The sequence below is a fragment of the Haemaphysalis longicornis genome, unplaced genomic scaffold (genome assembly GCF_048455015.1).
Source record: "Haemaphysalis longicornis isolate Haplotype H1 unplaced genomic scaffold, Haemaphysalis longicornis Haplotype H1 scaffold_4, whole genome shotgun sequence".
NCBI classification, from domain to species: domain Eukaryota; kingdom Metazoa; phylum Arthropoda; class Arachnida; order Ixodida; family Ixodidae; genus Haemaphysalis; species Haemaphysalis longicornis.
This window is the reverse complement of record NW_027526361.1, coordinates 152349609-152602303: the sequence shown is the minus strand read 5'-3', so window position 1 is coordinate 152602303 and position 252695 is coordinate 152349609. Positions and strand designations below refer to the sequence as shown.

Sequence of the window (252695 nt, the reverse complement as noted above, 5' to 3'; positions counted from 1 at the left end):
GGTCCCCTTCTCCCCGTGTAGTCAGAGTGGCGCTGGCTACCACCCTCAAGCGTCAGATACACTTCTAGTAAATATAAATCGCCCAGAAAGTGAAGGAGAACACAGTCGCCCAGATAGCCGAATTGGTAAGGCATTCGACATGTAATCGAAAGGCGTGGGTTCGGTCCCCACTCTGGGCGCGTGTTTTTCTTTCTTTCTTCTGTATATTTAAAAAAAAAATAAGGTTTACCTAATTAACCGTAGCGAAAAAGAAGAGAGCCTAACCACACCCCTATGCCTCCTTTGGCATTGTAGACTGCCGACTTATCTTTCTGTATTTCCTCAACGAGCCCCTCATTTCCTTACTATATTATTCTGCGAAAGCATAGCGAGGGTCTCGGTTCTGGCAGCCTTGATGCCTAGGTAGCATAAGAGGGCTTCCCGCCAGTAACCCGCTCATGACAGGCTGTAGACGATCGAGTCACGCCCCGGGGGTTGAAAAGAAGGTCCCCTTCTCCCCGTGTAGTCAGAGTGGCGCTGGCTACCACCCTCAAGCGTCAGATACACTTCTAGTAAATATAAATCGCCCAGAAAGTGAAGGAGAACACAGTCGCCCAGATAGCCGAATTGGTAAGGCATTCGACATGTAATCGAAAGGCGTGGGTTCGGTCCCCACTCTGGGCGCGTGTTTTTCTTTCTTTCTTCTGTATATTTAAAAAAAAAAAATAAGGTTTACCTAATTAACCGTAGCGAAAAAGAAGAGAGCCTAACCACACCCCTATGCCTCCTTTGGCATTGTAGACTGCCGACTTATCTTTCTGTATTTCCTCAACGAGCCCCTCATTTCCTTACTATATTATTCTGCGAAAGCATAGCGAGGGTCTCGGTTCTGGCAGCCTTGATGCCTAGGTAGCATAAGAGGGCTTCCCGCCAGTAACCCGCTCATGACAGGCTGTAGACGATCGAGTCACGCCCCGGGGGTTGAAAAGAAGGTCCCCTTCTCCCCGTGTAGTCAGAGTGGCGCTGGCTACCACCCTCAAGCGTCAGATACACTTCTAGTAAATATAAATCGCCCAGAAAGTGAAGGAGAACACAGTCGCCCAGATAGCCGAATTGGTAAGGCATTCGACATGTAATCGAAAGGCGTGGGTTCGGTCCCCACTCTGGGCGCGTGTTTTTCTTTCTTTCTTCTGTATATTTAAAAAAAAAAAAATAAGGTTTACCTAATTAACCGTAGCGAAAAAGAAGAGAGCCTAACCACACCCCTATGCCTCCTTTGGCATTGTAGACTGCCGACTTATCTTTCTGTATTTCCTCAACGAGCCCCTCATTTCCTTACTATATTATTCTGCGAAAGCATAGCGAGGGTCTCGGTTCTGGCAGCCTTGATGCCTAGGTAGCATAAGAGGGCTTCCCGCCAGTAACCCGCTCATGACAGGCTGTAGACGATCGAGTCACGCCCCGGGGGTTGAAAAGAAGGTCCCCTTCTCCCCGTGTAGTCAGAGTGGCGCTGGCTACCACCCTCAAGCGTCAGATACACTTCTAGTAAATATAAATCGCCCAGAAAGTGAAGGAGAACACAGTCGCCCAGATAGCCGAATTGGTAAGGCATTCGACATGTAATCGAAAGGCGTGGGTTCGGTCCCCACTCTGGGCGCGTGTTTTTCTTTCTTTCTTCTGTATATTTAAAAAAAAAAAAAAATAAGGTTTACCTAATTAACCGTAGCGAAAAAGAAGAGAGCCTAACCACACCCCTATGCCTCCTTTGGCATTGTAGACTGCCGACTTATCTTTCTGTATTTCCTCAACGAGCCCCTCATTTCCTTACTATATTATTCTGCGAAAGCATAGCGAGGGTCTCGGTTCTGGCAGCCTTGATGCCTAGGTAGCATAAGAGGGCTTCCCGCCAGTAACCCGCTCATGACAGGCTGTAGACGATCGAGTCACGCCCCGGGGGTTGAAAAGAAGGTCCCCTTCTCCCCGTGTAGTCAGAGTGGCGCTGGCTACCACCCTCAAGCGTCAGATACACTTCTAGTAAATATAAATCGCCCAGAAAGTGAAGGAGAACACAGTCGCCCAGATAGCCGAATTGGTAAGGCATTCGACATGTAATCGAAAGGCGTGGGTTCGGTCCCCACTCTGGGCGCGTGTTTTTCTTTCTTTCTTCTGTATATTTAAAAAAAAAAAATAAGGTTTACCTAATTAACCGTAGCGAAAAAGAAGAGAGCCTAACCACACCCCTATGCCTCCTTTGGCATTGTAGACTGCCGACTTATCTTTCTGTATTTCCTCAACGAGCCCCTCATTTCCTTACTATATATATATATATATATATATATATATATATATATATATATATATATATAGTATAAGTAAAGAGTCGAATACACAGCAAGAACAATAACAAACAAGGTTTACTTACGTAGCGGCAATGGGACTTGCCTTCATCAGAGTAAAGTTACAGGATTTTGCTAGCAAAATCATGTTGCCGCTACGTAAGTAAACCTTGTTTGTTATTGTTCTTGCTGTGCATCCGACTCTTTACTTATACTATTTCTGCGCGCTTTGTGAGTTTATCTTTCTCTAGATCTATATATATATATATATATATATATATATATATATATATATATATGTACCCGCTTTTTGTTCCCCTTTGTGAGTAACCGTGCGCAGGTCCCCGGAGTGTGGCATAAAATGGGCGGGCGCGACTACCGCTGGGCTCTTTTAGAGGCGATAGTCTCTCTTGGGCTACTTGAGCGCGAACATTTTTTCAGTCCCTCTGTCTGTCTGCCCCTCAACTCAGCCGACCAGCCAAAGTGAAACAGATGATACAAATAGAATTATGTCATCATCATCATCAATAATATTATCATCATGATCAGCCTATCTACGTCCACTGCATTGCAAAAGCCTCTCCCGTGGGACATCCATTTATCCCGGTCCTATGCTAACTGCGTGCAATTTATCCTCGCAAAGTGCTTGATCTCATCTGCCCATCTAACTTTTGACACGCCCTGCCGCGCTTTCCTTCTATAGGGGTCCACTCTGTTACCATTAATGACCGACGGTTATCTTGTCTTCGCAACATGCCCTCCCCACGATCATTTCTTTCTAATTTCTACTTATATATCCTTAATGCGCGTTTGTTCCCTGACCTACTCCGCTCTCTTCTTGTGCCTTAATGTTACACCTGTCATCTTCGTTCATTGCTCGCTGAGTCATCCTGAATTTTAGTTGAACCCTCTTAGTGAGCCTCCATGTTTCTGCCCTCTAGGTGAGTACCGGTAAGATGCAAATTTCATACACTTTCTTCTTCAGGGACATTATTACGCCGCCTGTGTGAGAATAGTATCTACTAGAAAACCACATAACAGCGTGCAGAGAATAGTGGAAACAGCGCTGCCCTAAAAGCAGACAAAACTCAATCCATTTCAAAGTACTCCGGGCAGTCAACACTTTGTACAAGAAATGTCTGTGCTGGTAAAACAAGCTACTCTAAAATTAATGCACACAAAGTTCACAGGTGTTCACAGAAAGTGCTCAAAAACTTGCTGAAACTCAATACGGTGCAATATTGATGCTGAGGATGTTGTTCTTGACCACAATAAAGCGCCTGGACCAGCGTAGCAGAAAGGATTGTTCTCCTAGAGCTGCCAACTCATTTTCTAAGTGACTCAGAAGGATCGACCGCACACGCCAACGATGTGGTTACGTTCGGGTCTACCGAATGCACTCCACCCCATTTTTCTCCGGCTAATACCCACAGCCAAATCTACACGGCTAAATCCGGTGGCAATGTTCATAATTGTCAGAATTGTTAAGCCAAAAGGAAATATTACGCTTATCTGGGGCAAGAAATCAATACGTAAGTGACATTCGCAGCTTTTTTATTAAAAATACGTGAATGGTTGCTTTCCTGAAAGATACGGCCAGGAAAATACGAAATCGTTCGCTTGCAGTTCTCTTAGTGGCATTTTAAAAAATCAAAAGGCAACAGTAATTAAATGTTCCGCTAGATAGTTTTTACGTTCCGCTAGGAATTCACGTGGTGCAAGTAGGGTGTCTAGAATCACGCACGTCTCCGCCCTACGGCAGCGCTGGCATCGAGGAATTTGGCGTGGCGCAGTGCAACGCCATAAATTTAAGTTGACTTGAGCAAACCGGTAGCGTGTTTATCTAGGGAGGAGCGAGACTGGCTGCCCTCAGCCGTGGTTGCCGGTTCTCGGATCAGGAAGCGTGCGTGAAGTCACGTGCCGTTCCAAGCGGCACCCACGGCTCGGGCAGTGCGGCGGTCGACCGGCGCCACAGACGATTTCTCAAGGCCCGGTATCCTTGCAGAATGGACAAGCGTGGCAGTGTTCCGTCCGTAGCCCGTAGTTCGTGCGCCGCGAAAGTGGTGTCCGATACTGGTTCCCGCTCACTTATTTGGCAGGGACGCGTGATGACTATCGTCTTTCGTCGGCATTTGCAATGTAGTGAGCCGATACGCCGCCAATTTTTTTTCCATAGGCAGCCGCCGAAGAGAGTACCGGACACCACTTTCGCGGCGCACGAACTACGGGCTACGGATGGAACACTGCCACGCTTGTCCATTCTGCAAGGATACCGGGCCTTGAGAAATCGTCTGTGGCGCCGGTCGACCGCCGCACTGCCCGAGCCGTGGGTTCTGCTTGGAACAACACGTGACTTCACGCACGCTTCCTGATCAGAGAACCGGCGACCGCAGCTGAGGGGAGCCAGTGCCGGCCGTAAACGCGCCACCACCAATACTACGAGAAGTACCACCAGGGCTTGAAAGGCCGTTCCTGGCACCGTTCTTCAGCCGTCAGGCAATATACCGTTGTGTTGTTGAAGTACTGCTTCACCGTACGCTCCTCATCGCTAGCAGCAAGGCCGAACTGCTTGAAACTCTTGGCCATGATATGATGAACATGCCATTTAATTGTAAGAACTCCGTGAAGGCTCTACTGCAGTAGGTATATTTTCGACAAAGGTAGTAACGCTATCTTTTTAGAATAAGCACAACTCAAGCTTAGTCAGCCACCTTTCAGCGTAACCAAGGAACTGCGAAATGCTCTTCTGTCAGCCTTCCCAACCATCCTCCGGCTGAAAAAAAGCACTATTTTATATAAACACATAATGCAACACAGGGAAGTATCACATCCCATTCTCTGTTATTGTAGACATCATATTCCTTCATCATTAAGCCTACGTTGATGACAACCGTGGTCAGTCACATGCGGCAGTATCTGAACAAGGTGCCTATTGGTGCTGATGCCGATACTGGTGCCCGAATGACGTGCATGATGTGCTTGTGCTTGCGCGTACGGATGCACGCTGCGTAGAATCCTGATTTTGCCATCACTGGAAAATTACACCTGGAAATGATAAGAAACTCAGGCGATACCGTACGAATTACTTCAAAGCTTCTTGTAAACTACCGAGCAAGCGCATGCTACGCTAGCCACCCCCCTCTTCCCTAGACAAATGATTATGGGTGCGCGCCTGGCAGCTGCACCAGTCAAATGAAACCAGTTGAGAGTTTCTTCGGTTTTAGTGCGTTTTAAATAGGCTATTGAACGAAACAGCACGAGTCGGCATTGGCGTTGGTGGCGGGGTCTGGATTGGGCTTTTAATAAAGAGCACAATACTGCGGTGCGTTCCATTGCTCGTTCGCCACTACATTAACCGCACTGCTACGCGACGCCTGGCAAAAACAGAGCCACTTGGGCATAGTTTATGAAACACGCGCCGCAATGGAATCACCCGGAGGCACAAGAAGCCCCATAGAGCCAAGCCGCTCCGCGCGATAGTATATATCGAAGCAATATTGCCCAAATGATTCCCTGTGTACAGCTAACGAGCTATAGGAGATCGCACGCACCTATCGGTTTGCAAAACCAGGACAACAATCCCTCCGCCAAAATTCCAAAACGCTGGCGCAGCGCAAAACTTGAACTATAACTTAGCTGTGTAAAATTAGCGATGATGATGATGATGGTGTTAGTGTTGGTGGGTGTAGTTGGATGTTATGGGCGCAAAGCCAACTTGGGCAAAGAGTGCCAAAGGTGTGGTTATATAGAAGATGAAGAAGAAAACAATAAACTTGGTCAGCAAGAACAAAAGTAAAAGGGTGGGAAAACAATGAGGACGCCTGGTGTAGAAGGCCAGGTTTTGATTATGTGTAATAAAAAATTAGGGGTAAAATTCCATTTCGGCTGTATAGGTAAAAATGTGCTTGAAAGAAAACACGGAATCTTCAGACAAGAAAAACTCTGGGTGGAGTAGAATGTGCTGTCTGTAGAGTTGAATGGAGTGTTTGTGTCCTGTTGTATCAAGTGCCTTGCATTGAAGTACTACGTGAATTACAAATAGGCACCTTCCCCCCTGCTACACATGGGTTAAATGAGTGTGTTAAATAATTGCGGCAGTGTGTCTGTTGTGTGGGTGGGTGGTGTAGAGTCCCAAGAGTGGCTTAATTATGCTACGTGTAGTGTGTTGTCTCTCTGTCCATTCCAGTGTACTCTCATGTTTTTCGAGAATATTGTCTGGTGTGTAACTTAAGGTCAAAGTAAGGCATTGTTCTTGCGTTCACTGTATTTGTCAGCAAAGAACCAGCACTCATATGATCCGTGGTCTCGTTCCCGGCGATCGCAAAGTAACCCGATACCGAGCACACGGTCACTTAAGGGTGTAACGCATATGCTGACATAATGATTTTATAAACTAAATGTACGACATCATTATTACAAGACGGCTTAGATATGAATGCACGTACGATTCTCAAGCAATCTGTGTAGATGACGTACTGGGGTATTTCATGTTGGACTATGTGATTTAGAACCAGAAAAATGCCATAAGCTTCCGACATAAAAATGCAGTTTTTTTACGTTCAGGGTGGTACAGACCACAAAATCTGGTTTGTGCGCAGCCCACGACACGTTAAGGGCAGTCTCTGGTGCATCGATAAAATATTCTGCGCACTTGTATTACTCTCGCAGAAACAAGAAGGCCTGCACAATTTCTGTTGTCGGCACTCCTTTTTTTATCCATTTCCGGAAACGAACTCACACGACACGGTGCAAAGCTGCCTTGTCGCTAATATGGTCGGAAAGAAATGATTTGCACGTGTCTGAGAAGGTGACAGCTGGTTCTGACGCTTCTTCTCTCACTCTATATAAGAATGGTGCAGAAATGGATGGACGATTTAGAAGAAGTTGGGACGCGTGTGTATCAAAAATGTTAGGCTTGAAAGTATGGGGGGTTATTGACAAACTTTTAAGCGCGCATTTAAGACCCACTAATGTTCCCTGGGGATCTAGGGACCATTAATCGAATTCGACGTATAAGCTTTGTACGGGGCCAGTGCGGAAAGCGACCGACGCGAGGCGAAGCCCAAAGTGCAGCACTTGGTCTACCATTTGCAGGGCTTTTTGTGGGCGAACCATGTACAACACTTCCAAATTTCAAGCGAGAACCCACGAAGCTCGTAAACACACGTAAGAGGAGGTGTTTGTCTGCACCACAGGGTTGGCGTAAGAGCACCTTTAAAATGTTTATTGTTTTGAGGCATTTGTATTTGGCTTGTTTTATATAAGGAATGAATGTAAGTTTTTCTTCTAAGACTACACCTAATGCAGGAATATAGCCGCCATTGTGTTTAATGTCAAGATCCTGCTGGAAACCGTGCCTGTTACAAAATACGACGCAGGTACTTTTCGCAGGTTTAAGTATAAAACCAATTTTAACAGCACAGCAAGCAAGCTTCTTTACTCCAAGCTGGACTTGGCGTTCGCAAAAGGATAGATTACAGGATTTGAAATATATTAGCACCTCATCCACATACATAGAGTGAGAAATTCTCCGAGGCTGTGCCTTCCACGGTGAGTTACTTTTTTTGCAGTAAACAGTGTGCAGCTCAATACTCCGCCTTGAGGCACACCATTTTCTTGTACATGAACTCGAGAAAGCACGAAACCTACACTTACCCGAAATGTTCTGTAAGACATGTAGCTATCGTTACCTGATCTTCTAAGTGATTTTTAATATCTGCGGATTCCGTAGCGCCATGTCATATTGAAAGCCTTTTGGATGTCAAAGAATGCGGTCATTAAATGCTGTTTGTGAAGAAAGGCATCTTTTAAATACGATTCTCAACCAACCAGTTGGTCGTTGCTTGATCGCCTCAACCTGAAGCATGCCTGGCAGCTCTTGAGAAGACTATTGGGCCCTAAAGAGTACACGAGTCTTCTGTTGGTCATCTTCTCAAGGATCTTGCACAGGCAGCTTGTAGGAGCTATGCGGCAATAGCTTAAAGCAGAAAAAAGGTCCTTCCCCTCATTCGCGCAACGCCACTGCAGTGGTCTCCCTCCACGACCTTGACAGGTGCCCCAAAAGCCATATTTTGTTGTATTGGCGTAGGAGTGTTTCAAGTGTGTCTGTTTGTGGGTGTCGTGTCATCGACGTGAAATTCGACATTACAGCTTTCGCACTCCAATTTATGCGAAGTTCTTAGCGTACTAGAATTTTTGTATTGTGTTATTTGCGCTTACCCGATGCACAAAAGCCGTAGCTGCCAAAGCCTGGGCACTGTGGAAATCCCGCTAGTTTGAGATCTCTTTCATTCTGCCTGCATCAGAGTTTGAAAAACTGGCCAGGTTATTTTTTCTCTCAGAACTTTTTTTCTGGACACCACAAACATAGATTTTTCAATTTGCATTGACTAACGCATACTTTTGGTGCAAAAACTTATGTTGACTTTTCAGTACGCAGTAATCGATGTATACAATCTCTTCCGGCCGACTCAGATCATTGTGTTCTTGATATTTCTTCGTCATGTCCCGTGATTTTAACCGGGAATCAATCGGACAACGTGCCATGAGTAGCTCCAGTGACGAGAGTTTTGAAACGGAAGCGCGGCATAGATAAATGATAAGAACAAAAAAGTTAACTCCGGCTAACCCTTGGATTAATGGCAGTGGCTTGTCTGCAAACTTTGAAAGTGCATCTTTCGCTTTTACGATAGGAGGGGAGGAACGAACAAGCGTCCCGCCAATGCCCACGGGCCGGCCGCCATCGACCACGGGCCGCGCAACAGCCACCACGCGCCGGCGCCACCGGCGCAGCCGCCGAGGCGCCGACCTCGATTCGGCGGGCTCTTTGGAACGGACGACTCGGGGCGTCCCGCGCGCAGCTCACGCGCCGCCAGCAGCAGCGTCAGCAGCAGCGCGACTCCCGTTTTCGCTTTCCCGCAAAAAGGCGCGCGTCTCCCGAACGGGGAACGCAAGGAGCGTCGCCGGCCGCCAGTGGGGAGAGCCGTGTTGTGGCGTGCGCCCGACTCAGGCCGCCACGCGCGCACACACCCGTTGCATCAGCAGCACCGTCCACGGCGCGATGAACACGCCAGTGCAGCGGCGGCAAGGCGGCATGCTTAGGACGGTCCCCCGATGCTGCGTCCGCACTTCCCGCCGGCGCGTGCTAGCCTCGGGAGGATTTTTTTGCTGCGGGTTTCTGTGGATTACTACCCTCATCCAAGGTGAGTCACGTCGATCGGGAGAGCTCGGGGCAGTGGGGAGACGTTTGACAGAGGCGGCCGCGTGGTACCGCGTTCGCTTTCTGTTTTGGCGACAGTCTTGGCTAAATAATTTAAAAACTGTGGGTTTAGTTGATATCCCAGGGATGACGTCATAACTAAGTGATTTCAACTTGGTGCTCTTATACTTTTAAGACATGTATGCACGCATCAGTTAGGTATAGTTGCCAGCGGGTTTAAGCGGTGTTTGCTGTCTGGAAGCCCCACTCCGTAAGATTCTTCTCATGTATAGTGTTAAAAGTTGCACCAAAAGTTGCCGCAAGTATAACGCACGTTCAAGCCGAGACACAAATAAAAATTGTTCTACTCCCGAAAGGAAATGATTATTTCAATGTTGAAAGACACGGCTTACTCGGTACTCGGTACTCGTGTACGGCTTGTCGAGAGCCATACGGGCGTGTTTTAAAATTCATGCATTACCTCCTGTATCGCTGTGCCATTGGCGCATCAAATTACAATTCCCGTGTGATGTAGACACGCAACCATTTATTCCAAAAAATAAAAAGGTGTCAAACGAATGAGTGAGCTACAGATCGATGCTTTTAGATTCAGGAGGCACAGCTACCAAAGCAGTTCAAGATTTAGTTGAATGCTCGGAATGCTTCGAAAACTAATGTTTCCAATTAGAGCGCCTCTAGTCCGATCACATGTTGTTGTGTAGAAAACAGACCAAAATATAAAGTAATCAAAACTGCACAACGACTTCCGCTTCAATGACTCGCTGACAGTGCTTTTCCAAATACAGTTTTAATAATAGTCCCGATATTGTAGAACAAATGGAACTATTGTTGTGGCCCTTATTACACAAAATTTCTTTATTACTAACATTCCGTTCCACGTGCTTTTCGAAGTATCGTAAGCTAAACAAAAAAGGGTTGCCAACCTGCCTCGTAAATCAACATTTAAATATTGGTGCATTTCCGTGATAACTAGTCACCTCTGGAGAACAGTTTAAACAAAAATACGCTGGATTCTAAATTTTATTTTTGCAGCAACGATTGCTATATTTAGAGCAATATTTCTTCCGGCAGAATCAGTAATCGTGGGCTCGATCGCCGACTGTGGGCGTGTGAAGTTTTACTTAAGCATTTTCCAGGAGGAAAGTAGCCGCCGGTATTGAAGTTGGGGTTTTCGAATACACCATTGTAGGAAATAAATTAGGCGGCAAATCATAAATGCGAAAACACTTCTGGGCCATTTCATTTTAGTTTTTATTTCGTCATATATTTAGGAGATTTTACATTCAAACTGCCGCCAAATTTTCCAAGGATGCACTTCGGTCCGGAAGAACAAAAGAAAAAAAAAACGGAAAAGCAAAAAGGAAAGAAAGCCTGCGCGCAAACATCACTTCCTTTTCATTTTCTTGTTTAAATTTCCTATTTTTTATCCATCATTAGGTCTGATCTTGCAGAAGTATCTAGCCAGTTGTTTGTTCACGAATTTTAACACTTAACTCGTTTAGAGGAGAAAACACACGAACCCTGGACGCAAAGTGACTGTACATGCCATTTTTGTCTCACTGTGCCTTTATTTTGCAATGCCGCAAGGTATGAAATTCATCACAGATGTATACAGAGTAACTCAGGCCAGGGTTATATATCTAATTGGTATTCAAATCTCCCGATAGTCCGGGTTTCTGCGTGTCACTTGCAATCTATACCGATGCTTGTTGGCCCGGCAATCAAACACGCGAACTGGTCAGTACAACGAGATCTTATTTACGGTGCGACCATGGCGGTTTTCTATGTCTTCTCCGAAGTGCTCAGGGCAAATTGTGGGCTCATAAATTTACAGCCAAAAATGCACCCCGAATGATTCACTCCAGCCTACGTAAAAGGCAGGATAAAATTCTTTATTTAAAAACCGTAACGATAAGGTTTATGGACATTATCCTGGTGTTTAAAAGCCATGACTGTAGTATAGATCCCTAGAAGCAAAAACAGTTATTCAGAGGTAGAAACTTAGTTAATCAGTCTCTCGTAAAGGCAGCGTCGAATTTTTTAACTGCAGGTGGGCTACTCCTTTTAAACTGTAATTCTAGTTAATGCTGTTTGCAGGGACAAAAATGTTTTCCGCATTTGTTGGCGCGTTGTATTCGCGATTGACTGTCTTTTTATTTTGAAATACCGTCCACTGGCGTGTCGAAAACTGAGAGCGGTCTTCGCATACCACAGAACAAATGGCGGTAGAAGTTGCAGTACCTGCACACCCACAGTGCATTCGCATCGTGTAAGTCAGCTGAAGACAGTGGCGTAGCCAGAAATATTTTTCGGGTGTTGGTATACGCCGCAGGCAGAAAAAACCAAATGGGAAAGATAGCCTACGCGTAAACGTCATTCTATTTTGATTTTCTTGTTTGAATTTCTAATTTTTTTACATATCAATATATCGGTGCGGAGTGTGAACAGCGTGGACGAAAAAAGGACGAAACACTGAGGACCCACAGGGGGGAATACACCGCTCAGAAAATTTAGGGGGGTGTTCTGACACCAAAACACCCCCCCCCCTCAACCCCCGCATCCCCTGGCTACGCCCATTCCTGAAAGCAATAATATTTAAGCGCGAAAAGCTGGGCATCTGGTCAGAATGGTTTTAAGAATTTTTCTAGAACACCACACTAAAAGCACACACGCGACGTGTCTGTACAGACAATAACGTGCGGTACAATTTCCACAGATTCATTTGGCCTTCTAATTCCGCCAATGGCCCGTTTCACCTTCTAAATCCCCTCAAGCACGCACAAAGCCCTCACCACGGGTTTCAGCCCTGCTTCATGAAATCACACCCATTTATCTCAACTGTCCTCGGTATGCTTTAAGTAGGTAATCGGTGATTGGGTAATTAGCCGGCTTGCGTCGAAGTAATAGGGTGACGGCTTAGGACTGATCGGGTGCCGGTATATATATAGGACCTTTAATGAAGGGATCAGCTCTAAATATTTCAAGTGTGCGTCAATATTGCAATTGTAACTTAACTATAATGACAACATGACTATGGAAGCAAATATGCAACTTGGAGTTCTTAAGTGGGATGACTGCTTTTGAGGTGCTAACTAAAAGTTAGGAATATCGGGATGTAACTTAATAAGGCGGCTCAACCTATGTCGGCTAAACGGGCCATGCAACGAATATTGTTAGGAATAACCCTCAGAGACAGGAAATGAGCTACCTAGATCAGAGAACAAACTAGAGTAGAATGTATCATAGTTGAAATAAAGAAGCCGAAATGGACCTGGGCTGGCCATGTAGTGAGAGGAACCGCCAACCGGTGGACGAGTAGGGCAACAGAGCGGATACCAAGGGATGGGTGTAGAAGAAGGGGAAGGTCCATAACACGATTTACGGATGAAATACGGAACTTCGGGGATAAACTGTGGACTCGAGCAGCGCTGGACAGAAGCAGTTGGTGGTAAATGGGAGAGCCCTTCTTCCTGTAGTGAACCTAAGCAGGATGATGATAATGATGATGATTATGATGAGGTTATGTGGATGATGATTGTGTTGGTGGTGGTAGCGATGATGATGATGACGATGGTGAACTTAATAGAGCATGAATCACAGTCTCGGGAGTCGTCACATTATTGCGATGGTGAATGATGTGAAATTTCGACCCATGTCTGTTGACAGGAAGCCATTATAGATTGGTCATTCGGCTGATAAACTTGGCACTCTGCAGTTTTCTCACATTGGGTGAGTGGGACTCAAGTTATTTTCTAGGCCTTGTAACAAACACTGCACCGGGCAGAGTTGTCAGTCAAAATTGTTTACAAATTGTATTAAAGCCTTTAAACATAGCCCCTTTCAATAGATAGACAATACCAGAATTGTAACCCCCGGCAGCGATCAAGTGGGACGCAGGATAAGTAAGATACCCGCTTCACTCAAATGAGGTTAAAAGTACCTGCCCCGCGCGATAGCCTGTTTTTGATGGTATATACACAACAGATGAACGCTCAACACCTTAACTAGACCAAAAAGCTCAGTTGAATTGTTTGATTCCTACCCATCGTTCCTGCTCCAAGGCGCGTTTTCTCTATTGCGCGTTTCACAAAACCTTTTTAAAAACACCCGGTAAATGCGAGGATATGCAAAAATGGTTACCTAGTACTACGATGTATGCAGCTACCATGAAACCTTGAAATATCTGGGATAAAATGGTAAGCACGTGTAAACCTCAACCCGCTTTTTTTGCAGTAATCTGTCCCAGGAATAGGGTATGCATAACTACGCACAGAAAATCGCTTCGAAAGATACACTTAACTGCGCTGAATTCAAGAAAAGCAAGAATTGCGCACAGGCAGGGTGATTGTGCGTATTTATTAACGGAACAAAAGTCAAAGTTATTCAATACAACCAAATGGGAACTCTAGTGATTAAAAGTATTTCCCTTTGACTAGTGGTAGAGATTGCTGTCACAATGCAGACGAGTGGCATCCGCTTGGTGACGCACTAGTGCGCAATACTGTACATTCTTTACAGCGAAGCTGTTAGCCTCTCGGTGGTCGGAAAATTTCGTGTCGTAAACAAAAAACAGCTACTCTCGCCCAAGACGCCGAACGCATGCGTCAGGTTAGGCAGAACACTGCATTTTCCGCCAGAGAACCCTAGCGCAATGTTTGTTTCAAATCAGCCATACAGCATAGAGTTCAGTATTCGTTTAAAAAACCACAAAAGAAGCGTTTAAACGGCATGATGCATACGGGTTCCGTGAAAATGGAACCTAACCACCCCCCCCCCCTCCCCCGTTTGTTTCCGGTAAAAATTAAGTTGGCAGCTTCTCTCCAAAAGGGGATCGAAAAGGGGATTGACGTCGTTCGAGGGAGAGTGCATGCATCAGGATAGGCAGGACCCAGCATTCGCCGCCAACGAAGCCGAGCACAAGCGAGTAGCCCGCCGAGACGACGAGGATCATTTCAGCGTGTGTAGTGGTTTAAAATGCTTCGCTGGACATTCAGCTTCGCCGGGTGGGATGGCGGCCATTTTTACATAGCCCAATCCCCATTTTCAAGCGGAGGCAAAACGTATCTGCCTATCTGTGCGTCCGTGCGTGTGTGTGCATGTGCGTGTATGTGCGCTTGTGTGCATGAGAAGGTCTGTGTAAGCACGTAGATACAGCCACGTGTACGCTGTGGAAGTTTCCATGCGGTTTCACTTACCTTTATTGCATCCGTTTCAAGAATTCGGCAAGCAAAATTAGAATACTCTTCAGTACTCGTTGAGACCCCAATGAACGTAAATAACTTGAGCAGCACAGTTTAAGACTTTTTCATTCCCATTTTCTCAAAGCGCCATACGCACAGGAGACCTTTATTTCTCCTTAGAGGAGCAGGAAGCGTTAAGACCTCAGAAAGGGCAATGACGGAAGCCCTTGCTTTCGGCGTTTCTTAAAAACCAATCTCAAGCCTAGTTCAAATTCAGTATATTGCTGTTATCCCAACGCTTCCACGTGACTTTCTATCCGAGAACCAAAATCTGTTCAATCAACAGGCTACAAGTTCGTTTCCCTTTTTCTAGTTCTTCATCCAAGCTTAACGAAATAAAACACTAGGTTTCGCCGCAATGTTGGATATTATCACGTAACACCGCGGTGATATTTTAGGGATGCGTTCGGTGCAGGAAATGTTTTAATAGAACCAGTAGAATGTACTGTGCGTGTTAATAGACACTTGTTGCCATTTTTCAGGGCAGCCCACCGTTTTAGTACGCACCTTGTAACTTTCACCGACAAAAGAATATTTCAGTAACTGGAACTGAATACGACGCAACTAAGAAGTTTAGCTAAAGCATCTCTTTTCGGTTACTATAAGTTCTTTGTTCGTTGGAACTTGCTTGGAAGCAGTGGCAACGTCTTTAAGCAGACGGAGCGCCTAACAACTTTTGCTAACAAGTAGGTGAGGTCAGCTAAGAACACGCCTAATATTCCTAAGGTGAATATATACCACTGAAACAATGTTGCGGACATGCGGTGGCCATATAAAAGAGGGGAGCTGCACATATATTTAACCCGAGCACATGAGCAAGAAAAATGGTGGACCTAGTTGCGTCACCCGCCATGGCTAAAGATATCTACCGGGTTAGGAAGTGAGATCTCTCTATTCCATGCTTCAACCCACCCCGCCGAAAAGCATCCCTGCAATGCCCAATATTTTTCCTGCAGACGCTATGATCGCATGACTTCTCCCCTGAAAGAACTTCAATTCCCGAACAAGTTTGGGAAGCGACTCTCCCTACGCAACCACACCGCTGTCATGCTTAGTTAAGCAACACTGAATTACCTCCGGGCAGACACCTATACTACACTATTAGATGCAAGCATCCATCTGAGGCCAGACAAGTCTTCCAAGCCGCAACGCGCCGTCTCTCTGTCTTTATTTCTTGGGCTAATAAGCTCGCTCGCCGCCACTTTGAGGGGGCCCCTATCGGAGGGCATTCCGTTGTTGGGCAAGCCATATCTAAACCGCTGACGCAACTGTTCGCTAAGAGTTCTGCAGGGCGCTAAAAGGAGCGGGAAACTGGAGGAGCGGCGCCAATCGAAGTGAGCGCGGTAAATTGATGAGTCGGCATGGTTCTCGGCAAAACACAAGTTCCCGCCACAAAGGAATCCTTCTTAACAATCCAACCCCGCTCCTTTGTCTCCATTCAGCTGCTGGAACAGCGTGCTCCGCTATTGCGCATCTCAGAAATATTCCTCCCAACTTCAATTGCCTGAGTTGAGTGGCCCGCACTCATGGTCATGATTAGGTAGGTTGGAAGGCAGAAATGAGAAACTTGGGAGCGCATCGCGCTTCATACTTTTCCGTCCTCCTTGTTGCCCGTTTTGCCGACGGTCCCTGGGGTTCCTACTCGTTCCAGATATCGATAGTGGTGCGAGAATTCCGAGCGCTGCGTGGTCAGCCGTAAGCGCGTCGATTGCCGCCAAGCCCGCCTAATTTGCGGTCGGCAGATCCGAAAGCCACCTTGGGGCCCGCCGAAAATCGAACCGCGCTAATTAAGCTCACGGAGGGGCTTGCACATAGCTTATAAGCGAACCATACGGCAGCTGGAAAGAACTTCCTGCTGAAGCGCAACGTTGCAGCGTTCTTACAACAGTCGAACACGACGCATTTCTATATGGTGTACCTCAGCTCGTTATTGCCGTGGTCAAGAGTGCAAAAAAATAAATCCCGTGTGGGTGTTTTTTTTTTTGTTATTCATTTGCATGTTACTATCCTTCACCCGCATTTTTCTTCCTAGAAGCGCGAAGATTTCCTCTTGAGAATAAAAATACGTTGACGGCAAAACCTCCATCACACAAAAAATATCAAAGCAATACCTTTTAAATGCAAAATGCTGCGAGGGTTCGAACGAATTACTGCTCTGTGTTTATATTGTTGTTTATTGACTGGAACGAAACTAAGCAACGGATGTTGCACTGTGGAAGGTATTGTACCGAGACACAGCGCGTACAACTGCATACAGCGCAGTGGGGGACCGGCGAATATAAAGGGGAGAGTACCTTTAAGCTGATTGGTCCTACGCAGGTGCTCCATCTCCTGCTCCAAACGGCATCTTGCGACTATGTATGACGGGCACTCTAACAGTAGGTGTTCCACGGTTTCCGGTGGTCCTCAGTTATCGCAGTATGGATTTCAGGTTACACCGAGTCAAAACAGGTATGTTTTCGTGACTCCTCGGTCCATGGCCCTCCCCTTTCGCTTAACGCAAAGCACTAGTGGCGTTAATTTAATACCTGGACGAGATCGGTGTCACTGAACTGATTTGACATGCTACGGAGATCGTGATGTTCATCGAACTGTTGCCGTGAACTCCACGATGTGTGCTTTTTTTCTTACTTCTTTTTTCCTCGTCCTTCCGCCCTCTTATCTATAGGGCCTTTTCTACCCCCCCCCCCCCCCTACCCATTGCCCCGCCGAGTAGCATGTCAGTGTAGAGATTCTGGCAAACCTCTCGACTTTCTGCTTTAATAAAGAGCTTTCTCTCTCTAGGGAAGAGAATTTGTGAGAAGACGAAGAAGCATGTAGGGTAGGCGGAAACACCATACTGCCGCCGCAGCGGGAGTCATCCTTGGCTGGTGGGGAAGCGCAGATCACGCGCCGATGCACGGAACACCTGAACGGCGCACTGCACGTCCCACATTTTAGAACTAGGGCATTGGACCATGCAGAACATTGCGCGACGCAGGGCTTGAATATCGCCCTGCAGCCGCGAGTTCAGCTTTGTTTCCTCCAGGCAGAGGAGAAGGTGGCGACAGGCATCCGACGGATGAATTCGGGGCCCTTTGGAAATAGGAAGTATTCCAGGCTTGCGCTGGAGAGCCCCAGGTGCTGGTAGGCAGCCGGCAGGTGTGTCCTACGGCCAGCGGGGGCGGGGGGTTGGGGGCGGGGCGGCGCAGAAACACAGCAGGCTTTTCGGCGTCTGTGGTTCAGGGCAGTCTTCACAGGCGGTCGACCCCTAATATTCGTGCCAGTATAGCCTGACAGCCGTGTCGCAGTAATTCAGCCGCAGCCGAAGCAGTACCGAACGGGCCTCTGGCGTCCCTTTGTTCAGGCTGCATGGCTCGACCTGAGGAAATAGGTCGGCGCCGGCTGCATCGAATGTTGTCACATCCTGGGAGACAGTGGTCTCTGCCTGGTGGGCGCCTCTCGCCAGAGTGCCAGGCGCTTCGTTGCTACCAACGATGGAGTTTGCCCGCAGCCTGTGTAGCCGGATATTTGAGCCTCTGGTAGCCACAGTGCGCTGCTTCGGCGCGCGGGACAGCTCCATGTAACGGCTACTGCTTGTGGACGGTTCTTAGACCTCATGTAGCCGCCGGAGCACGAGTCTCGAGACCGTCAAGACCAGAGCTCCTGGAAACTGGTAGCCTCTTTCGAGGGAGAGGTCAGCAGCCAGGTGCTGTCGAGCCAGTTCAACACAGGTGGACGAAGCGGGGGAAGACAGACGGGAGTACCGGCTGACCGAAACTTCGGGCGCAGTGCAGGTGGCTGCAGCCGTGCCTGTGGTAGGCAGGACCTAGCCGTCTGTGAATATCGGCAGGAGGCCGCCTACAGCGTCTGGCAGCAGGACAGAAATTATCAATTGCAGGAGACTCCCAGGAGAATGCGACAGATCACAAGCAAGCGGTTGCGAAATACAACGCCACGATGCATTGCACTCTCAGCACAACGTTTGTAGCGACGTCTTGAGCGTCCATCTTGATCACACTTCCGAGAACTTTCATCCGGCGCTGATGTGAACGACAGCCAAATGTTGGAGACTGCCGCAACGCGGTTTTGTTAGGACCCACAATCTACCAAAGCGAAATAGTTTCTTTACACGTAGAATTCAAACACTTCAACGACCTCGTCGAATGGCAACTAGCTACGTCTTCCGCAACTTTCACATATTGCGACTGTCTTTACCAAAGTACTTTTTCAGGGGGCCATTCGTATTGAAGGATGTAATTGCAGATCCCACCGCCACAAAGGAGAAAAATTCCGAGCCACATTAGGAAGCCACAATGTAACAAGGCACCTGCCAACACAAGTATGCCGCAATCATCTACAGACAATGGGCGTCATCGGCCTATGCCAGAACAGCGCGAATCTATTAATCAAGTACGACCAGCATGAGGTGATTTTTCATTTCTTTTATTTTTACTGGTACCGCGTTACATTTCCATTATTTGGTGCTGCGCCTGCGAGAACGTCCTTTAGAAGGGCCCATCCAGGCTCACCGCCCTCACTTTGGTAAAAGAGGGCGTTATTGCGAACACACACCGACAACGTAGACAGGCGTTTTATGGCCAAACCATTCCACACCCCGTGGATGAGATTGTCGAAGCGTGGATGAGATTGTCGAAGCGCTAAGGGGCTCGTAGAGTGTTTGCTGCCCATCCTAGCTCACCGACGTTCAGCGTCCATTGAAAACTGATGTTGCTCTGATAGAATGGCTCCGCAAAAAGATGCCCTCACAATTGCGGCGCCGTTTTTTGTAACGCGCGTTCTCTCTGCGCCATTTTTCGCTCCGCGCTTTCTAGCGTGCTTCGATTTCTGTCCTTCTTTCATCCCTGCAGCTTTGCTTTGAAAGAAAGCGCAGAACAAAAATACTGACCAAAATAGTACCGATTTCTCAAATGGTTTTTGAGGACCGATTCCGTTGCCACGTGTGGATATAAATGTAGACGCCTTCGATTCCCCGAGGAAAAACAGCTTTTCTAACATGTTACTGCCTTCCCTATTGAAGAACAACAAGGACCTTCCTTTTTCTGTCATGTTTCTCTGGTGCTCTTCATTTCAGAGTTTGAAAAGAAGTCACCGCGAAGATATGTCTAAGCGTCCCTTGTGGACGAACGTTTTTAACTGAGATTGCCGTGTATTGGACAAAAGAATTATCTAGAGAGGCATGGTAAAATGTGCATAGCTGTGTAAGTATGTATGTCTGCATATATATATATATATATATATATATATATATATATATATATATATATATATATATATATATATATATATATATATATATCTAGAGAGGCATGGTAAAATTTGCATAGCTGTGTAATTATGTATGTCTGCATATATATATATATATATATATATATATATATATATGAGAGAGAGAGAAGGAAGAAGGAGAGAGTTTATTTTGTGTTTAAGGTCGGTGGTACTTCATAATTACTTTGTGTGAATTTCCCTTTGCATTGTCAAGCAAGGTAACGGCAAAATAAAAAACCTCCTCGGCAGAAATAGTACATTCAACGTGACATTAACGTCCACGTACTACCACGCACATACAAGTGAAACGACTTGAATATCTTTTTTTCTTCAGCACATGCACGCAAACAAATGTCCTGTCATCCTCCAAGAAAATAACTGCATGTATGCGTGCAGATTATAACCTTACTTCTGAGCTTTATATATGTTTTGGCACAGTCCAAAAATGTGTATGTTTTTATCCAACCATACTATTAAGGAAGGAACGCTCGTTTTTTATTAGGCACAAACGAAGTCAACAACATCAACGCCAGATTTATTTTCTTCTGTATCCTCGGTTCTGCTTTTAATTGGTATGTTGGGGAACAAAAAGAGCAGGATGACATTATGACATCTTTAAAATATAAACTGGTGAGACTGACTCAAGGGACGAACACTTTGAGCATAATCACATGCGGCCGCGACCTGCGGCGCAGAATTTAAGGTGATACAAATCGTGCAGGCGGGAACAGACTTCAGTAAGACACGTCCGCATTACTCGAAATTACTGAATGTGACCAATGTAATAATTCTTAAGTCTGATGCTTCACATATTTAACGGTACTACATAGCCATTTCTTTCCATATTTATGAGCATTGAAGAAACAATCTCATCAAACTCAATGAAACATTCATCATGACGAATTAGAGGCCTGGCGCACACTTAAGGGCCAACTTGAGAACTGTACAGACTGTCGTTATTACAATACATTATCGTGTAGAAGTAATTATACCCTAAGTTATCAAAGTATTCAACTATATTGGGAGAGATTTGCTTGCGAGCTGAAAAGGGGGCGTCAGATTTTTTATTATTTTCTTGGAATTACCTTTCAATGTGGCTAAATAACTGTGACGCTATTTTCACAACAAAGACATGCGCAACCAGCAAAGGACGCGGCGCTCAATGTAAGAAAACTATGCAACCGATAAGACGGAAGAGCTTTGGTGAAACGAACTCTGCCTTTCCCAGCTTTTGCAATTCGAGAAGCACCTGGAGATTACGTAGGCTCAAGAGGCAATTTTTCAGGCGCGGCCCAATGAGATGTGCGCTAAGAATAAAATAAAAAGGACATGCACGTAAGAGATAGAATAAAGATGTGCGCTGCACTTTCAACAGCTTCTACAAAGGAACACGACCTCATGCCATGCATTGAGTGAGAGCGCCAACGCTTAGCAAGCGCGAGTGAAGGCGATGGAAAGCGTGACCTCGTTAATTTAGGGTCAGAATTTGGAAAAACTTGAGCGTCACGTCGGCAAGAAAGCTGATGAAACTTGATGCCGTGGCCCGAGAAAATTTCAAAGCCGCTGCGAAACTTTCATAATGCCGTTGTTGGTTGAAAATGTTTTTTTTTTAACATCACCTTGCACATTCATTATACTGTACTCTGCTGACCCAAAAAATTCGTAATAAATCATTCAGTTGCATACGTCACATATTACCCCATTTTTTCTAATAGCGGTATAAATACCGTAAATTGAAGAGGAATTTTAAATTGTGTTCAAGCGTTTGTACTTTTTTCTACTCTTGTCTCGTGCACTGCGAGCGCCATCGGTGTTTTCTTTCTTGCGTTGACGAAGACTTCTGTAACTCAATATTCTGCAAGAAGTGTGCATTTTTGGGTTATTCTGAGCACATAAAAATGAATAATAATCATCAGGCTGGAAATTAAATGGCAAATCCTTGTCAGTAATAATCAAACTTATAGTGCGTACTGCTACGTGCACAAATCATTTGATACTAAATTTTCTGGCACGTACTCACAAATACACTGACTCCCCTCTCACTGATCATAGGAGCAGCTGTCAGTGCAGCACTCGTTTATCTTTCACGAATTAGTAAAGAAAATTGGCGAGTCCCACACCTACGTTTTGAATTCCGGTAACCTGAAGCATTCATTGTGGCATATGGGTTAAAAAGAATTGGCGTGCAGCATTCTTTTAGTGTTTATGTACTTGGCGTATTTCATCACTTTTAATGCTGAGCAGCCGCGAGTGCTCCGAGGAATACAAGGCGTAAAGAGAAACGTTCAAAGTTTCAACCCTTCTGGCAAACATGCGATCAATGACACCAACACTTCTTGAATTTGACCATGATGAGTTGGAAATGTAACGCTTAAAAAGATCCGCTCAACACGCATTTTCAATGAAGAACGGCAACCACCAATGTGCCGGTTTCTAAAATTCTATTAAAACCATCTGCTAAAGGCCAATGGCGTTTTCACGTGGTTGGCGTAAATATAAATAGCAGCCCTCTATGCGTACGGAATGAGAAGCAGCATGTATTCGCGGTTTTCACAGCGAAGACGCTCGTGCTGGCCAGCACTCTGTTTATGTGACACTGCTCAAAGTTGAGAGAAAATGATGCTCATATGACCTGTGGCTTTGCCGTTCGCCGCTGTGTAGTTGAATTGCCTCAGTCGAATTGTCGTGCGTAGCCACGCTAAAACACATTTTTCACCATTGAGGCGTGTATCACTGAAAACAGTGAAGTAGTTTGCCCTGTGGCAGTAACACTGGCGCTTGCTAGCATCCTGATGTTTTTTCAACATAGTAGCTTATCTTTTGTGTACATGGCGAATCAATAGAAAGAAATAGGTTCAGCAAATTACTATCAGCCCGAAATAGGTTATTAGGACTTAGTCGCGAGTTTTTGGAAAACAACCGCGGTAAATGACGGCAGTGTACAATGAGATTACAATGTTTCTTTTTAAGGAAAGGCCCGATGACTTGAGCCCGACATTCGGCACAGAGGAGCGATCTTGATGTGGCGCCTACGGTATTTGGAAACGAAGTATACATCATCGCCACTTTAATTAAGACACTGCCCAAATTCTTTAGAGCAGTTTTTTAACTAGAACCATTGCAAGTAAACAGTAAAACCAGGATTTCTGAAAACAAAATGATGCATATGATGTATGTTGAATAGTTAATGCAATTATATTACTTCCCGCAGAAGGAGAAACAGCATTGCCTCATTATAGCTGGTTTCCGGTAAGCATATTTCTTTTAACGAATGGCAATTTATGAAGAGGCTGCCGACCTTACGACACTTCTGATAGCGTTTGAGAGGTTTCTCAGACAGAAACGGCCCGAAAAAATTCAGCTCACAGGGGATGGTTTCAAAAGAAACGAACGCCGCGCGGGCAAGATGAATGGTGCTGCCGTCACATCTGCGCCGATTCTACACTATGCTCCCAAGCGAAGCCATCCGCATCGATCACTTGTTGGCGACGCGAATGCCCGATCATGTCCTCTCCGTCTCCTTCACATCCTGCTACTCGTCCTTCTCTCCCGCAAGGAGCATAAGGCAGCTCCCCAATTCCTTGTCGGGGAAGGAGGAAATGGGGGGCCGCTGCGTTTCTGCAAATTCGTCTTCGCTCGATACGGCCGCCGCCTTCCCTCTCGCACCCGAGTCTGCAGCGGGCATCCTCGGAGCAAACGGAGACGTCGCGAAATTTGCATTACAAACTCAGTTGCTTCGCGATTCGCTACACTGCCCTCTTCACCTTTCTCTCCTTCCGTCTATCTTTATGCGTACGCGGGGCCCCGTGAGTGTTCTTATGAGCGCGGATTTGACATGCCATTTCGTGCTCTGCCGCAGCCTGGGTCGAGAAACGTCTGTCAGTTTAAAAAAAAAGCAAAGTTTCCCACTAGTTAGAGAAAAATTTTCAGATCACTTTGGCGCTAGTTAGAGAAACTTTTTCCACACAATTTTTCAGGCCACTGTTGAAAATGGCGGAAGCTTTTTATTGGTAGAAGGAAGGCCTTTTATAATACATGTAAGCAGTGGTAAACATTCCAGCGGAAGTGGTCTTCATTTTACTTTATCATCAAGATATTTCTGAGCGTCTTCAAGCTGCGTACGTGCCAGTTTGTCATAATGTATTGCAAACAAATGAAGTGGCAAATGCCGTGCGCTATAAAAATTAAGGTATCCCGCAAAACTAAACATCGGAAGTCAGCTTTCTTGGGAGTGATCCTGCACGACTCATCACGTAGCAGCCGTTTTATTCGCAACATAGCTTGCTGCCTCATGTTAGCTCCGCTTTACTGATGTTTGTACAGTTCCTATTGCGATGTAAATGTGTCAATGAATCTGCCAAAAAGAACATGATTTTAAAATATTCGCATGTGCATTTACTTTGCCCAACTCGCGCCTTGAATAAAAAAATTCAACCGCTGTATTTCTATGACAGCATGAAGCAGTCAAAGAGCTGGATATCAATAACGGTGTTTGCGAAGAATCAAACATGGTAGACCCACTACGCAGCTTTAATTTCTCAACACCTACTGCCCAGTTCGGTACTTTTCTAGAAGCGTTCTGCAACACCAGGGGGGGGGGGGGGGAGAGGGATGGGTGTAAACAGGCGGTTAGAACGATGGGCAAAGAAGTCAGTCGCCTTGTGGGGATCGGGAGAACAGGACGAGCCACGAATGGTGCTTGCGGACGTAGTTTCAGTGCAACAGCCCCACCAAACGTTCGATGCCAGCAGCTGCATTTTTCTGCTTCAAGTTTACAAAATGAAGTTGACGAAATGAAGCCCACTTGGAGTTTGGGTGTTTTTGCGACTACGATATAAAAACGAGCATGTCTGCAGCATACTGTTTGAACCCCGTGGAGGAATATATTTAAATGGTTTTTTTTTTTGTCTAAGCAGGTCAAATAAACAGCCGACTTATTCTCCAAAATATAAAAAGGTAAACACGAAGCTCAGGATACTTACAGCCCGAACGGAGCAAAAATATCCGCAGTCTAGGTCGCGATGCACGACTTCTAGGTCGTGCATCGCGAAATCCTAAGTGACTACTACAAATGAATCAACCCTATATCTGCGGGACACAGCACTGCGTTTAAACGTAGACCTCCTACGAATCGAACGACGTGCCTCATTAGCAATGTTGTGTACGAACGCAGCGTAAAACATCACCAATTCTACCGCTACCTTACAGCTTTTCGACCGTTTCTCGACAAACGCCAACGGCGCTGAAGAAGTGTGCTGAAAAATAGAAATTCCCATAACACAGTGTTTTGCGATCATGATGTCCTTTTCGCGACTGCTGATGAAAAATGAATCCTACGACGTTGGTTGAAACACACCGTTCAGAATATAAATGTAAACGTCTTCTTCGAGTTGCAAGCCACGGCTCTCCATCTTCGAGCCCGGCGCGAAGATGTCACGATGGGCTTGTTTGGTCGGCGGGGTTGCTTTATCTCTCTTGCATTTTTCCAGTGCGTGTGTGTGTGTGCTTACGGAAGGTCCGAGGGCCTGTTGTATACCTTTGGAAGAAACGTGCCGGTGGAGTCCGAGGAATCCCGTGAACGGACACAGGGTTTACAAGGCGGAAACGTCTTCGAATCTCGCGACGCAACAAAGAAGGAATAAAAGTGTTTTCTTTCTGCACTTTCCGACAAAAAGGCGGGTTTCAATACGAAAGAGTGTCACCTCGTAGACTGTTTGGGTGTTTGTGTAGGATTAGGTGGAAAAGATAGATGTTATGTATACAAGGAAGGGATTCAGGACGAATGGGTTTCTGCTTGCGGGGTTATTTTGAACAGCTTCGGAAGAAACCTTATTCTTTATCGGAGGGACCCCGCACCTACTAAAACCTTTCAAGTTAAACCAAACTCCTCCCGCGAATGCAGCGTAGTGAAAAACAAGCAAGAAGTGCCCCTTTCCTTTTAAAAGTAAAGACCTTGCCACGTTCAAAGAAATAATGACTGAGATAAACAGGTTTTTTCATTTGCGGCAGAACTACTGTTATCCAAAACCGAATTGCAGCCATGTAAACATCGAATTGTATTTAAACACATTCAAGAACGTCTTAAAGGGACACTGAAGTGATTTGTAAACATTGCGGGATTACGAGCGCAAATTGTAGTCCGGAGGCTCTAGGCCCTGTTTCGACCACTCTGAGCGTGTTTACGTGAATTTATTTAGTAGAAAAATTAATTCGAAAATGCTGTCATCCTCTCTGCATCCTCGCCCATTTTCTGTGGCGTTTTCGTGTGACGTCAGGAGGAGATGATCTGGCAATTGGCTGCGCTACTGCACGGGTTGCCGACCTGCCGACAGAGTCAGTCGGCCCAGCATTTAGTGCGCCGTCCACCGACTGGTTGTCGCAATTCGTTCACTCAGTTGCAACCAAGCCAGGACACGTTTGTGAATGGGAGAATGTGCCTTTGTTTACTTTGTAAGTTTGTACTCTGTATCTAGCTCCAAGTCAAGGTCATTTCACACAAGCGCTGCTGACTGGTACGCCAGAGGGAAAATATAAGGCCACTTGAAGGCGGGAGAAGAGTCAGCTAAGTCAATATTGGTACTAAGGAAATAAAATCAACTGAAATTTTCACCGTTCAGCGTAAAACTAGGGCGCGGGAAGCACATTTTCGCGCTCGGCGAACAAGCACAGCGGTCAGCAGCACGACTACGCACCTGCGAACGCTTTTCCGTCTAAGAAATGCAATTGCTAGACGTGAGATATTGTGGAAACTTGGGGAACGCTTACTGCTAGAGCGCAATACAACAAATATTCACCTAAGCTGCTTGAAATGCTAAAACTAAATAAAAGTGTAAACTGGTTATACATTATATACCCTATATTTCTGAGGTCAGCAGCGCTCGCCCGTTGCCGAGTTCACTATCGCATCTTTTTCTGCGACAAGTAGTCAATACATTTTATTTTTTGCGTGAGGAGAAGTATCCCCTACTTCGCACTGTAATTTAGGTTAGGTTAGGTAGACTTCTGCCTCAGTTTGTTATTACGTTATGTTTATGTTATACCGGAGGAGTTCACGGATATTTAAAGAAAGTCGTACAGGCAACACAATTTGTATGCTCGCGTTTTTCGATGGAGTATTTGAGTTCAATGTCGAAGAGGAAGTTGTACAAATATCTCGTAGAAATCTGCTTTCCAGTGCCATTATACAGATCAATGTTTCGAAGTGGCCCAGGGCAAAATGTTTTGAAACGTGTAAAAGCAATGGTTGTTCGGCAGGGTGTTAAAACGTTTTTCTTTAAGCTTCGTGTTGGTGTGATCCCGGCTAAAACGTGGATGCTTGACAAGGGTTTGTTCGTGCCCTGGGGAGCAGACTGCTGGCTATGCAAGCATCCGGAAACTGTTGAACTTGTATTTTTGGACTGTTGGGATGCGGTGTTTCTGTGGGACGTTCTTCAGAGAACTTTGAAAAAGGAACTCCCCTTGGATTCACATGGTATACGGTTTCTGGCAGTTGACAACAATAATGGAGTGCCTTACGACCTATTGATGTTGCTGTTCCTCCACGGAATATGGAGGTCTCGATTGGCAGCTCGTTACGCGGACGTTGATGGACGGCCCGCGAGGCAGTATTTCTGTGAAAGTGTCCATCGCATTATAGAAATGTGGAATGGTCAACCCTGTACGCCCGAGTGGCTGCAGGAAGTAGAGAAAGTGTTGTCTATGCCCCGTTTTTAGGCATAATACGCTGGCTTAGGCAAAGCTAGCGTCTTTTATCTGTAGCACGTTTTTGTGATGTCTGAAACCGGCAATAAATAAATAAAAATCGCCCGTGGCCGAGTGGTCTGGAGCGCTACGTGTGTTAGCGCAACTGTTTCGCAAGTCCCGAGTTCGAATCCCCGAGAGCACATTCTTTTTTTTTAAGTTGACTTTCTCGTTGTCGGCCGATGTTTTCTATACTGAATTCACCTTTTTTGGGGGGCCGTAACGGTCACTGCTCCACGTACTAGTTCACAGAACGTGCGCTGGCTGACACTGGCGCGCTAGCGAGTTCTCGTTGGCGTGCTGTTGCCATAAGCACCATCTGCTTGCGGGCAGTGGGCACAGGCCAGAATCCATAGACCCTTGGCAGGATGCGAACACGCTTTTTCTGATACAGGCATGAGTTAGCAAGCTCCAAATATAGGGGAAAAGCGCATGGCATTTGAGCGTCTGCGGGGACGCAGAGGGCGTTCATCCACTGCGTAGGCCTCGGCTAGTGACTGCTACGATTCCAAGCCGTCCTGGGAGGCTTATCTTATGCATTTTATAACCAAAAACATGGCAGAAGTGCGGTACGGATATCGAGAATGGCCATCCAACGGTGCCGTCGGATGTGAGGCATGTTGTTTTACAGAACCGAAACCGAAACTTGTTTGAATGCTAATCAATCACGGTGCGTCTCCTCCCGTCGTCACAGCTTTTAGTTGGTGCTGCCGCCGCAAACCGCGAATGGTAGTTTGTCTTATTTCGCGCTTTGTAAAATAATTACCGACTTGTCAACCGGATAAATGATGAAAAGTGTGCTAATTTAAGCCAGTCTACGCAGTGCAAGCAAAAACGGGAGCTTGACAAATTCACTTCAGCGTCCCTTTAAAAGACGCTGGAAAAAACAATAAGAACAGTTGTCATTATACACGACATTCGTACACAGCAATCATCTTCCCTAAGCATCATGATCCATGTAGTCTTTGTGTGCAAGTTTTGGCATTACACCTTGAGGTGGCAAATGGCTATGAAGTGTAAGTTACCGCGGTCTATTCCCAACAAACCGATTGGCGTGTTTTTTTCTTGGATGGAATTGTAAAGTACGGTTGGGAGTTTCTTAGCAAGGAGCACACAAAAACACTCTGTACACACAGACAATGAAGAGGCGCACAACGTCTTGGCGTAGAGTTATAAAGGTAATTACTTCCTTGCTTCTTAAGGATGCGCCGTAGTGTGGCGTAGTAGCCTCGAGCTGCGCGACAGGATTGAAACTGAATCTCTTCACAGGTTGTGCACAGAAAATTATACAAGAAGACGGAGAGTCTATAAATAAGAGCCCCCGATCGGGCTTAAAAACTTGCCAAAGTACAAGCGGCGTAAAGCAAAAACGAGGCTTTCGACAAAATAAAAGACGAAACAACAGGACACCTGCTGCAATGGCCGGATAAAGCGTGTGTATCATTGGTGAAAGAGAGAAAACAAAAAAAAATGAGCAAGTAAGCTTTTGACAATCCACCGCAATTTACATAACTTCCCCTCCAACATGATGTAGGCAAGCATTGGGCGGCTCGAGCATTCCATGTCTTATAGAGACCAATAAATCATGTTCCACGGCGTTTTAAGCGGGCAGAAAGTAACATCCTGATTCAACTAGCAAAACTGACAGTTGACACCACTTGCGAAACACATTCACACGACGATGTCACCTGCTAACCACAGACAATCACTGGGGCACAATTATATTTGTTTAGAATAACACAGCAAATCAGCAAGAGAGAAAAGAAAAACACCATTGTCTTCATTGAATTACCGCAAAGGTGGCAAAAATAAGAAACACAGTGAGACTGTCTGGTGTTAGTCTCCGCCACTTCCCCTATGAGGCGTTTCACTTCACTAGATAAAAATACACAAGGCGCAAAAGAAGGTTTGCGTTTCATGGAAGCCGTGTACAGCAGCATCCATGCTGGCAGCAGTTCGAACGCAATGCCACCGATGCCGCCGCCAGCTCCTTGTTTGGCTTGACATTGCCCTTCTTCGCACGCGCTCGGCCGCTCCGTGTTTTGTCGCTGTCTGAGTAGAGATCGGCGGCGCAAATTTTTACAGTTATGCGTCATCTATTGATCACGCAAGAAAAATGTTTTATGCATGTTCTTGCAACAGCCATAGCAGCCACAGCCCGCTGTAACCAAGAAGAAGCAAACACCCGGCAAACAGAAGACCAATTAGCGAAAAGTTTGTTCAGTTCCCAGGTTCATGTACTGAGCACACACCGGTTCAGCGAACTGCACAAATTGGAACCATTCATGTGCGTTGTCCGCTTAGCTGCCGCGAGACCTAACTTTGATGCACCGGAGCAGGCTTTTCACCACCCCCAAACCAAAAAAATAATAGTAACATTTGGGAAAAATATTAACAGGAAAACGGCCTTTAACTAGACGGGTTTACGATTTTAGGCGTGCAGCGTTTCACTGTTGTTGTATATTTCTACTTTATTTAGCCTCCTAACACCTCTATATCCTCGGTCTGAAGAACAACACTGCAGTTTTATTTACACCAACCAGGAGGATCATCATCAGAAGTAAGTTATTATGTATAATTGAAACGTAGTTTATTCTTATTGAATTTCTCCCCTGGTGTTGCAAGTGATTTCTCTTTTACAATTATTGTTTCCTTGATTGGCAGCCTACTACTACTAGGTTATTAACACCTCCACTGAAGCAATTTTACTGACAAAGCCGAGCTCGCTACGCAGTTTAGAATTTGACCTCTGACGTATTTGAATGAGCAACGTTGTATTATGCCTTATGACTTTTTGCATTGTGGGAAAGCCACGATAGTAGGAGGAACGTCAAGGCACAAGAACTACAAAGGATATTCCGTGCTTCATGCTGGCCACACCATGGCACGTTTGAATTGCCTAAGGTGTTATATAAATGTAATTTCTAAAACCTCGTTCCCCTTAATGGGCTTCTTCCTGTCTTTCAGACCGCTTTTTCTCTCGCTAGGCTGGAAAAAAGTCAAGAAAAACGTGAACCCACCCAAAAAACAAAACCTCGGGACCTCTGTCCCTTACCGCAAAGAGCCGTTGCCGGGAGATCTTTCTATTATTCTAGCAGGCCGTTTTCTCCGAGCCTTTTTTGCTTCTTACTACGCCGTGTCCGGCCAGCCGGCATCGCCTGGCCCGAAGGGGACAACGCAGCTTGACAAATGTCTCGGTGTCGCTGACTTGACCAGAATAACAAATGTCCCTCTCGCACGACCGGGGAAACAGCCGTGGAAACACTCAGTCTAGAACACGCAAGGGGACTTTTCTGAACGAAAGCTCGGGTTGTAAGGCAGAAGGGCACTCACTTCATCTGGTCTGTTTTTCTTTTTCTCAGTGTTTGCCCAAAGAAGATTTCCTTCCGCAAAAGCTTATTCAATTACCATCGGTTAGCCTAATAAGGGGGAAATTAATACCACGAACACTCCAGTTCATGAAAATTAATGGATTTTTCAATTACTCGCACTTCGAGTCAACTCGGAACACATGCCTAAGGCTAAGGGAGCACCTGTCGGTTTGAACCGAATTAGAGCACCTTCTCCGTAAACAAGGCAGAAATACATTTGTCTAAGTTACTTTCACATGAAATTAACCTTCGCATGCGCATACTATTTAATTAACCCCTCTGAGAAAATTAGGATGCTTTTTAACCGCAGAGTTGTTTAAGCTTTTAGATCCGCCGTCGAGCGTTACCAGAAAACATACACAGAAAAAATACCGAGCGCACGTGATCGTGTGCCTCGTGAGCAGAGCCCGGAATCTGCCAGCTCGACCGTCGAGAACGCCCTGCCCAGCGTTCGTGGCGGGATCGCTGGCGTGCTCTTCTCCTCGCCAGTTCATGTGCGTTCCCATCTGAAGTGGAGAGAACAGACGCCGAATTAACGCTACAGACAATGAGTTCGCGAATTCGGTTAACGCGGGTTCCAGCGCGTGCTAACTCGGTCCACTTTGGGAGAGATGTGAAAGCCTGCGGAAAAAGCTAGCCAGCCCTCTCAGTCAAGCATAGGTCGGCGTACTCACTCGTGAGTACACTCATTTGTACTCATTTGTACTCAAACTCACGAGTGAGTACGATGATGAGTGAGTACACACCCAGAAAAAAAAAGTGAGTATGATGACGAGTGAGTACAGGGGTAAGTCAACTACTCGTGAGTACAGTACTCATGAGTACACTACTCATGAGTATGAGTACTCATGAGTACAGCATTCATGAGTACGAGTACTCACGAGTTTGAGTATTAATGAGTATGAGTACTCATGAGTACACATTACTCATGAATACACAGTACTCATGAGTACATAGTACTCATGAGTACATAGTACTCATGAGTACACAGTATTCATGAGTACACAGTACTCGTGAATACACAGTACTCATGAGTACATAGTACTCATGAGTACACAGTACTCATGAGTACAATACTCATGAATACTGGTTTTGCGAGCGCTTGCACTCTTGATTATGTGCACTCGTGAGTACAGTACTGCAAACAAGTTTTATCATGAGCTCAAGTTTGGACGCGCGTGTACGAGTCGCAAACATTAGCAGTGCCGCTGTGCAGCTTAACTGTCAAGGATGTCAAAATTAGACAACGAAAACTGCACCTCCCCCCTTTCCCGGTCCATGTTTGGCGCTGTAAGCGTTTCGCGGCGGTCGCTTGCAAAGAAGTCACGGTGAAGAGGGTAAAACGAGGGGGTGAGGGCCCGGCGGGAAACGAGGCCGCAGTTGCTCTTCTACGGCACTTGTTGACTGCCGCAGTTATTTTTGTTGACGCGGCCTGTGAACGCATGGCGGCTTCATTGCGCGTGCTTCCTTCCAGTTGTTTTAGGGGAGAGGTGGTGGAGGCTGCTAACAATGGACGCATTAGGCGTACTGAAATCCCTCTTTTTCGGTTTTCAGAAGTTTCCGTAGACGCATGTCGCGCTGTGTAGTCGTTTTGTGAACCGAACCGCTCATTTCAACAGTCGCAGTTAGTTTACGTAACTCGCGTCAAACCGACTACGTGGTTTGTAACGTTTGTCTCACCGAAATTGTCCGCACCATTTCGCTGTGTGTATTGAAGCGACAATTTGGCTGATGTACGTGCGCTCATATGGTTTTATTAGGTTCCCGTTTTGAAACATTTTGCTCAGGTTCGCTAGTAATATGGTGAGTATACAGCCTCACCTAGTAATAAGCGAGCATACAGCCCCACCGTGCAACCGCGGCGGTGGAATTTGCCCCAGCAATGGAAATAAAATATCCGGGTACACCTAAGTACGTTTGTGAGTTGTGAATCGGACATCATAATATCCAGTTGAACGCGTGAGACGCCTTGTTTAGCCTCACATATTTTGTCGCAGAGCTCTGGCATCTTGCCGCTGGAGGAGCGTTTTGCTTTCGAATGGCTTTACTTTCGAGTGGCAACCCCATTCGCCGCTTCTCGTTTATGCCACCGTGTAATGACGACGCTGACGATGATGATGAATTTCGGTGGTTGTTATTCCCCTACCCTTCACTACTGTTTACAGGAGGGCGCACACCCCTCGCTAGCAGCTACTGTCGAGTTTAAGCTCGCACTGTGGGAGGCCTCGTGAAGGAATCGTTTTGAAGTGATGAACGCCAACGCCAGACGCTGGGATTGTCGCTTAAGCTCACGTCTTGGAACATCTCGTAAAACATGTGGATTGCACATAACGACGCCACCGCTTTTTTTGATCGATCGCTGTCAGCTTCATCCGCACTGCTCGAGATAAGAGCTGCAGATTTCCACGGTGCAATCAACCAACCAACACGGCAATACAGTGACGTCTGTGCAAGCTATCACGCCTCCGAAAAACGCGCCTGCAAACTTTGTTCTCGAGTGCACGAAGCACGGCAGCGCAGTTCGACACTGCTGGAACGGCTGCCAAGCACCGGCAGCAACTGGGTGCCCTGCGGCCCTCGACTGCGAGCGAGGGCCGCAGTCGAGGGCCCCCCCTCCCCCCCCCCCCCTCCCCCGAACACACACGCACACTGTTTGGACTGGGCCATTCCTACTCAGTCACCACTGTTGCGACGTTGCCCTGCTCAGTCCGTCATCGACGCGGCGCAGAGCAGAGCGATGAAGTTGTCGAGCCGACAGCGATTTTAAGCTGCATTTATATACACTATATACAAAGGTAGCAAGAGTGTTACATGGCTCGCACAAAGGCGATAGCACTTCTCAACTCCGTGCCTCCAATGAAATGCCGCTGCACAGCCGCTGCTTCAGGGCTGGTTTTATCCCCCGGGGTGCCGCCGCAGCCGCGTGCAGTTCGAATCTTTCCAATCAGGACTATCACTGGCCGCAGTTTGAAAGCGAAGGGATTGCGTCAGCCGAGCCACGACAAGAAAGGGAAGGCTACTCAGTGGTGCCGTCTCCAGGGTCTACTTGCTGCATGTCTTTTTCGGGCCGGTCGTCCCAGGCATGATTTCGTGCGGCCGTCTCGATGGGAAAAGGAGAGTAGACTCGGCGGCGCTGTGTGCCGCCAAGTCGCGGCACGTCTGCCGCGAGCTGTTTGACCGAGGCGCGAATCTGGCCCACCGTAGGCGTGTCGCCAGGTGCAGCAAATTTGTGTCGGGCGCTCTGGTTAACCGCACACACACGCACACAAAAATTAGTGATTAAGGTCAGACCCGTGGGGGTTTTGACCGTGCTGTTAACGGAAATAGACACAACGACGCGTAGCGCCCCTGTCCTGTCCCTTTCTCGCGGCGGGACTTCCCTCTTTGGCTTTTCGCGCGGTAGCCGGTTTTCGTCTTTCTGTTTATCTGTTACATTGCGGGCTGGCGGCGCTTGCGAGGGGTACGGTTGCGCAATGTTCGCTGAATGCGGAACAGGGGCGGCAGCGTCTCTTTCCAGCTGGTTTTAAAGACGATAGCCTTTCTTTGGCCACTTGAGCGGGACAATGTTGGCCTGTCAGTCTGTCTGTCTGTGTCTGTCATAAAGATAATTTATTATTGCAACTTAATATCACGCCCCGCTGTATACATGGGAGCTACTGGGGTCACCGTTAAGTAGCTTTATGTACATAATGGGCTCTCTCTACAACTGGCCAACTGCCCCGCCATTCAGCCGCTCGGCCAAAAGTTAAAAGAATCCTTAATCGAGCGCTTCATATTGGCAAAATATTCCCTCGCTACTAAAGCTGGTACCATGCTTCCTATTTATCAGCTTTGTTCAACAAAAATAAAACAGTGATATTTGAACCCAGACATAAATACGAAAGGGATATGAAAGTGAAAGTCTCAGGCTACAACCCCGCGCGCTTCGAAGACACATGGAGTCTCGGGAGTTCTTATTTACAGACATGAATTATACACGGAACCGTAGCCATACAAGCTTGGCTAACAGCCGTGCGCTTTCTGACGCTACGGGCGTCGACAGTGCATTATTTATATGTACAATGGAGCACACAACGACTAAACGTTGCCGCGCTTTCGAGCTATTACGGGAACTGTACGTCATGAAACTAAGAAAAAAAATAAACACCAGAGCACGGAGTCAGAAATGCATCTGAAGGGCGATTTTTTTTTTCCCTCTTCGCTGAGCCGCCTCGTTGGCGCGCCGGCACCGGGAGCGCGAGCGTGAAAGTACAAAGAAAGAGTGTGCAACCGGTGGCACAAGGCGGCGAAAAATCCGCTTTTTTGTTTGTTTGTTTTGCGGACCTCGGTTAACCCACGCCATCGACCAATGAGAGGCATCCCATTGCCTGTTGCCCTCAGCTCCTTTCCTGGCACCGTGATAGCATCCCTGGAGAGAAAGAAAGAAGCGACGCGCCACCCTGACGCCTTTCCCTGCGTCCCGAACACACAACGGACCGAGTCCGCCGTCCAATAGGTCACGTGATGAGACGTCACGGTCTGCCGCGGTCCGATCCTAAGCAGAGCGCATCCACACGGCGGGCCGGCTGAGCGGACTGCGAATGGCCGACCGTCTGAACTCACAAGCCAGAAGGGTGAACACAGGCGCCGTTTGGCCGCGACAACATGTTGTAAAGCACGAGCCTGCACGAAACCTTTCATCCCCACAATAACGGCCACCCGCATGCAAGCCGGGCGGGCGTGCTCACGCAGCCGCCGCCGTCGTTCGCATGAAGGCGACACGACGAGCGGCGACGGCGGGGCGATCCGGGCTGCATACGGCTCGTCACCGCTCGCTGGAACCGAACTCTTCCCTAAATTGAGGTCCACATGCGTGAAACAAAGTGATAATCATAGCTAACATCGCACTAGTAAGAGTCAGGACTCGCAAGAAAAAGCGCGAATGAAGTATGCGTCGCGATTGCAAGCCTAGCCCGTCGCTTATCCAACCGCGGGTGATTGACAGGCTCCTTCGAGCGCTTCGAAACAGCCGCGCTGCCCGCGCTATTCTCTATTGGCGCAACTGGATGCGGCTCCGCCCACGCGACGCGGCCGCTGTTATGATGTCGTGGTCCGCCGTCGAGACTGCGGGCCGAAAAACCTCGGCGAATATTTGGACCGCGAAGTCCGCGGTCCTGCGCGGTCTAACGGCGGCGCGTGAACTGGTGACGTCTTATCACGGGATGCGCGGACCGCGGTCGAAATAATCGTTTTGGTCCGCCGTGTGGATAGCCAAGAGGTAAACACATCAGGGAGGGAGTACTTGTGGCGGTTGCGCCGTGAAACTTGCAACTTCGCGCTGCGTAGCGCGAGGTATTGCAGTGTCGTCCGTTCCTCTTTCGCCCGTTCCTCTTTCGTGCTGTCCCGGCGCCGGTCCACGCAACCAACGACATCGCATCCGGATTTTTAGATATGGCCCCGACAAGCGAGCAAGACGCACGGCGCCCGAAATGCACCATACGTGCCGAACGACCGCACACCAATTATAGTGGAGTGTCCTAGATAAAACGAGGCGCACAGCGCACGAAACGCACCAGAGGTGACGAACGACATCCAACTTGAACCAGTCGAGCTGACCACGGCGAACGAAATGCACAGCGCATGGAACGCCGCCAAGCCAGCACACACAGAAGAAACTGCTATTCGCGACATCCTCCGCTCGTGCTGCTGCTATCCCGACTTGGCCAGCGAATGTTACAACCTCAGAAATCACATGGGTGCACAAGCAACAAAAGACCCAGCGCACGCGGTTCAACCCTACCGGAACGTACGAGCTCTCCGACACCCGCTGCTTCATCCCGAGTCCAGCGGACGAACGACATCACACTCGTGCAGGTAGGTCCGTCGACGAGCAACGACACGGCCAGCGCATGCGGCATGTCCGAGCCAGAACGAACAAGATCCCCGGCATCCGCGCTCCGACCGAGACTCACACGATAAACACAATTTCGTACAAGTGGACGCAACCGCGAGCAAGCGGACTCGGGACGAACGGAGCCTGCTTGTATGGGAGAGATAGCGATTATAGCATTCTCGAAACAACGGGCAAAAGACGAGGGCTTGAGCGACGACACGGACACAACAAAAACGACAACGAATGAACCCGATCCAGACGAAGGCATCAAATGCCCTAACAATGAAGTCACGCTTGCGACGCCAAGGAATGTGGGACCGAACGGACGGCACGAACTACCCCCGCTTCCCCACCACAACGGTTTCACTTCCGAAACAACCACGGTAACTGCGAGCACGGAGCCGCAAAGACTTTGACCGATCAGCCATGCCACCCTACGAAAACGCCACGCTACCGCACACTAAACGAAAAGCCAATCGGCTCCCGCATCATACGCAACGCACACGTCAATTCAAGCAACGTCCTCAACACGCCGAACTATGCCATCCCTACACAGCGCAGCTCGCCACCGGACGTCTACGCCCCCACATGCATCAAGCACGCGACGAGTTACACGAACACAATCGCCGACGGAAGCGGCGCGACTAACGCAACGCCGTAAACACTGTCAAGTTCAGCTTTGACGAAGTGAATCCCACGGAACAATCACAATAAAAGAAAGCAGATTTGAAATTCACCGAAGCTCAATGAGACGAACACCCTCCTAATGAAGTTTCTAGTATCCGGAACAACAAAAAACAAACGCCAGCATCGAGCATCTGTGAATAAGCGGACAGTGATCTCGATACGAACGGACGTTAATCTACAGAAACGCTTCATTGTGCCTGGGGGAAGGCACAATTCTGATTTGGAGCACGATTAGGAGAGTATCAGCGCGCCTGGAAACGAAAACGGACGACAAAAGCTGCCACCCGAAGACACGCAGAAAACAGCAGTTTACGGCCACGGCCGCACCGACAAGCCCCGAGCTCCCCTGAGCCCGATCCTGTGTTTTTCTAATCAATTAAACATTTTATTTTTTTCTATTTAGTCTTTCATTCGAGATACGACCTAGCTAACAGTGCAGATAAGTTGATTATTCGTGAGTAACACAAATTAAGTACTCATGAGTACAGATTGAGTACTATGAGTGCATAATGAGTAGTACTCATGATTGCAGAATGAGTAGTACTCGTGATTGCAGAATGAGTAGTACTCATGATTGCAGAATGAGTAGTACTCATGATTGCAGAATGAGTAGTACTCATGAGTACAGATTGAGTACTCATGAGTACTGGGTGAGTACTCATGAGTACAGATTGAGTACGAATACTCGTGAGGACAAATGAGTTTGAGTACAAGTGAGTATGATTACAAATGAATATTTGATGAGTGAGTACGAGTGATTTTGTGAACAGACCAGCTTTTTGAGTCTGAGTTTGATTGAGTACAGCGTGAATGAAAAAAATTGTGATTGAGTTTGAGTGAGTTCTTTCTGTTTTGCCGACCTATGCAGTCAAGTAGGCCCCGTTCATCGGCCAGTTCGGAAATACATGTGAGGTGCAACAGCCGGGTTTCCGACGAAGGGCGCGGGGACTCCAGCACTGCTCTTTCTCCATCCTTACACCAGGAGTGGAAGCTGAGCCATTTTTTTTTATCCAGTGATTTATCGTTCCAGACTATGAACACAACGTATCCAACATTTTATATTGCGTAGTTAGATGGGCTTATTATCTCCTTCTGCGGAAATATTTAGGAATATCAATTTTCTACACATAGTGGACTATATAAACCATGGTACCGGATCCAGTAATTGATTTAGGCCAACGTATGTGTAAACTGTACAGGACTCTAGTTTTGTTGTATTCTCACTGTTTTTTCCCCAACTGTGGTTCGTTCTGTGTTTTTAACGTTGCCATTTTCCCGTAATCTAAGCCGCGGACGACCATTCTGATTTTACAAAAATGAACCTAATCCCATGATACAGAAAGGCGCTTGTACCTCCTATCAGAAGCTTTACGTTCATGTTTGCTTATTGCGATGAAACTGAAACTGAGAATGGCTATTTCATGTGACTGTTCTTAACTAACTATCGGCGCCTGTAAACAACGCTGACTATATCATTAATTATTATCACGGGCGCTCGCACAGCCGCACTGAGCACAAATATATTTGCCTAGGAGTCAGTACTCCTGCATCTAGATTACCACAAATTTCCTCGGTGATCCGACATAACACCGCATCATGTCACGAAAAAAGAAACCTCACGAACGTAAACCGATTGCGGACACTGGTTTAATTAAAGCGCACGAATTCTTTTAAACTATGTCACGGTTTTTTGTTCACAGATGGGGCACCTGCGATAATCTTCTATAAGATTGTGTGGCATCGGATACAGGGATTGTTAAGAATGAAACTATACTACCACGTGTCCAAAAGCTGTGGTTTAGGGAGAACAACGTGCAGCGTTGAATTGGTAAAGCAAAACGTCGAGCGATAAGGTTCCGTTTTTGCTACTATATACTTTTTTTTTAATTTCTGATGTACCATGATCAGGGACTCCCCTTTGGAGACAGGGCGAAATAACCTTAGAATGTTTTATTGGGCCTTTTATGGTAATTGAACTTCCTGTGCAATAGAATCGCTTTCAAGGCGTGTTCTTTTGTAACTATGGTCGCGAGGTTTTGAGATTTTGAAATAACACCTTCATTGCTCTTAAGTAAATATTGAATTAAATGTTACTTTAATTTTTGCAAGCGGATAGCAACGTCTACAAGAAATTCTAGCGTTTTCGCCCTCAACTCGCCCTCGGGGACTTTCATTGTTCTTATTAGCCCGGGCATTAGATAAAATGGTTAACTGCGTTCAGTAGCGCGTTGCTTGCGTATGGCCCTAGAAAATGTCAATATTTTATTTCAATTTTCCTTCGTGTCGGCTCTGTTTTCTGTCAGTACCAATTGCACAGTACGGTAGATATATACGGTACAGGCCTTCGCACTGTCATGCCCGAGGTTCACAAGCACGATTGGTTGTCGCAAACGAACGAGGTGATTTTGATACATTGTTTGTTGATTTATGAAACACCAGGGAACAAAAAAAATCCTACATTTTATGCAACCGTAAAGATACTTACAAAGCAAACAATTAGGAAAGTGAGTTTATAACCGGAACCCAGTTGTGCATCTCACTGCGTGTGTTTATTCGCGGCGCTTACGACCACAGCACAAAAAATCCGCCGACACTTAATCACTTCGCATAAATGGGAATGCGAAAGTGTCATTGTGTCGTTGAATGCCTCAGAAGGCCTGCTTCCTTCTTACTTAGTTGGAAGGCGTTGTTACCTGGCGTCTTTAGACAGACTATTTCCTTCGCTACCCGCCTTAACGCTTTCTAATGGCTTCCATCTCTCTCCTACCGATTTCCCCGCTGCTCATTCCTGAAGCCATTTTGGCGCTGGCCAATTTCGCTGCTTGTCTATTTGTTCGCTGGCTACGGTATCCTGTTTCCTTCAAACACGGCGTACAGTTAAACCTGGATGTAATGAAGTTGACAAAAGTTCGCAGCTTTTCGTTACATCCAGGTTTTCGTTACATTCATGTTTCGAGTTAAGGCTTGTGGGAAAGAAGCAGTAACGAAGCCAAAATGATAGGCCTCAGTGAAGGGGAGCTCACCGTTCATTTATTTATTTCACAGCAAAAACCGGCGTGAGTTGTGCCTCTTGCTTTTACACACGCTTAGGCATTACACGGTGCTCCAAAGAAGCAACGTCCCTTACCCCCGTATTAACAAATGTAAATTCAGTATCACTTTTGCCTTGTAAATAAATTAATAACACTTGTATAATGCGGGTTATAATAACAATATTAACAATAATATAATAACAATAATAAGTGTTTTAAATAAATAACACTTTGCGGCGCCTTGGCGCGTCACAAGAACCCAACTTATGCACACAGGGTGCCTTTTTGCGTACATGATACTCTTTACCGCATTCGAGATTGTTGAGAGGGTGCTGGCTGGGTGTACCAGATGGCAAAATTCTTATTTCTCGCCAGCGAAGACGCCATCCAAAGTTGTGCGCTCTTCTTAAAAAGACAAAAAATTTTCGTTTTCAATCAGAAGCACTCATCCCCGACGAACCGATACCATATATAAAAGTGGAGACGTGCGACTACACGCCGACAGGACGGCCTAGCAGCTCATAACTTAAGCCTGGAACCGAAGCCGCACTTACACGGGAAAACGCACGGTAGTTTGCGATGCGGGCTAAAAAAGTGAACGGTAGTTACACTTGCTAACTGGTGTGCGCTGCACAAACAAAACCAGAAGTGGCTGTCACGTTAGCCACAGGATAGCGCTAGGTCCTCAGTTGATAATAATAATAATAATAATAATCAACATCATCATCATCATCATCAGGAATTTTTTAGGCGATTCCAGACGTTTTCATTGCTGCTGGCGCTTTGCGATTGTGCTAGTATTCGATAGATTAATTCATTTCTCCGGTCAATTTCTGAGTAAAAGTGCGAAAAACAATCACTGATAAGCTCGCCGACTTCCTTACATTAAGGTTAGCCGCCGCGACGTTTCATAACACAGAGGTCGCGAACACATGTGCCTCAAGGAGGGTGGCAATGGGGAAACAAAAAACTTCGTTAAATCCAGGATATTGTAACGCAGAGATTTGTGACATCCAGGTTTAACTGTATTGGCGTGGACCGCCCCCTCACGTTACTGCCGAGTTAGAGGTCGCGCTTTGGAACACCTTGTGCCATAAAACGCGTCTAAATAATTCCTTTCGCTGTTTCAGCCGCCGACGCCAGCACCAAAGCCAACGCCAGCTTTACCGCTGAATGAACCGTTAGTGTTTTCGCATTTAGCTCTGCCTCTACAAGTGATTCTGAATACGTCGAACTTGTATATACCATATCTTAATACGTACATCCACTTAGATAAACATGTAAATGAGCACCACAAGAACATAGAAAAACGGTCTAGTCAAACGGAATGCTTTAAAAGTCAAATTTATACTCTATTTTAGCGTCGCCACTGTTATCAAATTCTGAAACATGGCTGGCTTTCAACAAGTACCTTGTCTTGTGGCTTCTACAAAAATGTTCTTCAAGCTTCGCGATAACCTTCAGCTTTTGTCTGCTTGTGGAGATATAGAAACTTCTAATAGTCTATCCTATAATTTATTTTGTTCCAAACTTTAAATAAATAGTCAACTAAATAAGACCACTAATCACCTAGAAATCCACTGGTCTGCCACATAAATGAATTTTCTGCATAAGTTTCACTTTCATTTCATTTCCTGAACACATCAGGAATGGCCTCTCAGTTCATTCCGTTTCGCATCGCTCAGTGCTGCGTTGCCCTGATGAGAGTCGAGGCCACAACTTCATACTCTCTCTCTCTCTCTCTCTCTCTCTCTCTCTCTCTCTCTCTCTCTCTCTCTCTCTCTCTCTCTCTCTCTCTCTCTCTCTCTCTCCCCCACTCATCTTCAGTGCACTACGCTTTACGAAGAAACGTTCCTCGAATCAATGCGTCAATAATAAGTACCTGTAATACAAAAAAAAACCAAAATCCCAACACCGACAGAATTGTTTTACCGCGATTTGTAGTGTATTGAGAAGGAATAAAACATACACCTTGTTAATAACTTGTTGCGAGTCGATCGCAAACGAATGCCACGTGTGGATCACTTCAGGGCATTTGTCGTTGGCCCTCTTTTTAGAAAACAATATGAAGGCCTCATTTTTTGTCCAACTAGAAGCTTTCATAAAAACGCCATCACATAAGTTTGTTTTACAATAAAATATTCTCAAAGACGCTGCTGAAGAACATTGGAGATCATTCTGTCTGTACTGCACGTTTTCTGGCTATACACACTAAATATTCAAAAGAACTAAGGCTTAGCTTCCTTTTCGGAAGAGAAATTCTACAAGTCAGTCGTTTTAAAAAATGGCATTTGTTAAAATCTTCTCTTTGAAAGGCAGAATAAGTGCCTGGTAAGAGTCGGCTCATTTGTCGTTGTTCAAGCCTGTTTTCAGCAAGGCTCAAGTAGATGAGTTCGCTGACCCTAGCAACGAGAAAGTAGGTCCGCGGAATATGCTAAATAAGGCTTTATTGTGCCGGAAGTGAAGTATCGTCGAAATGGGGGCTTTCGCTATGTGGCCTTTAGGTTCTGCCGAAAATCATCTATCTTTTCTTGGCGTTTAAACTGGAAAACATTGGTCTATGCGTTGACTGCGTGTGAAGTATCTCTTCTTGTCAAGCCTTGCCACATACACAAAGCCACAGTGACTGGAACTCGCCTTTCATTTTCATACTGACTGCTCTCTGATGTGGCAATTAATCTTTAAAAATGCTTTCTTTTATTAGCAAACCCGCCGGTAAGCATGCGTATTATTTTCGCAAAAAAACTGAAGGGTAAAATGTGTGCAGCGCTTTTAATGCCATGATACGAACACTTTTATTTCTTAAAAGCAAATGATTTACCCTGATTCTAGTAGCTCTAAATGTAAAGAAATGGCTGCGCAGCTAACCGTCCATACGCAAAGCGAAAGCTTGGCTTAGCTTGATTAGACCTTGGTTTCAGTTCGTTAACCTTTGATTTGAGTGTAATTATTATACTATTCGTCCAAAGCTTGCCTTTGTCTACGGTTGTGGTTCCGCTTCCGGCGTTTTCCGAGACGAAGGGCTCGCCTGGCGATATGCGCGGGGTGAACAGACGTCGCTTGGCGACGATCGCTCAAAGCCTTCAGCTCCCGCTGAAAGCTCAGAGAAGACGCCCCGGCCTCTATGTGATCCATGGCCAAGCTCGCCTTCATGCGGCGAGTCATGTGGTCATGCGCGAACCAGCTGCGGACAGCGCATGCGCCAAGCCGGCAGCGGCGGAGGCAGCGGCTAGCGAACGCGGAAGGCTTCGGCGGAGCTCGGCCCTGCGACTCGCTGGATGCGTTCAGCGCAACCGGAGCCAATGCCATTCGCTGCCAAGCGCGCCACGCATGCGCAATGACGCTCCCGCTTACTAGCGGAGTGGAGCGGACCGAGAAAAACGGTCAGCTAAAACTCCCTAATAAGTGGCAGCTGTGGCCAAATGAAAGTCAAAGTTACAGTGACGGCGAAACCGCTCGACGACATTAGTAAATCTCTGCTTTAGAAGTCATATTGGACTACTGTACTTGTGAACTTGTGATGGCGCGAAACGACGCAAAGAACAACAGCGGTTCGCGCGCGTCGTTTCACGCCGTGGTCCAGGTGGTGCTGCTCTGTGCGCTCCATGTGATTTCTACACTTTCGAGCCCCTCTACGCGATTGCTACACAACAATACAAGAATTCACATGCCAGTACTGCGTATTTCCAAAGTGGCGTCCATCATTTTGATAATTGACTCCAGTGGCCGAGTTCTCTAAAACGACGGGGCGTCGCTTTGAAACGCCGGGGTAGCGCCATGCAAATGCACGTGTTCTGGGGTTGGGGCCGTCGCTTTGGGGAAGCTTTGCACTCAGTGTGAGCCGCAGAAAGGTACTGCGGCAAGGGTGCGAAGCGACAAGTGAAACGATGGGAGGCAGTGGGTGTCGCTTCGCGCCCTTGCCGCAGTGCTTTTCTGGGGCTCACACTGAGTGCAAACCTTCCCCAAAGCGACGGCCTTAACCCTAGAACATATGCATTTGCATGACGCTACCCCGTGGTTTGAAAGCGACGCGCCATCGTTTTAGTTAATTCGGCCCCAGTTTGGTATCTCCCCAGGCATCCGGTGTCTGGCGTGGTGTCTTCACCAATTTTTTTAGGTGACATTCAACTAATAACTAGTTATCTTCATTTCTAAAAAGTCCCACCTCCCCTCGCGGGAACCCCTGTGTAGATGCGACGCATAGGGGGTTCACGTTGCAGCGTTGGACAGCGGAGGAACGGCGCTGGAACGATGGAGCGGAGCGGCGCAGGCACCGCGTTTTATAGCGCGCATAACGGTGAGGGTCGCGCCGGCGCCAGTGCGTCTGCCGCGGCTATGACGCAACACAAGCCAACACAATCCACTTTAATCCAATCCAATCCAAATCCAATCCAAGCCAAGCCAAGCCAATCCAAGCCAATCCAATCGAATTCAATCCCATGCCCCTCGCAAGAGAGTGTTCGCTAACGGAGAGGAGAGGGGGTGAGCGGCGGAGAGCGCAGCTGGCGCGGCGAGGAGAATGGGGGAGGGGCGGACGCCGACGACGACGCCGCATGCAGGGACAAGGCGAGTGAATGAGATGCAGTCGCATCTAAAATAGTCCCAGTGAAAAACAGCCGAGTGAAAAATCGTAATGATGAAAGGTAGTGACAATTGCTTTGCAAGCACTATTGTGGGTCGTGATGGGTTCACCTTCACGGGTTTGAATTTTCCAAGAGTTTCTTGAGCATGAACATTCGTCTCCTCCCTGGCTTGGCGTTTGCTCCGAGTCTTTTGAAAAAAAAGTTCATTCATTCCGTGGTGCCGTTTTTTTTTTGCTCGTTCCGCTCATCGTGCTTGTGCTGCTCCCCACCTGTCATTATACGTAGCACAGCCACCTTTGCGCACCTGGCAGGTGTCCGAAAAAGCGTTCACAAAAGAGCTAACTTTCGCGCAAAAAAAGCGCAGAAGAACACTCGGCGGGCGCACTATTTCTATTGGGTGCGAAGTGTTCCATAGCGTGTGCATCGCAAAAAATAGAAAACTTAAAACACGACCTGATCTAAACTTACTGCTTTTAGCGTTAACACTAACGAAAAGAATAATTCCTACCACCAAGGAGCTTCCCTGTAAGAACAAGCTACTGGCCACGTGCTATCATTATTTGTATGGTTTCTCACCCGCGTTCTTACGTTTAGGCCTGTTTGCGTTTTTGTGTTGTCACAGTTATTGCGGTCGATGCCTCTCTCCTTGAAAGGTCGACAACCGCTTTTGCTTGTGAGTGGATGGCTGCGGTATTTGTTTTGTATATAAAAGAAGTTAAACTGCCGAGTAGACAATGAATTTGCCCCGCCCCCTTTCTTACATGTTTTATTGCCTAGCTCATCTCCAAAGTGTACTCGCACGGTGCCCTTTTGCTGCCTTCTGTTTCCTTTTGTTGATGGAAGGTTGTTTTACGAGTTGTTTCTCGGGTGGAAAGAACACCATGAAATGACCGCGTAAGCAAGTCATAGGTCAGTCTAAGCGAGCATTGGTCGCATATTTATTCCTACAGACCGTCGTCATGGACCACGTGAGCTTTTTGTGGCTCAGAGGTTAGTAGAGAAGGAACGTTAAGAAGCCAGAGCGGAATGCGGCGGGGTCAACAACAGTTCTCCCGAAAGCAAAAATTCGCCTGTTTTCGAGCCTTCGGTGGTACAGCCAAAAATGTTTCTTTCTACAACGATTATTTGTACACTTTGGGGCGCACACAAGCTGAATTCCGGCTGAGGTAGCACGTGGGGCCAACGTGCTTCGTACGTGCGCCTGGAAGTCAGCGACGCTTGCCCGAATAAGAGTCGGAACACAGCGGAGGGAAAGGCTGCTTTCGCTTGACGAGCTTTTGATGGAAGCTCGAGACGCTGTGGTCGGACAGGGCCAGGTGTCTCCCCTCGACAGCAACTGTAAAAGTAAGGTTCAGCAAGGGTTGGGACACAACAGCACAAGGTCATATATTGATTTATAGCGCATCAGACGTGTCTGCGGGAGAGAGGGTGGGGCTCCGCCCACAGCCGCGCACATGCTCGCGCTGGAGAGGCTGCGGTGCGTGCGGGACGTGGTGGAAGGCGATTATTGCCTCATCGCGCCATCACTACCGGCCCGACGCGACGTAGTCCCGCATATGGCGCGTTATCTTCACCGGCGTGTCGCGGTGGTGTTGCTTTGCCCGTTTTGTTAGCCGTCCGCTTCTCTCGCGCTTTCTGTGAGCGATCATCGCCGGTTCGGTGGCCGTACAGGGAGGAATGCACGCGAGTATGAAAAAGAAAGTGAAAGCGGACGCGCCAGCGTGTTCCTCGCCTGTTACCGATGTCGCGGAAGCAAATTTGGCGACAGTAATTGAGGAGATCACCCTTCCCGGGATCTTTTTTCTTTCTGGAGCTGTATGTATGGGGGACTTCCTCAACGAGGAGGATCGATTCATCAATCTGAGGAGAACAGATTTTGAAAGACACGTGGGGTCATAATGGCACAGCTCCAATTTGTTTATCACTGTTTGTTCTTTTATTTTTACTGGCAACACCTACCGCTGTCTGCTGCATCGATTTTTAAGAAGTCACTCGGCGGAAATATCTATAAGCAGGTGTCTTTCCCTTGTTCCTTAACGAGGGCGCACCTTGGGAAATCGCTTTTTGGGAGAAACACTATTGAAGAGAATGAAACACCGTGAACAAACTACGCTGAAGCGCCACCTGCATCTCCCTGCTATTTACTAGCCTCGAATGTATCTGCACAACAACAAAAAACTTTAGGACCCATACCACCTTGTGAAAGTGTACGCTGAGCGAAGCTATATGAAGGACACATCATATACAGGGCTATACATAGAACGAACACGAACTACTTTCCTCTTCACTTGTAATAATAGCGAGTATGGCTTTTGGATTGCTCAGTCAACATTGGAGAATCTATAGTTCTGCTTGACCAAACAAACACGAGGCGGCCTTTTCCCTCCCGTAGATGTAAATGCGTCGACTTAAGCAAACGAGAACTCTGTAACTCCCACTGCATGATGCGCAATAAAAACACGGACGGCGAGCTCAAAGAAGGCATGATCGCGCCATTGCTGTCCAATTTGTCCAATTGCTGGCCGTGTTTTTCATAGCGCTTCATACCATGGAAACTTTTCACCAACTATCCGAGCTTGAAGTTCTACTAGAACAGTTTAAAAATTACACCTTCACTGTGAACTACATAATTATGAGAAATAACTGAAATTCCGCGTCATGATACATCGTCTTAGTAGTCAACTGAGATCGATTTTTTTTTGCCGAAATTTTTATCATCCGTGTTGAGCTGAGCCCTTGCGATAATATTGGCTTGGCCCCAAGGCGGTTTCGTCAACCGCGTTAGAAACGCACGGAACCTTTGCCATAAAAAGGTTCGCTTTAAAAAAAAGACATGCTTACTGCAGAAGAAAAGAATAGCACCGATATTACATTGTGATGTAGAACTTATGCATAAGCCCACATTATTCGAGAAACACCAACGCAAGTCTTGCACTGGCGAATGTTTGGCAGAAAATGTACTTATCCGCTCACTACAAAGAGTAAGCACTGTATGAAAGGATGAGAAAACCTCAATTTCTCCCCCTTAAAAAAAAGGTTCTTGTTTTGGTGGTCATGAAGTTTCCGTTTTGTCTTTATGTCGCATATGCATGCAGTGCAATTGTAAATTTCATATTCTGAGATTTCGTAGCAATTGAGGCATGTTGAAGGCTTGTGCCCAAGCTATAACCTTCCGCAGGTTTGTGCAACAGCTATCTTATCCCACCAGCTCTAAGCTTGTCCAGTCTCCCCTCAAAGCAGCGCAGCTCAGTGCTTTAAAAGGCAGCGCATCAAAATCATTTTCACCCAACCAACACAAATCTCGCTTCAGGCCCTTTGCAAACTTTTTGTTTCTCGAAAAGGCATTGATTGCCGAGTCGAAAACAAATCTGAAAACTCCAAAATGTGAGGTTCGTCATCAGAACGCTTTAGCAGCCACCATGCATCTCCTACAGGCGCCGCATCTTTCGCCATTATAGAGAACCATAATCAAAGGTCGTTTCCTGATGCGCTGCGTCAATGCATTATTCCCACTCCCCCTTTGCCGATCCTCCACAATCTCCTTACGCGTCTCCTGAGTAGTGACACTCCTCTCTCCGACTATGTGCGCCGTTAATCGTCGGCCCCAGCATTCCGCTATCGCGCTGAGGGGGTCGCGTGGTCATCGTTGTCCGCTAATTTTTCTCAGCAGCTTCCGCTACGATCCTGAAGGGTGGGCGGCTGACAGCTCACGTTTCGGAGTGATAAGCCAGTGGAATTGTGCTTCCGCAGTTCGAGGGAGTTCTTATCATTGTCGTTACACTGAAGTCGTCCGTGCCACGTGCTGGCCGCTTTTTCATCATTCGATCACGAGTGCACTCCGTTTGCTCATCATTGAAATCAGAGATATAATAAATAACAAACCGGCTTTGCCCACAATAAACACACCAAATGAAGGATTTTATTAAGCCAGAACATGTCTATGTCGATTCTTACGAGACGTGCAGATGAGCCCAATTTCTCGTACTCGGTTCATAAGGTGGCTATTTGGTTGAAGTGTGCGTACATGCGTGGGGCGTGCGGGCGTGCGCGCGTGCGTGTGTGTATGTTTGTGTGTGTTTGTGCGTGTGCGTGTGTGTGTGGTTGTGTGTGTATGCATGCGTGCATGTGCGTGTACGTGTGCGTGTCCGTATATGCGTGTGCATGTGCGTGCACGTGCGAGCGTGCGTGTGTGTGTATGCTTGTGCGCGTGTGTGTGTTTGTGTGCGTGTGCGTGTGCGTGTGCGTGTGACGTGTGCGTGAGCGTGTGCGTGCGCGTGTTTGTGTGTGCTTGCATGCCCATGAACGCCAGAAAGGCTAACTCTCAAGAAAGCCAATAAAGCTATTAGGCTTCTTGTCTACCATCCCACAATTAGCACATAATTCTTAATCACAGTAATCATACTTACTACGATACTAAGAATCATCCCTCCAACTAATCGGCATGCGTGCAGAAATTACATTCATGAATAAATAGATATAAAGTGTCCCTGTATTTTGATGCTTGTAATAATCAGGGATTATTACGAATACATAGTCATGTCCTTCAAAAAGAAGCAATGCCTTTTATTCATCACTGTCTTTGAGCTGGTAAACAACTTCTTTTAATAGTTTTAAGTGCTGACAATTGACGAGCATAAGAAACCGGAAGTTCAAACAGTGTTTTACCTGTTCCTGGTATGTATCAGTTTTACCAGTTTTGTTTGAGGCCAATTTGTTCATTTTAAATGTACACACTTAAAGTAGCAACGTAGTAATTATGGCAAGTTGGTGTACACTCATGTTGTAGCGAAGCGCAAACACAAAATGGAACAGCCAACAAAAGAACGCAAAACTACTTGGGTGTCCGTTTGTTACTCCTGAAATTATTTACGCTGTGATAAAAAAATGAAGTAACATTCACAACACCAATTACAAAATAAAAATATACCCCACATCCTTGCCCAAGTAAGGATTACCTCTGACAGAAATTTCCCGTAATATTTATTTCCATATCCTTGTTCTGAACTTGTGCCTATTTCACTCACTGTATATACCGTATTATACGCGTCTATAACAATTACGCTTTAATGAAATAGGCTGACCAGAAAAAATGTAGAGAAAATATAGCGCTGACAAAATTTATTTTGCCCGGCGCCTCCCTTCCCTCCAACCCTCGCCCGTCTTTTGTGCCGATTCAAACCTGTTTGGTATCACCAACAGGCGTGACGAATCGGTAACTGTTCGAAAGGCAACCAGCAGCCGAGGCCTCGTAATAAATGCAGCAGTATAACACATCGGTCTTCCAAATCGTTGAGGCAGGCAGCTGCCCAAAACGTTTTGGACGCGCGGTCAAGAGAACCTTCGCTCCAGCGCCTTCGCAAAAAGGAAAATAAAATAGCGAACAAACGAGATCGGCGAGCCGATATCCCAAGCAACAGCTGAGATGCATAGAAACGCGAGGCGTTTAGTTACAACGCAGAAATGAAAACGTCGAAATACAAAGGCAGCACATGAGGCAAGCAATGAGGCAATAAAAGCTTCAAGACAAAAAAAAAAACGCCAAAGGAGGAGTGGAAGGAAGTCGCCGCATACCGAGTAACCACGGGCGGTCGAGAGAACGAGAAATAACTCTCAGAAGTCTCAAGACTTGGGCGGAAAGGAAAGCTAAGGGCGAAGCAGTAAACGGCAGTTTGCGGGCTAGTGCGTTCCTTGCGTTGAGCACCAACAATGAGGTATTCGCGGCATGTGCCCCGGGGAGAACGAGCGAGGCGCCACATTGGGTATGCGCAAACCCCGAAGTGAAGGGAACTGTGAAGCCCGGCGTAGTTGCCGGCATTCGGAGCGACGTAGATCTGTGTTCATAGCGTGAATGCGACGGCCTTTTTTGTTGTGGGCGTGTGGGAATCGGCAGCGATGCAGGCACGACGAAGAACAAAAATATTCACATGTTTTCATTATTCTTTTTTGGTTAACCGCATCCCTTGCGGTAGTAGCACAAATCCTGTAACAGCAGAGGGGGAGTTTTTCTCGCACGCAGGTTAAAGTTCTTTTTGGACGTCTGAAGTGCTTACTTCGCTGTTAGATATTTTTGAGTAGGTAGTATTGTCAAAGGCGCCAAGAACTTAAAAGCTGACTTAGGAGTATTCCTCGCGCTTGCGGGTGCTCTTTACCAATTGCCAATAATACTCTCCGCTTTTTGTGGGAAGATGTGCTGTTGTGTGAAATGCAGGTGGGACTCAACTTGCTGTAATTGCCAGAGGTACCCAAAGCGCCATGGTTTGTTTGTTTGTGAGTCATGACTTAAGAATATGAATTAAGAATATCACAGCTGGAGTAAATTAGAGCGCGAAACGTTTCATCGCACTTGTCGCACTCATAACTTAGGTATTGTTTGTTCTTATTTCGCCCATTATTGGCTACAGATTCTTATGAATCCAAGAAAGCATACATGAAACTTGTATATTATGTAAGGTCATTCCTTGTGTTAAATTGCAGCCCGCTTAATAGGTACCACGCTGTGGGGGAAAAAAACGTTCCTTTGAAACAGGAAAAATGAAGTCCTTCCAAATCATATCTTGTGGTGTGTTGTAAACACCGTTAAACGCAGCACAAAATACTCACGCCATCCTCACGCTGATAAAAACCAGCAAACAAGTTGTCAACCGTATGAAATAGAAGATACTTAAAGAACGCTATACTCTGCGTGAAGATTTTCTTTTTTTCTTTATATAAAGATCGTTGCTGAACGTCCCAGGTAGTTTTGTTTGAGGCACTCGACATCGCCTTGTATAAGACACCTGGTGCAATGATTTTAAAAGCCTCTGTCATAAATCTTTTTATTGGCTGCTGAAACTCTCTTCAGAGACAGACAAGCGAAAAAAAAAGAAATAAAGTTAAACCCTCATCATATTTTGTCTACCTTCCTTGGGGTACTACTACGGTCTCTTGATTCCTAGCCCATTTTCTTTGCACGTACGCAGATGTTTTCGAGTAAAATCTGACGCACAGTGTTGTAGCCCCACATAAATTCAATAGATTCAACAATGAGGTAAAGACTGTGGGAGAATCAGAGGCAAGTCCTTTTTTTCTGCTTCACATTCAGGCTTACGCTGCCTGCACTGATTTCTGGTCTATTTGTTCCCCTTCTGTCAAATAACACAAAAAGGAATCTGAGGCCGCCTCACCTGGCTGGACATTAGCGCAACCGCATGATTATTTTCCGGTCCAGTGCAACATGTTCCTTCGTAGATATATTGACATATATCGTATGTACATGACACGAATAGAACCTTAATATTACAGGCCACTCAGCCATCTGAGTTACAAAACTCATTGCTTTCGTACGACGCGCAATCTGCATAACATCAAATTACCCTTTTCCCGCGCAGCTGTTCTATGGATGGCCCTAGGCACTCTCTGCTGGTATCCTGCCATTCTCAGTCTGGAGCGGGTTTCTCTGCCTTGCGAAGCCCGCTCTCTGCTACAGCAGAAATGGTTTGAAATAAAACAATGGTCGTAGGGCCTCCGCATTTTGATATAGCACCTCTTCTATTGTCCGTAAAACTGCATTTCCAGAATGCGTTTGTTTTGAGGTGAAGTCACCTTTAAGAAGATCAGTGTAAGCTTGGTCTTTGTAAGCAGACATCTCCACATTGTGTGTTGCACAGTGAACCACAGCCATCTACAGGGAGAGTATGGTTAGAGAAAACGGCCGTAACACTTGGGGTATTAAAAGTTTCCCGAAACAGATTGTACGAAAATTAGCCGCTACGACGAATCTACCGTTACGCGGAGTTTAATTTACTTGTACTTTATACTAATGAGTTCACGTTGGATTCTAAGCATTGCAGAATGACAGTATGCTGTCAATGCACGGCCATTTACGGGGAAAAACGGTTAGAGAACACGGCTGCAACTGTTTTACGGCCCCTATACTGAAACAAATTATATGCGAATTAGCGGCTAAGGCAACTAACATCAAGCACCACAGCTTCGCTGGCCATTACTAACATATTGGAAGGGCACTAAATTTTTAAGTGAATTTTTTTGTTTAAGCAATATGAATAAAATTTAAACATTTAGGTACATTTATGTTAACCTAATATAAATATCATTGATACAAATTTATTATAAAATTCGTATATTAAAACAATTGGAGAATAAGCATGTTCTTTTTCGGCGAATTTATTCTAATTTCTCCCTTAGTAGTTTAAATGTCTGGACTGCCACATGGTGAGTAAGCAATCTTTCCAGCGGCTCATTATATACACCCACCCCCAACCAGGAGCGGAGCGTATACCCACGGCATCCCACTCGTTGTGTCCTGCGCTCTCTTGGGAGACATCACACAACTGGTCTCGAATACGCAAAGAAACACACCGTCGTGCAATATGAGCGAACCTAGCCATTGCGCGAATGGACGCATGGTGGCCTCATGCCACGGTCACAACGGCCGTTCGTGAGTCCCATATGACCCATGGATACCTGTGGAGCGCATCGTAACACGGGTTCAAAAAATACGGGGAACAGATTCTCGGAGAAGCTAGGCAAAAAAGTCTTCCCCATTAAATGTCTTTTAAAGTTAAGGCTGGCTGCCATGATTTCCAAAATTACACTCCGAACGCGAATGCAGTTTCTGAAATGAATACGTAACCCAACGAATGAAACTTGAAGCTCGATATTGACAGTACACGGGAAATCAGTTTTTAATTTTGCAGATTTCTCTCCTTGACGTTAGTTACTCTCTGAATTCGATTTCCTGAAAACTTCTCGTGAGTATTTCAACGCTGGTGTGAGAATTTTCTTTCTACGCTAGATTGAACGAACGAATAAATTTCGGTACGGATCTGTGAAAGATGAGATACACATCCCGCTGTATGAAACTGCAAAACTGGCCAGGAACCGAGGAGATCGTCTTGTATGACTAACAAGATTTCGGTGCCCTTGTGGTCTGTGAAAAGGGATGGCGAGAGAAGCGGTGATGTGTACTTTAGTCGTCTTAGCGGCTAACGGCTCCACAGTTTATTTCCGTATGGTTCCGGTAAAACGACAGCTACAGCCGCTTTCTGTAACCATACTCCCGCCGTAAATGGCAATGTATTGGCAACAGACAGTAATTCTGCTAAGTTTATGTCTTCACTGTGAATTGATAACGACGCGCAATGAAACTGGGTCAAATGGTAGAGTGTATCAGCGACTAACTGCGATATAATGCGATTCAGGATACTTTCGGTAACAGAAGGGTTAGAGCCGCTTTCTGTAACCATATTCTCTCCGTAGACGGTCATGCTTCACTGTGCAACGCACAACGGGGAAAAGCCGCCTTACAAAAACCGAGCTTGCACCGATACCTTTAAAGTTGGCTTCACCTCTGAACGCATATGTATTGCGAGGAAGAAAGTTTATCAGGGGTAATACCGTTCTTCCATAATTTTATTGCTGCGAACCGATTGGTGCGTCCCGTAGAAACCTGCCCCTGAGAAAGTGTGACGCGATACCAACAGGACAGCCATTAAAAAAGCTCCGCTATTAATAACTAAAGACTACATATCCCCTTCAGAGTCTTATGACCTTTTTGAATAAACAGACATTCATTAAAAACAAATTGGCAGTTCTTTGGGAATACGTGAGCATCACGTCCCTCTCTCGCGAGGTGTCACGGCTCACCCGATGCGCACGCCCTTTTCCTGTTTCAGAAATCCGCTACTCAGCGATTCGTTTCGCTATTTTTAACAGCGGCATTCGTTGCCTGTCTCATTTAGCTGTCCACCTGTACCAGCAATTTGTTGTTGTCCTTCCTCTAGTGCCAGCGTACACTAGCATCACGCTCGGTTTTACAAGCGTACAAGCCCCCACGAAAGGCACTGGCTCAGCCGAGACGACGTGGGAGCAGCGCTTGTGCAGAATCAGGTGGTGAGCCGCGTTTCGACTCACCGACGTCTCCATGGGAACGTCGGCGCCTTTGGGGAGGCGGTTCTTAGTAGTCTCGAAGGAAGCTCTACTCAGCACTTTCTCTCCCGTCTCGTTCTTTGCTCTTCTGCCGCTCGCTGTGTTGGCCGATCGGCGCAGAATATTTCTAGAGATTCCCCATCAATTTCTCACGCAAAATTCACAGGGTTTCTTACGTCACTCCTAAGGCGACTGGAAACGAAAGCCTGAGAGGCAACGCATTAAAGGCCTACAGATGGGATGACTCCCCACGAGCAGCGCACCTGTGTGGATGGGACGAATTGGCCCATTTGTACGCGTTCGGGAATATGTTCATGTCCTCCATCGGCATACCATGCTTCTTCCGGCTCGACAATTACACTCGAAACCATTATATTGGCGTCTTACATGCACCCTATGTCAACCCCAGTTTAGTCAGCCTTATTAGCCTACTTAGTCTATTTTCCCTGTTATTAGGCTAGATAAGCCATTTTGAATGCCTATTTATTTATTCGCTTTCATTAGTTCGCTAGATTGGCACACTAATACTTCATAATATACTTGAATCATACCCCATAAAGCGCTTATTCATAACTTTATTCGCTTAGGCATACATCCCAATTCACCAAGTCATGGGCTTTGCCGTTTAAGCATTCATCTTAAATCACTTTGATCCCGTTTTATAGTTTGATTCACACAACTGCGCACATTTTACCTTGCTCTAGGTCACTTTGATTCGTACCACTTCCCTTGAATTTACTTTGATTAGTTTTAAATGCCTTCGCTGTGCCTTAACTCGCCTAGTATCTTCTCAGTAAAGTTGGAAGTAACCACAGGTGCGGCGCACGCCCGACACGAACTTGTTCTCGAACACTGGCAAGGTTGGGAGGTAGCCTTGTGGTAGCACATTGGGGCCCTATTCTTGGTACGAGAGTCTGATTCTTATATAAGCTCCAAATCAGACACCTTAGAAGAGTCTGCATTAAAGGTGTCTAGAATAAGTCTAGAAGAATGTTTTGCGCTAGGTGTTGGTAAAAAGTTTTCATAAAGGCTGATTGAACAACGACAGAAAAAGCTCGTATTTTATTAATCAATCATGGTGTTCTGAAGAGCGCGTATATATTTGTGAACACGAAATGCTTTGTCCAAGGCCACCCAACGATGAATGGATCTGAAAAGTGATAACACACATAAAAACGACATTCGTTCAGACTCTTGTGCTCACAATTTTGCACATAATTCCTAAACTTGTGCTGCCTCGATGAGAAACCAGGAAGTTCAATTTCTGTCTTCGTTCATTTTTTCATGGTGGTCTTGAACCGCCCTTCTCAACAAAGATTTAGATCTTTCTCGCTGCGATATGGTCCGCTTCCTGTCCTAAAGTTGTCTTCCACCCCACATCTCCAACTAGAACCATTTAGTCAGCACCGCTGCGCAAATAGTGTTCCGCACTGATCTCAAAGTGGAAACGAACAAGCAGAGCGAATAACCGCGAGAAAGTTGGGCACATCGCAATGAGAACCAACCGCCCATACAGCGTCGGCACAAAACGCAAACTTGCTTGGAGGGCTGCCAGCTTTCCAGACGGGGTGCCCCTCCAAAAGGGACGGGTGCGGGAGCGGGCACGATGCCTTTTTAAGTTTTTACTCTTCGGAAAGGGAAACACAAAGGGGAGGAGGGGAACGCTCGGGGCGGGAGCGGGAAGCGGGGAAGAAATGAGGAAAATAAAAGACAGCGGCGGCAGCCCTGTTCCTTGGCTAGGCCTCCCCCACCATGAGGGTGTTTTTTTTTTTTTTTTTTTGTTACGTTGGCTTTCTTATCCGGCTGCCACGTTTTGTGGCGGGGCCTGCCGCACTGAATAGGAGTCGCCCCCGCCGACGGCGCGTGTCGTGCCCCCGCCAGAGTGGCGCCTTCCTTTTTGCAACAGCGTCATTGTGCAGCCGGCGGCCGCAACAGTGGAGCGCAGCAGTTGTTCGGCGTTCCGCATGCCCGGAAACGGGGCAAATATTAAGACTGAGCGCCTGACAGTTGCGTCTTAATTCCGGACGACCAATCTGTGCGAGGAAGGCATTCGGATTCTGCGTCTCTGTTGCACGCGTTGACTACTCACTTTAAGGCCACCGACTAAGTAAGGCGTTGATGGAAGCATAACTACAGAGCTTCACGGATTAAAAATCGTCAGTACTAGCTATTACTCAAGCAGATTATTGTTGAAACATTAAAGCATCATGCTTTTGTTTCATTTTCATACGTTTGTGACCACCCGCCGCGGTGGCTCAGTGGCTAAGGCTATGTGCTGCTGAGCTCGAGGACGCGGATTGGATTCCCGGCTGCGGTGGCCACTTTTCTGGGGGAGGCGAAGACCAAGAACGCCCTTGTGTACGAGATTTCGGCACACGTTAGAGATCACCAGGTGGTCAAAATTAATCTGGAGCCATCCACTACGGCGCACCTCGTCGCCTGCGTTGCGTCGGCGCGTTAAGCCCTACAATCAGTCAATCAATCAAACGTTTATGCCCAAACGACCCCTCACTTACAAAAATTATTTGTTAAATAATTTTATGAATGCTTTTTTGTATCACTTTGTCGAAACCACTCGCATGTTAATAGTCAAGCCTCCATGCCCATGTATCAACTTGTACCGCTTATAGACGAAACACTTTGTGTTTATGTCGCTAAGGGTGATCAAAGTTAAGTCGCTAAGATATACAGGGTGATCAAAGTTAAGTCGACAGGTTTTTTTTTTTTTTTACAATTAGGCGCTTAGATGTACGTGAGGACCACCGCTACAGTGAGGTTATGCGTTGAGGTGGACACACAATGAGGTTGTAACTAATGATGTCGGTGGTTCAATTAACTAAACTTGAATAATAAAATTTCTAGCGGCTGCAGTAAGCAGGCATGTTTGCATTGAAAAGTTAGACGCAATCGTGTTTCTGCGCAGTTTCATTTGTAGAATTCCTCTAACGCATCCGTACTCCGAGATATCGATCTACGAAGTGTAATTGCCGTTCGCATGATTACGCATGCTAGACAGCAAAGAGCGGCGCAAAGCTCCTCCACGTGGCTCCTCCCTTTTGTGACGTGCCTGCTGTGTACGGTGTTTAGTTTGACAACTGGGTGGAGGCAGAGGCAGATGTGATTACTGGCACCCTTTGAGTCTTGGCTGGCGTTATCGCAATCTGTATTCCGCGGAACCGCTATCGAAACACAGAACAAAAGGGATGAGCTTCGCGCCGGTCTTCGTTGTCTAGCATGCGTAATCATGCGAATGGCAATTAAACTTCGTAGATCGATATCTTGGGGTACGGATGCGGTATAAGAATTCTGCAAATTAAACTGCGTAGAAACGCGATTGCGTCTAACATTTTAATAGAAACATGCCTGCTTACAGCAGCCGCTAGAAAGTTTATTATCCAATTTTAGTTAATTTGGCCACCGGCATCAATATTACTATCTAGTTCCGTGCCCCCCTGGGCGCATAACGTCACTGTAGAGGTTGCCTTCACGTACAGTTAAGTGCCTGATTTTGAAAAAAAACCTGTCGACTTAATTTTGATCACCCTGTATACTAGAACTTGTCCGCGTACGTGAGCAATGGGTGACGTGCGCACTCAAACATGAAACCCGCCAAACTTTCAACGGGTGTTTCTGTATGAGTATTGATGAGTACGCGTTACAAAAGACAGTTCGCGGTTTCGCTTGCAATTCTTTATTTATTTCACCCAAACGTTCTAGCCACATAAAGTACATGGGTTCAAAAAAATTAAGTAGCCAGCATAAGCGTAAACTTTGCCGCGCTAACCGCAAGACCGAAAACAACGCATTTTACGCGTCACGTGTATCCCTGAGTGCGTCATTTTTATACACGTTTAAAGAAGGAACGCTGTTTGGACACAACACTGACGAAGCAGTCTCTACGGCTAAGCCACCCGTACTTCACGCATTCGGTGCCATCTTATGACTTTATATCAGCTACCAGCAAACTTTAAAGGTCCGCACGCATTGTGGAGAGAGCATGCGGCAACTCAAAGGAACACCCCTCAGACAACTGTCTCCAAAACAGCCCCATCACGATAGTCTGCTCTTGCCAATTCCGAAAAAAAAACTCATAATGTGGTTACACGTGGTTCCCTATCCGATTAACAGCTCGTGTGCTGGCTTGCTAAAAGTGGCATAAAAAATCACGGGGCGGGGAGGGGGGTAAATGAGTAGAGGGGAGGGGGCAGACGTTCCTTGCAAGTTTCCCCTCTTTGGGGTTTATCTTTCACACATCATATCTGAATTGGTTGCGACCTCTCCGTAAAACCAACCCTAAAATCTGAAGTCCTTCCAAAGAACCGAGACAAAATCTAAAATTAAAAGCTGCTGCGTTTCCTGCACCCTAACGCTCTCATTTTAAAGCCCTGTGAAAATGTCGAAAGCAGGCAAACATCTCGTTGGCGATCATATTGCACGGAATGTCTCTTCTTCATCTTTTTTTTAACGCTCGTACAGTGCGATTGCGTTAGCTGTCAACCCAAGCTCGTTTGTTATTTTATTTCAAAGCATGATAACAATTTTTGTATAATTGAAAATAAAACCTATATTTACAAAAAACAAACTGGCTGGCATCAGAAGATCTGCGCCCCCTTGTCGTTTTTTTTTTAATTTACGCCACTGCTTGCAGCAAAAGTCAGGAAAGAAAGTCCGATTGGACCACGTGTTCAGCGCTTGTGGAGAAAATGCTGCATGTTAGAGACGAAAAGAATGAGAATCAGCGCACCTTATGAACTCAGGTACCCAGCATACAGGTGTAATTACAAGCTCCGCATGCATCAAGTAGCGTCGGATGTTCCACTGCAGAACACTCTATACATCCACCTAAAGCATGCGACAAAATTATCTAAGACCATTAGAAAAATATATGTGGTGCAGTCTAAGATGTACGTGAGCCCCAGCACAAAAATTCCCCGCATTTCCCCGAGGGGAAGAATGTGAAAGTGCGAATGCACGAGTTGAATTTGCGCGGTTCGGTAATGTTCGCGAAAGAGAGATCACACACACACACACAACTACAAAGAAAGAAAGATGCATTTATTCACAGACACCTATTTGTGTTGTCGTTGTACTTGATTGGTAGAGCGGATCTCAGCTTTGAAATTTCGTGTCAGTACTCCTTTAAGCGGGTGCATTAGCCCTTCTCACGCCCGATTCCTGGCCAATCCCCCACGTGGGTATGTGCCATGCACAGACACTTATTTGTGTTGTCGTTGTACTTGATTGCTAGAGCGGATCTCAGCTTTGAAATTTCGTGTCAGTACTCCTTTAAGCGGGTGCATTAGCCCTTCTCACGCCCGATTCCTGGCCAATCCCCCACTCCTGGCCAGGCAGCGCGCGCCCATCTCCCCCCGTTGCCAAGGAAGACGAGGAGATTCCTGGCCAATCCCCCACGTGGGTATGCTATGCGGACATCGCCAATTGATTGCTAGAGCGGATCTCAGTTTTGAAATTTGGTGTCAGTACTCCTTTAAGCGGGTGCATTAGCCCTTCTCACGCCCGATTCCTGGCCAATCCCCCACGTGGGTATGTGCCATGCACAGAGACTTATTTGTGTTATCGTTGTACTTGATTGCTAGAGCGGATCTCAGCTTTGAAATTTCGTGTCAGTACTCCTTTAAGCGGGTGCATTAGCCCTTCTCACGCCCGATTCCTGGCCAATCCCCCACTCCTGGCCAGGCAGCGCGCGCCCATCTCCCCCCGTTGCCAAGGAAGACGAGGAGATTCCTGGCCAATCCCCCACGTGGGTATGCTATGCGGACATCGCCAATTGATTGCTAGAGCGGATCTCAGTTTTGAAATTTGGTGTCAGTACTCCTTTAAGCGGGTGCATTAGCCCTTCTCACGCCCGATTCCTGGCCAATCCCCCACGTGGGTATGTGCCATGTCAGCGGCCAGGCAGCGCGCGCCCATCTCCCCCCGTTGCCAAGGAAGACGAGGAGATTCCTGGCCAATCCCCCACGTGGGTATGTGCCATCTCCCCCCGTTGCCAAGGAAGACGAGGAGCGCGCGCACCCGCAGCTGTTGCTATGTGGACGGACGGCGGTCAACGGAATTCAGGGTCGCTTATAAAGTGCATTCGCACTTAAAAAATCATACACCCCTCAGTCCAACGACGACGATGGTTGAACGCGAAGCTGTCTCGTAAGGGATTCTTTGGTTGCCCAGTGAGTTTGGACTGAGTTTCGAGCGACCACGTCAAAATGGGTATATCTGATAGACGTCGGCTTCATAACGCGACAGACCCAGATTTGTTTTCGGCCGCCGGAAGCATATGTGTAGTATTCTTTGCTGGGTATCCCCAAAGCCAGAAGCGTGTAACGCCCTGCATTACCACAAAAAGCAAGATATCGCGGAGCTTACACCTCGAATAGTTGTAATAGGATGAATAGAAATAATTGTTTGAACGACATTTTGAAAAACTAGAAAACCGAAAAATAAAAAGAACTTACGGCAAATGGCCAGCAGTGTAACGCCCAGCATTTCCACAATAATGAATATTTCGCGGAAGTTTCAAGTGCAATAGCTATGCTAGCGTAAATAGAAGTAATTGGTCTAAGGAAATTTTAGAAATTTAAAAAACAAGAGAAACATGACAAATACGGGAGACGGTGACCCGCGTAACACCCTGCATTTACAAAAAATGCGGATTTGGCACAAGTAACTCATGTAGTAGTAGTATTTGCATTATGGAGATAATTGATAGAACAGGATTAAAAAAAAACCCAAAAATGGGGCTTCAAAGAACTCAGACTATAGATAGGCGGCGTAAGAATGCTACGCATTAGTACACAATTCTCTGAATTTCTGCAGATGTTTTCTTTCGCTTCACCCACAATCATTCATCATCAGTCAGAGATAGTTGGCTTTTCTGCAGGGCTTTTTCGGGTTACAGGCGAAAAAGTGGTGTACAATCCTGCGGTTAGGTTAATTGAAAATCAACCACGTCAAAACATAACGGTATAACGCGCCCAAGTTACGCCTGGGCTATAAACCGCGCTGTAGTGGAGAGCTCGGGGTTAATTTTGACCACCTGGGCAGCTTTAACCCGCGCCCAAATATCGGCACACGGGCGTTTTCGCTTGTACCCTCCACCTGAGCAGCGGCCGCTGTGGCTGAAGTCAACCATATTTTTAAACGGCAAATTTAGCGCTGCACTGCGGGTAAAAAACGTCCAGAGGAAGAATATTCCAGCAGCGTATTATTTCGTCCGGTAGAGACTTGTCCCATTCTGCGCATCGAGCCACGTCCAGCAGTGACCTGATGGTAACGCTTTTACGAAGTGCTGTAAAATCAGCGTCAACAAAATACGAGAACTATTTACCAATAATATTCCGCTCTGTATGCAACGTGGTGCTCCAGCTGGCTTTCGCGACCCCGACTTCTACGCAGAGGTGTATTGATGTAGGTAAAATTATTCGCTCCTATTCGACCTGGCTGTGGCATAACTGTGATGGCTCGTCCACGGATATCTATCATGAATCCACGTGGTTTATCCATACGCAAACAGTGCGAACGGGATATTTACCGGCGAACACAAATGCAATCAGGTGTGCACGTGTTGATGTCATCAAACATGTCACGTGAAAATGTTTCTTGAGCACAGTTCGGCTATCATATTCCAGTTTACGTTGATACGGCTTCATTAGTCCTTTTTGCGTGAAAACTATATATCTCTCAAGATAAATAAAGATATTTGCTAAATAGGTCGTAGTGACTCCTGGCCATTTGAAATCAAGTAATCGCTACACCCTGCCAAAAAACCACCGTAGTTGCTTTTCTATTTGCTCTGTTTCACAGTGATTTGCATCTAACTCTGACCCAGTTTTAATAGAATTCGGTGTTATAGGTTTACTCCCAGCCTTCAACACACTATCACGTAGAATTGAAGGTAATTTTTTGTCCGGATAAAGCTAACCGAGCCGCTGTTTTTCTATCAAACTTTGAATTTTATTTACGAAATGTTCCGAAATCAGAGGTCAGCTTACTCAGGCTTAACATTGGCCACCAAACAGGCCTTCCTATTTTCTTAGCGCCTAAGTTCACTCGCGGTAATTGCAAGCGCGCGTGAAAGTCGACGCAGCACTGCTTGCGCCGTCAGAGAGGAACCAAAATTAAACCCGGTTTAAATGTCACGATACATGTGCGCTGTGCTTTCCCGCGCCGTGTTCCATGGCTCGCTAGATGTGGTCGTTCCACGGCATGCATCGGGGCTATATTAAAATCTCTCCATGCAGCGCAGGAAGGCGCATTCTGAACGCCGCGTAGGAAAAGAAACCCTGATTGATGGCAGTAATGCCAGCAGCCACCCACGGCATTGCGGATTGAAAAACGCAATTAAGGCGACGGTATTCTTTGGTGGCCAGCCAGTCTGAGTCCGACGCAATAGGCGCTAATGTATGTCGCTGTAATGTTTTTGTCCTCATCAAGTCGGGGAGCATGAATTGGAGTGATACTGCGTTACGTTCTCGCCTAAACGATAGAAGATTATTGCATGATTAAAATGTGTAGTGGCCTGTTGTTACAAAAAAATTTCGGCACATCTGGAATGATGCCGCATGTCGATTATGGTCAATTACCACAAAACTAAAAAACAATTGACACCATCTTTCCGCGGGGTGAAGCCATGGGGTGATGCGCCGCATCTGGGGGGTGCTTGTTACGGTTGCGCCGACCATCGCGGTAGCAGACCTGTTAGTCTCCATTCGAATCATCGGTGGTCATCGGATGTCATTCGAACGGTGGCGGTGGAGCGACTGAGCGGAGCGGCGCAGTTATCGCGTTTATATGTGCCGCGCGTTAACGGTGAGGGGAATGAGAGAGAGTAGCGCATGCGCATATGTTAACCGAGCGCTAACGCGCGCTGACGTACAGCTGGCATGGCGAGGGGAGCGAGCGCTAACGCAAGATGGCGCTGAGGTGAGAGCGGCGTTACCGCGCAGCTGGCGTGGCGAGGAGAATGGGGGAGAGGCGTGCGGACTACGGATGGATGGAGGGACAAGACCAGTCAAAGAGATGCGTCGCATTTAAAACTGACGATACCGTTTGCCTTGCAGTACACGAGGACTAGGAGGGCCGAGCATAATAAATCACCCGCATTTCCCCGAAGGGGAGCATGGGGAAGTGCGAATGCACGGGTGATGCTATGAGGGGGAGTTATGTTGAACTGTGTTGGCATTCGCCCGTTAGTTGCATTTAACACCCCCGCGTGATCAAGTGGGGATTCACACACCCCGTTAGTCGTTCTCTGGAAATCTTGGTGAATTAAAGTGTATGTTCGAGGAGATCACACACACACGCAAGTAAAGTGAAACGACAGTATTCTTTATTCAGCACTTGTTGGTGTTGTCGTTGTAGTTGACGGTCATTATGACCGCCTTGTGGTCACTGAAATGTACGGTCAAGAGTTGTTGCAAGACCGCGCGTATCAGACAGTTCCTCGCAAAGGCCAGGTCGATGTAGCTGCCGTTGATGGTGGTGGGAGCCTCTAGCGGTAGGCACGTCATGGAGTGGTTGGCGAGCATGTATTCCATCAACCACTCGCCGCCCTTTCGCACGTCCACGTTAAAGTCCCCAACAACCACGACCGGGTCCGAGGGCCTTACGCGCCTGGCCACACTCTCCATCGCCGCGTCCACGTATTCGACGACGTCGTCGCGCGAGATGTTTGGCGCGAGGTAGAGGGTGACGACCACGATTCCGTCGCCCGAGTATGCGTCGGTGTAGACAGCACTGTACGGCGACTCGTCCCTGACCGGCGAGGTGGACACGGCGTGCGACACGAGGTTCGCGTAGACGTGACCGACGAGGTAGACGCCGCAGTACTCGCCCCGACTTCCGCTCCTGGCGAAGCAGCAGTCGTCGATGGGGAAGTGGGAATGCACGGGTGATGCGAAAGAATTCTTCTTGGCCAATCGCCCTAAGTGGGTATGTGCTAAAGAAATTAGGAACTCTTCTTGGCCAATCGCCCTAAGTGGGTATGTGGTGCAGATGGACGGACGGCGGTGGACGCGTGATTCAGGGTCGCTTAAGAAGTGCATTCGCACTTAAAACATCCTGAGCCATTCAACTCTGTTGAAGGTGGATCACCCCAGCGGTGCAGTATACAATACACATTGCACGTTTGGTTACAGAATGCGCAGGTATTCTTTTTCGGATATTTCCTATGGCTTTCCGATTAAAAAAAGGAACTTGGACGGACTTTTTATCCTAGCAGACAACATGAAGCTGTCGGTTTCCCCCAGTATACAAGCTAATGCACTGACGCCACACGCGAATTCTGCGGCATTTAAACTTCACTGTGAACTAACCGATTACGACAAGTAAATTACTCTCTCCGTAATGATGAAGTTGCCCTCAGGTTTACTGATTAAAACATTTCGTTAAGATATTGCCTTTCATATTTGATGCTGGTACTAACATTGTATCTTTTGAACAACGGCGAAAATCATGCACTTTGTTTTCCATGCTTTATTCATCCCAAACTTAGAACAGATCCGTCTGTGCACCTAACCTATGAATGACAAACGTACAAGTCAACACGCACACATCACGAGAACATTCTGATTAAAATATTTTTTCCCGTCCAATATATTCCTGAAGCAAATTTACCGGATCACGTTGTGGCCTTACGAAACAACAGTGCAAGATTTGTTTGGCATTTTTAGTTTTGTTATGGCGGCTGCCTCACTCAGCTCGTAGTCGGCATAGACGCCGACCGACTACAGGGGCGCGGGGGGGGGGGGGGGGAGGAGAGTGTGAGCCCCTTCTGGGATTCCTCGAGAGGGGGTGAGGCTCCCCTTTTCCCCGAAGTTTCATCACCCGTGACATTACCGGTTGAGGTTTCTTTTATGTTGTCTCTATCGTTCTTGGTGCAGACGTGCACGCTTACCTTCATATATATTTGTTCCTTCAATTCCGTACCATAGGAGCACATCCGCTCTAGAAGCACCAGCGGCGGTTGAGTCATCCGTATTTTCATTCCATTTTTTAACCTTTTGACTGTGAACGCCATGTACACAAACGAAACATTTATACATATACACACAAATATTGTATATCTCTTCAGAAAAGGACGGAGCCTACTAACTATCATTGTCTCTCCTAGGGACAGTGTATTCTCAGGATATGAATATGTTGCAAAACATTCACCTGACATTAAATTGCTTTGCGTGGTTTTTTGAGCATGAAAGAACTGCTGCAGCCTTCCTGACCCCTTGGGCCGATTTTTATCAGCGGGTTGTTAGATGCAAATGAGTGGTCTGTGTCTCAGCATTGCTAATGTTTCCTGTAGGAAATCGTGACGATTCATGAAAAGAAGAAGCTCTATTAATAAGACGCGTGAGCCTTAATTTCCAAAAAACGCCTGAAACGCGTTGCATCGCTACTCATTCTTGCCGCCATGTTTTGGGGATGCTGGATGTCACTTCTAGTCTATTCGCTCGCTTGGCTCCTCCTTTCGCCCCCTTACATCATCTTACGTGTACAGGGCTGAATGGCATCTTTTCGCCACTGACGAGTTAAAGCGAAATTTTCGTGGAACGTTTTCTTAGTTTTTATGGGTGCGTATTAGCCCACTAATCATAGAATGACACATAACACGGTCGATCGCAGAGTAAACAATTATTTGCGGGGTCGTTCATTCGTGTCAGTTTCGGTTTCGACAAAACGAACGCCGAGCGGCCGCCATGACAGAAGGTAGCACCTGACGTCACCATTCTTGTCGCACCGCTGCCACTCTAGACGCGCGCGCGAGAGCGCACGCGCTCGCCCAGGCGGCCCGAGGTCGTCACTATCCCCGCGCACCCGGGTAGCGTGACGTCATGCCCAAAACGATGACTTGTACACACGGCGTAGCAGAGCGCGCCAACCGCAGCCAGCGCGTCGGCTACGTCATGGAAGCCCCGACGTCGGCACTTTGGGGCGAGTAGCAGATGATGTCATGCCGGCCCGCTCTGGGCTTTCTCGTTCGGGCAGGGACTATAATGGATTTAAAATATGTTATACGAAACGGCTACTGTTAGAACTTGCTGGGAGATATATCGTGATAAAAAGGAAGCAATTTACATAGTTATCTCAGCTTTGAAATTTCGTGTCACTACTCCTTTAAGGTGCGTACTATGAGAAGACTCGCGCTATGGAATCCTTCAAAGTAACGTGGTCTATCAGCCATTTCGCGGTTACAGACGGTGATTTACACGCCGGCTCTTTCGTCCAGTGTGTCTTTTAATGCTTTCACATTAAAGCTAATGTCTCTGATGTCGTTTCCGCTTTGGAGGAGACGTAGAACCACTAATTGTCATCCACTGACAGCTGCTATTCCTGAGCATGGCATTTTAGACAACCTTTTTTGCTGACGTTCAAAATAATGTTTTGAGCTGCATTGCGCATACAACTTTTGGGAAAATTTGTTCTGCGGTCATCTGTTAAAAAGGCCGACTGGTTTCAAGTTGGCATCCTCGCTGACTCCACTCCACTCCACTCACTGCGCATTACTTCACTTCCTTTCACTTCACTTCACTCACTCACTCACTCACTCACTCACTCACTCACTCACTCACTCACTCACTCACTCACTCACTCACTCACTCACTCACTCACTCACTCACTCACTCACTCACTCACTCACTCACTCACTCACTCACTCAGAAGATGTTCTCCGATTCGCTTTACTCGTCGTTCCCATGCTAACCGGAGTTTGGAACAATCAAACAGTGATTGGACCAGGCGATACGTTAATTCAGCAATCAATGAACGATGCTGGGTTGCCGAGAAGGCTACTTGTAGGTTTTTGCCTAAAACCAACCCGAGAACCTGCTCTGACGTGTGCAACGCTTGTAGGATCGCGCAACGAGACCCGCAGGCCGTGAAAGGGCAGGGGACATAAACAAAAGCCTCGAGGGGAAGCTCGTCCGATGGGAAATTAGGAAGGTCGTTGTCCCGACACAGCCCTGCTGCCGTTCTGGACAGCGTCAACCTTCATCTCGCAGCCTGTCAGGCTTCCGGAAACGGAACTAATGGCCTTCGTGCTGCTTTACGTCACGACATCATTATGCGGGTGCATCAAAGGCGCCGAGGGGACACAAGGCGCGGGGGAAAGTTTCAGGGCGGCCTACAACATCGCTGAAGGGGGTATAAACCCCCAGTTCTTTCAGAATCTCTGAATCAAAGGATCCAATAAATTTTCTCGTCGACCCGAGTAGCGACAGCGCCTTAAAAAGGTTTCTACAAAGGAGCTTAGAAGGGTTTCATGTAACGCCTTCACGACGAAACGCGTTCAGGCAGGCAGCCTGGCTTTTCTTCCTCTAAATATGGATTATTTAGAGCTGATCAACTAAAGTGAACTTGTTATTGACACTGTTTCTAAACGAAAATTTGCGAAAAACAAAATTTTAGCAGTGTTAGAAGATTTGTTTTGTAGTACTGCCTGTCTTTCTTACTCTGTTCCCCTCTGTATTTCTTTCCAGCGCCTCTTATGGCTGTTTCGAATACAAACACATTCGTGCGAACGAGTACAGCGCCCTTTCTTGTACCTCGGGTCTATTTCTTGGGCTTGTTTGCCTTGCATTCATTAACACGCATCTGTTAATGTGTAAACGGTGTTTTTCAGGGAGTTCGCACAAAACGCGCAGCACCACACTTTCTTTCTTGTGAAATTGTCCCTTAATCATATCGACGCCGCTTATTTTTGTTATGAGCGTCAAACACTGAACGCCCACCATGGTAATGCTCCTCATGTCAGGGTAGCTTTCGAGCAAGGCAATGTTTCTTTCAAATGACAGCTTTTCTTGCCCTACATACACGCAAAAATTTCCGTCTCTCTGTACCTCTCTCGATTCAGCGTTGGGGCCAAAAGTTGGAACAATTGGTCAAAAATACCACATAGAGGCACAACCGTTCCAAACTACTGGAACTGCTTAACTGCTTAAAGGGCCCATGCAGTCAAAATAAAAATTTGTTTTATTCAAAAGATTCCGTGTTTTATATTGCATCCAGCGCTTGTCAAGCAGCAAAAGATGTCGTATTCACGTATAAATTAGTCAGTTCAGAATAAAATTTTGATTATCCCGCCAAATCGTATGTTTTCGTGACGTCTGCCATAAAGTCATGAAGCCGGGTATTCAACCGAACCCCCAGTGCGTCATTAAGCTCTGCCGTCTTGCTTACTGTGAGTTGTTCCAGATGGCGCTACCATAGCCAGCCGTGGACCGTTGTCCGCCGTTGCTTTGTTTTTGACCGTATTTGCACCTGGCTTGTTTTTGTTACGGCAGAAAGTAATCGTTTCGGGAAACATGGGGCATATGGTTCGCAAACGTGGTCACGTACGACAACTTCGCTTACGCCAATCGGCCATTTTCGTGTAAGACAACTCCAAATCGGTGGACCGCTTTGCAGGTAAAACGAGCATAGTGCGCCCAGTACGTACAGAAGTGTGCATCGGTACTTCTATGTTTACGTGCATTTTTATAACTTTCATTGTTTGCCCCATCATTCTTACTGCTGTAAAAGGAATATCCATTACATTTATGCGCAAATAGCTCTTTCTGCAAGCTTATAAGCCCTGCCTAATTTGCGTTTTCTTTTGCAGGCCTCCGCCAGAGGTTTCGCATATGAAATCATAGGTTCTGTAGCGGGAAATGAGCTAGTGGGTCGCATGGCCATTCCCTTTTTTCCTAATTATGTAACGGATTTGACCGAAAAGTGCGTTAAAAGCGGTGCCAGTACGATTCTATCGAGGCAATCTTCCGAAAAAACAAAACTTGGGTTTTACCTGCATGACCTTTTAAAGTCCTTCATGTCCAGTACTACCTGGACAATGCAGGACCCTTCGCCATACGGAAACACGATAACGAACAGGGCCGTCACCTACTCAGTACACTAATTCCGAAATTGTCCAGAAAACACAATTCAAAGCTTCGTTTTTCTGACCAGCGATATCATAATATCTCCGCTACTGTGTAAAGATTGCCTAGGTTTAGCATATTGCTTCTTGTAGTCACCAAATTTCTTTTTTATAACCCCCTTCATAATCATACAAAATAGCACGTGATCCACACGGGTTTGTTCCCTAATCCATCAAACTCGCCATTCACGAATGGAGTCACCCCTGACTTTCAGCGGCATGCAGTTGTAAAAAAAAAATATGGGCGCAATCCCGCCCTCGAAAGTTCATGTCCAGCGCAGCTGTTGTAAGCCACTACACATGCTGATGGATGAGGGTATGAAATGTTCCTCGTTGTCTCTGCGGGCACGTCGCTTGTACTCGGCATCTCCGTCGGCATATACTGGGTCCTGACGCATGCGCACGGCGTCTTGGGCGAGAACTGCTTGTTCCTGCCTAGCCTGACTTATGAGCTAGCCCTCGAATAACGTCAACCCTTTCCCATTTCGAGAGCAGCTGAAAACCTCATCTTTGCTAGAACACATAAGGAGCGGGAGGTTCCCATTGTTCACCGGCCCCTCATCATCCATCATGCGATTTCGATGCTTGTCCTGTGGTTTTTTTTTTTTTGTAACACCAATATTGAGCTCTATGCTGCACGCCTGATGAGCCTAACGCATGCGCTCGGTGTCTTGGAAGAGAACTGCTGGGTGCTCACTAGGTTTTTTATTTATGACGCAAAATTTTTCGACTAACGATAGATTAACAGCGTCACTATAAAAAGCGGACGGATGAAATATTTCTGGTATTTCGGGGTTTTTTTTTTGTTTTAGCAGTTATTTGTCGCGATGGTAAAGCGGGCCACGTCTACTTTAGAACCTCCATCGATCGAAAATGGCCTTTTAGCGGCCAAATAAGGCTATCGTTTATCCTAGAACATGGTGGAATACCTCGGTGAAACCGAAACACAACATCAAGAAACTGTCGTCTCCAATACTCCGAAAAAATACTTTTGTTTTACCTTTTTTCTGTGCCTGACCTAGGCAAGTTGTAGAGGAGGCTTAAAGGCGCTTTTAGGACACCTGAGGAACACTTACCACCATCCAAATCTCTACCCACGGGCGTCTTCGTCTTTCTCATCCACACGAAAAACGGCCACCGCGTTCGGCATCGAGCCCAGGCTCTCGTGCTAGGAAGCACTATGCGTTAGTCTCCGAGCCGCCGCGACAGCTCTGAATAATTGATTTGCCGCCCGCCTTGCTGAATTCTCTGGGCAGTCAGCAGCGTGCACTTAGGAAAACCGCACGAAAGTGCCGCTGGTGTTTAGTACTGCAGTAGCGCGTCCTGCCTAATGCTTCCCCGGTGAAGTGTTGACGTACGGGTTAAGTTTAACGTGACTGTAAACAGTTTGCCCCTTAAAAATAATTTTTCGAGCGAAGTTGTAAATGCAATCATTGCTCGCGTGGTCAAGTGCTCTGAAGTTATGGAGTTTTCTGCGAGGTTGCTTGAGAAGATTGCGCCACGATTAAGGTTCGAAATCAGCTTCAGTCGATGGTTGTGTTATGTTCCACAGAGTTGGTTTTACCGCGGATTAATGTAGATGCGAAACATTTTGCCCAGTAATTACGCATGACGTTATGGTATTTCACCGACGTTTTAAAGCAAAGCTTTCTATGCTTCAACGATGGCGATGTAGTTAGGCCAGAGCGCACTGCACGAAGGCCACATAGTGAGGTTCCACAATGGCACATCAATCATATTGCACACGTAGACAATGGGCGATCTTCACGCACCAAACACGATACGGTAGAGCACTGGAAGACACATTCGCTTTGGAACAGAATCGATGATCACGATGAACGTTCCACTGGAGCATTCTAGCCGCTCAGCATTTCCTTTGTGTTCTTAGCGCGGGCGTTGACTTTGGATTTCGGCTGAGTTGAAGTTGACTTTGGCTGTTCTTTGGTACTTTGGATTTTGGAATTTAGGGGATTTCGATTCGACTTAGGTTTCATGGGAGAGAGCTTCGCGTTTTAACCATCTTTCTCCTAACAAAGGGGCATTGATTTCTTATATTTTCTTTTAAAACGAAAGCTCGCGCTACACGGAACACCGCCTTTAGGAAGAGTGTTACTGCAGAAGCACTACTTAACTCTGCTTGATCCAAAATCTGGATGGCGTGTACGGCACAAAAATATTGTCGCCGGGTATTCGAAAAAGTACGGTCGGCGGACGGCCCACAGAAGCGCTCCGGAGGAAACAATTTGGCCGGTATGTTCCCGTCCAGGCGTGCGCGCATCACCAGCGGCCTCTCCTTTATGCGTAGAGATGGGGGAGATGGAGGAATAGAGGGCGTGCATGTGCTAGAAGGCTTCGTGCGCTTAGCAACATTCAAGGGCTTGCGCACAGGGTGCGGCCTTCCTAGCGGCGCAACATTTTACCCGCATGCTACTCACAAAATTGACGTTAGTTGAGTAGCAGGGTAGGTCCCCGTGAAATGTCATCTTTTTTTCCTGATACGAATGAGGGTTTGGCCTGAGGCATAGTGCCAAAACCAGAAAAAGACACAAATAATAAATGATGATGATAACGAAGAGGACACGGCCGCTTCCTAAAATTGGATACTCATGCTTTCGCAATCTCTTCATCATAAGCAGTATTTAGGCACCCTTGCATTTTTTTAACGCGAAAGTGTTTTATTCTGGGATTCTCGAAGATTTCACTTACGTTATATCCGTAACAGAAGTGACTCCAGTACAACGAAGCAAGCGGCCTGTAAAGGGTGCACTCCTGCACACTGGGTCTTCGTACGGGGAAGCACTTTTTATACTAAAGAGTACGTTATACTTCGGGTTGTTCTTTCTTAGGTTTTATATTTTAACACGACAGTGTTTTTTGCCGGGATCCACCAAGATTTCACTAACGTCATATCCGTCACGGAAATGACGCCAGTACATTTTTTGCGAAGCAACCCGCCAGCAAGAGGTCGCTCGCCAAGCACACCCACAAGACAGCCGCCGACCCGCAAATCATGCTCAGCTGAAGATCGCTGCACATTTAACTTTTGTGTTTTACCGATTTCTATGACAGAGTAATAAGCCAGTTTTTTTTTATGAAATACCCCATATCCTCCATGTGCACCTACAGAGTTCACGATGTCATGCGTTGGCGTACGACGGAGAGACCGCCGAAAAGACTAATTTTCGCGGAGTGTCATGACAAAACGCTTAAGCGCTAAAAAAACACATTTTTGGAAAAACTCAACCTCAAAGGCTTGGGTTTCGCTTCGCGCATCTCGATATTGCTAATACCACGAAGCAGGACTCTTCGTTTTCGAGCGCTCGCAAAAAAAAAGCACTCGCTGCAAAGAAGCACAGGTCAAAGACCTCGACCCATGCGAGCTCGCCGACGCACAGTGAGCTTTATCCGAAACGCCGGAGGCTGCCGTAACCTGTGGAAGGGGACACGTCACCGCTGGTGCACCGCGGCATTTTAACAAAATGAGCCTCGCATCACTAATTCACTTGGCCAGCAGGCGCATCGCGGTGGTGACGCCTGGCGTCTCGTTCTCGCTGCCTCAGTGTGACGGACATGCTCATGCCGAGACAGCTGCAAAGTTACCGCTGTTTTCTTATTCAGCAAACAGGTTGCAAAGCGCGCATAAAGAAATAAACTGTATGTACATTTCGCGGAGCTTCCACTCTACCTATCGATTTCGTTTACTCAGCCAAATACATGCTAATGAAAGAGGAGGATGGCAGAGTACGCTTTTATTTGCCACGCCCTACATCGAACTCACTTTTTAGGGGACAATGCTGGAAGGGAGTGAATTAACATGGCAGTCTTAAAGGCAGGAAATCTTGCAGTAGTTACTTGAAAACAAAAAAAATTCCACCATCTTCCCGCGGGGAACCATGGGGAGGATGCGAAGCATCATGGCGGTTTCGTGTAGGTTCCATTCTGTTGCCGTTGTGTTGTTTCATTTATCGGAGCACGAATGGGAACGTAGTGTGAACCCCCATGTATAGAGAGAGAAATGTAGAGAAATTTAGAGACAGTGAAGAGACCGACACCCACGTTACCTGATCGAACACCTCCTGGTTCTCGTCCTTATTGCGTGCTCACGCTCCCACCCCGCTTCCCACCCTCTTCGGCCTGTTCTCTGGTTGAGCTGCAAGGCGCGTGGCGCTCCCGGCACAGCTTTCCCGCGGAAAATTCAACATCCTCCTCTAAAGTTTTCAGTTCGACGTTTTCGTTGACGTTCAGCTTCGCGTGCCTTCGTTGTGTCAGTTGCTTCTTGACGTAGTTTGAATGACTGAAGGACATAAGGCGCGTTCGTAGCAGATGCTCCCGTCTCGGTTTGTTCCGCAGTGGGAAGAGCGCCACGTACCTTCCGTTGCGGTCAGAGAGTCGTGGGATCGAAACAGGGCGCCGCCTAACTATTTCTTTTTATAGTGTACTGCGCTGACATCAGGCCAAACGCTGACAGGGCTGAAGAGACACGCATGCGCGGTAGAGTGCGGACGGCGGACAACAACAAGGGAGGGAGGGACACAGCCCCGAGCATAAGATGCTTCGCATCTAAAATAAACAAATCTTTGTGCAGTCGACGTTGTGCAGGTTAAAGGGCTGCCTCGGCTCTCTAACTATCACGTACACTCTTTTTTCGGAAACACTAGCTGACGCATTCTTTCTATTTCTGGCGCCCTTCATTGCGGACAATAAACAAGGAGTCCTCCCCGAGCGTGCATCGGAGCAGGTGCGTGGAGGTGTCGACAATTATCGATGCCGTATCTTTCCCTTACTACGAAACTGTAAAAACCACGAAAGGCGCTGGTTCCTGGTTGCAATGACGCATTCCTTTGCGTTGGTAAGGAAGTGAAAGTTTTTCGAAGAGTACGCCTCTTGTCAGCGGTATAGTGATGGAATGGACCAGCCTCTCGATAACAGATACATAATCACTATTCCAGAGACACGATAAATTTAAGCGCAGATGCTCCAACAGTTTCAACAAATGCATTTTAAAAAGGTGTGAAACCTTAAAGCATCAAAAGCAAGAGAAGAAATTACAGCGAAAGTTTAATCCGGTTAGCGTCTATCGTTTAAAATTAAAATAACGCTAAAGATAAGGTATGAAGGACAGCCCGGGGTTGTAACAGACTGCATTGCTTTTTATTATGAATGTTCTTGTAACCGTAGCACTTTCTGAGACCTTGTTAAACTGTAGCGACAGCTACAAAGCATGTTTTTTTTCTCAATTTTTGTATTCGGTGGTTTAATTGGCCGCGATTTACCCCCCGCAATTTTTCATTGCATTCCAAAGAACCACTAGCAAGCCTATTACGGGATGGGCTCTAAAAAAGACACAGGAGAGCTTGCGGCAAAATCCGCGACCTACAGCGTTTGTCCAAGAATCGAAAGCATCCTCCACCTCGAATGAATGACTTGCGTTCACAAGACCTAAAACAACATATATGGTTGGGCTTGTTGGGGAAACTTAGAATATGCCGTAAACCCAGCAGCCGCTAGAACAATGAAAAGCCGGTCGCCTCCACGTGCTAGAAAGCGCGTGGTATGAGCGACCTCGTAACAGGCATGAGCGACCTCATAACAGTTGTATTGAGCATGCAGTGATGACTTACTCAAGCCTGATAGATTTAGATGCGTAACGGAAGGTATCCATTAGGCAGGGTCTTCGGTACAACCGCTCTAAATCTCCGTACAATAACAACAGATTTTTGCGGTATTTTAAAGGGAACCTGTAACACTTTCTTTCAACTTTTTTCTCGAAATCTTAAATGTAAATCAGCATGCAGTCAACAAATATTTCCAGTACGTAGGAAGGGGGGTCACAAAGTACCTCAGCAATAAGTGCCTCTCTGTGCCCATTAGATAAACTGGATAAAATGTTGTTCCCCCTTTCCCGCTCAAATGACGTCATTGCAGCACTTCAGCGTCTACTGGCCGCTTCCTTTCTGTCGCAGTAATAAACACAATCGATAGCCACTTTAGAAAACAGCCACAAAATCAAAGCAGAAATGGAAGCAGGTAGAAATCAAAGCCGGTAGTTCTGCTGCGACGAGAAAATCACGTATGGCCCCTCCGTACTGTTGATAAGTATAGCGGTGACAATGCTGCCACACGCGAGGGAAACAGTGAAAGCGTTTATCAGAAATGTTTCCGAGCCTCTTTAAAGGGACTCTGCGATACTTCCGAGCAAAGCTCTCACTCTTTCATCCTCACTCTTTGCTGTGATTTTCTTTCAGTGGCTGTCCAATGCGCTAATCGCTGCAACCTAAAGTAGCCGTCCAATAGCCGGGACACCATTCAATGACGTAATCAGAGCGCACAAACAACGCCAAGTCCAGGAATAGAGCAACGTCTTTTGCGCGACTTCTTAGGCTATCTGACAAGCGTAGCGCAGTTATTTATTTTTTTTTTGGGGGGGGGGGTATTTTGTGATTCCCTATACTAAGTGCTGGATGTGCTCGTTGATTGCGTTCTGAAAGCATTTGAGATTTTAAAATCAGTCCAAAATGTGTTGCAGGGTTCCTTCACATTTTGCTTTCAGGTAGCGTAATTTGGCGCGTTGGCAAATTTAACTTCTCCAAAAAAAATACCATAACTGGAATTCATAACTAACTAGTGTTAAAGGGACAGACAACTGATTTTTTCGAGTACATATTCTCTATCCCAAATGAAAGGGCATCCCTCCAAGCACCTTCACGAGAACCTGTTTTGCTGATAGCGCCCTAGAAGTTTATAAATCGAAAGTTTTAGATCTGCGAGCCGTATGTGTCCTCCCAAAACTCATGCTGGAAACAATGACATACAATAACGCCGCAACATACTTTCGTCTGTATGCGAGATGAAAAACTGTATTTAAAAACTTTTCCCTAGCTAAAAAAAGTGTGAATCGCAGGCTTTTTTATTCCTTTGAGTGCTTTTGTTTTTAATTCACTTGTCTATTTCGCAAGAAAGCGGCATCTGTTGGGATGGATGATAAGTAGAATCTGGCTTCACGTTGTGGATGTCGGCAGTTCGCTTCCGTTTTTTTTAAGTTGCTGTTGGCGTATTTGGAAACTGAAATCGAATATTTCGGCAGAAGAAACGCCCCTGACTCAGGCAGAATTGTCAAAGCTCCTTCACTGGGCCTGTTTACTGAACGCTGCTCTTGATTCTGGGCATGGAGGCTCAGTTAGCCACACTGCAGAGCAACGAAGCGGCGGCAGGCGACGTGCCTTAAAATTTTTCGATATATGGTTAAAAATACATAAACAATTAAAACTTATACAAATATTTTTGTTGAAATGTTTTCAATAAGTCAATAAACGTTTCAGCAGTCACAGTGGCTACTAGGTTCACAGGTCACGTGACCGGGACACATATTGTAGTGCGAAGTTTCTACACTACGAACCGCACCCCTTCCGATTTCAGAAACTTTGGGGCCAAGTTAAAATTATTGCCGCCAATTTCTTCATAAATTGCTTGTGGTTACCGGGCTAGATAAAACGCTGGCTTTCAATTGGGATAGAGAACATATACTCGACAAAAATCGGTTGTCTGTCCCTTTAAACCACAGAAACATAGCGTATTTCTGTCTGTTGTATGAAAAGACACAAAATTATCTTGTCAGCATGATTTCGGCATGCATTAAAATGATCGACGTGATCTAAATTCATCCGCCGCCAACTTACTACAGCGACTTTGATATTCCATGCCGGCATCTTCTGCCAAATTAGATTTCGTTTTTTTTCTTTTTTTTCGAACATACTTGACCCCAATCAGTGCCGATACCCCTGTGCCTCCACAGAGAAGGGGCACGATTGTGACGTTATAAAACGCGACTCTTTCTTAACTTTCTTCAATTATGTTGGCGTCGTTTCCAGGAATTTTTATGCAATGTATATTATTCCCACGATGCAAATTAGGCTCATGATTCGTGTTTTGTTACTCGTGGACGGCGGGAAATGGCTGTCGTATATAATCCCGTCTAATTGCGGAGTCCTGGCTTGTTGCCAGCGGCAGACCTTACCCTCTTTATAAGTTGATCGACTCGAGACATTGTGTAACTTTCGACACTAGCCTAGACCATTATGTCTTGACTTAGTTTCCCAGTGTGATGGTATCCGTCCCGAAAGGGGAGCGCCGCATTGCAACTACTGTCGCCTTACCCGAAGTCGCGCCCTACTTTTTGCCTTTAAAGGGGTTAAATTTCACTTTCCATTTTAATAAGAAAACTTTAAATATCGATTCCCAGAACGCGCATTGTGAGGTTCAGAAAATAGGTTGTCCAGAAAAAGTTTCCGCGAGCCGGGGATCCTGAGGTGGTGATCGCGCGCCAGGAAAGGGTGACAGCACTCGGTAAGATGGGTTGGAAAAGGGTCACCGAGCTGAACAAGACTCGAAGGATGCTGTCCAGGGGCTCGTCAAGCAGTGATAAGCGCGGCCGCCAATTGTCAGAGAAAGTTCGACAACAGTCTAACAGGGTGCTCCTGGTGATGGCAAGCGAGTGACACAAGCTAGGTTGCTGTACAGGGGACACGCCATGGCGGTGACGGGTGCGGCTGTTAGGTTCAACAGAAGGTCCAACTATGCTTTCGACTTCATATTCTTTGAAAGTTCTAAGCATCCCCCAAAATTTTTTTGAAAATCGGTTCTCTTGTTCTTAAAGACGGCCCTTTACTTCAAGGGGCTGGTGTTTTTTTGTGTTACTATCTATTTAGATGCAGCTCGCTATGGGGTTGTGACAACAGATTTCAGACTCCTAGGTCTATAAAGGACATTGGACCAGATGAAGCGTCTGCTCCGAACGACAGCGCTACGAGAGGGCTGCTAGCGAAAGCTCTTCGACTGGGCTGGTGAGAGTCGCCAACGTATTTCTGTGCGAGACGGCCTCCCGGTGTTTTAGGATTACCTCGCTGTCTTCTGTGTGATCCGCTCCAAGACAGGCACTCGGACGATTCGAAATCCGATTATGTACCATTCGTATTGTTCTTTTTTTACGACTTTAATGTTTTTACATCCTTTGTTGCTTTACGTTAAGAAGATTATCTTCTTGTAAACTGCCGTTCTTTCGCTGGTGTGCGCTCCTTGTTGTTCGCAGCTTCGACACTTAGGAAGGACATTTTTGTAGTCTTTTCTTTTTTTGTCGCATAAACTCTGCTTCAACTTTGCTTCAACCCTGCATTGCTGATAGCTTGAAAGTTTTACCGATCATCTAGGGATCTCCGGGAGCGAGACACAGATATATATTCTCCCATTTCTATTCCCCGAACAACCCCTTTTATTAGCGTCACCATCCCGGGGTATAATTATAGTTTCGGTCTTATGGGGAAAGCCTTAAGTGACCCATTCTGCGAAACACCGTCATTTTGTTGTCTTGTAACTACAGTTGCCACCACAGCGAAGAGTAATTAAAATAAACGTGTGGCTTGGGTGAGCTTTTATACTGGTGTCTCCTTTTAATCCCGCGCTCTTTTAATCCTTTTTTAGCCATAGTAGATCAAAGCCTTCAGGGCAGTCAATTCGCCACTTACGACAAAGAAAGTAAAGCGGAAAAAGGGGCCCAGATACGATGTAGCAGCAAAGGCGCTAATAAGTATCGCCTGGATTTCACCTATAAAGCAGGCAAGAAGACCTCAGTGCCTTGAGAAATTTTTCTTGGGGCTTTGTCTGACGAAAAATGTTCCCCGTAACTTAAAACAATTCAGTTTCAGCAGAATTATTAAAGTGTAGTAATTATCAATTATTGAAAGTGTAGTGCATGACGAAACTCTGGTGCGACTTAGGTTTTCATTTTGTTTGAATATTCTTTATGACTACAACAAAAAATAAAATGGTCATAATAACAGGCAAGCCACTCTTTTCGTTGTCATGGTGGCTAATTTAAACATACATTGTATACACTCCGCGCGATTGTTTATTTGTAGAATAGGTAATTGTGGTTGGGTAACCATACCTTCAGTAGTGTTATTTCTCAAGCCGCGGTGGCTCAGTGGCTAAGGCATTGTGCTGCTGATCGCGACGTCGCGGGTTCGATCCCCGGCCGCAGCGACTGCTTTATGGTGGTGGCGAAAATCACAAACGCCCGTGTGTACGAGATTTCAGCGCACGTTAAACATCCCCGGGTGGTCAAAATTAATCTGGAGCCTCATCGCCTGTGTTGCGTCGGCGCGTTAAACCAAACAATCAAACAGTCGTGTTCTTTCAAATACTCCTGCGCGTGAAGCCCTACATACCTTTAGCCAAAAAGTCAACTTAAAAAAGTAGGGACTTTTTCGACAACAAACTCCTTAGTAATTCACCGCCTTTGTCGTCTCACGACATTGTTTTCACCCTAACAATACGGGAGGTAAATAAGACGAAATGTTTATATTGTGAACGTCAGAAGCTATAGCAGATTTTAAGTAATAGTTTGAGAATATAGCCATTACGGTAAAATGTAGCATTTACTAGGGACTTTTTTAGCACAGTAAATTAGTGCCCCTCCCCCCCAGAAGAAAAAAAAACACAAAAAGGAGAAGCAGAGGGAAGTTATGGGTGCAACTCCATCGGAGACTTGCAAGTAGGAAAATGCCGATAGCATGAAAGATACGCCTTAGGCAAGAGGTCTACTGCGCAAAAGAACGCTAGTAGACGTACTTATTCGAGGCAAGGGAAGAGGAAGAGAAATGGACTGGGGATATTCTGAACTCATCCGGAGATCACCTTCATACCACCTGGTCTGTGGTAAAAGGAATGGGGGAGGGAAATGTATAAATGAGAGTGGAGGGGATGCACAAGGGAAAAGCTTGCTTACGCTACACATCAGACGCTTCTCCTTCGCGTGGGCAGGAGATCCTTGGCTTTGCCATCTTGCTGTGATTCGAAGGAGAAGGGCCAAGCAACCTGCCTTCGTTTTTACAAAGAACCGCAATCCTGGGGTTCGGACGCCTTCTAACTAGCTAGAGAACTAGCAAACAGTCGCAGTCAGTCTTGCGTATCCCTAATATTTGGCGACCACGCGTCTCTCTCAGCATCGTCATATATTGGCCATGACACGTTAACTCGCATCGTGAGTTCGGTCGTGGAGGGAACGTCACGGGCTTTTTCTCTTCTAGCGCGCCCACTCGAGGTTCTACGTTGTAGTTTTAAAGACGATGGTCTTTCTTGGTTTACCCAAACCCGAAAATGTCGGTCTGTCTACAAGTATGTCTGGCTTTCCCTCAATTCACCCGTCAGGCTTAAGGTTTAAATAATACTAGTACGAGAGGTTTATATCAGCAAAAACCTTTCCGAACTACTAAATCCGGATACATGGTTGAGCGGAAACACAACATTAGGCATATTTCAGGCAGAGCACCAATGCAGAACAGCAACTCGCCGTGTTCTTTTAATTCCAAATGTGTCCTTGATAATCCAATTGAAAACAATATTCTGACCCCAAAATACAAAAAGCGCTCGCACAATCCTGGGCCTCGTAGCAGTGTTCTAAGCCCGGCTTGGCTAGAGCAGGGACGCGTGAACGCGCGCTTCGGCTTATTGCAGCTAAGTGAGCGAAGAGAACATGGAAGTCAGCAGTTAGGCGGCCTAGTTTAGTGCGCAGCGCTTTGGTGGCCTCTACTGTGGTTTGACATCGTCGTCGGCGTCGTAACCGAGTGAACGAAGGGAAGACCGCAGAGTGTGGCGAAAGTGTGGCGAAAGTATGAGGGGGAGGCAGTGAGACATGCTGGGTGCTCGCGACGCGATGCGTGATGACGCCATAGCAGAGCGTGTCGTCGCGCGCTTGATGATGACGTGCGTTCACCTCCTGAGACGCAGATCGCGGTCCCTCCCTTGCACGCAGGCCGCGAAAACTGCGCGACGTTTGCGCGGGAGGTCCAAAGACGATTCACAACAACGTGCCCAGCGGCGGCGATGCACTGCGAGATATCGGCAGAGTAGCACGCGCCGCCGTGCGTTCGCTCATTACGCGATCATATCCTGAGACGCAGCGGCTGTGCGCCGTAATCGCGAAGACTGGAGTTTACGCTGTGCACAAATTTTCAATTAAAGAGTGTAGTATTCCTCAGCCATTCTTTTCTTGTATTTCGGTAGAATGTGACCAACCCCGATGTCTAAAATGTTTCTTTCAAAAGCTGGCGCTTTAAAATATTTTGCAGTATGTAAACTAAATGCCGTAGTATGCAGTATGCCGCAGAGTGGGTAGAGTGAGGAGGGGAAGCGGAAGGGGTGTGAGTGAGAGAGGAAGGATTGCGTTTAGAGGAGGTGCCAGGTTTTGGCCTCCACCTGTGTAAGGCTAGGGTGCAGGGGGATGGGAGGGGGGGGGGGTGATAGTGGCGGTGGCGGAGGCGGTAATGTTGCGTGATCTCCCGGTACGAGAGGAGAATGTCCCGAGAGCTGGGAAGGCCGTCATTGGGATCAGACGAAGGGTCTGCTCGGGTAGTCATACTTCGAGGTTCTCGATTAATTGGGCTCCTCGTTGGCAGCTATTCCCGTATGAGCGGGGACCCACAACAAGACCACGAAGTGGGCTGGGTGGTTATCGGGGTAGATTTTGGAGGGCAATTCGATTGTAGCGGGGCCTCTAGTTCCATTTGATCGTATCACTGGAATGCCAATGTACTGCTCCCATACTGAAAATTGCTTTCAGTCTAGCAGGGTTTGGATGTGGCCTAGTTGGTATCGGTAATGAATGACATCGTATAGCGCATAGCGCAAAAAAAAAAAAAAAACGGACAAGAGCAGAAAGATCTGACGGCGACAAGCACTACTTCCGACGCTTGTGCCCTTCCCCTCTTTCTGTGCTGGTTCGCGTTTTAGATCACACGAAGTCATAGGGATGTTTTTTAGTGTTGTCCTATATGACGTCACTCGTGCGCATAGCACGTATACCTGTAGCGCGAAATTAGGAAGTTTTCAAACAAAAAACATTGTGAATTGAATCGAGCTGAGTGGGGTACTGAAGGCTAGATATTTCAAATTACCAAGTTGTATTCTGTCTAAAGGGGCCCTTTATTAGCTCTATAAAAGCCCGTGTAGCCTTACTAAGAGACGCTGTACGTCGATCCCCTTCAAACCTAGTTCAACTACTACACACAAATTCATTGCTCGGAAGACATGAGTTCAGGGGCAAAATTAGTGGCGTTGCGTTGATGTATGAAGGCCCTTGGGCCGTTTAATATTAACATTTTCGCATGTGGCAAATGTCTGGAACCTCAAGCGCCACCGAGGGTTTTCTTCAATGAGCCAGCATAGAAATTTTCAAGCCTCTAAACATACATGGCCAGGTCGCACCACTTGTCATCACAACTCGAAAAACGTTTCCGTTGCTTTTAGAATTTCTGTCATTGTATTGGTCTACGCCTGTTTGAAATGCTGTGCTTTAAAAAAAAGTAGAATTATCTGCTAGCCACCGGGTTTTTTTTATAACTCAACGGTACTTTAACACAATAAAAGTTCATTCATTGATTTACTACTCACGTAGGGAAACGGCACTGTCACAATCGATCGGAGCTTGTCGTATACTGAGTATTTACTCGGTATGCTTGTCGTATTTTATTAGTTTTTTTGTCTCTCGGTACACATTTACTTTATTTCACCTTTATGACTTCATAGGAATATTTACGCGTGCGCTTGGCGGCAAAAGTAATTTTATTGCACAAATACTGCGCCAGTACAGGACGATCTACACGGTGGGCCATCCGTTATGTCTCCTTCAAAACTAAATAAATGTGTTTGAGGTAGCTCCATTTTTCTAGCAATATTTGCAGTTTATTGATCACGTTTTCATTCTGAATAATTACCTCCGTTCTCTCGTCTGTGTCATTTATACCTGATTTGAACATGTGCTCTTTCCGTTTTGTGCACGCGTACAGCTCCCACTTTTTCTCTTCTCACCCTGGATTCTCCTCTGCCGTGGCAATCATTAAAAATGGGCCTGAAATATTAGCTTTCCGGCTCCGCGCACGCCACCAATAAGTGCCGTTCAGAGCCGCCTCTGGGCTATTAGTGTCCCACCGCCATAATTAATCTCGTGTCCTTTACAGGTTCCGACTCGATTTGCAGCTTTAAGCTGAGGGGCTACCGCTAATACATTTACTAAGTCCTGATAAAAAACGGCGGCTGAATTTTACCTTTTTGAAAGTTGCTACGCATTTGTTCAATTCGTACGTGTCTCAGTTGCGTCATCATAAATTTTTGCAACTGCCAGATGCGTTTATTCTAACATGTAGTACTTAAAAATTAATGTTGTATCCCGTTCGCTTACAATGAATTAAAATCAATTACATTTTCAAAGTTACTCCGAAGACAATTCGTGTGGTATTTGATCCATCCTTGGTGCTTTATAGCGATCTTGCTAATACATCAATTTATTGTGTATCCCTTGGTATTGACTCTGTGGTCAGGGTAAAGCACTGCTTCCTATTAGGTAGCGTCATCGACATCAGGCTGAGGTGGCTGGTAGAACAAAAAAGCCACCGTGTACACACACGTTTTGGCAGATGATAAGAACGTGAAACTACTCCGAGGTAATTTTTCGCTTAGCAATACGATGCCTTTGTTTCGTAACTAGCCTCTGTTGGAGCGCGAAATTGAAAATAACATGGCTTTTTTATAGTTTTCCATCCAACTAAAAACGCTCTATATTAAGCGACAAAAATGTAGCATTTTGACTGTGCTTCCACGTTGTGTGAAACCGCGCCTCGGGACTAAGTCGATATGATACGCTGCGCAGGAAGCAACAAAATATGAACCTTTATTGACATTTTGACGTCGAAGGTCAATGGTAGTGAGGTAGAAAGTGAGGTTTCAAGCTTACTAAGCCCCCGAAACAAAACCACCAATCCAAACCATTCACTTAAATTTTGACTTTACATTAACCAACATGAAAAAGCGAGATACAATTTATCTTAAAGGCAAGGTGAAGCGGTTTTAGAATTGAAAGAAAAGTTGACTAGCCGCAAGTACACATTGAATAGTTCATGTGTACGAAATATTTTCGCAATACATGCAATAGAAGCGGCGCAATGAGCAAACAAAAGTGGCCCAATGCCCCGCCCCCATCTCGCCGCGCGATGCCGGAAGACCGCAGAGCGCGGGCGAAAACCGGCTGAAAAACGTCATACCTGGACTTCCGGCCGGATCGGCCGCCTCGGCCATGCTCTTTTCGCCGTGTTTGCTTGTGAATGATACTTGTTGTTGTTGTGGTTGATAGCACTCATTTGTACAATTTTCGTGTTCAAAAAGTATGCACGAACGCCAAACGAGGCATACGTTATCATGCCGTATTCCTAAGCAGAATAATGCCACGCCGGGATGCTTGATAACATACGGAAGCGACAGCCGAGGTGGCTGTGCTTGATGACAGAGAATATACTATACTACGTTAAATACTTCGTAAACCGCTCCAATGCGGGTTTTTTTTTTTATGCGACGGACGTGAATGTTCACATTAGATTCCAGATTTAAGAAGGATGGGGAATACTGCTGAACTTTGGCCGGGGATGTTTCGTTCCATTCGAGAAACCAAGTCACATTTGTTCAGGAAATACTTCTTTCGTTAAACGCGTCGGTTTTCTTTCCCTATGGGCTCAGGACAGTGTTAAAAAAAACAATTTTTTGGCGAAACTAAAACAAGGGGCCAATCCTGATAGAAGTTCTCTCCCGGCTAAGAGGTAATTAAACAGTATTCTTACAAAGTAAAAGAACCAAAACAACCAGATTACATATTTTGCAAGTATGCATGTCACGATAAGGTGATGTTTGTCTGGAATTAAAAAAAAAACACCACTCCGAACCACCACCGTGCCATAATTTGTGTTGACTGCGGGGGCCTAATTTTTCGTCCAAGATTCCGTGTGGCTGCATATTATAACCTGGCAAGCACTTGTTGTCACTGACCCTCAAGTGTGCTCCAGTGATAGTCGGTGATATTTATAATGATGATACTAAAAAAATTTGGAACGAAGAGTAAATATACGGCCTCTGTCCGACTAGCGCGGTAAATGCTTAAATCTAGTAATGCTGAAACAGGCCAACGATTCATTATCACAAACGTTTGGTGATTGTTACCTAAAGTAACGTAACTACAACGTAACTGCCTTGTCCGACTGGTCTGTTAATTATAACGAGGTGGCCGTAATATTGTAGCAGAATGCGCAACGCACAAGCGAAAATCAAGCCCTACTACAGCCAATAATGCTGAGCAGGCACTAGTATGCTGCAGTGTTTTCAGAATAAATGCATGTGAAGCAGTAAGACGCCACTCATCGAAGTGCAGCTAGCAATCGCGGAGGCGCCGTAGCGCCGCTGCCGAAATGGCGCGCGCGTGTGGGTCTGTGTACGGGGATAAGTATGGTGGGCGACAACGAACAAAGGAAATGCGGAAGCAGAGTCTGCTTGCTGGTTTATTCGTGTACCGGCAAGATGTGTCTCGCATATACGTTTACAGCGCATGAACGCTATTTTTTCGCGCAGTGCACGTACGTGCTTTTCGCTGGTACATTGTTTAGAAAACGCCCATTAATCTTCGGCATAAATGGTTTTGTATATAATAAGAAACAGTTAAGGCAGTACCTAATATTAACATAAGGTATAAAATCCCCCTATGCTGGTTGCCTAATTCAAAAATATTTTGATGGAACCCACAAGTCGACGTCACAGTCACTTCTTTGGGGTTGTCTGTCGTGTAAAGCAAATTTAAGCACCAAGATAATTGAACCAACAGCACGGGAAAATATAAAACAAACTTCCAGTCATGTGCGAAAATTAAACTGCAAGCTAAATTGCCGCAAAGGCAACCGTGCGATCGTTCGCAATGCTTCTGACAACCCGCGCGGCCGAATGGGTGTCCTCCTCTGACGTCATGACTGGCGCAACCAATCAGGGGCGTCAAAAGACGAAAAGCGCGCGTCTTTCAAACGGGGCCGCGCTTTTTGCAAGATAAATGCCACTTGGACTCATGTACGATAAATTTAAATGTGATATTCGGAATCAGCGCGCAAGAAACTATATAACTGTTAATCTAACTCAAATTTTTTGGAAAGCGCTTCAGCTTCCCTTTAAGAAAATGCTAAGAAGAATTCAAACGCTTCAGCGTACCAGGACAAAATAACAAAACTTTTTCCAAGTGAAGTAAATGGAACTTACTTAGAGCATCTATTTGGGTCTTGGTGTACCCGACTTCGGAACCAAATCCTGAAAAACTGAAGGCTCGGTACTTACTTTGGGACCAGAGAATTGCGATCCTTAATAGGAAGCATCGTTATTAACCTAGTTCGAAGATGCAGCCTGTACGATCTGATTGTCGGCAATAATGAAAATGTCAACTGAATTCCCTCTTAGAGCGTTCACAGTTATTTGCTACATTCATCTTATTTTAATTAACGGAAGGTCGTTAGTGGTTCGACGCACTTTTTGCAGCACGCCAACGAGGGGAAGCAACGATAGCCTCGGGGAAGCAGATGCTATTCCTCCATCTGGGTAATGCAACTTTCTCGCATGAAAACATTATGAGCTGTTTTTTTAAAAAGAATGAGACTATGAAAAATAGAAGAGTTTTCCCGAGAACCTTTCAAAAAACACTTATTAGAAAGAATATAGCACCTTTTGGCGTAAATTTGGGATTACTTAACTTGCGCCCAAACAATTCACAGAAACAGGTGAGGAAAGCATACGCAGTGTCATGCGTGTGTATGTAGCTTTGCAAGCAACTTCATAGCAGACACCTCGACACCAAGCGATCGGTGAAAACAGTGCCGGAAACTTTACTTATATACTTCCGACAGCGGTATTCCAGCCCGCATAAGTTTGCCTCTTTCCACTGATGGTTTGCCCGGCCAGCAATCCTACGAGTTCAAGACACACGGACGAAAACTAGCAAGTTTGTTTCGGACGGAAGGAAAACCTTATCGTACCTATTTCACCATGTGTATCACTCCGAAAAATCCGCTGGTCGCAGAGGATTGGGAAAATAAGCAAACTATTTGTTTTTTGTTTTTTTGAGATACCTCGAAGTGATTTTATGATGGTAACACCGGACTACTATGTGCATCACGATAAAGCGTAAAAAAATACAGAAGGATAACACGGCGGCGTATCAGATGTCGAATAAAAATCTCCGGATGGCTATCATGTTTCAATAGGTTTCGGCAGTTACGATCAAAGAAGTCGCCGTTTTTGACTCCGGTGTTTTTTGATTCTCCACATCACACGTGGAAGGTTACTCCATTCTGTTTGCTACGAGAATAGCCCCTTAATAAAAGGAAAGCGCATAGTTATTTTTTGTGTCGTGATGATTGCCCTGCTACATTTGACAAAGCAACATCGTGTCTTCACATGGGCGTCCGGAAGGGGGGGCAAGAGGAGGCAACAGCCCCCCCCCCTCCCCTAGAAATTCGGATATTTTTATGCACTAAAAAAAGGGTGCACAGCTTGGCTGGCCCATAATTAAAATAACTTTGCCCTGAAGGACGGAAGAGAGGAGAGAACGACACCGACGTTCTCTCCTTTGCCCATCCTCTAGCCCAAAGTTTTTTAATTATGTACGTGAAGCAACTAGCGCAACAATCCACGCTACTCAAATGATTAGCGCAATCAGGTCGTGCGTATCCGTATGAAACGGCCTTCAGGACTTCGGTCAACATTGCACTTTATACACTGATTAACATTGCCCGTCATTTGACGGCAGTGAAACAGACAGCCTGTGCTGGTTATTGAAGATAGCGAACAATTCTAAAAGGTTTTAAGTTTTTTTTTGTTTTTTAAATACAGAGCATTTCTTTGACTCACGATGTCACCCGGCGTTGTCGGCATGCCTCGGCGTCCGCAACAGCCGTTCCAGGTGCGCCCTCTCCCCCACTCTTCCTCGCCTGCTCCCCGCGTGCTCGGATCGCGTTCAGCAACAGGTGGAGCGCGCATGCGTCGTAGTTTGGCGAGGGAGCAACAACAGTTGTGGCGTGATCGTGGCGTAGTCGTGACGTGGTCGTGGCGCGGTCGTGCCGTGATGGGGCGGTTCTCGGCGTTCGCTCTCGCTGTCAATTTCTTTCGAACCAGATAAAATGGCGCAAAAGCGGCGCGAAGAACGCCTTTACAAGCGCGCGCACTCCGTGCCAGAGAAAAGGAAAAATAGAAGACCACTTGCACGCACAAAGTGTCCAGCCTGGAAGCGCTACGCTTTAAAAACAACCAACAGCAACAACTGCAACAACATTAACGTAACCCAACCTAATTAATGTCGTGCGCCCCTCGAAAATGCTCTGCATTTGACCGTGCCCCTCGCGAGGGGGATGTTTTTTTTCTAAACTCTAGATTTATGCAGTCTTACCGCAAGAACTTCCGTTTCCTGACAAAGTTGGAGCTATATCTAGCAAAACATCTTCCCCGCTACACCTAGTAGGGAGAGTGTAACATCCTCCCGTGCCATCCCATCACCTTGTACACCCTTTCCTTCGAAATTGCGAAATGTCGGCACCATCCCAGCCCCGCAACAAAACCTATAAATCAGCATCTCAAAACGCCTGTACGCCTGTACTGCATTGGAAGCCAGTGAGGCGAGTAGTATCATTATTGCGTGAGCCATTTCAACACACTTTATCACACATGTAATCTCGCAATTTGCCCAGAAAAACCCGAGGCGTTTGCAGCTGCTATTCAAGGAAGATTGACGGTGTGCAGTTCTATGCATGTGGATGTATTGTGCTGTGTGCTGGTGATCAGTTGGCGTGAGTCGAGAACCTTCACGCAGCGAGACTTTTCACTCTTTACGAAGTGACAGTAACTTTTCGCGTTTTATTTATTGATTTATTTCTTTGTTCGGTATTAAAATCCAATGTATATACTCCAAGTCTGGTTATAATTCGCTGTTTGTACTTTTTGTAACCACAAATAGCGCCTTTTTGGTGCTGTCCAACCGTACCCCCCCCCCCTCGTTAATGGATGCCCCCCCCTCTTGCAAAAAGTTCTGCGGACGCCCTTGTGTCTTCACATGCTTAACAATGCGCTACCACCAGACCAGGCAAAATACCGCACCGCGCACAGGTATATAAGTGGCGTGCACATTTCCGCTGTCGCAAGAAAAGCTGCACACACTGTGGGCACAAAAATACATGTTTAATTAGCGAACTTGTATACTTGATCGAGTCGCCGCGCTGGCAGCGTACATCGCAGTCTAACGTCCGTTGGTCAATCATTCAAGCTTACATATTTTTGGGATTTAAATACAAGGTGGTTTCTCTCCTTGTATTAGAATGAGTCTCTCTCTATTTCTTGTGGTGCGATCATCTCGCTTTGTGCACCGCTTTACGTCGTGTAGCGTATTCTGGTTACCATGATCCGTTGTGCCTGACCACCCACAGCCATGAAAGTACTATATCATATACATTTTTTTTCCGAATATTGCACAGGCTGCGGACGGTCTGCTATTTGAGCGCTTTGTTGCAGTGGGTCACTAATAGTGGGACAAATTTAATTGGGCTGACATTTACAAAGTCTAACGTTCACTTCCGGTTTCCCTTAGAACAAGAGCATTAGGTAGCGCACATAATGAAATAGGTCTGATAAAGCAATTAGGCTTCGTGCACGATGACCTATCACGAACGAGATGAAATCGAAGCCCCCATGTGGACCGCCAGTGTTACTGCATATCTTATCGCCTTGGCTCGAGCCAGTTCGTTTTTGTTTCTTTTTTTGTTGGCAATCGAAGGTAGTCTTACGTGTATAGCGACCTTTTCACGCTTTTATGAAAGTGTGCAGGCCCATTCTTGAGTAAATTGTCGCCTCATACGCCTCGTGTTCGCACGTTGGGTGAAATGGTTTGTAGTGGCCATGTCTGTCTTTACCTCTGTGGCATTTCCCACCTCTTTTTAGAAGCGGTGTGTTAGATGAAGATATTCGTTCTCTCTGCGAGATAGCCTACCGATCTGCTCCAACTATTCTTTCATGTTAATTGTCCCTTCTTAGAAAGGACACGCTACTCTCTCTTCACTCTCAATTCGTAGCACTAAAAGACAGTGCGGTGTCCTCTCAAAAAGCGCGCGAGCCGCCCACACGCACCGCTCCCATTAACCGGCTCTGTTTCAACATGTTGCGAAAAGGTAGAAAAATGTACTCACAAATAAGTGGAAGTACTTGACTAAATCTCTTACAAAACACCTCAAAACGACGATGCTGCATAAGCCAACTTTGATGGCCCCCGTCCTAAGAAATTTACCCGCAGGATCCTTCCTACAAATACATTGTCACAAGAAGAGGACTTGTACAGTAAAACACACCAACATCCAGACCCATCTCCACGAAAGACAAAGCTGTGAACGGCGCGTAACTTCACCATTTACCATTGTTTGTTTCATTTGCTCTGACACCACGTAACATGTTATGATGGAGGATGCGGTATACATCCCCGTACTGGCCCCACTGTTCACCGCGTCTCGGCTCCCGAGCATCGCTCCAAGGCTCTTGTATCTGGAAAGAATACGTCTTCGCAAGTAACTTGCCAACCAAGTGCCGTGTTTCATTCGGCAAGAGAGGAGATGCGGAGGGACCTTAATCCGGGAGTTTGTCGTCGATTAGCCAGCTGGGCCGTTTACTCGCGCAAGTGACGCGGAACCTGTCGCGGCCAAACCGCAAAGCCGCAAACGGCCCAGCATTAGCGAGGCTGCCTGCAAGAGCAACCGGGCTGCCGCTTAAGCCGTTCCTCGCCCCGGGGGATCAGTGAACAGAGGCGGTTTGCTCGAGGCTCAGCTGGCGGGAGTCGGGTCGTGAAATCAACCTCGGCGGAGAAATAAGTCTCGTCGAAGGAACACAAGAAACCGGGGACATTTACCCCCTGGACTCTGCTTCCGGGTTCCTCTACTCTTGCTTCCCTTTCCTCCCCGGCTACAGACATTCCCGAAAGCAGGCTACAGTAAATCTGTAGCGTTGTTGATGATTCAATTGGGGACGTTTGCATAGATTACGTGCGAGCTTGACTGTTCCTCACACTGCCATTTTTCAAGAGGTGATTGCATTTATAAAGTTGCAGCTTGCAACTTTTAAGCAATGCCTTCTCTCGCAGAAAAATGTACACAACATGCCTATGCTTCAATTGAGGTGTGTTAGCTATTTCGTGAAGGGTTATTACAACATAGCCGAGAACTTTGACCAATTCTACGGCCACAACGGCCGTTCCTGGATGTTAGGACGTATGCGTTTAAAACCATGAGGCAAGGCTTCTTCAAAGCATGATGTTGTGCTAGTTGGTAATTCATACTTACGCGTAAAACTGCGCATATGGACGGGACAGAGACAGGACTCTGCGCTCGTCCTGTCTCTTGTTTTCCCTGTCCCGTCCGTATGGGCAGTTTTACGTACAAGGCTTCTTTCCTCCAGGCTCGGTTGTGGACGTTGCTGCGTGTGGAACATTTCAGAATACCTCAAAGAACGCCTCAATGGGTAGCAGAGAGTTCACTGGACTCTCTTCACTGTCAAAGGAAATATTTTTAATTTCGATCCGGCCGCAGTAATTTTAACCCCGTGTGAAGGAAAATTGCCGATGGACGAAGGTGGCCCCAATGGTTTCAGCTCCTAAATGAGCGGCGACATACCTGTGACGACACTTACGCCAGCGTTGCTGCCTCTTTGTGCCAGCGTGCCTCATCAGCGACGATAAATATTTCTTAAAAAGACCTTGGAAGTGCAACCTCTACGTTTTGTGATTTTGTTCATTTGTGTACATATTTAAAACATCTTTGTCATTTTTGGTACACTGAACATAACTAATTATATGTTTTACATTACTGATGTACCCGCCGCGGTGGCTCAGTGGCCAAGGCGATTGTGCTGCTGAGCCCAAGGAGGCCGTTCGAACCAGGCCGCGGTGGCCGATGGAGGCGGAAAACGAGAACGCTCGTGTGTCGACAATTCGGGGCGCGTTAAAGATCCTCACGGGGTCAAAATCAGTCCGGAGCGCTCCTAGCCCAGGTACGGCTTCGGCGCGTTAAACTTCTGAAATATGAAAAAAGAAGATACAGTATTCATACTGCACAATCCGAGCGTTAATGAGTATTAAAGCAACAATTTCGTGTTCCCATTTAGCGATAACCATGTGGAAGATAGCGAATGATGCGAGCGAAACGGGGTGCCCTGGCGTAGGCGGTACAAAGTACGTCCCGGCGTATGCGTTGCTACTTTCTTAGTCTTAAAAGCGTCCACACTGAACTACATATTACCAAGATCGTTGTCGCGTTCAACCCGTTTCACACTATCCGACGAGAAGGAGCAAAATTGATGAAAAAAGGTCAACGGTGACGAGCAACGGCCCCTGAGGCGAAGGGGAGGACAGGTGGGCCCAGCGGCGTCGGCATCGCGGAGCCGTTGCGGGCCCGGGGTCCTACTGGAGCTCGGAAACCGGGGAAGGCGGGCCCGGGGCTCGGCGAAGCGTCGGGCGAGAGGAAACAGCGACGCCCCTCGCGTTCGGCGACGCGTCGTCGAGCGCCAGCGCCTGTGCCAAAAAGGACGAGAGAGTTGCGGCCGTCGAATGAGAGCTCCCTGCTGCCTCGCCTGCTCTGCGCCTATTGGGACCATTTCAGCTTCTCTTTTGCACCTTGGCCACGGGTTCTTTCTTCTTTTAGCTTACGGTGTCGCAACAAGTGCTGCGCGCCGGATGTGCTCATGAGTGCGCGCCTCGGAAGCCGCGTCGTTGCAATGCGTGTGGTGGCAATGTCGCTGTTGATTCTCTTAGGCATGCCGAATGCCACGAAACGTTTAGTACTGCGCGGTATTTAACTAATTGATCTGGGAAGTGCAGTTGCTGAAAAAAAAATTCTCGCTGACTTCGTCTCTACGAAAGCAGAATTTTAAAAAAGAAAATAACGACCCGCTCTAGTTAATTAAAAGTGTGAAAAGTATTTTTCTGAGGATATTCCCTCGAGTGTGTTGCATAATCCTGAAGTAAATAGCGTGAATGATTGGTCAAGACCAAGAAAAGTTGCTAGAACTATCGCTTCATCTACGTTTTTCCGCAGCTCGTATGCCGGGCTCTTTTACTTATTTTTTACGCTTGACGGATTTTCCGCTCATGAAGTAACCAATACATATTTCCCCTTGTTTTTCTTGACTTACAAACAATTCTTTGTGCCGGATTGTGCAAGATGCTGAATGCCACGAGCTCCTTAGCGTTTCTTCTTCAACAAATGCAACATTTCTGCGTACTTCCTGCAAGATTTGCGCATTTCTACCTGTTCATCAAGTTTTTTAGCTTGATATAATTACCATATACGCTGAATTTATTGTAACGGCGTAATTTGGCCCAGCACCGCTACTGTTGAAAGATGAGTCCGACGAAGAAGCACTCGAAGGTTTTAGAGGTTCAAAGGTCAACTGATTTAATTACTGATACTTAGATTTTAGACATAGAGGCACAATGTTACAACTGATACAGAAATAGGGAAAAACAGGCAATCAGGAGTCATTAACGAAACATAGTTGGCGGGCGAAGGGCTCCCGTCGTCTGGCCCCGACGACCGGCAGCAAGTGGCTCTCCCTGGTGCAGCTGCCGCCCTCCGCTCAACAGCCAGCGGAGCCGCGTTATATTCGCTTCAAGCGGTCCGGTGGGGGACGTATTGGGGGAAAAAGTGCATCCTGGAGCGTGCGGACGCAATGAAACAAGGCTTTCTGCAGCCAATCGGGGAGACGCTTCTTAGCTCCAATCAGCTATGTTCCCGCCAAAGTGAAAAGGAAAATTCAAACACAGAAGACACCAAGTTCAAACCCGAAGGCACCCGTTTCTGGCAAAACAATTACTGTTGAGAATAAAGTAAAGGTATACAAACTCGAGAGGGAAAAAGACAGGCGGTCGTTTGAACGAGACCGGGGGTTCGGAGAATAGAGCAACCCGCGTAGACGCAACGGGGGGTCAGAGACGCCACTGTGGCGCGGTAACCTAACCCTCGCAACAGCCGTGTCCCTGGTCGCTCAGCGCGCAGACACACTCGCCGGTCCGTTTCTCAGAAAAGAAAGGGGGCCAGGGCCTAGTCGCGTCCGAAGCGCTTTCACACAAAACACTTGGGAGGAAGAGCCCCGGCGGCGGGAACAGAACTCAAAGCAAACAGACAACACCAACAGACCTCGGCTTCGCGACAATATGTTCACTCTTGACTAGTTAGTCCCTGTATGTTTTCTTGCTTAATTTACACATTTCTAGCTCAGCCTCGTTATCCTTATCACTTCTGTGCACGGATTCAAAGGCGCCTGATCAAGCTGTCACATATAGCCGTTTTATGTAGATACCGATGGAGATCCTTATTAGGAAATACAACGAATTTCGTTTGAATAAAAAGAAACTATAAATGCGACGTGTCAAATGTTGAACGTCTTGATTTCCATCTCATATAAACGCCGCATACTAGACATAAATATCAGTTTTGAACGTTCTTTTGTAATTATTTTGAATCCAACAGCAACGACTTCACCTAAATATTATCCCCCTATGAATCAAAATGTGCATGTCGCCGCGAATGTCTGTTATGTTGGGGAGGTGTTGCGATAACATGTGGTACTTATTCAGCGCAACAGCTCGGACATTCAAACATAATAGGACATCTTGGGCACTCCTATGGTGATAACGGGACAAAAATGCGTCAGTGAATGAAGAGCGACATCAGGGTTGCCTGTTCCGCATATTGAAAGTGGACTGGCGCTTCTTTTTTCACCGAGTTGATTGTAGATTTTTTTTTCGCCATATATCGATTTCTTTTGCCTCTTTCCCGTTTAGTGTGAAGATACTGCTGTTTTTGTACTCGCGAGTTTCAGAGCGCGTTCTCCAACAAAAACTCCAAAAACATTCTGATTAGCTTTGTTAGATTCCACGTATTCAATTGGTGAAAGTTGTTTCAAGAAAAAGCAGAGCTCGCTCTCTCGTTGTATCACTAGCGCCGACGTCGAGGGTGTCTTCTCAATGGGGAACGTTGTTAAGCCCTTCTATAAAAACCCAAGGAAGAACCACCTTTTAAGCGGCATCCCACAAGTACGTTATGGCCTCAAGATTCGAGGTTCCGGCTATTGTTAATTTCAACCGACCGGAAGGGCGTTGCAACTTTCCAATCCGAAATCCATGTATGATTTAGCCGTAGTCAAAGCTGAGAACTTTCCTGATGAGTCAGGTACATGCGAAAACGACGGTGTGTAATTGCCGTGAGAAACAAAGCATAGCTACGCTGGAGAATCATAAAGTATGCGAAATTGGCACTTGCGGTAATACCATAACTGACAAAAATGCATTGAACAGGTTTAATTAAGGCTTTTGGATAAAAACTTGGATAAAACTTGAATGGCTTTTATTTAAAGTACTTGTTTTTCCCGTTACAGAATTTTCAGCGTGTCTTGTTGAATTCCCAATTGTAATTAAGTGCATTGTTTTGTCTCATTGAAGTATAAGTGTTTTTCATCGTATGGGCACTTTTTAGGACCCGCGCTTTATTCGGTGTTCTTCAAGAATGTCGCGATGCGTTTTTTTTTGTTTCCTCTTTTGTGGCGATAATTGAGCGCCGCCCTCACGACACGCATGCCAGCGGCAATTTCCCACAACAGGCACCGATGACGTGACGTCTACTGCGATTGAGCTACGAAAGTAAATCAAGCCGTGCCATTACCAGCTGTCACTGTGAAAAATTGAAGTTAGCATATATTTTATGAACATATATAGTGCGTTTAAATGTTTTTATTCGTTTCCCACGTCGTTAGTATCTTCGCATATAAAAATCAGTGGTAGGCTACAACAGCATTCTGCTCTTGATAACTGTTTTACTCGAGGTGGTCCCCAGACAAGGGATATCTAACTACCTTTCACTGGTATAGGCGCGGGGTCGCCGCCTATCAATAATATAGCCGCTCATTAGCAATGACAATGTAAGTTGTGGCGAAATTTTTATTATTACACTACCGAAACGGTAAACAAACGCTGTCACATATTTGTGTCTATCAAATGTGTCTTGCGCTGATAAACATATAACCTTGGATATAGCGAGCATTGTTGACTGGTTTGATTGCAGTAGCTACGCAATTTTTTGTGCAGTTACAAAGTGGGAATTTTTGAGCAGTGTTAGCAAATCTGTTCGGTGTTCTGCAGAGTACAACGTTTAAGGTGTTTCCTCGCGCAATCCAATATTAGTGTCAAGCTTTAGTGTTCTCAGTAACGCAAAACCTAACGCAAAATGCCTGCAGGAAAGCCAACTTTCTCTGACGATAATGATGAATGATCGTGGGTTAAGTGGAAAAAAACGCTTCTATGGCCGGAATCGTACCTTGGTCCCTCGCGTTATGAAGCCGCGGCGTCTGTCCAATTGCTTCATACTGATATTTTTAGATGCGACTGCATCTCATTCACTCGCCTTGTCCCTCCATACGGCGTTGTCCGCCCACACCCCTCCCCCTGCACTATATAAAAAAATAATAGTTAGCGGCGCCCGGTTTCCATCCCACGACCCTGTGGGCGGAACGCGAGGTACATGGTGCTCTTCCCACTGCGCCACAAAACCGAGCCAGAATCAAATGCTACGAACGCGCCTTATATCCTTGACTCATTCAAACTACGTCAAGATTCTACTGATACAACGCATGATGGGGCAATGATTAACACTTGCAATGAAAGAAAAGAAGCTCCCACTTACAGCAACAATGATGGAGTAAAGGTCGTTGCGACAGCGAAGCCCCAAGCATACCACTTAGAGAGATTGACCAAGATTGGCCAATAAAACATAATAATAATCATAAAACATAATAATCACACGCGTTCCCGACACGTTTCACGCGATTTCAGAATCAATCCAACGGAAACACCAAGTGAACCCCACGATGCGTCGCATCTACACAGGGTTCCTCTCGCGGTGAGGTGGGCGCAATTTTTTCAATTGCTCCATGTCGACATCGCCATAACTAAGTCTAAGCTCTGACCATAGAGTTTCCTACTAATATATACTAGAGGGAAATCTGGCGCTGCATTCGCGGGCCGCCGTGGGCGGCGCCATTCCAGCTAGCGACGTTCCTCGCCTACTTGGCTTGGTTAGGCACATGACTACTTTTTTTGTCTCGACGCCAAAATCAACAAAAACGGGTAAGATTGTTTTAATGTTCATCTTGCATGAAGCTTCTAAATAATCCCTGACAAATAATTCTTTCTGGAGCTTTAATTTTACTATAACAAAACACATTTGATCATTCTTCTGGAGTAATATTGTTGCTTTTTTGCAGCCAGAGGCAACTTTCCAGCCTGTTCGTGAGCCATGCCAAGGACAAGTGGAACGTGCCTGCCCGGTACATGACGGAACGCTCGCTGGAGCGCAGCTCGCCTAGACAGTGGCGCCAGATTTCCCTCTAGTGTATATTAGTATGAAACTCTATGGCTCTGACGACAACGGAAGAATACCTCATGAGAAAGCTTCGCATTAAAACATCGTCTTCGTTAGACGCAGGTGCGCATGATTTTAATAAAGGGACCGCGCAACATTCAGGCAATCGCTTTTGCTGTTTCCTTCGTCCCTGGAAGCACTTTGGAATTTGTAGTTATGATGATTATGATGATAATGATGATGATTAGAGGTCCCACCACACGGAAGCCTACCTGGATTGGTGCCGATCAGCTAGGCCTTACAGTTGCTGCTTTGGCTTTGCTGCTGTGGTCTTTAAGTAGCTGTGGGGCCCGTTTATTGCTATAACAAAACAAAAATGCCAATAGCCGTGACAAACTCGAATGGCATATAGCGAGCGAACAACGACAAAATCAGAAAAGAGTGAAACGACTTTTGGGCTAATTTCTATTTGATGGGCGTGGGGCACTAATTTTTGGCTGAGGTACTTTCTGACCGCCTATTCTGACTACTAAATGCACTTGTGTTACCTTCTGAAAAAGTTCTTATTTAGAGAAAATGTTCAAGAAAGTGTTGCAAGGTCCCACTAAAGATGATCTTCGCATCTTTCGACGTTGAAGGTCACCCTATCATTTCTAAGGTTTGCTTACACCACATCTTGCGTGGAAGATACATATCTGTCGAGATGGGTGTCGCATGCGTCTTTTTCTTCGTTTTTTTGCAATCTTGGGAGCCTGAGACCTGCTTGTGGGATATAATTGAGCCTTGGAGTCCTACGTCCACTCTCACGAGAATAAAGATGCTCCCTGCGGCAATTTGGGAACAAAAGTGCATAGCGTCACTTGTGGACAGCGAATAAACATCAGGCAGTGAGAGCAGTCCCATATGGTAATACATGCACCCACAAGAGCTCCTTAGTGAGAGTTCATTTGCGGCGGAGCAGGCAGACGCTAAACACTTCCAGGCATGCAGCCTAGCAAGCGGTAAGCACTTATTTGCGCGGGTCCCCTATGGGATGGTGTCACATGGGAGGGAAGCCATAATGGAACGCTTCGCAATTATCTTACGTACGTCCAATGCAAATGGGCCTAATTTGGCGCTAACACCCTTTCTGAGCTACTAAAAGCCCCGAAACATCATGGATTTCGATTACGAACAGGATTTAGGCGCTTATGACCGCTGTACTCGTTGTTGACGTTTTTAATGGGCCTAGAATAATCCCAGATGTCGGGGCTTAGGCTTCCGCAGAAACGCTTCCGTTTCATTCTGGCTAGAGCTTTTGTCCTGTTTATGTAACCGGGCGCGCGAGTTGTATACCTTGAAGATTGCGCAAAATTCTAGCGCGCACTTCACTGGACAAAACACCGTGTTGCATGCTTGAAACTGTGTTTTGAAATGTCATTACGTTTCTACAACCTTAATGCCCGACTCCGCACCTGGTATATCGTGTTCGTGTTCTACCACCAAATCAAGAACTGTCGCAGCGTCAGAAGAAAAGTGCGGACATGATACAGTACGATTATGTTTTTTAGGAACAGTTCTACTCTCTTTTTCAAAAACGGACGAATAATTCGAACACCATTCTGAAGAAGACTACCAGCTTACCCGGCATGGTCAGTAGTATTCCAGAGCGGAGAATTCGATACCGTGTGTGCGAAGACATGTAAGATTGCCAAGTTCGCAAATAGATTCTTTTACGTCGCAAGATATCAGGGTCAAGCCTGCTTCTTTTCTTTGTGATGCTTTTGTTACGCAAACCGGTATAACGTATAGTGACAGTAGCAGAATTCCTCACTATAGCGAAACCAGCGGGTTGTAGTTACGCGGTTCCGCCCACCCAAGAATATAGCCGTAATCATCCGTAAGGTCCCAGCCGAAAAAATTGTAACATTTGCTTATGTTTAAGGTGCATAATTGCAACCACTTTTTTGTACTAGATACTCTAAAAGCATATAATCCCAGTTTGTCAGCAGCAATACAAGGCTATAATGCGACATTTGGTCAAGCCTCCATCGTTGATTTGATTGATTTGATTGTAGGCTTTAACGCGCCGACGCAACGCAGGCGATGAGGCGCGCCGTAGTGGAGGGCTCCGGATTAATTTTGACCACCTGGGGATCTTTAACGTGCGCCGAAATCTCGTACACACGGGCGTTTTTGCTTTTCGCCTTCATCAGAAAAGCGGCCGCCGCGGCCGGGAATCGAACCCGCGACCTCGTGCTCAGCAGCGCAACGCCTTAGCCACTGAGCCACCGCGGCGGGTAAGCCTCCATCGTTCGGAAGTCCTTCGGCCGTAGTTTTAAAGTGGCCTTTCTTTTGAGGTAAGAAGCAGACTTTTCTTCCATGGTTATGCAGAGCAGTAGCGCGTGAAGGAAAGAAATGCCTTAATGATGTGCGATACAGAGAGGTTAGCAGATACCCCATACAGGACTGAAATTGACCCTTCTAAGAAAGTGGTATATACAAGGAATAAAACGTGGGAAACAAAAACGTTTATTGCAACGATGTTGTGTTTGCTTAATTCCAAAATCTGTACGTTTGCAGTTGTAATTTCACCTATCTAGAGCAGCTGTTGTTCTAAATTAAACCAGCCATCTCATGTGACCTTTTTTCAAACATTCGGTGCTCACGTTAATGTAACTTTTCGAATCCAATCTCACCCTCACCTAATCATTTGTACCGCCGGCTGCACGGGCCTGCGGGGCAGCGAAGCGCGCATGCCGCGGCCCGACATTACGTGCACCGGGCAGTTGACCCCCCGACCGAGGGCACCTCATCTTTTAAGTGCGAATGCACTTTATAAGCGACCCTGAATTCCGTTGACCGCCGTCCGTCCACATAGCAACAGCTGCGGGTGCGCGCGCTCCTCGTCTTCCTTGGCAACGGGGGGAGATGGGCGACATGGCACATACCCACGTGGGGGATTGGCCAGGAATCGCATCGTCTTCCTTGGCAACGGGGGGAGATGGGCGCACGCTGCCTGGCCGCTGACATGGCACATACCCACGTGGGGGACTGGCCAGGAATCGGGCGTGAGAAGGGCTAATGCACCCGCTTAAAGGAGTACTGACACGAAATTTCAAAGCTGAGATCCGCTGTAGCAATCAAGTACAACGACAATACAAATAGGTGTCTGTGAATAAATGCATCTTTCTTTCTTTGTACTTGTGTGTGTGTGTGTGATCTCTCTTTCGCGAACATTACCGAACCGCGCAAATTCAACTCGTGCATTCGCACATTCACATTCTTCCCCTCGGGGAAATGCGGGGAATTTTTTTTCCTCATCCCCACCCACTGCTTCTCAAGTCGTCTATACAGACATTCTCGTCCGCTACCGATATTCCAGACGAAAATTCCCACCCCTACACTCACAACTCTCCTCGCAAGAAGCTACTACTCTCCGAAAACTGCAGACCAACACATAGCCTCACGACACCCTTCTCGACGCCATGTTACCCACACGATACACCGCTTCATGGGAACACTGCTCACAATTAAGCACACTCTTTCAAATAGAAGTTGCACGTGCACACATACCAATTTTCGCACCACTTCTTACCAATACAACGCGGCAGTGGGTGGAACTCCTAACCAGCTGAGCCCTAGAAACCGACCGTATGCCGGTGGACAACGTCCACCTCCCCGGCAAGTTCCAAGGTATCCTGGACTCAGGACGACTACCACCTGGAGAGCTGTTAAAGATCGCACTAGCTGTTTATCCACTTTATACACTACACTCCGCTCGCACCCCAACACAAAACAATCGGCCACAAAGCGAACGGAAGGAAGTAGCATCCAAGATGAAAAAGCTGTGTATGAGTTACGGTCTAATCGAATCTTTGAGGCACGTTCACCAGGAACTTGCACGCGCGAGAGGACATCTTGCAGCCTCCTTGTCAAGTGTCATGCGTGTGTAGCAATGAGTCTGGAGAGGCAACCGCATGTATTGTGTGCATATTTTCACCTTTTATAGGTGGGTGCCTCCGTTTTGCTTTTAGCAGCGGAACTGTTCAAGCTTTCTCCTGTCCGTGCGGATCGGTACAGAAAACTATCTTAATCGGTGAAATGGAGGAGGAAAAAATGCTCTGCCAAGAAGTGTGACGAAAAGTGGGGAGAAGGCAAGGAGCCCACGAGCAGGTGTTGGAAGTAGGCGCCTAGAATATGTGGTCAGGGAGGTCCCGCTAATCGAACTTGGGAGGTTCACGTCGTGAAATGGGCAACCTATCCACTGGGTCACCCCGAGGGCCCGAGGGGCACGGGGTTAGCAGCGGCGGGGAACAATAACATGCGCATCCAACCGGAAACAAAGAAAAACACTTCCCGTGAATGGATTCAAACCCAGGTTCCTCGCGTTATGAAAACGTCGCCTAGCCGATTTCGGTATCATCGCATTCCGAGAGCGCAGTATTTCCCCTGGGTTCGTAGCGCGGGCGTTGGCTTTGGACGTTTGCTGTGTTTAAGTGGGCTTTGGCTTCAGACTTAGGCAGTATAGATTTGGGACTTCAGGAGGGTGGATTGTAGAATTTGATTTAACTCCGTTTGCATGGACCAAGCTTAGCTGTTGAGCTATCTTTATCTCGAGAAAGGGGCAGACCCAAGAAGGGCCAAGTTAAAGCTAGAGAGGACCCCTAGCTCAGCTGTTTCCTCAGTCTTTACATATCATTTGCGAAAGTTGCCGAATTTTCCCTGGCCAGCGCTGTCTATGAAGCGACCACCGCAGCCGTCCTTCTGGGCTGTTAAGTGCTCGGTTCTTTCCGTGCTTCTGTTCAGCGTCCGTGTGTTACTGAGTGAACCATAGGGGTGTGTCTTAAGTGAAGCTTGTTGTGCAAATGCTTGTGCGTGCGTTTTCAGTTCTGTTTTTATCACCTGCGGAAGAACACAACGAGGGATAGTCCTCATTCGCTGTTAGCCTGGGTGGTGGTGCTACGCAAACTCTACCTATAAGCCATGACTGGCGTGATAGTAGATATCAGAGAATAAAAAGGTGTTTTCAACTACCCTTTCTCGTGCTGTTCTCCTCTTTGTCGAATACGGAGCGGGCAACGCGTGTAGGCTTCGCTGATCGGCGGTCGCGATGGACTCTGAACGAGACCATGACCAAGCTGTGGACACAGCATTACAATATGAGCCGTCTGAACTAGACGCATAAGTATTAGAAACTGTTCCTCTATCCACGTTGCGCCGAGGTTGAGCTTTTTAAAGTAGCACGTTCGCACACTCGAGCTGCGTTCCGTTGTTGCGGTGCCTGCTTATCATGCGATGCATCAGCAGTGCATGATTAAGGAAGTTATTGTTTTACATTGCTTGACAGTGAAATGCGCTCGCCTAAAAAACTAAATTAAATGCCGTAATTTTCAAAAGTTAGTTTGTATGTGAAGGGGATTGTTTAACGACAATCGACTGTAATGGCCGAACAATGTATGTTATTTTAAATTTCTTAGAAAAACAGAAGTGACCATAATGTTAATTTTTTTAGAGCAAAGACACTTTTAGCTTTTCAGGGGATCTCGTTTTGTTGCCCTTGTCAGAGCTTTCTGCATGAAAGATAGATTTTTCTCCATCTGCCGCCCTTGAAGGCTGACCCGAGAGTGTTTCGTAAGTGCGAAGTTTTTGGAGGTTTTGCCACGACGTCCATCTATTTCTCAAGTCGGCGTACACGTGTGGGCGATGCAGCAAAAATATGTCGCGACGGCACTGCATTTTAATGGCTCTATTTTGTAACCATACGCTGTTGGAGATTTTTTCCCCTCTCGTTGTTCCCACAACCCACGATGGCACAGGGCTGGCTAAATGAAGTCAGCGCCTTGAAAGTCATCGCATCGTAGGCTAAAACAGTTGAAAGTTCTGCAAAAACTGTGCAGTCGGCGAAAAAAAACTGCAAAATTACGCAGTGGAACATACTACGGCGAGCTATAAACCGCCCGCAGATACACAGGCAACGCTGGCCTTCCGGAAGCGGAAGGCGCGTGGGCAGCCGAGATTCTTGGTTTGCGATATTTTTCTCTTTTCTCAGCTGCTCAGGGAAAACAGTGCGTTTCCTTGATTATCAGTCCCAGATAATCTGCGATCTGCCCAGGGCGCGATTCGGCGCTCGACATTTCTATGCATTCCTATGAGACCTCTGGTACGAGGGCAGTCTTCGGATGGCTCGCGGACAATCCAGGACTTGTAAATCGAGGAAGCACGGTGTACAGTCGGCTAGAAGTTAAGAGTACGGCAGTAGCACGTGCAGTGTATCACTCCGTTGAAGCGACTAATTCGTGATTTCAAGAGAGCGCGAGCTTTCAAAGTGTGTTTCAGTATGCCGAAACAAAATAACTAGTAAAACATCGCCTTTGCGTGTTGCCGCCTCTCAATTGCACTGAAAAGTTTCATTTCGAATGGAAATTTGATATTTCTTTTTTTTATATTTTCTTCTTATAAATAAACTTTTTGTCGTTCTACCCGCCAAAGCTGCGCCTGTGCTATGCGGCACAGCAATAGAGTTCTACGGAATAATTTTCAACACCTGCGGATTTCAAACGCGCGCTGAAATCTCAACTCACGGGCGCTTTTGTTTTTTGCCTACATCACAAAAACAATGACGGACGCTCACACTAACGCGTAAGACTTGAAGGTAACGAAGCTGTACGCAACCTTCACGACAATCCCGAAGGTTTAAGCCCCTTATTGCTGCCCATTTGCTTCTTCTTCGCTGCCGTAAGGACCTTTACTCCATCATTGTAGCTAAAAGCGTGAGCTTCCTTCATTTGTTCGGAAGTGATAACCATTTACCATCACACTGGAAGGGCTTGCGCTATGACGTGTCTTTCTCGTTCCGAGCAAGTGTTCCGTGATTACGGGAACGCTGCAGTTTTCTTTTTTTTGCCAATCTTGGCCCATCTCACTAAGTGTGTATGCTTGGACTGACAAACGTGCTCCGGGGACGCTGGGCGGTAGCCACGAGGCACACACACACGAGCGCTCGGCATTTTCTTGGTTTTTTAACTGCCGGGTGGTCGCCGCACTCTAGGCCAATCTCCCTAAGTGGGTATGCGTGGCTTGATAAGTGCAGGGGACGCTGGGTGGTCGTCGTGAGGCATGTACGTACGAGCGCTAGGCCTTTTCTTGTTTGTGTTAACTGCCGGGCGGTCGCCGCGAGGCCCGCACTCACGTGCAAAGCACTCTGCAATTTGTTAGTATTTATAACTGCCGACACAAAAAATTGCACACAAAGAGAATTTATTAAAAAGTAGTTACAGCTAGGACCCGCTGTTGTTAGCTACTACACGGGTCTACAGGGCACGGGATATACGCAGTGTGCCACAGAGGAAAGAAAGTGGACAGTACACGAGTTCACGAGAAAACATTATGATTAGCTCAACAGCTTCGCTGTTATACTCGGTGACAACTTAAAAACGGCACCAGAAGTTCCCGCTGTACCTTATCACCGTAGCCGGATGTTTCTCCGCGCGGCGCAAGTAAGGCGTTACTGGGAATATTTTGAACATGGTGTGAGCCGTTCCCGTGATTTTGTGGTCTTAATATGCTTATAAACGACTCCAGTGACGCAAACAAACTGCGTGAGCCAAGGCAGACGATATCACGAATTGATAGCAAACCCCTTTCAAAACGCGCGCGCACTGACATCACGGGTCCGGGGCTTTGGCGGAGTGATACACTACATGAAGTGGTGCCGTTCTTAAGTTGTAACCGAGTGTAGAACAGCTACAGCGGTCTGAATTGAATCCGCGTCCTTGAACCCAGCGCCAGAACGCCTTAGCCAGTGGCCCAACACCATGCGTAAAAAATAAAAACTGACAAAACATAATATATAGTTTTTAACCAGAGCCCTTAGCCGCATACCCAGTTCTGCCTTATCTTTTTCAGTGCTGTTCATTCCCGTGTCCCAAAAATAGCTAAAAACCATTCATTTTCATTGCTATAAAATTTTCAGCAAACCGCTTAGCAACCCTAATTGCCGCGGAGTGAACGTCAACCTACTTAAGCGGATATAGGACTCCAATATCCCCGGCTGAGAAAAAGGCGCTCACTCCGACGAAGGCTAAACTCTCGCGGCGTACGAAGGCCCCGTCGGACGCCGTTCTCATCCGCCCTAATGGATAGGCAGCAGAGAAAACCGGATGGGCGTCACCCTCGGGGCAGCATTAATGGAGTTCGCGCTCGGGCGCTAACGGGTGATGTTAACACGGCCCTGACAATCGCTGTCATCACTCGCCCTCGCAATAAATTCCGTCTTGCGCCTGACGAGGTGACAGGGCCTCATTGTCGCGTCATACGCCGCTAAGCCGCTCTGTAAATGGGGGGAATGAGTCGCTGGAAATTACACCGTATGAAATGCTAAAAAGGTGAGCTGCTCTGTACCTGAGGCTCTGTTGATGCTATGCCAAACGCCCTGCATTGTGATTATGTATTAAAATGCGCAAAGACGTGTTTCTCTACCTTGACAAAAACTTCTTGTCTGAACTAATTTGCGACAAAAAAAGGCCTGCAAATAAGTTTGAGTTAGAACGGCAACTTCCAAAATTATTTCATTTTACTAAAGGGAAAGCGTTTTTAGCAGGACCGATAGCATCCTGACAGAAAACTACTGCATCCCCGTAGACCGGTTGGTCCAACAAAAAGCTTTGATAAGATCTCTGGGCACATGGCGCGTGCGCCAAACCCGGCTTCCATTGTTTCAAAATGTTCCCTTGAAGATCGTGAAAAAGGGGCGGATCTAGATAAGACAACAGAGACATCCACCGTGAATAAGGAGAACAATAGGATACTGTTATCTCATAAACGAGGCATCGGTATACATTTAGATCGTTCGTAGATGCGCTTACTTAGTGCGCGAAAAATCGGCGCGTAGGTTAGTTCTTCATTCGCCATTTGGGTCTTTGAAGGTTTTGGCGATCGATCGGAACTCTTTTAGCGAAGGTTGGACATTGTTTTATTTTTTGCGCTTGTGTCCACTTTCTTTAGCAAGGAATGATAAATTTGTGAATGGAATAAACCATTTTAAATGTGAAGCGATTTTGGTATGAATACCGCGTATTTTATTCCTGTCGGCTTGTAGTGCGTAATAAAAAACAGACTCGGTACAGTGACGAAAAAAAAAAAAACAGGTCTCGACAGGTTTCTCTTGCAGGAAACACCAGTGGGTAACATCGATTGCATACCGTGAAGTTTGCGCATACTTAGTAGAGGTATTATATGATCCGCATTCCTGGTTATTGAACCTCCTTATCTGCATTGCCAAACATTATATCATGCGATCTCGCAGCGAAAATAATAAAGTAGAAAATTGTAGCTACCGTTGTAGACGTGCTCTATTTTAGTCATTTATGTTTGTAGTGCCAAGGCGTGGCTGAAAATATTATCAAAAAGATTTAACTATTACAGTTGATCTATTAATAGCAAGGAATCAATTTGGACCGCCAACACGGCGCATTCTCCATTTGCGCAAATGTATTTTCTTTGTCAAACATGAATTTTACCATGTTTTTATTGTTCTTATTTTCATGCGGAGCTCCCAAAAATAAGTTGTTACGAAAAAAACGTGTGGCTGAGCTTACGCTGCCTGTTGAAATTAAATGGCGTAGAACATCAATGTATCCGGCAATTTCTTTCGCGTACATCGGCTCCGACAAGGATGGAAGAATGGTAGCAACAAGAAAGACCTCAAACAAGGAACAGATTATTATGCGAAATGCCATAATAAATTCATAATGGCATGATCCAAAATTATACCGATATATTTCTGTGGGAACGAGGATACGCTGAGCGTTTAAAATAATATAAAGGTGTATTTTCGAAAATTTTATAATCTAGTGATGGCAACACAAAAACAAACGCAGTCAAATATGGCCTTTTTTTATTCCTTGCCAAATAAGTCCGCTTGATCATAAGATGAGAAAGAGGATGTCATTAGTTTTTTTGTGCTTTTTCGATTACAGTGTGTTTGTTTGGGGGTGCCCGGCAGAAGCGCTGCTGTGTAAACTTCCATAGAAAAGCTAGCACCGTGTAATAATTGTTTGCATCGAATACGTACGCTGGCCCTTGCTTCGTGAAAGTGATTAACAGGCGAACATAAAGTCACTACATTAAGGTGAGAAGAACCAGTAATTTTGGATTTTGCTCTTAAATTGCATGTGAGATAGTAACTCCTGAATGTAAACTATGATCCCCTGATTGACGTGCCTCAAGAAAGCGACAACAGTGCAAAGTGTCATAAGAGTGTTTACGTGTCTCGATAGCCTGTATGGTCGAAATAAAGTACAGGTGTGTGATCCTGCTCGAAACATTTCATACCGGATTGTACCGGCACACATTTATAGTACTTATTTCTTCTCTATCTCCCGTATAAGTTTGGGGGGAAAAGCCAACATTCTTTTAGGTGTATTGTGGCTGACAGATGTTTTGAAGTGTTCTGAGAGCTCATCTTTCTTCGAAAGCACCACGAGCAATTATTTTGATTTCACTTTCATAGCAATTCTCCTTCGTCACTGCCGTAGGCGTCCGTCACTGAGAGCAGAAGCCGTAGCCCAAGAAACTCGCATTAATCCCGCTTTGGGTTGTTCTACCTTCCAAGCTGTGGTACCCCGGAAATTCGTGCGGGATTTTTTGCTGCATAAGCTATGAAGTTTTTATAACTTGTAAATTCGCAATCGCAAATATAGGGCAGTTAATGGTATCTCCTGTTAAGGCTTTTGTGATTATAACTTAACCAGGTGCATGACCCGGAGCTGTACGGCTTCAAGGCGGAAGATGGGTTCGGCAATGAAACCTAACTTATAGAAACCGGTTTTTGCCCTGTACTGAAATTTGCATTTACAATAGAGAGGGAAAGAAAGAGGAATTGAGAGATGGGAGAGAAATAAGTGCATAGAGAGAGAAATAGAGAGTGAGAGAGAGGCGGAGAAAAAGAGGGAAAGAGAGATAAGGCGAGAAATAGAGAGAAAGAAGAAGACAGAGAGAGAGCATTGTAAGTGAAATATGGAAGGAACCACTGCCCTTCCCTAAGGAGTCATGAAGTGTCACTGAGCAGATGGGATAGTGCCGATGGGGAGTAAGAGGGGAAGGGTCAAGAACTCTCTGAAACTCGAAATAAGTAAAAACAAAAAAACGGGAAATTTGCGTCATATCACTGATCTTTAGAGGCAAGAATAATGCTGTGCCGCAAAGAGAGAAGTACCAAAATGTGAGACCAAAATCTGCCGCCATGGGGGGGAATAGCAAACCATCAGCCCAGAAACTACAACGCACTGGAAGGGCCCCTGAACGGCCACAGCGCTCTTCCCCACCGAGTGGAAAACAGGACGAACATATGCTCTCCAATTCCAGGACCAGCATATTAACATGGTAATTAAGGGGATACGAAGCAACCGCGAAGGTGGCTGTATTATTTGTAGAACTTCTGCGGAGTCGCAGTGTCAGTGGCTCGTCTGTTTTGGCACATTTGCGTAATGAAGTGTCCGTGGAGAATTTAAACAGGCCCTTAAAGGTGGCGGCACAGTAAAGGTCAAATGATAATAAGATGAGCAGCAGAAAGATACCGCGATGCAATTATACCCTCCATTTCCTTGCCCCTAACAGGGTGAGACACCTGGTGCATAATACCTCCACAGGTACTGCGACCGAAGCACGGTGCTTCAGCAGTCGCTTACACAGCTTTGCACTGTTAAAGCTTTCGTACCAGCAGAGTCCTTCACGCATTGAATGACTCTGGTACAAGATAGGCCGCAGGGGGATGCCCAGGTAAACGTGTCAGCCCCAAGGACACACAAAAGTGAAGAGGTAATCTATCCGCACCGTGGAAGCGGGCAGCCGACCCGGAAGTGGAAGTTCCTATGGTTTCAAAAGAATAGGAAATTTCCGGCCTTTAAAACTAAATTTCTTTCCGTGAGATGACCGACCGTCGATGGGAAATTTCGGCCGAACATTTTGTCTTTGTTATTTTTTTTTAATTCTTTATTATTATTGTGTTTTCTTAAGTACGCAATGTCCCGTTCGGCTAAAGCAAGTTATCTGGCGCTTATTGAAGATTTCACTTCATAGCTTCGTCGTGTCGACACACGCCAAAAATGACAATTTTCCTTGGCAGAAAAAAAAGGGCGCCAATGCTGACGTTTGTCAGGGTAAATACGCAAGGTGTGAGCCCCCATGTCCTCACAATTGGTTTGAGTTTTAAAGCGAAGCTTTTTGCTCTCACTGATGGCGCTGCCATAACCAAAACACACTGCAGGAAAGCAAACTTTACAGAATAGGAGGGCAGATGATGATGTTAAAAAAACGCTCCTCGTAGTCGGAATCGAACCAGGGTCCCTCGCGCTATGGATGTGACGTCTAGTCGATTACGTAATTCGATTAAATAATAATGGGTAAACCAAAGTTTAATTCGCTAAATGTTAATGCTGGAAATAGAAACGCCCCCTATTCAACGCTTGACGACAACTGTTAACTGGCAGTATTTTAATTCACTGGTAACTCGAGTGTCCGAGTTGTTTCGTAAATACAAAAAAAGTCTGTGTTGGCACTTTCTTTTTTTGTCAACAGAAAGCCATAACGGAGCGTCTAAGGGGCATCTAAATTAGCAAAAAAGTGAAACAGTTGACAGGTAACGTGTAGCAGGCCTACCAGAAAACACATCGTTAAACATATCTGGCGGCGAAAGTGTTCTAGAAGAGCCGGAACACACTGAGATAAACTTTGATAAAATACATCTTCTTGTTGAGAAGAAACCACACGACACCCGTTAAACGCGAAGGAGCAGTTCCGACATGCTGAAACATCGCAAGCTACAAGGGAACACTTTCAAACTTGCACAGACGGAGTGTTCAATCTGTCACCGTAACTCGTATCAAGTTCCGGAACATTTTATAAACACAACGCTAGCTTTTTATTGTTCTGACGCATATATGGATGCTTCATTGTTAAAACAAATATTTTAGCCTAGTTTTTGGTTGCCCAAGCAGCTTCAGGAATGGTACACAAAAATTATATGCAATGCTTTTCTTGTTTCCGGAGAGCTGCTCAAACACTCAAGACATGTTGCGTGCGTGAAGAGCCGCTTTCCAAAAGTACGCCGTCGGCATAAAGCAAAACACTGCAGACAACGTAAAATATGTTTACGAAAACCTGTCGCATCATCCCGCAACCTGTCTCTCCATGCAATTTTCGTTGGTAGCTCCAGCGCAGTTCACCGAAGAAAATAAAGACCTAATTGCAGTTATTTGTGGGCGACCGGAGTACCTGATAGGACGTAAAGTAGCGTCTGGCGGCCGAACACGTACATGCCTCTGCCGCTATTCGCGTAATCTATCTCTCGTGAAACCATGCTTGAAAGCATAGGCGTCAGACCGCACGGCTGTAGTAACACCGGCTCTCGAAACATCTGGGAAGATTTTTTTGTATCAGCGCATAGCACTGGGTACGCACTATCGCTGCGAGTTCATATCCAAACCCTCTTCAATCAAGGGGGGGCTATGACCGAATCAAACACAGATCTAAAGATCCAAGCATCCGAACAAAGGTACCGCTTCACGACCTAGATTATCGGAGACCGCAAATTGCGGGTTGGGGGAAGCCATGAAACCCGTCTTCGCTGCAGATATAATGCAGTTCAAGCAACTTACTCTATAATTTCGTCACCATGTGCGCACATGCGGAAAGTATCATCCAGATTATTTGTGACAGACGTGTATATTATTACCCCTATTTTAGTTACGAGTTGCAGTATAGATTTCTCTCGCGATTTACGTCGAAGAATCATGCGCCGGAGAATTTCTCTTTAATCAACCGTGTGCCTGCTCTCGAAACATATTTCTCTTGGAGGGCATGGGAGGAAGATTACAGTGCGGGCAGCTGGATTAAAGGAGAAACTTTCTGCGCCATCTGAGGATGACAGGACTGTGGCGTTCGCAAAGCTAACGCCAATACAGGCTCCATTTTTTTGTTTCCTTTGATAACATCTCTCTGGCGATAGCATTTATTTCTAAGGCCACCGAGAAACTCCTCACAAACTCGCACCAACTCAGCAACTGTGTACCGATTACTTCCCGAAAGAATTCAGAATGAATTTCCTCTGATTTAATTTGAGGCCACATGTCATTCCCCTGGAAATAAACTCGCTGGAAAAGGCCGGTAGCACGGAAAAAGTTTGTGTGGGAGCGGAAGCTGTATTCCGTCCTGGAGTGTTTCTCTCGAAAAGCTTGGTTTAGGCTTACGTGATCTGCTTGGTTTAGGCTTACGTGATTTATGCTGGTATTGCCAATATTGTACTTTGAATGTTGCACGTGTCAGGAGGCAGCTATATACACTAATATGCTTTGGTATGGTGCTTACTTCAATGTATACAGATTGGGAGCGTATTCAACTATCTTCTCATTGGCCTCGCAATTTTAGTTTCTCAAGCTCCTTTAAAAGTTTTAAAATAGAATGAAATAAAGTTAATTTATATTTGTCATTTGAAACTACTATGGTTCTTGATAGGATTCCACGCATTTTTTCGCCTGTTCTATAGAAATTTCGCTGCGGTAAAGAGCTGGTCGCTACGCGATCGCGACATTTGTATTCCGACGTTGAGTGAATAACATGCCCACTTCACAATAGAAGGATATCCGACAGGAAATCTGATTTCTTGACGGACCAAGTTCCCGAACATGTAAATAATTGTGGCGCTTTCCGTATTACGGTTCCACTGTCCGCTATATTGAAATAGAGACGTGAATCTGTACTAAAGAAGCAACTTGTATAGCTGTTCGAAAAGGTCTTGATAAAGAACATGACACTAGTGTTTTTATTATGCGTAATAAGTTTTAGCTGGGATGTCTGGTATGCAGTACTCACTTCACCAAGGTGCGGTGTCGTACTAAATGCAACACCATTTCAAATAATTGAGGAAGACAACTGCCGGATCCGAATGAGTGGTTAATTGTACACACTTGTTCAGAAAATACGTGCACGGGTGCATTGTCAGCGGGGACGGCTCAAGTGAAAGCCGTCAATATTTGGAAATTGATTAAAATAAACGATAAACTCAGTACCTTTGTTGGGCTCTTAAAGAAATTGCGATCTCAACTTTTGGGAGAAATAGCGGTGGTCGTGTGTTATAAAAATGCTTAAAAGAAATATTCAGCCCTTCGAGGTACTAAAGGATTAATTTCTACGCGTGCGTTATTCTTATGCCCTCGACAAATTCTTATTAATTCGAGCATTGAACTGCCCTTTCTGCAGGGATGTCCTGTTTGCGGTTATTGGAAATGTCGGCTCCGTCTGCTGCAATCCTCGGCCGTGGAATGTGGCTCAACTGCAGCTTCGACCTGGAGTCAGACGAGCTCTACTCGGTCAAGTGGTACAAGAACGACACCGAGTTTTACCGGTACATCCCCAGGGACAATCCACCCGCCCAGAACTACGACCTTCCCGGTGTCGTTGTCGACGTAAGTGCTCCACTGAGCTCAGTTTAGAAGTAAGCTGAGCTACACATTCACCAATAACCCGATTTACGTGGTTCCGGCCTTTTGCTGGCAGTGAAGAAAGCAATTTGTAGAGCAGTGCCGTCATTATCTGAAGCGCCTCTTGGGAGAATCTCATCCGACCCTCCTACATGAAGCCTGTTGAAGTTGAGTGCTGCATTGCGCAATGCACATGCGTAAGATTTGCTTTTAGTGTTCTTCAATGCGAAATATTTAACTCTACGGTGGGCTTAGGGGATAACATGCACTTCTCTAGACATGGCACTGCCTTGAGTAAAAACGCTATGTTGAAAGAGTAGAGACATCGATTTCTTGATCCGGGGTGACCTGCGGCCTATAAGCCTTTCTCCTACGGTCCGTGGTTGTAAACCTCGTGCAATCCTTTTTTTTTAGAAAAGTCAAGGTGGGCAGGGGATGTGCGAGCTTAAAACCCACTCTGAAATCTCCCACTGCGCCGCCGCTGGACGGTCACTAAGAAATCCCCGGAAAAGCAAGGTAGCGATAAAAGTCTGTTTTGTCGTATTTTTCGTGCAGTGAACAATGATTGGACTTTTTTTTCCTTTGAAGAAAAAAAGACATTTTGTATAAAATAATCTTGTTTCTAACCTCTTTGGACAATGAAAATTAATTACTGCGGATGAGAATATTGGGAACACGAATTTGTGCTTTTGGAGTAAGTTGTATGCCAGCACAGAGAACTCCTAACCGCAGAAGTTTAATTTCTCGAAATACAAAAAATTGAATCCTCTTGGTTTCCAGCTTGTTTAAAGCGCTGTCTTATGGGTTGGAATAAAGTGTGGCGCCTATTTAAAAAATTAACCAAAGAGGTTATAGCAGTTATAGTACAGTCGAACATCGTATAACGGAGAAGTATATGGGCAGTAAATTTGTTCGTTATATAAATATTCAGTAGAGATAAAATCGGCGGTGATTCCCGCCCCTGCTATAAGCGAGGTAATCCATACCTTTCTTCTTGACGCATTTCAAACCAAATGAACCGGAATATGACAACATGAAATAACAACAGAACAAAGTTCATTTCACAAAACAAGCCTGCATTCTTATTTATTTGAAGAAGGATGTGATCTTCGCCTGGTGGAATTTGACAACACTTCAGTGTAAACTTTTCCATAGTGTCCACGCACAAAAGCGCCTTTTCTACTTTTGTCGTTGTACAAGGTGTTATCTCTTAATTATGTTTTGTCCTTTTAAAGCTAGGTATTAGTTCTGAGCCTCGTGCGAACCAAACATTTCTTCGTTATTTCCTTTATCGCGCGCGGCTCTGGCAGTTTCGGTTTTGTTATAAAAAGAATAAGTGTCGCTGATATATAGCGGGACCAACCAAAGTTCCTGTTTAGTTCGCTATAGCCGATAATTACCTATATCAGTGTTAGTTATAGCGAGGTTCGACTGTATTCTTACATGGAAGCGAGATACGTTAAATTATTACACTACGTTTATCTGCTTGTCTGACCAACGCAGTCGCGGTTGTACGTAGATTACTTAAGCCATGAAGAATCGGCAGGATGAGTGCGTTATGTCTAAAAGATAAAGTGGGAAAAAGTTTCAGTAACGCCCAGTGAACGCAACTGCGGAGAATACGCAAATACTAAACATCCTTGAGTCATCAAGCCTGGAATTCAAATGGCAAATGAGTGGCTTTTTCGTAGATGCGACATTTTTGCTTGCCGCCAGTTTGAGCTCGAAATACCTGAAAATAAATGCACTTGAAGGAAGTCATTGTACGCCATTGTTAATGTGTAAGATAGGTAGAACGGTAGCAAAGTAGAAGTTTCACTTAATAGCGTAGAAGAGTCCATGCAAGGATTGAACACCGGGAAGACCTAGCGATATTTGTGCGAATATAATTTTTATCTGCTTTTAACTGCTAACAGGTTTATTAAGGACGTTTCTGTAATATGCTGGTCACTTCGTCTGTGTGTGTGTCCTCTCTCTATGCGTGTACCGGGAACCTGAAGCGCGGTCTTCAATAATGCACAACCAACTAGTCCAATTCTTTACCTTCTGGTGTATAAGAGAGCCTCAACGGCTTCTGTTAGCGTGCATGAATGACCACTTTCGATACGATCCGCAACACCTTTTAACGTAAGAGGTAGTGCAACGTGGTCAGATCGTATCTGCCCGCAAAATAAAATATAGAGGTATATGAACTATTCCATGCTTGTAAAGTTACGAACTGCCTTATGGTTTATTGGGTCTTCAAATGGCAGTTTTTGGGTATTCTCAAGTACCCTCAGCATGGAGTATCCTCAGGTATCGGGTACCCTTGGGTATTCTAACTTTTCGGATATCCTTAGGAAGACTTTTACTAAACATCCATAGGTACTACGATCAAAATACTCAATTTGGCATACGGCTCCATTGCGCTGGTATCACATAATGTGCATGTCTTCCTTGCCACCCCCCCCCCCCCCCCACCAAAACTTTGCTATTCCTCAGATGTCCCGTTCTGGAGAGGGTCACGTGTTCGTCGCCCACGTGAACCTGTCGAGCGAGGGAAACTATCGCTGCGAAGCGTCGGCTGAGGCGCCACAATTTCAAACTGTCTCTGCCGAAAAAGAGGTCAAAGTCTTTGGTGAGTGCAACTTCCTTTGCTTTGTATATACGTTTGTAGTGCCGTTGCCCGCATGATTTTAAATACGTGGAACTGCGTCTGCAACCAAGAAACCTATTACATAATTTCGAATTTTTTAAAGAGGGGAGAGCCGCGGTTTTGAAGCTTGTGCGAGAAAATGCGCTAATATGAACCAGCACTGATAACATCCAGAATTTTTTAGGCAACATGGTCGGCAAGTTATAAATTGCACGAGGCGCAGCACAGTGGGGAGGGGGGGGGGAGGGGGGAGGAAGGAGGGGGGTATTTTTTGAATTGATCAAAAACGTTCGTAGACAAAAATGATTAGTTTAAAAAAAATGAATACCGACTACTAAATACGTCAGCACAATGCTCTGAACCTTCTTGGCACTTTTATTGCCGGTATTCTGCACTTTTGTTCAGCCTCTTTAGATAAAAGCCACCACAAAAAGTGTTGCGAAAACGTTCCAACTTGCGCAGTTCATTAGCCTTTGGTAAGAATAAAACGCTCAGCGTCTCATTTTGGGATCAAGCGCTACAAGTCATAAAAAAGTGGACGCCGCCCTAAATATGTCAGAATCTCCGGCTATAATTGCGGCATAACAATTTATGCCATTGATTGATGTGGTTACATATTGTCACGAAGCCAACGACGACGCAGTTGTCCTCAAGGAAAACAAGTTTATTGGTGCGAACTTGTGCTCCCCTATCAACTCAAAGAATGCACAGGCGGCTAAACAACAGCCAACAAAGTGCCGTGCGCAGGCGAGCGTCGGCGAGTCGAATGCAAGGGCGTCTGCTCTGCGGGCATTTATCTCTCGGCGTGAGGGTTTCTCGAACAGTCGATTTGCATCCAGAGCACTGTAGATCAAAAAACATTATTCTAGGCTAGTGACGTTAGCTTGAAACACTCTCCCTATCAAAGAAGATAAGACGTGCGGTATAAGGGATGGAACATGGGCTTCACTTGGCCCGCAGATAACACAGATAACAAAGCCCGCCGCAGCCGGTCGGCAAAAACAAAGCATATGCAAACAAACCCAAAACATTGTTCGTAGCAATTTTAATATAACTTTTTATTCCCAAGTTTGATTTAGTGAGGAAGCCCTTCATGCGAACAATAATTTCTCGGGGTTCGAAGAGTTAATATCAAAAAGACCCAGAAGCTGAAAAAAATACAGGCTGTTGCTAGACAAAACTGCACCGCAACTGAAGTGCAAAAAAAAAAGTTGCAGCAGAACCCGGCACAATAAATGCGAATATTGTCTATGCGAGGAACGAGCAATGAACGTGGAGGCAAGGGGAATGCTTGACAAATGTGCGCGGTCATACAGTGGCAGACAAAGGCGAACATGCGAAAAACAAATCTTCCATACAGCAAAATATGCAACACCCAAGCATGCTGTACTATCCAGCAGGAGAGGTAAACTTGCATAATAGATGCAGAGCATCTGATTCACTCGCCTTGTCCCTCCGGCGTCGTCGTTGTTGTCGTCGTCGGCGTTGTCCACCCCTCCCCCTTTCTCCTCGCCGCGGCAGCTGCGCTCTCTGCCGCTCACCCCCTCTCCTCTCCGATAGCGAACACTCTCTCGCGAGGGGCATTGGATTGGATTCGATTGGATTGGATTGGATTGGAAGGGCATGGCTTGGCTTGGCTTGGCTTGGATTGGATTTGGATTGGATTGGATTAAAGTGGATTGTGTTGGATTGTGTTGCGTCATAGCCGCGGCAAGTTGCGTCATAGCCGCGGAAGACGCGCTGGGGCCGGCGCATGTGCAGTACTCTCTCTTCCGCGGTTTCCTCTCCTTCGGGCGCGCTGCGCACATAACCGGTGTGCCGTTCTCCGGCGAAGCAACATCCACGCTTGGCTCAAACACCTAGAGTCCACGCCGCTTTACAAGTACGCCAACGTCGTCATCGACTGGGACCGGCTTACGCAGTCCCCTCAACGTTATGCGGGCTATAAAACGCGGTTCCTTCGCCGCTCCGCCTATGCGTCGCATCTACACAGGGGTTCCCGCGAGGGGAGGTGGGAGTTTTTATGCTAGAAATACCACCGCAGTGTAGCGTTTGCAGAAAATGTGTTCATTTCTCGGTGGTCAGTGTGCCCGGGCCACAAATTTTAAAATGTCTGGGTTAGAGCGGTTCACTTGACATTGTCTTCTTGACCATGTTTCGGGAGCTCAAACGCCGCAAAACTTGAAATTCTGTTTGACCCGTCCTACGTAGTTATAACCTTTCCAGTATTTAAGAATTGATGCAAATACCATGCATTACCTTGAGTCGATACGTCAACTAAGTAGCCGCGCAAAGGTGAAAATTAAAACAAGCAACGCGACTAGAACCCTTGGCCTAGGTGCACCAGTCCAAGGCACTACCATTACGCCCCCGTTGCAAATAACATGTTCAGTTTAGTAAGCCAGCACGACGTTACCTACGCATTGTTAAGTGTGATGTTAGAGCGCGTCAATGCGCGTCGCCGTCAGAGTGGCCGCTTCCTGGGTCGTTCCCTGAATATTTCAAAGAAATGACGCGGTCGTGTGACAGCAGTGTGGAACCATGCAAGAGCTGCCAGCCGCAGCCATCCTGCATAATGATAATGAGATCCATTCTCTCGCGCGAGCAATGCTGGTGCCGTTGCGAGCCATGCGAACGACTGCCTCTCGCTGGAGGTTATACCGCGACGGCTTTTGTTAGGCGCTAGAAAGGCGGCTTCTTACATTGACGATAACGAAGTGGTAATGAAAGGCCCACTTGGGACAAGTGGTAGCATTAGCTCGCAGCGGTGATCGAGCACATGCAAATGTTGTAAGTGATGATTGGCTGAATTTCGAGAGCTGTGGTAGGCAAACTTAGAAACGTTGATCACGTTGTGATGAAAGAGTAACGTCGGCACACAGGTTAGCGAGCTGCAAGGCGAGACGAAAAGGAGGTTGGTAATTCCCCGCCTGGTTATACACGGAAACGGTAAGACGCGTAACGGAACACAATGTTAGTTAACCGTGCTGCGTAGTCCAGAAATCCATTTCGCATGGCTTTCAGTGTCGTAGAAGGCTTCCTAGGGGTGCGAGACGGTTGTAAAACAACCGTGCCGTTGAGGGGTGGTGTTATAACAGGGGAAAATGGCATCAACCTTGCGCCGGAAATTTGGTTAACAAGTGGCATATGGACGTGCCGACTCTTCTATTGTGGCGGGGCCATTTAGGAAGCCAACGGTGCAATGAAGAAAACCACTGAGAGCATGTGATTCGTGAGCATGCAGTAGAAAAAAATTAAAGCAGTTGCAATCAACGTGAAAGCTGGCGGAAGTGGGGAGCAGAAATTGAGGATATTTACTACAAGGGCTATATATTATTTTATTTATTTATTTATTTATTTATTTATTTATTTATTTATTTATTTATTTATTTATTTATTTATTTATTTATTTATTTATTTATTTATTTATTTATTTATTGTGGGACTTCGCTCTCGCCATTGGCGTCCATCTGAGAATGTAAAGTCCCGAAAACCTTGACACCACCTTCCCCACCCACCCCCATATAGGCCGAGTCGCCATCCCTATGTTATTAAAGTTTTATTTATTTATCTAGTTATTTATTTACGTACTTATTTATTTATTTGTTTAAAATAATTTAGAGGCCCTAACAGGGCATTGAGTAAGGGAGGTTACAAGTAAGAGAGTTTAAAATTAACAAGAACTGTAAGGTACGCAAAAAGACATTTGAAAAAATAAGACGAGAATTCAGCCGCAAATGCTTATCTAGACGAACGCAAGTACAGTAATAATAAGAGCTATATCTTGCGCGAACGGAGAACAACATCCCTCAAATACATCCTAATACAGCTAATAGCAGACACCTTAAACGCAAAAAAATTGGTTACACAAAATATACTTAAAAGACTGAATGACAGTCCAGAACCATACTACGAGAAAAAGTGAGCTTAAAGACGGTCACAGAATACGTCGGGCTTAGATTCGGCGGCAATGTTATCAGGAAGACCGTTCCAAAGCCTGATGGCCACGAGAAGGGCGGATACGTTAAATGCATGTGGTTTACCGTACTGGCAATAAAAACTATGTTAATTATTTACCCTTGCGTGAAACATTAGTCGGAACATTAAGATGTAACGTTGAGTGGGCTCCATTGTAAACATATTTGTAAAAAATCATAGAAGAGAAATGTTGCGTCGAATATATAGCGGGTGAAGGGAAAGATTTAGTTTGATCATTTTTACACTTGAGGGGCACGTCTAGTTGCGTGAAATAAACCTTGCAGCTCTATTCTGAATTGCTTCAATCTTGTTAATCAAATATTGATGGTATGGGGACCAGATGGGTGGAGCAAACTCGAGCTGTGGTGGAACGTATGTTATGTAAGCTAGTTTACGAATGTCAGATGGAGCATGGCGGAAATTTTTACGCAAGGAACCTAATGACCTGGAAGACTTGGCGCAGATGATGTCGATATGGTTACTCCGGGAAAGGCCTTCTGTGAGTGTAACTCCTAATTATTTGCAGGATTAAGCGTGATTCCGTTGGGTGCTATTACTTTGATAGTCGAAAATGTATTTGTCCCGCTTACGGATAAAGGAGACAACATTGCACTCTGATACATTTAGTGACATTAACCATGTGTTACACCAAATAGAAATTATGTTCACAGCATCTATAAGCGAGAGGTCAAGCCATCAAAGGGGGAGTGAGTCTAGTCGAACAGTAGAGAGTTTAGAAATTAGGCGGCAATGGAGTACATGGCCAAAAGCGTGCGAAAAATCTAGAAATATAGAGTCAGTGTGCTACTTATTGGTAACATCAGTATGAAAGTCAGTCGTATATTCAAACAACTGTGTCTTGCACAATAGGCCTTTCATGAATCCATGTTCATTAGAAAAACTGAAACGGTTTCCTTCGAGATGATTGTAAACGTGTGCAGCGATAAGGTGCTGAAGAATTTTACAACGCATGTACGTGATTCATATCGGGCGGCAGTTCTATGGGCAATGCTTATTTCACTTTTTGAATATGGCTATGAGCTTAGCCAATTTCCTGTTGTCTGGAAGAAATCCAGATGATAATGATTGTCTAAAAATGTGGTAAAGAATTTTACTGGAAACGGAGATGGGGCTTTAATAATTTTGTAATAAATATCATCGACGCCAGAAGATGTAGATATTTTTAGATTAATTATCAGACAGGCGACAACTACCCCAGTAATTTCAACAGGTTTCATGTACTCCAGGCATATTCAGGAGAGAGAGGAAATGACGATAAAGATTTCGCTGTAGCCAAATCTTTATCGTCTGCCTCAGGCCCGCTAGACAGAGGTCATTTTTTCCAAACAAACGCCAAGCTGCAAATTTATCATGGCCTGTTAGGTTCGCATGACAATTACTGCACACTTGATTGGTGCACAAATACGGCTAAAAATATAAACGCAATCCACCTTTTGCAAAAGAAAGCACTGCGTAATATTGGCAATCTCCCGTTTTCGCACACGACAAAGCAGCTGTTTCCCCTGACGCGAACATACGAGTTTCGCCTGCTTTATTCATTTTTGTTTCCAAGCCACAGCTTCAAATCATTTTTGCACTCAGTGTCTGGGTTATATAAAAATGTAACCGATGTACGCACTAGATGCAATAACAACTGGCTTGTACCACGCCTACGCACTCACTATGCACTGCAATCAATCGCATACACATTACCTGTTCTTCTAAATACGTGTGAACAAAAAAGTGTTAATTTTCGAAGTGTTAGCCGGGAAAAGTTCGTGGCATGCTTTTTAGAGAACTCGTTGCGAACAAATCATTTACACAAATGTTTTTGTACCTGACTCAGTGTTTTTGTTATATAGAAGCGTATTATTTCATGCTACTTTCTCCTCTCGCAAATACTTTACGTTGTGAATAGGCCATTTTTTGCACTACTTCTTATTGTGAACACGCTTCTCTCTCCAAGGGTCGTCAGGCACCGTCAAGCAGTAAACAACTGCATTTCGTCTGATGTAACCCCACCCTTGTGTTGCAAATGAGCCTTTGAAATTGAATTAAATTCATATGAGAAAAATCCTCCTGATTAAGTGCCGATGAGAAGAATGAATATAAACCTGAGGGGCATTCGCTTTCTGGTAGTGGTTTGTGCCCATAGTCATGCTAAGATATCGTGTTATCATTATGATCAGGCGATATCACTCGCATAACCTTTTTTTAGATTTGATGTAAAGAGCGACGGCAGGTCGTGGGAAAGGTACTTATGTTTAGCTGAGACTGATTTACCTTGTAAGAGTCAAGGTAATCTTTGTAACTTTGCCAAGCGGAGGGTGGAGGGGTGTGCTTTACGCATTTATAGAAGTGTTTCTTTTTGTTCCGGGTAATCTTTAGTGCTGTTGTAAACCAGGAACCAGGAATTAGTTTTGTTATTACTTACTGTGATCAGGAAGTAATGGTTGATAAGGGTAGATAATATGTTTTAAGTTTCAGCCAGTTGTCTTGAACCCTTCTACTGTAAAAACATGAGAGTAATATTTGATTAAAGAACATGTCTAGCACGTCATTCATTTAGTAAAGTCTGCTTCGTTGTAGTCACGAATTTCTTCAGTTTCGACAGGGGAGAACTGCATTGGAAGTTTAATTGATACCTGCAGTAACTGATGGTCGCTAAATCCTTCAAGGTGTGACGTAGTGTGAAGGCATTCGGGTGCAGTTGCTAGGATTAGATCTAATACTTTATGATCGCGAGTTGGTTGGTTTGATGAAATCAAGAGTTGATGAAATCAAGAGGTAAACATGAATTTTTCGGAGATGCGACAAAGGGATGATAAGTGATCCCAGTCAATGTGCGGAGAAGTAAAGTCGCCGAAAAGGTAAATTGTGTTTGAATTGCTAAGTAATTACCAACGGTTATTAAGGTCATTAAGGGTAAACGTTGGTAATTAAGGGTAACAGAGTGCATCCCTAGAGAAGGCAAACGTGGCAGGGAGCGGCAGAAAATTAGATGGGCAAATGAGATCAACAAGTTTGGGGGGTAAATTGGTCGCAGTTGGCACAGGACCGGGATAATTGGAGAATATTGGGAGAGGCATATGCCCTGCAGTGGGTGTAAAAAGGCTGGTGATGACGATGGTGATGATGATGATTGCTAAGTTTAATCGCTTCGGTGATGCTGTCCTGAAGTTCGGAAACAAAGCTACTGCATGAATCAGGTCGCTAGTAGCAAACCACTGTTGGTATCATGAGAGAATTAATTACTAAATCCCACACAATTTCCAAAGTAGAATTTAAATTGAATAAATACGAAGTAAACGTTTTTTTGGCACAAACAAGGACGCCACCACCTCTTCAGTCGAGGCCGTCTTTACGATAAACATTCTAAGGGTTGTTATCAGGAAGAATTTCATTATCGTTTATGTCCGGATGGAACCACGTTTCAGTGGAGGCGAGAATATCCGAACTGTTGTCATCTATCAAGGATCCAGAAAGGTGATGTTTAGGCATTACGCTTCATTGTTAGTAAAAAATACTGAAAACATGGACTGGGAGGTGACAGGTACCGTAGACGCGTCACGCGCGCTCCGTGTGCGCCGGCTAGTTATGAGCTATCTTTCCTGCAGGACGACGGCGTTAATCATCGAGTCATAAATGTAAGTCTTGTTATCAATTAGAAGCCTATCAACTGTTAGTTAAGTGACGCGTTTAGTGGCTTCGTGAAGTCCAGCAACTTCTTCCTAATGTGTCGTGTAGCTGGGGAAAAATATTCACCAATTTATTACTGAGAGCCCTTCAGATTGCGCGCCAATGACAGTATGGTTTGTTTGTCTTTGAAGAATGTTTGTTTGGCAATGTGGGTCTCTTCTTTCCTTCCACGTAATTGCCCAGCCTGTGAACGTGCTAAATTGAGCACTGGTACTTGGAATCTCTAGCTTCTCTCAGTAAAAATCGATTATTTTACGTTCCGATGCTTCCCAGTTTTTTGGGGGGTCGCAAGCAAGGCCAAAGAATAGTAGATTTGATCTGTGCAGTTCATTTTCCGCGTCCTCCCACCTGGACGTAGTAGTTGCGACCTGTCGCGAAACGTCACTCAAGGAAGCGTCTGAGTTGCCTGGATGAGCTGTGCTACTTGATATGATGCTCGACTCCAACGCCGCCCCCTCCGCTGTCAAATCGCATAAGGCTGTTTCGGGAAGCTGTTGCTCAGCCACGTTACTGGACTCTATGATAGATTGCAGTGCTGCAAGCTTCGATGTCAAATTAGCAATGGTGCTGTCAGAGGCTGCTTGTTCTTAAGAGCCTTCAGGTCTGCCAACAGAACTACATTTGTGGCCTCTATCTCACGAATCACTGCAAGTGCCGAGTCTATAGGGTCCGGTGAGTTTGATGAGTCCGCCCCCGACCTTGTTTTCCGTGGATCCAGCTTTGACTCAATATGGCCAGAAAGCATGAGGAGCCTATTAATAAGATCGCAGCACAGGGAAAGACAACACAACAAGGATGGCTTCAGCACTTCAATCCACTCAGTTGGGTACGACACCGCAATCACACAGCGATTACTGCTACTAAAACGTGAAGTACTGCGTTTGTAACTAACCTGCAAAAACAGCGGGTGAATCGCGTGCATGCTTGATGAGGTAACGTGCTCAAGGCGAATGATGCGTAAATCGCTTACTGGCCCGCGCCGGCCGTGTTGAGCGCTGTCGTCATCCATCCGGGTTGCCAGTTGTGAAAGGATGATGCGTCCAACTTTGGCGGGGGAGATCGTAAATCCGCGAAGGCACGAGAGGGTGAACGGGAAGCAGTCGACTCGAGTCATTGCACCTGGAGCAAGAAGTGCATTCGTGACCCGCAAAATCAGTGCGTGAATCGCGGGCATGCTTGATGCGGTACCGTGCCCCTATCAGAAGAATGCCAGTGGCATACGGCTACCGAGTGGCTGCCACCTGGTTTTCACGCGTGAGTTCAGCTTGTGGGAAAGACGTAGAGGGAGTAATGCGATAAAGGGTACATGCAGATAAAATATTTTAAAATTAATCTGTAGATATTTGCAGCGTGTATCTCTCCCCTCTCGATAACGCAGTTGAGGCATCGGCATAGACCTTGCTACCTCTTCACAAGTTCGCAACACGGTCTTTCTCTCCCACCCCCTGTACACCGTAAGAACCGTGCTTAGCGCTCCAACGATCTCATTGGTTGCGTTTGATCCCTTTATCAGCGACATTGGCTGTCTGTCGCTTTATTTATTGTCCAATTTCTGATTTTCCTTTCAGAGGAGGGTGCTGAGCTGAAAGCTGTGGACCCCGCTTTAAACAGGCTCCAGCCCCGCGTGCAGAAACAGTGTCAATAATGAGGCATTTTATTTTAAGGACATCAACGTATTCAAGTTTAAATAAAAAATATTTATATGCATAAGGAACAGCAGTACGCAATACTTTTAGGACGAGATAATGTGATGCATATAATATATCTAAAGCATGTAAAATAGACTTATTACACTATTTTGGTTTTGAAAAGGCTACGTACTTTCTCCGCACTAAGTGTAGGTACTTGAGCATTACATGAGATTTCAAGGGAAAAAAATACAGCCGTGTAAACGTGGCTACACAATTGCGGGCAACGCAACGTAATGTGGCAGCTAGGCTGACAACCTATATCAACATAAACTGAACTTATTAAGCACGACCGCAAACTATGTGTTAATAATTGCGTGTCGGGGCTAATTTGGGGAGTAGATACAAGATGTTCTTCGTTACCTCTTGCTTAACCAGTGCTGCTTTTTTGTTAATTTTGATAATTATACATTGAGTAGAACCTTTTTGTTGGGTACCAACCATACGTCACTGAAAGCCGGTAATCATGCAATAAAAACTCAGGAACAACGTGATAGTATAGGAAAGGTAGGCTGGTACACATGAGAAATAATGTATGTGTAATTCAGCGAACAGCTTTTTCTTAAAAGTAATTTTACTAAAAAAAGCTGCAGATGACATCAACGCTTAAATCTTAAGATGTATGACGCAATAGCGTTACCTAGGCCTGAAGGGAGCGTTTTGGATTGGAGTCGTGTATTTACCATTTATGCTTTCCGTGAATCTCACTTCAGCGACGCTATATAAACTAGCCGCAACGATCACTGCGGCACAGGAAATGCGGACAAAATTTTCGCTTGTGTGGCTTAAGATGTCGGCCCGAAAGGTTGCGGCTGCGCTGGGCTGGTCAGTTTGAGCAAGAAGGTGGCAGTGTCAGTGTCTCACCGTATTTATTCTCTAGCGTTGTGGAATAACTGAGTGTCGGGGGTTTATTTATAGCACACACGCAGAGGGACAGAGAGAGAGAGAGAGAGAGAGAGAGAGAGAGAGATTTATTGAGTAAGATCTAATGGAAGTTGTTCGCCCCTGAGAATATCTTTTAACTCCTCGTCGGATCTTCGCTCATCTAGACTTCTGGATATATGTATTGGATTGTATCACGCGCCTAGTTTGCAGTTATTCGGCGCTTAGACCATTCTGTGGCTCAGGGAGGGATGGCGTTGGTAGACGTAGGATGAGGAGAAGTACCCAGTATTTTTCGGGGAGAAACGTGGAGTAGCCGTGGCATGGTATGCGAGTTTGCATGGATCTTAGTCGGCTGCATCGTTTCCTTACAGTCCGCCATGACCTGGCTTTAATGTGGCCTGAACTTTCATCTGTGTGAATTTAAGAATCCTCCTCAACAGTTTAGGTACTATGACTGCAGCCAAGGGACCAATGGCCTTTTGAGCGTGTGTAGCGGTGTTTAAGCAGAGTTCCGTTAGGCGGATTGTACAGACGATTTCCGCTTTTTCGCTCCTGTGTGTGGAGGGTAATGAAGTCACAGCGATTGACACTGTAGTAAAGCGCGAAGATTGTTGCCTTCGTCCTTTCAAACTTCCCGCCGTCAGCGTATACTGCGTTTTAATAGAGTTGGAGCTTTCGAAGAAACAATTTCATCCTTCAGCTTTTCGCCGGTTCTAATGTAGGTCTGGGTCTGTGTTCTTCGGAAGTGGCAAGGCTTTAATGGAGAGCCGCTGGATTGGTGACATATCCATCATGGCGTCCAGCCCTTTTCTCTCTGAAGGTGCGGCCTATATTGCATATGATGGTTGGTCCCAATTGGGAACCGGTGGCTCTCGCCTATTGCAAACGAGCCGAACAAGCTCTGGATCAGTGCCACTCAGGGGGCTCGTCAAGTGGGGATGGTCGTGGCTTTAAAGTTCGACAGAAAGTTCCGCAGCAGATCACGAGAAGGTACAACTAAGCTTTCGCCTTCACATTCTTAGAACGTTTCAAGCATCCCACGTAATTTTTACGTTTACTTTTACAATATGTACGAGGTCGCCCATTTTCTCGCTCTGCGTACTGCGAAAGCTTACCGAGCCACGCATGCAGCGCTTGTGCGGCTCCCTAAAATAGCCTTATACCACTTACATACAACTTAAGATGCTTATTTATAATATCTTTTCTTTATAAACCAGATCTCCCGAATTAAGGTGGCTTACCCAGGCCACATTAGGTGGGCTGAACATGATTGTGTGTAACTACAACTTAAAAAGGGGCCTTGCCAGAGCGAAAGCATAAGTCGTGGGGATGAAAAAAACGAACTAATGTATAACCCACAGGCCTCTTTTAAAACACGGGAAATTGCGATCTTACAACAAACTAAGTAGAAAAAGTCTCGGCGAGCATCGTTTGCGGAGAGAAATTACTCGCACTGGGTTTCTTTGCTGATACAGCGACGAGCCGTGTTTGAGATGCGCGCTTCGTGCCGGAGCTGTGGTTAACGTGCCCCTCGGGATGTGTACAACTGCGCCCTCGGTTCTCCTTGTGAGCCTGGCTGATTTAATCTTGCGAAGATCTGGTTTGTGCTTTTGAACAGTGGGATGAATGTGTGCTTTCTACTCTCACCGTGAACATAGTCTGTAGCATAAAAACAAATCTGCTCTTCCGCTTAACTTCATGCGGGGAAATTTTCATTGCACTACGTCACTGCGGTTTCTTTCTTTAAGGCATGATTATCAGTTATCCTTACTCTAATAATTTATAAAAAAAAGACATATAGCAGGCTGGGCATCGCAGGTTTAGAAACATAGCTATTTCTCAGTAGTGAAAAATACTCCGTCCAGGAGGTTTTGTACGCTTTCTTTTCTTTAACAATATATACGTGACCACAAGCTACGTGTGTACCTCGTAGTAATTCAAATCCGCAGGAGAAAATTCAAGAAATTGGGGATTAGAAATTTTTTGATAAGGTTTTATTATATTGTATCCAGTTCCTCGTTGCGGATGCATTTGAGATTAATGTTAAAATCTTAAAGTGTACTAATCAGCTTCCGCTAATAACTTGGCTACTTGCGTAAATACGTGAGCTGCTATTTTGGTTCGTATATTTATAATATAATATGGACTTAAGAATGTGCCCAAAATGTATGAACTAAGTATGCAGTAATGCTACCCTCTTCTTCGAGTGTGTTTCCAGTTTTAGAGGCGTTCGCCGATGCGTCTCCTACATTTGATTCTTTTTTTGGGCGGGGTTGGAATGAAAGGTGAGAGCCCCTCTCCCATTATCATCTAAAACGCACTAACGAGCGCTTCAAATCGCTTGACTAAACATCTCAGTCCATTACATTTACCTGAAAACCAAACAGAGCATACTAGCAAACAAGATAATCCGAATAATTTTTAAATGAAGGCATAAAAAAATGCGCTATCATTTTTTTTTACTTCATGTGCGCTAAGTAGCTTCTTGGAACCTACCCATTACGTAGGCAGGGATGTTTTATCATTCGTTCAACTTTTCTTCTTACCCTTGTATTTAGAAACCCGAACTTACGCTTCAAGGCAACATTTTATGTGGGTCCTAAAAGAACAAAAATGAGAAATGGGCACCATGCATTTCAGAAGCTTTTTATTGAAATGTAATGTGCTCTTATTCCGGAACTCATTGCCACTAAAGTTGAGAAGTGAGGCAAATTCGAGACGTTGCATTAAGCTTACGCTGCCTGGGTGGTACCTGCCTTTCTCACCAATAATGAAGGCGCCCCATTGCCGCAGTTTCAAAGCATTCAGATAACCAAGGTGCTTGTGTAAGCGGGCCGTAAATAGCACATTAGGTTTAGTGTCCGAGCAGACATTCGGTGGCCACTTTTTCTACCACATCAGATTTCAATTGATGGTTTATCTTATCAAATCTTATCAAGTTTTATCAAACTTATGAGCATGTCAATGCCGACGTCAGTTTGTTTCGTGAGCTAGCATTCTTTTGCCGGAATTTGTAATTTTGTGTCGCCAACAGTGCTGTTCAGGCGAGCGGTGATAATCAATAGCTTGAGCTTCCTGCATTGGTTTGAACGCGTAGAAACTGATGCTGGTGCCGCTCGCGGCTTGGGCGCCATGCGGCAAGGCGCGGTTCTCTGCCGACCGGAGTGCCAGCGGAGCATTTTCGCGTGTGTAAAGCGCCTATGTTTTTCAGATTTATCCATGTGGCAAATGACACTGGAAATCTAGAAGATCAGCTAATCTATCAATATAGTCCGCAGTAACGATCGGAAAAGAATCGCTTAAGGTAGAAGAGCGCTGCCTTAATGAGAGCTCACTTTTGCAAGAGGTGAGGTTAAGAAAAAGACCACGAGGGGTAAGTTTCATTTTTAAAACGTGTCAAGGTTTCCATCACGAACGCAGCGTTTAAGATAAGTGTAAGTTATGTTTGTAAATGCCAAAGTCAGAAACGCGCACTGCAAGAGGTTTCGCAGAAAGCGTAGACTCCATTGAGGTGAACGTGGGTCAGTTCATCACCGAAGTGTTGGCTAAAATAGTAGCGGAAGCGCCAAAGAAGCTGCGGTATGTGCCTTCATACCACAACAATAACCAAACAGCGCGGACTCCTCCTGGCCTAGCCCGCTCTGGCATTCACATTGGTGAAACGACTTTCAATTCTTTACTATACTGAATATTTTCCACCAAGCATATCGAATATTCTACAGCAGTTTGTTCTCTATTTGCCCTTCACGACTATCGTGGACGTGTGTTCAAAGCAAAAGCTGGCTTAGAATATGATGTCGGCACCCTTTTTTCCTTTTTACTACCCGCTACAATCTTATCGACCTACTTCGCTCCCCACCAAAGGGTTTTGCAGTTAAGAAAAGCGATACTTGAGGCAAGAGGCAGCGCTCTTTTAGGCGCCTAGTCGAGAAACTTCGGGAAAGACGCCATTTTTAAGGGCCTCGCGTTGGCAATAACTGCGTTTACGGCTCACTTTCCACCGGTTCTCTGGCATTTCATTACGAAGCCTCTTTACTGAAAAGCCACCCCTTTCGCCTTATTTTCCATCTTATAGCCCTCCCATTTCTTCCCGTACGAGGCAAACATTTACCGCAGGACTTTATCCGCATTGAGCTGAAAGCCCCTATAGAAGCTTTTTACAGCGCAGTAGGCGGGCTATGCGTTTTATGTTATCTCGTAAAGGTATATTATCGAGTGTGCGGGAATTCAGGGGGCTAAGGCGGGAACATAAAGTTTGCGAACAGCGGATCGCTCTTTCGTAGAGAAATATGCTGGATAGGGGCAGCCGCCTTCGTTGACTCACCCGACGATATAAGAGTGCCGCACCTACAGAGAAATGCGTTTTATTATGTGTTGTTTTGCTTAAAAATTAGTTACAAATTTCAATGCGTACTTAATTAGAAAATGCCGGAGAATTTTTCCTGCAACCCGTGCAGGAATAGAGACTTTTTTGCTGCGACCCAAAAAGGTGATAGGTTTTGACTATATCAGAAAGGCGTAGTTTCTCATAAAATTCAGAAAGAGTTGCGGCGGTTGCGAACACATGGTGTTGCGAAAAGACGGTGCTTCGTGTTTTTTTCGAACTCTGTCTTCCTTCTACCACTCTTGACCTCGCATTTCGGGAAAATTGTGGCTTACTGGTATACCCACACATTCCAGCCAAAGACATGGCTTTGCCAATTTTTCCTGGCTGAAGAAATAGGTGGGTGGTATAAAAAACAGCGGAAGATAATTTAGAAACATTCTAATGCGGAAGTAGAGTGCAGCTGTTTAGCTGTTTCGACTGTGCAAAACATGTTCAGGCAAAGAATGAGTGTTTGCAGACCACTTTTATTTTTCACATATAACTTCTTTAGGAAATACTGCTTTCCCAGTCCTTCAGTGTCATAAAGAAGGCCTTCTGGCCGGAGAAATCGACGGATGTATTTTCGACTTGCTGCACCAATACCTTAGGAGAAGTAACAAGGAAGGGGAATGGGTTGTTTTCGCACACGAGTGGGAAATTTTGTTTGTCTTGATATCTACATTAACGTCCCCCACTACTAGCGTCGGTGTAGATCAGCGGGCAGGTAAAGCGAGACCAGGACGTTCACTACCTTTTTAGTGACTACGGTAGGCGGTAACTTGACAGTCACTACCAGCAATCCGCTGTCCAAGTTTGCGGCATACATCTCGCCAATTTCATCACACGTACCAAATATTTCGATAGACATTGATGACAGACCCATAATGCCAGTAGAGAACCCCTCTGCCGCTCTGCTGCCGTCTCTGCGAGTCGCATAACTACTGCTTCAGCGGTGCGCGCCTCTGGATTCTTGCATCAGGGGAGCTGAACCTCTGCTCGGGCAATGGTGCCACGATGCCACGATGCCGGCGCCGCCGTACAGGTGGGGACAGTGCTCAACTCTCAGTTCTCGTTTTCCACAAGACCCCGCAACGCGAAATAGACAATATTATCCAAGCTTTGCGAGTAAACCGTGTTGCGGCGGACATTAAAGCGCAGTATTGCTACAATTAGCTCACGAGCACCATGCAGGAGTTTATCAATCAGCTGCAGCGTGATAATAAATAAACGTCGATGTTGGGCTACTTGGTCGATATTAGTTAAGGGGGAATGTACAGCACCCCAACAGACGAGGGGCATAAAGGGTGCACACGCACAAAGCGCTAAGTTTCAACTACGAGTTTATTGAAGAAAGCTCTTATCGCAGCTAGGTACACAACAACAAGCAAACCAAGCTGCGCAAACAAAAGCACGGAAAAACAAATTTGGTCCAACACTACACGTTGTTATCGTCCCCTTCTCAAGCCACGGGCTTCCAAACACGCCATCTCTTTTGGCGATAAAGCAATCAATTTTATTATGTATTTATTTTATTCATTATACCCTCAGAGCGAAATGCATTACAGAGGGAGTGGTACAAAAAAGGCATATAAAATGAAGTAGCACAGTTACAATAACATGGTGTGCACAAAAAGAAAGGACAAAACAAATAGCTATTATCGCAACAGTGTGGTCACATAAACACACATGAAACATCAAATATTTCCTGCGTATACAATACTTGCTAGGAAATCACGGAGCAATTGGTTATCAATGATATCCGCAATTTCAGCTGGAAGGTGGTTCCATTCTCGGGGTGAGCGTGGCAAGAATGACTGAGTGGCAGATTATGTATAATAATAATTTATTCCCACCTATCAATGCGATGGGAAATGTACAGTGGTTGGGGTAAGAGTTCGTTGCGCAGGGTGGACGGATGGTATATTTGGTGCAGCAGGGTTAACTGAAAAAGTTTCCTACGGAATGATAAAGAGGGAAGGAAAAGGCTGCTTTTCATTGAAGATATGCTGGCAGTACAGTTATAGCTTGACAGGATAAAGGGAAGGGAATTATCAGCTGACCCTCGCTAAACCAGCCTTGGAGTCAGCAGCGGGAGCCACACGCTGTTCTGTGTTTTAGGCACGCGATGGTTGAAGTTGACGGCATTCGTGGAATAGTACGTCTGTCGGTAAGAGAGAGTCCTTGTGGTGGTGTCGCCGTTGCTTGCGGCGTGTGTTGCAACGTAGTTGGCAGCCAGCCGCTGGAGTGCTCATAGCAATTGAGTCTATGGCGACGAACCCGCCGCCGATACACAACTAACTATTTACGACGAGACGGAAAACACGACTCAGGTTTTCAACGCGTGAGATCTCACTCCGTCAGTACAACGTTGTTCTGTCCTCCTCACGAGTAATTGTATGCACACCGGGGTTCCTCTTTCACGTCAGCCCAGTGGGTTTCTCGGGCGCACGACACGTAGCAGACTCGTCAGGTGGCCTAGCAAGGATGGTGGATCTTATAACGGATTCGTCAGAGGGTCCCCACTTGCCGCGTAAGGTCAACATTTCTTCAATACTTGCGACGATTTCTCAAAATAAAAGCCTGCCGGAAGCCAGCTATGCCAACCAGTAGTTTTTCGGTGCATTCTCCTCTCTTGCGCAGGGGCGCCTGCCGTGCGCGGCTTGCACAGGCCTTTCCTATATTATTCAATACGACTTTTCTGTAGCCTAGCTTGTGCTACATGAAGAGTATGCCAGGGCGAAGAGGAAGCGAAACAGTTGAGCGAGTCAAGAAGTGGAGGGAGATAAAAAACTAAGGGAAGAGGGGTGGCGGATAAATAAAGGATGCGTTGGGTGATAGTAAAGCGCCCAACCACTCGAGAAGTATATGCTACCTCCCCTTCCCTACTCTGAGAATAGCAGGTAGAGTTGAACCACTACTCGCTTCCTCACCAACGTTGGTCATTATAATGAAGGCGAATTAAGACAGAAAAATTACCCATTCTCTATTGAAGTAAGGCTGCGTTTTCCGAACCACGAATTAAAACAGACCTTTGTGTCATTCTTGTATCTGCTGTCCGCCTGCATTATATACGTAAGTATGAATGTCAGATAGCTGGTGTAGCTAAGTAAGAACCTCTATTGTGAAGGATCGATGACCTCGCAGAGTCCAGATCACACCGCGCCCATTTGACGGTGGGGAAAACTCTGCAGGCACCCCTCTACAAGGCGGTCTCTGTATCAAATTCATGCCAAAGAGACAATTCGTGACAATACGCATTACATTGGGACTAAGTGTGCGTATACGAGTTTCAAAGCAAAGCTTTACTACTTCCGTCCAGCGATTTCGTGGGGGATGCGCAAATGCCCTTTTGACCGGAGGCTCACCCCCAAAGACACACCCTTTGAAGCGCATCGCGTAATTCGCCCGGCGCGCTGTTGGCGCCTGCGGGCGCCGACAGCGGTCGCCACCGCCGCTGCGGCCGAGGCAGCCAACCACCCCCGCAGCTTCCCATACATGCGGCGCAAGGTTGTTTCATACAACGGGGACTCGTCTCGCGACCGGCGAAGAGAACGGTGCGTTCGCCATTAATGAACGCCGCGTTCACCAGGCCTCCTTCTGGAACATTGCACGAAACCAAACTGCCTTGAGACGAGGTAGGCAATACAGCTAAATCAAAGGTTTAGCCAAGCGAAGCCAAGACTCGATCAGACTAAGCCAAGCTTTTGCTTGCATATGCCAGGTTAGCTGAGACTAAACCACAGCCGTTTTTATTTCTTCTTTGCAGGCGTTGGACTTCGCGGTTCTGAGGCGGATCTTGGATTCATCCGTATTAAAATGAAACAAAAGATTAACAGTGCTGCGCAATACTTCCAAAAATATAGAAAATGGCTAGGGCCTAAATTAGATAACACTGGATATGCAAAGCTAAAGCTTGGCTAAGCCTGGTTAAGTCTTCGTTTCACTGGGTTACGCTTTGATTTAGCTGTAATAATTATATTCGCCATTCGTCCAAATCCTGCCTTTTTTGTGGTCTTGATTCCAATGCTTTGCGAGCGGAAGACCTCACCGGGCGCTACCCATGGGGTGGTCAGACACTGCTTGTGGACGACGGCTGAAGCCTCCAGATCCCGCGCAACGCTCAGAGAAAAAGGCCCGGCGTCGCTCTCATTCATGGTCAAGCCCGCATGTGGGGGGGGGGGGGGGCGAGTCACGTGCACCAGTCGTTATATTGGGAGACTTCTAAATGATCGTCTGAAACTTCTGTTCAGTTTTCCGTACGAAGCGCTTATTAACTTCGTTAATTGGCCGACCGATGTAACGTCGGAGAGCGAAGAAATAATTGCCCCAAATCTCACACGCTCCTTCGACGGCGTTACTCATGCTGGTGTCTTTACAATTGGGATTAATGATCACACTTTTCTGCGATCTTTCCTGTTAATCTTTGCCTTTATTGTGGAAGAAAGGATTACGAAGAGGCATGACGATTTGCGGTCTTCCTTTAGATGGATTTGTAGGGATGGTATAGCCCTTGTCTGTAGTATTGGTGGGTCAGGAAGTGGGAGGGAAAGGGGCGAGAAAGCAAGGAGCCGACAAGCAGGTGTAGGGAGTACAACGTCCTCAGGAAAAATATGTGGTTATCGAGGTACTGAGAATGGCACCCACTATCTTTACGTCATGAAACCGGCAACGCGACGACCGGGCCGCCCCAAAAGCCTTGGGGGAACGGGGTTACCAGTGGCACAGAGCAATAACCTCTACTGTTAATTGGAAAGAAAAAAAACTTGTGTTGCCATGCAGTGCGGAACAGCTACAAGAAAAACAATGCCAGACAACAATTTACGCAAGTATTGCAGCTAAATGGGTTAATTTTGAATCTGAAAAATTAACACACTGAACAACAACTTTAAGCGCCCATAGCTTGCAAAAGCCATTCCATCTGGCCTTCCCAGGCCTCCTCGTTACGACACGGGAAAGCAAATGCACACATTGGTTTGGGAGGTTTCGAATAAATTGTTGTGGTTAATGTGGGGTGGGGTGACGTTATCGCTGTTTTATTCTTTAATAAGAACAAAATGCGATAACCTGACCCCCCAAATTAACCGCAGATCGACATCGCAGACCGGCAAATTAAACAAGAGACCAGCATCGCATGAAACAAGAGCAATTGCACTCTCTGTTCAACGGTCGTCAATTCAGCGAAGTACAGTACAACTCCGCCCTTACGTTCCTCAGTGCGGCTTTTTCCAGGATCCTACGTTGTTATTGCATAGTCCCGGGGCAGCTCACTTAAAGTCCCATGTGTTAAAATTCACACTGTTACGTCGGCGCTTAGAGTACGTTCCCGGATCATTCGTCGCAATCTGACACGCCGAAATCGCCCGGGCAACAGGCGCGGACCTGACGTTTGATGAGCCTCGGCCAGGCTTGGCTACGGAACTGACTGCAAGAAGCCGCACGCGGGTGCGATTCGTCACCATTAGATATCCCTATGTTACTCTATGCTATCACCATCATCACTGCACTTACGGCGGACGTTTCACTGGTTTCACTTCCGAATGCGGGAAGTGCGTGTTTGCCATAACAACACAACCGCAGGAATAGCACGCGCTCTCGTCGTCATCGTGCGCTTCAAGCTTTGAGAACACCCTTGAACTTGCAACCGCGAACTTTGTCGTGCCTTGATGGAGTCGCGAAAACGCGAGGTGCTTTCTCTTCAGGAAAAGCTTGACGTACTAAACGCACTAGACAAGCCGCTAGCGCGGAGGAGAGTCGACATCACTAGGGACCTTGAATTGCCACGCGTGCAGTTTTCCAGCGATTGCAAAAAGCGGTAATCCTGCATTCTCGAGTTTTTTAAGGGTAGAAAGCGAGTGTTGCAGAAATACATGGTTGCAAGTCAAAGCTACGCTGTTTTCGTTCATTTTCGAAGGTTTACTTCCTGCTGCGCTTTCCTGCTTGTTACGTTTTGTTGTCCCGGTCCGGTGAAAAACGTATGAACGGGGTTCCACTGTATATACCGGAAAGTTCCGAGCACGAGCAGTAAGAAAATTGCTCTTATGTCACACTGATGTCACTGCTGCGTATCCGTAAAAAACTGCTGTGGTCCTCTGGGCGATAATGCAATATTTGCTGTCAGTGCGTAACTTTACACAGTGCTCAAACTAGTTTCAAACCTCGGCATATCTGAAAAATGCCAGACGATTGGAATCACTGCGCGTAAAAGTGCAACCTGGGCAGGTTTTCGTAGCTACGCAGCATAGAGTTTCATACTAATATACACTAGAGGGAAATCTGGCGCCAATGTCTACGGCAGCCGCGCTTCGGCGAGCGTTCCGTCATGTACCGAACAGGCACGTTCCACTTATCCTTGGCATGGCTCCTAAACAGGCTGAAAAGTTGGCTCTGGCTGAAGAAAGCAACAATATTACTGTAGAAGGTTCATCAAACTTGTTTTGTTGTTATAAAATTGAACTTACAAAAAGATTAATTTCTCAGTGAACAAGGTAAAAAATGTTACCCTTTTTGTTGATTTTGGCTTCGAGACAAAAAACAAGCCATATGGTTATCTAAGCCAAGTAGGCAAACAACGTCGCTAGAGTCAATGGCGCCGCCCACGGCGGCCCGTGACTGCAGCGACAGATTTCCCTCTAGTATACATTAGTACGAAACTCTATGCAACGCCGTTTGCTTCACGACTTTTGTCTGACACGGACACATGATTCAATCAGCGGCACGTGTTTCGCCATTACTAGCTAGACTTACTTTATAGGTAGCTAAAACGGAGGCGTAAATTGAACCGTGCGCTACCTGGACGATTAAAAAACTTTTGGATGAAACAAAATTTATGCAAAGCTACACAAATCGACAAAAAGAGAGACAATTTGTGGAAACCGAGATGAGTAGGCTGAGCAATGTGTGTTATGGACACTGCACTACAGGTACTCGCGACTAGAAACTGTTAATTGAATGTGTTAAGATATTGACTTACGGTTGTACTTTCGAGGTAAGCTGGTACAAAGGGCTCCTGAAGATCTACAATGTTATTTAAAAGAGATAATAAAAGCATAGATGTGAAAGTGTCGGCAATTAATTGGAACAAATGTAGATGTGGGGGTGAATACTTAAGGATATTATTTAGCGGATGCGCAGTACATGTTCTTATTCGGGATGCTGAAAGTGAGTACAGGGGCCCTATTCTCGACTGCACAAATTATCATGCAATTCGCCATGTTTTTTGCGTAAGCACAACGTAAGCAATCAGTGACGTGATGCACATATAGCTATGACGACGTGCAGTGTAATCTGACGCTCACTCATAAAGATCACAACCAAGGTATGAAATATCGCCCATAAAAGATATAAAAACACTTGGCACGTAATATATAAATTAGAACGGCAACTGAGGCTGGCAAGAGAAACATATTTTTGCAGGTCAAAATTGGCGTCAGCACCACAAGACGATCGAGTAACGTTGATCCGGAACCGACCGAAAGGCGGATGTTGAGCTTAAAAACATCAGACATTTTTTTTACCGTATCTATTTATTTCTTTGAATCACTTTTAGTAACATAGTTGGGCTCTCTGATTCAATGCAAGCTTTGCTGCGGTATAACCTTCTGCGGTATAATCTGCGATTTAGATGCTTTTATGTGAACTCTTCGCCGACAGGTTAAAAGTCAGGTAATTGTGTTTTAAAGATCAAAAACCAATAAAGAGTGAAGAGTAACTTCACAACCTGTTGGCCTGTTAACAATTAAACGCTTCTTCTTCAGCCTCTCAATTCAGGTCACGCTCAGTTAATTAAAAACGCACTAATGATTAGTTTACACGATAAAATTTAGGTGTGGACGAAATCGCTTGGGACACTGCGGCACAGGATGCTGCAATTATGTACAGAGCAGCTAAATAAGTTGTCGGGTGCAAACGATATATTTGGATTTTGTGTACATTCGGCGTCATGCACATGTAAGGCAATTACCCGTGTACACCTAGTGTTAAATGTTTAAATTTAGTGAACAAACGTAGCAGTGACTTGCTATATTTTGCTCGAAAAATTCAACGAGAAATAATTAGTTACTGTTGCTTAGTAGTACGAAAATTCGTTCGCAGTGTTTGAAATGAAGGATTTCTTGAAAACGGATGTGTTAGGTAGTTTGTCTGAATAATGTGTCGAAACCATAATATCTTCGGAGATTTGAAATATGTAGTCTCAATGGTAGCTAGTTAGGTCTGTTAGGGTAAATGTGCAAAGCGGGTCACCTGAAATAAATAGTTTTTACTGTTGTTGTTATACTGGTCATAAAATAAAAATCAGGAGATAAAAAATACCGTAAGCCTCTATTATAAAACTTAATTTTGAGGCACAATATGAACAGTCCGTGATAGCTCAAAAGCACTTTCTAGGTTTTTGCCAAAGTAATGACTGCATTTACACAGAAGTTTGCAAACTCCGTCGTAGGCCTAATCTCGTATTTATCAAGATGTTGATGACTGTTTGGTTGTAGTTTGATGGCATCTAAGGTGTTTTGTTGGGCGCATTCAGACCTTATTACAAATCTTCGACTCTGGAGTATATTTAAGAATTACTTGTTTCGTGATAATCTGCTTTCATGTCCCCCGTGGTGCGCGCCATGTTAACGTCTGCGTGTTTTGTGCAGAAACGAGTCCAGATAGTCCTACCATCGAAGGAGGCCTGCCGAAGTATCGAATCAACGACCTCGTGAACCTAACCTGCCGGTCTGCAGAGTATAATCAACCACCAGAGCTTAAGTGGTTCATCAACGACAAAGAGGTTAGGCGTTCAATTTTTTTCCATTTGTATTAGGGCTACAATTTGTTTAAAAATTGTGTGCTTATATGTTCTAATTTGGTTCAGAACGCCACGATACATTCAGGTGTACGCATTGCGCTGTGCAGCACTATAGACCGCGAGATGCCCTTAAGAACACGTAAATGCGCGTACAAAGCAATATGGACGGGGTCATTGCTGCATGTGTGGATAATCTTTTGCAGCGACTAGCTCGCCATAAGCCGGCTCAGATTTGGTTCCCGCATGGTTACGACAATTTTTTTCTTTGTGACTCCTTATTTCTCGTTTATCCTAAGTGAAGTCGTAACATTCATCTGCCGTTCGCATCATAAAACAAGGTGCGGCTTCATGGCCTAAGCCTGTTGTGGAAGGCGCATCAGCCAAATATTTCATGTTTACAACTTTCGAGTGACACACATGCCACTTATTTCTTTCGCAGGCGCGTACCGACTACCTGGTGCCGCATCCACGCCAGCGGTACCCAAAGTTTTCTACATCGCTGGGCCTCCGGTTTAGAGTGCGTCCCGAACACTTCGAGGACGAAAGGATGCACCTACGCTGCACTGTCACCTTGTCCCACGTGCTGAACACGAGCAGCGCCGAGGCAAACATCCGGAACAGGCAGCGCACCACGTCCGGCCTGAGGGCAGCCAGCGATGACGGTGGGTAACCGTGGCGGTTGTTTTGGCCATGGAACTTTACGAGAAGACAGGAAAGGTTATTAGTAGAGGTAGCTGCAGTTGTGACCCGAAGGAAAGAAAGAGGAAAGGAAGTACACTGAGGATATTATTCAGCTCAGGAGGGAGCTCGCTTGCATGCAACCTAGTGCGGGTCCTCGGGAGTCGAGGAGGAGTGAAATAATAGAGCAGGGTGTTAAAGTGGTAGAGATGGAAAGAGTAAAGACGAAAAAAATTAGCAGTGGCTTAGCTCAGCTATGCCAGGATATACGTAGCGTGAGCTGAGGGTGAGGTGGTTATTCTTAGGTTTCCTGGTTGTTTAGGATTAGCTGAGTATCATGCTTGCTGCTGCTAAAACGATTTTCAATCCAATCCAATCCAATCCAATCTAGTCCAGTCCAGTGCAGTCCAGTCCAATCCAATCCAATCCGGTCCAGTGCAGTCCAGTCACTGCTCCTCGCGCATGCGCCAGCACGTCTCTCCAGGAGCCACGGGAAACGGCTATCAAGCGGCTCCGTCGCAGCGTCAGACTTGGCCACTGCGCAACAGAAGCGCACAGCTGGGCACGCGCCGGTGCCAGTGCGCAGACCGGCGAATGTGCATACCCAATTTTCTAAATCCCCTTACTCCAATTGGATTGGATTTCCAATCCAATCCAATACAATACAATTTAATCCAAATCCAATCCAATCCAATTCAATGCAATGCTCCTCGAGCTTGCGCAGCACGGCTCTTCAAGGTCCACGTGATACTGCTCAACCTCAGCCAGTGTAGCTTACGCTACAAAAGAGGGGAATAAGAGGGGAATGTTTTTGCGCGCTGGATTGTCAATCATGAACATTCACCAACTCGCCCAAATCACAGTCCTCTTGAGGGGAATAAGTCAATCTAGCTCCTTAGTCAGTACGGGAACGTCAATCAGTAGCACGTCCGCCCGTCCACCTATGCGTAACGCCACACGTCTCTAGGTGTGTGGCAGCTGGCTGGAGACTTCACGTTCGGTTGCGGCAGGCCCTTTCTGGAATAATGGGTCCTTCATGCCAGTGCTGGGTATACCATGACGCTGGAGCGATCTGTAGAACTGTGCTCTGAACGCCGCGTGGTAATGGTGGTGGCAGAAGCAGAGCATGGGCGACGGTTCCGAGCAGGTTCATGAAGCCTTACTCGGCTAGGTTCCATGGTTTTGTCTCTATGGCAAGCAATTTATCACCTTCATCTGTTCTGTCCTTTGAGGGATATACATTGTGCATTGACCGAGAAACTTCATACTAGCTAGGATTTTCATGGCTTCACCAGCTTCGTAACTGTGTTGAAACCATAGCCACGCATTTGTTTCAGCAAAAAAAAAAACATTATATCACATTTAAGCCGGGAACAAAGAAACTTTTTAGCATTCAAAACTCATTGCGGAACACAAATAAGTTGGCGAAATCGTCTGCAATAGGATTTAACCGCCTTGTAAATGAAGGCTCTGTCCGAGTCACCCAGGAGAGAGAGAGAGAGAGAGAGAGAGAGAGAGAGAGAGAGAGAGAGAGAGAGAGAGAGAGAGAGAGAGAGAGAGAGAGAGAGAGAGAGAGAGAGAATTTTTATTTGAACCACAGTTACTGAGGGTTGGCGGCGGCTGGGCGAAGGCCAGCCGTGACATCGGTAGCTCTGCGTACCAGGGCCTCCTTAATTTCCTTGCTAGAGCTACCCAACGCCTCTCTCCATAGCTCACTGCTGGAGATTTGAGGAAAGCGGTCGTAAGGGCAAGCCCACATGGAATATTCCAGAGTGGCACGTTGGCCACACAGGGATGGCCGGACACATTAAGTAACCTTTATATCTTCAAACCACACTAATACTACGTCTCCGTATGAGCTTCTAGTTTTGGTCCTATTTAGAGGTACTAGCCCTTTTCAGGAAAGTACTTGTGATATATAACGACTGGGTAATGTTTTTGTCCCCTATACCTGTACAAATACTTGAATAGAAAAACTTTCGTAATTCCTTGCACATTTACGGCCGGTATACAAAGTTCTGGAACTCAAGATCGCCATTGTTGGGCGACTCTTACGCCAATAGCAAGGACAGTTGCAAGTTAGGCGAGTTGGTACGTGTTCATACTTAATCACAGCGCGAAGGACGGGACAGACAGAAGACTAACAACTGGACAGCGCCTGTCCAGTTGTTAGTCATCTGTTTGTCCCGTCCATCGCGCTGTAATTAAGTATCAATAGCAAGGTGTTGTGAGTAGCTGATGGCAGTTTAGTGCAGCTAATGCAACTTCTCCGCTTGTGCAATCCTACCAGCACCAAATATACTCCTCCCATTGCATCTTCGATTATAAAACCACCAATGGCAGGAAGAAATGACATCATGTGCTAAAAACGTGTAGTAAATGTGTTGGTGAAACGAGCCTGTTATGCCTTGCAGCACCATAAAAAAATAACCACAGTCACAACTGCGAGTTTTTGTGAGCTTTCCTAAAATTTAGGGGGCTTGACACGCCGAAGCTAAACATGGGCTGTCAGGTGCGCCGTAGTGGAGGGCTCAGATTAATTTTGATTACGTACTCGCACCCCGTCAGCTTTCGTCTACAAAAATAAAAATATTCTGGCTTGATGCTGGGGACGCAGAATAGCTAAATTAATACACATTGTAAGTGGACACTGCCTTCACTACCTCGAACAACAATTTTATCTGCCAGGAAATGCTGTTCCAGCGGGTTGGAATGCAGCCAAATCCAAGCAGCGTAAACTAATCACATAAGTTGTGCTGTAAATATATGTATAACGATGAGTGTGAAGACTGAATGAGTTCTTGCCACAGCAATTCTATTTTGAAACTGAAATATTTCCCATTAAAATATGGAACTACCAAAAAAGCTGTCTTAGTATAACAGTGACAAAGTTATAACGGTAAGCATTAAGACCAGACAGTATTTTAGTATGATTGATGAGCGAGCACCGTAAGAACATTCTTTCGGGTCACGTTACATAATTAATCAGAGCATGACAGCCTTTCTACTTTGCTTCAAATGTGAAATCGTTCCTGCTTACTCTGCCGAGATGTATCGGCATGACAAGAAGGCGCTCATTTTGTGTTTGTTTTATCTGTCATCTTGAGACCCTCTCGAAGCACCCGCTGGTGAGCCACGAAGGGCGAACTTTTGTTTTTTTTTCTTCACATTCCTTCGTTCCTGTTTAGGGTACTTCAAATGGCTTTTTCTTATGGCGTCAGCGTAGTGTAGTGTTCAAGTCAATTGCCCTTCATCGTTCGTCCTTGACTTCAATACCACGGCTCGCTTCACGTGGAGTATTCTAGCTATCTTTCGCGAAGAACGCCACGGTTTTTGGTCTCATGAAACATATATCGCTTTCATAATCACAACAATTTCTCCGTACTATTGCAGCAGCCTCTCAAAGTGCACTTGAACTGGTGAAAACTGTACACTTACATTTATATTTATTTTGTTTTATTTTGCTGCCTCCCTCCCCTAAGTGGATTTCCCTGTTCACCAATCTGTGCAGCGTCCAACGAGGGGATGTCGCTGTGGGCGCCGTTCCTCTCAAGCCTGCTCATATGCTTCGCCCTCCTCGAGCTTTGATGGACAGTCAAGTGGCCGGCCCGACGAACAAACACACACCATTGTGCGCAGCCGCAGCGCTTCAAGTCGTCGACTCCTGAGAATATCCTCGACAACCACGCGGCACTTCTTTTTTCTTCTTGTTTGTGGACTCATCGCCACTCGTTTCCTGCCAATGGTTTCCAAGCGAAGCCGAAGGGTGTCCCGTGTGCTTTATGGCAGAAAGTACTCTGCGATCACTTCGCGTGCTCCAAATGGGTTTTGCGACGAAAGGCTTTCGCAGCACCTATGCTGTACCTATGTGACTGAGTGACGTGTGCACATCCCTGTTTTTGTAGTTTGTTAGTTGGAAGTGTTTCGAAAAAGTGAAAGAATTTGGCTGTCTATTGACCATCACTTTATCCCACACCAACGTAGCACTAAAATGAACCACGTTCGAAAGCACGTTGTCAGAATGGCTGTTGCATCTGCGAGAAAAAATGTAATGTACTGTAACGCTGACGACGCATTTATGCCCGGTGTATGCGCAAAAAAACAAGAACTTTAGTGCAAAATATCCTGACCAAAATACGGAATATGGATGGAAGTCGCGGCAAACCACTTGCCAGTGAAAAAAAACTTCGTGTATAATCGGAGAAGAAACCAGTAATAAGGGAAAGCATAAATCCCTGAAGTGCAGCGAATAGAATAAAAATGTTTTCACCTCAGATGGTAATCAACTATCAAAGTCACTTTAATTTACTTATCATTGTGGTATAAAAATGGACTCAGGATTGCTATACTACCGAGTGAGAAATTTGTGCGCAGCCCCAACTGCAGTCTTCTGGGCCGCGGTGCATACATGCGGCGTCTCAGGAAGGGATCACGTGATCAACGAACGCACGGCGGCCTGCCCTGCTGAGCGGTTATGGTTATCTTGCAGCGCGTAGCCGCCGCCAGCGAGCATGTTGTTGCAAATCGTGTTTGAACTTCCCGCACAAATGTCACATGGTTCACATGAGCCCCGCACGGAGAAGTTGCGTCTTGCAATAGGTTGAGGGGGAGGCCGAGAGAGGTGACGCCATAGGAGCGCGTGTCACCCACACCCTCAAACTTTCGCTAGCTGGTACGACGAGCGTGTCGTGTGGGCTCAGCGCAACGTTATTATAATAGATTTTCTAGTAACGTTGGGCTCAGCCAAGGATGTTAAAAAATTTTTTTTTTAACCTCCTTGGGCTCAGCATACTGCCTCCCCTTCACGCTTTCGCAGTGCTTTCGTCCGCCGTTTTTTTTTCTACTTCGCTCACTCAGTAACAACGCCGCCGCCCAATCCCAGTGCGTTCCATTGTGGTTGCACCCTAAAATGTTGCGCTTAATTGGAACTGTGTATTTACGTCTACGAAACAGTTACCAAAGGAGGGTTTAGGGGCACAAATAAGAACACCCTGGTTTTCTGTACGGAAATTTGGTAATATATTTCGCATATTGTTATTTTACATCAAACTGCGGCCTTTTTACTGAGGAAAAATTGAGAGAGTTCTTAAATCGAAATGTTCGCAAATATATAAACACTTACTGCAGTCATTCCGGCAAAAATGTTACATCTGTGCACTATTTCAGCCGCCTCTAAATCTGCTAGCCCCTAATCAACGAAACGGTATGCGGTACAGCCGGTGAATGGTTTTTTCCAAATGGCTGCACTTACCGGCGGACACTTGTACGGGACCCCGCGGTGACAAGGCCCTCGGGGAGACGAGGTGTTAGGAATTGATTGCTGGAGGGCCCAATATTTTATGGTTTTAACTTCTTGTTGGTTGTTTTGAAGTCGTTTTTGTTTTAGTGTTAAAACTGAGTTCAAGACAGTTGTCCGAATGTTTTGCATTTTGCGTGTTCTGCAAGCCCGTACGGTGCTCTCGGCTGAGGTTATCTCCTTTATTTCAAAGTAGCGGGCATAAAAGAAAAATGTAGTATTTCTTGACTATACGTAGCTGCATTGTAAATGGTCTAAAAACAATTTTGATCTCCTACCTTGACCTCTGTAAACATGGACTTGGGATTGCATGTCCTCAGGTGTGTTGCAGCAGCGTACCGAAGCCAGGCGAGAAATACGAAGACGTTTCCAAACCTGCTTTGGAGGTCATGTAGCTAGACACGGGTGCACAAGCGCAAAACCTCTCAGCGGTCCCGGCACTACGCTGGTCTAATAGTGCCGGATACCACGGGTAACTGTGTTCACCTATAAAAAGAAACAGATAGTGCCCTGCAGCGCCGGTCAGCGCGTTTCTTTTGCATCAAATATCAAAAGTCGGAAAAGGAAAAGCATCCTGTTGTAATCTTTCCACAAAAAACTGCGTCGTTTCTATGAACTAAGTTCTTGTGGCTGGTATGTTGTGCTATTGTACGATTAACGTCGTTTTTATTTTTGCTCGGACCCGGTGTAGGAAGAAACTGCTCTTCGCACAATTCGGGAAAGCAAGCTGTACCTACTTGTGTCGTCCCAACCAGGCGAGGACCCTTTTGAGAAAGGAACTGGCGTTTAACAGGCCTTAGTGGTAAACAAGATGTGTTGACTTAGCAATTATACCTCTTAAAATAAGATACGTCATTTAAGTTTCATGGTAAAGGAGCTGCTACACATTGCTTGCGAATATCTGTTGTGTTACTGTAGCATTCACTGTCAAGTCATGATGTCTGGGGCGATGTTCGCAAATGAACATTGAATTTTCTGATATCGGGCTGACGTGTGAGTAAGCACTCATACCCTTTTTGTGTATAACTGTTTGGAGTGGTTCGGAGGTGCTTTCGTTCTTAATGTCCATGAAACTTTTTCTCTAGTAGGTAAATGTTTCTCCGAGAAGTTTCGCCCAGAAGACGTCATGAAATTAAGTAGCAGGGCACCATAAATTACTTTAAAAAATCGAGCTCTACATACTTGATCAGACGAGAAGAAAATCCTGTATTTTTGTGGCGGTTGCGGCCGTTGCCCTTTTCGCGGATATGCGGCTGAGATTAACCACCATTTAGTATGGTCCCTATGTAGTTATGAACATGCTGCTTGATTTGCAGACAGAGATGTTTTGTGGTGTACAAGGACGGTAAACAATTTTCGCTACAGCTTGACATAGATGTAATTCCGTATTATTGGTGAAAGGACCTGCGGCGAAATTTTGAATGGTGACATTTTTGCGGAGACCCATAATATCTTCTGACCTGAATTCTGCATGGTACAGCCATAGGTCATTAATTGCGACTAATGTGTTTTCGTAAGGGTACTTTTGCTATTAGCTATCGCTGTGTTCTTTTAAAAGCCAGACATATTGTTTTTGGTGGACAAGTTTTTGTCTTTTATGGTGGATAATACTGTATGGGAAAAAATTCTGGAAAACCCTAGCTTCCCGTATATCTCTGTAAGCCTAATACCAGTCCGGAAGCACGCTTCTGCTTTGTACATGCCCTCAACAGTGTGAAAAGCTTATGGATAAAGCGAACAGGATATTCATAAATGCACGAAGCGCGAGAGTGCTCGCTTATACCACCAAGTGTGATTGACTTGTTAGTGGGTTTGTATGCGTGTGTATGAGTGACTGTGCAAATGTATATATATATGATGAACGGGGAGCCACCTTCGAAAAATAAATAATTAAATCGTTGTTAGGCGCCTTCTTTCTACAGCCGTGACCACTTTTTGCATGGTCATACGTGTTTTGTTTTTAAATGCTTCGAGCACTAAAATCTAGGTTAGGTTTTTTGTCTTCCCGATGCACTTCATCGGGCTGGGGACGTTTCTTCATAAAGTCTACCGCTCCCTTTTTATGAATAAGTGCATGGCTCTGATGCCATTTAGGAAGACAAGAACAGGAAATGGTCCCAAAAGGCCTTTAAGATGTTTAGAAACTCTATGATCAAGGTAGCGCCATGGCTAAAGTGTGGCACGTACCATTGACAAAAACTGTTGTTTGATCACAGACAATGAACTGTTATTTTACAGATACACTCAATATCCACGATGTTAGCGTTTCTTAAAACGCCGAAGTGTATTCGAGCGTTTTTATGACCGCTACAACCACTCAAGGGCATCACAACGTCGAACATGCCTATTACGCTGCAGGACGTATATGTTATGACTCCCAATACTGCTTGAAGTTACATAACAATTAGACAGTGTCTCACCTCGAGCTTACGTCTACGCTACGGTAATTCCGTGAGATGGGGAAGGCCATGTTATCACACCATTTTCTGGAGATGACGCATAGCCGCGCTTAGGCTGTGCGCGTGAAGAGCTCTTTTTTAAGCGCAGAGCGCTTTAGAGGCCCTTATTGTCGTCGTAGCTCGTCCACTGTTATGCTATCTAGTAACCGCCGTCACGAGGCGTAACGGACCCCAATAGACCCCCGTGGCATCAAGCACCCAAACAGAGGCTTCGAGAAGATACCCGCTTGTTCCTTGATACAGCCTTCCGTCCAAAATTTAAGAGGATACGTGAACAAGACGTTTATATACGCAGAATCACTAGAAACTCACGAAATCCCTAGCACTGGCCATACATGTCCCCAGTAGTTAAGGAAAGGAAAACTCCAGGCACATTTATTGCAATATATATCTACTTACCAACAGTCGCCACGTTCATTCAGTTGAGAATGCTCGTTGGGTTGGTTTTTACTATAGCAAGCGACAAAGTGGCGGCGGCAAGAGAAAAAATGACGCGTTCAGAATGGCGAACTGAGACTCGGGCACGGGCGAGATAAAGGTAAGCGTGCTGTTCCAGGCAGGGGGCGCGTGAACACTGCGAAGGCGGCAAAAGTGGATTGCATTGAACAAACATCTGTTCGATTCATCAGGAGAGGAAAAAGACAGGGAGGCGAAGAGCACGAGGGGTGGTGGCAATTAAGCGGATAACGGCGCCATAGCCACTCTCGCAAACCACTGCTCTGCAGTTCCTACAGCTTTCACGCTGCGTATAACTGTTTAATTTTTGGCCCTCGCAGCACAATTTTATTCCTGCACTGCCTTTGCGATGAATGGCTTACGCTGCATAAATGTCTCAGCCTAGAAGATCTCGTAATTTCTTCAACTTTAAGGATAAAGAGGCTTACATTGCAATATTTTATACCTCGGATTTGTGAAACTGCGAAAAGAGCCGATCTCGAGGCGTTGCAACTAGCGCAATGCAGAAGGCCCGAAATAGCTGTCACACACTTTGGTGAGGCGTGAACAATCGCTATGCGTTATACTCATTAGAAGGAAACCGTACAAAAGCGTACCTAGCATGACTAGTGCAAGTCCCACTAGTGCAAGAATTTGTGCAGCTGCAAGATGGGCCGCAGAGGTACTACATACATAGCATTCCTGTTCATAACGGAATACTGCGAAACGAGAAGGCGCAGAAAGCAGTAAGGGAGATCTCTTACAGCCCCGATGATAGGTTTTGAATCACTACCGACGAATGGGCTTAGCAGTTTGATAGCCTCGGTGCCACAATCTTTCGAACATCTCCCTCACGAGTTCGAAAAATGCTCGATGAAGTCGAGTACGGCTTAAACAATGACTGAGAGGAGGAGTCCATTGGCAGGACACGTGCTAGGTAACGGGAAGCGCTACGTCTTCGAATAAGCGCAGAGGTTCACCCTGTCTTAACTCATTATAATCGATGGGCAGCGGCCACACAAGGCGTACCCAATGAACGCTGCCTTAATACCGCACACCCTGGCAGGATTTTACTGCCGCCCGACGGAGGCATCTGCCAAATATATCAATGGTGTTACAGTTAACAAGTCGCTGACGTCGACAACATGCTGGGGAACGGAGCGAGGGTGAACGTACTCCAAAGATTCGGAAGGCCACAATTAGGTGATCATCGGCTTTCTTGTATGCTATATGCAGAAGCCTGCATAAAGGACCACACTTATTCCATTCACCCCTTCTCTAGCCCCTTTTTTTCAGGCGATGGGAAACGTGAATGTCCGGGTGAAGTTTGAAGGCTATGAATATATAACAAAACTACGGAAGTTAGTGGCAATTCGACCATTCATGATGAGTTCAGGCCAATGTGTGTTATCTACGCGCAATACGAACTTCCGGTAACAGCTCAAATGGCCGTCTGCCTTTGTAAACGGCCCGTTACAATGTGGTAGCCAGTACTGCGCACTACAAAATACCAGACTCACGTCTTCATCATCCTATAGAGACACACATTAGAATTTATTTCCCCTGTTTTTCAGTTTGTTTAGGTGTTGCGGCGATGTTTATTCGTTTTCTGGCTTATAAAAGGTTTTCCCACCGCATCAGCCGCTTCTATTGGTAAGCTGCAAGTTTACCCGGCGGTGTCAATAGGAGAATATTAAGGTACTCTACATGCGCAAAGGACATTACGTAGTGGGTGATCTTGCAAGTTGTTATGGCAAAAAAGTAGAAAAAGTACATGGTGTGGCAAGTGGCCGCGAGCAACTGAACCGAAATAGTTAAAGAAAAAAAAACGCTTTACAACGGTGGCAGCAACAATGAACGCGTTATGTTAGGCGCAATAAAATATCTCGGACCAAGACCTCGAAACAAGCAGGAAACTCCATTCAGGGTTGTAAAATCGGCGGACAACATGTCTTTTCTATGATCTCTTAATTTTTTCAGCGGGCCTGCCATCTCAGGCCCAGGAGGAAACTGGCCCTCATAACTACGCAGCACAGACAGGGCCGCATCGGAAGCTCCCGTTGAGAATTACTGCTATTCAATGGTCTTAACTCTTGGGGGTCCGTTTGTATTGTTTAATCATTTGTATTGTTTAATCATTGTATTGTTTAAACCAATCATTTCCGTTACTTGTATCCAAAACGCAGGCCGCGTTTTCCCGAAGGCAGGGATTGGCGCCGCTCCTTCATTCTCCATGTGTAGCGTTGGTGGCATTGTAACATCGCCTTAAAAATTAGAGAAACATCAACACACCCATGTTGCCTAATGTGGCTTCTTTTGTTTGCTGCAAACGTCATCCAGAGATTCCCGATATTTTCTTTCCAAAGCGTGTCCTCATTCTCTGCTTAGCTATATTTTCAGCACCCGTTTCCCACATAGGCTGCTTCCGCGAAAAACCGCGGGATGGGAAGCTTCCTTTTGAGTGCGACAAGTATTTGTAAAAAAAAAAGAACCTTGTAAGGATTGTTCTTAGATTCGAATAGCTTTTTGGTGCTTAAAATGGGCCTATGGAGGGTCATTTGGTCGCGCTAAACTGGGAGATATCTCGTCACCACTGCCTGGATAAGGAGCTAGTCATTCACACTTCCAATAGGGCCTCAATGCCAATGGCGTGGCGCTGTTCAGATCGAGGACACGGGTTTTTCCCAGGGAGCAGCGGCCGTGTTTGCGAAGGCGGTAAAAACAGACGGGCCCGTGTGTCACGACTTCCAATCATTCCAAATTCTAAAGAGGCTTATAATATTCCGCAAGTACCCACTACGGCACGCCACCTGGCACATGTGGAGCTTCATTCTGTACAAACTTATTCACTACCGGTGTCGCACAGCCGGGTGTTTCAGTCAGGAAAAAGTTCCAGGTATCGGCAGTGACACCTTGCGCCTGGAGCCCCATTACAAGGACCCGTCGCGCTGTCTCAGTGGCTAAGGAGTTGCGCTGCTGCGCAAATGGTCACGGGTTCGATTCCCGGACGCGGCGGCCGCTTTTCTGATGGAGGCGAAAAGCAAAAACGCCCATGTGTACGAGATTTCGGCGCACGGTAACGATCCTCAGGTGGTCCAAATTAATCAAGAGCCCTCCACTAAGGCGCGCCTCATCCCCGGCGCTGTGTCGGCGCGTTAAACCCTACAATAAATAAATAATCAATCAATCAATCAATCAATCAATCAATCAATCAATCAAGGTAGTAAAGAGTAAGTCGTTGCAGGTGGGGAGTGCGTTGGGCTTCCAAGATTTCTGTAAGGGTGTTGTGGAGGCTTAGCTGGAGGAGGCGTGTGTTGGAGGTGTGGTTAGGGAGGCCTATGGCTGCTTTGTTGAATTTGCGGATCAGCGCGTCCACCTTGTTGGCTTCCTGTATCCTCAGGTTGACGAAAGGGTAGCTGTATGTGAGGTGACTGTTGAGGAGGACTTGAATGAGTTTGCAGGTGTCGGATTCTTTGAGGCCGTTGGTAGAGCCGCGATGCACCGATTGAGGTGCGTCAGTTGGGTTATTGTTTTGTGGAGCTGTGGGTCAAGAGTGGCGCCGGAGCCGTCGTTGTGAAAAGGAACTCCGAGTACCCGAAGGGTGGGGACTTGGGGAAAGGGAGTGCCGTGGATGGTCACTTGTGCGTCCGCGGTGGGTTGTTGGGGGTGGCCGCGGGTGCGGGCTCGGAGAACGAGGAGGGCGGACGTCTTTGGTTCCACCGTTAGGCCTCTGGGGTGGAGGTAGGCGACGGTGGTGTCGATGGCTTTCTGAAGGGCGTCTTGTTGAGCGCCGTTGGAGCCGCTGGTAGTCCAAATAGTGAGGTCTCGGCATATAGAGCATGGTGGAAACCGGGGATGGCATTCAGGAGCCCGGGGAGCTCGAGGAAGGCGATATTAAAGAGTAAGGGGGAAATGAGCAAGGCAGACGTGGTTCACTTCAATATCCTGGAGAGGAATTATTCAGTTCCTGAATGCACACGTAGGGGTGGTAGACCCCGGCTAAGCTACCTTTGCGTGGACCCCCTCGAGAGAAAAGCGCCCGAGGAAAGCGAGGAAATCGGGGTCGCTAGTGTGCCGTTTGGGATACCTATCCGGCTGGGATTAGGTAGGGCGTTCAGCAGGATATGGCGAAGAATTGGTAAGCCGTGCAGTGCCAAATAATATGGTTCAGGTTTGCTAGTGTAGATGCATCGCAAGTAGCGCTTGAAACGGGACGACAGAAGAGAAGACACGACGCTCCCGTTTCAAGCACTACTTACGATGCATCAACACCAACTAGCCTAACTGTCAATTATACTGTATTGCTAGCTTTGTTGCAATATGGGCTGTAGGGCGCAAGATCGACCGTCTGTGGAGTCTCTGCCCCACTGACTGTTTATGCAGCGTTCGCGCGAACGCTGCACGCAGGACGAGTTAGTAATGGGGTGTTACGCAAGAAACCTTAAGGAGTGACAGCGGCAAGGCGGTTGTGCCTAGCCTGCGAGTGTAATTAAGCTGCTGCCTGAGGGAGAGCGGGGGAGCATGGACGTCAACCAGTGCATAAGGTACTTGAAGACTCTCTTGCCCTACGTCATGCACAGCCTAGTTTTCGGAGCCCTTAGGCATGTGGTCCGCTATGCTCAACACAGTTGAGCATCTCTGCCCTCATGGTCACTGTTGAGGACAACCACCTTCATGGTCTCATCCGCGCGGTCTTACGGAGAGAACTGACTAACTGCGGCATCATCCTATCTAAACCCACACAGGCCTCCTTCGCAAACATAGTGCGCGAGAAAATTCGCCACGCCTTTTCCTTACCAGCCGTGCAGCCATAGTCAACATGCCCAGTCTCCTACGCCACGGCTCTCAACGGCCAGGCCACCGCCGCGCCCACTAGAACGGCCCCGCCAACCCTTCCAAACCTGCCGCCGCATCCAGATGAATGGTGATGATGATGATTGCTATTCCTTTCTCTTTGGTGGCGGGGTGATGACATGTCATCTTACCAAAAACGTCGAATATACCCATGTTTTATACTCTTGGTTTAATACTAGCGCTGCTTAGGTCAGGCACAGAAAGCTTATTAGACACAAAATACATTTTTTTCTGTTACAGGTGGTAACTGTCCTAGTCAATTATCCCCTCTCTGCTTTTCGTCCACCAGCATTCTAATCTTCTTTTCGTCGCCTCCACACCGTTGAAGTTTGTTGAAAAAGCCAGGCGAGGACCGCGGGTCGTGGGTGAATCTTTAATGGCGGATGGAATTCTACAATGACGGTGATAGCACTTTTAGGAGGCAGCGGCTAATGGCCACCTCTTCTTCCTTCAGGAGGGTTGCAAGCTGGGCTAGTTGGAATTTGGACATTCTTGGATAAAACCAGCGCGAATTCAGACGAAGACAGAAGGAAGTAACCCCAAGGACAGCCGCTGGTCTAACAACTAAATTTTTAACATCAGAAAGGGCGAATATAAATACTGAACACAAACAATAAAGTAATAAAAAGACAATGCGCATGGGCAAACAAGTTTGCAAAGGTCACGTTGATACCACAAGTAGATGTGCGCATGTTACAATCAAGGCACACGCAGATACGCAATCTCGTTTGGAGGGAGACATGCTTGTTTGGCTTACGCACTTGTCACCTCCTTTAGCTATGTGGAATGCCTCCATGATTTCACGGGTTGTTGGATTACGGTGCCGAAATAAAATGTTAGTGGCAGGAAAATTAGGTTCGCATTGGCCGCACTTAGCGCGATGCGAAGAAAGATGGGATGATACATGATGATGATAGTTGGGTTTTATTGGCGCAAGGGTGGGATGATACAGGGCCTTTCAATGACAATTCATGTTCTCTTAAACGCACGTTGATACAGCGGCCAGTTTGCCCAACATAGGTTCGGCCGCAAGGCAAAGGAATGCTGTACACAACTCCTGTTGCGCATGCGACATACCGGTTCTTGTGGTTGACACCACAACCATCCCCTTTCTTCTCACTTCCCTGCTCCATCTTTCTGTCAAGCCTGCCACATACAGAACGCAACTTGTTGCGTGCCGTGATAGCCACTTGCACTCCATCCTAAAGAGATTGCGTATCTGCGTGTGCCTTGATTGTAACATGCGCACATCTACTTGTGGTATCAACATGAGCTTTGCAAACTTGTTTGCCTATGCGCATTGTCTTTTTATTACTTTATTGTTTGTTTCAGTATTTATATTCACCCTTTCTGATATTAAAAATTTAGTTGTTAGACCAGCGGCTGTCCCTGTGGTTACTTCCTTCGGTCTTCGTCTGAATTCGCGCTAGTTTTATCCAAGAATGTCTTCTTCCTTTCTGATATTTCCAACATCCTTTCGGCCACGCGATAAATGGCGATGGATACTGAGCATGAAGTGAAGGATTGTAGTTTTCAGCGGTCATCAAGCATTCGTCTTTCGTCCGAGGTCACGTAATCAGTTCATTGTGGTCATAATCCATGTCATGTCCGTCGTGTTTGGCCACACTATGGTAGTCCGGTCTTCTGCTTCCATCGATGCTTGAAGCGTCTGTGCCACATTCGCCCTGAGGAGTCAGGCCAGGTTAAGCGGGGCATCTAGACTATCGTCGGCACTAGATAAAGACATAGTAGTGCTCGTGCAAGCTTCGTGCGGTATCTGCGGCGGATCGATTGTATAGTGGAAGAAGTCACAATCCGGCTGCGTCGTTCTATGTGTGTAACGATCTTCTTTCTAAAATATACATTTTTTCTCCTTGTTTTTTCGATGAGTCCGGACTGTATCGCGCGTTTCGGTGGAGGCTTGTTTAGGGTGATTGTACGTGCTGATCGTAGGGCTGTTCGTAGGGCATTTTCGCCGTCGTTGTTTTGGCATCGTGGTTGTCAAATCTTCACGTTTTGCCGTAGTCAATAAAATCCCCTCTGAAGTCGTGTTTCCGTGATGGCAGCGTATACATGAATGATCGATGGGTGCGCCTTTAACTGGGTCAGTGTGTCGATGCTTTTGCAGTGTTCTTTGGTTCACTTTCGGCGTTCCATGAAGTCGTTCTTTGTGCGCTGAACACTTCTTAATCTCTTCGAAATCTTTTGCAGAAGACTTCTTTTTTGGTACCTCCAATGTAGCGTCGTGACTTCTATCCCTCTTTATGTTCATTGGAGGTAATGACGCCGGTTGATCGTTCAAAGCTCTTGTCAGTTCGTCTGAGCGAAACTTAGGAGCGGCTGCCTGTAATTTTTTAAATTGAGGCAATATGTCGTTTTTTGAAAGTATTAGGTCGTTCGGTTAGATGGGGCTCCTGACGATCGTGCTTCGAAGGCGCCGCGAAATCGCTGTTTTTGTTAGGACAGCCACTGTTCCTTAGTGCTGACTCTTTGTTCTTTATGGTGCTGTTGTGTTGTTCGAAGGCTATTGCAACGGTGTCATTGCTAGCATATTTTTGTAACTCCGGGAACAATCGCTTTATTACAAATTTTGTCAGCAGGATCGAATCTTCGAATTCGTATGATGCTTCACATTCTTTCTCTAAATCATCCAGTTCGACAAGCTCTTTAATTTCACTGTCCAATTTTTTCAGGGTTTCATATTTTCCTATTAAACGTTTCAGGAAAATTAGCTCACCGGTTGATGATGTCTCGTCAGTCATACATGATCTTATGTCGTCGATCAGTGCTTTGACGTCCTGTCGGGTTAGGCGTCTTCTTGGGCAAAGGTCTTGCAGGTCCATTCTCGAGGTTGTTAATGTCTGCGTGGTCGTCGAGAAGGATCACGCTCGGTGGAATATCGAGGCCGTTTTCATTGTCTTTCAGTCGTCTCCGCGAGACGTCTGCGGAGAACCAGTAAATCGTTGAGAGTGTGGGGTCCACTACCGGTTTGGCGCGTCCTCAAGTCCTTAGGTTTTCTACGCGGACGGTTTCGGTCAATGATCAGGAGCAGCAGTGTAATCCCATCGTTGCGGTAACTCACGTCATCGTTTTGGGGCGATCCGCACTCAGTTCTTCAACTGTGTTATCCTTTGATCCTGGTCACGGCACCATTTTGTTGAAGAACCTAGGCGAGGACCGCGGGACGTGGGTGAATCTTTAATGGCGGATGGAATTCTACAATGACGATGATAGCACTTTTAGGAGGCAGGTGCTAATGGCCACCTGTTCTTCCTTGCTGATATTTCCAACAAAGTCAACTTCCTCTGTGCTACCCTTAAATGCTGGGGCTTCTGTAAGCCGAATATTTCCCTCATGTAGATGGTGGCCCCAAAAGAAGGCTGTCTTCATTCCCAACATCCGTTTCGTCCTAACTCTTCGCTCCGTCCGCGACCTTAGTACAGTCCAACCAACACCAACGCAAGACCAACCTATGCAAGACCAACCTACAGTAAATGCCCGACAACCGGCTACTCTGCTATGACTGTGGCGAACAAGGCACATTTATCGCCGGTGCCCCTACCGCAAAAGCGTGCTCCCTTAATTCCCACCCGACGACGTTCGTCCAAAATTCAGAGAAATAGCCGTCGCCAATTCTGAATACGCCGCCGAGCTTCGGGTCCCCACGCAGTTTAGTCCATTGCGTTCGCCGTCCTCAGATTCCCACGGTTCGCACAGCGTCCGCACTTCTGGAGACCCACCTACCCGGCCTTCTCCAGGGAAACTAGATGGCGCAATCTTGGGAGGCAAGGTTGATAATAGTCGAAGTACCGAAGGCCTCAATGTACGCAGGCACTTGGGAAAACAGCAGGGAAAAGCTTCGGCGTTGACAGAAGCGCGAGTGCCGAACTTTTATTTTCTCTCGACTGGCACGAAATCACAGCATTACTAGACACCGTGGCGGAATACTCCGTAATCAGTCGGCAACTTCCTGACAGGCTCAGAATTGTCAAGACTCCGTGGGACGGACCTCAGAATTGAACTGCCGGGGGTCACCTGATGACGCCTCTCGGAAAATGTACCGAGCAGGTCCGCAGTGGTGACACAGATTTCGTGGGCACGTTCGTCGTCCTCCCGCAGTGCTGCAAATACATCATTATAGGTCTGGACTTCTTGCGCGAGCATAATGCAGTAATCGACGTCGGCGAAGTCTTTGTGAGTATGTCTACGAACAAGAACACACAAGGAATTACCAGCACAGGGCCAACACACCTGCGCATTGTCGAAGACGATGTTAGGGTACCACTAAGGGCATGCTTGCTTGTTTCTATTAGGTGTGATGTTTCCTTGAACATCTTGAAGATACGGGAGCACCTGTACAAGCACTGTGACCTCGACCGGAACGGTCACTTTCGACGAGAGGTAAATGTTGCGGAAAGCAGGAGTGGCCACTGGCCAATCGCTCCAGGAGACCCACGAAGACGACGATGAAGCCCTGGGTGGCACGGACTCAGCTCGAGCCGTCATGGCCGCATTGTAAATAGATTCCGTGTCCTTATAAATGGATCGCTTCACCACGAAACATCGCTCTTCCTATTAGTTCTGCCGCCACGTAACATGTTTTGAGTGTTGCGTCCTGTGAAACAGGGACGCGGGCAAGTTGTCTTCGCGAAGACGCAGGGGGCAACGCATTTATTTGACAAGGTGCCTAACTGCAGAGGTGAAACGGAGAGAGCACAGGGCAGTGACTAGCCATATGGTGTGCAATCGAAAACACGAGCTGCTAGCCAAGGCGCTGCTTCAGTGTCTCCTGCTGCCGCATCACACACACGTACGCACGCGGGGGATTAGCAAGTGCGTCCTACTTTATCACTGTGCAATCCAACAGTTACTTACGTGACATTTTGTTCAATCTGATCATCTAGAATGTGATCAGACAACGGCTGCCGGAAGCAGCTGGAGACGGGCGATCGATTTTATGCAAGTTTCCGAATTAGACTAAGACTTGAAAAGAGGGGAAAGTAAAGGCTCATTGAAAGATTTGTTAGCGTCTAAAGTGAACTTGTTCGGCGTTCGGAGTTTACTTATGAGTACATGGGGATCTTGTACTGCCTGGTTTTCCGGAATACAAGGAGCCTTTGTTTAAAACTGCTGCATTTCGACGTGAATAGGTGCTTTATTATGCAAAATGACTACTCGAAACCACCGTTCTCGCCCTCCGACCAGGAAAATTGATGGCAACTGTTCCACGACTGCGTAAAGGTTTGAACAAAGCATATAGTTGCTGACAGCAAACTTTTCTAAACCCTGATTTCGGGATTCAGACAGAGTCGTCCAAAGCAGTGAAATATTTCTACGGGGAATCTTAACAGGAGGAGAGAACATGCGTGCTTTGGCATTAGTTGGGGACATTTGGAAAGAACGCATTATTTCTCGGAGAAAACAATGATGAGTTGACGGGCACAACGAATAAACTAAAAAACGGTACAGAACACCTGCTTTTTTTTTTGCTCTCCAGCGTGCTCTAAAACGCCATTGTGTAACACGTTCCCACCGGCAAAAACAAAGCACGCAGCTACAATCAAAAACGCATCTTGTCACAGGGATAGGCAGCAGTTCATTTCGTATAGTTCTTAGTTGCTCCTTTCTTCGGTTTGCTGAACCTAATATAGACTCTCTAAAATATTAAGGTTACAAAAGTACTCAAGGTATTGCTCTTTGCGCAGGTGTCTGGGTTATAAGTGCAACTGCATTTCCTGTTGTCGTAATTCAAAAGTTTGCGAGTAACTGCTCAGTAACGGATACCTTTGTGGGCCTTTAGCGCCATCAAATATATCATTGTACCCCGCGCAAAGCTATTGCAAAATTCAACCAATAATGAAAGCGCAACATGAAGGTTTGGGCATCAGTTCTTTTCGGAAATCGCTAATTTAGTTTTTATTGCTGTGACTGATGGTTCTTATAATTTTGTTTAGACTGCGTAATGTCGTCACGTATGTTATCTGGTTGATATTTGGGCGGGCATGTAAGGGCGTATATAGACATGGACCTCACACAGCAAGCACAGACCTTTGGAACTGGCTCAAATGCACGAAAATTTGCAGCGTAAAGGTCGCGTCAAAAGTAATTAGAGCACGGGAGCTGTTGCCGAGCCGCATAGGAGCGCCGTGTGGCTGCACCAGCGGTAAACGAAAGGAGCAGAACACGCTTGCGTGCCTACCGATGGTGATAGGCCATCTATACTTCTCGACCCACTTCTTTTAACACGACTTCGAGCATTATTCGCAGCTTACTAATCTCAGCGATGGCGCTTATAGCAGAGGCGGTATCTGGCAGCGTCGCTCACAGACTTTATGGTACGCGATCTGCTGAAGAAGCGTCACGATCGCAGGGATCTCAAGTCACAATGTTTCCTTTCTAGTATTTTTAGGTGGGTCTGCTATCAGCGCCATCGCCGATACTAGTATGCGGCGAACAATGCCCGAAGCCACGTTGAAAGAAGGGGGTTAGAAGTATAGAGTGGCTATCACCGTCGGCAGGCGCGCATGCGTGTTCTGCTCGTTTAGTTTACCACCGATGCAGCTACACGGCGCTCCTATGCGGTTCGGCTAAAGCTTCCACGCTCCAGTTACTTCTGACGGCACCTTTACCTCGACGCTAGCCTTCGAGTATGAGCGACATGGTATAGCGTATATCCTTTTGTATCAGGTTGTTATGGCTTGAACTCGATAATATTCAGGCCCAAGACGATAAACACTTACGTGTATCATGCGAGGTACTATACATCTCTTCTGGGTATACACTTTCACAAGGCGCAGTGACTTTGAAAGTTTTACGATCCATCGCCCGAAAAGTAACCCAATACCCATTAGAACTGAGCAGGTACTTAGGGTTCCAGGCAGCACAGGACTGTTCGGCCTAAAACAGGCCGGTTTACTTTGGCCGGTGATTTTCTGTCCGGCCGTTTTCCGGCAGCCATGTTCGGCCCATGTCCAAATGTGGGCCTTTTGGCCGTATACGGCCGTACTCCCATGGCTGTCCAACGGCCAGTGTCCGTCGGCCAGTCGATCGGCTTACGGTCATACGGCCAGAATCCAGCCGTAGGGCTCCGGCCATTCCAAAGCCGCCCGTGCACGGCCGAAGTACGGCCGCCGGAGGACAGCCGAGATGCGGTCGTCGGACTCCAGCCGGACTAAAGCTACCGCAAATACGGCCGTGCTACGGCCATTGTAATTCAGCCACAGTACGTTAACTGTACTGAGGCCAGTCACTGCATGTGGCGCAAGCAGATGACTCATTCGCGCAGTGCAGAAGCAGCACAAACCCAGCATTTTGGGTCCAATGCAGCCACATCGAAGTGAGCTCGTGCGCAACCACCAGCCGTCAAGCTTTCAGCGCAGCCTTGCTTAATTACCAGCCTCAGTTGACAGCAAAATTCATTTATTAAACAGTGCTCACAAATTGTCGTTCCTTTAATTGCTGTGCTTCTTTTACTGCCGAACACAGAAAATATTCAGTTCTTTGTTGAGCTTGAATAGATGTATTGTCCAGGTCCTGATATCCTCTGTGGGGCGGCTTACCTGTAATAAACGGGGAAAGAGGACGGGGGGGGGGGGGGGGGGGGGGGCGGAGGGCGCATACTTTAGTGGGTTTAATTTCAGAGAGATAAATTGCGCCGCTTCTAGCCAATTTCTTTTAGGGCAATACTCCGGAACACTTTCATGCTATGACTACATAAACTTGTTTTATAACAGTTGCTTGACCAATTTTGATGTATATAAAACCGGCGTGAATGCCTTTACGAAGCGTTTGGTTCTCAACAAAACACTCAGGAGCATTTAATATAACTCCTTCACAAAAAAGTATGTCCAGTTTTTGCCCATTTTTCTTGCAAAGACATTTTCTACTCGATCAACTTTTCTGATGATCTTGCGCAGGGCTGATCCTAAGAAGGAGCGAAGAGGTACTTTCATTTGCAATCTATTTTAATGTTGTTTTCATGAGTATACGTCCACACCACTTAATACTACAAAAGAACTTCATTTTCTTCTAATGTCATACTACGTTCAAAAAATTCTCGACGCGTTGCGAATGACGCCCTGCTTCAGGTGGCTGCAGTTGTATCCCTCTGTGTTCACGCAAGGAAAGGCGTAAAATCAGAGTTACATAATTTGTTTCAAACCAATAACGTAGCAATGGTAGCATGCATACAGGAAACCATGCATACTGCAACGAATAGGGCAATAAATATTTTATTGGTCAAGGTTGAATACGTAGGGTTCTCAACCCGTCGGAGGCAAACTTTCGCCTCTGGAAGTTTATTTATTTATTTATTTATTTATATTCATTTATTTATTCATTGTTTTATTTATTTATTTATTTATTTATTTATTTATTTATTTATTTATTTATTTATTTATTTATTTATTTATTTATTTATTTAATGCCTGCATGCATTACAGAAGGGAGATACATAACACTAAGCATTAAATATGAGACAAAATACCAAAATAATTCTACAAAGCGCGCTGAAAATCGTCAATATAAAGAGTTAATGCAATCATACGTGGAAGATAATTACACTGCAGTATTGATGTAAAATAAAATGAATCGCGCAAGGCGTCACCTTTAAACGAAAGTTAATAATTTGCTTTAAGCTAGCGGTCCCACTTTGCGATATGTAGAATGGCGCTTGAACATACTTCTCCCCTTCTACTCCAGTTTTAGAATGATAGATATTACGAAAAAAGTTCAACCTGCGGTTTCGTCTGTGATCTTTCACGTCCTGCCATTTCAGTTTACTTTTACTTTCTCTCATGCTAAGTTGAGCGTGTCAATTACTTAATACGAATCGCACTGACATATTCTGTATGTTTTCGAGCGTATCAACCAGCTCTTCGGTGTAGGGATCCACGGAAACACATGCGTACTCCAAGATTGAGCGCACATGAGTGAAATACGGTTGTTCTTTTCAGTTAGATGGAGATTTACTGAAATTTCGTCTCAGAAAGCCAAAAACATAGGCAGCCGTAACTTTTGAGGTGTGAACCTACCTATTTAACCTCTAACCAATCCCTAAATAAACTCCTAGGTATTTATATTCCTCGGCCCTTGTCATAGCAGCATAATTTATGGTATACGTATTCAATTGGAATGAAGGTTTTCTTGTAAAGGTGCCGTTAACACACTGTTTAACATCCAAAAAACTATTATGAATCAGCACACCAGGATGTTATTAAATTCGAATAAAGCTGGAGGTATACGGAATCACGTTCATTCACTGTAGTCCGGTAAACTACACAGTACTTTTGAACAAAGCTATAGGGCCAATAGTAATAACAATGCGAAAACCGATTCGTCCAGTTCATAGGATGAAATGTACTACGCAGAAGGTGCTATGGAACACCATCATTTGCTTTTTTTCATTCCAAGAATATACAGTCAACCACTTTAAAGGGGTCCTGAAATAACTTCCGCCGATGCATGGATGTACATGTAACCAAATAAGACAATGTATTAGCAATCTCTTCCCGCAAGAATTTTGTTAAAGCGATGAGTAATAAATGAGAAATCGTAAATCAAAAACCGCGCATTACCGTCGCGCCGCGTGTCCTCCTCCTTTCGCTGTTGACGGCGCGGGAGCCTTCCCTCCCACGATGCTGCGCGTTTCAGCGGTGACGTACTTCCGCTATGGCGCTCCTCATACTGCAGTCTGCTACGGGCAAGCTTTGTTGACACCAAGAATCCCGCACTCCGCTCAAGGCTGGAAAAGGGAACGAAAAATCTGGCCGCATTTGTGCGGCGGCCTGGCCTTGCCCTTTCGCGGTGTGCGTTGCTGCAGGTCAGCACGTGACTTTTAATCGGCGGCGAACTCGCAGCCGCTCGAGGAGGATCCTGCGCTCGGTCCCTTTCATGCACCGCGCACTGTTTATCCAAAAAGCGCCGTATCAGATGTGGCGCCGCTGGTGCCGGGTCTTATTTTGCGGCGGTGGTAATTCCTGCCGGCGGCATGTGAAAAAGTCATTTTAAACCGATACAGAACCCGTGCACAAAACGCTTCAATTATGTGACCAGTTAAGCTTGGGGCGACGCGTATTGGAGAGCGGCAACGTTGGCAAAACATGCTCCGGCGCGGCTCTGAACTTTCTAGTGCTGGAGCGAGCGTCATTTCTTCGACAATCTCAAACATCGGTTGCCTTGGCAACAAAGCACAAACCGCCCCAGCAGTCAGTTACGGTTGCGTGATCCCGGTTCAGCTCAGGTCCCCACCTCGCGACATCTGGGCACTGCAGGCGTACCATTCACTCTCATTGGGAAGTGTGAGATGCGTTTGGCATTACAGAAGGCGATGGTGTGTGTGTTGTGTACGCCTTTGTTTCGCGATGAAATGCGACGTTGTGCTTCTGCGGGTGGATAGTGCTTCCCATGGTATGGATTATCTTTCTCGAGCGACGTACGACTCAACCTCGCATGGGGTATGTGCAGTGTGCGTGGCTAAAAGCCATCTCGGCTTGCGCGCCAGTGTTTAGTGACTTGCTGTTCGTCCCCGCAAACCGCGCGCGAGGTGAGTTCCGAATTTACGGCGGGCAGGAGGAGGCCACTTATCGTCTGTCAATGGCGGTTCAGACTCGCAACGCATGTTGTGATGTTGTGTTCATTCGAAACGCATCTCTAGATTGTTTTGAAGTGGAATAAAATGTATCCGTCAAACCCGGGCATTCGGCTCAGGGCGTTCTCTGCGATTGCACGAAAGAAGTGCCACGGGGCTTCAACGCTTTCTTTACGGAACGTACTCAGGTAAGAGAATATCCATGTCGTGTTATGGCCGTGTTGCATTCAATACGAACGGTTAAGCGTTTGTTTACACTTGTTTCGTTTGTCGTAAAATGTCCAAGCACCCCGACACTCCGCTGGCAGATCAGCCGGCGAGCCGACGCTGAGCAGACGACTCATCTCTTTGCCGGAAGTGCGTGAAAAAGCCGCCCAATAGCAGGATGTCTAGCTCATGACGAACATCTGGGAATCAATGATGTAGACATGTGAAGATGGCGGCGTCCAAAAACACGAAGGAAAGGGTGAGAAAAAAGCGACAAACTTTGCAACAAAAGTGTGAGCTTTCCGCTGCGCGTAAGAGATTAATACTTGGCCCAGATGACCTTGACGACCCAATCTAACGATTGCGCTACTTCATTTAGTATGCTCAAAAAGCCTTTCAGGGCCCCTTTAAGCTTATCTATTGCAAAAGCCAAATCGAGCGTGAACTCAACAATCTGCGTTGAGCAAGAAAATCCTGACAAAATCCGTGTTTGCTAGGATGCTGGCGATTATGTTTAACCAAATGAGTCATATACCAAGAGTTGCTAAGCTCAGCTTCAAACATCGGAACTAAATTAACAGCTAGGCTTCGTCAGTGACAAGGCTCTGTTGTTATCGTAAATTTAAAATATTTTTTTTATAAATAGGCAGTCGTAAAATCCCATGAAGTAACATAGTGCAGGGCATGAAGTTGATTCTACCAATGCACGAGCGAGTCTCTTTTACGTTTATCACCAACAACATAGTGCAACATTGCCTGTCGCAGTTTAATTGTAAGCAGAGTAACTTGCGCTTTTGCTCGCAGTTGCCTTTCTTTGGTGGAGAGTCTTTGACATGGTGGCGGTTTAGCTCCTGCGTGGTGGCCGCTTGCTCGACGCCCTTGAAGGCTAGTTATTTTGGTGAACCATCTCCATCTCGAACCGGACATCTCTGCCGGGTCGATGTCTCCAATGCTCTCCATTTCTTCAGGGGGCGAATAGCCTCGAGCTGATGCGTCGACGAAGCCGGCGGCAGAGGCGTGGTAGCGGCGATGACTGGCGAGGCTTAGCTCACCCGTCGGTGTGGCACTGTCTTCTTGTGGCAATAAATGACATTTCGATGGTTTAAAAGGTTTCCTGCTAATGTCCAGAATGTCTAGTGAGTCCTTGCACCTTGCCCGTTCACCGAGAACACTCATTACTGTTTGACAAACGATGTTCGTTCATTTAAAACGTAGATACACGGAGCGGATGAAAAACGGGTTCCCGTCGTTCGGCTCCCTAACGGCTTTTTCTCCCCCCAGGAAAAAACTGGTCGGTCTCCTTCCAGACACGTCTGTGCATGAATTATCGGCGCCCAGGCGCGTGCCGTTGTTCGGCTGTATGCCGTTTGCCGAAAAAATGACGTATAACTAGATACCTTGCGTAGGCCGGTCTCCTCTTGAACACCGGTTGCCAAATATTCTGTGGCCATTCGCTTGCCGTAATTCGGCCGAGGACAGCTAACCGAATGAAAAACGTATATTCTGGGGCCGTACGTCGGCCGGTATCCTTCATAACACTGGTTGCCCGAAGAAAACGAATATTCTACCACCGGACGCGCGGTTCACCGTTGAAATAACGAATGCACGGCAGCCGCGCTCCGGCCGGTTTCCTTTCGAACACCAACTGCCGCAAGAATACGCATATTCTGTGGCCGGTCGCTTGCCGTGCTTCGGCCGATTACCGCTTCCCGAAGAAAAAACGGATGCCCTAAGGCCGTACTTCGGCCGTTCTCTTTCTCAACTTCGGCAGCCGTAAGAGAACTGAATATCTGGCAGCCGGTTAGCTGCCGTTGTGCGTCCGGACACGGGCAGACCCAAAAATACCGAAGCGCTGGTTGCCTAATGTTGGCCGTTCAACGCATGATCAGTGGCTGCCAGAACCTGGATGCTGGCCGGACATGCCAGAAAGCGGCCATAGACGGGCCGGTCTTGGGGCACACTTTCTGTGTCGCCTGGACGGCCCTTCATATAGGACGGGCCCTACGGAGTAAGATAAAGTTTATCTTTCTCCGTGACGGGCCCTAACTGCCTTTTCTCAGCGGGGGACTTGTTGTGAGCTTCCTGGCAATTCGCAGTTTACGCCTTACCATCGTGTGTCCCACCCTCATTTGTACCTAACTCCACTACTTTAATCAGGCGCCTTACACATTTTTATAAGGAGTCTTAAATACATCACATTCATGTCATTGATATTTGGGGTACAAATACAACACTGGTACAAACCTCGTGTTGGAACTGCTAGGCCTCCTAGGAAACGAGCCCTTCCCCTATAGAACAGTGTACTCTACCAGTACTTTATATGGGTTTCCCATCCGTTGTCATCACTTGGGCTTTCAGAGGAGTACAGGTAGGAGGTCTGCTGTAACTCGTGTTCTCCGCAAGGCAACATGGAACAAGTTCTCGACAACGTCAGGGAGCTATGCCCTCTCAGTATTCGTATGGCAGGTCTGTTTCAGTCGGTGCACAAGCAATTACCTGTCGCCGCTCACATCCCGATAACATGACACCGCAGCGTCCGAGCGACCCACCATTTTGGAAAATCTCTGGAAACGAATTGGAGCATACGCGTGTTTCTCGGCCAAGGCAAATTAGAACCATACCAGTTTCGCCCGGGAAATTTAGTGAGAAATGTGTTCAATTCGAGACAAAAAACAGATCGGCCCCGATGTATGGTTCAGCTTACCGATGCTACTTAACCCCCCCTGAAAACATTGATATAAGTTCATGTTCTACAAAAGAATTATGTCGCCTTTGTCTCCCTCGCAACAAAAACAGTGTCCGCTGAACCTGTCTGTTGTTTTCACTGTTATTATGCGTTAGCCTCTGTACATTTATACTCCTGAAAAGTTTGGGCTTGTAGAATATACAGCTCTTTTCATTAAAGCATTGAATTTGGAAGTTGTATTTTGCATTCTCTTTGTTCTCTGATCTCTCTTTTTCTTTCTTTTTTCCGGTGGTGCTGTTTGGATCCGGTGCTGTCTGCCACTATAAATTCTAGGGCGACTCAAGTTTAGTACCCTCACCTTTTCACACCGATGCTGTTTAAGCGGGCGATGGGCCGGCGAACGTGCGCAAGAAAGCTTCGACGATCGATGACGTCATCGCACACGCCGGCAACCACTCAACCTTCGAGAACACTGTGCACAGCGTTCGTGCGTAATCTCTCGAGTGCTCATCGCTTCGCCAGCTCAGGGGCGTTCGCGCCTGAAGTAGGAAGCACCCAACATCTCAAACTGCAGACGCGTAATTCTTGAACCCGGTTGCCGCTGTTCTAGTGCGTGCTAACGCGATCCACTTTGGGAGAGATGAGAAAGCCTGCGGACAAAACGATGCGAGTCTGCAAATCATGGAGAACTTTCAGCGGGAAGTTCGGAAACGCATGTGAGGTGCAATAGACGGATCTCCAACGAAAGGAGAGATGGGGCGACCGAACGAGAGCGTCACTCCCGAAAAAGAGAAAGCGCTGCCCGAAAGCCGCCGCGCCGCTACTTGAGAGCGGATGCGGTTACTTCGGTCCAATTCCGAATATCGCGCCGCTAAAGAGTGGCGAAACGTCAGCGAGTTGCAGAAGATCCGGAGCTATGAGCTTGCGCACATTGTACTTACCTGAATTACCGATTGTTCAATTGCTCTTTGGGAGGGGAGGGGGGGGGGCAGCGACGATGCTACGCAAAAAAACTTGGCCGAGTATCCAAGCGCAACGATGCATAAAGGTAGCCGAACCAAGAATTAGCTAGTTGGGACCGCCAGCTACACTGGAAGCTGCTTCAATGTTTTCCCCTAAATATACTCAATAAAATTGTACTGTTTGCATAGAAATTAAGTCATTTCCTTTGATTTCATCGTTATTTGCTTCTCGCACCTACGTTCTCAACGTACGGTGGGCAGAACTCAAGAAAATGCCCTTGTAAATATTAAACGACGAAATAAAAAAAACGATTATTCCTACAAAACAGGTTTATAACTAAAACAAGGAAAAATAGGGGGTTGTCAGCTTCGATGGTCATGCAGGTGTCAATGGAAATAATGCCTGGGAATATGTTTTCAGGGGCGCTGCTGAAAAACTAACTAGTGCATTGAAATCTCCACAAAAATCTCCAAGGAAATTTGGGCAACGCACGGCGGCCGTGTTGCAGTTGGCTCATCATGCTCACAGAATAGTGGTTACTCGCCGTAGAGGCCTTCAACGCCTTAATTCGCTGAATAGTGTTCGTAACAAGGATACGTTCTGTGCATGCTGCTCGGCTCCTTTGTAGCACGCATAATAACGTCCTTAATGTCGCGGTGCGCGTTCATAGGCTAGTTTATAGGACTGGAAGTATAGCAGACCTTTGGATTTCTCTTGTCATTCTCTTTCCATACATAATCAGTTGTAGACCTGTTTCGCAATAGGGAGTGTCAGTTAAGCCGCTACGTTTTGGTTTGATCTTATAGTTTATGCTTTTTGGTGCGTTCAGGTTGTTCTATTCACCAGTATTGAGTCGCCGCGACGCTTGCCCCTTTGTTTTTAAACACTATAAACATTTTTGACCTACATGTAAGGGTAAGGTATCTGGGTTGCTAGGGCCCTGCTGTATCTCACACGACCTTTCTAACATTTCTTATTAGCAATTTTCATGGTACCGATCAATTTTCTATGAAGTGTTCATGAGCCAATGCTTCGTCTTACCTCCTCTAATGGCCTCTACAAATTTTTCTGGCTGTTCATAAGGAATTTTATAATTGATGTTTGGATGGGCGCCTCCGTTATGGTAAAGATGTAAGATTTGGGTATAAAACCGACCCCATCGCAAACATTCGATGTTACTGGAACTAAGAAAAAATAATATTCTTCTTAATATGTAGCTTCAAACTGCTTTAACCACAAGTTTCAATAAACCTATAAGTCGACGTAATTTTTCAATGTTCGGTATTTCATTAGAAATGCTGAAGAGCACGGTAACGATCACACACTTTAGTGAACGCTTTATAGGGAGAGTTTACAACCGAAGCAGGGCACTAAATTAGGCTGGTCACTCTTGTATAGAAATATAAAGGTTGTGGATGATGCAGGTGACCTTTTGAACGGCCCTTATAGGCAAATGAAGGCAGCAATAAATACGTTTAATCAGTGTCTTTTACGAAATGTAGGCGCTGCACTAAATCGGTAGCCGGATCTTCATCAGCGGGCTTATCATGAAAAGATGTGACTTAACAGGCCTGTGAAATATACCCACGACATGTACCCTCAGGCAGCGCGTACCCTTGGTAGAATAGTTGGAATTCGGCGATTTGCGCCATAGAGCCTACCCAATCGCCCCGTTTTTGAATGTAGTCATGGAAATACAGTATTATGGGAATATGTTTATTATCTTAAACATGCCACAATATAGTTCATTTATTGTGCCTTTCATGTATATTATTGACTTTCCACAAAGTTTCAACGCCATTCCCGGTTCGTGGAAACGAGAACAAAAGGGAAATACGGAGCGCCGAAAGTCCCTGCCATCGATCCGTGGGGCACTGGCCTAGGGTGGCGAACAACGACACCGAGAACCTCTTACGCAGCATTGTTCCTCGAGTCTTGGTCATTCGTTTCGCGCAGCCTTATTGAATATGCAAGGACTGCTGGGCGAGCACCTAATTGTGTCTTGCTGCGGCCACCGCCAGCGGTTGTACCAAGAATACAGATTAATTACCATACGTGGGCATGCCAACAGGGCTTCGCTTTCAGCGCTGTCTATGCCGAAGGGCGGGAGGAAGATATACAGGATGTCCGGCTTTAGCGGCAGTGTCCCAAGTTTTGGCTCGTTGAAACTTTGCGCTGCGTGAGACAGGCCGGACACAGCCGCGTTGCAGGAAAGTAATGCCATACAAGTCGGATAATTACTTAAAGAGAATGATATTTCTACGTATACGGGGTAGGCACTTGGTGTACAGTGCCGCCCTTTGAGATTGGATTTTCAAATCCTTGCAAACTGAAGGCGGGCTGGCTTCCATATGTCTATTGGAGAAAAAACGGACCTAATAGACTTACCTAAGCACAACAGATTACACACTTTCGGTATATGGAATAATACACAACGGTTGGCGATTGAATTGGGTAGCTGTTTCGTTATTGAAAACAATTTCAATATGTTTCGCTTGAGTTGTCTTTATAACGGTGCAGGAGCAACTATATTCCCGTAGGGACTTTCATGTTTCCTGCACTGCTGTCAAGTACCGTTACGTGCGAGCACATTACCGGTGGAGTAAGAAAATCCCACCTAGATAAGAAAAAAAACTCTACAATTTTCTATTTCGCTCGTGTAGTCACGTGTTGCTGCGGCGTCACGTGCAGCGGTATCCGTCACCTGGCCCATAGCAGCTTTCTAACAATATCACCTCTTCGTCGTCTTGTCCTAGGAAGCGCCTTTATCTTCACTGCTCAATGATAATCTGTGTCAGATATGGTCGTGTGCCCTTGTGACGTACTGACGTGGGCTCGCGCATCGCCTTCTTTGTATCATTAAACATTTCCGTTTTCACATAAACATTTTAACATGATTTTCGTTATTAACTGGATACACCGCGCATATGCAGATTGCGTCACGACCGTTTTATTAGGACGGGATTTGTTGATGCCGCAAGCAATATGGAATTTGTGATCTACGCCTTCCTCCTCCGCATACGACAGGCGTAAAAACACTTATAGAAGAACCCGTTTTCAGATTCACTGTAAATGTTCTTCTCATAAGCTTGTCTCGGAGGCACCCGCTTCACTTAGAAAGTCAGCTGCCGAATGCTGAACGCTGAACTATGATTGATTGTTTAAACATACGTCTTTGGCGGGTCTTATCGGTGCCCAACGCTGCTTTTTAATTGTAACCTGGCTAGTAAATAAAAGATTGTCATGATAAAATTCTCGAGGCATAGCTGGCAATCAGCAATACTTTCTGCAGTCGCCATTTAGGGAATTTCCTATGTTTATATATAACATCATCATAATTATTAATCGGCGTATTTATGTCCACTGCAGGATAGACACATTTTCACATTCAGTTCCCCTGTTCACTGTCTACCCTCTCCGCCCCAATATTATAAGCAAATTTCTTACCCAATGCCTCAAACGAACCATTTGACTTTTCCCACTTCTAGTACCGTCTTTCGTTAGCCATGCTGTCGTCCCGATGGCCTATTCGTTGTCAGGACTCCTACACGCCCAGCAAAAATTTACTTTTTGTCTTCATTCCAGCTGGGATGCACTCCACCTGAATTTGCCATGTAATCCAAGACTACTCTGGCCTATACCAAAGTCCTTTAATAAAAAGCGTTAAAGGACTCTGCCTATACTAAACCGCTACTACCCCACTTCTTATTTCCATTGCTCGCTGGGCCGCGGCACGGACCCTTTAGAAGTTTTTTATTTGTCCCAGCGTTTTGTGCTTGACGAGTCATCACCGATGTTGCGCACTGGATGTATACCTTTTTTTAGTGGCAGAGGCACCCAACTCAAGTGTTTACCGTATGCACCACAGCCTCTACAAACCCTGTATGTGATTTCGGTGCCGTGGTTTGAACCGACACCAACAAAATGTCTGATGTAACCGTATTCACACACATTTACTGTTGCATTACTGTGGTTGACGGAGCAGCTTGCGGCATGCCTCTTTTCCCGTAGTTTTTATTTATTGCTGTACCTTTTATCATAGCCCTAAGCATTTTGTCGGCCGTTCAACTAAAGCATTTTGGCAGGTATTTTCCCGATTCGCTCAATACCCCATATAACCCGGAAGGTTTAAGAGGCGCAAGCATTTTGTGTCTGCAACTAACACTGAATTCTCTCTTTGAAGCTTTCTATGTCGCTTATCTAGACAGTCTTTACGGACTTCAGACGAGATGGTGTTGGCTTGCGTAATTCGTTTACGATAAAATTATCCATCCATTCCTAATTAATAGTTATCCCTCTGGTTCATCACTTTTATATGATAACATTCCTGAGCTTGTTGGGCTACCGTGTGATTTCTCAATTCGCCCTTCTCGGCTCCTAATTCTACTAAATTACAGGTTTTAAGTCAAGCAGGCAGTATTACTCGATACATATGTATACTGCACGCATTTTAAAATATTCTTGCGGGGGTCTATAGACATTTAAATAATTACTCGCTACGATATTTGGAGGTCTCTCACAGGCAGTAGCCGGGATCACACATTTTTCTTTTGCACCCGTGCACTGTTCGCCATAGATATACATAGGATGGCTCCTACATGTTTTGTAAGTAGTCTTTTACAATAGAACTCCCGCTATTGTCCCCTAAACCCGTTATCTTCAGCGGTGAAAGGTTTACACCCGTGGGAAGGGAACGAAAGCATTTTTCCTAAGAGCCATGTCTTTTATGTGAAGTACTTTCGTTCACAGCTCCAGGAATTAGAAAACTAAATTTAACATTGCACTCCAAGCTAATCCCTTGGGTGTCTCGGTGCTTTTATGAGCTTGAACGATATTTTTTTCTCTTGGCGTTCGCGTGCGTCGTGAGACCTCGTATCGGAGTTTACCATCATTCCCCAATACAATGCGTCCCGAATACCATCGTTAGGGCGTCCCTAGACGCCGATAAGCTGTATACACCTTTGCGTGACTCCTGTGAATGCCGAAATCAAAGCACCCATAGGAGACGGAATAAAAAAATACAGCACAGCAAGCGGCAGCCCATAAGTGAAGGTGACGAAAAAGTCCCAACCTCATATCTTCAGGCATGCGAAGTATTGGTTCCGCGCTTTTAGGTGCAATAAAACGATCGCCAGGCATTAGATGAGTATGACTTTTGCATTAGTGGTGAACTATTTTTCCATCAAGTTCACAATATTGACCTAAAATATTCCTCATGTGAAAAATGTTTGAAATGTATTTTAGTGCACTCAGCATTTAGACAGGTTACTATTGGAGCTGAAGGTATTTTTTGCGTAGTCTGATGTGGCACGTGTAACGTTTGTCCAGGTTGTAGAAAGTTGCAGAAGTGTGGACGCTACGAGGCCACAAGTTCTCTGATGCATAGAAGTGAAGTATAAATGAGTTACATTTCACTACTATACATCAGAGATTTTTCAGCATTCCACAGCGTCTCCTGCGCGCAGAGTATGCATTCAGGTAACGGTTCTTCTAGCCTACTCAGCGCTTCCATCGTTCCCGTAATTTTGCCGGTTAAGTGCTGGCCAATTTTTTTTTCAAAATTCCAGGACACAATTGCAGGAGCCCGTATTGAGACGCCCGTTTCAGTAACAATTGCACCAGCAAATAGCCAAATAAGAATTTTGGTGTGCTTCCATATAACACTTTCATTTCGGGAATATTCCTAGAAAGCTCAAACGAACAATTTCCGAAACAGCTTTGCAACGTCGTAGGGGTATATTCCCTCCAGCTACATAATTCTGCGATATCTCGACACTTCCTTTTAAAGGGACACTGAAGTGATTTGTAAACATTGCGGGATAGCTAGCGCAAATTGTAGTCCGGAGTTCATAGGCCATGTTTCTACCATTCTGAGCGCGTTTAAGCGAAGTTATTGAGTAGAAAGATAAATTTGAAAATGCTGTCCTCTTCTTTGCATCCTCGCCCATTTTCTGTGGCGCTTTCGTGTGAAGTCAGGAGGAGATGACTTGGCTTGACCGCTACTGCACGGCTCGCCGACCTTCCTGCAGAGTCCGTCGGTCCAGCGTGTATTCCGCAGGCCGACGACGGGTCGTCGCAATTCGTTCGCTCAGTTGAAACGAAGCCACGACACGTTTGTAAATGGAAGAATGTGCCTTTCTTTACTTAGTTAGTTTTTACACTGTATCTAGCTCCAAGTCAAGGTCGCTCCACACAAGCGCTGCACAAGCGCACATGCGACGCTTCGCTGACTGGTGCGCTAGTAGAAAAATCTAAGGCCACTTGAAGGCGGGAGAAGAGTCAGCGAAGTCAATATAGGTACTAAGGAAATAATAACAACTGATACTTTTACCGTACAGTGTAAAACTAGGGTGCAGAAAGCACTTTTGTGCGCTGGGAGAACAAGCACAGCGGTCAGCTTCACGACTACACATCTTCGAGCGCTTTTTCGTCTAAGAAATGCAATTGCGAGACGCCAGATATTGCGGAAATTGGGGCGACGCTTACTGCACGAGCGCTATACAACAAATAGTCACCTAAGCTGCTTATAATGCTAAAATAAATAAAAGTGTAAACTGGTTATACATGATATACCTTATATTTCCAACGCTGGCAGCGCCGGTCCGTGGCCGAGTGGTATGGAGCGCTAGGTGTATTATTTTGCAAGTCACAAGTTGGAATTACCGACTTTTTTTTTTGTAAGTTGACTTTTTTTTGTTTTCGGCCGATGTTTTCTATACGGAGTTGCTCATATTTGGGGCGTAACGTTCACAGCTCCACGAACGAGTTCGCAGAACGCGGTAGACTGACGCGCTAGCGAGTTCTCGTTGGCGTGCTGTTGCCATAGCACCGACTGCTTGCGGGCATTGGGCACACGCCAGAATCAGCAGACCCTTGGCCTGGTGCGAACACGCTTCTTACAATACAGGCATGAGCGAGGCAAGCTACAAATACGGGGGAAAAGCGCGTGGCATTTGAGCGTCTGCGGTGACGCGGAGGGCGTTCATCCACTGCGTAGGCCCCGGCTAGTCATTTCTACGATTCCAAGCCGTCCTGGGAGGCTTATCTTAGGCATTTTACAGCCGACAACATGGCAGAAGCGCGGTATGACGATTACTGAGATATCGAGAATGCCGATCCAACGATGCCGTCGGATGTCAATCATGTTGTTTTACAGAACGGAAACCAAAATTAGTTGAATGCTAACCTTGAACGTCGTCCAATCAAGGTGCATCTTCTCCTGTCGTCCCAGCCTTTAGTTGGTGCGGCCGCCACAGACCGCGCACGGTAGTTTTTCTTCTTTCGCGCTTTATAAAATAATTACCGATTCATCAACTGGATAAACAATGAAAAGTGTGTTAATCTGATCCAGTCTACGCAGTGCAAGCAAACCCGGGAGCTTGACAAATTCACTTCAGGGTCGCTTTAAAGTGTACCTACGCTTTTGTCTTTTTGCGAGTACACCGTGCACGTGAAACGAACTCAGCGACAAATAACGCGCGTCCAATACAGCGCATCGTGCGCTCTACTGTATGCCGTCCGGGCTCTGTGCATGACAAAAGGGTAGTGCATCGTCCGTGCAGGGATCACTTCACTCGGATCTGGTTAGTTTGCTTCGTTGTTTTGAACAAAAAAGCAAGTTACCCGAAACGTTGTTTGATGTAGCCGCCTTTCATGTATGCTTGCACGTAAGTAGGTTGAGCAATGTTAGTCGTATTGAAACAATGGAAACGAACATTTTATATTTGTGAATAATTCTCACTAAGCTGCGCTTGAAAGTTGCGTCAGAAATATTGCATACAATATTGCTATTGCATAGGTATTATTCCCATTCTGGCATGGCGCAAGACACTTAAAGTGCTTGTATTCCTGGTTTAAATGGGTTGGACGCGTTCTATATGTTTATTTCGTTACGGTGTACAGAGGGTTGCATAAAGACGTAAGGCAGTATAACGGTAAAATCGCAATGCTGGTTTTTTTTTTTTTTTTCGTCTAGGGACCTAACTGTTATGTTAAGCGGATTTTTCGAGTCATATTCAGGTACACAAAATAACAAAAATTAAGGCATAGTGCTCGTGGAAGTCCCTTATAAACATGTGCAATCCTGAAATTTAGCCTTGATTTGTCGCCCCGGCAAATCATAGGTGTTTAAATAAGAGCCCGTCTTGCGGTATAAAATACGTTGTCAATGGAAACACAAGAAGCCTTAGATGCGAGTCATAAACAAACCAGCAGAGACACGCATCCCCATGCTAATTCAGTCGCCCAAACGGTGCTGGCACTCCTCCAGTCGCGACACGTCTCTTTTAGACAAAGAGCTCCCATTAAGGAGGATTGAGCTTATTTCGGGCTGATTCCACTTCACTTTACTTCGACGCCCAACGCTCCGCTCCTTCTGTGCCCCGCGCGGCAATTCTCGCGAGTCTCGTCGTCGCTCCCCCAAGTTCGGCGATGCTAATCTGAAGAGAGAGGGGCGCGCGGGGTGGAAGAAGATTGTCGGGAGACAATTTGCATCGATCAATGCGAACCGTTACTGCCAGAGTGAGCAGGCGTGCCGAGCCTCGCTTTAGCGTCTCCCGAGCCCTCTAGGCTTGAGTAATGACGCGATTTCTCTGCTCGATCTCGATGCCACTTTCTTCGACCTCTCGATTTAACCGCCAGTCGACGTGTCGGCGGATGGCGATGGGTGACAACGTTGCGCTGGGGTGGGTGCTGTGGAATAAAAAGGTTGCGCTCTTTGCTTTAACGGACCACTAATGAAAGCCTGGCTGTGTTACTTCAGTGCAAATGAGGAGCACCCACAGTATTATTGCGTAGCATTCTCTGCCGAGTACGCCCCCAGCCATGACCGTATAACGCCATGCATTTCCACAATAATGCAGATTTCGCAGAAATTCCAGCTTTAATCCTTATAATAGCGTAAATGCACATAATTGGTCGAACAGAATTTTGGAAACCCCCAAAAATACACCAAATTTACGAAAATCGCGAAAATGGTGACCCGTGTAACGCCCTGCATTACCGAAATAAGGCATATTTAGCGGAACTTACAATAGCGTAAATGGAGATAATTACTCGAACAGGATTTCGAAAACAATAAGAAAGTCAGAAAATTGTTAAACATAGCGAAAATGCCCCCCCCCCCCCCCCCGTGTCACACCTTTCTCTCCCCGGAAATGCAAATTTCGCGAATGTTAAACCTTTATTTATTTATTTATTTATTTATTTATTGATACTGTCAGCCTAATTAAAGGCTCATACAGGAGTGGTACAGTGCAAAAATACGACACTTTAACAAATCTCTTCAAAGGTGTCAGCATACAAGGGCTAATAATGGCGATGCATGTTTATATTTCACAGGTTGACACACTTTCATTTATATTCAGAGTTATACAATATTTCAACTTTAGCAACAAACATGTCCACAGAACGCGCTTCGACAACTTCACTAGGTAATTTATTCCATGTTTCTATGGTTAGTGGAAAATAGGAAAATTTGAAAGTGTTACTACGAGGAAAACCTTTAATCGTTATAATACCGTTAACGAAGATAAATGGCCGAAAAAACTTTCGAAATACAAAACAATAAGAATATTAGAAAATTGCGAAAATAGCGAACCGTGTAACACCCTGCCTTTCCATGACATTGCGCATTTCGCGGAAGTTCGACCTTTTATTGTTGCGATAGTGTAAATGGAGATAATTGGTCTAGCGAAATTTCGAAAGACCAAAAACAAGAAAAATATAAAAAAACACGGAAAATTGCTAATCGTGCAACACTTTGCAATTCTACAAAAATGCAGATTTCGGTGAATTTCCGCCTTTAATCGTTGTAATAGCGTAAACTGAGATATATAAAAGGTTTAACAGAATTATGAAAAACAAAAAAATGAGAAAAATAGAAAAAATGGAGAAAATGGCGATCCGTACAACACCTTTAATTTACACAGAAATGCAGATTTGGCGGAAGTAATACCTGTAGTTATTAGAACAGCTGGAAAGGAGATAATTGTTTAGACAGAATCTAGAAAAAAACAAGAAATTGGCTGTAAAGATCTCACACTCTAGACAAGCGGCATAAGAATGCTACGCATTCGTAGACAATGATGTGAACTTCTGTAGATTTTTTAGGGCATGTGTTACGTAGGAATAAAATTTTTTCTTGAGTTTTTTAAGTAGACCTCAAACTTGGCGACACCAATGGTAAACGCTTAGATGTTTTGGTTAGAAACTACGCCTTTGCCTAGCATTACTTGTCAGAATATCTACATTTTTGCGAACTCGCTCGCTGTAAAAAATTTATTCTGAAATGATTTCAGTAGACGTGCGGATTTATTCACAGTAGACTATCTAAGAGCAATGATGTTCTGAGTAAAATATTGCCACAGGTTGTCGGGGACCTTCTTCGCTCTTGTGAAACAAAGCAAAAACTGACAACTGCATACCATCCTCAAACAAATGGCCTTACTGAGCGGCTGAACAAAATGCTCACTGACATGCTTGCAATGTACGGCGCCAAAGACCATCTGGATTGGGACGTTACACTAATACCTTGGTTTGCCCGCCACTTTGCAGCGACGGGCTGTACAGCGGAGGCCATCCGCGGAGTGATTGTATCCGGCCTGAGGAGAACCCTCAAGACCGGGCTGCCCAGCTTGGATGCCATGCACCGGTCATCCAAAGCGTGGTTAAGGCGGGAGCACTAGACTCTCGAAATGGAAAACGCACTCCTGAGTGATAGTGGATGGCCACCTCTAAGCCATCATCAATTTCTCACTGGCTGGACCCGGAATGAGGCCACCAGGAGTCGGGGTGCGGTTGTCAAAGTCTTGGAGGTGGGGGCTGCCCGTAGCGCCAGCACTGCCCACCGGAGTCCCACCTGCCGAATCGCAGGGACAGGGCAAGCCCATCGTCACCTACTTGGGACACGCAAGATGTAACGCGCTCCCTGTACGGCTGCGCAAAGGGCGACCTGCAGATGAGGACTAGCCTCCAACGGAGTTCCCAGTGCGCACGCAGCACCTGGACTTGCTGACTCGTCCACGGGGGTGTAGTGTGCGATACAGATAACCACCCAAGCCGTAGTGTTCAGCGCCAGGTAACTACTCGCGAACTCGGTCATATCAGACGAGCAACTGGTCCAGGGGGACATACCGCCGAACGGAGACCTCCGGCCGGTTGCTCACCGGGGTCCCGGATGGGGTAGAGGTCCAGCCCGACGCAGTTTGTGCATGAGCTGCTAGGTGGGTAGCCAAGTCCGTGGTCAAGTCCGGTAATCCCCGCACCCCGAGTGTGGTGGTTGGACACCGTCACATTATGTCACATTTGCATATACGTCCTCCCGGCATGACACTGCTGGATATTCTCCTTTCTTCATTCTCTTTGGTCGTTAGCCTACTTTACCATTCGACACCATGCTGCCGACTTCAAGTGAGCCGACCACTGCATATGCTCGTGACGTCATCGCCCACGCTGAACTGGCATGCCAGGCTGCCCGAGAACGACTCTTGGCATCACAAGCATCCCAGAAGTATCGATACGACGAGCACCACCACCCAGCACACTTTGCTCCTGGCTCAATTGGTTCTTTTGTGAACCCCGTGTCGCCGAGTTAGATTCTCTGAGGAGCTCACGACCCCCTTCACTGGCCCCTACCGCGTCGAACATGCCGTCACCCCCATCACCTACGAAATTGTGCCCTTGTTGTCTCTGGCATTGTCTTGGCCCTGAGCCCCTCATCTCGTTCAAGTGAGCCGCCTCAAGCTATACCACCGGCGAGATCTACATGCTACTGCTCCTCCTTAATAACAGGCACCGGGACGGCGGTTCAGCGGCGGGGGACTTGTGTCACAGACTTTGGCCAACTTCCCGAGATACTCACACGAAGCATAACCGCATATCTATGTGGCCAATCTCTCCCTATCATGGTATGGGCTCCGGTGGAAAGACGCTGGTCGATGACGAAGGGAAAGAACAGAAGGTAGACGAAGTCCGAGTTCCCGCTGAGCAGGTTGCGTGCCATAAACCTGCCTTTGTACCAGTGACTACGGTGTCTGCCTTGTAAATACACCCCTTCGGACATTCTATCTCTTCGTTGTCATGTGACAATATTTTGTATATGAAAGAGCCATTTGTACGCTCAAAAACCAGCGCGAAGCTTGCTGAGATTTTACTTAAGGTGGCGGTCCCACACCCGCCATGTTGGAATTAGTTCAGAGTTTGCCACCAGACTACGCCACCCACCCGTGGCGGACGAAAATACCGGCACAGGCTTTCCGGGCGCGATGTTCCCCGTACCGGCGTCCCCTCCCCTCCGCCTGCGATTTGCGAGGGGAGACGCTCCTTTTGTCCGAACCTGAACCATGACCAACCGATTCTGTTCGCCGCTGTGCACGGTTGCTGGATTGGCCCTGCCTTCTTTCTCGCCGCGAGTTGCTCGGCGCTCGGCTTCCGAAATCGCGCTGAAGAGCTTTTGCTCTGTACACGCGCGTAGCACAAATAAAACAAAATAATCAACTAAACGTTTCACTGTTGTTGGGGTGAAACGTTGGACGAATGAGCAATACGTATGTCGCCAAGATTGCCAGCGCACATTACTAAAAGAGCAGAAAGAAAGCTCGGTGTAAAGGAATGAAGAAAGAGATACTGTGAAAATTATCGGCGTCTCTTGATATATTTCAGGTGGTTTTTCTCAATGAACCGCCGCTAAATCGTCGGCATGGGCCGTGCATATTTCCTTATATCCTCGTCTTTCCCGCTGTGCAATAATGTCCTCTGTGTTGATGTCATGGCAACTTTAGCCGGAATCAGAACACCTTTGGACCCTAGTATGGGTTGCAAGCTAAGTCTGGCACAAAAGTTTTTTTTATCGTATACATACATAATACTGCAAATATAATAGACTGCGCCATATGCGCAAGTATCAGATGGCCTGTCTTCTATTCTTGCCTTCCGGCACCAAACGTAATTCATCATGCATGTTCACTTGTGACCCTGTGACCCTGTGAACATCATGCATGTTCACTTGTGACTTGTGACTTGTGACCCTCGCTGTCGCTCTGGTAGAGTCAATTTCAATCAGTCTTCACCGTTGAGCGTGTCATCGAAGAGCTCTCGTTTTGTCCGTTTCGCACTGCAAAGCTCTGAGCTTACAAAGATCTCTTACACCTGGTGTTCAGCTGGACTGAAAGTTTTTTTAATTATTTCGGTAATTTGGGGAATCTTTTCAGCTATTTATTTTTCCTGCCCTGCCTTTTGTTTAATTTAAGATTGACCCCAAATGACCAAACGAAGTTGTAAGCTTGATTTCCTAATTACACCACGACTATAGTTTCTAAATTTCCGCCAATTCCGCCACGTTCCTGCCTTTAGTTGTAGGAATTCTCGTACCATCACTTCCCAAACAGCTCCAGCGATATCAAACTTCTTTCCCACGCTTTTTAACCTTGCCGTGGAGAGCGCCAGGTCATCGCATAAACCAAGGTCTTTGTTCTTTGCCTGCCCTTATGATACTGTTGAGGCTGCTTTAAGCATATATTAGGCCAAATAATAGGCGATTTTCGCACGCGATGGATGACGTAAGCTATGTTACGACATCTGAACGACGATACTCTGAGGGCAATTGTGGTACCGCAAGAAGATGGAATAAATGCGGGATGGATTCCTCTGCCATAAAAGAAAAGTCGAATAATTCCAGGGTTCACTTGTATTTTAGTTTGCTTACAGCATAATGAAGACTTCCTGTAACAACCCTAAAAAGCCTAACGTAAGCTGCACGTTAGGCACGTTGATCACGTCTAGCGGGACATAACAGTACCGACCCAGTTTTTCTATTGTGTTCAAAGATTGGTTTATTTATTTATTTATTTATTTATTTATTTATTTATTTATTTATTTATTTATTTATTTATTTATTTATTTATTTATTTATTTATTTATTTATTATATAATCGCACAAGCATTGAAGAGGGGAGTGGGTTTTGAAAAAAAATACAAGTAACAAGTAACAAAGCGCCAAGGATGTGACAGACTACATACGCTGGTAGTACAGACACCGAAAGTTCATAAGAAAATACGCTAGGCGTTCTTCTGGACGGATTTGTAGATATACAGTCATACCTCGTTAACTCCAACTCGTACATCTCCAAAAATCGGCTAACTCAAAATTTTCTGGGGCACCGAACCATTTCGTATACGTCCCATGTATTTGTTGCACTTTGACTGAGAGTAGAAAAAAAATTTCGCCGCCGCGGACCGCTTCACAAGATTCGCGCGATGCTGCTGCGCCAAAGTCCCTCGATTTTTTTCTCGTTTAGCCGCGCCTAACACAAAGCCGATGTTTTCCCCGAACGTGAAGTCTGAGCCTATAGGCATATCAACTTCGTCAAGCAACCCTGCTGATAAACGTCGCTTTGTGTTTTTTTCTCTTTCAAACTGTTATGAAAAGCAAGATTGGAAGCTGCTGTTGAAGAGCCGGTAAGTAGCAGCGCCTTTTTTGCAAAGAACTCGATATTTCATGGCAATTCGCGCAACTTTGCTTATCTCGAAAATCCGCTTATCTCCTATTATTTCCCGGTTTTTACTACTTCGAGTTAACGAGGTATTACTGTATTCGAATTGTAAACAACAAGCGAAAAGCATTTGCCGGCTACAAAGCAAACTATACAAAGTTTACACAGTACTACTCAATAAATGTGCAAAACATGCGCTCAACAGCAGTTATTCAAGAGAAAATGAAAATAAGCAAAACACACGAACAACAACACGAACAGAAATAAATTCTCGTGGAATCACTACACCCAAAAAGGGCGAACAACGATCGGCGAAAAAGATTTGAATCTGTTATTGATGCTATATCACCGGGAAGGTGGTTCCATTCGTCGAGGTTTGTGGCAAGAAAGAACAAAAGAATGAGTTTGTGTGGCAAAAAATGTTCGCGACTTTGTAGGCGTGGTCGACGCGCGAAGAGCGATAAGAGGGTCTTGCTATTAGTTCACTGGCTAAACACTGGTGGCGATAAATTTCATTGAATAAGCATAGACGGAAAACTTTTCTTTGTAATGATAAGAGCGGCAGTTGCAGAGTTAACTACATATGTGTTGCGCTAGCAGTTCTGTTGTAGTTTGAAAAGATTAAATGGGCGGCGTTATTATGAACAAGTTGAAGGGTGTATTGCAAAGAAGTTTGATTCAGATCCCAGATTGAGACGCCATATTCTAATTTTGGTCTTACAAGAGTTTTGTAGAATAAGAGCTTTAATGAAACCGGGGTTTGCGGAAATTTCGCCGAAGGTAGCGTAATGTGCGGTTGGCTTTCCTGGTTATGTATTCGATGTGTGCTTTCCACGAGAGAGTAGAAGTTAAAAATACTCCTAAGTAGCGATAACATGAGACGGCTTCCAACTGGGTGCCACTGGGGTTTTAAACTGAAGATGGTTCGTTTTGGCGAGGAAACCGCATTAGTTTGCATTTGTCGGGGTTTAGTTGCATTTTCCAAGCTTCGCAACATCGCAGGATACCATCAAGATCTGACTGCAGCAAAAGCTGCTCAGTATCATTCCCGATATTTCTCGATGAAAGACACTGTCTTTCATATATCCGAGAAATATAGGAAATATTTCGATATATATTTCTTGGATACAGTATGAAACGCACTTCGGAAAGTCAATATATATATTAAAAACAGTAGTGGAGCTAAAAACTGAGCCTTGTGGCACACCTGATATTACAGAAATCAAAAAGGAATCGCAGTTGTTTAAAGTGAAGTATTGAAAGCGGTCATTGAGAAAATATTCAAGCCATATTATTCATTTTAAGCCACACTTTTAAATGACGTGCGGCTATTTGTTTCTAGAGCCTTGTAATGATGGTCACGTTAAAGTAGCCGACCGCAAGCGTTGTCCACAAGAGAATTCCGCAAACTCAAATAGCGCTATTAGCCCGACCAATACTACGAGGCTTTTGCTGCTCCTAGGTGCCGCTAGGCGTTCGTAGGCAATATGCCATAGTAAACAACATATCCCGCTACTGCTAAGACTAAGTACAGTAAATAAGTGCAACTAAAGATGCGTATAATAACATTCGCGAATAAGAAGAAGCGAACATAGCGTACAGGAAGCGCAAATGACCATATGATGGCTTAGGTAGAGGTGCACAAACTGAGGCATGAAAACATGCCCAGCGAGCCCAGGGGGCCGGGAGAGTCGCCGCCGCTACCTTGTCAACGCTGAATTAATCATGCCCCGTCCATTTTAATAAAGGGCGGCCGCAGGACATGGGGGCAGCGGGGACCCTTGCTCACATCGACGGAGCCTCATTACTTTCTGATGAAACCAAACAGGACTGCGGCGACACCGGCGTCAGCAGGAAGCCTGGGTGTCTGTTTTCGTCCTTTTGCTTATTTGGTGTGGGCTGCTCGGCGAGTCGAAACAAAATGCATTCAGTTAATTATTATCAGGATATCACTCAGACCTACCTAACAATAGGAATTGTCTTCAGTGCACATAACAGTGACCACCAATGGGTTTACTTGCTAGAACTGGCGTATTTTGCTGCGCGTTTTATCGGCCAGCTGGAGGAAACAAAATTTAACTTGTGGAGAAGAGTAATTTATCAGTACATAGAAATTTCGCAGAAGAGGTACCGTAATTAACCTCTAGAATCCAGTTTGACTTCGTCTTGTAAGTCATTTCGCTCGGGTTTTTACGAATGTGGCAAATGCACCGGTATCTTTACACGGCAGGCAAGGCGATATATTGCAAGCCTCATCGTTAAACAATCCGATTTTTACAACAAGCACGGCTTACTGTATGGAAATGATGCTTTATATACTTCACTGTGCGCCCAAGGGAATCGCAGAAAACATTACACCGATTGACGTTTCTAACAGATGTGCTATCATCACGGGCTACGTAATGTTGTGTAATGTATTACAAAAGTCTAGCACTCCTCTACATTTCCCAATGTAAATAAAAAACGCATAGATCGCTTGCTGATTTTAAGTGCGCCTACTGAGTATTTACACCCCACCAAAGTTCAATTTGTGTGACATGCCGAGGAAACGACAAAATCTTCCGGCTTAAATGTAAAATAATAAAAAGGGTATTGCTTTTATTTTTCGTTAAAACCACTCAACTGCGGGTAGGAAAAGCAGATGTTACTTGCAGGCCAAATCAAGGATTCTCCTCAATCTCCTTCCCTGTAAGCATTGCGTTCGCACTTATGCATTTATTGATTGCATACTAGATATTGTTTCATTTTGCATCGACTTCAGCTGTTCTGCATCCCCTGAAGCAACCTCTCTCAAGTCTACTCATTGTACTGGTGCACTAGACATTTGATTATCTTGAGTTCTCTTCATATATGTGATCTCTTCAGCTCTTTACCAATTTAAAGAATCAAAGGAAGGTGTAACACAAGTGTCAGCTTTCTTTAAAAGTACAAAATACCACGAGGAACGATTCTACAAAAACGAAGAAGTCATGAAGGCAAGTAACTCCAAAAAAAAATGGCAATTGTGCTTTTGCACTTCAACTACTGACCATTATCTCCCACGTTTTAGTCCTCAAGTAGTTTGTATAATATACTTACAGGCAATAGGTGAAACTGTGCAATAAGTAATTTATTACTCATTAATAGGCTGCTTGGAAATAAGGAGGTAAGGAAAAGACGCAATTTTTTGTTGATTCATTTTTGCTAACCATGAAATCCTTCGTTCTGAAATTCTTTAGTTTTCACTGGTGGTTAGTCAACACTTGTTTCCTCTCTTGTTTGATTCAAATCACGTCAGTCCCTTCGTTGTTCTTGCCTAATCGCTAACACCTTCGTGCATGGGTTTAGGATTAATTTCCCAAAAACCATGCTCAATATCACAGATGCTCAGCCGAGGGGGTTAGCAATGGTGTCGCTCTCTCGCTTTTCCTCATGCAGCTGTAAAGCATTCCTATAATTAAGTATCCAGACACCCACTATGGTTTCCTAATCAGTTCACTGAAATACGCATATTGCACGAGGCCAGTATAACCGCAGACCACTACACTCGGGTGATTAGCATAATTAGCAGGCTCTGCAACCCCTACCAATATCTGGGAACGCGCGGTCGACCTAGGGGATAATTAGTGGGCACGACGCGCTTGACGAGTAACCCTGGGAGCCGGCTGTGGCTAATAACGCCTACATTATTGCTGACCTCACAAGGTTCCCAAAACACCCACGGCGAGTGAGAATCTTAATTAAAAAATTCATTTCTGTTTCCTCACGGCGTTTTATTATCGTGAATACCAGGATTGGTGAAATGAGTCGCACAGACCTATACGTGACACGAAGAACGACACGAAGAATACGAAGAACAACTACATGGAATTAAGACGAACGACACGCGTTCTTTTCTCCTTTTTGGTCTTGTTATTTCAGGATTTATTGGCGGCTCATGTTTTCGCGAAATTTCCCGGGCTGTTCAATGGCCAGTAAGGTCTTTTACATACACACCTCGTGTTTTTGTTTTATCAGGGGTGTTAAATTTTATTGAGACCACCACTGAGCTTGATACTTGTGCTTTGATATCAAGGGGTTGCTCTTGAGCGTTGGCGTAAATGCCCGATTAGTGATTTTTTTTCCTGGGTGCACGTTTGATCCCTGTTATTTAGTGTGTGTGCTGTCGCAAATTCCCTCTGTCGAAGTTCGAAGCTGTCGGCTTACGTAGGCAGCTTTTAGGCTGCCAAGAAAAAGCATCGTTCGGAAGAGTCATTCTATTTGCAGGCGCAGCCTCTCCGTCAAACACATAGAGGGCTTGAGCATGCCGCGGATACAGCGTCAAAACACTTTGTGAGGCAACATTTGGTATAGATTCTGTGTGGCCCATTGGCACAAGCGTTGAAAGCGCGTCGTCGTTTGTTACCTTGCAGTGTCGAGCGGATTTCTCCTTGCTCGTATACGCTCTTACTTCAATTCACGCTAGCGAAACGATTTTTAATTTTACTTGTTAGCGCGTGTGCGCTAACCTTGCAGGTTCTACTCGCGCGAGTCTGGAGCTCCGTGATACAAGTTACGCCAACACTAATAGTGGGGTCGGCGGCGCCTATGTGAGCTTGGAACAATGTAACGAATTGTGTTTTGTTTAAGTCGGATAAAAAAACGGAAACATTTCGACTGAGAATTTTATAAATCATAACATATATAATTAGCTAATCATTGCATCAACAATGACGGCAAGAATACGAAAGAGCAAGCCAGCATGGAAACGAGGTCTATATAGTAGAACGACGCTATAACTTTTTTATACGTGTGTAATTTCTTTATTATAACCCACAAATGGCCTCATATTCCTATTGATGTACTAAAATTTCTGTTTTTTTTACGTAAATAGATGGGTACCTAAAGACGGTGTCCAGCAAACGCCGTTAAAAACATCAACAAAGACTTGGATACTAGATGGGTGCACAGTACCTTCTATAGCAGGTTAATCTCGGGCGTAGGTTGGCTTCGGCAACAAATATAAGCTACACATAAACCTGATTCTACTTGCGATCCCAATTGAAAGAAACAAAGAAATCTATTCCAGCTCAGGAACATTTCGGAAACAGTATCATAAAAAACACAGCATTGAAGATACCTACCACCTACGTTATTTAAATGGCTCTAATGCATGATTAGAGCACTCCATATTCACACGCCTACCTCGAAGTACGGAGGTGCATGTCTTGAACCCCGCCGAAATAACACAAGTACACCTAGGCCTTGTTAACTGTTGTGGATGCGATAAAATTATTATTCTATTAAACGCCGCTGAGTGCTCCTTCCTGTCCTGTGCATCGAGTAATTGTGGCCGCCGAGCCCCTGGACTACGACAGCGGGGCGCGTGCTTGATAAGCCGCGCAACGCCACACTCATAGTCACACCTACAACATTACGCATTCCATGTTGCTCTTGGCCGCCTATCAGCGCGTTACTTAAAGGTGCCCTGAAAGAGGTTTTGCCGATACATTCGCGGTTACATATCCGATGAATCAATGTTCTAGTAATCCCATCCTTCAATATTTATGTTAAAGCAATGAGTATTACTTGAGTTATTGCCAATGAATACATCGCATTTTCGCCCACGCCACAATTCTCCCTCGTTTCGTCCATCGCCTCGCCCGCGCGAGCGTGACTGCCCATGATGCCGCGCTTCTCAGCGACGTCGGTGAGACATGCGGCCGCGCCGTCGCCTGCTGCTGCAATATTGGGCGCCGCGGCGTGGCCGCTGCATCGCTTTGGAACGGGGCCTTCTGGCTTTCTGCGTTCCTTTTGCGCCGTTTTTTGGCATTTCTGCTTCCGGCATTTGCATCCTGCACTCCGCTCGAGTCTGCAAAAATTTGACGGAAGAAATGGGGCGAGACTTTTACGCTTCCACACTACTCCGAAAGATCACTCGAAAAGAGAACGACCCTGCCACCGCACGTACTATCTTCATCACAGCTAGGGTGAACACGGGAGCGCTTGTCATTCTCTGCGTGCCAGCCACCTATGGACGTTCCGGGTAACTTCGCACGCATACGCAGTTCTCTTGCAATGAGGCTAGGTGATGCGCGTGCGAAGTTACGCGGAACGCCGGCAGGCGGCTCCCGCGCACGGAATGACACGCGCCTCCGTGTTTTCCCTAACTGTGATCAAGATAGTACGCGGCGACGACATGCGTTGGTCTACAATGTGGGAGTCTAAAATATGTGAGCGAATGACTAAAGAATCGCCTCAAAATACGTTAGAATGCTCACGTACATGCGTTCCGAAACGACGTCGATCGATATATTGCTTAGTTGACCGCTCGTTCAAGCCAGTGTAGAGCTTGGTCGTGTTGCGGTGACGCCATGCACTGGTGTACACCTGTAGTAATATTTTATTCGGTTATTACGATCGGTTCTAGACATTTGTAATCGTAACAAAAAAAAAGCAGCCGGATGGTTGCACATTCGATTCCCCCTTTCCACAGTGACGTTCCGGGAAACATCTACGCGAGCCTGTGTTTATTAGCTACTTGACAAGTACACCGTAAGCAATATTACGAGCGGTCTCGGGAGAGTAGTGTGAGCTTTGGGGCCGCGCCTGCCCCTTTCTTTTAGCCTGCATATGATTGAAAAAAAAAACGATTATTCAACTCTTGTTTTTCCTTCCTGATGGCATGGAGGTCATTTTCTCTCTATAAAAACTGTTCGTTCATTTTTTACGTTTTTAGGGCTCCCAGTTGCGATACGTGGAGGGTTTGGTTGCCGGCCGTGGCCCCATATTCGCCCCCCTCCCTCCAGGCCTATGTTTACTCTGTATAAAGACACCAATTCTGCAAAATACACACATCAGTATTTCTTCCGCGGAAAGTACTATCGTGGTACATTGAATCACGCTATCTAACTTTGTCGGTGCGCTGTGTGAAAACGGCGCATGCAGCTATATTTCTTTATTCTTTCCTTTCGTGCCGAGCGGTCTTTTCATACTAAGGTTGATCCCGAACTCTTGTAATTTGTTCCTGCAGAGAATACGCGGCCCATCGCCAGGACGCGCGCCACCCTTACAAAAATGGTTATTGAGATTGAATTGAAAGTCAATTGCCTTTATTCAGTAGAATGTGTTGACAGTCAATTGACTTTGAATAGAAATTTTGTATTGAGTTCTCGTTGAAAATTGGCCGCCGTGTTTCAATTGAAACTCACCGCTGTGTTTCAATTGAAAGTCTATTGACTATAGTCAACATGTCTGTTGATTTCCAATTGACTTTCTGTTGACTCTCAATACACTTTTCCTGTTGAGTTCCTGTTGTGATGTGTCAATTGAAAGTCTATTGAGAAAAGTCAGTGGAGTTCCAGTTGAGTCTGTGTTGACTATCTATTGATTCTCCTGTTGAGTTCCTGTTGAGAAATGTCAAATGAAAACCTATTGAGCATATTCAAGACAGCCCGTTTGATTTATTTTAGTCTTTTATCAAGTTATTTCAACAATGCCTCGTAAAGTTCAGTTGACTGTACTAAATATATAGTGAGTCCGCTTCAATAATGCAAAATATCAAGGTGTGCATTGAGCAGGTGAAATAGTGAGGTGTTTCATGGCAACGCTTGCTTTATTGCTCACGAAAGCAGCACGGGAGGACTGGAGCCTTGCAGGGTCCACTTGGCTACTTGACTGTGTAGCCTGCAAAATACAAGAAACAGACTTGTTTGTTTCCACCAGTATAGTACGAAATGATTTCGTCCCTTCTTATTAAGCATGCTGGTCTAAGTAGCTTGCTATTTTATATGTTAGATGGTTTGTATTTTTGGAAAGCAAGGCAAGGAGACAGCAGTTCAACAAATGTATAAGCTTGTTTCAGGTTTTAATGCATCAAGGCAAGCTAACCACATCAATTATTTCTACAATGGGTAGGGAGTGGAACGCTTTTACTTGAATGCCTTCCGCAATAAAGCACCTGAAATGTAGAGGAACGACTATGCCCGCAGGGAGCCACAAAATCACCCGCATTGGCTAGTTATCGTGTCTTCCACATCTTTGAGGCCCAAAAGAAATCCGCTTAGGCCTATCAAGACTGGGTGAGCCACTACCAAACCTGTCCAAAAGCATACCTGTCAACCTGTGGATTTTGTTTTGTGAAATTTCAATGCTGGAAATGTCAAAACAAAATTAGATAACTGCCAACTTGCATGAGCTGGTTTACAAAATTGTAGCCTTGATTAAAAAAAAACTAGTGCCAGATGGTACTGTAAACTAAAGTTACTACAACAGGCAATCATTGCAAATGGCTTTATGAATGAATGAGCGCATAATACTTTGTGCTTACCGACTAGTGGAAAAAAATTACATGAACCGTGAAAGAAAAAAAAGCTTGCCAGAAAGAACGTGACCGAAAAAAATACGTAAGTTGAATTTCGCAGTCTTTCACACTCTTGTAACGCTGAAGTATGGTGTATAACAAACAAGTAGCATTAAGCAGCAGCTTGAAGGGATCATATGAGATATGGGTATATCCACATTTTTGCCTTAATCGTAACAATGCCAGAGGAGTGTCCCAGTATAACAAGGTCGTGATGCCAGTTTACTCACAACGAGAACACGAAACAGTTTTGTTTGGTGAGAGGAAAAAACAGCAGAGTTGCTGTAAATGACAAAAAATGTAAAAGCTTTTTTTTCCCTTTGCTTGGCGAGATTTTCTATACAGCAGCAGTACTTAAACAGTACAGTGATACCGTGCCGACCAATCATTTGGGTAATTCCTAGAGGCAGAACATTTATCACAACAGATTGACTAAGCCCGCGCGCAATGCCGGTGTAGCATCAGTCAGTGGCACGTCTGACGCCACGTTCAGACAAAATGTTATTCAGTGATTTTGCTATTACTCACACCACATTCAGCCCAACTTATTCAAAACTGCTCCGAGAAAGGCAATCAGCAGGTTGTGATTATAAGCAATGGCAAATTTCAATTTATGCTAGCAAGTCGAGCAAGTGCTTAGTCAAAACCGGTATTCATCAGTTTGAAAGTTTGACGCCTGTGCATGTTCTAGCGCAAGCTGCCTAGCACCTGAGACAAAAATTGGCAAATGAGAAATTCCCAGAAAGACACGTGGAGAGAATTGGCACTTTGTGGTAAAAGACTAATATATAACAGTGTGCAGTCTGTTTCCAACTACTCCTTACGCAGCACATTTTTTCTTCATTGGTTTTAAAACCAGTGTCTGCTTGCCTTTAGGGTGTCAAGGTAACGCATCAGACTTGTGTAAAGATGCTTTGCGTTCAAACCCTAGCTTCTGCGGATACACAGTCTCTATTTTCCAAAAGTAATAAATGAATTTGTTATATTCTTGGGCATTATTTCTTTAGCTGGAATGAAGTACGTTTTAGGCCCCGTTTGTCACCTGAGTCACTGCTCTGCACTCAGGGAACGCACTTTCTCCAAACAATCGTTCACATTAGGAAGAAAATATATTGCCGGCAGCGAACACTTTAGCTTGTAAGTATATTTTACCGCCATGTCTCCTAACTGGTTGAACACACTATACTGTCTGTGACTGGTAGATCTGCCTCTCAGCCTAGCGCCGTCAGGTGTGTTTGCATAGCTCAGTATTCGTGCGTCTGTTATTGATCCGACAGGCACTTGTTCGATTCGACCTCCTTCATTTTTTTTTTCATTTTCGTTAACTTCGTCAAACATTTTATTTACCTTAATAATGGTGTTCTTTCTTTTATTATGACACTTCGTGCCAGGCAATACAGGGCTGCTGCTCCGTTCTGTAGCGGCACTGCCTCTAGAATTTTATTCATTCGTCACTTGCCTTCAAAGGTTTTGTTAGACCTTTAGCTTAAGATACATACAAATATACTACACGCGAAAGCAATACAGCAGCGCGGAAGACAGTAAACTACCGATTGATGTCAAAATGTGTGCCGGTACAATACCCCCTTCAATTTGCTACACTTACGTACAGTATTTTTGAAAAGCTGAAGTGAAATCGTACCCTTTAGGTCGATCTCGAGACGGCATGCATAAAAACACTGTCTATATAACGACAAATAACCAAGTAGTGAGTATAGCCATTCAGGTAGGCCTGCACAACGTTAGTCATGATGAAATGTACAGGAGCGCTCGGAAAGAATGAACTTACCTTATAACAATGTCGCTCCCAGCGGGGCTCCCAGCGTGGTGAATTTGACGGATTCCAAAGCATGGCTAACAGGGATGGTAACACCTCGCTTCGCAAGCTTCTTCACCGTACGATCACAACGCACAAACACAACACGACACACAAAGGATGTTCACCGGCGGTAGAAGAGCGCATACGATGGCTTTTCCTTCAATAAATTCGATGTATCGCCAGCTGCACTGCAATGTCTGACCTTCGATGCTGGTTGAATAGATTCGCACACGGCACATAAATCGCCAACAACACGAGCGAAGCTGTAAATTTGCACAGAACAGTGACAAAGACCGCACCGCGATGGCGCCCGTACATCCGGGATTGCGATTCGAACAAGCGACATTGGCTTGGTTTCAAGTCCGTTTGCGATGGCTATGACACAGCTACACATTCTTGTGAAAACTGAGCGTGAAAACATTGGCACGAAATATAAAAAAAAACCTACGGCGGCTTGTGAGTCCTATGTTAATACTTACAATCATTTTTTATGTAAATATTACCAACCCCTCTAGCAGCAGTAATATTATATTGCAGATAACAGAACTCCGCCGAGGTCGCGATGTTGGCTGTCAGCGCCACTGGCGGCAGTGGCAACGCCGCGTACTAGACATTCGTCACAGCGCGGACACTTTAGCTTAGCGTGGGAGGGTGCCAGAGGAACCAAAAGAACTGGTTATCGCCGGGTATGGAGGTGGATGACACGTCTGTTGTGTCCGGGCGCCCGCTTCGGCGAACGGCAGCAGGAGAGAGGACGGAAGAATTCTGGAAAGTCCAATCCTTGAAAACAGCTTCAAAGTTCTTGATCTGCTTGCTGGCGCAGGATATTTGCGAGGCCCTTGTGTTTGAGAAACGTAGTCCGCGGACGTGTTGACATCTTTAAAAGACATGCTTTCGTTAGCGAGAGAGCGGTTCGGAGTGTAACAAGCGGCACGCCAGCCCACTAATTTGTTCGGGTTTTTTTTTTTTTTGTAGTGGCGTGAAGCAGTGTCAGGCTCGTTCTTTCTTTTTGTGACCCTGTGCAGGAAAGATGAGTTGCTAAAACCAGCGCTTCAGTTTGTCTTTCTTCATTTTTTTTTTCTTCGTTTGTTCGTTCAGTTCGTGTGAGCGGCGGCGCCTTGGACTGGCGTACGGAGTTCTTTTGCCGTGAAAGCACTGTGTTCACCTGTTTTAATAGAGCGTAGATGCGCGTTTGCTCCTTGTGGGATTCTCTGCATTCCACATTGTTGTTCTACTGTTGTTATCATAGGCAGTTCACGGTATCCTCAAGGAAAGTTATGTATGACGGGGAATAGAACTCGCGTCCTTGGGCTCAGACCACGGCGGGGTGTGCGAGTGATAACTGGAGTAATGAAGTTCACGAGTGAACGACGATGAGGCCAAGCCTGCGTTCGCTTGATTTGAAGGCTTGTTTTAAAAGTTCGCTGTGTACAAAAATTTAATTGTTCTCTTTTCGACGTGTAGGGATTTACACCAAAGTTTTGCTGGTTTTTTTTTCTGAGTATTTATAGGCACAATTTCGTCACTGGAATATTCTTGTGCGTTTGGGTTTGTGAGATAAGTATTCATTTCTACAAAACAGCGCTGTTAGTATCGTGCCTCCACAGAAAAACACTGAATCAGAGCACTAGGATGCGATGTCACATATGCCTTTTGTAGATGTAGCAGATGAAATCGCGTTTTAAATGTACCTCCTCCCCACCTCCCCTTCCCGGAACACAAGGTATCACAGCATTGTATGCGTGAAAAGAGGTAGGGGGAGTGATGACTTTTTTTCTGTCCCCAGAACTTGGACCCGAGATGTGTAGCCTCCTCCTCCCCTCCCCCCCCCCCCCCCCCTTCCGCCTTTCCGTTTTTTCCCGGCCGAGATATGCATGCTTCATGATTCCGCTCCAACTTTCCCGGAAGACAGGACTTCGAATATGTCCACTGGCGCTAAAGCGGAAGCTTAGCAGTAGTGGAGATTGCTCACCCATTATGTCAATGCGTGCTAAGGTATAAAGAAGAAAATCAGCTGCTATAGCAAGGAAACGATTCCGCGGGAGTCACGTGCCAGAAGAGATGAGTCACTAGAGGATTGTCAATGTTTATTTCCTCCATTGTTTTGTGCAAAGCATGTTGCGGCAGTATTTGAAGAAATGCAGTCAAAAATTGTCCAATATAATTGATTTCCCCACTTAGCAGGTATAATTATTATTTGTGCGAAGATGCTGCTGGTAAAGCCTGCTGGCCTAAGAAGTTTTATCAGTTTTGAAAATTAAGCTCGAACCATAAAACATGGACAAAAAAGGACACTGGTATAATTTTCAACAACGTATGTTCACCAACTACCTCGACTCTCAATTTTACTTGATTTTTGTCAGTAGAAACTCTATTGAGTTTCAATTAAACAAGGTCTTTTGATATTCTGTTGAGTTTTGTCTATTGAAACCTTGTTGACTTCTTATTGACTGCACTCAATAGAAATGTCAATGTAGAATAAAAAAACATAAAAGTAACCTAGTCTTAATTCTGTAGACACAGTGGGCAGCGCTGAAAAAAATAGCCCTTCAAAGTGTATGTTTCAGCCTGATCAGTTTTGTCAATTGGTTCTCCAAAGAGTTTCAATAGACCGGTGTCCATTGCTTTTGTATTGCGTTTTCTCAATACAAATCCTTTTGAGTTTCTACTGACATATCTTAATGGCCAATTGAGTTTGAATTAGGTATCTGTTGACTCAATAAAACTCAACAGGAACTGAACTGAAACTCAAAATCCATTTTTGTAAGGGCATGTTCTGAAAGCAAGCTGTTGTTCGTATTTCAATGCATCATGATAGTACCATTGCCTTTTCTACATACAAAGCACGAGTTTAAAACTGCACAATCGCGCAGGTAACTTAAACGATGCATTGGCGTTTCGTATGGTATTTCCGCGGTTCAACTGCGGTTCAACCAAAAATTTTTGTTTGGGATTTGCGATTACAATACGCAAACCATTCCACTTGCAAAACTGCGCAGAAAAAAAAACCTTCAGGAATATGAAGCAACGACATTGATAGAGCGAGTGCGAGGATTTATTCCATTGCGCCATAACAATTTTTTGTTTATTACCCCCTTTCTGAGGAAATAACATTGTATACTAAATTGGAACCCACTCTATGCGCTACGTAAATGTTTTCTGCCACGTAAATGATATTCCTGGCTGGTAAACTGAACATTTCTAAAATAGCAGTTGCGCAGTAACGTTTCATAAAGCCCCCACCATAGCTGACTTCCAGCAACGGCAGGTTCGGGAAGACAAGCGCCCGCAAATGTTCGCCTGGCTGCTAGCGCAATTTTGCCCAGTGGGAACACTGCTCGCCGTTTTTTGTTTCACGTTTTGCGCTAAAAACGGAGGTCAATATTGATTTATTACCACCTAATAAACATTCCGTTACTCCTCTTCTGCTCGTAGCTAAGCTTTTATTTTATACAAGCGTTGCTGGTGGGACACGAATATGCACTTTGCAACTCCGGGAAACTAATTGCCGCCAAAGGGAACGGCCGCAGCGTCCCAAGGTGAAATACGGATAGCATTAGCACTAGTGTTGAGTTGTATGGGCTTCATGAATCTTACTATGTTTAGGAACTAACAGAACAGAGCCGCATTCATTACGATACGAATGTTGCCCGGCCACAGCGGATCGGTATTGTCGTCGTCTTCGGTAAGCGAGCCACTCACACCACGCGGGTTTTCGATCAGCCGACGTGTTCGAGTCGCTATCGGAGTCGCGTGACAAGGAGGTCTGCAACTCGGAAGTCGGCGTTGCCGTAGTGTCGGCCTAGCCAACGCGCCTTCACGAGAAGCCTGGTAATAGAGTAAAAAACACAGTTATGGACGCAAAACGATAGCGCTAAGCGTGCTGCAGGGAGCGCTAATTACCCAAAGGCACCGTATACGCTGAGCAGCCGACCCGTATACGCTGAGTAGAAGTGAAATCAAAAGCCCTCCAATTACAGGATTTCTGCTTCGTGACGCACGTGGGAGAATCGATGACGTACATGCGTTTGAATGGCGGCGCCCAGAGATGCTCAGTCAAGGGTGGGAACGCGGCGACAAACTTTGCAATGAACGCGAGAGCTTCCCGCTCCACGTAAAAACGTCGTACTCGGCACAGATGTAGGTGACAACCCATCCTAAAAATTGCACTTGTTCCTTTTGTGCGTTCGAGATTTCGGCGGAGGTTAAAGATCCCCAGTTGGTCAAAATTAATCCGGAACCGTATACGACGCCTGTGTAGCGTCTGTGCGCTAAACCTTGATCAATCAATCAAAATCAATGTTTCTTTAGTGTGCTCAAAACGCTTTTCAGGACTCCTTCACATGGACTCTGCGAAGCTTCTGATAAACGCTTTCACTTTTTGCTTCGCTTGTGGAAGCACTGCGAAAGCTGTATTTTTCGCCAGCACGGAGCGGCACTGCGTGATCAACTCGTCGCAGCAGATACGCCTTCCGTTTCGGCTCTGCTTTCGGGGCGTTCGTTTTAAAGTGCTATCGAATACGTTTATTGCTGCAACTAAAGGGAAGCCGGCCAATTGCTGCTACACCTCTGCAATGACGTAATTCCAGCTGCCGAAACAGGGCAAGAGTGAGAACGAGAGAAAAACCTTTCGAGCGAGTTTATAAGTCACCTGTTAGGCATAAAGCATTAATTATTGTTTGAGGTACTTTGCGACCCCAAATCTAAGCACTGGATGTGATTGAACATGGTCTGCGAGCATTTCGATTTCGAGTAATGTTGAGAAGGAGTTTCGGGGTCCTGTTAACTTGTGTTTTTATTCAATTGGGAGGCTCGCGCCATACATGGCTTGCACTTCATGACACACCGCCCTTTCCAGTGTGTATCGCTCTCAGCTTTACCAGCGCTGCTTAAGGCAGAAAGGGCACACAAGTTCGCGGACTTTCACAGTGCACGCACGGCACACGTACGACCGGTACAGTGAGGTCAGCGCAAACTATCCTAATAAAGCAATTTTATGTCCCAGGACCAAATGACGGTAGCTTTCTCGTGCAATGCGCCATTTATTCCTTGCGCATTAAAATCACAGCAAGGTGTGATATGCGACTGCCTCCTTGAAAAGTACTTTCGCATTTCACATCAAAACGGCAATCTGGAAACAAACGATGAAACGCCTCATAAAATTTATTCTAAAAACATGTTCCTTCATTGCCTGTTTAAAGCCCTTTGCAAAAGCTTGGTTTAAGAATTCGATCGTTAGAAGTGCGAATGCATAAGACTTTACGGACGGAAAATGCAGAGGCACAACCTGAGAACTGGAGCACCTCAGGGGCTACACTAGTGCACATCTAGTGACCAACTGTTGCACAACGGGTGGCCAAAAGGTGCAGTTCCATTGCTGTCGTGACCAAGCGGCGGCATTGGAAATACCTGTACGGAAGAGAACTGAGGAGGAATGGTATGAAATGGCGTGTTTCAGTGAGCAAGTTAGGATGACAAGAGGCAGGAGGGGTTTAAATTATCAGAGGAAGACGCTTGCAACTGTGATATAAAACAGCACCGAGGCTTCATTTTACGCCTTCACATCAAGTTGGTAGGTTGGCAATCGATAAGATGGTAACCGCTGAAACTCCCCATGGTGCGGTATTGTCTCGAAAGATCTCACAAAAGTAAATGGTTATCCAGAAGCAATTAACGAGGGTAAGAATGACAGTAAACAGCCATGATCATCGTCGTTGTCTTAATCGAAATCCTCCTTTTCGCCCCTCCTGGTTGCCCTTCCGACACCATTATTCATTATCATTCGTTTGGCTCGTTAGACCGCGTTCCGCTATCGGTATGCTGAATTCAAAGAAGAAATAACGCCGGCGCGCCGTAATAAAGGTGTACGAACACTAGAACAAAAGAAATATCTAAAGTTACTTTCATACCAGAAATTTGTAAAAATGAAAGACGGGCGTAATTACGGACGGTATAGTTATATTCATGATTAACCAGCGCAAACTCAACGAGACGAGAGAGGAGTACACAACACCAGTCCTACAAACAACTGAAGTTTTATTGAAAAGAAGGAAAGCGTAACAATATAAAGATTTGAGCCTGCGCACTAACCACAGCCGTGTCGTAGTGGTGTAAATTCTTGATATTGAAGTTGCTTATCTCAATAGTACTTGAGCTTCAGTTATCTGTAGTGTGGAGATTGTGTTTCCCGCGTGGTTTATGTCACGGCTGTGATTAGTGCGCAGGCTTAACTCTTTATATGTTTTCCGTCTTTTCAATAAAACTTTAGTTGTTAGTAGCGCTCGTGTTGTGTACTCCTCTCTCGTCTCATTTAGTTTGCGCTGGTTAATCATGAAAGTATACCAACTTGCCCAGTTTTCGACCTTGTTGGTATAGTTATAACCTACAAAAGCTTTGTGCTTGGACTAACGTCCGTAAAGCGAGCGGTTTAACGGGATACGTCGTAGGACTCCACTTTTGGCTCACCGAACGTTAGAAAAAGTTGCAAGCATGAAAATACGGCAAAAATATAGTTGCTGCATTGTAACAAAACACGAACCCACAACATTGTTCTCACCATTGTCGGAGGAGGCAACGTTACATGGAAAGAAGCTGATATAAAAAATAACCATGAAAATGGACACACTCGTCACATCAGTATATGCTTTGGGCAACGAATGTTTTTTCTCTTTTGTTGGAAAATACAACGAAGTCGCAGAGGAGCATTTCATTGTCAGGAGAAGCTTGCAGTATAAGGATATACAGACAAAGAAGCTGCGTTGAGTGACATTCTATGTTCGTTTCGTCCTAGAAACACAGTCGTGTTATCTATATAGCGACCTGTCATCGCCTCTCTGAGGAGTGGATTTCGGCATGTCAGCCACCGACAGCGTTGAGTGGGACAAGGCCTGTGAAAACATTGAAAGGTGGGCATCACAGAATCAGCTCAGACATGTCAGTCGTTGGGACTTGTATGACCCTGACTTGCCTGTTTTGAACACCGTCAAATGTATTTCTAGCATGCGGAAAAAGTACAGGCCGTGACAAATGATGAGCCAACGTGTTATCAATTTGTTTCACGCGGTTACAAACAAAAACGCGGGTAAAAAGGGTATTTCTGCCCCGCCTTTGTGTCATCGTAGGTTTCGCTATCGGTGTCTTTCCTGACTCAATGAAGCAGGAGCTAAACTATAAAAAATCATGCACCCCTTCGTCTAAGGATGACGATGGTTGAACGCGAGGCTTTTTTGTGGTGAAATCCATGGCTCGCCAATCCCACACTGGGAGAAAGTGCTACGCTGGAGGTATTCACCACTTTTCTAGTATAATCGCAGCGACTTTCGGCTACGCACTCTGTAGGCCTGACGTGTGGGTTTCAGGTCTACGCCATGAGTCTGTACCTGCTGCATGGTGTACAGTGAGTAGCTTTTCGAGTAGGTGCAGGTTTAAGGTGTTAAAACTCAAGATGGGGCGTTAGGACTAGAGTCCAAAACCTCAAAATGCCACGTTAGGTCGAACGTACTGGCACGAACAGCCTTACGGCTTGCAGAGCGACGTCATTCTCATCGTACGTTGAACTGTGGTAACGTCTATCGACCTTCACCTCAGAACATGACGTTGGCCCTATACACGTCGCGCCGTCGAACTCCTGTGTCACCCCCTCCCTCTTCTGCACATCAACCGTTTGCAGAGGAGGCATCAAGGAGCTGTCGCCAAGCTTCGCCGGGAAGCGTTCTAACCTTCCTGCATTTCACCCAGGATCATCATCACCGTCAGAGAAAGTTGGCTTTCTTGCAGTGTATTTTCATGTACGGACATCATCAGTGAGAGGCTGGAAGCTTCACTTTAATAATTCTGAGGCAGTATACTACAAGCAGTGTACTGCTGAAGGTGCCGCTGAAAACATAGAGGAATGGGCACAGAATTATGGTCGCGTTAAAGTATGAGAATTTAGGATGCGTATTGTTGAGGTCAAACGGGCAGTGTTCGTACGAGGATATTGTCGGACATATAGCACTGTACAATTCCTTACAAAATTACGTATGAACCAACAAGAGCACCACCATACACAAGACTCAAAGGCGAGGTATTTTGTTGGAGTGCTTGGTTACTAGATATTACCAGGCCAGGTTGCTAGACTAGGTAAATCTTTTCGATTTGGTGCACGATGGTATTTAATTACGTGGATCGTGAAGTAAAAACTCCTATAGTTATGTTAAGAGGTAAGCCCCCTTAACAAATACTCCAGTACTGCTACAGTGTCTTTGGGCCTCTCTATTCGCTCTCGTTTCGTCGTCCCTTGATGGGAATTACTCCGAGGAGGGCTTGGTGGTCTAGTCGCCGGGGCATCTTGAAGGGGCTGACAGCGCACAAAGACGAGAACACTCAAAGAAGAAAATAGAGGACAACGCCCTGAACTATAACTGATTTGTATTCACACAGGGATCCATAAAACGCTGAAAAATCCGATAAGGCGGGCATTTATCATCTCGTTCTCTGCTTTTTACGCTCGTTGCTGCATATATCCTATTTCTTTTCTTTGAGAGCGCAAGCAAAGACATGGGGAAGCAGCCGTGATTAGTGGAGGCCGGGTATGAAGTCATTGCAAACGCGCGTTTTAGCGCCAAACATAGGCACGCAGAACAACGTCTTATAGGCACTAAAGAAACACCATTAAAACTTTTCTTAACCTCCAATTCACGCGGATATATCAAAAGGTGGCGATAGAAGCGCAAGGAACAAAATAGGCATTTTACTAATGTATGGTCTCTAGTCATTACAAGGGTCCACCTTGAGCGCCTCCATTACTTAACGTGCGCTCGTCCTTTCCTATTGAGATTATTGCGCCCTTTCAAAAACAGGGGTACACAAGCACATTGTTTACAGTGCAAAGGTATGTGTACCCACACAAAAGTCTTTTCAACGAGGGAGGTTCTCATGCTCTCTTAGCCTACCGTTGATGCATCTACCCGCCGTGGCCAATATAGGTCTCGCCGCAATCCAAGGGAACAGAGTAAACGATGCCCCCCTTTCATGGAACGCGCGTTCATGGTGCACACACATATTAATTTTTCTTCTGTTTGCGAGGGTACTGGGATAGCCCTGTGGTCTGGGCCCCTAGCTGCTACTTTCGGGATCGGAGATTGAATCTCACATGAACTCAATTTATTTTGTTTTTGCTGCAGGAGCCATTTAGGTAGCATTCGTATTGACGCCGACGACGGCAACGACGACTGCAATGGCTTTTCTCGTTTGCTGAGGCACTTAAGGCCTTTGCTTTAATTTTGATAAGGTCGTTTTAGGTTATCTGGTATTGCAGGACACTTTTCATCTTATTACATTACATCCGCAATCTTCCTGTATGTAATATCTCTGCTACAATATCGGTGCTGCTGCACGTTTCATGCGAAAGGGGGTTCTGAGTTTACCGGAAAGCTGAGTAAACAGAAAAAAATCTGCAGAAATTAAGGGATTCTCTATAATGCGTAGCATTCTTACGCCACTTGTATAGACTGTTAGCACCTTACAGCCAAATTTAATGTCATTCTAAACGACCAATTACCTCCATTTAGGCTATTATAACGATGACAGTGTTACTTTCACCAAATCTGCATTTTTATGCAAATGAAAGTCGTTACACGGTTACCCAATTTCGCTGTTTTGTTATTCTTCTTATTTTTTGGTGTTTCAAAACTCTGTTTGACCAGCTATATGTATTTATGCTATTATAACGGTTAAAAGTGTTACTTCCGTCAAATCTGTATTTTTGTGGAAATGCATGGCGTTACACGGTTACCCATTCTGTCCCAATTCTCTTCTGTTCTTTTATTACTCGGGTCTTCAAAACTGGGTCCGACCAATTACTCAAATTACGCTATTATAAAGATTAAGGTTGTCAGTTGGGTGAACCTGTATTTTTTGGGAGAGAGGGGTTTTACACGGTTCGCCATCTTGGCTGTTTTTTTCTTTTGTTCTTATTTTTTGTTTTGTATTTAAGTTATGTCCGACCAACGTAAACCCATTTACGCTATTATAACGATTGAAGGTGTTACTTTCACCAAATCTGCATTTTTGTGGAAATGCAGGGTGTTATGCAGGTCGCAATTTCAGCTATGTTGTTTTTTTTCTTATACTTCGGTTTTACAAAACTGAGTCCGACCAATTATCACCAATCGCGCTATACTAACGATTAAAGGTGTCCCTTCCCCCATATCTGCAATTCTGCGGAAATGCAAGGCGTTACACGGTTCGCCATTTTCGCTATTTTTCGCATTTTTGCTATTTCTCAGTTTTTCGAAATTCGCTCTGACGAATTATTTTCACTTACGCTATTGTAACAATTAAAGTTGTTGCTACTGCCAAATCTGAAATTTTCTGATAATGCTGGGCGCTACACGGTTCGTTGTTCACCCTATTTTTGTTATATTTTGTTTATTTTCTGGGTTTTCAGAATTCTGCTCGGTGAATTATCTCCAATTCCGCTACTATAAAGATTGAGGGTGTTGCTTGCGCCAAATCTGTTTTTTCGTAGAAATGCAGGGAGGACGTTACACGGTTGTGGTGGTGGGGATACCCGCAAAGATTGCTACGCATTTAACTTATTTCACGACTTGATTAATTGAATTGGGGTTGTAAAGCATCATGCATGTTGCTATCGCATGTAGTTCGCACGCAGATGTACAACGTTTCCTTTAGAGGATGCATATATCCACGAACTACACCCTCTCGTTTGTTTATTAGATGCGACGCATCTCTTGCTCTGAGGCATGTCCCTCCTGCGTCGGCGTCGGCGGCGTCCGCACGCCACCTGCGCATGCGCGACTCTCCTCCGCTCTTCTCTCCGACAGCTGTGCGCAACACTCTCACTCCGTCTCATTATCATAAACAACAGCTGCGTGCGCGCGCTTCGCTCCACTCCCGTCGCGCAAGTGCGCGCATGCGCGACTCTCCTCCGCTTACTCCTCTCCTTCAGGCACTGTGAATATGAAGCGGGTAGCGTGCTGCGGCGGTTCAGTCAGCACTCGCTCTCATTCGACTTCGCGTCACTTTGTTTGACGACTGCGTGCTTGACTTGATTCTTCCGATGAAGACGTGATGGAAGCAACGGTCCCTTCAGCGAGTGGTGTGACACAATACAATACCAGCGTCACTCCAAACGCTAAAGGCAACGTTACGACCAGCGAAGAGAAGGCGGCGAAGCGAAGAGCTCGTGATGCCGAACGGAAACGGCTGAAGCGAGTGGCCGATGCTGAACTCCGTCAACGGGAATCTGCGTCCAAGCATAAGAAGCGAGCGGCCGATCCCGAACTTCGGGAACGGGAAGCTGCTTCAAAGCGTCAACGGCGAGCTGCACGACCCGAGCTGTGCCAACTGGAAGCAACATACGCGTTCACAACACGTTTCACAAGATTTAGAGAATCAACCCAACGGAAGCACCAATTGAACCCCCCGATGCGTCGCATCACACTAGGGTTCCATCGCGGGAAGATGGGCGTATTTTTGTGTATAACGTTGCTAGGTACGGCCGCGCCCAGCTTCGTTATCTTAGCAGCGAGGCGCGCGTTTCCGTCTCTTTTTTTTTGCATGCTGCGCAAGCTATTTTCCTTGATAGGAAGAATGTATTGACTACCGTCGGTAGATAGAATGTTCGTCTTTGAATGCGAATGTTCTAGGTGGCATTCGGTGGCCCTCAAAGGATTAACGCCGAAGAATAAATGCCCGCAAGGGAAACACCGCGGCATCTGATTCGCTGACACTCGCCTGCGCACGTCACTTCTTTGACTGCACTTTCGGCGCTTGTATACATTTTGAGTTTTTGGCGGAGCAAATGTCCTCTCCAACAAACTTCGTTCCTTGAAGAAACTTCTGAGAGTCCTTGGCTACGTGACATTATATGCGGGCTATAGCAGCTTTAGTGTTTATGTAATGTTAGACTAGTTTTGAAAGTGTTACTAAGTTATTGTTCTTTTTTGACAGCACCCCGAAATAGGAGGAAATATTATGAGGCCTTGCCCAGGTTTGAACTACAGTCTAGTCCACTAACAATATCCAAGTGCCAAGGAAATTCCATCGTTATAACCAATGATAGTTATATGCGGGTTGATAAATAAATAAACGTATGAGAGCTCAAAACATTTTATTTGCAGGCAAGCAAGGTTGTACTCCTACCTATTTGTGGAAAAGAAACCATACTCGGTCAGCTTTGTTTCCTGCACGTGAAGCTGGCGCACATCTTTTTCAAGAGCATCTATAGGTGCTTCACCTGGCTAAGTGAAGGGTCCTTGGTTGGAACGAAGTCCCTGAGGGACTATCATGCGTTGGGCCTCCTGCGAAGGTCCTACCCGAGTAGGCTGTGCAACAGTGTCGTCAGAGTTGTCACTGCCACCGCTGTCCGCCGCACGTATGCGCGCAACGATCGCCTCTCAGTAAGGCACTCAGATGTTTCCGAAACATCGGCACTGACGCCTAATCCGCGGAAAAACGGAGGTAGTTGAAGAGGCACCCAGTCAAATTCAAAGCAGCAGGCACGTGGACGGGGCCAAAGCGGCGGCGTCGGGAGGGGTGTTTGTAAAGAGAACTGTTCCCCTCCTCCTCTCGCTTCCTCGTAAGCTGCGCAGTTGACTCGTTTTCTGAGGGGTAAACGGGATGCGAGTCGCATCGCGGCGCATGGTGTCGGCTTGGTTGGCGTGGAGAGCCGGCGGCACCTTGCATTTTCGGTGCTTGCTGTAACCCGATTCAATCGTTATATCCCATATCGCGGCACTGGAGCAATATAATAAGCGGTTTATTTTCCCATGGAAAGCATACAAAAGCGGACGGTGCCATAGCTGTTCATCGTTATATCCGATGTATTGTATTAAACGGTATCGTTATAAATGGACTCGACTGCATTCGGATTTCGATGTAAACCGGCAGCGTCTACTCGTGCAAATCGATCTGCGACTGAGAAAGTTATGTTGAAGCGCTGCTAATGCTTATCTGCAGCCATTTCAGGCATGCACGAGTGGGAAAGCCTGAGCCATATCGCTTGCAGAAAACGCATCCTTACGTTAGGCTACAAATATCGTTTTCCCGGCGCGATCACCAATTTCCAGGATAATTGTTTAAGCACTGGGCGGAGTGTATGGACAGTTGTCCAACCAAGGTTCTGCTACATGATATTCATCTTCTCAACAACCACCAGCAGTCTTGAGATAACCCAGCAAATAAAAATCCGGATTTGTTTGCACAAGTAAGCAAGCAGAATCAAGCGACAACAAGCCATGGAAGGAACCTGTTTACCCACTTTTCCAGACATCTTTATCAAACACCTGAGGCTTGTGTCTCACACGCCCCATAACAGGCACAGCAAGATGCGAAGCACCGGATAACAAAACATTTGTTTTCTGTAAACCAGTGCAACGCAATAGAATGCGAGGTAGAAAAACATTGAACGGGAACTTACTTTGAAACGAAATAAAAACATGGTGCGAAAAGCAAAGGGATACAATATCCTTCAGCAAATATACGCATGTGTTTCACGGTAGCTGATGGCACTGTTGAGACTTCTGAGAGCATCATGTTTGTTGATGTTCATTTTGAAGAAGAAAAACAAACAAGGCAGGCACAATAATAAATATTTTCCTGAAAGAAGTTATGAAACATTACTTTTTCCTATATGACCTCTGAATCCAGTATGAAGGTGAATGCTAACAGGTTGTCAACTTCTCTTAAAGCTGCGGCTGAATTTACATGTTGAAACTTGTCTGCTTTTGTGTTGTGGCATCGGTGCTATGCCGCTGTGGGGAGATTTCAGTGCATGGAAGTACCCCAATCTGCTGCAAATCGGCATCCATGAACTGGACGCGTTTGGAATCCTCAATGCAATGTTGACACGTAGAGGCCCATTTTAGTTTGATTGCTAGCTTGAGATGTCACGCCCATTTTCGTGACTACAAAGTCCTCAAGGCTGGACACAGTAGTATGAAGTTTAAATTATTTGAGTCGCTATCCCGGTCCGCGAAATGCGTCCAGCGAAGCCGTTAAAAAAGTGTACTACTGATGGGGGCTTGCAATGCCATGTTGGTTGAAGTAATGGTAGTGACAATGTATTTGTAGCCCATGGGGTGGAACGTGATGATTTGTGAGATGATTCCGATCCCACTCTTGGCCACGTCCTAAACAAAACTAACCCTTCATCGCGGGAAGGTGATTGGGGCTGCTGTAAAAAGAGAGTTCGAAGTTATGGCCTCTCAGTACTGACAACTCGTCTGGCTAACGGGTTTGGCAATATCAACAATAAAGTCACCAATGCTAACGACTCATGTGTCACCTTTTGTTGATTGATTGATTGTAGGGTTTAACGCGCCGACACAACGCAGGCGATGAAGCGCGCCGTAGTGGAGGGCTCCAGAGTAATTTTGACCACCTGGGGATCTTTAACGTGCGCCGAAATCTCGTAAACACGGGCGTTTTTGCTTTCCGCCTCCATCAGAAAAGCGGCCGCCGCGGCCGGGAATCGAACCCGCGACCTCGTGCTCAGCAGCGCAACGCCTTAGCCACTGAGACACCGCGGCGGGTCGTGTCACCTTTTGTGTGAAAAATTTAAAGGGGTTTTGCCTAAATTGGGAGCGACTGTTTTAAAGTGCGACAGTTACGGCCTCAGGTATGTTGTCGGACTCGCAAGCAGCAAAGAAATTCCGGGGAAGTGTTTGCCTATGCACTTCGACTTTAGGCGAGTTCTGGGATGTAAAAACTGTGGCGTGAGCGTTGGCCAGAAAACACTTGCCCGTATATGCTGCTCTTTTGGTACGTTATAATTGATCTGTAGGAAAGTCACCTAATTTCTCTGCTAAGAGTAGCTTTGAGCATCGTTATTCCGCTTCAAACTAGGTGCGAACCAGGTCATTGAGTTGCGATGCAGGGAGTTAGTATACATCTTCGTAATCCACACCCGGCCCCTACACCAACATAAAAAATTCTAAACCACCCTTATTTGCAACAACAATGCGTATGATAGATACAAAAGAATATTGGACTCAGGAAAAAAAATCACCGGTATTGCTCAATTGTCGCTATGCTGGGAGTCGAACACAGGTCGTTTGAGCCCAAATCCGTGATTTTACTACTACGTTTCCGAGGCTGCAGAGCGCGGTGTTTTCATTACTGGTTTAAAATAGGCGCGTTCGAAACAAACGCTTTGATGGAGTGAGAAGTCTGCAGCAAATTGCGAGCTTGCATCCACCGGGGAACAGGATCTCGCCTCCGACGAGTTGACGGAAAGTCCAGTACTCCTCTCGACATAGACATTATGGGGTCAGAATAATATGAATCAGCTCCGGAAGAGATCAGGGTAGACCAAAATGGCGAACGAAACAGAGCTACTGCGCGATAATACGGATTCGGACGAAACGAAACTTCCTGGGGTTGAACTTACGAATCCACCTATACAGGTATGCATATACCTGCCCGACAAAGCTCAGTTTAATACATCTTTAGGTTTATGGGCTGGTCGGTTGATATTTAACGCTGAGTGAGCGATTCTACCGGGGTGTGTTCGTAACAAAAATTAATGCGAAGCCCTCCACTACGGCGCGCCTCATCGCCTGCGTTGCGTCGGCGCGTTAAACCCTACAATCAATCAATCCCAAACAATTTGAATAAAAAAGGCAAGTTGTTGACAACATACGTCCCGCTGCGAAGGAGGCTCTGACCATCCCAACCGCCACCACCATCATCATCATCATCATGGTTATACCTTTGGGTTATGGAGGATGAACTATTTGAATAAAAAAGGCAAGTTGTTGACAACCTACGTCCCGCTGCGAAGGAGGTTCTGACCATCCCAACCACCTCAACCACCACCATCATCATGGTTATACCTTTGCGGTTATGGAGGATGAACTATCTGAATAAAAAAATTCGGTCGGCACCAGAATCCCGGGACGCTCGCCGCCGAGTCTGCACACAAAGCAGCCGCGCTGGCGGATTGCCTCGAAAGCGCGTCATCCCTATTTCATATTTGCCGCGCTTTCGAGGCGCTTTTTCAAAGAAAGTGCTACGAGTTGTGCCGCGCCTCCGCCAGATGGCGCCACGGGTCCCGCGACCGAGAGAAGACGCAGTGAAACATCCCCCTCGCGAGGGGCACGATCAAATGCAGAGAATTTTCGGGGGCGCACGACGGTAAGTAGTTTGCGTTACGTTAATGTTGTTGCACTTGTGGCAACTGCTGACGAGAGAGCGCTCGTCAGCAGTAATTTGAATGAGTCAACGAAATAGGGCGCGTTCGCAGCGTCACATTCTGTGTCGGCTTTGTGGCGCAGTTGGTAGAGCACCATGTACATTGCGTTCCGCCCGCAGGGTCGAGGGATCGAAACCGGGCGCCGGATAGTATTTTTTTTATATAGTAGGGAGGGGTGCGGTGCGGACTACGGACATCAACGCGGGTGACATCGTGAGTTACTGAAATGCTCTGCATTTAAAATTGCCGGGGGAAGGCATTGCTGACTACTGCAATTACGTGTATGGCATCTATAGGGCAACTACTGTCCATATGCTTGGTGATCCTGGTGTCAAGACAAATGGCGTTTTAGGCAGCGTCAGACTCTGAACGTCAAGGTTTGGGTACTCTTAACTTCGTTATACCTGGAAGGCTAACGATAGGCAGAACATTTGAAAGCCCGGGAATCAGCTGGCCAACGCATATCCCCGAGTAAGTCGTGTTTTGTGGGTAACACTCTGAATTTTGCAGACATACGGCGGCCCACCATGAAATCGAGGAAGTACGGCCTGACAGCTACACTGTGATGTAGTCGTTAGGTAATAAGCCTCATCACAAAATCATGCCGCCCTGGAAACGCGTGTGTTCCGAACTGTAAGGCTTATGATATGAGCGGAAAGGGAGCACGGGAATGGGAAAGCATCGTCGCTAAGTGTTAATGAGGACTGCTTCGTTGTCTTTGCGGCAACATTGCCGGAGAGTGGCTATAACATTTGCCTTAAGATGCTGCCTCGCTTAGTGGCCGCCAACCACGGGCCGTTTCGCATACACGTCTCCGTGTCATCATAGAAGACAAGATACGATGGCACTTCTCCACTATGGCCAACGGCGATTCTCAAGGACAGCAATTAGCCAACACAAAAAAGTTGTGTTTTGGCTGTCACAAGTTCGCGGGTTCTCACGACTTCTAAGCTTCTTCAGGCGCAGCTTTCTTAACAAAAATGTTTCTGTGTACAGTAGCCGATGCAATTCCGAGCCATCACATCGCTCTACCCTAACACTTAGCCCTTTCTACGGAACCTTGCGAGACAGGCGTTGTTGCCACACAAAGCAACGGGTTAGGAAAACTATAAAGGGTCACAATAATGTTGGAATATCAACTACAGTATACCGGTGAAGTACCGGTGAAGTACCGATGAATTGACGTTATAAACAAAAGGAGCTACGACCCCGTCGAAACTTTTTCTGCCCGCAGTCATGTGGCTCTGATTTCTCAGCCTAACTTTTCTGCTGCATGATAAAAAATCAGCTGGAAACCACGGAACTCAACACACACGTTCCAAGTCTTTAAAAGTTTCTTAGAGGTCTTTATAACTGGTGCAGTGTGTGAGTCGATGGCGAATGTGAATTCCTTAGTGTGATAACTGCTTGAATTTTCTGTCCTGGAGTTACAGTTTCTTTCGAAGTTTTTTGATCTCTTGTAAGCTACTGAAATCGGAACACTATACAGTAATCTTCCAAACATCACGCCGCCGTTAATCTGTGAAGATCATGCACTGCGTATTCAGAAGCTCTATAAAGACAGATGTACGGCTAACGATGGTTTTATTTTTGATCGAATTAGGCCAGGTCTTCGAAAATATTTTTCACGTAGTGAAATAGTACTTGAAATGCAAATATAAAAGGTAAGACGTAGAGTAAAATTTGAACAGCTCAGTGCAGGATTACTGTGCAGTGTTGGAGACGGGTTTATCGATCCGTCATAACTACCGGTAAACAAATCGACGAAAAGCGCACAAAAATGTATAGTTCTTTTTCTTCTCCCGTGATGCTCAAAAGGACCCACAAGCACGTGATGCGCATTTTCTGAATAATTCAGCTTTCCAGCCTGTCAGCGGTGGGAGGAGGCGAAGAGAGGGAGCTCCACACACACACCCCACTGTTGTATAACTTGTGTGTTTAAGTTTATTTATGAACACTGCGGAATGGCGCCAGTTGCGTCTGCACATATTTTTTGTCTGTAGTACAGAGGCCCATTTAGTCTGCTTTAGTGAAGAATGCGATCGCTTCCCGCGGCTTTCAACGCTACACCGCCGTTTCTGTAAAACACAGAACACACACTCGTCTTTGATGTGCAGCAAGATGTGTTAGGTTTTCTCTGAGGGTAAATCATTATTGGTTGTGAGGCTTAAAACTGATGTGCTAGAAAGAGTTTTGAGCGAGAGCTCTTAATAAATAAACGCCGGCCAGTTTCATGTTCTATTGCGTCATGATATCGACAAAAACGGCCATTACCCCGGTCACTATTCGCCTTGCGAACTGGCCAGTGCTAGGTCTCCTGCGAATGAAGAACTGTATTAGGTAGTGGTCCTAATGGAGCTCCCTTTTGTGCCTGGAGCCACAGTAGGAAGGTTGCAGTGTAAGTGGCGAAAATGTAGGCCCGCTTTCCTGGGATTGTGAAATTATCGGAGCAGTTGAGACTGAGGGCTTGAGGGAGAAGTGCGTCATTTTGGCTTCGATTACATTTAACAAGAAAGAGCTTAACTACCTTTCTTTTCGATCACTGGTAGGAGTGGGACTCTTCCAATGCCTTATTTTTGTTTTTATTTTATTTTATTTCGGTTTGTTTTTAGGGCTTCCCGATAAAATAATAGCACTTCAAAGTGTATCAGCGGCGGCAGCGATGGCCACATTCAAGACACCCTACAAGAGGCAGTAGACACGGTGCAAAATTATGTTCGAGAACGAGGGTTGGACTGTTTTCAGAAATCCGAGTTGCTCATCTACCGGCCTACCAGTACGGGACGGAAGAGAGACCCATGGAATCCCGACATCTCCGTCTACGCCAACAACGAGAACATCCCAGTTGTAAACAGCATTAGAATCCTCGGCCTACGACTGCAATCGAATGGTCACAACAAAGAGACAATCCTTCATCTCGAGAAGAGCACTGGGCTCACCATGCGACTCATCTCCAGAGTGGCAAACAAGAATAGAGGTATGAAGGAAGACACTCTCATGCGGCTCGTACAAACCTTCGTAATTAGTAACATCACCTACAGCATTCCTTTCCTACAACTAAAAAATGACGAGAAAGTAAAAATTAATGGCTTAATTAAGAAAGTTTGTAAACAACCAATGGGATAACCAGTTGCCACGCCCAATGAACGCTTCGAAGCACTAGGCATCAGTAACTCGATTGAAGAACTAATTGAAGCGCAACAAACAGCCCAGTTAGAACGGCTATTTAAAAGCAAACCGAGAAGACACATTCTGCAGTCACTAGGAATCCGAAGTGGAAGTTCCCTCCCAAATGAAGTTGACGTCCCACACGAATGGCTAAAATACATTCGCATCCCGCCACTACCAAGGAATATGCATCCAGAGCTAAATGTGGAAAGAAGACAAGCTATAGCACGAGCCCTTGACAAACCTTTGCGAACCCATTGTGAGCCACGGGAGATTGTCTAGGTTGACGCAGCCAATTGCTACAACGGCGGCTCTTCTCTCAACGCCATGGCGATTGCAGTCGTCAGCAATTACGGCGGCACTGTGACGTCAGCATCCACGCCGGACAAACATCCCACTCAGGGCGAGGAAATGGCCATAGCCCTTGCTATAAATTCTACCCGAGCAACCACAATCATAAGCTACTCGAAGTCCACCATTCTTAACTTCTCAAAAGGCAGGATCACCCCTGCAGCAGCCACGCTGTTAGAGAAGACTACTAACCACAGAAAAATTCTTTTGTATGGACTCCGGCCCACTGCGGCCTACAGGGGAATGAACTGGCCCACGCAACCACTCGGGCTCTGTTCAACCGAGCTGTGTTGCCTACGACGCCGCAACAACCACCATTATCCCCCCGCAAGACCTCGCAAGAAAGCCAAGAACAAGCACACGTTATTAAGTTCCACAAAGAGAGGCTAGTCCAATACAGGGATATAATAAATCACTACAGGTTATCCAGATGCAAATATCCACCGGCCCACCACACTCTTTCAAGAAAGAGGCAGTCACGTGGCAACGGTTGCAGACGAACACTTTTCCGATCCCTGTTTTCCTCAACTGCTGCTACCCAGACCTTTACTCAAACCTCTGCACTTTATGCAACGGCCGAGCCAACCTACACCACATGATGAGGTCCTGCTATGAGCTCCAAAAAAATACGACCGGCTATAATAGCAAATCCGAAGTAAATACACTTAGAAGATACAAAATTAAGACTGCAGAATAATGGGAGACTGTTCTGATCAGCTCCACACCGGAGGAACAAGTAACAGCAATCTGGATGGACGAAGCCGCCGCGAGGATCCAAGGAATCCTGGCTGACGGATGAAGGAGGGAGACCGTTCAAGTCGTCTACCCTTCAGAACCCATCTCGGGCATCAAATACAGTCATCTCTCTCTCTCTTTCAAAGTGCTTTGTGGGCCGCGTTCTATCTGTCGTCCTCGCTTCGATTGCTTACGCTTCGGTACCACGGAGCTCCAAACGGATCAAATTTTCACGTTGACATTCCTTGGAAAGTCTGTTGTACATTGTAGGAAGGAAAACACGGACACAGACACACATAGCCAGATGTAACTGGTAATTAGCACCGCGGGTGGTTGTTGAGAGAGGATGACGAGTTGTTGACAAAGCGCTTTCTTACCAAAATAGCTAGATAAAAGGGTACTATAGGGGTCTCATCGTCGTCTTGAATAGGCACAAAACCTCTGCCTGAAAGTCTTAGTCGCCAACCTGGCCGCTCACACTTATCCTAATCAATTCCCCTGACGAACCTCGGTGCTCATTAAGGCTAAGGGATGTGAGCGGACGTCAGATTGGTCCCAAAGGAGCGCTGTAGCGGGCAGACGCCTTTGACCCCTTAGTCCGCATGTTTCCTTTCAGAATACGCTGGCGCTACTTTCCGGAATTCCTCGTTCATGCACTCTACATTGAGAGCCAAGTCAGGCCACTCAGCGACACCGTGCTTACTATCAGAAGGGCGGTAGTTAAACATAGATTGCCCTGGTATACGCGGTATGGGCCTCGTGCACTGCAGTTTCAAATAAACTTGTGGTGACGCCTGGTAGGGGCGGCGGAATATTTTCTGAAGAACAAAATACACATAAAAAGCAGTTCGCAGCGGGCCCCATTTAAACAACAACCGGAAAATTAATATACAACAATTTCCGAGTTTTATTACGTTCACAGTTGTTATATTCATAGAAATGTTCCGCTCAATAATTGTGGAGGAATACAAGCTGAAATATTTCGAAAGCGCCCCCTCTCCAATAAAAGTAGACGACAGTACACGGATCAGCTGCTTGCGACGCCGACGCGCGCAAAGCACATTGCAGCCGCGAAAAAATAAAAGGTACAGACCCATAGGTGAATTTGCGTATCTGCACGCTACTTGGCATAAGACCGCTGCGAAAAAATGCCGTGTATCCAACGAAACCGAACCAGTGCTTATTTTTGTAGCTCCTCAAATAATCGTTGGTGTCAATATAACTCTGCACGCATCAGAAAGTGCAAGGAGCATCACACGAATATGCATGTTTCCATCGTACGTAGTCATACCAGCAAAATATAAAGAAAGCTTTAAAATGGAAACATTAAAAACATAAATATTTACGCTACATGGCGACACAACAATAAACAGACGGACACACACCAGCCACAATTCGGAGGCTCACATCTACAGTTTTATTGAAATGACTCTCAAATATGTCAAACATATGTTCCTGTACAACTTGTATAGTTTGCATTTCTGCCACAGTAGGTCAAAGGAAACGAGTTCAAGTAGAGCTTGTTACGCAAAACATTTTTGCTCACAAAGAAAACATGCACGAGCACAACTATTCTCGCTAGCATGTAGTTATACGAACATCACGTACAACTCTACCAGCTTTGAAGCAATTTCCATTATTCCAAATGGTCTTTTTTTTTCACCGGCACTACGAATGACAGAAGAAACATTTTTGCACAATTATAGGTCCTGTTGTGCCCTCTACCTTATCGGTTCCCTTGTCTATGTCGAGCGATAAACAACAAAGTAAATAAACGTTTAGAGGTTTTCATGAAAGCTACGTCCGAAAATATTCGCATATTAAGTACGCGTTTATAAACCTACGAAAGCACTTAAAAAGCAAAAGCATCGCGATATTAGAAGCATCGCGAAACTCATCCTGGTTTCAGCAGTTTGAGGTAGAGTTTAGTCGAGCAGCTGCATTTTCAAATACCTGTCTTTACAAACCTGAATGTTCGGGCTCTTGAAGCCGCATATCCTTGGTGTCGCAATATACACATGAACCTTTCGCCACCATTTCACACACACAACGGACATCAACTCACTTCCTTACACGTACAAGGCACAGTGGAGTTTACACGGGAGAAATTCGCTTCTGCAAGCCCCGTGAAAGTCGCATCCCCGATCTTCTCTTCACTAAGCTGTCCGCTAAATGATGCCAGTTATGCCATTTATGCCCTGACAAGAACCGAAAGGCTAAAGCCGAACGAACCTAATCGTTGCCGCTGCCGCCGAAACATTTCCCTGTAATTTAAAATGCTCTTGCGGGGACGAGGGGCCCCACAGAACAGGAGCACATGAGTGTCGCCATTGGTGGAGCGATGTCGGCTTCTCTGTCACACACCTTATCGCTTCCAGGAGGCAATGCACACACGCACACACAGGCACATTCCTGCACTTTTCTTTTCCCAAGTGGGCTTGCAGGATTTCGCCTATTTATTTTTAACTTTCATTTGGACGACGCCGCTGGTGTTTAGAACTTGAAGCCGTTGCGAAATGGTAGCGTGTTTATACGGCGCAAAATAAGACCCGCGCTACCATGGAACTGATTTTGTTTTGATGAATCGCTTTCCTGTCGCACTCGCGAAACCTTTCCTCTTTATTAAAGTCCCGTTTGGGTATTTGCATCACATTGCAGAAGAATAGCAGCCGTTATTTTTTTCTTGTGCTGATATTCGTGCACTGCCGAACGAGACGCTACGGTACGTCGCCAGCTCGCGTAATTCAGAAGTTACGTCTTCGTTGTTCCGCAAGATGGCGCTGAACACAGCAAATCAGTGGCGCCACCATACCAGCGCACGAGGCCCATAGGGGTAGCAACCCTACTGAAACATTCCCTATATACTGAATTATAGGCGTAAGGAGTTTCTAAGGAGTATAGCGCGCCCAGCAGCTACTGAAGGATATGTTCCTACACGAACAATGTAATCATATGGTCTGTCACAATAAGAACCCTCTCAAGAAGGGGGGAATAAGGCTCCGAATGTTTTCCGCATACTACTCCGTCTATACAAAGTATTACGAACAATGATCTAGCCTTTCTGGAAGAAAAAACGCATAGAAGAAAAAACTGTAAACTTTTCAGAAGGGTATTTTCTATTTTGTTACTACGTGTTTTTCGAAAATATTTCTACTTTTATGGCGGCCTTGGTAAGGCTAGGTGAAAACTACGTATTTCTGTAATTCCGTGCACACGGAACGTTTCAGAATGCTGAATGTACTCTGAATGTTGTGGTAAAAATTATTTTACGCATAAAAGCCAATAAAATCGCTCATACCATTTCTGGGACACCTAGCGAACGCGGAAGGTCACATTAATTTTTTTTTCACCTTTTTTATTCCTTAATTAACTTTTTTTATTTCATGCTTCGTAGTTTCCGCACCATTGTTTGGGCGCAAAGCCGCATGCTGGTGTAAAGTTCAAGAACAAATTAGGCATGAAAACTTGTCATCTTGCCAGTGTCTGTTTCATGAAAATAAAACCAGTTGGGGCAGAATATTAAATGAAGGCATCAAAATCGTAGTAGAGTTATAAACATTATTAAGGGGGGACGTCTACTTGCAGTAAGTGCAGTGGAGTGGAATAAACTTTATTATGTGCCTTCAAAACTCGCGTGCACGCACGCTAGTCGACCGGGCCTAGGTCACCGTCGGGGGGACGTCTTGGCCAGGTTTCTTCTCCCTCACATGCGGGGTGTCGGAGGCCTGCCTTGTTGTCGCCTCTTGGGCTTGTTGGACGGCCCAGAGTTGTTCTCCTTGGTCGTAGGATGTCAGCGCCGCTGCTAGTAGTGGCGGAAGTGTTCCCGACTTTGCTTCTTCGGGGTGTTCGTTGCAATTCCACAGCATGTGCATTTGAGTAGCCGTCTCCCTACGGCAGACCCTGCCCTTGCTGTCTGGGTAGGCATCGGGGTATAGTCTATGTAGAAGTAGCGGCGTTAGGAGGGTTCCGGTCTGCAGTTGTCCGAAGAGTACGGCCTGGGCTCTGTCCAGCTTGTCGCTGGGTGGAGGGAGAGTCCTGCGAGCCAGGCGATACGCTTTGGTGATCTCGTGGTAGTTGACGAGTCTGTCCTTAGGGCTGAAACAGAGTTGTGTGGCCTCTTCGTTGCCGGCGCGGGGAGATAGAGCGCGCGCTGCGCCGTGGGCCGACTCGTTTCTGTTTTCCTTTGTCTCTGAGACTTGCCTTCGTGTGCTGGGAGCCAAGGGATGTGTTTCCGGTTATTAAGGTCGGCTCGTTCCAGCATGTGGACCGCTGTGGGTGAGATCTCCTCTTTGGCATCCGCCTCGCCTGCCCGCAGCAAGAAATGGTCGTGACGTTCGGCGCTTGCCATCTGGGCCTCCAACTGCTCTCGGTTTGGAGAGGCGTCAGGCTCGCACACTCCCTCACCACATGGTACAGATTGTTCGAACCGAGTAGTGCTTACGTTGGAGTGCGTGGCTGACCAGGTACAGTCTGCGTTAAAAGTTTCTAGACGAAGCCGAAAAGGCATTGGATGCGAAAACTTCAATATACAAGTTTACGTCTTGAGCCATGCTGGAACGTTGTATTCCGGAAAGCTAGAGAAAACACAATTTTTCCTTAACTATATGAAATCATATGGTCACAAGTAAAGGTTAAACTTTTTCTTTGAAATCATTCCGGTCCAGAAGCCTAGAAAGAAGCCTAGATTGGCCTAAAAAGTTTTGACAAATGTTGTACACAGAATGTAGAAGGGTGCAATGCCGTAACAAATACTTTGTTTGCAGTCGCCTGAACAAGACAGTTATTCAATCTGGGATGCTAAGTTTGGGATGTAGGTGTGGGCGCCTCCCGCTTCATAGACCGTAATGCTCTGTGATGTCCTTATAGCTTACGGGGATTCCAATCTGGGTGCGGTCGCTCAGTGCGGACACACGGAGAAGGTGTTCTGAAGCTGCGACATACGACGCCAATTTCCTGCGGGAGACTGGTGTCCCCGCCTCCGGACGAAATAGAGTTTCTTCTGGCACTTCTTTATCTTCGCTAGGATATTTAACGCGTCTACCAAGATGCGACCGTTCTAATAGTCACGGCAGACCACCTGTGGGTTGGTGAGAAGCCGAGGGCGCTTCAGGCCCGTCGTTGCAGCCAGCACCAACGCCACCTCTTCGGCCAGGTCCGTGTCTTCCGTCTCTATCGTCGCCGGATCGACATCCTGTCCTTTGTTCCCAACACTTAGAGCATGCTCCTTTTTTTCAGGTACTTAGTCGCATCCGCAAACCTGGCGTTTCCATCTTTTCTGCATGCCCTCATCTGCGTCTCAACTATCGCCACTGCTCTTCCCATCCGCTATTCCGGTGCATGTGCCGCGAAATAGCCGCTACATTGGTTGGTTATCTCAGTTTTAACTGATTCACCTTTTTCTAGCCTTTTGCTGCCATTTTATTCGGACTCTACAGAATTACCAGACTCGTCCAAGTGACTGCGGCACCAGAGTGATTGGAAGGGTTCTAGTAGCCTTGACTGATACTAAAAATTTAGAACTTTTGCTTCAGAAGGCACCTGTCATATCTTCCCGTCATCTAGGCAACTTACCTCATAACGTAAAGATTTTGTTTGCCATTCAACCGACGTCTGAAAACGTTTTTCGTGGATACACGCGCAACGCGTTATTAACGGACGCCCAGATACCCAGGCAATGCACACCCTTCTAATGCTTTGGACACGTGGAAGACATCCGCCAACTTCTGGGTCACAATCTCCAGTGTGATGGCAGCCACAAACGCTTTTCGTGTAACGATTAGGATCTTCGGTGCCCCGCCTGTGGGAAAAGGTATAACGCTTGCTCGCTGTTAGGTATTTCGGAAAGAGACTGCCATGTATAAGCTTAACGGCGACAAAACTATCGACTACAAGTGAGCGTAGGCTGCCCTACAGTAGCACGAGTAAGGGCTGGTGCCTTAGGAAGGAGCCTCCTGTGGGAAAAAAAGACCGTCAAAAGGCAAGCCACAGCTTCCGGCAATTTTCATGCACGCTCTGACAAAGACTCCACCCTCTTCTGACCTGCGGACTTGGGAAGTCTGCGGAACCTACTCCAATTACGGCAACGCAGTCATCTTTGTCGACATTCATGGTAACGGGGGTATCGTTGCCTGCACCTGCGAAAACAATCCGTCAGCCCAAGGTACACGGTGGCATTTCATCCGGGGTTGCGCAGACTTTTCATAAACAGCACGCTTTATATCTCTGTGAACATTCGCTCATGTAGCAGGTTAGAAAGGCCAGTTTCGTTAACCTAGACACAATGTCCTCATTTTTTGCGAGGATTATAAACGTGCAGACATGATCTTAGCCTGAAAAACGTGAATTTCACGCAGAGCGAACATATGCCACTTTTGGTTTACTTTTTGGTAACACAGAGACCGGTGGCAGAGACACTTGCCGCTTCGTTGTTGACAGAAACAAGCTCCGTCTTTTTTGCGATTGCTGCAATGTGCACTCAGAGCAAAGAAGCCCTATGCGCAAAAAAGTGCTAACAAAAGCGTTTGGGACGCCATGTCCGCCTGGGGAAAGAAGCCAGACAGTGGCCCTGACATCCGGAAGCAAGGGCTGCCACGATATGTTACGATCGCCACGCTGATTGCACCGAATGACCCTGCACTACAAAAACAAACCAATATGAAAAAAATATATTCGAATATGAACCAGTTCATGGCCGATGCAAGGAAATATCCTGTTGTTGCTTGTTTACCATTACGAAGCATTCAAAGTGAACATAACAAATTGCATCTGTGCGAATATTTTGCTGCATTAAAAGTTAAGTATAGTGTTAGGAAAGAGCAGCAATATTTGCATGCAACACCTATGAGGGTGAGATAAATTTGTGAAACATCTTTTTCTTATCCGCAATTGGCTATTTTGGAGTTCTGGTTTGATGTGGACAACATTTAAGGCACCTTGCGTGTTCCTAGACTTATTCCAGTCCGCGTCTATGATACACTGTATTTTTGTTATTCATTTTTATGCAGTGGCGCGATTATTCAGACTAACAAAGATTGCTCGCTTCCTTGTTTTTGTTTTTATATGCTGTTTTGGCATGACTTGAGGGACTGTGGAAAAACATGGGTTTATAGCTTTTACTCCAAGCGACGCACAACTACTGTTCTTTTCCGTGGAGGAGTGCCGTCTTGCGCCAGTGCGCGCGCTTAGTCTCTCTCTCTCTCACGTGGCGCCACCCCGCGTCTTCGGTTACGGAATCCAGAGGGTATCGCAGCGCGTTGTTTTCGCCTCCGGGCGCTCTCTTTGAGCAATGCCCAGCGAAACGCCGAACCGGACTCGACAGGCCCATGCACAACAAGTTTTACAGCATTTTTCAAATCGCAAACGCTTGCAGGACATAATCAACGAACTCTTACAGTACTTGAACAAAATATCGCAAAGTACCTCAGCCAAAAATAACGACTTACCCATTACCCATCCGATAACTTACAAAGTGGCTCAAAAAGGTTTTTCTCTCTTTCTCTGCCTTGGCGTTCTTTCTTTGACCGCTCAAATTACGTCATTACAGCGATTTAGCTGCTATTTGCCAGATTTTCTTCCATTGCAGCAATGAACGCACGCAACAGCCAGTTGATACAGAAATCCACAAAAGCAAAGCATAAACGGAGGACGTATTTGCTGCGACGAGGAACTCGCGCAGTGTCACTCCCTCATGGCAATAACAATAGCTTTCCAAGTGCTTCAGGACGAGCAGGAAAAAACAAGCGTTCTTCGGAAGTTTTGCACGATCTCTTTTACAGAAATTATTACTCAAGTCAGCGTTTCTGCTGCGCTGTATTCTAAAGCAAAGCTTTACTACTTTTGTCCAGATATTTCATGGCAGATGCGCAAATGACCCTTTGACTGGAGACACCCCCCCAGCGACACACCCCTCGAAGCGCATCACGCGATTCGGTGGGCCCACTGTTGGCGCCTGCGGGCTCCGACAGCGGTCGCTGCGGCCGAGGCAGCCAACCACCCCCGCAGCCTCCCGTACATGCTGCGCTGGGTCGTTTCGCGCAACGTGACTCGTCTTTCGCCCGGCGAAGAGGAACGGTGCGTTCGCAATGAATGAACGCCGCTTTCGCCCGGCCTCCTTCTCTGAGTGTTGCACGGAACCGAACGGCTTTGATTCGTGGTCGGCAATACAGCTAAATCATAGGTTAACCAAGCGAAACCAAGACTCAACCAGACTAAGCCAACCTATTGCTTGCATATCCAAGGTCAGCGGAGCTAAGCCGCAGCTGTATTTTTGGTAATGTTTTTTGTACGGTTGCCTGGAAAGGTTCATCCAGCCCTTCTGACATAAAGAAGGACCAGAAAACTGGGTGCGCAAAAGGTTGATTCGATATTTTATGAAGACGGCGTCTCTTTTCAGCCGTGTTATAATGGAGACTTTTTCGAAGTGCTAAGTGCATCGCTATCTCAAGCGTCAGTTTATATAAAATGATTTTTACCGCCATGTGGCCCACCATGCTGTCCGGACTGTTACATCACATGACGTCGCCGGTCATAATGGTGTGCCGGAAGCATACAGACGCAAGGATAGTACTATGTTTGAAAAATAGAGTGCGACTTGGACAACGACACAAATGAAGGACGACGGGACAAGCGCTCGAGCGCAACGACACAAACGAAGGACGACGGGACAAGCGCTCGACGCGGAGCGCTTGTTCCGTCGTCCTTCATTTGTGTCGTTGTCCAAGTCGCACTCTTATTTTCAAACATAATGCACCAACATTCCCAGCAGCTGTGTTTAAGGATAGTACTCCACATTCACGCCAAAATAACAAACAGATGGCGGCTTTCCCTTTGTAAACCCCTTAATTCCCACAATGTTAACAGCGAGTTGTTTAGCGGATCGCAATGTTCGGCGATCGTGCCCGTCACGCCAGGTTGGTGATAGATGCCAGTTACGACAGGGGAGGGTAAGTAATTAAGTTCGTGGTCCTGATCCCTTTTGACACAGGGCAGGCGCATCAAGCGCCACAGGAAGTTCGAACATATGTTTGCACATACGGAGAAAATGTTAAGAAATTGTTGCCACCCGTGGTGTGGTGTTTGGGATCGAGTATTTGCACCAGCGCCACCAGAGCTTCTCCAGGCACAGTAGTTTTCTTTTGCACCGTCAGGAGGCACCACGGGTGTCAGGGTACAGAGTACACACACTACGCACGTACACACCGAGCACGCGCACGCTCGCACACACGCGTGGAAATGCCGGTCCCACCACGGCCGGTCCGGTTGTAGCAGAGAAGTGAGGCCATCGGTAGGTCCGGCGGGTCGGTCCACTTAGTTCTCCACTTGATCTATGCAGGAAATACGCCGAGTGGAGACCTTTTCTAAACTTCGGCAGCACTGCTCCCATCGACGCAGTCGTCGTTTGGTGTGCGATGGTTGCTGCTCTTTTGTTTTTTCAGAGGCGCCCGTGAATGCCAGGCTATCGGCTAATGTCGTCGCTTCCTGATGTTCGTCGTTTAGTTTTGTACATTCCTGGATCACATGCTGTATCGTCTCGCTTTGCGCTCCGCACAGCCGACACGTTGGGTCCGCGCCGAATAGCTCGTGTCACCTTTGCTGCGTGAGCAGGGATCCCGTGCGTGCCTGGAACAGCAGGGCACTTTCGGTAATATGGCATCGGCGCTGGTTCTTCCCTATGTTGGAGGTACTCGGCGAGGCTTTGCTTTCTGGAGACCGCTACGCGCCAGGTTAATTTTCTCGCGCTTGCTAGCTCTTTGTTAACGATTTGTTGCCACTTTTGTTCAGATTTAGCTTCATGCTTTGTCGAATTTTGGCTGTATTTCATTTCGAGGCTGGTGAGTCTTTTTATCGATTCGGTTTTCAGATTTCTGTATCGAAGGTGCATGTATATGCGTTTGCAGTAGTTTTTGGTCGCCATGAATTTAATCCTGCCAGCATAGTGTAGTTTTGCCCTCGCCTCTCTGACTTCGTAGGGGGACCAGCCCATTTCGCCTGTGATGGCAGCGTTTGGGGTCGCACAGTTGCCTCCAAGCAGCCACCGGCCCAGCTCGTTTTGGTGTCGCTCCATGCATTTCAGCGTTGGTCTGGAGTAGGCCAGCACATCATCTGCGTATGTTACGGCTGGTACTCCGAGTGCCTTCCACAGTGTGCGCCCTACAGTGTAGGGGTTGTATGAATGTCTTGCGAGGTGCCATGTTAGCCCTTTCAATTTGTTTGATTTTTTCACAGCCTCGTGCTGTTCGAGGTACTTCGCTTGACTGCCGATGGTGATTCCCAGGTACTTGTATGAACTTGTCCGGTCTAGCTTTTCATTTTGGAGCGTGAATGGACCTTTGATCTCCTCGTTATTTACATTTATGCCCATCCACTGCGTTTTTGCTGTGTGAAATTTCAACGGGTCTTTTGTTGCTATCTTTGAGCAGATGTCGAGCAGGTCTTGTAGGTCTGTTGCGGATTCTGCTAGAAGAACAATGTCATCGGCAAAGGCGAGGCATGCTATTTTGGTATATTCTTCCTCTTCGTCTTTCGTGATGGTCGACAGGCGTAGGCCTGCTCCCTCCTTGTCAAGGGTGTTTAAGAGTTCGTTTATATAGATGTTGAAAAGCATTGGGGATAATGGGCAGCCTTGCTTTAGTCCGATGTTGATATTGACTTCCTGTGACTTGTATTCGTCCAATTCGTATATGGCAGTGCAGTCTTTGTACATTTCCTTTATTAGTTCAATCATCCCATCTTCTAGGTTTAGTTTTTCAAGTTTGTCCCACAGCTTTGCATGGGGCACAGTGTCGTATGCCCTTTCCATGTCAAGAAATGCCAGGAATAGTTGTGATTTGTCTTTATGTTTCATTTCTATGGCTTGGGTTAACGTGAAGATGTGGTCACTTGTTCTTCGGTTAGGGCGAAAACCAATTTGGGCATCTGCTAATTTGTTGTTGTCCTCACAATATGTTTGAATTCTGCGATTTATTATGGTGCATAAGAGCTTTAGCACTGTGCTGAGAACAGCTATTGGTCGGTACGACTCAAGTTCATCAATGGGTTTTCCTTTGCCCTTGTGTAGAAGTTTTATCCGTGCCTTCTTCCATTTTTGTGGCACCTGCAGGGTTTCCAGAGTTTTGTTTAAGTAGTGAAGGAGTGCTTCGCGTGCGTTTGATTTCATTGCTTTTATGAATTCATTGGGAATTTCATCCAGGACAGCCGCTTTCTGATTTTTTAGGTAGCTGATATGGCGCTTCAGCTCTGTAGGTGAGATTTCTTGAAGCAGAGATTCTTCTGGTCTGTTTTGCATTGTGTGAGACCTATCCGCTTTTGGGCGCTCCTCTGTCTGCAACTCTTTTTGAAGGTTGTTGAAGTACTCTGTCATATATGCTTCTATTTTGTCTTCGCATTGAAGAACAATACCGGTTGCTGTTTTTAGGCTTGTCGCTTTCGTGTTGTTTCTTTGGGGCCCAATGAACGGATGGATGTACGACCAGAATCTTTTGCTGAGGTGTTTGCGCTCTTGCGTGATGTTGATCTCTTGTTTTCTGTGGGTCGCGTCGATTTTTTTTGCGACCAATCGTTTTACTTTTTTTCTTTTTGTTCTATGTAGTCCTTCCAGGCTACTTCCTTAGCTGCTGCGTCATATTGCTGTATATGACGGTGTTTTTTGGAGAGTCTTTTTCTTTCTGCTATTTGCTTTTTGACCTCAGTATCGAACCAAGGAGTGGCTCTGTGGAACAAGTGCTTCTTCTTTTGTCCAACGGTTTCCTCTGCTGTCTTGATGCATTTTTCAATAAATTCCTCATATGTGCAATATTCGTCCAGTTCTGTTTCTAGCTGGGATGCAAAGGCTGTCAGTGCATCCGTATCTTGTGTTTTCCAGTGTGCAGTTGTTGTCCCTGTGCGGTTGCATTTCTTCTCTGTTTGTCGAGGTCGATCTGCTTCTAGGCAGATCTTTATCCGGTTGTGGTCACTACCGCAACTGTCTAGCTTCTCCTCGTCTATATGTAGTGACGTTATATTTATATTGTGTTGGACTGCAAGGTTGTTATAGAGGGCGTAGTCAATGGCTGTTTTTTGGGTATTTCTTGACCACGTGTACGTTCCTTGGCTCGCTTCATCCAAATTGGCAATTCGTAGGTTGCAGCGTTCAATTAAGTTACGAAAGCCTGAGGCATTCTTGTCTTTACCTTCTAGTTCTGCTATATGACAGTTAAAGTCTCCTAGCAGGAGGAGAGGCTGGCCGTGGCGCTCATCTTCGATATCTTTCACGATGCAGTCATAGATGGCGTCGTTCCACTGTGGGTCTTCTTGGCTTGTGGCCACGTAAATAACACATACATGTAGGCAGTCTTGGGCAGTAACTAGTTACTAGTAACGCGTTACCGGTAACTAGTTACTTTTTTCAGTAACTTGTAACTGTAACTAGTTACTTTTAAGTTAGAGGAACTTTTAACTGTAACACTGTTACTTTTTTGTTGAGTAACTGTAACGAGAAATATCGTTACAATTACTTTATTTCTATAAAAAATTATCCAACGGCAACACTCATTAACGACCGGTGTACAGTTTGCCCATTTCCCTTTTTCGGCCTTTCTTCCGCAGAACCTTCGTCTAAAACTATGCCAGCTCACTCCCTTCTCATGGGTGAAAAACATCTGGACTAGAAATGTTTAGGCGTGCACGTGTGCGTCGTGTTCCACGCGGTCTACTAAGGGCTCGAAGTTTCCAAGTCTAAGCTGCAGTATTTTCCTCAGCAGCGTGACATCGCTCTCACCCAGGCCATAAATAGCGCTGCGACACGCGCCTAAGCGCACGTGGATGCATTTTCGCCACATCTGGAGGGCAGTAAAAGTGTTTGACACAAAGGCGAACAGGAAAACAAACACCCCACAAAATGCACTGAAACCGTTTCACTTTCGCGGAAGCCTGGAAAACTCCGGTCAGGGCGTCGCTTTCTCATTAGCGACGTGCAGCCCCGTTTGCAGGGTCATAAAACGCCGCGGGGAGTCTCTAGGCGGCCTCACGCTCGTCCAGCCCTGTGCGCATTGTAGAGTGTCCGATTGACAAGTCGCAGTTGCTTGCGACCATTGTTCGCTTTAGAGACCCCTGGCCGTATTTGGGACCACACGTTTGGAACCCCTGGTCTAGGGGCTCCATCGAGCTGTACCAAGTGGTCGAACGAGGTCTAGGAAGTAATAAATTTCATGCCCCTCCACACATACGACGACCCCAACGATGGTGGCCCCCGAGTGCCCTCACACCAGCCAGCATCTTGGCCGGCAGACGTCTGACCACAGTGCCACTGCACGAAGAAATGTTCTTGGGAAGCCTCCCGACTTCGTTTTGAGGGCTGTGGCCGAAACGAAAACAGTAGCTACATCTGCTTTTGAATGTTGGGTGCAAGGAATACTTGGGTGAGCTTCGTTCGGCCTATGCCTCAAAGCAAACGAAGGGAGCGGTTCCTGGGATCGGAGACGTGAGTGCTGTGGAAGGCTGGGATTGTGAGAGCAGTTTTTTCCGGTCGAGACGCAAAATCCGCCTTTGTGAGGACGGCGGAGGGGGGGGGGGGGGGGTGGAGGAGAGGAAGGGGAGGACGAAAACAGTAAAGCGCTCGTTTCAGTTTCTATTCCCTTTGGAAATATCTTGTCTCATTCCGGGGATGGGGGCGGCTGCGGGTTGGGGCGGGAGAACGACTCCGAGGGCCCCCGGACAAACGCCGCTTCGGCACTGGCTCAAATTGGTCTCCGTCTCCGACCACAAGTACGAAATAAAAAGTCAACCAAGCGCTTTTTTTTTAGTATCCTTCAAAAACACCTCGAGAACCGATGTACTCCCACGCCCGTTTCCCCTTTCCTACGAGGGCCTTCCGTCGATCCGCCACCTCCGCCCCCTTTTTTCCATTCTCTCTCACTGCGCAGGGCGGTCAAGAGACGGGTCTAGATCTTTTCGGTACAGGGCGGTTCGGTACAGGGCGTTTCCGTACGGTCTTTTCGGTACACGGACGTTTCGGGACACGGGCGTTTCGGGACATGGGCGTTTCGGTACTGGTCATTTCGGTGCGAAAACGAATTCGAGCGAGCGTTTGACGCGGCCAAATTCGCGTGCGTTGTTAACATGGGAGTTGCAAGCACGCAAATTGAACCTGTTTATTACAACTGTTGTTGCTTGTATTTCTGCGTTATCTTAGGCCAGTAGAAATTTATGTGGCCTTGCCAAAAAAAAATGCCTATTTGCGTAACCGTAGCCAGAAAATGTATAGCTTGTTCATTTTCGTTTCTTTAGCGAGAATATCATCATGTTGTTTCTACCCGCAGCGGTGGCTCAGTGGCTAAGGCGTTGCGCTGCTGAGCATGAGGTCGTGGGTTCGATACGCGGCCACGGCGGTCGCTTTTCTGATGGAGGCGAAAAACAAAAACGCCCGTGTGTACGAGATTTCGGCGCACGTTTAAGATCCCCAGGTGGTCAAAATTAATCCAGAGCCCTCCATGACCTACGGCGCGCCCCATCGCCTGCGTTGTGTCGGCGCGTTAAACACTGCAATAAAAAAAAAGAAAAACTGAATATTCGTCCTTTGGCAGGACTGAATTTTTTTGTTTGCGCCCTCGCGTTTCCCATCTCGTCCTCGCCCACGTGATCGCTTGCGCTTCGGCGCATTCTGCGAAAAAAACCATGCCTTGGTACCCCGAATGGTTAGCGGCACGAATGTCAGCGGGAACCCGATCTTAGGGCGAGCGTTTTAGGCAAGCTCCGCCGCAAGCCATGCACGCTCCTCCCCCACTCCCCGTGCGTCCAGAGAAATTCTGGGAAGACAGGTGACTGACCCACGGGGAACCTCCATTGGGATGTCGTAGCCCCTTCGGTCCAAAATTTTGGTCCAGAATAAAAAAATTACGGGTTTAAGGAGTTTTCGCTGCATGAACACATCAGTTAGTTCTTTATTTTGTTTTTGTTTTGATTTGATTTTGCACAGGATATCTAGGATATATTTTTTTAAGACGGTTTCTGACCTCATATTGTGATTACTTAACGTCTACTTACGAATCCCCATACTTTTCCAGCGATTTCTCCTGTAAATATCTAAGGATAGTTCCTCGATCCTGTTTCATTTGTTTACTTTTCGCATAAATGTTCTTTGAATCGATTATTCAATTACTTAGACATTTTTTTTTAATTTTGTTCTGAGTAGCGAAGTTCTTTGTCACAAAAGTACCGTATGTAAACTTCAGAGGTACCAATGAGCCGCGATCCAACGTTGCTCCTATTCGGGGACGCTGCTTTGACGTGCATGTTTGCTGAGGGAAATATTTCTTACGCACTAAGCGCTCTTCCGGGCTGTTAAACTAAGTAAGCACCTATATTATAAATAAGAATGAAATGGTTTAACAGTGCAGTTAGAAACATTATCCGTCGGAATAGTAGCGCTAAAGTATTACACTAGGTTTTTCACTTACATCATCCCACGCGATTTGAGTTGCAGCGGCTCATTTTTACCTGCAGCATGCCTTTTGCAGTCGGCACTTGTTTTTTTTATATATATGTCATGTATAATGTCGTGCCGACACCTGCTTCTGCGAAGATCATTTTAACGGTGTGCGGCTCAAAAAAGTACTGATTATATGGGGCAGCAGGTGACATTGGTCTCAGGTCACGACCATATTAGCAAAACGCCAAGAATTACAGACTAGCAGTCCTTACGAAGATGAATAACTGTATGTATGCTGCATAAAACATTACAGAGTGCTTTCAACGTCATTACACAGCATTTCCAAATTTCATTCACAAACACAATAAACCCGCCGCAGTCCCTGCTAACTACGAATAAGTCGGGACGGAAGCGTGCGGCAAGGTACAATAGGTGCCTTCCGTAATGCATTGCTAATAACATCTCAAGTACTTGCGTTATCAGAAGAAAGCAACGCACACAAATGCAGAAACACAATAAATTGCAACTTCTTTGTCATTACGTTATAAAGGGACAGGTTCCTTCCCCGAGCGTTGGGACTCATTCCCGCAGCCGTTGTCGAAGGGTCTCCGCAAAGTACGAAAAGAAAATATTTACCTCACTGATTTCCGAAAAAATAAACAGGTGATAATAAGTCGTCAAAAAAACGAGTGAAAAAAGACGATGATACTGTCACTGATTTGTTATATAACATTTTGGTGATAATAGGTCGCTAAGAAACAAAATAATGAACACTTATAGGTTGTCTGAATGCTACAAATATCGCAGCTAATATTTAACAAATCAGCAGAGGTTTTTTTGAGAAGGCCGCATAACCAACTGCTGGCCTAAAATAACGCACAATTTCGAACAAGAACATCTGTAATAAATGGGTACAAATTCCGTGCTTGTAACCACCCCGTAAACAACGCCCGCAGCCTAAAGCGGTCGCCGAAACGAAACGACCTGTACCGAACCGCCCTGTACCGAAATGTCCTGTACCGAAACGCCCGTGTCCCGAAACGCCCGTGTCCCGAAACGCCCGTGTACCGAAACGCCCGTGCACCGAAAAGACCGTACCGAAACGCCCTGTACCGAAACGTCCTGTACCGAAAAGACCGGAGCCGCAAGAGACGGCATTGTAGGCGAAAATAAATTAAGTTGACATTGAAAGATTGCTTCGGCTGTGTTGTCCTCCAGTTCGCCCTCTCTGATTCCAACTTTGAAAAACAACTAATTCTATGCTACAATGATGTTTGCAAATAAATTTCTTGCAGTGAAAGTTCAGCAACCAAAAAATAAAGTTCCTGATGATGGATAGCAAAACTTCCGTAATAAAAAAAGTCAGCCGTAAACAACGATTGTTTGTGCATGAGTGCATCATTTTAGGTCCCCTCATGCATAGCTTTACTACGTGTAATTTTTACTACCTGCATGCCTTGGTACGTTTCTATTATATAAGCCAAATCTTTTTAGCTATTACTTAGTTTTATACAGTAACGGAAAAGTAACGACATTACTTTTTTGCAGTAACTGTAACTGTAACTAGTTACTTTAGGAAAATTCGTAACTGTAACTGTAACAGAGTTACTTTTTTCGGTTAGGTAACTGTAACTGTAACACTGTTACTTTTTTTCGGTAACGTGCCCATGACTGCATGTAGGCAGCAATCTGCCAGATATATTTTTACCCATGTGTGTTCCTTACATTTGTTGGGGGTGTGCTCTAGTTGTAGGTTTGGGGTACGCCATATAAAGCCGACTCCCCCTCCTCTCTTTTCTCCCTTGGTCCTGTTTTGCCCGTGCCATTTGAATTCTTCTGTCAAATTTGGTTCCTATTGTTCCCTCAGATGAGTTTTTGTCAATGCATATAGGTCAATGTGCTGTTTCGTCATTTGGTTTTGGATTTCTTCCCATTTTAACTTATTGTTTCCTTGGATGTTAAGAAGGCACATAGTTAAGTTTTGTTTACCTTTTTCGTGTTTTTGCCTGGTGTGTTGGTGTCTTTTTCTTGTGTTTTTCATTTGGCTGCAAGTTGGAGTTGATTTGAGGTAGCGTGTGTCGGTGTTGTCCTTGACATCAGCAGGCACAAGAGGATGAGGCATGATTGGGCTTACCGCCATTGACTGCTCTTCGTCAACTGTCCAAACCCGGTCATCATTACGTGGATGAACTGCTGCATAGCTTTGGGGTGAGGCAGGGGGGTCTTCTTTTGATGTCCCTTGTTCTTTTCGGGACGGATGTTTGTACCTAAAAAAGACGCTACTTTTTGGGCTAGTTGGTGCCCAGTGTCATCTGCCAGGCGACGGTCGTAGTGGATGTCCTCCATGTTCCCCTGCGTTGATGACTCCGCAAGTCGAAGGAACTCCACGGCACGTCCCAAGGTGTTGCACATGGAAGCTACGTTGGCGTTCCACTCGCAGCACTCCCTCTCGATCTCTGCTCCCCGTGTGTTAATTTCAGGGACAGCACAGACACAGTATGAGTGCTGAGGTGCATCCTCGCTCCATGACGCGAGTTTTTGGCGGAGCAGCTCAGCTAACTTTGCTGTATCCTCCTTCTGAAGGATATCTGTCGTACCCACATGGAGCACCAGCTGCAGTGTTGTGCTGGTCGAGTTTGCACGGGCGATCTCTTCCTCTGCCCGGACCAGCGTTTCCTCGACTTTGGCCCTGATCTAGTGGTGATGCACACCCGTCGGTCCTTCACTGTCTGGTACGTTATCCTCTTCAGACGGTGGGCATTTGAGTCACCCAGGATCACACAGAACCGACGCGTGGGCCCTTGGTGCTGCTGTTGCGGCTGGTGCCCACCGCCTGACATGGGTCTGCTGCAGGTCGTGCCGTGAGCACCCTAAGGAGGGGGGCACCCTTCAGCTGGGTCCTTAGCTGTTGTTTTGTGCTGCTTTGTTCCCGCCGCAGCAGAGGGTGCTAAGAATCCCTGGATCCGGACAGGCCGCCAATGGAATCTGAACCTGGCAACGTGTAACGCACGAACCTTATCTAGCGAAGCAAGTCTCGAGGTGTTGTTCGAGGAACTAGAGGGCATTAAATGGGATGTAATAGGGCTTAGCGAGGTTAGGAGGGCAGGCGAAGCCTTTACGGTGCTGAAAAATGGACACGTCCTATGTTACCGTGGTCTAGAGGACAGAAGAGAACTGGGAGTGGGATTTCTAGTCAATAAAAGCATAGCTGGCAACATAGACGAATACTATAGCGTTAACGAACGGGCAGCAGGTCTTGTAATTAGGCTCAATAAGAGGTACAAGCTCAAGGTGGTACAGGGCTACGCGCCCACATCCAGCTACGACGACCAAGTTGTGGAACGCTTCTATGAAGATTTGGAATCGGCAATGGCTAAAGTAAAAACACAGTATACCGTAGTTATGGGGGACCTCAATGCTAAAGTAGGCAAGAATCAGGCTGGAGACAAGGCAGTTGGGAACTTTGGTCTGGGCTGTAGAAATAGCAGGGGGGACCTACTAGTTGAGTTTGCAGAACGGAATAACCTCCGCATAATGAATACCTTCTTCTGTAAACGGGAGAGTCGGAAGTGGACCTGGAGGAGCCCGAATGGGGAGCACAAAAATGAAATAGACTTCATATTATGCGATAACCCTGGCGTCGTGCAGGAGGTGGAAGTGCTCGGAAGGGTAAGGTGTAGTGACCACCGTATGGTAAGATCTCGAATTAGGCTAGATTTGAGGAGGGACCGCAACAAGATAGTACGAAAGAAGCCGATAAACGAACTAACAGTAAGACGTAAAGTAGAAGAATTCAGGATCGCGCTGCAGAACCGATATTCCGCCCTTAACGAGGAAGCCGAGCCTACGACCCAGGAAGCCAGCGACAACCTTACACGCATCATCACGGAGTGTGCAATAGAAGTCGGGGGCACTATGGCTAGACAGGATACTGGTAAACTTTCACAGGAGACGAAAGATCTAATCAGGAAACGGCAAACCATGAGAATCTCTACCGCAGCTGACAGAATAGAACTAGCCGAGCTCTCGAAGTTAATCAATAGCGTAAGAAGCTGACATACGGAAGTATAATATGGAGAGGATCGAATACGCTGTAAAGAACGGAGGTAGCCTGAAAGCAGTGAAGAGACGTCTTGAGGTGGGGAAAAATCAGATGTATGCACTTAAGGATAAGCAAGGCAATGTCATCACAAATAGGGATAAAATAGTCACAGTGGCCGAGGAGTTCTATAGGGATCTGTACAGTAGCCGGGACATACAGGATAATGCCGAACGAGACAGCAGTTCAGAGGAGATAGACATCCCACCAGTAACGACCGAAGAAGTAAGGAAGGCTTTGAAAGAAATGAAAGGGGGCAAAGCACCTGGTGAGGATCAGATAACAACAGACCTCTTGAAGGATGGTGGAGAAATTGTACTTGAAAAACTGGCAAACCTGTATACGCAATGCCTAATGACCGCAATGGTACCAGAATCTTGGAAGAACGCGAACATCATCCTAATCTATAAGAAAGGCGACATGAAGGACTTGAAAAATTACAGGCCGATCAGCTTACTGTCAGTCGTCTACAATGTATTTACCAAGGTAATCGCTAACCGAATCTCTGCAACCTTAGATTTCATTCATCCTAAAGAACAAGCAGGGTTCCGTAAAGGTTATTCAACAATGGACCATATTCACACGATCAATCAGGTGATAGAGAAGTGCGCTGAGTATACTGAACCCCTATATATAGCCTTCATAGATTATGAGAAAGCATTTGACTCGGTCGAAACCCTAGCAGTCATTCAGGCATTACGGAACCAGGGGGTAGATGAGCATTATGTAAGAATACTAGAGGATATCTACAGTGGGTCTACAGCTACCGTCATCCTCCATAGGGAGAGCAGTAAAATACCTATAAGGAAGGGTATCAGACAAGGAGACACAATCTCTCCAATGTTATTCACAGCATGCTTACAAGAAGTATTCAGAACGTTGGATTGGGAACAGGTGGGAGTAAGGGTTAATGGAGAATACCTCAGTAACCTCAGATTTGCTGATGACGTTGCCTTGCTAAGTAACTCGGGGGACGAATTGCAAAGCATGCTTTCCGCGCTGGGCGAACAGAGTAGAACCGTGGGCCTGAAAATTAATATGCAGAAAACTAAAGTGATGATCAATAACCTCGGGACAGCACAGCAGTTTGAGATAGGTGGCGAGGCAGTGGAAGTGGTAAGCGAATATATCTACTTAGGCCAAGTTGTGACCCCAGATCCCAACCATGAGGCAGAGATAATTAGAAGGATCAGAATGGGGTGGGGTGCATATGGCAGACATTCTCAGATAATGAATAGCAGCCTACAATTGTCGCTGAAAAAGAAAGTATATGACAGCTGCATCTTACCGGTACTCACCTACGGGGCAGAAACTTGGAGGCTCACTAAGAGGGTTCAACTTAAATTGAGAACGACTCAGCGGACAATGGAGCGGAAAATGATAGGTGTAACATTAAGGGACAAGAAGAGAGCGGAGTGGGTCAGAGAGCGAACTGGTGTTAAAGACATATTAGTAGAAATTAAGAAGAAGAAATGGACGTGGGCAGGGCATGTAATGCGAAGGCAAGATAACCGCTGGTCATTAAGGGTGACAGAGTGGATCCCTAGAGAAGGCAAGCGTTGCAGGGGGCGGCAGAAAGTTAGATGGGCAGATGAGATCAAGAAGTTTGCGGGGATAAATTGGTCACAGTTGGCACAGGACCGAGGTAATTGGAGAATAATGGGAGAGGCCTTTGCCCTGCAGTGGGCGTAGATAGGCTGATGATGATGATGATGTTCCCGCCACATTAGACCACAGAGTTCTGGTGTTAAGTGGCCCTGGTGGTTTCCCCGGCTCTGGCGTTTGATTATTCGGCTCTGGGGTCTTGGGGCTTTCAGGAGCAGAGTCGAGGCAGTAGGAAGTTGGGGTGGGCGTCTGCGTATTGCGTGGGCGAACTGAGGTTTCTGGCACGTTGTCTGGTGATTTTCCGGTGAGTTGAACTTGGTTTCGGAGAGCCTTCACCTCCGATTCCAGCACCTTGCAACGGTCGCTCTCAGTTCGTAGGCCCTGCGTGAGTTTTTCTACTTCCTCCTTGTTGTGGGCTTCCATTTCTCGCAACTGTGATTTTAGGCTGTCGATTTCTAGTTGGAGATCGCCCCTCAGTTTCTTTTCGTGGAGCGTGATGTTCGCCTGTATGGTGTGCAGCGTTGTGCATATTTTGCACTTGAAATCTGCTCTGTCTGCTTCCTCGAGGGTCGAGGATGACTTGTCCGAGGAGTAGACCCAGCTGTCACAGCCGCCGCATTGCACCATGCTACCTCTGGCATCTGCGTTTGCTTTTTTTGCGGTAGGGCGACGGTTTCTCTTTGGTGGCATCATGCTGACGGGCTGGGTGCTATCGCGGGATTGGAACGGACGTCTCACCTGCAATACGGCCCCCTTGTCGATTTTACGTGGTAGGCGCTGATGGCAGCAGCAGTGCGCGTCGGTTCTAGATGTCAAAAAACAGCCGTGAGGCCAGCGTCGACCAGGGCGATGACAACGACCGTCGGTATCCCGGCGCGGAGCTCCCCCGGGTACACAGTCGACGCACACTGCAGCCCGACCGCACGATGTACGGGATCACAGGCACCCGGGAAGGCTGGATCCAGTGTGATCCTGGACATTACTTGCGTAAACTCGTTTAAAAAACCAATCAGATCAGGCACTTCTATCGAGAAAAATGAGAAAAAACACTGTGCTCGCGCATCGCACTGTGCTCGCACTCGTCACAAGAGATGGCGCCATTGCCTCGACGGCCATCCAGGCGAAGGTACTCCGCTGGGACGACAGATCGCACCACTGCCTTGATGGCCGACCTGTGCTAGATTTAGTCCTGCGGTGCACTTGCAGCCCGCTATATATGGACGGATAAACTACCAGACCTACCTCTGTGTGCGATCTTTGGGCGCTTCGAGTACGTACGTACCGCGGTGAGGGTTGTTGTGGGCAACCTCCGCCTTGGTTCGGAGGTGGTCGCCAGCGTGACAAAGTCGCCAAATACCACTGTCGTAGCCAGACGACAGGTTGCCATACAGGGTCGTGAGGGGCCGTAGTCCTTTGGCCATACGCGCCCACCACCGGCCCGCAACATTCTAACGCTCACGCCGGGCCCAAAAGGGCTTCCGAGACAATTCAACGACCGTCCAGTGCGCGATACCGGGCCCTGCATCAAGGCACGCGCCGCACTATGACCCCGAATGTATGCACCAATAAGGTGCGAGAGTTCTGTGGGTCTGCTCCGAGTACGTACATACCGCGGCAAGTGGGGTTGTAAACGACCCCCGCCTGTCCGCTAGGTAGCCGGCAGCGCTGCTGATGTGAACTCTGCTGTTTCAGCCGATTTCGCAGGCCTGCGACTGGCTTTACTTTCTTTTTTCTTGTTCGGTTATTCAGTGATCGCTTCAATAAGTGTAACTTAGTAAAGTGCACCGAAAAAAGCAGGACGGAGTTTAATAATAAATAAACGCGAATAAGTTGATGCTCTCCTTGCATGGTAGATGCGCCTAAATCTTATTCAAAATTGCCGTAAGAAAGTCGTTCGGCGTCAGTTCTTGGTACAAAAAAAGAACAGCAAATGTGTGCACAGAATTGCAAGGTATTCCGGGCATTTCTTTTTGTAGCAAAAAGTGCATAACACAGTTTCTAATTGCTTCGAAGGCGCTCTCTCTACCCTTTCACCATGTAAAGCGACGAGACGCCAACGGGCAAAAAATGTTGACATTTTGACGTGGTTACTTGGGTAAGTGGGTAGCACATAGGACGACGGCGCTTTTTGTAGCTAGCTTTTCAGACCTTAGGACTTTGAGCAGGAGGTACTTCTATGCCTTGATTGCGGGAGTTGACTGTGCATGCGGGAGAGTTATCATTAACAGTAACTTACCAGCACCAGTTTTACCATCGCCACATAGCTCCCTGCACCGGCGTAGTGTTTGCCCTGATTACAGCAAGTGCACTGCGCTCGGGGCTTCGTGCTTGGCACAGCCGACCGAAGTAATCTGAGTTGATACTGTTTATTGCGTTATTCTTCCTATATGATGCTTAGTAGCACGACAAATAACTCTTTTTTTTTTTCAGATGGGCGAGCAAAATATTTGCCCCCATTCCTGCTAAGCCTCACCCGCCTAAAATGACTGAGATGCATTTATGAGCTCGTAAAGCTCTCTTGCGCCCTTACAATCGTGCTGGGCAAGGTAAAAAAGGCTACCGCGTAAGTGTTACAACATATTTAACTCATGTTATCCGGAAATAGTTCGCGAGTCGTGAATTCTGGCCAACGTGTTATTTGGTGGCAATTTTTCCCGCTAGATGGCAGCACCAATATCATGTTTTAAAAGGTATACGCGAGATGTGTACAACAAATTTTAAAAGAGAAGTATTGTATTGTGAGTGAGAGACTAATCTAAAACGCCCAAGGTTCAAGCTATATTTAAATATTAAGCGAGCAGTTCTGTGCAAAAAAACGTTTGCGTCACTTGCTTTCAAATTAATTCGCCAGATGTGGCTACTTACTTTACGTCAACCCCTAAGCCGTAATACGGAAACCACAAAGAGAGTGCTGAAACACGCCCTTTCGTATTCAGCAGGGACCGAAAACTCTTGTTCGCGGTAACACAGCGCATGGTAGACTGCCAGAGGATAGAGTTTTATTCTAATATATACCAGAAGAAATTCTGGCGCTGCAATCGCGGGCTGCCTTGGGCGGCGCCTTTGCAGCTAGCGACATTCCTGGCCCACATGGCTTAGCTAGCCGTATGGTTGCTTTTTTGTCGCGAAGACAAATTCAACAAAAAAGGGTAACATATTTTTTTTTCTTTTTCATCGTGCATGAAGCTTCCAAACAATCGCTGACATAAATCTTTTTGTAGCTTGAGTTTTATAACAAAACAAATTTGAATTATCTTCAAATGTAATATTGTCGCTTTTTTGCAGCCAGGGCCAACTTTTCATCCTGTTCATAAGCCCTGCCAAGGACGAGTGGAACGTGCCTGCCCGGTACATGACGGAACGCTCGCTGATAGCGTGGCTCGCCTGGACAGTGGCGCTAAAGTCCCCTCTACTTTATATTGGCATAAAACTCTATGGCGCAGAGGACACTTGGCAACACCGTTCCCTCAGAAGGCCCTGCGCATCCCACCACGATTTCCTAGAATCATGACTTGATGGGAAGCAATGAAACTCTGGCAGGAGACGGTCGTTGCCACAACTACGTGCGGCGCAGGCTCTTTGCATACAGAAACAACGTCAAGGCTACGCTCGAAACGGAGAATCACAGAATAGGGTGCGAACAATCAACTCGGGTACTATAGCCAAAAACACAGAAATGAAATCATGAAATTCGTGTGTTAGACACGGAGGGTTGCGCGCTGGCGAAGAGCGTGTCATTGATCGTGGGCTCACTGTATCCTTCCGCCAGGAGCAGGTAAGCGCCGGCCGGATCTGGAATTGATTTAAACTCGGGTATAAGTTGTATTAAATTGAGGGCGACTTAGTGAGGACGACTTGGCGAGCAATTGAATGGAAGGTGATAGGTGTAACGTTAAGGGTAAGAACAGAGGGGAGTGGGTCAGGGAACATACCTGTGTTATGGACATATTAGTGGAAATTAAGAAGAAAAAATGGGCATGGACAACGCATGTAATACGAAGCAAAGATAACTGTTGGTCATTAAGGGTAAGAGAGTGGATTTATAGAGAAGGCAAGCGTAGCAGGTGGCGGCAGAAAGTGAGGTGGGCAGATGAGATCAAGAAGTTGGCGCGGATAAATAGGTGGCAGTTAGCCCACGACCAGGATAAGGGGAGATCTATAGAACAGGCATTTGCTCTACAATGGGCGTAGATAGTCTAATGATGAGGCCGAACCTAGCTGCTTAGAACAAGGAGTAGTAGACACAGCTCGTTTGTGGGCCGAGCTAGTTTCCAAGTATTCTCTGTATACTGCCGAACAAACGCAAGTCTGCTCCTCCCCGTGGGAAAAAGACCCAAATCTCAGCTGAACGTACGCACTTCTGCTACATGGAGAGTTACCACTGAAGTGTCGGACTCTTTTTCTTGTACCTTCCCTTTTGAAAACAATTTTTTTAGTTACATCTTTCGGCTTTGCTAGTTCTTGTTCAATTAGAATTCATTTATATTTTTCGTGCCCGACCTGTGCTGGGCTAACGAGCGCACGGTCTAATGGGCCACTGCCTATGCGTATACCTTTGCACGCCAGTGGCCAGTTTTTGTACACTTCCTGCGAATGAGTTCACACTTGCTAGTATTTCAATCCCGCTTCAATTTCCGCCTAGATTCCCTGATTGTTATTATGTCTGCAGGGTACACTAGTGCTCATTAGGGATTATAATCTCTGCCTACTAAATACCGTATGATCATGAACTTCATCACGGAGGTACTTTTTGAAGAATGAGCAGAGAGTCGCCGATGCTACCGATGGGAACGGTTGCAACAGACAAAAAGACAGACGTTGAACAAAGGGCCCAGCCCGTATACAAACCTGAATCGTGCATTATAATACACTTTCAATTGCCCGCACCTTGACGCCACACACAAGAATGCACATATGGTCTGTACACTTTCAAATATATAAAAAGGCTGCGTAGGAAACGCTTACACTGTCTAATAAAAAGGACGAAGGCCACCCCACCGAAGCGGAAATCAACAGCAGTTTTTCATCAAAAACAAAGGCCATGCAGGAATTGCCTTAGATATAAAGGAGAGTATAAAAGCAGACGTGACCGGTAACGGTTGCAGCAAACTAGCTTTGCCACCTGAAAGCCTGATTTACGGCGTACGGATCTCCTATCTTTCCTCCGTTTATACCAGTGTTAGTGCCAACCAGGCATCAAGGGTTACCTTGTCCTCTGCGCGAAACAAAATTCTCGTGCTTCCTAATTTCAGTGAAAATCCGCATCTATTAGCTTTGCGTGGCCCCATTTTTGTGTTCGACGAACTTGGCGCACCCGTTTTTGTGCGCTTGTAATCCGTAACTGCGCCAGTTTCGCGAGTGACTCACGTAAAACCTAACGCAAGGTAGATTTCAAACACAATAGATGGGGGGCAGTGTACAAATATAGTTTAGTTTCTCTCGAAAATTTTCCGTCTCTGTGCGGTTCTCTATCTTGGATAATCTTTACCACTTCTGCGGCGCTCACAACACAAACGAGACAATGCTTTCGCTGCCCACTTTTTCGTACCGCTTAAAGCCGTGTGAATATAATTCTTCGCCTCTTTGCACCGCACTGGTCTTTCTTTCTTCCTCTGACGGCTGTAGTGTTTTACCACCAGCCCTAGTACCCTATCTGCCACCGCGCAAAGCAAATGTGTTGGATAGCCGCACCTTTCCAGCCTTGAAATTTAACCCGGCTATATGCTAACATTTTTTTATTGCCTGCATAACGCTGACAAGTGGTGTTTTTTTCGCCGCCAGATGAAGGGATTGAGCAAGGTTTCAAACCGTAAGAGGATGAAAGTTTAAAGTGCGTCGACGGCTCTTTGTGAAAATTCCCCACGCGCGTGTGGTGAGGTCCTACCTGAGCCATTTAGGCCACCATCGCACAAATGCGCGACAACAGTTCCGAGGAAATTACGTTATCGCGAAACAGGGCAACGCATTTTGCTCAACGCATCCGCCAGATACTCCAGCACAAGCAGAGGAACGACATTGACGCCAGGGTCAGCTGGACGCCGGGACACGTCGGGGATCGCGGGGGTGGTAACGAGGTGGCACATGGTCTTGCCACCTCACAATCTGGAGTTATACCTGTACATCTCCAGCCTCTCCTGCTCGGATCTCCCGACCTCCGCGATCACCCCTACGCGGACTCGCTGCCAGGCGGCCACTTCGAAATGGCGCGAGTACGACGCTACCTCCGGTTTCTTCACCGCGAGAGATTAAAAAGCATTACCCCTGCACAAATCTTTAAGAATTTACCCCTCAGCCGATCGCAAGAAATATTTATTAACAAAGTACTTGCCAACACGGCCACTACACCTCATATGATCCATAAATGGCAGACACTTGCTGACCGGAAGAAGGGCATTGGCACCGCTGCCCCCTGCACATGTACCTTCTGCCACACTGTGTGTGAAGCAAACATGGACTATCTTATTCTGCACTGCTCCGCTTTTGATCTTCATAGACTAAACCATAGTGTTTTTCAAAATTCAAATATGGAAGCATTACATAGGGACATTCTCGAACATCCTCAACACCTGGTGACCTTAGCCGAGTTTGGCGTTGCCAGTGGCCTGGCGAGCGTGCTTTAGTGGGTGTCTACCTCCCTCCCTATTCCCCCTCTTCCCCCTCCAGCGACCTTCGGTCCTCCCCTTCCTAATAAAAGAATTTATCTATCTATCTAAGTAATTGAGATTTTGCCAAAAGATTTTAAAGCATCGCAATTTTATTTTACTCAATTAAAACCTAACTCGTGGAGTCTGGGAAGCGGAGGGGAGGCCGCAGAATTCCTAAGCGCCACTTTATTCTTTCGCTTTATTCTTTATGCGTTCGCCTCGTGAAGTTAGCTTTCTGCAACACGCGTACCTTTCAAGTAACGACTGTATTTTATTTCTAGATTTTTTTTTACTTTATATCGACGCCAGTGTGACATAGGGCTATGATCCAAATGTCCAAAGGAAAATAGGCTGCGATTTCTCCTAAATACTTTATAATTCACTGTTTTTTTTTTCACGGCGTATTTTTCTCAAGCGCGGACAACGCTAGCCACTTCAGATTTGAGAATAGCATCGTCGTATTCAGTAAGCCCAGAAAAGACACAAAATCTGGTGGTAATTCAACTCACAAAGCTTGTTCACGGCGTAAAGGATTAGTATAAACCTCTCAAAAGTAATGGTGAACGAGAAGCCGAGAGCGTCCGTTCAGCCCAGGCAAGGAAATGCTGGGAGAGGTAGATAAATGTGTGGACCGAGTGCAGATCAACAAAGCGAGCAAGCACGCGTTGAACGGAGTCACAGATGGCAAGATTACCGCGGCAACTAAATAACGAATGTACATTGGGCTTCAGAAGCAGAGTCCAGGGAAAGCTGCAGGAGACAATGAATGGCAGACAATGAATGGCAATAGTGGAGGTCGTTTCGCTCCAGGAAACACTGCGAAATTATTCTCCAAACGCTTTCTCAACACACAGCCAACATGTCGCACAGACCCCTACAGTAACGTTTTTGTTTACAGTGTTTTCTTTTAGCTGGAAAATATTGGCACGTAGGCAGCGTGTTTCTAGACTTAGGGGTCTGGAAATTTTTGCATTTATAAAGTACTTGTTCAAGTATTCCGTTTCATTTCGCCAGGGTAATGGAATCATGAGAGAGCCAGACAAACAGACAGACTTACAGACGGACCAAAATTTTCGGGTTTAAACAGCCTAAAAAACACTATAGTCTTTAAAGGACGTTCCTGTAGGTGATCACGGCACATGGTCGGCAAGGTGAGTGCACCGGCACTACGGAAGGCTTACCTAGAAATTCTTTGGCGTTAAAATTACATTTGTATGGGTTTAATGAAATTTGTTTCAACCTAGTATAGGGCGTTCAAACTTTCCGTGAAAGTTACTTAATCTTTGTTTTCTACCATCGCACAGGCGGTGTAAAAATATGTCCTTCAGGTGACTCAACTTTTCCGCCAACATGGTTTGTTCGTGCCACTGTGTTTTATAACCCTCGACTGAGGAGTGAAATTCTCCTTGTATTGATCCGTGATGTTTTTCGGTAGTTTATTGTTTTTAATGTGCTGTTTTGTATGGCCTCCTTTTATATGTGTCGACGAAGGAATAACTTTGGTCAGGCTACACAGGGTGTCCACTCAAGCATAAAAACGCGAGGTGAAAGAAGCACTTCGCCCTCGTGAATGTGTTGTGGCTTTGTATTTTTGCCCACCAATAAATAGCGCGTGTCCTTGTGTGCCTGCATATTTGTCTATAGAATCCGTAGTGTAGAAACACTTTTTTTATTTCCTCCGCCATGTCCCAATCTATACATTTGTAGCCACTTGTTTTACGGCTCTTGCGACGTTGTCGGTTTTTATATCCATTACCAATGCAAGCTTTTTCGGTATTCCTATCAGAAGCACTGTCTTATTTCATGGCCCTAGGTCTGCCGTGTATATATCCAAGTGCCCCATCGACCCGATTGGTGGGCAGGATGCAAACTGCCTCGCATATATGGCCAGCGTAACAATGTCTCATTACCGACACGTCGTTACCTTGGCGCTGGTGTTTTTTCAGCCTTGTCATAATCCGCATTCTGCAAAGAGAATGCCCGAAAACACGTCGACATCGACCCATTTGGGACCTCCGTCAAACCGCAGACACGTAATAGCGGATCGAGCTTTTGACGGACATTTCAGGCTCCGCGAACATTCGAAGGCAAAGGTTATCCTGCTGTGGCAAAGCTATGAGTCACGATATTGGTATCGCTATGTTGTAATAAGGAAGCTAGCACGATTCATGAAGTACTAATATACCATCGCCACTGCAGTTTGAAAAAAAAAGTGTGGGAACTGTGAATGGTTCGTGTATCGGTACTTTCGAATTCGCAGTGGCAGTGACCATGGCAGTACTAACTGCTACTAATACAATACTGAGGACTCTTTTCAAGCTTCCAAACAACTTGTATTTCTTAAGCGTGCCGGAAATATTGGTATTAGGATATTTGTCTGGCCATGTACAGCGCATTCATACGTTTATTACGAAAATGAGGTATTTCGAATAAAATAAAAAAAAGTGGATGACGATTACGATACTCCATATTGCGAAATATGTGCGCAGTACGAACTGCAGTCTTCTCGGTCAAAGGCGCATACCTGCTGTGTCTCAGAAAGTGATCGAGTGATCAGTGAACTCACGGTGGCACGCACTACTTTACCGTTATGTCCCAGCGCTTCACAGGCACCGAGCCTGTTTTTGTAAATCCTGTTTGAAACTCCTACAAAATGTCACGTGGCTCGTATGAGCCATGCAAGGAGGAGGATGACGAAGTACCCGAAGGTCGAACATTTCCTTTTGTCATGCCGACGATTTTCAAGCCTCAGACGTCAGCTCCTTGAAGTGCCGCTTCATCGCCTGGGGTTGGCATTATCAGTGCCGGCTCTCTTATCATTTGGGCCTTCAGAAACGGGATATTGCCGCCGGGATGTTTGTTCTGCTCTTCTGCGCTTCATACAAAATTCCAAAAGATTTACAACCTAATTCGCATCTTATTCTGGCACCTCACCTGAGCCCTCCAAAAGCATCCATTTCTGTTTTATTTATTTATTTATTATTATTCTCCTCCTCCTCTCCCTTTCTTCTTCTTCTTCTTCTCCTTGCTCTTCTTATTTTTCTTGATTTAGTTATTTATTTATTTATTTCCTTTTTTTGTTTCAATATTGACCAAATTCCAAACTCAATTCATTCAACACAAGAAAAAAAAAAGCTTCCAAATTTTTCTAATTTTCTTTGAATCATCCACCTAGGCAGTAATATCATTCGAATTAACGACTGATGTTTGGCCGATCTCCTGATTGGGTATGCGCCAATATCAAGGAACAACAACAACAACAACCACCGATGAGCGAGCAGCACGCAGCGCGTGCTCGCTTCTGTGCTTTATGCGAACTTGAAGAAACCGGAAGCTTGCTTTAAAATGATGGCTGTTTTTTTTTTATCTTTCCCTGGCGTCACTAGACGCCGAGGGCGCTTTTCACACGTGTCTGGCGTGGGCTCGGCATTCGGCCCTCCCCCTCACACTTTAGAAGGAGCATCTCGCTCCACCCCGGCAAACCATTCCCTCCCTCACAATTTCTCCACGCTCTTCTCCTCGTTTTCTTTCAGTCTTTGGTGTTCCGATCATTCGCTCGGATACGTGGCCGGCGACAACGCATGACCACCGTAGCAGGCGCCGAAGTGCTGTGTACTAAAATTCACTAGTGCGCATCTGCGTACTTGAAAAGAAATATATATATATGCTCTCGAAAAGCCGCATTTGATTCCAAGAAAGTTTCACTGGGGCGTATGAGTAAGGCAAGTAACTGATCTTGTGCTGACACATTCAACAAACGACATTATCAGTTTTTTCTCGAATGCTGATAAATAAACAGAGGGAACCTAAGGCAATCCAAAAATACGCCTTCAGTTAGCAAGGCCGTCAAATGGCTCCACTGCGTGTGCCCAAAGAGACGCCATCTGCTTTTTTTTTTCAATGCTAAATAATTAAATCGCCCGTTGCGCGAATAAGCCAAAGTCGGGGTAGGCGCCAAAGTCGGAAGGCGGGAAAGGGCTCCTAACGCACGTGCCTGGAAAAGGTTCAATTGCCTAACGCATTTCATCTCACGAGCTCAAAATTAGGCACTAGTTAAAGGTGTACGTCTACGCAAGTATACCGCAGAAAAAGTGAGCGGAAGACCGGAGCCACACTAGCAACCATACAGACAGCGAAAGTCACCATGGTCGTCAACTCGTTTATTACACTGCGGCAAGAATGCGAAGAGGGATTATTGGAGAATAATTGGAGAGACATTTGCCCTACAATGGGCGTAGATAGGCTGTTCGTTATAAATAACGAGAAGCGCCGCTACGCGTAGGAGCAGGGGGAAGCCTATCAAAAGCGTTTAAGTCGAAGCAGATGGCGAAGAATAGCCCAGCAAGCAGCCGGAGGACCATGCCTATTTACACCGCAAGGTGGAAGGAAAGGGTCTCAGGCATTCAATATTCACTTGGGCGTTACGCGTTTGCAATCGAATGCAGTAAACAGTGCTTAGGTGTCCTCGTTGTTTGATTCAAAAATGTTCACCTCAATAATTTCGAATTGTAAGTCGTAACAACCCTTCTTACAAGAACGCTGAAGTTTTTTTTCGTTCAGACGAATCCAATGCTAATCCAACCTACGACCACCTTTCTCATTATCCTTTTGTTATTTCAAAATTTCTGGAGAGCTCCAGGCTTTACCTATGCTTGTTTGTTAGCTATGCCCTCTGATTTTGGGCTGTTAGAAGTGTGTTTGCTAAGCTTACGTTCTACTTTGTACAGTCGATGTTTGCAGAAGATATCATTGACCATCATCACGAACTCCCTGTTAGAGCAACCATTAGCGCGAATCCAACTTATTCTCAGTTTCTCTGGGGGAAAGAGTTTAGAAGGGCGGTATTTCCCAAAGTGCTAGCACAGAAAAAGTATAGGGTCATGATGAGGGCAACGTATCTCAGCCGGAACACACGCCATTTGTATCAGTGATATAACTGCAGATGACCAGAACTTCCTCTTTTCCCGTTGTTACAAATGCAAAGCCGACTGGGAGAACGTGGCACGGAACGCCTGCTGTCGCTTTCTCTGGGTGATATAAAAAAATTTCTCGGCGAACGATCCGGCATAATTTCAAATCTCCATATTTGAGCGATTACGGCTGGCATGTTCATACGCCTGGCTTTTCTTTTTCTTTTTCCCGCACTTAGAGTTCTTTTTCCTAACGCAGCATTTTTTAGGGTTCTACATTAAATTATCATAAGTCAGCCACTTATCAAACTTTTCACAATGGACTATCAAATTTTCCCGTGTCATTGGCCTCCTTCATGAAACGATGGAGAGCTAGTTGTTTTTACAGCACCCACTGCGCTTATTACAGCTCAAAACAGTCGGCAGCAACAAGTCAGTCTCTATCTCATCAGGAAAGTAATGCTTTTTTTACGTGTATATTTTAATTTGCGCAACAAATTTTTTGCCCTCCAAAACGTAGCCTTGCGTTGTTCAATACAGTTGTGAAATCTAATAATACTTCCTTCATTATTATACTAGGTGCAAATCTTCTTACGCCATACGGATAGCCCAGCACAATATTGCCATATTCTTATAATAGTGTGTCGACTACAACGTCTTTATTTTCCAGATGGCTGTTAATATACTTCAAAAAAGTTAGGCCTAAGCGAGCAACATTTTCAAACTTGAAATCATTTACGATACACAGGGTGAGCAAAGTTATGTGGATATATTTTTAAAAAATTAGGTGCTTAAATGTACGTGAAGACCACCACTACAGCAAGGTTATGTGCCAGGGGGACACACAATGAGGTTGTACCTACTGATGTCGGTGGCTTATTTAACTAAAATAAATTATTAACATTTTAGCGGCTGCAGTAAGCAGGCATGTTTCTATTGAAGAGTTAGACTTAATATTATTTCTACGCAGTTTCATTTGGCAGAATTTTTTAGCGCATCTGTACTCCGAGATATCGAGCGGCGAAGTTTAATTGCCGTTCGCATGATTATGCATGCTAGACATTGATGACCGGTGCAAAGCTCCTCCCTTTTCTGACGTGCCTGCTGTGTACCATGCTTAGAATGACAACGGTGTGGAGGCATAGGCAAAAGTGGTAACTTGCACCCTTTCAGTCTTGGCTGGCCTTATCGCTATCTGCACTAGGGGGAACCGCTATCGGAGCACAGAATAAAAAGGAGGAGCTTTGCGCCAGTCGTCGCTGTCTAGCATACGTAATCATGCGAACGGAAATTAAACTTGGCAGTTCGATATCTCAGAGTACGGATGCGCTAGAAGAATTCTGCTAAATGAAAGTGCGTAGAAACATGAGTGCGTCCCAGTTTTCAATACAAAGATGCCTGCTTACTGCAGCCACTAAAAAGCTATTTATTTATTTTAGTTAACTAAGCCACTGACATCAATATTTAGCACCTAATTTTGTGTCCCCCTGGGCGACATAACCTCACTGTAGAGGTCGTCGTCACGTAAAGAACAGCGCCTGATTTAAAAAAACTTGTCCACTTAATTTTGATTACCCTGTATAATTGCATGCCGCGTGTTAGGTGCAGTTGAATAAGAAATTAACAATGTAATAGGTAATTAAAGCAATACTATTTTGGAGTTTTCTATTTTATTATAATTGAAATCTTTGCTCATGTTCTCATCGATTACCATGGACAAAATACTATGATGTTGAAATCCCCGAAAATTAACTTTAGGCCACCCGGACTGGAAATGATTTTCACAGCATTAGCAGATCCATCGGGTGTCGTCCAATGGAAAGCTGTTGCATGTAAGAAAAAAAACTGTAGCACCCAAAATGCTCGTCCCCTGAGAACTATAATATTCCACCGCTATTTACGACAAGAACTCATATTACCTCTTCGAAACTTGGATACTCCGCACAACCATGCAAACCCTCAGTTTTACTTTCATTGCCTACTGACAACTTACAACGTGACTAACCTCAAGAATCTACCCTGAAATCATGCATCAATCTAAACGCGCTAAATTTCATTTGAAAAGTTGTCACGCTGGCACTAGGCTTTAAAAAGTATTATCACATAAAGCTCACGCCGCAACGAGATCGCACTTTCCAAGCCGCTGCAAAAACCAACTTAAACTCAGAAACGTTTGTGCAGAGTTATTTTTTATTTGCGCGGTAACAAACCGGACCTTCATATTCCCCAACCCCATTCTACGATTTAAAAATACAGAGCCATTCAAGGCGCGTTTGTAACTTTCGAAATATCAAAACCCCTGACTTCATTTCGTTCCAACCACTGTTAGACCTGAGTTGTCTTATTTTGCGCTAAAGCACTGAATCGTTAGTTGAGGGTAAAATTCACTGCCAAGCGTCAACGTTTGTGCAAAAAAAGAAAAACGGCTCACAAAATTGTCGATGGCGCGAAAAAGAATAAAAATAGTCTAATTGAGAGAAAAAAAAATCAGAAAAATTGGCAATCGATCTGCATCGAACCTAGGGCGCTTGGAATATGAGTCTTGCATGAATTTCGAGCGCCGGGATAGCTTTATAACTTCCCCTAAGAAATAGTTGACCCCGAGTATGTGTTGGTGCCTTCGACTTAGAAAGCGCATCTGGCAACAACACTCCAATGTTGCCCGCACGCTTCCCGCTGATGGCCGTATTTTTCTATAGTTCCAGTGACTTCAGTGAATGCAACCTGTAAGCCAGTTGCGAATCTTCGCTTCAGAATCTGGTAGGCGCGAGACACCCCTGCTTTGTTGAAGATGATCTGCATGTGTACTCTTGCTGCACCTTGGAAACAAAAACTGGTCTTTGATAAAGATGCACTTAAATGGACACTGAAGTGATGTGTAAACATTGCGTGATTACCTGTGTAAATTGTAGTCTGCAGTTCCTAGGTCATGTTTTGACTCCTCTCGGTGCGTTTACGCGACTTTATCTGGCCGTAAAATTAATTCTAAAGTTCTTTCCTCCTCTCCGCATCCTCCATGCGGATTTCGTATGACGTTTAGTATGATGCTTAGTCGATCAGGAGTAGCTTGACAGCGGTACTGCGCGGCTCGTCGACCCTACGGCAGAGTCCACCAGCCGGCCACCGGCTGGTCGTCGCAGTTCCTTCACTCAGTGGAAACTAAGCCACGACACGATGTGTGCCTGGAAGAATGTGCATTTAGTTTGTTATTTTGGAGGCTGCATCAAGCTTAGTAAAGTCTATCAAGTCAAAGTAGCTAGATACAAGCTCACATGCGATGCTTCTGTGACTGCTGCGCTAGTACGAAATCTAAGGGTAATTAAAGTCGGGGGAAGGGTCGGCAAACCTATTAAAGGTACTGTAACATTAAAATCAACATAAACATTTATTTTTCGTATGTTTCAGCGCGGATTTGTTTTTAGAGATGAGTGTAGTCCAACTCGCTATTGTGCTACTACTGCTCCTTGTTCTTTGTTCAGTTCTGTACAGCAGTACTGCTGTACCGATCCTAAAAGCATCTCCCCAAAGGAGTTCCTTCTGGTGCTTCACGCGTGTATTTACCCCTTCAGTTTGTATTGGCATAATGGGCAAGGTGCTGGAATGTATGCAAAAGGAATAATGCAGGGCTTTTGGTAAAACGCCCAAATTTCTGACAGCTACCTTAACATGAATTACAGTGATCAGATCAATATTGAAGTGATTGAGCGTCAACTAAGGCTCATATGTAACTAACTTTGCTTACATTTCCAGTTCGCCACCGCTACCAACTTACCCTAAGTTTCTAAAGTATCTGTAGACGTTACGTGGATACCTTGCTGTGCTATAACAGAAGAAAAAAGCACAATGATATTTAAAGATCCCCCTGACAATGCACGGAGTCGAACGGTCAGCGTGATAGGCGATATCACAAAAATGACCATTTCAACTAAAAAGGAAACAATTAAAAGTGCGCGAAACAGCAGAAATTTGCGGAAACCGAAAGCAGAAATTTTGAGTTACTTCTCTGCCGCACGGCAGCCCGGATTACAATGTGCCGTAGTTTTCACTTGTTCAGTACTTCTACGGCATCTAGCATGCATTCGACAGTTTTGGGGGCTGCTATAGGGAGAGAAATAACCTAAAATTGCCATTTTCCAGTCCGTAAACTTTTGATCGTGGCTGTACGTCCCGCAGTCATGCGTACCGCTCGCGGTTTACGTAGTTCCCAGGAAAACATCAGGTCTGAGCGAAAACGCTGCTTGTACAACCTTCCTATTTCGTCTATTTTCCTTAATATCTGGCCAAACTGCTAGTAGTGGTCTTTAAAACTGCACAAAATTTATTAGGAAAAAGCAGTATTTGTAGTGAACATGAAGCGTATTTTGTTTGTGTGGTCGCTTTAAACCACACGTATTTAGCAGTTCCTTGATAGTTCTACTGATCGAACCAGTTCGCAAACCGGTTCGCAGCTTGCGAACATAGAGCCATGGAAAATTCTTGCGAAGCGGAATGTCGGCGAGCGTTTTTGCACAGAAAGAAACTTTGGCTATTTAAACTTCGCTTAAACACACAAAAAAAGCTCGCATAAAACGGCAATAATAAATTGATACGAAAATATTCTGCAGCGCTTATCGCTGCACGCCCAGTGTTGTTGGGTTGTCGGGCTCTACCAGGATTACGCTAATTAGCTACGAAATTGCTGTTGGCACCGAAGGTAAGTATCCCGGCCGCAGCGCGTGCAACACGCGAAATGACGGGGCATAAAAACAAAAACTGCCAAAGTGCTGCCACATTGCGTACGTGTTTCTCTTGCGCGAATGAAAGGGGGCAGCATTTCTTTCATGGCAGGCAAACAAGGAATATCGCTAACGCGCTAAACGATAGCATAAGCCATAACGCGAAAGCCCAAGGGAACGCTAGAACGTATCACACAAGAGTCAAAGATCCCATTATCGGAACGATTTTTGGGGACACACAAAAAAAATACGTAATGCGCCGTGTTGAATGGCACAATAAAGAGGGTATGTCAAGGGATTAAACTCAAACATGCAGTTCGCCAGAAAGCTGCTTATTTGAATGGCGTAGAAAAGCGCGCGGTTTCACGAGCGTAGCAGCTACAGCAAATTTTATGCAACTCGAGGATTTTCCTGGGATCATCCCCTTTATACGGCACTGCCAGCTCGTTAAAGCGACCTTTAAAGGGTCCAATGGCTGTTTGAAGTAGAAAAAAATTTACTCTCTTGCCTTTGCCATATTTGGCGCCACTTTATAATCGTAAGCCTGCGTCAACAAACTGAATAGCGAGCTAGCTGGGTGTACAGCGGGACCAAAGCGAAATGTGGCCGTTATACATATTGGACATTACAGCGGCCATTTTTGTTGTGTATTCGGTTATAAGGTAATAAATGTACAAGGTATTCGAATCTTTATGAAATGAGAAAGAAGTTGGGTGATAATACGCAGAGGACCATAGGCAGAGGACCACGGCAGATATCACACATCCACCGGCGTTCCCGCATAGCACTGCACATATTTGTAAGTGGGACACCTTTTGGAGGGCATTACACGTAGTGCAATATTTCGAAGATACGCCCAAAAAGAGAAAGCAAGTAAATCTTGAAGTGTACGCAGAAAAAAGCCATTTTATAGTAAATAAAAGTATAGTAGCTACTTCAATTTCAAGTGGAACTGTACTGCGTATTTTGATTCCGTGGTACTGTACAAGTTTTAGGCCGTGATTGTTTGCTGTGGCTCATAAGTTTATGTTGTAAATGTAACTTATTCTAATATGTAACTTATTCTAATTCGGAGTTTTCTAGTAATATTATTGGTAATATACCAGCAACTAAGCACCGTTTTGAATTTAAAAAGCACATATTGTTACGTGCGGGGAACGACGGTTTATTGCCAAGACAACAAGGGGGTAGCTCAGTATGTCCGACTGCAGCCGCGAACGCTAGCCACTTCGTCTTTCTCTACCTTGCCAGCACATTCCCTTAAATTCGTTGGTCAATTCCTTAGGACACTTGACCTTGTGGACCGTGAGTAGACAGCGTAACATTTCCCCCGGTGGAGACGTTGCCCTCCGGGCCACTCAAGACATGCCGCGTGAGTAGTAGGGTTTGAGTCGGGCCACGTGAACTGTTTGAGACTTGCTGCTTCGTCTGCCATTTCTAAGGAGCCGTGAGATGACATAATTCACATCGCTGGTACGATTGAGAACTACAAATGGCCCTGTGTAGTGTGCCAGAAGCTTTTCACACAAACCGCGTTGGCGAAGGGGGTCCAAAGCCACACAGAATCTCCTCTTCTGAACGACATGTCTCGGTGGCAGCTGTCGTAGCGCAACTTCGACCGGTCTTGCGAGGCCAGAGTACGTAACCTAGCGATTCGACGGCTTCTTCAGCGAGGCACAGAGTCTTAGCTACGCTGCGGTCATCGTTCACAGAAAACGGAAAAATCGTGTCCAAAGTGCTCGACGGCGGACGCGCATAAAGGAGGTAGAAAGGGCTGTATCCTGTGGTCTCGTGGCGGGCGGTATTATATGCGTACGTAATGAATGGCAAGATGGCGTCCCAGCTTTTGTGTTTGGAATCAATGTACATAGCTATCATGTTCGTAAGTGTCCGATTGGTGCGCTCAGTGAGGCCGTTCGTCTGCGGATGGTAAGGGGTTGAGTGACGAAGCTGCGAGAAAGAATGCCGGAGCAGTTCTTCGACAACATCGGCGGTGAATTGGGGCCCACGGTCGCTGATGATGACGCGAGGCGGGCCGTGGCGGAGCAAAATACGGTGCAAAAGAAAGTTTGAGACCTCGGTGGCAGTAGCTGATGGGAGCGCAGCGGTCTCTGTG

General features: G+C 46.0%; 1 protein-coding gene across 1 annotated transcript; it reads left to right on the top strand.

Annotated features, from left to right (window-relative positions):
- Positions 1-9155: 9155 nt before the first annotated feature.
- LOC144179448 (uncharacterized) lies at positions 9156-147830 on the top strand. Its single transcript, XM_077707807.1, has 6 exons — positions 9156-9517; positions 113695-113900; positions 116397-116532; positions 139806-139939; positions 140397-140619; positions 144147-147830. Exons 1-6 carry the CDS (start codon positions 9376-9378, stop codon positions 144221-144223), a joined length of 918 nt encoding a protein of 305 aa, XP_077563933.1. The 5' UTR covers positions 9156-9375; the 3' UTR covers positions 144224-147830.
- Positions 147831-252695: the final 104865 nt, after the last annotated feature.

Excerpts from the sequence above, each read along its gene's own strand:
- LOC144179448 (XM_077707807.1), top strand. The coding sequence starts at position 9,376 with ATGAACACGCCAGTGCAGCGGCGGCAAGGCGGCATGCTTAGGACGGTC. Across the intron at positions 9,518-113,694 it reads GATTACTACCCTCATCCAAG|GGATGTCCTGTTTGCGGTTA; the intron begins GTGAGTCACGTC and ends CCCTTTCTGCAG. Across the intron at positions 113,901-116,396 it reads TTCCCGGTGTCGTTGTCGAC|ATGTCCCGTTCTGGAGAGGG; the intron begins GTAAGTGCTCCA and ends GCTATTCCTCAG.